The sequence below is a fragment of the Macaca nemestrina genome, chromosome 7, assembly GCF_043159975.1.
Source record: "Macaca nemestrina isolate mMacNem1 chromosome 7, mMacNem.hap1, whole genome shotgun sequence".
In the NCBI taxonomy this organism is placed as follows: Eukaryota; Metazoa; Chordata; class Mammalia; order Primates; family Cercopithecidae; genus Macaca; species Macaca nemestrina.
In genome coordinates this window covers 93,888,151-94,176,508 of record NC_092131.1, presented here as the reverse complement: position 1 = coordinate 94,176,508, position 288,358 = coordinate 93,888,151, and the positions used below count along the sequence as shown (strand labels likewise).

Here is a 288,358-nt window from a genome sequence, read left to right as displayed (position 1 = left end):
TGATATCTTTAAGGTTGTCATCTATAAGATTGATTTGCGGTGATGCAAGGGCTGGAGGCACTTACTGCATCTCTACTTGCTTAATAATTGTTAATGCCTCTGTTCTCTGTGACTTCTTCCATGTTACATTGTAAACAAACATGTTTTCACAGTTTTATTGGAGTATAATTGGCACACAACCAACTGCCCATAATTAAATGTTGCAATTTGTTATTTTGACATCACCTACAGTGTGAAATCATCACTCCCCTTACTTCCTCCATCCTATATTTTTGTCAATAAGTGTTGTAGTTTTAGTTTTTACATTTAGATTTAGACTCATGTATTTCTGTATATGATACAAGGACTAGATCAAAGCTATTATCTTTTACATTTGGATATCCAGTTGTCCCGGAATCATTTGCTGAAAAGGCCATGTTTTCTTCACTGAATTGTCTTTGCATCTTTGTAAAAGTCAGTCGTCCATATATATTTGTGTTCTGTTTCTGGATTCTCTCCTGTCCCCTCAGTGTATTTGTTTAGCTCTACATCAAGACCTCAGTGTCTTTATTAATCTCACAATGTAAGAAGTCTTAAAACCAGATGGTGTTAATTATCCAACTTTGTCCTTAAAAAAAAAAAAAAAAAAAAAAAAAAAAAAAAAAAAAAACTGTGTTCTCAAAGGCTATTTATATTTCCACATACATTTTAGAATTAGTTTGCTAATTTCAACCATAAAAGCCTGCTACCATTTTAATTGGGATTTGTTCAATTTAAAGACTGATTTTGGGAAAACTGGCCACTTAAAATACTGAATCTTCTTACCCAGGAACAAGGGGTATGACTCTCCATTTATTCTTTAATTTTCCTTAGCAAAGTTTTGTAGTTTTCATTATGAGAGTCTTGAATATTTTTGCCAGATTCCTCAATATTTCAAATTGAGTGACGGTATTGTAAGTAGTATTTTTTAAAAATCCAGTTTTGAAAATTTATTGCTAGTATACAGAAATATTGTTTTTTACTTAACAATCTTGTGTCTTTGCAACTTTGATAAACTTATTTGTTACGTTTAGGAGTTTTGTGTAAATTCCACTGAATTTTCCACATAGTCAGTCATGTAATCAGATAATAGAGTTAGATTACTGACTTATTTATTTTTTCCTTTCCCATTTGGATGCCTTTTATTTATTTTGTTTACATTACTACACTGGCTAGTGCTTCCAATACAATGTTGAAAAGAAGTGGTGAGAAGGAAAATTTTGGCTTTGTTCCAGATCTAATCAGGAAGCATTTAGTCTTTCACCATTAATTAAATGTTTGTTTTAGGTTTTTCATAGATGTGCTTTTATCAGGTTTACAAAGTTCTCATCTATTCCGTGTTTGCTGATAGTATTTTTTTTTTCTAATCAGGAATAAATGTTGCATTCTGTCAATTTATTATTTTTTGGTCTATTGAGAATATCATACAGATTTACAGATTTTATTTTTTAGTTTGTCAATGTGGTGACTTCATTGATTGTTTTGCAATGTTAAACCAACTCTGTATTTCTGAAACAAACCTCCCTGGTCGGTATATATTATACTTTATATTTGTTGTTAGATTTGATCTACTATAATTTCTTTATAGATGTGGGGCTACTTAAGTTTTCTATTTCATCTTGAGTGAGTTTTGACAGTTTGTATATTTCAAGGAGTTTGTCTGTTTCATTTGCTGTAAAATGTATTGACATAATAATGGCTAATAGTACTCCCTTAATATCTTTGTAATATATATAAAATATGTAGTGATATATATAAAATATGTAGTGATATAATTTTTCTTATTCCTGATAGTGATAATTGGTGCCTTGACAGTTTTTTCCTGATCAGTATGGTTACAGGCTTAACAGTTTTATTTATTACTTCTGGAAACAAAAAACAAAAAACAAAAAACAAGATTTTTGGTTTTATTCCTTTTCCCTATTGTTTTTCTAATTTCTTTCCTCTTTTTTTTTTTTTTTTTTTGAAGACAATCTTGCTCTGTTGCCCAGGCTAGATTGCAGTGGTGCAATGGGTTCAAGCAGTTCTCGTGCCTCAGACTCCTAAATATCTGGGATTACAGTTGCGTATCACCATGCCCGGCTGATTTTTTTGTGTTTTAATAGAGACGGGGTTTCACCATGTTGCCCAAGCTGGTCTTGAACTCCTGAGCTCAGGCAATCCTCCTGCCTGGGCCTCCCAAACTGCTGGGATTGCAGATGTGAGCCACCATGCCTGGCCTCTAATTTGTATTTTATTGTTTCTTCTTCTATTATTATTATTATTATTTTCTGTCTTCTGCTTCTATTGGGTTTTATTTCCTATTTCTCTAATCTCTTAAGAAAGAAGTTGTAGTCATTGATTTGAAGCCTCTCTTTTATTCTACTGTAGGTGCTTAACATTACAGATTTTTTCATAAGTACTGACTTTAAAAATCCACAAAATTTGATATGTTTTCATTTTCATTTAATTGAAAAATAATTTCTTGTTTCTCTATTGCCTTAAATTTAACAGGGGCTATTTAGAAATGTGTTGTTTAGTTTTCAGATACTTGGGAATTCTCTGAGATCTCTTCATTACTTTTTATTTAATTCTATGGTGACTAGAGAGCACATTTTGTAAGCCCTGACTTATTTTAAATTTATTGTTACTGCTTTAAGGTTCAAAGTGTAGTCTGCCTTGATAAATGTTCCATTTGTGCATGAAAATAATGTGTATTCTACCATACTTGAAATGTCAATAAGGACAAGTAAGTTGTAGTTTTTTTTTGGTTTGTTTGTTTTTTTTGAGATGGAATCTCGCTCTGCCACCTGGGCTGGAGTGTAGTGGCACAATCTCGGCTCACTGCAACCTCCGCCTTCCAGGTTCACACCATTCTCCTGCCTCAGCCTCCTGAGTAGCTGGGACTACAGGCACCCACCACCGCACCTGGCTAATTTTTTATATTTTTAGTAGAGACGGGTTTTCACCGTGTTAGCTAGGATGGTCTCGATCTCCTGACCTCGTTCGTGATCCACCCACCTTAGCCTCCCAAAGTGTTGGGATTACAGGCTTCAGCCATCATGCCCAGCCTAAGTTGATAGTTTTATTCTGTTTTTATCCTTACTGGTTTCTTTATAATTATTCTATTATTTATTAAGAGAGGAAAATTGAAGTCCCTAGCTATTATTTTGGATTTGTCTATTTCTCCTTTCAACTCTATAAGGTTTTACACTGTGTATTTTAAAGTGTTGTTATTAGGTACATGGACATTTTGTATTATAATGTTCACTAATGAAATGACCTCTTTATCATTATGGAATGGCTTTCTTTTTCCCTGGTAATATTCTTTGATCTGAAATATATTTTGTCAGATATTAATATAGTCATTCTTGGTTTCTTTCTACTAGTGCTAGCGTAGTATGTCTTCTTCCATCCTTTTAATTATAAACTATTTATGGATTTACATTTAAATTCTGTTTCCTATAGTTAGCTATGTTTCTTATAGTTGGATCTTGCTTTTTGGCCCAGTTGCACACTCTCTCCCTTTTAAGGAGGCACCTAGACCACTTATATGTAATCTAATTGTTGACATGTTTAGATCAAATCTAACATCTCACTATGATTTTTATTTTTGTCTCATCTATTAAAGTTGATGTGGCTTTTTTCTGAATGCTTTCATTCTTATCACTGATTTTCTGCACTTGAATATAATATGATTTGGTGTAATTTTCTCTGTTGTTGGCATTAATTGAGTTTTTTGGATCTTTGGATTTATAATTTTTATCACATACAAAAAATGTAATTTCACTGTTTCTTCAGATATCTCTTTGGTATCCCTCTCCTTCTCTCCTTTACAGATTTTCAATTATATATGTATTAGCCTGCTTGAAAATTGACCCACGGCTTACTGATACTCTTTCTAAATTTGTATTGTATTTCACTTTGTATTATCTTTTGAATTGTTGCTGTTAGTATATCTTCAAGTTCATTAAGCTTTTCTTCTGCAATGTCTAATCTGTTGTTATTACCATCCAATATAATTTTAACCTCAGTAACTGTACTTTTTACCCATAGACATTCAATCTAAATATTTTAAATAATTGTTATGCTTCTATTTAACCTTATTAGCATAGGTACTACAGCTGTAATCATTGTTTTATGTTCTTGTATGCTAATTCTAACATCAGTTCTTGATCAGTTTCAGGTGATTTATGGTTACATTTTCTAGCTTCTTTCTATGACTGGTAAACTTTGCTTGGATGCCAGGCACTGTGAACTTTACGTTTATTGTTTCTTGACATTTTTTATGTTCTTATAAACGTGTTTTGAGCTTTTCCCTGGGATGTAGTTATTTGAAAACTATTTGACCCTTTCAGCTCTTTATTTTAATATTTGTTACGTGGGATTAGGGCTTTGTCTACAGCTAATTCTTTCCCATCATTGTAAAGATCATTCTGAATAATCCACCCAATGCCCATTCTGGCTGATGAAAACAGGAATTGTTCCTATTCCCATCTGGGCACCAAGAATTGTTCTTTCTACTCTCTTTGGATGGTTCTTTTCATAATGTCATATACAGATTAGCACTCAGCTGAATATTCAAGGGGATGATTTTGTCCTGAAAATTCTCACCACTTGGGTATCTCAGGCCAATCTCCTTAACTCCAGAAGCCCTCTTCCCTGTGCCCAGAAACTCATTCAAGGCAGGAATTTGGGGCAGTCATAGGGCTCACCTTTGTTATTTACCATTTCTCAGGGATGACTGTTCTTTCTTTTCTAATGTCCAGTGTCTTGAAAAACCACTGATTCAAACCATTTTTCCTTCGGTTTACTTATTTTTGGTTGTTCATGGTGGTATGATCAATTTTATTCCAGTTACTTCCTGATTGGAAACAAAAATCCCAAGACATTCTTTATCAAGTAAATAATTACTAAGGAAGAAAATGTTACCGGAAAAGGGCTTTGTAACACACGAGAAATAATGAATAAGAATAATGATGAGGGTGGTTATATCTGTATATCTTTTCACAATGTGCTTGCAATGATCCATTTTACATTTTCACAAAGTAGGTCCACTTTTTAAATAATTTAGTGGGCTGGATGCTGTGGCTCATGCCTGTAATCCCAGCACTTTGGGAGGCTAAGGCGGGTGGATCACGACGTCAGGAGATTGAGACCATACTGGCTAACACGGAGAAACCCCACCTTTACTAAAAATACAAAAAAATAGCTGGGCATGGCCGCATGCTCCTATAGTTCCAGCTGCTGGGGAGGCTGAGGCAGGAGAATGGTGTGAACCTGGGAGGCGGAGCTTGCAGTGAGCTGAGATGGCGCCACTGCATTCCAGCCTGGGTGACAGAGCAAGACTCTGTCTCAAAAAATAAATAAATAAATAAATAAATAAATAAATAAATAAATAAATAAAATAATAGTAATTTAGTGACTGAATAACTTGGCATATAAATCAATTCATTTTATATGTATACTACTTGCTAAGAAGACAATCAAGTTTTAAAAGATATGAATGTAGTTTTATAATGTAAACACAAACGACCAGTTGCAAATAAAATGTTTTTTTTGTTGTTGTTGTTCTTTTTTTTTTTTTTGAGATGGAGTCTTGCTCTGTTGCCAGGCTGGAGTGCAGTGGTGTGATCTCAGCTTACTGCAACCTCCGCCACCTGGGTTCAAGCAATTCTCCTGCCTCAGCCTTCCAAGTAGCTGAGACTACAAGCATAATCTATCACTCCGGGCTAATTTTTTTTTTTGTATTTTTAGTAGAGACAGGTTTCACCATGTTGGCCAGGATGGTCTCTATCTCTTGACTTCCTGATCCGCCCACCTCGGCCTCCTGAAATGCTGGGATTACAGGAGTAAGCCACCGTGCATGGGCATAAAATGTGTTGTTAAGCAATTTTTTGTTTGCTTCTAGATTCAGAATATTGCTTGTACAACAGTAATCTCTTAATAACGCTTTATCTTCTTTTGTGCATTCCTTTATCTTATCTAAGTCAGTCAGTCTTCATGTAGTCCACTATAATGACGACGATTTCACTTTTACTGATAATGCAGATATTCACATACAAAGCAAGTCCTAGGAATTTCTCCCCAAGTAAAGAAACTTTGGTCATAATGTCTGTGTTGCGATGAACAGATGAAACATTTCCATTCTTAATATATTTATTACCAGAAAGAGAAAATAATATGCTTCTAAATTTCAGAAAGTAGTACTAGGTTGGTGTAAAAGTAATGGTGGTTTTTGCCATTACTTTGACATTTTCAAAACATGGGAGCTTCTGGACAAGAATCGTGTTATCTGTCATGGTTTCCAGAAAAGCCAGATAGATATAATGAGTAATCTTCAATGTCAGCACGAAGCAAATTACTCAATTACTAATGGCCACATTTCTGTAAGTTTTTATATTTTACAACTTACTTTTTGAGAAAACTGGTAGGAAAATCCTTCCTCTGAGTAAATATATTTGTAAAATTATGTAGTGAAGTAGAGAAGAGCAGCTATCATAAGAATTGGTGATTTTTGCAGTCACTTTAGAACCATAATTTTTAGACCTAATAATGAATTCTACTGCCAGTTTTGGTGAAGTCTTTCTTGCTTAATATGCTTGCTAATAACATACTAAATTTGAAATCTGGATTACCCGTTAAACATAGGGTAAGATCTAGAAAGGAGATTTCTGAGTATAGAGATGAATAAACAATACAAAATTGCTAGGAAATAGCCACCACTCAGAAGAAAAAAACATTCTGAATATCAGTACGCAAACGGTCACAGCGTGGTATTTTTTAGTTGTTTTCATACCTCCTGAACAAGGCAGAAAAATTTGCTTCCTTTCCCAGAATGCTGTATGGAGCCATAATTCTAATGTAAAAATTTATAATTAAAAAAAGTTTCTCTCTAGGCACATCTCCACTGTAGAGTTTATTTTTGTTTTTGTTTTGTGTTTTGCCCTAATTCTTAGAGGAGAGAAAAGATTCTATATTGTTACAGAAAAAGTGAGATGGGAAACCTTGAGTGTAGTAATAAACTATATGGTAAATCAAATTGTTTATTTTAGCAACCAAGAAGGACTTGCTTGGATTATACACAGAATGAATCTAAGATTGACTTTCTGCTCTACCAGCCCGGGTTTACTTAAAGACATGCTTTTAACACCTCTATAAATACTGCTAATATCAGGGGGGACATGATTGGGTTAGAGATAAGCGCTGTTGAGATGCAACCTGGGATGATCTTATACACAGTCAGTCACCAGGAAAAGTATTCAGAGCTGACCTCCCACTCCCACTGCCCAAGCCCGGATCACTCCCACGCATCGTGTTGAAACACTGAGACGCAGCAGGTGTTAGACTTAATTCTCGGGAGAAATCCTATTTGGAAAAGAAAATGAATAAATAAATATATAAATGGAAAGAAGGCAGGAAGCCAAAACACATGCCCCCGGCTGCCTCTATCTGATGCAAATTACACGTAGGGGCCTTCCTCACAGACAGCCCAAGCTTACTTCTCTTCAAAACACCAAGAGAGTTTAACATGGGAGAATGGAGAATCATCCCATACACTTTGGTTGCCAGCTGCAAAGTGTTTCTTTAACAGCAATTAAACACATGCTGGGGGACCATCACAAGGGCCAGAGCCAGGGAGCTGGTGCCACTAACATGAGGATTCTCAATCTCAGGGTCCTTGGGCTGCAACTTGCCAGGATGCGGGTGTCACGGGGCTGAAACCCATTCCCAGGCGCTGACCTCCCCTCTGTTGAAATGGATTTGTTCTGTCACGTGCAGCGAAGACCTCTTCATGTGTCAGGTGCACCCCATAACCTTTGTGCTAATTCCCATGACATCCTCTGTGTCTCACTGTAGGATTCTGTGAGCAGGTCTTTCCAAGAGCAAGGAGAACAAAAGATTCTTCGGCACATCTGAAGAGGGCTGGTTGAGTGTGCCTGAATGTAGGGTCATGGTTTGAAAAAGGCTGAGAACCCCCTACCTTGCACTAAAAGGTTTTCAATACACTGAGACACATTTTTTTTTAATGTGCTCCTATAAGCCATGTTAGGCCCCGTTCATTTGTGTATTCAGTTCAATTGCATCTGAATCAATTGGTTCCCAAATGAGTGAATACAAAAAATCTAAGATGTCATTTTCACTCTCTTATTTTCTTCTCTTTCAAAAACTATAAATTAGCCATCTTGGATCAAAACTGTGTTGTTGTAGATGTGAAAATTTCAGAAGGCAAAAAGAGTACTACAATAAGTACATGCTGATTCCAGCATAATTCACACATAAAACCCTCTGAGTGTTAAAGATTCTCTGCAGATAATTTCTTTAGCTATTTCTTAAAACTAAAGATTGCAGTAATATAAGAGTCATGTAAGCACTGGTTGGAAGAATAAGCATTTTCTTTAGCTCAGTTCATGTATATTGTAAATCAGTATAACAGCTGTTTACTTAGTGTATCAGTGAGGGCTCTAAACAGGAAATGAAGTTGTGTGTGTGTGTGTGTATGTGAGTATATGTGTTTTGCTTATATTATACTGTAGAAACCAAAGGTTTATCTCAATAACAAGTATACGTAGAGATGTAACATATAAATTTACGTAACTAGGAATAATCTATGATGATATCAATGTTAATATTTGCAGCTATTACAAATTTGCCTCCTTTTCAGCGCCTGTGATAAATACTTAATTTGGAATATTCACTCATTTTCATTGATGCGTCTGAAAAATAGATCATGATTAAAGTGACAATCTGAAAAAAGTTCTTATCAGAGAATCATCACAATAATTTTGTTATATAATCTTAATAAGTTAATTTAAGCAACTTATTTTAATCTACACAATATAATCATTACTAATATTTTATTGGTAATAATTATTAAATTATATAATTAGAATTCTTTGTTCAATTTAGGAAGTCGAATATTGAAAATTGGCTTATTTATTTTAAACCTATATAATCTTAATTCTTCTAATGGCATGGCTGAGCACTCTATATGACCTGGCATCATGCTAGCCACAGCCCACATGTCATCACTAAACCTCACAAAACCATGTTTTATATGGATTATTACCCTTATTTGGTGGTAAGCAACTGAAACTCATAGAGTTGCATAACTAGCACAAGGGCACAGAGCTAGAAAGCAGAAGATCTAGGCGTGAATTTTGTTACAGTATTATATATGTGTTGGTGCAAAAGTAATTGCAGTTTTTGCCATTACTTTCAACAGCAAAAACCACAATGACTTTTGTACCAACCTCAGAGCAAATCTAGGTCTATGCATTTCACTGTGACAATAATAATTTATTGATCGATGTTTTAGTAGGACTTAATCCTATATAACATTAAATGTAATATTCTCTAGAGCAGCGCTTTTTGTCTATCTTTACATTTAGTTACTCCATTAGGGAACAGCCACTGTAGCTGTGCACTGCTTCCAGCTCCTCTGAATTCCTCAATGTGAAGACAGAAGGCTTCCTATGTAGATCTGAACATTAAAGAACTGTTAGCTGCCTCCACTCAATGCAGATTATGATGGATATTGTGACCTTATAGTTCTATTGGTGGCTTTTAGTAGTTGCCAGGGGACTTATCTACATGGTGACAGCAATGGGTTCTGATAAATATAATATCCATTGTGACTAAGTGTTGGAATTGAATTTGCCTATTGTCAGTTGGGTAGTGCTTTTTATAATCAAAATGGCCATTGTCATTGTTGCCTAGTAATTAATGTTGCTGAAAATATATCAAACTACTTTTCAAATATTTTGTTTGGCAAAACCAAAGATTGGTTTTGCTAAACACTAGCTCTCTTAATTCTTGAGCCCATGTGTACTTTAAGAAATATTCAATCCATATGTTCCTGGTGTATTTACATTTAACTCACCAAACTGTTGCCTTATGGGAATTATATTGATGTCCAAAAGTCCTTTAAACATGATTGTGCAAGTGTTTTTTCTTTTATAATGCTATCATCCAAGAAAATGAATCAAAAGAAAACACTATATGTACACCACCAAAACTCTGCGAAGGACTTCAAGCTGGCACTCATCTCCCTGCATTACTAATAAGTTTTGTTACTATTGAAATTGGAATTGCTGCCACATATTGAAATAAAGGGATGTAATTTTAAGGCATATTAGAATCTTGGATAGATCACTGTTTAAATATGAAATTTTTAGCGAATAGATAGAACTGACAAATCTAAAGTCTTTCAAATCAACTAATTCTCAGCAAAACTAGACCCAGCCAGGAAGAAAACAAACAAACAAACAAACAAGGAAAAAGGTGAAAGTGCCCAATTCAGGAGCTTTGTTTATTCCAACGGCATCTACTTTCTAAGCCAAAGTGATCCTTGTTCACACACAAGGGGATACTTTAATTATATGGTTTTCTGGAAATGCCTTCAACCTGATGCGAATTTTAAAAATGAACATGTTATAACTATAGCACTTTTCAAAACCCAAGAAAACAATTTCTGGCCTCATCAGCTGTGGGACAGCATTATGCAGTCCTTAGGAGGGGAGAGAATTTTACAGAATATATGATACATTAGGGAGTGAATGATTATTCACAGCCATGAGGCCAGCCCATGTTTCAATAAGACAAATTGCTGTGGAGTGTTCTGGTGGCAACCAATGATAACTCACGATCCTGAGACAGAGTGGGTGAAAATTACAGAGAATTGATGAAAATCAGGAGCAAGAGGACAAATGGCTCTAAAGAGAAGAAATCTGTGATTATTATTTCCTAATCCTTCAGTCTGATAGAGCTTGAATCTATTTCCTTTGAAAAATCTATAGAGCCGTAGACACTATATGTCAGTGGGAAAATGGCTGCATTTGTTTCTTGCCAATGGCAAATGATTAACTCCTCAGTATGGATGTAGGAATCAGCCCCCAAGGGAAGATGCATTTCCAAGGAGATGGCTCATATGGTTTGCAGCCTTCCCATCAGTCAATCACATCCTCAGAAATCTAGGGGCTATACACACTTCAGTCCCATCTATACTACTATCAAAAGATAATAGCTGAGTTCCATACTTTTAAAAGAAACACATTTGTTTCAGAGATGGGAAACAAATGTGTTTCTTTTAAATGTTTAGATGGATTTCCTAAATAATGAAGGATAATTGTTATTTTATAGTTGTTATCGTAATGAATTTATTTGGGAATGAGATAGAACATTGAAAACTCAGGTAGGATTTATAGTGAATACAATATGTACATGATGGAGTCTTCAAAACTGCTGATGGCTTGGTGTCATAAAATAGTTTAAGTAGTTCCCTGTGTAACTTGGGCATGCTTTCTGGAATTGCTTAAGACAGTGTTATATAGCAAGATGTTTCCTGGAATATGTTCTGCGGTCACTTTATTTTGTAACCTCAAAATCAGTCATCAAGGTTACTGTCACATGTATTTTTCTATTCTTCCTTAAGGAGTAATTATGCCAAACACCAGTGCCCCTGAGTTTTCCTTAACTTTTGAAAAATTGAAAATAGTGCTTAGTCTAGCTCTAATACACATTTGAGTGTTTATATGCGATTAGCATCTGAATAACCTACATTCAACTATCAGTACTCAATAGCCCCACGTTGTCATTCTGTCATTCTGAAATTTATTTGTACTTATTGTAATTTAAGTAATATGGTTAAAAAAAAAAACTGTTTTGCTCCTGAACTGGCTCATTTAGTTTAAAGATGCATCATCAATGATATGGGTTCTTATCTTATGGGTTCAGTCCTACACTCAGGTGAATCTTAGATAATTCATCATGGAACTTGGCTTTAATGTAAGAATTTGAGTGCTCTATTTAAAAAACATTAGCATTGCTTCCAAGTTGTTTGAATTGGACTTTTCCAAAAGTACACAGTAAGCATTATGGAAATTTTGGGAGGAAAAAGTGAACATGAACATTATTTTAAAATCAAATAAAATCATGATGCTGAAGCAGTACCCACTGGCCTCCTTCCCCTGAGAAGGTGGAGGCTTTCTCATATTCCTGCTGAGAGGCCACAATATGACCTTGCAGTGCAGGTCCAGCCCCCTCTCTAGCAAAGCATGGCCCAGTATGTGCCCTGGGGCGTTTGGCTGGTCCTTTCTAAAACCCCAAAGAATACAGTGAGCAATGCTCATTTCAAGTTAGGCACACCAAAGGCTGCAGAAGTGATACTGCCATCATAGTCACATCCCAGTCCCTCCAGACAGCTGGTATGTGGAGAACTGTCTTTACAACCCCTTCAATACCTCTGCATCACCAGCGGAGAGAGTCCAAACTCCTTAGCCCATCTCTGACCTCAAGCCATCTCTATTTAGAATTTTAGACCATAGTATTTTGCTTATTACCGTAGTAAATTTCCTCTTTGTGCCACCACTGTTTAAGGAACACACTTCTATTTCTGCACTCATTACTGTGTTATAGTTATTTGCTTGAAACTCCATCTTTCTAGGCTATGAGCATATAGATTCCTGATCTGTATTTTGTTTTACCTCCAAAATATTATGAAAATTTTCAAACATACAAAAAAGTTGAAAGAATTTTATAGTGAATATCCTTTATCCCAAAGTGATTCTACATTTGACATTTTAATGTACTTGCTTAGTCATGTCTATGCATCTATCCATCCATTCTTCCATCCATCAATCCATTTTATTATTTATATGAATATCAAAGTAACTTTTTGATCAGTAAACTTCACCTTACATACACAAAATAGAGTTGAATATTTGTTTAGAATTCTTTTTCTTTAAGGTAAACTTAACATATTAAAACCACAAAACTTATGTATACCATTTGGTGAGTTCTGACAAATGCATTCATCTGTGCAAATCAAATACCTATGATATGAAATATTATCAACAGAAAAGCTTCCCCATGCCCCTTCCCATCACCTTCAAAATTAACCTCTGTTCTGCTTTTTTCCCCAAAATATATTTGTTTTCAATTTCAGAACTTTACACAGAGTTAATTTTTTATATCTTTTGTTTTCATTCCCTATTTTTGAGATTTACCCATGTTGTTTCAAGTTGCCTGTATAAGTTCATTTGTTTTTGGGGAGAAGTAGCATAAAATTGCGTGTATATATCACAGTTTGTTTATGCATTCTTATACCGATGGATTTATGAGCTGTTTCACAATTTTTGCTAATACAAATAAAACTGATAGGAATTTTCTTGAAAAAGATTTTTGTGGCTTTATATGTATTTTTTTCTCAGATAAATAACTAGGAATCAGACTAGCGTAGTGTAGATGGATGTATAGTTTTAAGATAAACTGCCAGAATGATTTCCAAAGCGGTCTATGATTTAACTCTTAACAATAACATATGAGAGTTCTGTTGTTCCACACATTTTTGATCATTTGGTGTCATCTGTCCTTTTCAAATTTTGACAATTATAGTTGGTGTGTACTCAGATCTCTTTTTAGTTTTAATTTGAAATTTCCTTATAACTAATGATACTGAGCACATTTTTGTTTGCTTACTAGCTAATTAATTTATCCGTTTTTGTGAGATGTCTAATAACATTTGTTGCCTATGTGTTTGAATGTTTGCTTTCTTATTACTGAGTTATAATGATAAGCTACATATCCTGAATACTAGGTTTTTGTCAGATACATGTTTTGCAAATGTTTTCTTCAAGTCTATTCTCATGATTTATTTTGTTAATGGTGTTCATCCTTAATGTTCATCCTTCAGATGAACAGAACTTTTTACCTTGATGAAATTTAAATTATTATTCTATTCATGACTCTTGCCATTGTGTCCTAAGAAAATTCTGCTTTCCTCAAGTCACACAGATAGCCTGGAGTGTCTATACTAATGACAAAATAAAACTTAAGAGAAAAAATAATAGAAAAAAAGGCATTTTATAATGTTAAATGGGACATTCCATCAGGAAAACATAACAATTATAAACATATTTCTACTTAACAACAGCAACTCAAATACTTGAGGGGAAACTGACAAAACTGAACAGAGAAATAGACAATTCAGTAACAGTTGGAGACTAAAACACCCATTTTTAATAATGGATAGAACAATTTGGAAGATGATGAAACAGAAAATAGAAGACTTGAACAAAACTATAAATCCAGAGAACTAGTAGACCTTTTTAATATATTCTACACACTAACAACAAACTATTTCCATGTACACATAAAATATGCTCCAGGATAGACCACATATTAGGCCACAAAATAAGTCTCAATAAATACAAAAGGATTACAGTCATACAAAGTTTGTTATCTGATTATAGCATAACAAAATTAGAAATCAATAACAGAAGGAAATTTGGGAAATTCACAAATATGTAGAAACTAAACAATACACTATTGAATAACAAATCGTTCAAAGAACTTACAAGAAAAGTTATAAAGAATTTTCAGACAAATGAAAAGAAAAACACAACATAGCAAAGCTATTGGATGCAGCTAAAGGAGTAGTTAGAGGTGAATTTATACCTCAAAATGCTTATATTAAAAAAGAAGAAGAAAAGTCCAAATTATAATTATTAACTTCAACTTCTGCCATAAGGAACTAGAAAATGAATAGCAAATGAAATGCAAAGCAAGCAGAAAGAAGAAAAGAAATATTAAGTGTAAATTAACAAAACAGAGAATAAAAAATCAGTACAGGAACACACCAAAACTGAAACTAGTTCTTGGAGAAAAGATCAGTATATAATTGGCAAGTCTTTACCTATGCTTACCAAGGGAAAAAAAATAAAAGTCTTAAATTAATAAGATCAGGAGTAAAATAAGGGATTTTACTGCCAACATTATAGAAATAAAACAAATTATAAAGAAATATTGGGAATGATTGTGTGTCAACAAAATAGACCAGCTAGATGTAATGAACAAGTTTCTAGAAAAACATAAACTACTAAAACTGCCTAATGTAAAAACATAAAATATGAATAGATTTCTTAAAATATAAAGTTAGTAATCAAATCTTGCCATGAAGAAAAGCCTTGGCACAGAGAGCTTCACACATGAATTCTGCCAATGCTTAAAGAAGAATTAGTGCAAATCCTTCTTCACAAACTCTTTCAAAAATTAGAATTTGAGGAAGCACTTTTCAATTCATTTAATGAGATCAGTAGTACCTAAATACCAAAACCAGACAAGAATACTACAAGACAACAAAACTATAAATTTATATTCTTTGTGAATATAGACACGATACCTCAATAAAATAGTTAACCTTTGAACAATGCAGGGTTTGAACTGTGCAGGTCCACTTATATGCAGATTTTATTCAATAAAAGATACACCAAGGGTACCTGCCTCTCCTGCTTCACTTTTCACCTCCTCCACGTTTTCCAACTCTGCCCACCATGAGATAGCAAGACCAACACCTCATCTTTCTCAGCCTACTCAATGTGAAGGTGATGAGGATGAAGACCTTTATAATGATCCACTTCTATTTAATAAATAGTAAATATATTTTCTCTCCTGTACGATTTTATTAACATTATCTTTTATCTAGCTTACTTTATTGTAAGAATACAGTACATGATACATATACAAAATATGAGTTACTTAACTGTTTATGTTACTGGTAAGCTTTCTGGTGGACAGTAGTCTATTAATAGTTAAGTTTTGGGGGAGTCAAAGTTATACATGGATTTTGGACATTAAATGGCACTGAAGTTCCTAACTTCTGTGTTGTTCAAGGGTTAACTATGCTAACAAACTGAATCCAGCAACACACATCATGAATTATACACAATGATTGAGTGAAATTTGTTTGAACAATTCAAGGTTGGTTTAACATATGAAATTAGTCAGTGTAATTCATGATTTAATAATGAACAAGAAACACATAATTACTTCAATCGACATAAATAAATAATTTAACAAAATGCACAACCCTTTCATTATAAAACACTCAAAATTAGGAATAGAAGGGAACACTACATCATTCTGATAAAGGCCATTTACCAAAAACCCATAGCTATCATAATGCTAATGGTGAAAAACTGAATGCTTTCCCCTAAAATAAGAAAAAAGACAAGAATGTCTACTGCCATTTCTTCTATTCAATATTTTCTGGTGGTTCAAGCCAGAACAACTCTACAAGAAAAAAATAAAAGGAAAGAAGTAAATTATCTTTATTCACATAAGATATTATTTTATGTAAAAAATCATAAAGGACCCCTCACTCACAAACATTAGAACTCATAAACAAGTTCACTAAGGTCACAGGAAAAACATCATCACATCATCATAACAAAATCAATTGTATTTTTATATGCTAGCAATGAACAATCCAGAAACAAAATTTAAAAAAAAACTTTACAATAGCAGCAAAAAAAATTAAAATCTTAGACATAAATATGACAAAAGAAGTGAAATCTTTGTTCACTGCATGCTACAAACATCATTGAAAGAAATTAGAAACCTAAATAAAGACATACATGTTCATGAATTAGAAGACAGTATTTCTTTCAAAATCCAAGTTACACTTTTTGCATAAATTTACAAGCTCTTCCTAAAATTCATATGGAAATTAAAAGCATCAAGAAGAGCCAAAATAATTTTCAAAAACAAACAAGTTGGAGTACTCACATTTCTTGTTTTCAGAACTTACAAATAGCTGTGGTAATCAAGGCAATGTGATACTCGTTTAAGGATATACACAGAGATTAGTGGCATGTAATTGAGGGTCATAAATAAACCCTTACAATGATTTTTCAGTGGGTTCCATGGTAATTGAAAAGGGAAGAAGTAATCTTTGCAATAAATGGTTCTAGGACAACCGAATATCCACATACAAAATAATGAAGTTAAACATCTTCGTCACATCATATTCAATAACTCAAAATATATTAAATGCCTAAATGTAACAGCAAGTTTCTATGAAATTTATGGTAGAAGTCAAAGGACTAAATCTTTGTGACCTTACATTAGGCAATGGTTTTGTAGATATCACACCAACAGCACAAATGAAAAAGATTATGTTAGATCTCATCAAAATTAAAAACTTTTCTGCTTTAAAAGATACCATAATAAAGTGAAAAAACAATCCAAATAATGGGAGAAAATATTTGGAAATCATATATCTTACAAGGATTTTCACGGGAATATAAGAACTCTTACAACTCATAGAATTCTCTTTGAAGAATCTCCTCACCAGACACCTAACCTGTCATCACCTCGATCTTGGACTTTTCAACCTCCAGAACTGTGAAATCTGCTTTATTCAACATGATGTACAGCCACTCCAACATCTTTATGAATATGCTTTACATTGTATTTCTTTTTCTATTTACTCTCAATCTATCTGTGCCTTTATGTGTATAATGCTTTTATAGTGGACGTCTATCTAGTTAGTATACGCATTCTGAAAATCTCTAACTTTCAATTAGATGATTTAGCTCATTACCTTTTAGTTCTATATTTGATGTCATTTTACCATTTGCTTTGCTGTGTTTCCTCTGTTTTTTTTTTTTTTTTTAAGTTATCTGGTTTTCCTTTCCTGATTTTTTAAAAAATTAATTGCAAATCTTTAAAAATTTCATTTTAATGTATACACTGGATTCCTATGTACACATATTGCCATTAATTTTTAGTGATTCTTCTATGGATTAAAGTATACATCCTCAACTTTAAGATTTGTTATTATGCCACATTATGAAAAATATAGAATCCTCGAGATGATATAGTCCCATTTGCAACCTCTTTCTATCCCTTATACTATGGTTTTTATTTACATACATTAAAAGTTCCAGAATACAATATAAGAATATGAACTTTAAGCAGCTATATGAATTTATTTCATTTCATTTCATTTCATTTCATTTCATTTCATTTCATTTCATTTTATTGGGACGGAGTCTGGCTCTGTCTCCAGGCTGGAGTGCAGTGGCGCGATCTCAGCTCACTGCAAGCTTTGCCTCCTGAGTTCACGCCAATCTCCTGCCTCAGCCTCCCAAGTAGCTGGGACTACAGGCTCCCGCCACCTTGCCGGCTAATTTTTGTATTTTTAGTAGAGACGGGGTTTCACCGTATTAGCCAGTATGGTGTCGATCTACTGAATTCGTGATATGCCCGCCTCGGTCTCCCAAAGAAATGGGATTACAGGCGTGAGCCACTGCGCCCGGCCAGCAGCTATATGAATTCTAAAGATATTTAGAGGACAGGCAGTTAAAAAAAAAATTATTTACTATTTTGAAAGTTTCTTCATATACAGAAGATCTGTATATGCATCTTGTCTAATTTTTTCCCTTTCATCCTGAAGAACTTCCTTGGCCTTTTCTAAGTCGGGCAGATCTATTGGCAATGATTTCTCTGAATTTTTGTTTAACCCAAAATGCCTTTATTTTGTATTCATTCTTGAGGGGTATATTTGCCAGATGTAGAATTCTGGGTTGAAAGTTTATTTATTTTTCAGTGCTTCCCTTTGGCCTTCTCGCCAATGTTTCTGATGAGAAGTCAGTGAGTGGTGATTGAAATCACTATTCTGTATTTAATATACTCTCTTGCCACTTTCTAGATTTTCTTTGAAAAGATTTTGACTATAATGGACTTAGTGTGTTTTTCTTTGCATTTAGCCTGGTTAAGTTTCACTGAGTTGTTTGAATTTGTAATATTATGTCTTTAACTAAAATTTGGATATTTGTGGTCAATGGTTCTTTGATTTTTTGGAAGCCCCATTCTCTTTCTAATCTGGCACTTCAATATATTAGATCTTTCAATATTTTCCCATAGGTCTCTACTACTTTATTAATTTCTTCTGCCTTTAAAAAATCAATTTTCTTTCATTTACATAATTTCTATCATTTTAATATCAAGATCGTGATTTTTTTGTTTTGTTTTGTCTTGTGATCTTCACTTTTCTGGTAAGCTCATCCAATGTAGGTGGATAGATTGATAGATTAGATATATACATAGATATGGATATACATACATAAATAGATAGATACAATACATGACTGTATAGATGTCACACTTAACAGTCCTAAAATTTCCATTTCGTTTTCTTTCACTTATTCTATTTGTCTATTGAAATGTTATCTTTTTCCTCATGCTTTGTTTTACATCATTGAGTATCATCAAAACAACTGCTTTGAAATCCTTTCTGCTAATTCAAATATCTGAGCCGTGTCAGGGCTTATCTCTACTGATTTTTTTCTTTTTATAATGTCATTGTACTCTATTTTTCATGTATCCCATAATTTTAAATTGTATCCTGGACATTTTGAAGAATATTTTACAGAAGCTTTTGTATTATCTTGCATTCCTTTGAAGAGAAAAACTTTTTTTAAAAGTTACCAGTTAACTCAAACTATAATCTGAACTCAAACTATAATCTCTGTTTTGTCCTTAGGAAAATGGAAGGTTAACTCTTCTTGAGTTCTTTTATTTATTTATTTATTTATTTATTTATTTATTTATTTATTTATTATTATACTTTAAGTTCTAGGGTACATGTGCATAACGTGCAGGTTTGTTACATATGTATACTTGTGCCATGTTGGTGTGCTGCACCCATCAACTCGTCAGCACCCATCAACTCGTCATTTACATCAGGTATAACTCCCAATGCAATCCCTCCCCCCTCCCCCTCCCCCCTCCCCATGATAGGCCCCAGTGTGTGATGTTCACCTTCCTGAGTCCAAGTGATCTCATTGTTCAGTTCCCACCTATGAGTGAGAACATGCGGTGTTTGGTTTTCTGTTCTTGATAGTTTGCTGAGAATGATGGTTTACAGCTGCATCCATGTCCCTACAAAGGACATAAACTCATCCTTTTTTATGGCTGCATAGTATTCCATGGTATATATGTGCCACATTTTCTTAATCCAGTGTGTCACTGATGGACATTTGGGTTGATTCCAAGTCTTTGCTATTGTGAATAGTGCCACAATAAAAATACGTGTGCATGTGTCTTTATAGCAGCATGATTTATAATTCTTTGGGTATATACCCAGTAATGGGATGGCTGGGTCATATAGTACTTCTGGTTCTAGATCCTTGAGGAATCCCCATACTGTTTTCCATAATGGTTGAACTAGTTTACAATCCCACCAGCAGTGTAAAAGTGTTCCTATTTCTCCACATCCTCTCCAGCACTTGTTGTTTCCTGACTTTTTAGTGATTGCCATTCTAACTGGTGTGTGATGGTATCTCATTGTGGTTTTGATTTGCATTTCTCTGATGGCCAGTGATGATGAGCATTTTTTCATGTGTCTGTTGGTTTTAACTGGCCTGCTTGGATTCTGTCTTGTATATGTATATTTCAGGGTTCAGCCAAAGACTTGAGCAGACTTAATGCAGAGAATTTGGGGCTGATTCTCTATAGCGTTTCCTTTTCCAGGATTTCCACCAACCCCTCATTGCCCATCGATTCCCATCATTAGTCATTGCTTCAATCTCTGTCATATAGTTTGTGAAACCAGTAAGACTGGGTTTCCCATTGGAGTTTTAGCTATCTCTTGTGGTATAAACAAGGGATTTTATTGCGTGAAAATTTATAAAAATAAGAAAATTACCCAGTTTTTTCCCCCTTTTTGTTTAGTGGCAACTCTCCTCAAATTTCTGCCTTCTGTTCATTCTTTCTTGCCTACATGTGGAAGTTTTTCTGTTTTTTTCCAGAATTTATTGTTAGCTGTTGTTTTTAGACAACCATACTGGAAGCAAAAATTTCTGTATCTTCTCAAAGTTTGTATTATTGGTCATAAATACAGCACAGATACATGCAATACATGTTTAATGAATTGAGGAATATTTAATGAGGAATAAATAAAATAATAAATAAAAATAAATGAACGAATGGAGACTTTAATTTGTACCCACTGACACCCTGAACATCTTGCAATAGTGTGTCTCGTTATATCTCACCTTTACTATGCTCTGTTTTTCTCAGCTCTAACTGCATACCTCTGTTGAGCTAGGCTACAGAGAAGAGGAAATTATGTGTCTGATGCAGAAGCTGGAGGAAGAAAAACGGTAACTTAAATGAGGAGCAGGGCAAGTCCTTCCACATCCATGACATTTTCTACAGTTTACAAACCCCTCTTCACCTCACAGGCTAAGTAATTTCCACAAGTTAAGGGAAAGTTTGAATTGAGTTACACAAAATAGTAGAGCTAGTCAGAGCTAGTCGACCTTTCAAAACCAATAAAAATTGTGCGGTGTATAATCCCATAGTTATAAAATAAATCCTGAAATTTTGTATTTTTTAAAATTTTGGAAGTTTTGCAGACTTCCAAATTCTCAGATATCAAAAAGCCATATTATAGTCTGGGCCTCCAGACAAAGCATCATCATGCCATCTCCTCTTGTTTCAAGATACCTGAGTCTTCTTGTAAACAATATTTCTATATCTCATATGTCACAGGGTCCCTCACTGTCTCTTTGTTGCTAATACTTCCAGCATAGAGTTTGGAGCCATTGATCCCAAGTGATCTCTTGAATATTTAGAACATATTTTTTACTCCTTGTCCTACTTCAGTCTTCCTCATAGTCACCATGGTAATTGGTTTTTTTTTTTTTTTTTTTTTTTTTTTATACTTTGAGTTCTAGGGCACATGTGCATAACGTGCAGGTTTGTTACATATGTATACTTGTGCCATGTTGGTGTGCTGCACCCATCAACTCGTCAGCACCCATCAACTCGTCATTTACATCAGGTATAACTCCCAATGCCATCCCTCCCCCCTCCCCCCTCCCCATGATAGGCCCCAGTGTGTGATGTTCCCCTTCCTGAGTCCACGTGATCTCATTGTTCAGTTCCCACCTATGAGTGAGAACATGCGGTGTTTGGATTTTCTGTTCTTGTGATAGTTTGCTAAGAATGATGGTTTCCAGCTGCATCCATGTCCCTCAAAGGACACAAACTCATCCTTTTTTAAGGCTGCATAGTATTCCATGGTGTATATGTGCCACATTTTCTTAATCCAGTCTGTCACTGATGGACATTTGGGTTGATTCCAAGTCTTTGCTATTGTGAATAGTGCCGCAATAAAAATACGTGTGCATGTGTCTTTATAGCAGCATAATTTATAATCCTTTGGGTATATACCCAGTAATGGGATGGCTGGGTCATATGGTACATCTAGTTCTAGATCCTTGAGGAATCGCCATACTGTTTTCCATAATGGTTGAACTAATTTACAATCCCACCAACAGTGTAAAAGTGTTCCTATTTCTCCACATCCTCTCCAGCACCTGTTGTTTCCTTACTTTTTAATGATCGTCATTCTAACTGGTGTGAGATGGTATCTCATTGTGGTTTTGATTTGCATTTCTCTGATGGCCAGTGATGATGAGCATTTTTTCGTGTGACTGTTGGCTGTATGAATGTCTTCTTTTGAGAAATGTCTGTTCATATCCTTTGCCCACTTTTTGATGAGGTTGTTTGTTTTTTTCTTGTAAATGTGTTTGAGTTCTTTGTAGGTTCTGGATATTAGCCCTTTGTCAGATGAGTAGATTGCAAAAATTTTCTCCCATTCTGTAGGTTGCCTGTTCACTCTGATGGTAGTTTCTTTTGCTGTGCAGAAGCTCTTTAGTTTAATGAGATCCCATTTGTCAATTTTGGCTTTTGCTGCCATTGCTTTTGGTGTTTTAGACATGAAGTCTTTGCCCATGCCTTTGTCCTGAATGGTACTACCTAGGTTTTCCTCTAGAATTTTTATGGTATTAGGTCTAACATTTAAGTCTCTAATCCATCTTGAATTAATTTTCGTATAAGGAGTAAGGAAAGGATCCAGTTTCAGCTTTCTACTTATGGCTAGCCAATTTTCCCAGCACCATTTATTAAATAGGGAATCCTTTTCCCATTTCTTGTTTCTCTCAGGTTTGTCAAAGTTCAGATGGCTGTAGATGTGTGGTATTATTTCTGAGGACTCTGTTCTGTTCCATTGGTCTATATCTCTGTTTTGGTACCAGTACCATGCTGTTTTGGTTACTGTAGCCTTGTAGTATAGTTTGAAGTCAGGTAGCGTGATGCCTCCAGCTTTGTTCTTTTGACTTAGGATTGTCTTGGAGATGCGAGCTCTTTTTTGGTTCCATATGAACTTTAAAGCAGTTTTTTCCAATTCTGTGAAGAAACTCATTAGTAGCTTCATGGGGATGGCATTGAATCTCTAAATAACCCTGGGCAGTATGGCCATTTTCATGATATTGATTCTTCCTATCCATGAGCATGGTATGTTCTTCCACTTGTTTGTGTCCTCTTTTATTTCACTGAGCAGTGGTTTGTAGTTCTCCTTGAAGAGGTCCTTTACATCCCTTGTAAGTTGGATTCCTAGGTATTTTATTCGCTTTGAAGCAATTGTGAATGGAAGTTCATTCCTGATTTGGCTCTCTGTTTGTCTGTTACTGGTGTATAAGAATGCTTGTGATTTTTGCACATTAATTTTGTATCCTGAGACTTTGCTGAAGTTGCTTATCAGCTTAAGGAGATTTTGGGCTGAGACAATGGGGTTTTCTAAATATACAATCATATCATCTGCAAAGAGGGACAATTTGACTTCTTCTTTCCCTAAATGAATACCCTTGATTTCTTTCTCTTGCCTGATGGCCCTAGCCAGAACTTCCAACACTATGTTGAATAGGAGTGGTGAAAGAGGGCATCCCTGTCTTGTGCCAGTTTTCAAAGGGAATTTTTCCAGTTTTTGCACATTCAGTATGATATTGGCTATGGGTTTGTCATAAATAGCTCTTATTATTTTGAGGTACATTCCATCAATACCGAATTTATTGAGCGTTTTTAGCATGAAGGGCTGTTGAATTTTGTCAAAAGCCTTTTCTGCATCTATTGAGATAATCATGTGGTTCTTGTCTTTGGTTCTGTTTATATGCTGGATTATGTTTATTGATTTGCGTATGTTGAACCAGCCTTGCATCCCAGGGATGAAGCCCACTTGATCATGGTGGATAAGCTTTTTGATGTGTTGCTGAATCCGGTTTGCCAGTATTTTATTGAGGATTTTTGCATCGATGTTCATCAGGGATATTGGTCTAAAATTCTCTTTTTTTGTTGTGTCTCTGCCAGGCTTTGGTATCAGGATGATGTTGGCCTCATAAAATGAGTTAGGGAGGATTCCCTCTTTTTCTATTGATTGGAATAGTTTCAGAAGGAATGGTACCAGCTTCTCCTTGTACCTCTGGTAGAATTCAGCTGTGAATCCATCTGGTCCTGGACTTTTTTTGGTTGGTAGGCTATTAATTATTGCCTCAATTTCAGAGCCTGCTATTGGTCTATTCAGGGATTCAACTTCTTCCTGGTTTAGTCTTGGAAGAGTGTAAGTGTCCAGGAAATTATCCATTTCTTCTAGATTTTCCAGTTTATTTGCATAGAGGTGTTTATAGTATTCTCTGATGGTAGTTTGTATTTCTGTGGGGTCGGTGGTGATATCCCCTTTATCATTTTTTATTGCGTCAATTTGATTCTTCTCTCTTTTCTTCTTTATTAGTCTTGCTAGCGGTCTGTCAATTTTGTTGATCTTTTCAAAAAACCAACTCCTGGATTCATTGATTTTTTGGAGGGTTTTTTGTGTCTCTATCTCCTTCAGTTCTGCTCTGGTCTTAGTTATTTCTTGCCTTCTGCTAGCTTTCGAATGTGTTTGCTCTTGCTTCTCTAGTTCTTTTAATTGCGATGTTAGAGTGTCAATTTTAGATCTTTCCTGCTTTCTCTTGTGGGCATTTAGTGCTATAAATTTCCCTCTACACACTGCTTTAAATGTGTCCCAGAGATTCTGGTATGTTGTATCTTTGTTCTCATTGGTTTCAAAGAACTTCTTTATTTCTGCCTTCATTTCGTTATGTACCCAGTAGTCATTCAGGAGCAGGTTGTTCTGTTTCCATGTAGTTGAGTGGTTTTGATTGAGTTTCTTAGTCCTGAGTTCTAGTTTGATTGCACTGTGGTCTGAGAGACAGTTTGTTATAATTTCTGTTCTTGTACATTTGCTGAGGAGTGCTTTACTTCCAATTATGTGGTCAATTTTGGAGTAAATGTGATGTGGTGCTGAGATGAATGTATATTCTGTTGATTTGGGGTGGAGAGTTCTATAGATGTCTATTAGGTCTGCTTGCTGCAGAGATGAGTTCAATTCCTGGATATCCTTGTTAACTTTCTGTCTCGTTGATCTGTCTAATGTTGACAGTGGAGTGTTGAAGTCTCCCATTATTATTGTATGGGAGTCTAAGTCTCTTTGTAAGTCTCTAAGGACTTGCTTTATGAATCTGGGTGCTCCTGTATTGGGTGCATATATATTTAGGATAGTTAGCTCTTCCTGTTGAATTGATCCCTTTACCATTATGTAATGGCCTTCTTTGTCTCTTTTGATCTTTGATGGTTTAAAGTCTGTTTTATCAGAGACTAGTATTGCAACCCCCGCTTTTTTTTGTTCTCCATTTGCTTGGTAAATCTTCCTCCATCCCTTTATTTTGAGCCTATGTATGTCTCTGCATGTGAGATGGGTCTCCTGAATACAGCAGACTGATGGGTCTTGACTCTTTATCCAGTTTGCCAGTCTGTGTCTTTTAATTGGAGCATTTAGTCCATTTACATTTAAGGTTAATATTGTTATGTATGAACTTGATCCTGCCATTATGATAGTAACTGGTTATTTTGCTCGTTAGTTGATGCAGTTTCTTTCTAGCCTTCATGGTCTTTACATTTTGGCATGTTTTTGCAATGGCTGGTACCGGTTGTTCCTTTCCATGTTTAGTGCTTCCTTCAGGGTCTCTTGTAAGGCAGGCCTAGTGGTGACAAAATCTCTAAGCATTTGCTTATCTGTAAAGGATTTTATTTCTCCTTCACTTATGAAACTTAGTTTGGCTGGATATGAAATTCTGGGTTGAAAATTCTTTTCTTTAAGAATGTTGAATATTGGCCCCCACTCTCTTCTGGCTTGGAGACTTTCTGCCGAGAGATCTGCTGTTAGTCTGATGGGCTTCCCTTTGTGGGTAACCTGACCTTTCTCTCTGGCTGCCCTTAAGATTTTTTCCTTCATTTCAACTTTGGTGAATCTGGCAATTATGTGTCTTGGAGTTGCTCTTCTCGAGGAGTATCTTTGTGGCATTCTCTGTATTTCCTGGATTTGAATGTTGGCCTGCCCTACTAGGTTGGGGAAGTTCTCCTGGATGATATCCTGAAGAGTGTTTTCCAAGTTGGTTCCATTTTCCCCCTCACTTTCAGGCACCCCAATCAGATGTAGATTTGGTCTTTTTACATAATCCCATACTTCTTGCAGGCTTTGTTCATTTCTTTTTCTTCTTTTTTCTTTTGGTTTCTCTTCTCGCTTCATTTCATTCATTTGATCCTCAATCGCTGATACTCTTTCTTCCAGTTGATCGAGTCGGTTACTGAAGCTTGTGCATTTGTCACGTATTTCTCGTGTCATGGTTTTCATCTCTTTCATTTCGTTTATGACCTTCTCTGCATTAATTACTCTAGCCATCAATTCTTCCACTTTTTTTCAAGATTTTTAGTTTCTTTGCGCTGTGTAAGTAATTCCTCCTTTAGCTCTGAGAAGTTTGATGGACTGAAGCCTTCTTCTCTCATCTCGTCAAAGTCATTCTCCATCAAGCTTTGATCTATTGCTGGCGATGAGCTGCGCTCCTTTGCTGGGGAAGATGCGCTCTTATTTTTTGAATTTCCAGCTTTTCTGCCCTGCTTTTTCCCCATCTTTGTGGTTTTATCTGCCTCTGGTCTTTGATGATGGTGACTACTGATGGGGATTTGGTGTAGGTGTCCTTCCTGTTTGATAGTTTTCCTTCTAACAGTCAGGACCCTCAGCTGTGTGTCTGTTGGAGATTGCTTGAGGTCCACTCCAGACCCTGTTTGCCTGGGTATCAGCAGCAGAGGCTGCAGAAGATAGAATATTTCTGAACAGCGAGTGTACCTGTCTGATTCTTGCTTTGGAAGCTTCCTCTCAGGGGTGTACTCCACCCTGTGAGGTGTGGGGTGTCAGACTGCCCCTAGTGGGGGATGTCTCCCAGGTAGGCTACTCAGGGGTCAGGGACCCGCTTGAGCAGGCAGTCTGTCCCTTCTCAGCTCTCAACCTCCATGTTGGGAGATCCACTGCTCTCTTCAAAGCTGTCAGACAGAGTCGTTTGTGTCTGCAGAGGTTTCTGCTGCGTTTGTTATTGTTTACTGTGCCCTGTCCCCAGAGGTGGAGTCTACAGAGACAGGCAGGTTTCCTTGAGCTGCTGTGAGCTCCACCCAGTTCGAGCTTCCCAGCGGCTTTGTTTACCTACTTAAGCCTCAGCAATGTTGGGCGCCCCTCCCCCAGCCTCGCTGCTTCCTTGCCGGTAGATCACAGACTGCTGTGCTAGCAATGAGGGAGGCTCCGTGGGCGTAGGACCCTCCCAGCCAGGTGTGGGATATAATCTCCTGGTGTGCCCGTTAGCTTAAAGTGCAGTATTGGGGTGGGAGTTACCCGATTTTCCAGGTGTTGTGTGTCTCAGTTCCCCTGGCTAGGAAAAGGGATTCCCTTCCCCCTTGTGCTTCCCAGGTGAGGTGATGCCTCGCCCTGCTTCAGCTCTCGCTGGTCGGGCTGCAGCAGCTGACCAGCTCCGATTGTCTGGCACTCCCTAGTGAGATGAACCCAGTACCTCAGTTGAAAATGCAGAAATCACCGGTCTTCTGTGTGGCTCGTGCTGGGAGTTGGAGACTGGAGCTGTTCCTATTCGGCCATCTTTCTCCGCCCCCCCGGTAATTGTTTTAAAACAAAAGCCATCTAATATTTTTGACTCTTCTTGAATGCCTGTGATCACTGTCTGCTAATGAAACAATAAAATCAGAATGAATTACAGGCATATGCAATGTCTCCCATAGTGCTCCCCCAACATACTTTTCCAGAGGATCCTACCACATTCCTGATCTCAAACACACCTTCTTTATAGATGCACTTTCTTCAGAGGAATTAAATTACTTAATGTGTTGCAGTAAGAAATCTTCTACCTAATTCCTTTCCTCACTGTGAAATAGAAATGTAATTATTATTTGCTTATGTTTCATGTTGTCACCCAGCCTTGAGTGAAATGGCACACTCTCAGAGCTCACTGCAGCCTCCACCTCCTGAGTTCAAATAATTCTGTCTCAGCCTCCTGAGTAGCTGGGACTACAAGCGTGCACCACCATGCCCAGCTAATCTTCGTAGTTTTACAGGATTTCACCATATTGGTCCGGCTGGTCTCAATCTCCTGACCTCAGGTGATCCACCTACCTCGGCCTCCCAAAGTGTTGGGATTACAGGCGTGAGCCACCGCATCTGGCCCATTTATTTGTTTTTAATCACCTAGGCCTTGCACAGGACCCAGTGTCTGGATTTTTAAAACAGATATTTATATAATTATTAAATAACACTCAGGTAATTATGAGTAAAAGTGGCACAATCACCAAATAGTTAATCATTTCTTTTTTCCGTAGAAATATGTATTATTTGAAAGACATAGATATTTATTTTAGGCAAGCTCTCTGTCTTCTGGGCTGAATGAAGACTATGCCTTAATCTTTACAGGTAGAAGAACAAATCTGATCAAAATAACCCTTAGAGATATCTGAGGACAATCAGGATATGAGCACTGTTGTTTATTGGTGAGCATGATAATGGAATTTACCATATAAAAGAATGAACCTTTAGAAAGCACATGCTTTCCAGAAGTGGTGAGATTACAGATATTCCTTTGTATCTTACTGATACAAGACAGGGAATAATATAATCCTTGATTCCAGAGCTCTAAGTAATTCTTGCTTCCAGAATCTTTGGCTTACAAGATTGGAAGACCATAAGCAAGCAAAATAAATGAATAAATAAATAAATAAATAAATAAATAAAATAAAGGTATGAATGCAAAGATAGGTGAATAAAATGAATATATATTTCCAAAAAACCAACAAATTATGAATATTAAGAAGCTGAGAAATACCATATACATAATAAAATAAAAAATTTATATTTGACAAATTTCTATAATAAGCTTTTTCTTCATTTTTGGCAGAATTTAAAAATTTTTTTATGTGGTAACAATTTTACAATATTTTATTTCTGCAGAGAAAATAGAGAAATAATTTTTACTTTCTTTTAGCATGTTTGCTTAATAATTGTTTTGCATGGCTTAGAGATATTCTTTCAGATTTACAGATGGTTCTTGGTCATGTCATGTAATTTTTAGGAATGCTGTCAAAATGGGAAAAATTATACCAAGTTTATTTCATATATTTATTGTCACAGATATTCCCATGACAACCCTCCTCTGGGTCAACGTCCTACCAACACAAGGATACCGGTACATTTCATTTTGTGGAAATCTTCAAAAAAAGAAAAATAATCGTTCCTGCATTGATAATCCTATACACAGTATTATCAATTACATAATTGACAGGATAGAAATATTGTTCTGAGTATGCATTGATAAGAAAAAATCTTCTACTTACAGTTTTCTGTGTTTACTGATGAGAAGAATTTTTTATAGAATAACTTCTAGCTTTGTATGTTTCAAACCGTGTGCCCTTGCTGTAGCCACATATTTAGGTGGCATAGGGCATGTTTATACCAACATAGGGCCTCTGGACCGACCTCGGTGTCACAAAGCTGGGCAAATTGACAAAATAGGGAATGGAAGTACTCTTGGAAGTCTTCTCTATTCCAGAACAACTACACCTAGACAAAGACGTAGCTGTAAACTAACTCTGTTCATTAAGACACAATCTAAATGAAACTGTAATTCAACTTTCCTTTAATCAGATGCTCAAAATGACCAAGGTTACCTCAGTGTTTCAACAGCTACAGAGAAACATAATGGAGGGAAAAATGTATGTACTGAAAAATGATTTAATATCTTTAGTAAATATTATGAAAATTATGGCCACATTGACACTGTGCTGATATCTTAGGAGGCTCGGGAGAGCCTTGTACATGAATAACTCTGAAGTCTATTTCTTTCTTTCCCTAGTAAATCCACCTCTGCTTGCTTGATGTCTTTTTGTGCCAGTGAGTTTCCAGTCTCTTTAGGGAAACCAAGGTGGCACCCAGTATATGCCCATTAAATTTGGTTTAATAAATAATACAGTTAATTAGCTAATGAATTAAGCATTTCACAGTTTTCATGAAATGAAGGTTTAATTATTGTGATCACATTCAGCAAGGTTGATACTGTTCCTCTATGTGCTCTTAAAGAGGTTAAGAAAAATGTTTTTCCCGTTGCTCGTCAAAATAATTTTTAAAAAGTTATTAGGATCACACATGAAAATGTGAATATCTTACCATGAGGCTCTGAATATCAACGTGTTTCCCCATTTTGCTCTGAACGATGAGAAAAGGCGAGAAAGAGAACTGAGTTTTATTTTCTTTGTCTTTATTTATCACTTGTCTCACTCATCATTCTGTACTCATGTCCATTTATGAGCTCTCTTCCAAATAGGAAAACAGCAAAGAGAAAGAATACTGATGGTGGCAGCAGATGTGATTTAATCTAAACTCTCACCACAGTCCTGCATTTCAGTGGATACCCACATCACATCTTGTGCAGTGCCTTGCCTGTTAGGTTGGAATCAGCTCTGTGTGTTTTACCCATTTCTTCAACTTAACTCCATGTTGAGCCCATAAGCCTCCCTACATGGATGTTTGATCAAAGCTCTTACTTTCTAGGGAACAGAATGACTCCCACTGGGGTATACTAGCTACAAAAATTGCTGCTAAATTACCACCATTTTCACCAAATCACCTTCCAGACACCATCTCTCCAGTCTGCCACCTAGAGAAGATATTAAGCAAGGAAGCAAACTGCATCAATCCGTCTCATTGGGGGCCAAATCTCCAGGCCTGAGGCGGTGAACTGAATTCATCTTCTGTGGAGTCTGGAGACCTGGAAGGCATTGCTTTAAAGGGAGCCGGTATCATAAATCCAGGCTTGTTTAGTGTAAAAATGCTGTCCCCTGTAGGGAATGTGAACGATTCTGTCAAATGTGATCGTATCTATGAAATGTCTCGAATTATGCTTACAATTTTTTGGTGCTTTTTAAAAGTATAATTACTATCTTAAACATTTTAAAATTTATGATATTTGAGGATGGAAGTTTACTTTCTGGGTTTAACTGTAATCAAGCAATTTGACTCTGAAGCCAACCTATAAACTTAAAAACTTACAAAAACTGTTAATAACCTTCAGAATGTATATGCCCATATTACAGAATATTGAATATCTAAATATAAACTAGGATGCCATTGCAAAAACTAATTAAAATGAGACCAGTTTGGGAGATCAGTTTTGTAGCTCACATGTGAAAATTTTCTTTTCGTAATCAGTAATGTTTAAATATTAATTGATTGCATGTCTTATTTTGTATTAGCAGATTAGTGACTATTCTCTTTGCATGCACCCATGCTATATTATAAAAGCATACCTACTTACATATTATTCTGTATAAATATATATCATGTTTAGGACATGAAAGACAATCAAATATAGAAATGTGACCCTCTGGGTCCATTGTAATAGTAACAGTTCTCTAAGGCTGTAATTTTTTTTTTTTTTTTAAGACAGTCTTGCTCTGTTGCCCAAGCTGGAGTACAGTGGCAAGATCTCGGCTCACTGCAACCTCCCACCCCTGCGTTCAAGAGATTCTCCTGCCTCAGCCTCCCAAGTAGCCAGAATAACAGGTGACTGCCACCATACCTGGCTAATTTTTTTTTTTTTTTTTTTTTTTTGTAGTTTTAGTAGAGACGGGGTTTCACCATGTTGGCCAGGCTGACCTCAAACTCCTGATCTCAGGTGATTTGCCCGCCTTGGCCTCCCAAAGTGCTGGGATTACAGGCGTGAGCCACCGTGCCCAGCCTAAGGCTATAGGATTCTTAAAAGAGAACGTGGATAATGACAGTTTTAGGCACTAGATAAGATGTGGCTCCCAATGGAACCATGCTACTTCTTCACTAAGGACGTTATTTGAACAGTTCTGAGACCCCCAACTTTAATATGGAATAATACGTCCTTCACTAAGTCGTTAGGAAAATTAGATGAAAATGTACACAAAGTGGCATGCACAGCATTGGACAATAAAGAGCACTCACCAAATTTGGCTTCTATCTCCATAGCTTTGTAACATTGGTTTCTTAAGAAGGACTGCTTTAATGTATTTTACTCAATCACTATGGATATTATATGTACATCTGTTACTTTCAAATCTTAAAGGAGGAGACCTGGTTTTGCTTCCATCCTGCAGGTATGCAGACACACATATGCAGACCTTCAGAACTCCTCCCTGTTTCTATTGATTCGCTTTCTTATGTTGATTCGTTCTTACTTCAGGTATCTACTTCAAACATTTAAAACAAATTTGTTTGGGTTTCCTAATTGTATTTGAAACAAAAGAAAAACACACCTCTGATGAGCTTATAGTCAGTAACATAAATAGAATTCAAGAACCATATGTAGTTTAATAAATGGAAAATTCCCCTCTCACATGCCTTAATTAGAAACATTTGTTATATAACAAAAAGACATTCATAGCTTTCCCAATAGGAAAATATTACATGGAGGTGATAAATAACTTATTAGTTATATTTGCAACTCTCAGTCTTTAAGCTCCTGTAAGTTGAAGCCAAGGATATTGAAGCCGGAGAAAGAACAGTGGTTAAGAGCCTAAGCTTTAGAGTCCAGATGCTTGGCTGTCTCACTCACTACCTGTTTGACTTTCAGAAAGTTTAGTTAACTTCTCTATGTCTCAGTTTCTTCTTCCCTTAAAGAGAATAATAATAGCACTCCCCTTCAAGGTTGTTTGAAAATTAAATGATATGTTGATGTAAAGAGCTTAGAATAGCGGTTGGCTAAGGGAAAGTTACCAGTTCTTCAAGTTATTACTATACCACTCCATGTAAAATAAAATGAATCATATCTCTTCGATACCAGCATTCAGACAAACCAGCAAACAAAACAGTCTCAATCATTCAAAGTCTAAGATTTTACTCTTCATGATCTCGTTGTGTTACAATAAGTATGTTGGTTTATTTTATTAGGTTGGTGCAAGTGTAATTGTGATCTTTTCCCTTACTTTCAATGGTAAAAATCACAATTACTTTTGCATCAACCATAATTCAAGAAAAGAAAGGAGTCGGTAGAAAAAATATAATTTAAAACTCTTAAAATTTTAGGTGAGTAAATGTAACTCTAATTTACTGAGAGACGTTAAAGGGCAATACTAACTTAGATTATTAAATAAATGTTTAACTATGATTTAGATTTAATAAAACAATTATGTACATTAACTTATAATTGATCATTATTAAATGTATAATTAGTGAGATCAAATAACCATGGAAAAAAATAAGTCTATCTATATTGTTCACTCTCAATATATAAGATTCTAGTAATCATTGGAACATAATATAATTATGAAGTTATAAATATAAATTAGATTACTTTATAAGATGGATTTAAAATCCTTAAGCATTTTATTTAATTACTATAAATTTGATTATGGATAAATAGCTAAACTATAATATGGTATTTGAGTGTTAAGCTTTTCTGACTGAAACCTTGCATGCTAATCTCAAGCTGTTCAATTTTATAATGCTTGAGCAGCTGATCACCAAAATTAGAGATGAAGATAAAAATATAAATAATAGATTATGGCTAAGTTTGAGTTTACATTTAAAAAGGTAAAAAATTTGGAAAGATAAGATTCATCAAGAGATTGAAATACTGTTATGAAGTTAAACTATTTTTTATTTTGATGAATGCTCCTGATGTATTACTCCCTTAGATATGAACAACCTCCTCAGTATAATTAAATGGGTGACACTCTGTCACCATTAGGCCTATAAATAAGCAGCATGATCCATGCTGCAACCCACACCATAGCAAATGCAAAAACAATTTTATATCTCCTGATCATCAGAGAGCTCCAAAAATATATGCCCTTTCCTCTTTGGTACTGAAATTTGCATTTCTTAGTGTTCAAAGAGAACTTTTTAAGAAACAATAATTAAGCAGAAAACATCACATTAATTTGAGTTATTTTTATTTCAAATATTGGATGTTTTTCATATATAAGAAGGAATTTTTCATATATAAGAATTCATATATAACAAAAATTTGTTTTGGGTGAGTAATCTAATTCATGACTGAAACTCATAATCAGAATAGGAATAATATACTGGGAAAGGTCCCCCACTCCATGTAGTAAATCTGTCAGCTACTCAAAAGGAGGTGAGTCAGTCCATTTCAGCCTGGAGGAGTGCTCACTCAGCTACACCAACCAATGCAATGGCCTTCAGCTCCTGGCAGCTCCTCAGGTGAGAGAAACTAGAGTGTTGGCATTTCTTTCCATGATCCTTTGACTGGGGATGTAATAGTGACTGTTCTATTTGTTGCTGTGAGTCACAAAGCAACCATTTAAGTCCCCAGAACAGTTATTGGTACATAAAATTATTCATTTTAAAACAGTGACAATTATTTTTTGATGATTACCCCTTCCTTTAGCCTTCACATCTTGAGAAGTGTTTAGTAAAATAACTGATATGGAAGAGAAAGCAAAATCTACTTTTCCTACTCCTGATTTGTCAAGTTTAATAAGTTCTGTTACCCTCATCTGTAAGTATACCTTCCAAGGCAGCTGAGACTGGGTGTGTTGAACCACTTGTCTCGTCTTTATACCCAGCATTACACATGAGTTGTAGAGTTTCTACTGTTGCCTTAAGCCTATCTTTGGCAGGAGGTGGTGATCACTCTGCATATTATTTTAATAGCCAATGTTTGGGAAATACAAAGAATGAGACTTGGTGTTTTCACCTTACTATAAGCTTTTGTTTTAATAGCAAATGTTTATTTTCCTATATACCACTATCATTAAGTTTTATCTGTTTTCTGAAATTTATATAAATAGGTTCATATGGTAAGTGTTCTTTGTCATCTGACTTATTTTGCTCAATATTTATTTATCTATTTCCAATGTCACAGTGTATTAATTACTACAATTTCATAATGTCTTGCTATCTGGTAAAATACTTATTCTTTATTTCTGTCATGTCTACTTTTGTCTTTCATGTTTTCAACATAAACCTGCAAACAATGACTTTTGTTTCCCTTTCCTATACTTTAACTTAACATTGGGTCGAGCTTCCAGTATGATGTTTAATAGATGCTTTGATCACAGACATTCTTGTTTTCCCCAGATTCCAGAGGGAAACTTTTAACATTTTATCATGAAGAATATTTGCTCTAGGTTTTGTAGATAGCATTGATCAGATTTAGAAAGAGCATAGATGCCTAGATTGCCTTTTTATTTTCTTTAAGAGATAGAGTCTTGCTGTGTCACCCAGTTGGAGTGCAGTGGCAAGATCATAGGTCACGGTAACATTTAACTCCTGGGCTCAAGGGATCCTCCTGCCTTGGACTCCCAAAGCATTGGGATTACAGGTGTGAGCCAATGCACCTGGCCCTAGATTGCCTTTCTATTTCTAAATTACACATGGCTTTTATATTAAATGAATCCTAAATTTTATCAAGAGCTTTTATCAGGGTGACTATGCAATATGATTTATTTCTTTTTTTGTCTTGTCTGCATCAATTATATTGGACAGTTTTTAAATGTTAAATCAATCTTGCATTGGATTCCCAGAATAAACTAAAGTTGATCTTCCTTATTTATCTTCTATGTATTGCTGGTTTCAATTTACTAATATTACATTTTGTCTCTGTGAATCCAGTTATATAATAGCTGACTTGGAATTTTCTCCTTTTGAAATGTCTCTGTCAAGTTTAGAATCAAAGTTAAGGTAGTCGCATTAAATAAGTTAGAGAATATTTACTCATTTTATTCTCTGGAAAATTACTGGCATTATTTCTTTCTTTGAATGATTTTGTGTAAGTGGAGTTATTGCATCAAAACAGCATATACTTTAAATTGTGATAAATACTATCAGATCTCCATAGCTATTGTAAAAAGCTACTATCTGAAAGTTGTCATTAGAATGCATATTTTCAATTGGATGGTAATAGTTGACTAGCCTATAATTGAACCATGATGTTTTAGTATTTTAACATGTGTTAAAAAATACTCTCCATACTAAAATTCTATTTTAAATCTATTAATCATCTGTGCATTTTATTTCTCATATTGCATACATGTTTCTATTCATTTTTCTTAGGGGGAAGCTTATTATTTGTTGACAGATTAGTAAAATACATTTGTAAATTAGAATGAATCGTTTTAATGCTATCATTTGTGGTGCAAATTTATTTTCCAGGTTTGTTTTTCTTAAATTTTAATACTGATTACTTGAATACATAAAATGCAAACAAATTATCTAACAGAGAAAAATTGCATTTATCAACTAATCCATATTTCTTTCAGATGTTTTATAAACTGTTTTCATTGTGCATTAGATTCCCATATATGATTGGCTTATTTCAGGGCCGTTTCTTTCCATTGAGAAAAAGTGTACTCCTGAACTAATGTTGAAGTGTGACATTTTTGTGTGCTTTAGAGTACGTTAGTGGAAGTTTATTATCATTATCATCCCTTTTCAATATATTGTTGGATCTTTCCATTGTTTATTCATCTGAAAGAATGTTTTGCCAGGGTATCCAAATTCTGCCAGGTTGAGGCGGAAGGGTCTCTTGAGCCCAGGAGTTCAAATCCAACCTGGGCAACACAGCAAGAACCTGTCTCTTAAAAAAAAAAAACAAAATTAGAATTGTAATGATAAAACTTGTAAATGTCACCTTTTTTTTTTTGAACAAATTCTTGTATTTACTATTGAATTTTCATGATTAATTTTCTTTATTCTCTTAATTGAAATATTCCTGTTTGCCTTATGTTTCTTGCGAAGATATTTTCAAAGTTCTCTGAAAAGCTAAATAATTAATTTCAAAGCAAAATAATTCATTCACATAAAATATTTCATAATATATTAAACATAAAAAACGTCTTTTCCACGTATAGTTTTGTTTCTATATTTTTCAATTCTTTTAGCCTGCTTTTTCTTACATTTTGCAAATAAAGGCTTCATATCCTCTTGGTTTGTTAGAAATTTAGAAAATTTTCTGTATTTAAACATTTGAAAAATTATAGTTTTTACTTTAGATAAAAGTTATTAGTTTCTAGGGTTTTATTTTTAATGAGTTCATATAAATTCGCTGTATAATTTGTGCTTTGTGACCATTTGGTTAAGAATGTGAGTTTTGGAATAGACAGATCTAAGTTTGATATCACTATAGAACTTATTAGTTACCAAACCCAGGAAAATAACTGATTTCTCCAGTCTCAGTATGTTTTATTTCCATCTGTCAAAAAATATAACAGAAGTAACACTCTCAAATGTTATATGTACCATCTTGGATAACCCATTTAAACACGCATTGAGTAAACTGTTAGACAATCTTAACCATTATTGTTATAGGTAGTAAGAACAATAAATATACAAGTCAACCTTATTCTATTTCTTTTTTTCTTCCTTCTTCTTTTATTTTATTTTTTTTAAGACAGAGTCTCGCTCCGTTGCCCAGGCTGGAGTGCAGTGGCGTGATCTCGGCTTACTGTAAGCTCCACCTCCCGGGTTCACACCATTCTCCTGCCTCAGCCTCTCGAGTAGCTGGGACTACAGGTGCACGCCACCACACCCGGCTAATTTTTTTCTGTACTTTTAATAGACACGGGGTTTCACCATGTTAGACAGGATGGTCTCGATCTCCTGACTTCGTGATCCTCCCACTTTGGCCTCCCAAAGTGCTGGATTACAGGTGTGAACCATATATTTCTTATATTTTGAATATACCTATGTTTTCTATGGTCTACTTTTGAAAAAAATATTTCCACATCTCCCACAATAAGTGTATTTCTGTTCATTTTTCTTGTATTGCTTTCCTTTCCTTTTTTTTTTTTTTTTTTTTTTTTAACCTGACAGAGTCTCACTCTGCTGCCCAGACTGGAGTACAGTGGTGAGACCTCAGCTCACTGCACGTCTGCCTCCCGGGTTCAAGTGATTCTCTTGTCACAGCCTACCGAGTAGTTGGGATTACAGGTGCATGCCACCATGCCTGGCTAACTTTTATATTTTTAGTAAAGACAAGGTTATGCCACATTGGTCAGGCTGGCCTCGAACTCCTGACCTCACATGATCCACCCACATTGGCATCCCAAAGTGCTGGGATTACAGGCATGAGCCACCGTGCCCGGCCTTTCCTTGTATTTCTGATAATGGATTACTAATATTTTTGCTCCATATTATGTCTCATATGAAAATCTGCTTTTATATCACCATGATGAACTGTACCTTCTATGTATGTAGGAAATGACATTTTTTTCCTGCTTAATTTCTTATGGTAAAATCATATTTGCAATAATGGCATGGCCTTATTTTTTATTTGAATTTTCCTATAAAATCTTTGGTCTTTTTTCCCCCATTTTTCTTTTTTTCTTCTATTCTGTGCATGTTCTGTAAACAGCATTTAGTCATGATTTGTTTTTTGTTTGTTTGCTTGTTTACTTATTCATTTTGGATGATTTATCAGAAATTTTCTTTGTAGCACTAATATTGAATTTTTACTCGTTGCAATATCGTTCTAAGTTCTTTAAATGTTTTATTATTGCACTTTCAGTTTAGCTTTCTCGTCATTGAGAGTCAGTTTATTTTTCGATTGATTTTGTTTGGACAATTTTTTTTTTTTTTTTTTTTTTTTTTTTGAGACGGAGTCTCGCTCTGTCGCCCAGGCTGGAGTGCAGTGGCCTGATCTCAGCTCACTGCAAGCTCCGCCTCCCGGGTTTACCCCATTCTCCTGCCTCAGCCTCCCGAGTAGCTGGGACTACAGGCGCCTGCCACCTCGCCCGGCTAGTTTTTTTGTATTTTTAGTAGAGACGGGGTTTCACCATGTTAGCCAGGATGGTCTCGATCTCCTGACCTTGTGATCCGCCCGTCTCGGCCTCCCAAAGTGCTGGGATTACAGGCTTGAGCCACCGCGCCCGGCCTGATTTTGTTTGGACAATTTTATTCCACTTTTCTTTGATCTCCTTCCCCTGCTCCCCTCTGCATCAGTATTTTTAAGATAATCATCTTATTCTAAACTTGTTTATCATTACTTTTGAACTTTACAAAGATATTACTTAATTTTTTTTCTAAATATAGAAATTTAAAATATATTCTTCTAATGAAAATGAGGAATCAAATGTATCCTTATTCTCCCCATCAGCATTCTATGTGCTTGTAATTTTTCCTGGAAATATGTTCTTAGTTTTATTTACTGTTGCTCAATCATTTTACTCTTTACAAACATTTTAAGAGCATAATCTCTGATGTTAGAATCTACTACTATAATCACATCTAACTATCTAGAATTGCTGTGAAAAATTTGTTATATTTATATAAATTCAGTCCTTTTTATAGTGAATTTTATGTTCGATATTTGTATTTATCTCTTCTTTGACTGGACTATATTCTTCAGATAATATTGCAAAGATTGCATGAGTTGTATATTTTCTGACCTATTAATACTTGAAATTTACAGTAGAAAAGTGGGCTATTTAGAAATATACTATATCAAAACTGTTCCTCTTCATAAATGTATAGGCATGTTCCCAATGTGTTTCATTATTCAGTGCTGCAAAAATGTCTGAGTCTCAGCTATTTTGTGGTTATTAATGGCACTGTAAATCAAATAATATTTTTCTTAACCATGTGACTGTAATTTTTCCTTCATAAATAATATGTAATTGTCTTTTCATTGCATTTGGAAACAGGATTTGTTACTTAGATCTTATTTCTCTTTTGGGTGGCAAAGTGGTATCTGAAGAAAGTTTTCCTCACTATACTATGTTTTCATCTGCTGCTTTGTTTCACTTTTCTGAGGGATGCCTAAAATGTTAGGTAGTTTTCCATTGTTCATTTCTTCAATCACATCTATCTCTTTGTGTTTAGTTGTTTTGAAGGTTACCATCTGACAACATGTTTAAAGAAAGGTAATGACAGGAGAAATAAGCCACACTTTGGCTCTTGAAAAGCAGATTGTGGCCTAATATCCAGAATATACAAAGAACTTAAACAAATTTCAAGAAAAAAAACACACACACACACACACAACCCCATCAACAGTGGGCAAAGGATATGAACAGATACTTCTCAAAGGAAGACATTTATGCAGCCAACAGACATGAAAAAAATGCTCATCATCACTGGTCATCAGAGAAATGCAAATCAAAATCATAATGAGATACCATCTCACACCAGTTAGAATGGTGATCATTAAAAAGTCAGGAAACAACGAGTGCTGGAGAGGATGTGGAGAAATAGGAATCTTTTTGTACACTGTTGGTGGGAGTGTAAACTAATTCAACCATTGTGGAAGATAGTGTGGTGATTCCTCAAGGATCTAGAACTAGAAATACCATTTGACCCAGCCATCCCATTACTGGGCATATACCCAAAGGATCATAAATCATGCTGCTATAAAGACATATGCACATGTATGTTTATTGAAGCACTACTCACAATAGCAAAGACTTGGAACCAACCCAAATGTCCATCAATGATAGACTGGATTAAGAAAGTGGGGCATATATACACCACGGAATACTATGCAGGCATAAAAAATGATGAGTTCATGTCCTTTGTAGGGACATGGATGAAGCTAGAAACCATCATTCTGAGCATACTATCGTAAGGACAGAAAACCAAACACCGCATTTTTTCACTCATAGGTGGGAATTGAACAATGAGAACACTCGAACACAGGAAGGGGAACATCACACGCTGGGGTCTGTCGTGGGGTGCAGGGAGGTGGGAGGGAGAGCATTAGGAGATATACCTAATGTAAATGACGAGTTAACGGGTGCAGCACACCAACATGGCACATGTACACATAGGTAACAAACCTGCACATTGTGCGCATGTACCCTAGAACTTAAAGTATAATAATAATAACAAAAGAACTTAAAAAATTGTGATTACTTTATATGTAATAAAATTAATATATCTTAAATATACCAATCAATGAATGTTGACAAATGTATATACACTAATGTGGTCATTACACAAAAAAACATGTAGAACATTTTCATCACTCCTGAAATTTGCTTGTGCTCCTTTAGAGACAGTCCCCTTACCTGTTCCAGAAGCAACTGTAGTTCTAATTTCTACAAGTAAAGGCTTGTTTTATCTATTTTTAAATTTCATAACGATTAAATCATATAGTATGTTAAAAAAAAAAAAAAGAAAAGCAGATTGTGGCCAATTTTCTGTTTGCGTGAGAGTAAGTTTCAGGTCCAGTTGTCAAACGTTAGCAAGGACTGATAATTAGAAAAAAAGTAGAAAACTAAACTGAAGACAGGTAGAGTAAAAAGAATAATAAAAGAAAAGGAAAAAATGAAGAAAATCAATAAACTCAGAAATTGGTTTCTTAAAATTTCAAGAAAATTGATCATCCTTTAGCTAAACTAACAGAGAAAAAGAAAGAAGATGCAACTTATCAAAACTAGGAATGAAAAAATGGATATCATCATTAACTCTAACAAATGAATATGATTATAAGGGAATATGATGAACATATTTCTTCATATTTTATATTTTGATATGTCAGAAAATTAGACAGCAGAGATAAAATGACACATACCTTAAAAGACACAAATTACCAAAACTGGCTCACAAAGAAATAAAACTTTTGAATACATTGATAACAAGCATAGAAAGTATATAATAACAAACATCCCTCTCTCCCAAAAATTTCAGGCTCAGAAGATTTCTTTGGTGAATACAATAAAATATTTAAACCAAACCAATCTTTTACAAGCTCTTTCAGATGATAGAGGTAGAGAAAACCTGTCCCAACTCATTCTAAGGATTCATGATTACTCTGAAACGGAGGCCTGATGAAGACACCACAATAAAATAAAACTGCAGACCAGGAACCCTTATAAACAGAAACACAGGTGTCTTTAAAAAATCAGTGAATGAAATCGAGCAACATATTACAAAAGCATCATATATCATGACAAATGAGGTTTACTCTAGGAATCAAAGCTTAGTTTAGCATCCAAAAAAAATTAATGTAATGTACCATATTGATAGAATAAAAAACAAAAATAGTATCCTTTTAATAGGTTAAGGAAGCATATTACAAAATTTAATACACATTCAACAATTTACCAATTTAACAATCATTCTGCAAATTGATTATAAAATGGAACTTCTCGATTTAATAAATATATCTATTGAAAAATGCCTCACAGCTGACATCAAGCTTAATGGTTAAAGACCGAAGTGTTTCTAGCTAAGATGGGGGACATGACAAGTTTTTCCAGTCTCACTACTTTCTGTTCAACATTTTCCTTGATATCTAAGTAAATTTCATAGTGAGGGAGAAAAAGCACTGGGTTTGGAAAGGAAAATTTCAAATAATTTTTTGCACCTAACTTGATACTTTGTGTAAAAAATCCTGAGGAATCACCTCAAAAACTACTAAAATAATTACACATTTGTAGCAAGGGCAGAAGATACAAATTCACTATCCAGAAATCAATTGCATTTTTGTTTACTAGCAAGGAACAATTCAAAACTAAAATTAAGAAAATAATTCAATTGATAACATCATAGAAAGAAAAAACACTTAGGAATAAATTTAATAAAATATTGCAAGATTTGTATATTAAGGAAAATAAAACATTGTTGAGAGGAATTAGAAAAAGATTTAAATAGAAGAACATTTATTCAATGTTACAGATTGAAAGACTTAACATTATTTTATTAAGACGGCAATTCTACCCCAAATGACCTACCAATTCTGTGCAATCCTGCAGACTTCTCTGTAGAATTTAACCGGTCAAATTTCAAACTTTGTATGAAAATGAAGAGTGCTTAGGACATCCATATCAATTTTGAAAAAGATAAATAAAGTTGAAGAATTTACAATGTCTTCGTTAGTTCACTTTTGTCATAAAACAAATGATCACAAATGGAGCCATTTAAAACAAAAACCATTTAGTCCATGACAGTTCCCTGTATCAGAAGTGCAGCATGGCAGGGCTGATTTTTATACTCAGTGTATCACAGGAATGAAACAAAAGTGTCAGCTAGCTTTGTTCTCCACTGATCTCAAAGCTCATTCCTGTTCTTGAAAAATCTGCCTTCTTCCTGCTGCAGAACTGAAGCACCTGCTACCATGCTGCTATCACTTAGAAGCTGCTGCTTGCTTTTAGAGCCCTCCTGCATTTGTTTTCATAATGCTTCCTCTATCCTTAAGGAAGCAACGATGAACCACATCTTCTTCGCACACAAAGTCTCTCCTAGATATTCTCTACTACTGTCAGAGAAAGTCTGCTCTCAAAGCACTGGTGTCATTAGATCAGGTCCATGCAGAGGAGACTTTTTTTATTTGTTTATTTTTTATTTTTTTTTGAGACAGAGTCTCACACTCTGTCACCAGGCTGGAGTGCAGTGGCACGATCTCGGCTCACCACAACCTCTGACTCCCTGGTTCAAGTGATTCTCCTGCCTCAGCCTCCCGAGTAACTGGGATTACAGGCACGTGCCACCATGCCCAAGAACTCTCTTTTGATTAAGTCAAAGCCAACTGATTAGTAACCTTAATCACACATGCAAAGTCACTATTACCAAGTAGTGTCTCATAATCTAGGCATAATATTTTATCATATTCATAGTCCCAGGGATTATGATGGGAAATCTAGGTCATTTTAAGGTGCTGCATACTATACTACCTTATAGAAAAGATTACCATAAAGTCAGATTAATCAAAAAGTGCTGTGATTATGCAAATATAGGCATTTAGATTAATGGGATAGATTTCAAATTCCATAGGTAAATTTGTACATCTATGGACAATTGGTATCTTTAACAAAGGTGTCAAGGTACTTCAATCAGGAAAAGGAGGGTCTTTTCAACAAGTGAAACTAAGACAAGTAGATACTGCATGCACAAAATGAACTTGATGTCTACCTCTCACCATTCACAAAGGCTAACTCAAAAAGGATTATAAACCTAAATGTAAGCGATAAAAAAATATAACTTTAAGATTAAAGATTTGTGAGAAAATCCTTTCTAACTCTCAACACAAAAAGAGTTGTTAGATATGACACCGAGGTCTTGATATACAGAAGAATAGTTGTACAAATTTCACTTCATCCACATTAAAAAGTTCTGCTTAAAAGGACAGTGTTAAGAGAATGAAAAGAGAAGTGAAAGCCTGAGAATAAATATTTTCAAATCATATATCTGATTTTAAAAAATCATAGATCTAAAATACATAAATGTCACTTACAATTTAATAATAAGAAAGTAAAACCTAATTTAAAACATGGGCAACAACTTCAATAATAGTTTCACCAAAGACCAAATAAACCCATGAAAAGACTCTCAACATCATTAGTCATTAAGAAATACAAATTTAAACTATAATGAGGCAACACTAAATATCCACTGGAATCATCATAATGCAAAAGTCAGACAAAAACAAGCATCGGTGTGACCATGGAGCAACAGGAACATTCATACATTGCCCAAGGGTATGTAAACTAGTACAGCTGTTTTGAAAACTCTTTGGCAGCTTCTTAAAAAATTAAACATAAACTAACCAAATAATCTGGAAATTCAACTTCTAGATAGCTGCCCAAAAGAAATCAAAAGAGATATGTTCATTTCAATGGCATAGATGCAAATATTTATGACAGCATTAACCATAATAGCCAACAACCTGGAAACAATTCAGGAGAAAGACATTCTAGAAGGATTTTTAAAAGATATGGAGAGATGAGAGGGCAGTGTACCTCTCTTCAGGGAATGGGTATTAAGTGTAAACCTTATCCTGGATAGTAAGATTAGCATATTTTAAAACAGGGTCAAGAGAAATATTTAATTAATTCAAAATCACTTCTTTGGACACTTCTTGGGTACTAAGCTCTGTAGTCAGTACTTAGGACAGGCTTAATAACGTAAACTCATAAATAACTTGGTCTATAATATCTGCCTCTCCTTAGAAATTCAAATACATATCTGTTTATGCATAATAATAATAATTAGTTGACATTTATTGAGTATAAATTTTTTTTATATCCTAGGCTCAGTACTTTACATACATTCACTTATTTAATTGTTGTCTACCTAGGTAATCCAATTATTATTTTTATTATAATGTTGCAAAGAAAAAAAAATAATGCCTAAGGAGGCAAGTTAGTTACTTGGTTAAGGTCATTCTGGGGTAAATGATTGAAGAAGGGCTCAGATGCTAGGCCTGTGTTAGTCATTAGAATGATAAAATAACAACAACAATAATAAAATCTTAACAACAATAATAAGAGAATCTAAGTAGTAGATTACTAATATTTTCAGTGTTGATGGGTGGGTTCGTTTCAAAATTGAATAATTTTTTCTAAGACATCTTTTACCATCATCCAGATAATAAAACACACGTGTGGCATGTATGTGTTACACACATGTGCACATATATATGCACAAATATTCAAAGGATGTAGCTATATACCTTACATGTGTTCTATGAGGGATCACTATTTACATGTATATAGGGTTCTATGGGGGATCACTTTTCTGAATGTGGAGTGCATCCCACGACTAGTCCTGCCTGCTTTCTGGGGGTGGCCCACAGCCTCTTTTTGGGGAGTCTTTTTGTCCAGCTGATCTTTTAAGGCTTTGTCTTTCTGGAGATTAGAGCAGGAGGAGCACAACTCATTTCCTTAAATGGGATGTATGCTTGGCTCTTCATTCCACATGTAACTGTGTGGGAGCATTGGGATTCACTGTGTCAGCTTGTCAGGTAAAACATTATCTCAACACGGGCGATCCAAATGTGTGTCTTTGCCTAAGTACTTCAGTTTCTTCATTTGAGAAATAATAATCTCCTGTCTTATGTGGCTGTCATGACTTTTAGCTCATGCAATCAATTATTGAAAAAAGAAGGTCTTGTGAAGGTAAACTTAGAAAAACTATCTGTTCTATGTAGTGGGCTAATCTTGAATTTAGTCCTACCATCATTCACAGCTATACTGGTAAGTTTTTTGAATACTTTTCCTTCTTTAGAATTATTCTACCTACATTCTGTGAAGATATTTTCTTAATGTGTTCCTTTGAGAATTAAATGCAAGGATGAGTACCCCTCCATGACACAAATATGAATTTTATAATCTAATATCCTGTAAAAGCTGACCTCTCAGTTGTCTTCGAGATAATTCTACTAATGTGGAAATAGTGTGAAACAAATAACTAAATAATATACAAATATATTTTTCTGAGCCTTTTTTAATCAAGAAATATAAGAAGAAAGCAAAGAAAGAAGAAAGGAGGGAAGGAAGGAAGGAAGGAAGGAAGGAAGGAAGGAAGGAAAGAAGGGAGGGTGCGAGGGAGGGAGGAAAGAAGGAAAGAAAGGCAGGCTGATACATTTAATATCATTTAATAATAATAAATTTATAAAGAAAGAAAAAACAGTGTTCAAAGTGAATCTGAAAGAACAAAATTAAACCTTTCTCTACCTTTACGTAGTTCCCTCCTAGGCTGACTTTAACCAAGAAATCGCCATGGAGGCTTATTTGTAGGGGAATCGGCAGAGAGCATTTGGTCCAAGAGAATTTCAGCTCTTGTTTAATTTCTAGTTAAATGCCTGGGATGGGGGGATGACTACCCAAGACATTTCACTTAAAACAATGTGAAGTGGTCTCTCACAAACTGTTTTCTCTCCAGGAAATATTTAAAACTGTTTTCTCTCTCAGATGAATATTTAAAAAATGATGCCTGGCCTGCACTGTTCCCCAATTTTATCTGCTTAAAAAGAAAAGTATAAGCTGCACCCTGACAAAAACTTCTTCCCTGCCTTCTTGGAATGATAAATTATTCAAGTGGTGTGCTCCGGAAAGAGCCACCAATGAGTTTACTATCTTGTTACAGTAAAGATATTTTCCTAATCTGGAGACATCTGAAAAGGTTCTTGAAATATGTGTTTATGTATCATTTTGAAACAAAATACATGTCTGTGTGAGTGTATACTTTGTATTATAAGCTTCTGGAGGATAGGAATCAAATCTCGTTAATTTGCTTTTAGGGGTACTTTATAAATTTTGGATACTCTTAAGTGAAAATTGTTTTTTAAAATAACTTATCTTGGCACAGAAACATCAGTAAAGTTGCATAGCCATATATTTTTCTCATATCAAGAAAGAGCACACATAACAAAACACAAGTTTTTTCTGCTATAAGTTATCATTACCATTGCCCCTTTATCAGTTTGGGGGCTCCCTGCTACTGAACACCTCAAAATCTGGCCAGAAGTCTAGAAATAGCTACTACTATTCTCTTTTTGTAAATAACTTTCCATAGATCAAGTCAAAGGAAAAACTGTTTTTCATATGTGAGTAATTTTCACTGATACACATTTCCCTGCATAGGAAAACGGTACTAATATAGCAATCTGAAAGTCCTTGTGATGAAAGCGTGTATCACCATGTGCAAACTGTGAAATGTAATTGAAAGTAAAATGTTTAATTAAAATGGACATTTCTGAGCCTGCTTCTGGCAGCAGCCATCTTGCTGAAAAATTATATTTGTTACACCGTCAACCTGGGAGAACAGTTCAAGAGATTGTGAGTGCCAAGTTTCATCCAAAAGTAAATGGGGTGAAAATCAGAAAGAGAGCTTAAGTGCTGATCCTTTTGTCACTGTGCATGTCTCCAACACATGTGCCCTGGTACAGACCAGTCAGAACAAGGGGACCTGCCATGTGTAGCTGTTCCTAAGTAAATATTAATTATAGCAAATCATCCTTTTCTGTCCAAATAATTGTCCTTTTCACTTATGTCAGCAAGTTTCCTTAACAATTGGGGTTTCAGATACTGTGCAGTTATTATACAGCTTGAAATGTGAGGATACTCATCATTTCCAAAATTATTTCTCTGTTGAGACCACTGGGATCTTCTTCTACCACTCCCCAATAAGACCCACTGATCCTAGATAATTCACAGACTTGAGTGGATATGAGCTTCACTGATGTCTTCAGTGCAAATGTGAGAAATGGATTGGAAAACAAAATTCTGTCTGGCACCCAAAGGGCAGCTTCTCCTGCCTTGGGTTTTGGGTATCAAAGAGCCCCTGGCCTGAATGGGCAGGTTGGATCATCCAGGAAGTATCACAGTTTCCAGAAGTTTCCTCCTTAGAGAAAATTCTCTTTGACATTTTATAAAGGGCAAATGAAATAAACTTCCTTTCTATTTCATCTCTCATTTAATCCTCTATAATCTCAGTAGCAAGTAGTGGATCCCGTGATACAACAGAATATGTGTACTGCTTCATAAAGGCAAAAGTCCCAACTTTTATCCTTTTTTCAATGTTATTAGGCTTACTTGTGCTTTTTATATGTCTATCTGCTCCTGAGTCCAGCGACCATCTCCAAAAATGAAGAAATGAAACAAACCAACAAATAGATAAATAAAAGATCTGTAAATGTAAAACCTATTAAAAATGTCAATAGCAAAGTATTGTGGAATAAATTCAGAAGATTTGATCACTGTTCTGTAAATCATGATTTGGGCATGAAAACAACTCTTATTGTCTAGATCCAGCAACCACGATATTTGATCATTTTTTCCTACCTCACCTTGTTTAGTGAGCTCTTTCTCAATAATATGTTCTTTATTGTGAAAGGAATGCTCTTTAAATTTACTTTCTTTATGATGTGATTATAAATTTTCATGGCATCCCTAATGAATCATCTCTTTTGGCCCTGGACAGAAGGATAACAATTTCTATAATGCACACATTTCATTTAAGGTGAAACCAAAAGAAGATTTATCAATCAGGACAGGGTTTTCAATATAGTGAGAGGTGAAACCAGCTGGACTTCTGGGTGGGGTGGGGACTTGGAGAACTTTTCTGTCTTACAAGAGGATTGTAAAATGCACCAATCAGCACTCTGTAGCTGGGATTGTAAAATGCACCAATCAGGGCTCTGTAACTAGCCAGAGGTTTGTAAAATGCACCAATCAGCACACTGTACAATGGACCAATCAGCACACTGTAAACTGGACCAATCAGCACTCTGTAAAATGGACCAATCAGCAGGACATGGGCAGGAACAAATAAGGGAATAAAAGCTGGCTACCCCAGCTAGCAGCAGCAACCAGTTCAGGTCTCTTTCCACTCTGTGGAAGCTTTGTTCTTTCGCTCTTGACAATAAATCTTGCTGCTGCTCGCTCTTTTGGTCTGTGCAATCTTTAAGAGCTGTAACACTCAGGCGAAGGTCTGCAGCTCCATTCTTGAAGTCAGCGAGACCACGAACCCACTGGAAGGAACAAACTCCAGACATAGTAGGGTGAACTGCAATCATTTCTCCTTATATGTAAACGAATCTTTGGCACATTTTCTGCCTGAAACATCCAATAACCCTTTAAATAGGAGGTTGCTTTTAATTTGTACATGATCTAGACCATGGTACTTTTCCTCTGACAACAAACGTAAAATTTAGCCTAAGCCATAATATGGAAATATTTAGTGAGTATGGAAATATATTAGCTAGATTATTTTACATATGCTAAGCAAAACAGACTACTTAATTTGAACTTAGATTAGTCGTTGTTTCCTGGGTTTTGCCACTTATCATTCAAATTTTTAAAGAGATTTCAGGGATGCTAACATGAGAAATCCTCTTCCTTTTTGGGGGGATTTACTTTAGTGAGCCACCTGCCTCATACTATAAACATATTTATTGCTCACACCTTTGACAAGGTTTCAGTCCTAGATTTCAATGGCTTCAGCAAGGTGTTCATGATTGGAAAATCCCGAGTCCCATGGGGTAAATATCTCTCCCAAAATGTTCTATCTCCACAGTCTTGTGAAAACAGAAAACTACATGAACAGATTACAAACCTATTCAGGAGAAGCCGACAACAGGGGAAGAAAACCTTCTGCAAAAATACTTTTGAACTTCAGAGGAGGAGACACATGCTCCGTCCATGGAACTAGAAGAAATAGAAGGTTTTTTTTCTTAACAGACATATGTAGAACATTTGTTTCCATTTTATTTCTGCTGTCATAATATGATGGTTTTATTCAGTTTTTAAACATGCTTCAGCTGGAAACACTACATCTTTAAATCAGGCAACCCTGGCTTCAGTGTGAATTCCCTTGCCGCACTCCCTCACCTTACCCAGGTGCATGTTAAATCAGTATTAATGACAATATCATTCTTGTGCAGTCATCTCCTGCCTGCAATTTGGTTTTAATTACCCGCCACGTTGTCTTTCCCCCTCACTGACAGCCATTAAATAGGGAATGACACCGGAGCCATAGTTGGGTGGAATATTCACTTCACCAGATTTCATCCCCTTCATAAAGCAGGCTGCAGTGCCTCCTAGTGGCAGAGATCAGAAAGGAAATTGTAGACTTTCTGGGCACTCTGTAGGTGAATTTGGAGATCTGGGCAGATTTGTAACAGAAATGACTACATTTAAAGAAAAAAAAAGTTTAAAGAGCACCTATTGATTAAAGGACAATAAGTGCGATTTGGTAAGTTGCTTTAGAAATTGATATATAACTATAAATCGAGGCACTATTTAAGCCTTGTCTGACCATCTAAAAAAGTGAAAATGAGGATTCAGAAACAACAAACTTGTGGAATAAAACATAACTGACAAAGTTCTCAAGGCCAGTTGTTCAACAAAGGTGAGCTGCAAGTGCCCAGTGAATTAGAACTTCGGCCCTTTCTATTTCCTCTTTCGTCACAGCACGGGTCGTCTTGTTTTCGTTTTTGTTTTTCTTTCTTATTTTCTCTTTTATTCCATTTTACAAAATATTTTTATATATTATTTTAAAACATTATTCTAAACTACAAATGCATAAATATCTGTTAACAGTATCTTTTTGGTACAATTTGGTCCTTAAGTGTTTTTTTTTTTTTTTAAACAAAGTTTTTCCTTAAAGAGGAGTTTAAAATTGAAATGTTTGTCTAAATGTTCAATTCAGACACTGTGCAGATGCTCTGGATTGAAGGTATTCATAAAATGGCTATCACATTTTGAATCTTTGAAAATTTTGGTTAAATCTGCAGGCATGTGCTTTTGCGGGAAGGACGTTGGACTCTTGCAGTATAAATTAAAAACATCGCTTATAAACAATACATCGCAGCACACTTGCAGAGAGAGCACTGGTAAGATGTCACATTTGGTTTTTACTTTCTGATTTTTCTCTCTACCAACTTCTTGGTTTAAAGGTTGCAGATCTATGAGCTGCTCTTTCACAGTTGCTAACGCTGTTTCCTAGCCTCTTTCAACAAGCATAATTACTCATTTTACGTGCTGCTAAATGAGAGTCATAGCTAACTGTTTTAATTAGAATTTTAAGTATACATAGTATATGCAATAACTTGTACATACATTTATCGTGTGCATTTGTGTTTGTATGTGCATGTTTGTAAAAATCCAAACATAAAATAGAGAAACCAATAATTATAGTTCATCTCAGTCATTCCCCATCCTCCAGATGAGCAGGGCAATGATAAATAGAAATGCATCCGCGGTTATTGTTGCATATTTTAATAATAAGTTTATATTTTTATGTGAGATTGTGAATACTTTCTTGGTAAAAAGGGAAGTGCCTTGTAGTAAACTAAAACAATGTTAAGCAAATTATATTGGTTAGAACTTGATCTTGAATTGAAAAAGCAAAGACTTTGGAATGAGAACTTTTTTGCTAAATGAGAATCATCAGATTGCCTCATAAACTGATTTTTAGTACCTTTGATAGCATCACTAAAAGAGTAAAAATATTACTCCCTTTAAAATTTAGGAAATTAACATTTTAGAGGGAAAATGTGCTCATGTGATTCATGCTTTTCTTTCAAAGAGAACAATATTTGGTCTTTTGAATGTTGCCTGAATTGATTTCATTTATTGTTTTAAGGAATATTTTACATCATTAAATAACAGCTAGGAAAATGGTTATTCCTTCCAGATTGAAATGGGAAGCTCACAAATGCAATGATGACGGCTTAATCTCTGATACTGCTTACATATATTGGTTTACAGATATATTGAGTCCAGTTAGACTGATTTTTTCATTCCTAATATGAAACTTGATGCTAGGAAATCTGATAAGTGAGTTTCATTTCCCTGGAAATTTATTGCTTCTGCATCCAAGTGCAAAGAAATAGCACAAGTAAAAACAATGAGGAGTCTGTACGCAAGGCATTAATGAGGGCCACTGTTTTCTCACAGAGATTCTGCATTGGGAAAAAAGAGGTTTCAAGCCATTAACATTACAAAACACGCTATTCCTTTTAGAATCGATATCATTTTCTTTTGTCAGAATGGTGTAATATCAAATCAGCATATTGTTCAGGCCTGTTAGATCAAGAAAGAGAAACATTACAAATGACGAGAGGGTGTTTATGTGCCATTCTCATGGCGCTTGGGTAGAGAAACGGCCGAGTGGCCTGTGTAGTGGGGCAGCGCTAACCCTCAAAGCCCTTTGCTGGCTAACCCCACCCCCTCTCGACCCTCTCACCTGCAGCTTCTGTCCCAGAGCCCTCACCCTTTTCATCCCTGCAACATGCTTTGCATATTCCCATCGCCACTCGGTTGTCTATGCCTATTGCTTAGTACGTTACAGATGGGATAACAGAAGCTGAGGAACTTTGCGGAGAGCAAACAGTATCATTCCATTAATTAAACCAGTGACTAAAATCGTTCAGTAACTATAAAAGGCTAGGCATCATGGGAGTGACATGACAACAATATTAATGATATTTATTGAGTGTCCTCTGTATGCCAGATCCTGCACGTAAAGTATCTTACTTCCCAGCACTTTGGGAGGCCAAGGCAGGCAGATCACCTGAGGTTAGGAGCTAGAGACCTCTAGCTCTAGACCTCAACATGGTGAAAACCCCGTTTCTACAAAAAATACAAAAATTAGCTGGGTGTGGTGGTGGGTGCTTGTAATCCCAGCTACTTGGGAGGCTGAGGCAGAGGAGTGGCTTGAACCTGGGAGGCAGATATTGCAGTGAGCCAAGATTGCACCATTGCATTCCAGCCTAAGCAACAAGAGCAAAACTCTGTCTCGTTTTTTTTTTTAAAAAAAAAAAAAAAAAAAAGGCATCTTACTTTATACCAATAGCAAATCCATGAGGAATGTTCAGACCATGACGTTGAGGCCCTGAGGGGAAAGGCTTGTCCAAAGCAAGGTCACCAATGAGAACAGGCTGGGCTATGAGACCTCATCCTGACTACAAATTGATTCATTTTTTAAAGAACTGAACAGTGATTGCTGATTTCAAGAACTTAGACTGCCAATTTCCATATGTAAAGAATGATAACTGATGTGATACCAGGGTAAACAGTAGGACATATATGATAGTAAGGGCTGAAGCCATCTCAATCAGGGTGAAAGTCACTGTCTGCTAGACATGACAGGAGAGACTCAAATGGCACAATGTGGGTGTGTCAAAATGTGGGAGAAAAGTATTCCTAGGGGGTGGAGGATGAGGGATGTGGTCAAGTTGAGAATATTCATGCACACTCATACATACAGATATACACAGGCACACACAGGAAATGGGAGTGGGGGCATACGTTATTTGGAAAGAGAAAATAAATTAGTCTCATTGAATAATATTTTCTTTCAAGACGGTGTTTCTCCAGCTGGTTGTGCTTCAAATGGCAAAAGGTGCTTTGGGATTGGGTTGGTTGTTCACTTCATTTGATCAGATAAGTTCAAATTGACTGAAATCAGGCCGGTTTCTTTAATGCAGGCCTTCTCAGAGCCTTTATTATGTTAAAGTACAGTATGAATACTTAGAGAAGCTTAGAATATGTTTCTCGATCTAATTTGACCTCAATTTTAATTTTATTATAGAACTCTGTGAGAAAAAACTTATAGACACGTTGTAACAAACACTGTGGCCAAGAGGATAGGCAATTAGAGTTCACGAACAGGAACCCTTAGAGACTAGGTAAGACAGACTTGATCCTGTAGGCAAGGAAAAGCCACCAAAGATCTTTGCAAGGGAAGATGATTTTTTACTATTATTTTAATGATAGTTCCAATCTCCAAGGTTGAGACAGCAAGAGTAGCATATTCTCAAACACTGTGGGGCCAAACTTGTCAAAACAAACACTATACACTCCCTTCTTGGTTTACATCATTAGCAAGCATGTGCTTTGCAATGATGATTTACTGGAATTAGTCCAAACCCCGTGGTTGGAAGTAACCTGAACTCTACAGGTTTTATGAAGTACTGGGCTGATATTTGAATCTTGCTGAGTATTAAAGATAACAAAGAAAAGAAGCTGGTGTAGATCACTAAGCAAAATCTCTCAGAGGTTTTTGAGCACATATGGCATCTCACGAGAAGAAAACAGGAATTGTGAGCCCAAATAAAAACTAAGGCTGCCTTGGGGAGCTCAGACGTTTGTTGCTCTTAATTAATACTTGCAGCTCTGGATTATGAAGGTTCCAGACTTTTCCCCAGAAAATAATTTTCTAAACATTGCACTTGTCCGTGTAGATTTTTAAGAGCTTACAAGAATATAGAAGTGCAGCAATGGTTGTCATTCTAATGATGTTATCAGATATTGAGCCATAGTGAAACCCGTAGATGCTCAAAGAATGATAAAAGATGAATGTGTGTAGTCACATCTGTCAGGGACTGTTCCAAGAACCTTCAACCTATCTGCACATGTCATTCTCATAACAATCTCAGAACAAGTGCTATCAATTATGCTTGTTTTCCTAATAAGAAAACTGAGTCATAGGTTAAATACTAATAGTTTGCCAAGATCTTACAACTAGGTAAGTTAGAGTAAGATGGAGTTAATTAGAGTTAGGCTTAGTTGGGGCTGGGTAGGGTTAGTAAGTGTCACACTCAGGCAGTCTGACCCAGATCCATTGCCCTTAACTACTCTCAGCCACATGCTGGTTAAGGATGTGGTTTACAAAGATTTCCCTGTCCCTTCTGTTTTGATAATATAACATTAATAATAGCTAACAGATTTAATTATGCACCAGGACTGTATTAAACATTTAACTGTTTATCTAATATAATTCTTATAACTATTCTATAAGACATGCCAACTTATTAACCCCATTATATATGTATGAGAAAACTGAGATACAGAAGAGTGAAGTCCATATTCAAACTCACACAGCTAGTAAGAGTTAATTCTGGAATATGAATCTAGATCTGACTCCAAAAACAGTTGTTGCAACTACTTATTCTATGTAATCATAGCCTTTGGAATTTGTTAAATAAATTACAGATGAAAATCCCAGATCAGATCTCGTATTTCGTGCTTTTCATTTTCTTCCTTTACCAAGGAAGATTGTGGAAAAATATTACTCCTAGATCCCTATGCTTTTGTGAGCTAAATAGGTTTACCTATGATTCATCTACAAAATTCATTATGACCTTTAAAAATAGCTCCTTTCATTCACTTCTTTTAAAAAATGTTCTAAATAAACACAAATTATACATGGATGAAATTTTTCCTGAAAGCCAAACACTAATAAAGCTCAATTGCCCTATTTGTAGCATTTTTTCCCTGTATTGATCAAGACAATTGAAAGAAAATAGATATGCAAGTATGGCAGGTTATATATAATAATATACCAGTTGAATACTCCAAAAATTGAGAATTACAAATACCACAATCAAAATGAAAGATTTGTACACTCAAATGATTTCTTACATTGTCATTTTTCTTTGAAGAAATAAGTTAAATATTTCTTTATGAATTATTTGCCACAAAAGGAATTGCTAATAAGTAAATGTTATACATAATTTATCTCTTGAATTAAAATTTTAAACCATTTACAGTGAGTTTTCTTGTTTTCTTTATGTTCTGACATTTTCTCCAAATCGTTGAAAATGTTGGTATGGGGCTTTCAGATTCTGATTTTCCAGTCTGTAATAAGTGTATTACCATATGGCAATATTTCCCTATAAAGCACTATCATTAAGTAAAATATTAATATTTTTATCATCAACAAACTTTTCATTTTCAAGTATGTTTGGAAAACTTGGAATACCAGTAGATTTTTCTTTTTCTTTTTCTTTTTAAATTTCCTTTACATTTATCTTCTAAAGGTTTATAAATATTTTAATTTAAAAAATTGACAGGTAACATTGTATTTTTTGTTGTGAGCCACATGATGTTTTGAAGTATTTATACATTATGGAATGGTTAAATCTATCCAAGTAACAAATACATCCATCTTCCCATCCTCCTGTGTGCTCTAAATCCCCAGTTTCTGATAACTGTAATTATACTCTGTTTCTACAAGATCAACTATTTTAGAGTCCACATATGAGTAAGATCATGCAGTATTTGTTTTCTGTGCCTGGCATATTATACTTAGCATAATGTCCTTCAGGTTCATCCATGTTGTTGCAAATGGCAGGATTTCATTATTTTTTGTTGTTGTTGAATTGTATTCCATTGTGTGTATGTACCACATTTTCTTTATCAATTTATTCATCAGTGGGCACTTGTGTTGTCTCTATATCTTGGCTATTGTGAATAGTACTGCAATAAACACGGGAAGGTGGATATCTCTTTAATGTACAGATTTCATTTCCTCTGAATATATGCTCAATAATGGGATAGCTAGATCATATGGTAGTTCTATTTTGAATTTTTTGAGGAACCTTCATGCTGTATTTCATAGCAACTGTATCATTTTACATTACAATTAACAGTGTGTTTTGTGTTACAATCAACAATTCTAAGTTCTCCACATCCTCAGCAATATTTGTGTTGTTTTTCATTTTGTTTTGTTTCTATAGTGGTCATGTTAACAGGTATAAGGTAATATTTTCTTGTGGTTTTGATTTTTATTTCCCTAAGGACAAGTGATATTGAACATCTTTTTATATTCTCATTGGTCATTTGTATATCTCCTTTGGAAACTGTCTGTTAAATCTAGTGCTAATTTTTAAATTTGACTAATTGGTGTTTTTTGATGTTGAGTTATAGGAGTTTTTACATACCTGTGAGATTTATCCCTTTTCAGATACATATTTTGCAAATGTTCTCATTCCATAGGTTGCCTTTTAACTCTGTTGATTGTTTCCCTTGCTGCACAGAAGTTTTCAAGTTTGGTGGTATCATTTATCTATTTGTGCCTTCTTGCTAGTGCTTTTGATGTGGTAACCAAGAAATCATTGTGAGATCCAATGTTACAAAACTTTTTTATTCAACTTTGTTTTTCCCTAGGACTTTTATGGTTTCAAGTTTTATGTTGAGGCTTTTATTCCATTTTGAAATAAATTTTGTATGTGGTGTAAAGTAGGGTTCAACTTCATTCTTCTGCAAGTGAATTCTATTGCTTGAGAAGTACCACTTTGGTTTACACTAAATATTCCCCAAATATCTAGTTTACTAGTACTATAGTTATATTTAAAATAACTTATTAATTAATAAACACATTAAGAAACCAGGAATGAACAAAAATATCTAGAGTTGACTTATCCTTTATAAACTCAATTTTCTTCTTGAAAACAGCCACAATAAGTAATTGCATTTTCAATAACAAATTCAAGCATTACAAATATACATTAACTTTCCTATCACTATTTGTTGAAGAGACTATTCTCCATTGCAAAGCCTTAGCAGTTTGTCAAAGATCATTTCATTATAAATGTAACAGCTTTTTAAAAGGATTTTTTTCTATTTTGTTTCATAGACCCATTGGTCTATCTTTATGCCATTACCATACTGTATTGATCATAGTAGCTGTGTGATATGTTTTGAAATTAGGAAATATGAGGGCTCCAGGTTTTTTTTTAATTTTCTCAAGATTGTTTTGGCTATTTGTAGTCTTTTTTTTTATATTTCTGCAAAAATGTCATTGGGATTTTCACAGAGATTGCATTGAATCTGTAGATGACTTTGGGTACTATGAGCATTTTAAGAATATGAAGTCTTCCAATACATGAAAACAAGATGTCTTTCTGTTTACTTATATCGTCTTTACATTCTTTAAGCAGTATTTTGTAGTTAAAATGTACAGGTGTTTCACCTTCTAGGTTATATTTTTTTCCTAAGTATTGTTTTATTCTTTTTGATACTATTATAAATGAATATTATTTTCTTTTCAGATTATTCATTGTGATTGTATGGAAATGTCACTGATTTTTGAATGTTGACTTGTACCCTCAACTTTGCTTAATAGAGTGATGTCATTTGGTCCTGTGCTTTCCTTTGTTGGGAGAATGTTTTTTATTATTACTGATCAATTACTCATTCAATCTCCTCATTAGTTATAGATTTTTTATCTCATCATGATTCAGTCTTGGTTGATTGTATGTTTCTAGACATGTATACATTTCTTCTAAGTTATTCAATTTTTTAGCATGTTATTGTTCATAATAGTCTCTTATGATCCCTTTTCTTTCTTTGGCATTGGTTGTAATGTTTCCTCTTTTATTTCTAACTTTTGTTAATTGGGTCTCTACTTGTAGTCCAGCTAAAAATCTGCCAGTTCTGTTAATCTTTTCAAATAACATACTTTATGTTATGGATTTTTAATTTTTTATTATTTATTGAGTTTATTTCCGCTCTATTCTTTATTATCTCCTTCCTCTGCAAACTTCAGGTTTAATGTTCTACATATGTCTGTTGGTCCAGTTTATCCATAGTGTTGTTCAAGTCCTCTATTTTCTTGTTAATCTCTCTGGTTGGCCTATCTCTTATTGAAAATAGGGTATTCAAATCTCCTACAATTATAATGTTGCTCTTTATATCTCTCTCTTCATTACTGTCAGGGTTTGCTTCATATATATGAGTGCTCTGCTATTAGGTGCATATATAGTTACAACTGTTATGTCTTCCTGGTGAATTAAACCTTTATAACCATATTGCACTTCTTTGTCTCTTGTGATAGTTTTTGACTTAAGGCCTATTCTGTCTGATGTAAGTATTGTCAACTCTCCTGTCTTTTGATTAAAATTTGCATGGAAAATCTTCCATCTTCTTGTTTTCAGCCTATGCATGTCTTTTTATTTAAAGTGAGTCTCTTATAAACAGCATATAGTTGGATCTTGATGTTTTTTAATTTATTTAGCCACACTGTGTCTTTTGATTGATGACTTTAACCCATTTATAAAGTAATTACTGAATTATTATTGCCATTTTGTTAACTGTCTTCTGTATGTATGGTATTGGTTTGGTCCCTTTTGTTCTCTCTTGCTGTCTTCCCTTGGGTTCATTGATCTTTTGTTGTGTCATGCTTTGATTTCTTTCTCAATTGATTTTGTTCATCTTCTATAAGTATCTTCTTTGTAGTTATCATGTGGATCACATGCAATATCTAGAATTGTAGCAATCTATTTTAAAATGAGAATGACTTACTACAATTATATACAAAACTACTCTTTCATATCTCCTCCCAACATACTTATTGTTACTGATGTTACAAATTACATTTTTAAAAACTATTTTGTATTCATTAACATTGTTTTACAGTTTTAGTTATGCTTATATTGCTTACATTTTTTACTTGAACTAAAAGTGCTCTATGCAACACCATTACAATATTATAGAATTCTGTATTTATCTCTATATTTACCTTTACCAGACAGCTTTATGTTTTTATATGCTTTTATGTTACTACATAGTGTCCTTTTTGTTCAATGCAAAGGACTGTCTTTGGTAGTTCTTATATAGGTCTGGTGGTGAAGAACTCCCTCTGCTTTTGTTCAACTGGGAAGGTCTTTATTTCTTTTTGGTTTATGAAAGATAGCTTTGCCAGATACAGTGTTTATGTTTGAGAGCAATTTTTATTTACTTTTGCCTTTTGAATGTATCATCCCACTCCCTTCGGTCTCTAAAGTTTCTGCTAAAAAATCTACTGATAATCTTATGGCAGCTCCTTTTATGTGATGCCTTGCTTTTCTCTTACTAGTTTCAAGCCTCTCCTTTCACTTTTGTCAGTCTGATTATAATGTGTCTTGTTTTGTATCTATTTGGGTTTTTCTTAGTTAAAGTTATTTGAGCTTCTTGAATTTAATGTGGTCTGTTTTCTTCCTCACATTTCAGATAATTTTGGCCACTGTTTCTTCAAATAAACTCTCTGCTCTAATCTTTCTCTCTTCTCTTTCAGACACTCACATAATGTGTATATTGATCTGCTTGTGGGTGTTGGTACATCAATTAGACTTTCCTTTTCTTTATTCTTTTTTTTCTTTTTATTATTCTGACTTGATAATTTCAAATGACCTGTGTTAGAGTTTACTGACTATTTTTTTGCTTTGTGAAATCTGCTGTTGATCTGCTGTAGTGAATTTTTCAATTCACCTATTGTATTTTCCAACTCTAAAATTACTTCTCTTTTTCTCATGTAGTTTCTATCTCTGTACATATTCTTATTTTGCTCACTTGTGGTTTTTCTGATTTCATTTAGTTGTCTATCTGGCATTCTCTTGTAGCACACTGAGCTTCTGTAAAGCAATTACTTTGAATTCTTTTTTAGATAGTTTGTAAATATCAATTTCTTTAGAGTCAGTTCCTAGAGATTTAGTTTGTTCCTTTGCGTCATGTTCTCCTGTTTCTTCATGTGCCTTATTTTTTGTTGTAATTTTTTTATTTGAAAAAACAACTAATACTTCCAGTTTTTACAGACTGATTTAAAATGAGAACAACTTAACTACAATTACATACAAAACTACTCTTTCATATCTCCTCCCAACATACTTGTTGTTACTGATGTTACAAATTACATTTTAAAAAATATTTTGTATTCATTAACATTGTTTTACAGTTGTAGTTATTCTTATGCTTATATTGATTACATTTTTTAGTTGAATTAAAAGTGTTCTATGCAACACTATTACAATATTATAGAATTCTGTATTTATCTCTATATTTACCTTTACCAGAGCGCTTTTTGTTTTTATATGCTTTTATGTTGCTACACAGTGTCCTTTTTGGTCAACGCCTCCTGAGTTGGATCTTTATTTCATACAGGGGAATACCTTCATCAATCAGCATGGCTAGAGATTCCGAGGGCCTCTCAAACATGTTATGGAAATACATTTTCTCTGATCTTGTGCATGTAATTTCCATATTAGAGAGATTTGCTGGTGTCTTTTTTAGGAGCTTGTGGGCTCTTGCTCTCTCTTGTGTCTGTCTGTGGTACTGCAGGTCCTCCAGAACTATATGCCAAGCTCTCTTTTGTTCTTCGCAGTCCCCAGGTATTCAAACGATGACAGCTCCTCATCAGTGCCCTAAGTGACATGAGACAAGTCAGTCCCTTAGGTAACCTCTTAAAAAGCTAAAAACATTGGACATATATTCCATTCTTCTCTTTCCATCTCATTGTAGAAGTCATGAGCAGCATACTTTTTCCCAATTGAGATGAGCTGTTTTGGCCTTTGTCCACAATGTGACAAGTACTGGCACTTCTGGCACTGCAAGAAGCCACTGAACTCTCTTTTGTACTAAGTGGCGACCAGTCATCCAGAGAGTATATTGGTTCTATATCAGTACTCTGAGTCAGGTGAAAAAAAATATCAGTCTCTTGGGCAACCTTCCAAAAATCTCTCTCACACACACACACACACACGCACACACACACACACACCTGTTTTCTATTCCTGTATTTTTTTCTTTAAGCTAAATTAGAAGATGATTAGTTGCTTCAAGTTATAATTTATATAGCAATATTTTAAATATTTTTGGAAAAAATATTCACTTCGTAAATGGATTTGGAAATAGATTCCTTAAATAGAAACTTGAAAATATTTTATTTCTTTAAATTTTATTTCTTTAAAAAATTCATTTTATATTCTGCTTTTTTTGAGAATGTAGTTTCAGTGCAAACCAGATTACTTCTGTAAATATGGAGAAAATGGTCATCTTAGTATATCAAATATAGTGAAAGAAACCAAAATTCCACTGCTTCAGAAGTATCACTTAAGTTCACACTAAATATTTTTCTGAGGAAATATTCAGTTTCATAATGCTATAGTTATATTTAAAATAATATCTTAATAAACATGATAAGGAACTAGAAGTGAACAAAAATATCCAGAGGTCACTTATTCTTTGCAACCTCAATTTTATTTTCTTTTCTCTCTTTTTTTTTTTTGTGAGAGACCAGAGTTTTTTAAATACTCAAATCAGTCTCCCCAAGCATTAGGGGAGCAGAGTTTTTAAGGATAACGTGGTGGGTGGAGGGAAGCCAGTGAGCCAGGAATGCTGAATGGTCAGGGATGAAATCATAGGGAGTCAAAGCTGTCTTCTTGTGCTGAGTCACTTCCTGGATGGGGGCCACAAGATCAGATGAGCCAGTTTATTGACCTGGGAAGTGCCAGCTGATCCATCAAGTGCAGGCTCTGCCAAATATCTCAAGCACTGATCTTAGAAGCAGTTTAAGGAGGGTCAGAGTCTTGTAGCCTCCAGCTTCGTGACTCATGAACTATAATTTCTAATCTTGTGGCTAATGTTAGTTCTACAAAGGCAATCTAGTCCCCAGGCAAGAAGGAGGTCTGCTTTGGGAAAGGGCTGTTACCGTTTTTGTTTAAACTTTAAACTGTGTTTCTCCCAAAGTTAGTACAGCCTATGCCTAGGAATGAACAAAGACAATTTGGAGGTTAGAAGCAAGATGGAGTCGATTAAGTTAGATCTCTCACTGTCTCAATCATAATTTTGCAAATGCGCTTTCAATCCCTCCCTTTGGGTTTTATAACACCTTAATCTTTAGGTGTAGGCTATGAAGATGGGAAAAGGCTGTTGATCACTCTGGATTTTTCCTGCTGACAGGGGACATAGTGGGAATGAGAGTGAACCCCAAGGAGACAAGAGTGGAACTGCTTTGCAATTGTCTGAGAGCATTTATGCAGGCTTAGCTGGGCTTGCAAGGCTTGTGTGGTAAAAAATATTAGTACTTTCATTTATGTTTCAGTACAATATTTAAGTAAACAGCATGCTATAAGGTAAATAATGAGTCCTAGGATGAGGAGTACAATTCCCAATTTTAAAAGCAAAGATTTGAAAACATTACTTTGGAGACTTCTAACCCATAATGAATTTAGAATTTAGTCTAAACTGCAGAAAAACCTTAAGAACAGTTAACGACAGTGTGCTATAGCTTTTCTTTTGAAGCATATTTTTGTCTCTCTCCAGTCCCCATTTTTATTAAAAACAAATCATGATAAAACCGATTTGTTTACAAAACAAACTAGTCTTACTGTATTTGACCTGATTATTTGCATAAAGTGTGGCAAGGATAATTACTTTTTATTTAGGCTTTTTAAATTTACTTTGATAGGACTCTATTCCATGAAGAATCTCAGACAAGACTTATTAAAAGCCAAGCCCAGCCATGGGTCTGTACCCTCAAATACGTAAGAACTGGGCAAATTCCTTTCCTCTTGAGGTCCCAAGATAAGTTGGGGTTCCTGGGCCTGTTACAAAGTGACATTCTTTACTTACCACAGGTCAGGAACCTCGTACAGGTTCCTGTACAGGTACCTTGCACAGGTACTCTATGTGGACAAAGTATGAGGCCAGATGCCCCAATGGGCTTTAACTGGCTCTATAAGTCAACTTTGATTCTTTAAAGGAAGCATGCCATTCCAGTCAAAGCCTTGGTAAAAATAACCAGTTTCTCCATTTGTATCCTGTTACAAAAGAAAACAGATTCTTATTACACTTATGCAATTAACTGCACTGCCATAAATTGAGAATATTGACAAATAGTTTCCAAATTCTGGAGAAATCAGGTAGAGAGGAACAAATATGCTCCAAATTTTGTTCACAGGAGTGTATTATACTCACTTGTTAAAGTTGCAAATAGCTTTAAAGAAATAAGTTATCTTGACTCTGAAAACAGAAGGATTAGCAATGTTTAACACATCAGCTCTCCATGAGAGTCCTAGAAGTTTCATTTTTTCCTCTATTCAAATAGCACAATTTTTAAAGTTATCTGAGACCTGCACTTAGAGTCCTATATCTGATTATAAACTGCCTTTTGAAAAGGATCAAAACAAGACTAATGTCTGTGGATGACAAGTCAATAGCCCCTATTAAAGCTACAATTAACTAGGAATTTTGGTTACTTCTGTGGCATACAACAATTGTATATAACAATTGTTATTAATAATGTGCATTAAATCATATCATAATTATAGAAATTTCCCATAAATTTTGGAACAGATACTAATAGTATAATATTTATACAAATACAGTCCAAAGAAAACCAAACACCATTCACTCTTCTATTTGAAAGTTTTTCTTCTATTCTAACATCACAATCTCCAGAGTTATTAGTCAGAATCCTGCATTTAAGAGCACCTGTTAAATTTTATAGCTGATTATAAAACCATCTTTTAAAGAGAATGAAAATGAGACAACAATTGTCTGTGGATAACAGAAAAACTTTTAGGCCTGCCACAGTTAAAGACATGGTTTACAAGTAAATTTGTTACCTCTGTGGCACACAGTCATTTAACATAATAGTTATAATTATTACGGGTAACATATACTAAGTCATATTAGAATTATAGGAGTTTTACTTAATTTCAGAGCATATGCCTATAATACATTTACACAAATGTAACCCAAAGAAAGCTAAACACCATTTCATATCTGACAGTGCTTTCTGTATGATTTCTATAGAAAATAAGCCAAATGTCATTTTTGGACTTTAGAGAACCTAATATCTAAAAGATTAGTCTAGAAAGAGACATGCTTTATAATTTGATTTTGGAAAGTTTGTCAAATATCAAAGGTTTAAAATACTTGATATCACAAAATAGAATCCTGGGTCACCATAAGTCATTCATTTGGCCAAAGTGATAACTCTAAAAAAATTTGAAAAAAGAAAACCTGTATTCTACTAGAGGAGATTTAGCTTTCCAAACAAGATCCAATAACGATAGCATGAAGCTGATTAAATTTGTCTTTTCTCTCTCCTCCTTTTTTTCCCTGCCATTTACCCAGGGGAGAGAAAGCAAAACCCTTTCATTATCTCTTAACGTTATATAAAAATCATCTTCAAAAGAGAAAAACAAATTTCATGTTTTCGTTAGTGCATCTTTAATGTTAAAGCTAGTATTTTAAATAAAATTTTGTATTTCTGTCCAGTTTTAATTAATTTGACCATAAGATTTTCATACACTTTTTAGAACTCTTTACTATTTTCCATCAAACAGCAGGTCAATTTTCTAAGAAAACCCTGTTTTTCAGACACATGGGCCCAGATTCTGGCCTTACAACAGTATCATTTTAATATTTTAACCTACAGAAAAAAGCTAAATAATTTCTTTTAAATTTTAGCCAATTTGTTTATACCCATATAATTTTTTTAAAAGATCAATCCTTTACAAATCCTTTTTACTTTGCTTAAACCTTCAGTTTTGTTCCATTACCCTTTTAGGTTAAGACAATCTTTAAAACCCTCGGAACTAGACAAAATTACATTCCCTTTAAGAAAAACCATATTCCTATGCCTTCTTATAATCTTCTACCAAAAACACATTTCCTACACAACTTGTTTGTAAAACTGTTTCTCCAGTGGTCTCAATTACATGTTACAATGTTAACTCTTAGCAACTTTTATTTTTAGTGAAAAACCTGATAAGTGATTTTAATTATGTACTAGGGGTGGAGCCTAGGACATCAGGCAGAAATGAAGATAAGGTCTGAGTCTTTTTAGCATATCTAGCGGGGATGTCTCCAGGCTTATCTATAATCTAATGCTCCAAAGTAGGTAAATCAAACAATTTTCAAAAGTCAAAGAAATAATTTGACCTTAAAGCATTTAGCAAATCTGATATCTGACCTTAATTTAGACCAAATATCTACATTTTCAAGACATTTTATTTTATCAATAATCTTTAAAAGTGTCTTTATTTCCAAAAGATTACTAAAGTCACGTGAACAAAAGGCATTAAAGTTTCTATTTTTGTGACAAAATATTTAAGTGCTTATTTTTCTAAGCCAATTAATCAGAGCTCTTTTATATATAAATGCCACACACACACACAACACATATAAGTACAGACAGAAGATTCAGCATTTGCAAGATTTTTCATTTGCCAGTTTCTTAATTGGATCACTGGCTTCAGGGTGGAGCCCTTGGAGGAAGAGGCCCAGGAAAGCATGCATTTCTGGGGCCAAATAAGCAGCAAATAAAGAGCTGAAGGCAAGGACAGAACCCCAGAATTAAGTGTGCCATTTTATACTGGATCCTGGATCCCCAAAAGGAGGGAAATATTATGGGAGAAGACAGTGCGGTGCTTTTACTGACTGCATTTCATTGCAAGGCAACTCAAAGCTAATCAGCCCATTTTGTAATTAGACCATCCCCCATGGGAGTCTTATCTCTCAGTGGGGGTGGTGATGTCTCCATATCTTCCAGTTGGTCAAGAGCATGCTTCTCTGATCCAAGTGTGCAAAGAGTCAAGTGTCCCTTCATAACTACTATTAGGTATCCCCTATAGTATGTTTTCTACCTGGTTATTACACACCAAAGCTCTCATAATGAGAAGTAATTTTTGATACACTAAAACCTCTTTCTCTTCTAGAAAATAAACACAATACAATAAGTAATTGCATTTTCAATAACGAATTCAAGCATTACATATTTTCACTGATTTGAAAACGTTTTGGACAAGGGTGATGGGAGAGTGGTGGCCTAAAAGAACTAATGAGGAAGCAGGAACCAGGGAGACGCCAAAAACATTACTATCAGAAAGGATATTTGTTAAGTGACATCATAAACATGAAGTCAAACATATGCAATAGTGTGTAGATGACAATTCCTTGAAAATGTTAAGAATGTAAACAAACTTCATAGCGGAGTGGGAATTTCAGTACCACCATCATTAAACAATTTCAAGGGACACTACTGTGCAACATAGTGTAAGTGTAGCCCTTTGTATCTGTACAACATGATAGCTCGAGCATAGTCCTATAAATAGATAGAATTTAGAGTAAGATTAGAAGCAGCAGGATCACCTAGGTATCCTGAGGGTTGAGACAAATGCTAATGAGAACACCTGGGTGGAGGAGGTGATATGGTTTGGCTCTGTGTCCCAATCCAAATCTCATCTTGTAGCTCTCATAATTTCCATATGTTGTGGGAGGGACCCAGGGGGAGATGATTGACTCATGGGGGTGGGTCTTTCTTGTGCTGTTATCCTGATAGTGAATGGGTCTCACGAGATCTGATGGTTTTAAAAACGGGAGTTTCCCTGCACAAGCTCTCTTTTTGCCTGTCACCATCAATGTAAGATGTGACTTATTCCTCCTTGCCTTCTGCCATGATTGTGAGGCCTCCCCAGCCACATGGAACTGTAAGACCATTATACTTTTTTTTCTCTATAAATTACCCAGTCTTGGGTATGTCTATCAGCAGCATGAAAATGGACTAATAACGGGAGGTATGGCAGACTGGGTGGTAATATGCAGGCAAAAAATGGTTTGGATAGTGAATACAGAGAGACAGATGACTCTAAACCATCATTGGCTCCTCTACAGTTTTGCTTTATTTGATAGTTTCACAGTTCTGGATTTGGGTATAAGTCTTGAGAAGAGAATTCTAGAAATGCAGGTTGTTTCAAAATGTGTCTAAATCCTGTAGAAAAATGGGGACTCATTCATGTTTTTTGCATATAGAATTATCATGACAATATTGTTATAGTATAAAAGCTATTCTATAATGTAGGATAAATTTCAATGTAACATTGAGGTGAAAATGTAGGAATTCTTCTGTATATAAAATTTCTTTTCCCATTAAAGATTATCTTTACAAGGGTTAATGTGTGTAATACTTAAGATTTTTGTTCTTCTACCATTAAATAACGTATTAGTAATGTCTAATGTTTCAGTGATTACAATTTGGAGGTTATTTACGGAGACCAGAAATGAGATGTTTAGGATCTGAAAGCAGTTAGTTTAAAGAAAAGGAACTGAACAACCAAGGATACTGAAATGAGAGTCAATAGAACTTGAGGCTTTGAAGTTCTTCAGAACAGCTTAGAACAAATTAGAGGAATGACAATGTTATCCCTAAAAATGGAAGTCATGGTTTGTGGGGTTGGGTATTGTAAATGAATCTGTTTAATAACGAGATTATGTGTTGTAAACACCTCTTCACTGTAAACTTTCATTGTTCTAGAATCTTTAGAATTTACAAAATCATATTTTAGATCATTATGAACAAAATAATGCTGTTGGCATTTGTATTTCCTATCTGTTGGCACAGTAATGCTGTAACAAACCACACAGAATCTTATTGGCTTAAAACAACAACCATTTATTACTTCGCATGAGTCTGCAGGTAAGCTGGGTAGTTCTAGTAATCTGGAAGGTACTCATTTGAGCTAAGTTTGTCCACGGTCAGCTAGATGTCAGAGATAGCTAACTTACATTGGCCTCAACTGCAATGATTTTGGAATTACCCACTTGTCTAACACATCCTTTCATCAAAATAGACTAGATTTGGGCCAGGCGCAGTGGCTTATGCCTGTAATCTCAGCACTTTGGGAGGCTGAGGCAGGCAGATCACCTGAGGACAAGAGATCGAGAACAGCCTGACCAACATGGAGAAACCCTGTCTCTACTAAAAAAAATACAAGATTAGCTGGGTGTGGTGGTGCATGCCTATGGTCCCAGCTGCTCGGGAGGCTGAGGCAGAGTCACTTGAACCTGGGAGGCAGAGGTTGCGTTGAGCTGAGATTGTGCCATTGCACTCCAGCCTGGGCAACAAGAGCAAAACTCTATCTCAAAAAAAAGAAAAAAAAAAAAAAAGACTAGATTTGTCTGCGTGACAATTGCAGAAGACAAAGAGGAGTAGAGATGCAGAAGTACTTTTGAAGACTCTGTTTATATGAAATTTGCTTCTGTTCTATTGGCACAAGATACATAACCAAGGACAGAATTAGTGTGGGAGGGTATGACAAAAGAATGTGATACAGAAAGGCATTGTTGAGAAGACTGCATTTAATGTAAAGGCTTTCAGAGACCCCTCCTTTGTGTCAATAAAAAAGGCACAGCATCAGATGACTGTCATTATTTTGACATAGCAAAGAGTCCCGGAGTCTGTCAGTTGGCTTCTCTAATCTATGGTCATAAACTCATACTTGAATATTGGAAAATTTTTCTGCATTTCTCAAATTTTTTTCACTGGTATTTACAAGTCAATCCCATAGTCAAACTGAAGTTTGTAGGATGAATATATTGTGGGAATATTCTTCCACTCATATCTGCTACCTCAAGTCATTTAGGTGGTCTTCTGTATATAGAAGAGTTTATTTTCCCATTGAAGATTATCTTTTCAAGGGTTTATATGTCCATTTTAGATTATTTTATTTATTGCAAATGGTCAAGCTTAATTTTCCCTGGATAGTTTTCTTTTTCTAGCATTAAATAATGTATTAGTAATGTCTAATGTTTAGGCAATATATTATCTAAAAAATGTTGGCATTTTCCTCATTTTAATCTTGAATTTTTTCAGAGCTAAAGTCATTTTTGATATTGACCATTGCTTTGAAAAAGGAATTCCATAACCACATTTACTTGTGGGATATCATGTGGACAGAATATAAAAAATTCCACCTGTACCTTTCTGTTTTTTACCATAGTATTAGTTTCAGTGGGCAAGTATCTAACTTTCCAGAACTTCCTCCTCCACAATCTGCGGGTCCATGAAGGTATAAGAGTAATGTTAGGCTGGGTGGAGTGGCTCATGCCTGTAATCCCTGCACTTTGGGAGGCCGAGGCTGGTGAATCACTTGAGGCCAGGAGTTTGAGACCAACCTGGCCAACATGGTAAAACCCCATCTCTACTAAAAATACAAAAATTAGCCAGGCGTGGTGGTGCACACCTGTAGTCCCAGCTACTCAGGAGGCTGAGGCAGGAGATCTCTCGAAGCCAGGAGGTGGAAGTTGCAGATTGTACCACTGCACTCCAACCTAAGTGACAGAGCAGGACTCCATCTCAAAAAAAAAAAAAAAAAAGGAATGTTGATTTTCTAAGGTTAGATGACACGTCTATTAGTCATTCTTTCTTATCTTCTATGTCCTATCAGGGGAAAACTTTGCTACCTAGTAATTTTTCTTTAGTTTTACTGCTTTGTCTTACCAATATATGTACATTAGTGTTGGCAATAAAGTAAATGAGATTAATAATAATAATTTAGAAGAATACTTACAAAAATCCTAAGAAAGGGTTTTATATAAACTAATGGGGTAAAAAGGGCCATCAGCATCCCAGCCCTCACTGTTATTATTCTTTCTCTTTCCATGTGGTTTCCATCTGTTGCTTGTGAATAATTTCACTGAGGTCCAGTTCACAGTAGGGCTAACTGAGCCCTTTAGAAGAGCCTGACCCTCAACTGAGAGTTTGGGTCTAAGGTGTAAGTCGTGGATCTGATTACGTCTCCCATCCTGGCCCAGTTCAGGAAATTAGAACCTGGCCAGCTGTGTTTCCCAGTTTGTAGGTTGCAGGCAGTTACCTGGCTCTTTCTGAGGCAACCTGTTGCCCTTTACTTGAGAGTAGACACAGATGTATCCACTAAGCCAGTTTTCCCCAATGTACAATCATGATTTTGCTCTATCAGTACCACCTACATTCTTTTTTACTTAACAGTTTGCATGAATGTAGAATATAGAGTCATTTTTTTTACCATATTTAAATGTATTTTTAAAATGTTGTGTGGTAAGTGAAATGGAAAACAACTACTACCATTAGAAATAAACTAGAGAGCTACAAAAATGCTGTGAAATCAAAGCAAAGTTTCTATATGTGAACTACATGTTACGGCATGCCTGAGGCTCTGAGCCTGTGGTCTCCATTTGTTTAAAAAAGGGTAAGAATCGAGCGTTTAGAAGAGGAGCCTCGAACTTGACTTTTCTTCTTGAGATAACCAGAAAGACACACAGATCTTGCAAAGGAGAATTGCCATTTACTTGGTGATTTATCATTTATTGAATTTCTTATTGGCATATCATTTTAAATCATTTTTACAGCTGCGATGTCTACATCCTACATTTTGGGAAATCTTTTCTTAATCCATTTTCAGCCAAGAAGACAACACCAGTTTCCGCTGGTGATGGATGATGGATGGCTGGACTCCTGCAGTGGAGAAAGGCATCCTGAAATGAAGCTTCGATGCTCCTGTGAACTCTCTGCCACCTATGCTCTGCAATTATGTGTTCCAACATCTTGTCTTTCAGTGTTTTTACTTAGGGCCTTCTCCATGACTTTGTTCCAAGCTACATGATATTTCCTTCTTTATGCACTAGTTCAGGACATTGGCTCCTCTTATGTTCATTAAGGCGGCCCTATAACCAAGTACATTCAGTTCCTCAATGACTAATTTGGTTCTGAGAGGTTAAGAACAGGTGAGGCTAAAGCAACTGTATATAGTATCTGATTATGAGGTAAGTGCGGATTAACTTGTGAGATAGAACATTTCTACCCTTTTCACTTTGGCTTTAAGGTTTATTTAGAATTCATGAAGTTGTGTCTGTGCTAAAAAGCTTTGAACCATTAAAGGGAATTATTTAACAAAATTTCTTAAAATGTCTGTGCAAATTGGTTTGTCTTGAAACTCTGGTGCTTTGTTATTTTTGCCACCAAGAAAAAGCCTTTAAAAAAAAAAGCTTGAGGGAGAATAGGAATGTAATAAATATTTCATTTTTGTAGCACATAGTGCATTGTTCTTCAGTTTCAGACCTTGCCAGCAGTCAACACAGTAGTAAATTTCAGCACCTGTGGACCTGTTTTGGTAATTTATGATTTCCATTAGATTTCCATTAGAGATGGACTGAAATGGTTCAGGCAAGTTCATATACCCCAGACATGAGCATGCTTGGCCTGAGGAATTGTTTGTGTGTAGGTACTTTGCAGCATAAACACTCTTTGTTGCCCTTTTTTTCCTATGATGGGTATCATCTGGGGGCTGCTCAGGACATTGCCCCAAAATGTCAAAATGCAGAAAGATGTTACAGATTTCTACCACTTAGGATTCCTCTTCTGTCACAATCTGTACTTGTTTTATTAATTCACTTAGCAAATATTTAGTGAACCCGTTTTAATGCATTGGACATACATAGAGGAATAAGAGATGGTCTCTGATGTCAAGAGGCTTCTAGGGGAAGAACAACTCATTAAAAATAAGTGCAGTTAAGTATTACATCAGAGTATTAAGTACAGTTAAACAAGTAGAATAAATGGCTAGTGCAACCAGAGCCACCTGAAAAGAACTCATGGATGAAATACTAAGTGGACAGGCGAAAGCAGTGCTGAACATAGGAGGGAAGGGTATTTTAAGCAGAAGAATTGGTGTCAGCAAAAACTCAGAGGCAGGAAGCATCTGTCGTCTGCACATGAAGCATAAAACATCTGAAACATGGACTGGCAAAATAAGCTAGGAGCTCAGGGAGCCATGAGCATTCCTACACAGCACTTGAGAGGTTGACTGTAATGATGGTAATATGTTCCAACATTTTACTGAGTTTTTCTTTCATGCAGGTTTGTGTACTTTCGCTTTTCCCTAATCAGTTCAAGCTATCTGTCAGCCTGGTAGTGAAAGAGGATTAGAATTGTTACAACAGGAATGAGAAGAGAAAGAAAGCATTCGCGTTCATTCTTTGCCATCCAACATGGGAACATGGGATTTTTGTCTCCAAAACAAAACAGTGTACTCCAAAAACTGACTTAGTCAAAAGGAAAAAAAAAAAAAAAAAAAGATGTTCTATTGTCTTCACCTTGAACAAAGGGCAACCTGACAGACTTGGTCATAGAGTATTCCTGTGCACTAAGAGTAGAAGAATAAAAGATATAGCAAAGGAAATGAAAATCCTCCATCCATCATATCTGAGCTAGGAGATCGTGGGTCAAAGAAGGGAAAAAATAGAAAGATCTTATTTCTCTCCAAAACTTCATTGTATGCAAGGAGAAAAGATAGCACTTTGAATTCAACATGTATTAATATGTATAGGACACATTTTTATAGGAGCACTACAGAGAAAAATGGCATTTTTTTTTTTTTGAGACGGAGTCTCACTCTGTCGCCCAGGCTGGAGTGCAGTGGCCAGATTTCAGCTCACTGCAAGCTCTGACTCCCGCGTTTATGTCATTCTCCTGCCTCAGCCTCCCGAGTAGCTGGGACTACAGGTACCTGCCACCACGCCCGGCTAGTTTTTTGTATTTTTTTTAGTAGAGACGGGGTTTCACCATGTTAGCCAGGATGGTCTCGATCTCCTGACCTCGTGATCCGCCCATCTCGGCCTCCCAAAGTGCTGGGATTACAGGCCTGAGCCACTGCGCCCAGCCAAAGATGGCACTTTTTAAAGAAGATAGTCCATACATAGCCACTTCCTACATAATGTAGAAATGTTGGAAGGAGGTAGTGGAAAAGAACAGAATGGTAGCTGAGCTGAGGAGAATGGTCCAGGTTTCCTTGAAGCCTGTCTATGATGCTCACAACACAGTATCCAGAGGTGTCTGTGTATTCCAGCAAGGTCATGAGAAAAGGCCACCAAGCTCGCAGGTGGCCCCTCAGAGGCTGAGGATCCTGGGAAGGAGGTCACAGAGATTTTGTGTCCAGAGCCAAATGGCTGAAGCTGGAGCATCACTAGTGGGTGGAGGCTTGTGGTTCTGAAAAGCTAAGTGGGCCAAATGTACTCATGGTGTCCAGGCTAAGCAGGGGGCCAGACCAGTCCTGCAGGGGCAGTGAGGCTCCACAGGGCTTAATTTGACCTCACTTTTAAATTCTGCACACCAGAAGGCCATATATGCCAGATTCCAACAATTTTGTAGAGAGCAAGGGAAAGGATAGAAAATCTAAGAAACTGGACATTGTACCTAAATAACTGAGGGTATATGGGGCTTTTAAAATTTTTACATGGGACTGCATTTGCTCAGATTGAACTAAAATCTGTTATTTTTTAACTCTTCTCATTGGATTGAGGTTTATTAGCAAAGACATTTTAATCATTAAGAAAAATTCTACATTTTATGTGCCCATCAACTTTGACATGTGGCTTTTAATGAGTAAATATGCTACAATTCATTGAGATGCTTAATATAGTTTGATTTAATATCTTTGATTTAATCTGTCTAGGAACCTGAGCAAAATAAAAAATAAATAAATAAACAAAATGAGAGCAACATTTTCTGACATAAAGATGCTCATTCACACATTACTTACAATGATAAAACGTTGCAACAACTATATTCCTACTTTAAAGACTTAATAATGCATACCATAGCATAGACATAAAATTAAATAATATGTCATTATTAGAAGTTTTATGTGGAATTGTTAATAACATAAAATTTATATTTCTATCATTAGTTAAAAATATACATTTGGACATAAGTTATTGTTCAATTAAAAATAACTAAACATTAACAGGAAAGACATCAAAATCTTAAAGAAATTCATGGCTAAGTATAGATTTATGATTGACTCTTTTATGTCTTCAATAAAAGTTTTGCATATAGTAGATACTACACCTAATCTAGTTTCATATTGGAAAGCCCAAAATGAATTTACTACATATTTTTTAAAAAATAAAGAGGGGAAAGAGGAGGAGACATGGTGTAAAAGAGATCAGAGGAGTAGATCTTCTCTTCCTGTCCTTTGAAAGGTGCTGATAAATAGGGATTTAGGAGGCATAAATACTTATACCTGATATAACTAAAGTTGGTTCAGTAAGCTGGGACCTACCACAGAATCTAGGATTTGGGCAGAGCTTTACTGATACGTTTAACCTACCATTTTGCTGCCTTTAAGATGTTCTCTGTCTCTTCTAAAACTTTCATTGAACATACATCTAAATCATTCATCTGGTATTTTCTAATGTAACTTCCTTTCTAGTCCTAGAGAAAGATAAAAAATCTCATCAGCTCCTCTGAACAAACAATTGTCAGCCCTCCATGAATAAATGCAAAAGCTCACTATGGTTTTTGTCAGTAGGTGCACGGTCCTCAGGACCTGGGAGGCACATTCAACATCACTTCGACAGCATTTCTAAGGTGTGTCCTTAGCCGCAGATTAGCAAGGAAGTGTTCCTGAACAAAGGGTTGCATGACTTTGGAGAACTCTTTAAACAAAATTAAGCAGATCCCTTCACTAGAGAATTTCTCAGTTTGTGTCTCACTGACTCATAAATCTCTAAGGGAGAATTGAATTACACAATTCCCAATTTTATTTGACTCAAAGCCCTTTGTATCCCTTAACAAAGGGATTACATTTTAAACCAACTTTTTCTGATACCTCCAAACATTTACCGACTTTCATGAGAATGCTGGTCAAACACCTAGCTGGAGTGGATTTCCAGCAAGGTAAGGAGAGAACTGAAAAGTCAAAACAAAAAAAGAGACTCCTGGAGAGACAGTTGGGGTCTCCGAGAAGCCAGGTAGAAAAGATGGGGTTGAGAGCCTGGAAGTGGGCATGCTCCACAGCTCACAGAGGAAGATCAGGAGCAGGTGCAGCTGAATAACCTGCTTATGCAATCACCAGCCTTCCTCAGAATCACTAGAGTTCCTTATAGTAGTCTCAGCATTAACATGAAAAAGAGCATTAAAGTTGTTTAGCACTGCCTGGAAATCTTCTCCCAGGGTGAATCACATACCTCAGAATTTTGGCATTGCTAAGTGCTGAGGGATCTGCACTCCAAATAACACAACTTGAAGCCTCTTCAAAGATAACAGACAAAATGTATTGCATCTTTTTCTGACTGGCTCAATTGAGTTGATGGTAGATTCTTCTCCTGGATGGATTTTGAGAAAGAGTTCCAGTTCTAATACAGACCACTTATTTGAGAAAGTTAATTGTCACCTTTAAAGGTCAGTTTTCTCTTAACATAGAACCCTATATATAACCCTACATGTATAGATAGATAGATATAGATGTAGATATAGGTATAGATATAAATATAGATAACCACATACATGTAAGACATGGTTTGGCTGTGTCCCCAACCAAATCTCATCTTGAATTGTAGCTCCCATAATTCCCACGTGTTGTGAGAGGGACCCAGTGGGAGATAACTGAATCATTGGGATGATTCCCTCCATACTGTTCTCGTGGTAGTTAATAAGTCTCACCAGATCTGATAATTTTATAAGGAGTTCCTCCTTTTACTTGGCTCTCATTATCTCTTGCCTGCTGCCATGTAAGATGTGACTTTCACCTTCCACCATGAGTCTGAGGCCTCCCCAGCCATGTGGAACTGTGAGCCCATTAAACCTTTTCTTCTTTATAAATTACCCAGCTTTGGGTATGTCTTTATCAGCAGAGTGAAAATGGACTAATAAAGACATAAATGGTCTCACACATATATGGTTATGTGTGTGTGAATGTGTACAAACACATATGCACAAAACCATACATACATATATAAGCAATAGAGTTATTGCGTGGATTAAATGACATGATATTTATCACATACTCAGAGGAGGGTCTCTCCCTTTGCAAGCACTTAATTAATAGTGGTTATTATTATTTTATTTGTAGTGCTTAATACACAGTAGTATTAGTGTTGTTGTTTCATATATTTACAGCATATTACACCTGAGAAGGCCATTAGAAATTAATATTGAATTGACGAGGAGCAGATAGAGTCATTTAAATAACAGAGATTTTGACCTGAGTACTTATCTTAATCTTATTTCATTGTGGTTTATTAATTCCTTAAACATATATTGAAATCATTCACAGCTATAAGAAGTGGGAGTAAGGGATGTATGAGTAATTAAATCCTCGTTGGCTCCAGACTACACAGATTATTTTAGTAACTCCTCCTGGGTCACTGTTTTGACATTGTTAAGGACTACTTAACAATTTCAGTTTTTAACTATTCAAGTTTGAGACTATGGCAATCCCATCAAGCAGAAGATACACTGAATCTACAATTCACTCAGTGCTATTCACCAGACTGGAAACACAGAGATGAACAAAGCCAACAAAACACCTCCTTTATGAAGCCGTCATGTAATTGCAATGTAATTTATACCTATGGATATGAAAATCAAGAAAACAGTGAAAATATCTTCCAGTAAGACCCTGTAAAGCTTACCCATGCTTCGTCATGACCAATTACCCAGAATTTGTAGGACTTTTAGTTAAATGCTGTTGTAAATTCCTCCTACACAGATTATAAAGGTTAAGGAACCACATCACACTGACACTACTAAAGTCAAAATCCCTTTACCATTCACCATGACTATTGTAGTAGTATTCTCTTGTTTTTTCTGCGCCTTCGGCCCCCTATAATCTTTCTGATATATTATTAGAGTCATTGTCCTGGAAAAATGTTCTGACCAGGCCATTCTGAGGCTTCTGAAATTTCAAAACCTTCTTGGTACTGAATATAGTAATCATGATTTGAATATCTAACCCCAGTCCCCTGGCTCTTCTATGCCCTATGCTCCAGCCAAATTGAATTTCTTCTGTTTCCCGTAAATGTCCTGAGCTTTATCCCTTATGCTTATGCCTCCTGTGCCCTTTCCTTCATCTTTGTGTAAGCAAACCCCACCTGTCTTTCAAGGCCCAGGTCAAATGCCTTCCCTGACTCCTTCCCTGTCAGCAATAATTTATACCTCCTCTGAATTTGCATGGGTAGGTATCCCTTATGGCACTTACGACTTTAGGGAGATTCTGTGACAAACACACACACACACACACACACACACACACACACACACACACACATACACACAAACACACATATACGTATGTGTATATATGTATGTGTATATATATGTATATATCTCTATATATCTACATGTGTATATATATATCTGTATGTGTGTGTGTGTGTGTGTGTGTGTGTGTGTGTGTGTGTGTGTATAGCTGCATCTTGAGCAATTATGGTACCAAATCCTTGATCTGCTCATCATTGCATTCATGCAGCATTTTGGTTTGAGTGACACACACACACAATTAATTTAAATATGGGTTGATATTGATAAGGCAAAAACAATGAAATAGGGGAAGTCAGAGATGTAAGCACACACACTGTTTTAGTCTATTGTAATAATGAATTGAGTTCTCTATATCAATGCAAAAAAAGGTGATGAAATGATATAATGTTTGCATCTTTCTCTTTTACAAAACAAACACCAAAATGAGATGAACTAAATTATTTTTTTCATGTGACTGAGTTGACTCTTACTAACCTATTTTGGGTCCATCATGGCTTTGTGTTCATAAAAATATTCATCATACTTATCTCCCTTTCCCTTGAACCCTCAGTAATTCTACTTCATAAATTCTTACTTTTGTATAATGTGTTTGCTTAAAGAAAAAATACTCTTGTTTCACTGTAGTTTTTACAGATGTTTAGCAATAATGTGTGACTTTCTCTGTTTTTGTTTTTTAACCTTTCTACCATTTTCTGTGAATAAAAACATGTGAGTACTTGGAAAATAATGCAGTGAATCTATATTTGCAAGAATAAAAACTGTGAATATTGTAGCAAGCAGTGAGTTTCTTCATCTAAGTGCAAATATTCCGCTCCTCACACGCTCCACTTGGGCTACTTTCCAGAATCTATCATTTAGGCTGTGGGCCACTCCGGGGCATGTGTCTTGCTGTCACAATGCCTTACTACAAGTGCATTTTACAGTGATTTTCAACAAGCTGAAGAATGACATTATCACAGTGGGATTTCTGATCTTCACATTCCAGAGGGGATCCTCATCCAGGAGGTCAGTAAAGATGGAGTTTAAAGCAGTGTTTTAGTCACTATGGCTGCAAATTCAGGGAGGCAAACAGAGAGAGCTACAACTCTCCAAAGGTGTTATTCATGTCATTTAAAAAATTATGTGCAGTAGTATGTGTGTGCCTGTGAGTTTCTTCCCGTATGTTTTAAAGAATATATGTGGTTTCCTTGCATTAATTCCTATGTGACAAAATTGGAAAATAAAACAACATAACTGATATTTAATGTATATCCTCAAATAAAGAACAAGAAAGGAGACAGATACATCGAGAGAGAAATAAATGAGAAAAAGAAGGAGAAGAAAGGGAGGAAGGAAGGGAGGGAGGGAGAGAGGAAGGAAGGAGGGAGGGAGGGAAGGAAGGGAAGGAAGGAAAAGAAAGAAAGAAAAAAGGAAGAAAAGAAAAAAGAAAGAGAAGGAAACAAAGAGAAAGAAAGATCGTAGTTTCTTGGGGCTGCCATTACAAAATACTGCACTGCAAACTAGATAGTTTAAAATAATAGTTTATTTTCTTGGTTCTGGAAGCTGAAAGTCAAAAACCTAAGTGTCAGCAGGGTTGTGCTTTCTTTGGCATTTCTAGGATAGAATCCTTCTTTCAATTGTACTAGATTCTAATGTTTGCCAGCAATTTTTGGCATTCTTTGGCTTGCAGATACATCAATCCAGTCTCTCATGACCATCTTCTCCCGGTATGTCTTCATATCATCTTCTTTCTATGCACGTCTGTTTCTGTGTCCACATTTTCTCTTTTTATAAAGATGATAATCATTGGATTAGAGCCCATCCTAAGGATCTCATTTTAACTTCATTACCTTTGTAAACTTACTTTCAAATAAGGTCAAATTCTGAGGGTTCTGAAGGTTAGGATTTCAAAATATCTTCTTGGGAGAACATGATTCAATCCATAACAGATCCAGCAGATTTGTAAATCAATAATTTAAAATACATTTTGGTGACTATTTGAAATATACTTAATTTACTATGAAGATTTTTCTCCTGACAACATCAACATGCCCATTATATATCTATATGTGTTGATGTATGCTTAAGTAGGGAATATTAATAAATAAGTTAAATAATTAATAATAAACCATTTCTGATCATCAGTTCTGTGCAAAGGACTCCCAGTATTCTGTGTTTGGTAGGTAAAACAGTAAAGTAGACACAGGTCTTCTCTTGAGAACTTGGATCTGAGGGTTATTGTGAATGTTTCCAACTTTAATTGGTCCATCTTGGACATGGTTTCCAATCAGCACTAGTCCTCCAATTTGTAATTCTGAACTTAACTACTATTGCACACCTCAGGCTGCTCCACTCTGCTCCACCTGCCTGCTCTTCGTTGACTGTCTTAATTTATCTAAGTATTTTTTCTTACCCCATCCTCCCCTTCCTACGTGTAAGCTCCTTTGACAGCTGAAAAACAGATCACAGACTCCATTTTGTGGTATATCTCTCTATCCAATAACAACTATTAGTGTTTTACACTTGTATGTTTAATCAAATACCAAATATGCCGAGAGCAACTTTTCAAATTTAAATATCACTCTATCAAATAACCTGGGGATACTAAAGAAGTTTGAAAGCCTTCAATGTATTTAAATGTAAAACGAGACAAAAGATTTTCACAGTACAACATTTAGAGGACAAGATAGTTGTTGTGATTCATGTTTGAATTATATGAATATAACATAAGCTCTGTATTAAAAAGTCCAGTCGATACTAAAGTAGGCTCAAAGGAATCTTAACATTAACATATTCAAAGCTGAATGCCTGGTCTTATTTCCCATCAGTCCCTCACTCAGACTTCTTTTCTTCTGTGTTTCCCAACTGGTTGCCCAGGCCATATACCTAGGAGTCACCAGCAATGCTACTGCTTCCCTAACTTCCCACTGATTCATTGTTGAGACCCCGTCTGAATCCATATTATGTTCTCCATGTCCACCACAGAGGCTCTAGTCCACCTATGCTTGTCCAGTCCATGAAAATACCTCCTCATGTATTTACCTGCATTCACTGTTCCAAACCACCTTCAACAAGCAAACAGGATATTTTAAATATATAAAATTGATTACTTAAAAACACTTCAAGAGCTTCTCTTGTGTAAAGATAAAATTTCATAACATGATTTCTAAGATTCTGTATGGATTTTCCTGTATACTATTCTCCTTTTTCAATATCGACTATTCCCCCATGGAGACTCCCTTTCTTTCCATCCTTCTACTAAGCCTGCTTTCCTTTTCTTGGGACCTTTTTATATATCGTATGGCCTGGAGTACTCTTTGCTTCTCCTTTGGTCCCAGAAGTTTCTTCCCACTCCTCAAGTCTCAGGTCACCCACCTCTTTTTTTTTTTTTGAGACAGAGCCTCACTCTGTCACCCAGGCTGGAGTACAGTGGTGCAATCTCACCTCACTGCAATCTCCGCCTCTTGGGTTCAAGCGATTCTCCTTCCTCAGCCTCCTGAGTAGCTGGGATTACAGTCACACACCACCATGCCCAGCTAATTTTTGTAGAGATGGGGTTTCACCATGTTGGCCAGGCAGGTCTTGAACTCCTGACCTCGTGATCTGCCCACCTTCGCCTCCCAAAGTGCTGAGATTACAGGCGTGAGCCACCGCACCCGGCCAACCACTTCTTTCTCAATGCAACATTCTCCGTCAGCAAGACTGCTCAAAACTGTCATGGGCTTCCACTGTACCATGTTCATCCCCCTCAGAGTTCATAACCAAGTTGCAATTTTTTATTTATTTCATGTTGACTTATTACTGAAATCTAAGCTCTGTTAATATGTATATATATGTTGAATGAATAAACAAAGAGGACACAATAATAATTATTTGTACTAATTGTAATACAGGCTAAACTGTTATACAAAGACACTCAAATATGGGCTGACTTACACAGGATAGTTTATTTTTCTCTCTCTAAACAGTACTTATGTCAGCAGTTCATAGCTGGAGATGTGGCTACTCCTCTCCAAGAGGTCCATCTTCTCTCCCTGTCACCTCCCCCATAGGGTCATCATGGTGGTTGTGATTAGCCTGGGTGTCCACTCTCCAGCCTGTGGGAAGTGGGAAAGAAGTTCCAGGAAGCAGCTTCATCTTCAAGGAGGTGGTCCAAAGTCACACTCATCACTTGCCAATCCCTCCAGTTCCTCCAAACTTGATCACATGGCCATTTCTACCTGCAAAAGACGCTTTAGTTGGGTAGCTACGTGTTCAGCTAAAGCCCAGGGTTCTCTAATTCAAAGGAAAAGGGAAAATGAATATCATGTTTCAATTAGCAACATCTGCTATAAGCCCTTGTCACTACACAGGCTCTGTTCTACTTCCCCAGAAGTTCCCATTATGAACCAAATTTCGACAATTTCTTACATACAACATGGTCGCAGCACAGCATGTATATGCACATGTACACACATGCACGCACACACTCATCAATATATACAAATATTTTTTGTTATTTCCTTTTCTCTGCTGTCTTTTCTTCCATACGAATGATTGCCTATTATACAGACTATTATGTATCTCACTTTTTCCACTATATGTCTTGGAATTATTCCCATATCTTACCACCTTCTTTGTTTTTTAACCAGTAATTATGTATTGTATGTTTGATAATTCATGGGTCTCTCATTGATGGACACACAGTTTGCCTCCATTTGCTGTTGTTGATTTTGCTGTTACCATTTTGGCCACAATGACTATCCTAGCATAGCGAGAATAGGGGTTATGAGGATGGGCTCTGAAGTCAGACTGTCTGAGTTTCATATCTGGTTCTAACACTTCCCAGCATTTTAACTGTGAGAAAGTTATATAAATTCTCTGTAATCCCATTTCTGAAAATGGGCAAAACAATAGTTGTTTTTTATTTTTAATTTTTTTAAAAAGACAGTATCTCACTCTCTTTCCCAGGCTGAAGTGCAGTGATATGATCATAGCTCATTGCAGCCTTAAACTCCTGATCTCAATTAATCCTCCCACTCCAGTTTCCCATGTAGCTAGGATTAGAAGCACACACTATCTTATCCCTTTATGTTATAAAGATTAAATAAATTTGTAGACTTAATAATACCTGCATATCAAAAGCCTTCATAAACATTAGCTATGATTGCTAGTTTGTATTTTATTTTGAAATAATTTTAGACTTTCATTGAAGCTTCAAAAATAGTACAAAGAAATGCCAAGTACCCTTCACTCAGCTTCCTTCAGTGATAACATCTCACAAAAGAGAATAATTATCAGAAATTGACTAAAAAACTTACTTAAATTTTGTCAGATTATCAGAGAATAAAACCAGAAATTGACTAAAAAACTTACTTAAATGTTGTCAGATTTCATGCCATTTTCTTGGTGAACACGTCCATGAAATTTTCTCAAATGTATAGATTTGTGTAACCACCACTAAAATTAGGGTATGAAGCTGTTATAATATCATCCCCCAAAACTTCCCTCATACTACAACTTTGTATCACACATTTCACATAACTCTAACTACTGGCAACAATGGTTGTGTTTTTCATCATCATAGTTTGGCCATTTACAGAAAGCTTAAAAAATGGAGTAATACAGCATGTAATATTTTGAGAATGACTTCTTTCACTAGGCATAATGTTGTTGAGATTCATCCAATGTATTGTGCATTTCGATTGTTTGTTCCTTTTGATTGCTGAATAATATTCCATTGAATACATGTGCCACAGTTTATTTATTCATCCAGTGTATTACTTACCTGTGGCTGCTATAAGAAATTACCAGAAATGTTATGATTTAAAACTACAGAAATGCATTCTCTCACAGTTCTAGATGCCAGCAGTCCAAAATCAGTGCCAGTGGGCAGAAATCAAGGTGTTGGCCGAGATATGGTGCTGTGCTCGCTCTGGACATTCCGGTGGAGAATCTATCCCTTGCTTCTTCCCACTTCTGGAAGCTGCAGGCATTTGTTAACTTGTGGATACATCAATTCAATTTCTGCCTTTGTCTTCACATCACCGTCTCCTCTTATATCTAATCTGTCCAATCTACCTCTAGCACCTCATTATTATGAAGTGTGATCTTGTTTAAGATCCACCTGGGTAATCCAGGATAATCCCCCAGCTCAAGATTCTTAATTTAATCATGTGTACACACAAACCCTTTTTATCCCCACATAAGGTGACATTTACAGATTCCAGAGTTTAGTATCTAATATCCTCTGGGGTCATTATTCAGCCAACTTTGCCTTGGGGAAGATATTTGGGTTGTTTCCAGCTTGGGGATATTACAAAATAAAGTTGCTAAGAACATTGATGTGTGGATTCCTGTGTAAACATAAGTTTTCATTTCCCCAGTGAATACCCAGGGAATTGCTGGGCCATGTGAGAAGTGTACATTTAATTTTATAAGAAAACTACTAAGCAGTGTTCCACAGTGGCTATGCCATTTAACCTTCCCACTTGGCAATGTATGACAGATGCATTTTCTCTGCCTTCTCTCCAGCATGTGATACAACATTACCAGTATGTTATTCTAGCCAGCCTAATATGTGAGCAGTAGTATCTCCTCATGACTTTACTTTGCACTTCCCTAATGACTAAAAATATTGAGATCTATTCATATAATTGCCATCCTTATATCTTCCATGATAAAATATCTTTTTAAGTCTTTTGCCTGTTTTCTAATTTGATTGTTTTCTTACTACTGAGTTCAGAGAGCTGCTTATTCTAGAAATAAGGACATGAACTTATCATTTTTAATGACTGCATAGTATTTCATGGTGTATATGTGCCACATTTTGTTTATCTAGTCTATCACATCACTGATGGACATTTGGGTTGGTTCCAAGTCTTTGCTATTGTGAATAGTGCCACAATAAACATACGTGTGCATGTGTCTTTATAATAGAATGATTTATAATCCTTTGGGTATATACCCAGTAATGGGATTGCTGGGTCAAATGGTATTTCTGGTTCTAGATCCTTGAGGAATCTCCACACTGTCTTCCACAATAGTTGAACTAATTTACACTCCCACCAACAGTGTAAAAAAAACATTCCTATTTCTCTGCATCCTCTCCAGCATCTGTTGTTTCCTGACTTTTTAATGATCACATTCTAACTGACATGAGATGGTATATCATTGTGGTTTTGATTTGCATTTCTCTAATGACTAGTGATAATGAGCTTTTTTTTCATATGTTTGTTGGATGCGTAAGTAGCTTCTTTTGAGAAGTGTCTGTTCATATCCTTTGCCCACTTTTTGATGGGGTTGTGTGTTCTTTTCTTGAAATTTGTTTAAGTTATTTGTAGATTCTGGATATTAGCCCTTTGTCAGATGGATAGATTGCAAAAATTTTCTCCCATTCTGTAGGTAGACTGTTTAGTCTGATGATAGCTTCTTTTGCTGTGCAGAAGCTCTTCAGTTTAATTGGATCCCATTTGTCAATTTTTGCTTTTGTTGCCATTGCTTTTCATGTTTTAGCCATGAAGTATTTGCCCATGCCTATGTCCTGATTAGTATTGCCAAAGTTTTCTTCTAGGGATTTTATGGCTTTAGGTCTTACGTTTAAGTCTTTAATCCATTTTGGATTAACTTTTGTATAAGGTATAAGTAAGAGGTCCAGTTGCAGTTTTCTGCATATGGCTAGCCAGTTTTCCCAGCACCATTTATTAAATAGGGAATCCTTTCCCCATTGTTTGTTTTTGTCAGGTTTGTCAAAGATCAGGCGGTTATAGACGTGTGGTGTTATTTCTGAGGTCTCTGTTCGGTTCAGTTGGTCTATATATCTATTTTGGACCAGTACCATGCTGTTTTGGTTACTGTAGCCTTGTAGTATTTTTTGAAGTCAGGTCCTGTGATGCCTTCTGCTTTGTTCCTTTTGCTTAGGATTGTCTTGGCTATGTGGGCTCTTTTTTGGTTCCATATGAAATTTAACGTAGTTTGTTCTAATTTTGTGAAGAAAGTCAATGGTAGCTTGATGGGGATAGCATTGAATCTATAATCAGGATATTGATTCTTCCTATCCATAAGCATAGAATGTTTTTCCATTTATTTGTGTCCTCTCTTATTTCCTTGAGCAGTCGTTTGTGGTTCTCCTTGAAGAGGTGCTGCACATCCCTTGTAAGCTCTATTCCTAGGTATTTTATTCTCTTTGTAGCAATTGTGAATGGGAGTTCACTCATGATTTGGCTCTCTGTCTATTATTGGTGTATAGAAATGCTTGTGATTTTTGCACATTGATTTTGTACCCTGAGACTTTGCTGAAATTGCTTATCAACTTAAGGAGATTTTGGACTGAGACAATGGGGTTTTCTAAATATAAAATCATGTCATCTGCAAAGAGAGACGATTTGACTTCCTCTTTTCTTATTTGAATACCGTTTATTTATCTCCCTTGCTTGATTGCCCTGGCCAGAACTTCCAATACTATGTTGAATAAGTGTGGTGAGAGATGGCACCCTTGTCTTGTGCCGGTTTTTAAAGGGAATGTTTCCAGTTTTTGCCTATTTAGTATGATTGGAGTCTGTATGCTATATCTTTCTTCATCCTTTTACATGTAAAATGTTGTTTACTTTGGAAGTAAGTTTCTTATAGATTGCATATAGTTGGATCATTTTTTGGGTAACAAGTTTGAAAATCTTCATCTTTTAATTCTTGTGACATGATCATTTACATTTAATGTAATTATAGATAGGCTAGAATTCAAATCTATTATGATATTATTTGTTTTTAATTTGTTTACCTGTTTTTCTTTTCTCTTTTTCTTTCCTGACTACCTCTGGGTTGCTTCAACATATTTTAGTATTCTGTTTTGATTTTTCTGTACCTAGGATTACAAAATCCATACTTAAAATGTCTATTTTTAGAAACATTTCACCCCTTCATGTGTAATATAGAAAGCTTTAGTTTTTTTTCTCCACATCTCTTTACAATATAAACATCTTAAATATTACTTTTATATACATTTTATAAAACCACCAATATTATGGCTTTTTGCTTTCAACCTTTGAACAAAATTTAAAACACTAAAGAAGAGATGAATAATCTGTATATTTTAGGGAGCAATATTTATTATATATACTTTTATATATTAGGAAATATATTTTGTATTTCCTAATTTGTGTATATTAGGAAAAATCAGTGGACAGTGTATGGGCATGTGTTTCCTTAATCTTTCTTAATATATACATTGATCTTTTTTCCACTGTTTTTTTCTTGATTACTGATGTTGCAATTTTTCCTTTATTATTTTTTTCTGCCAGAAAAATTTGGTTTAATTTATTCTCTCAGAAAAAGTCTGCTGCTGATAAATACTTTTAGTTTACCTCATATTTTTTTAATCTTTGAAAATATTTATTTTAGTCATATTTCTAAAGGATAGTTTTAGAGGTTTAAAATTATGTATCAACTGTCTTGGTTTTATTAAAGTTGAAAAAATTTTGTGCCACTTTTTTCTGGTCTGAGTCCTGATGAGTAATCTGCCTTGTGTGAATTGTTGTTTCCTATAGGTAAGGTGTTATTTTTCTCTAGCTGTTTTTAAGTATTTTCCTTATTTTAGGTTTGTGAAATTTGATTATAATATGTCTGGCCATATACTTTCTTAGGCTTATCCTGTTTAGGATTCACTTGGTTACTTGAATCTGTAAGTTCTTGTTTTTCATCACATTTTGGAAGTTTTTATTGCTTCTAATATTCTTCATCTGTATGCTTCCCTCTCTTTCTTGGATTCTGTTGACATAAATGTTAGATCTTTGTTAGTTCCTCACCGAGACTGTGTCTTTGTTAATTTTCTAAATATTTTCTGATGTTTTTAAATATACTTTATTCTCTAATTTTTAAAAATAATTTTTTTCGTGTCTATTTGAGGTCTACGACATGATGTCATGAAATACAGATTATAAAATGGTTACTATAGTGAAATGGATGAACATATCTATTATCTCACATACATTTTGCAATAAGAGCAGCTAAAATCTACTTATTTAAGAAAAATCCCAAATACAGTACAATTTTATTGACTGTAGTCTTTATAGATTTTATTTTTAGACCCATTTCAGGTTTACAAACTGAGGAAAAAGTACAGAGGGTTTCCATATATCTTCTCTCACGCATGCACAATCTCTCCCACTGTCAACATCCTGTACCTAAGTGATACATTCATTATAACCTATGAGCCTATTTTTTACAAGTTATTATCACCCAAAGTCTATAGTTTATATTCGGGTCCACTCCTGGATGTGTACATTCTACATTTTTTTTTTGACAAATGTATATTGACTTGTATCCACCATTATAGTATCATGTAGAATAGTTCCAGTGCCCTAGAAATACTCTGTGTTTGTGCTAGACATATTATAGAAGCATATTTTCAATCCTCAAACCTCTTGAGATTGAGTGTGGCCATGTGACTTGATTTGGCCAGAGAAATGTAAGCGAAAGTGAAATGTGTCATTTGTGGACAAAACTTAAACAGCTGGTGGTTTCCTGCTCTCTCTTTCTATTGGCTCTCTTTCTATTGGCTATTGGCTGGATTCTGAATAGTAGGTGCTATACCAACCTGTTTCCTGATGAGGATGGCGTGAACAAACACCTTAACCTACACATAAACATGTGATGTACTTGTGTTGTGTGTGAGAAATAACCCTTGTTGTTTGAGGCCACTGTGGTTTTTAATTTACAGATTACTATGATATAACTTTAACCCATTCTGAGCGATACAAAGTGTTTGTGCATGTGAACATATGTTCTCAGGGTTTCTGTGACATAAAAGTGCTCAAAAATTAACTCTATGAGGGCTAATATTAATACTAGGCACCTAAGGGAATATAATTTTAAAAGCGTGTATTACTTTTACTTATGTGGTATTTTTACTCCTGGTGACAGAATCTCTTTTTCTCTTCAAAACATATGCTCTTCCTTTTCATTGTGGGCCTAATGATAATGAAGATAAAAGTGCTCATGCATGCATCCTAATCAGAGTAGTAGGCATTTAAATTGAACTGAGTCAATCATAGAAAATTATCTTACCTGGAAGAGACACTTGTGTGGGTGAGCATCTTACCCAAGCTAGGCCAATTAGACTCTTGCAGAAACGTGAACCTTGGCAGTGTTCAGGAGGAGGCTAACACCTCCTTAATACTTTGTTTGCTTTGCTTCCTTGTCTAGAAATGCACACTTCAATGATTATGAAATTTCTTCTGAGCGCTTTTGGATTTGCTATATATTTGTATATTTTAGTGTTTTATTATGGTTTCAAATAGTCTTTAATTTTGATTTTTATTTCCAATTTATCAAAAAATTTGATAATTTAATATTTTTTATTTGTGTAAATTTAATAGGTAGAAGTCCATTTTTGTAATATGGATATATTGCATGGCAGTGAAATCTGGGCTTTAAGTGTAATAATCACCTGAATGTAGGCCCTACCCATTAAGCAACTTCTCCCTTTTGCCCCCATGTCCTGACACCCTTTCAAGTCTTCAGTGTCTTATTATTCCACACTCTATGTCCATGTGTACACTTTATTTACTTTCTAATTATAAATGATAACACGCAGCATTTGACTTTCTGTTTCTGAGTTGTTTCACTTAAGTTTATGCCCCCCCAATTCCATCCATGTTGTGGCAAAATATATGATTTTATTCTTTTTTATGCCTGAATAGTATTCCGTTGTGCATATATACCATAGTTTCCTTATCCATTCAACTGTTGATAGACACTTTGATTGATTTCAAACCTTTACTGTTGTGAATAGTACTGTGATGAACATGAGAATACAAATATCTTTTTGATATAATTACTTCTTTTCCTTTGGGTAGATACCCAGTAGTGGTATTTTATTGCTGAATGGAATGGTAACTCTATTTGTAGTTATTTGAGTAATCTCTATACTGTCTTTGATAGAGGTTGTACTAACTCAGATTCCCACCAACAATATATAAGTGTTACCTTTTCTCTGTATCCTTGCCAACACCTGTTGATTTTTACTTTTTAGTAATAGCCTTTTTGACTGGTGTAGGATAATATTTTAATGTGGTTTTAATTTGCACTTCTCTGATGATTAATTATGTTGAGCACTTTTTCATATGCTTTTTGGCCATTCGTATGTTTTCTTTTGAAAAATATCTATTCATGGTTTTTGCTTACATATCAGTGAAGTTATTTGAGGGATTTTTTGTTGTTGTTGAGTTGTTTGAGTTCCTTGTAAATTCCTAATATCAGTCCCCTGTCAGATCATAGTTTGCAAATATTTTCCCCCATTCTGCAATTGATTTACTTCCTTTTCCAATTTTGTTTTTATTTTAATTTTTGTTTTATTGTGATCTGAATATTGACTTATACCATTTTTACCTTTTATAATTTATTGAAGTTATCTGCAGTGTAATGTATTAGTAAAATCAGATGATATTGTATCCCATGGACATTTTAGAAGAAGGTGTATTTGTAGTTTTAGGTTATGAATGGTATCCATTTTATTTGTCTCATAAATGATTCTTTAATTCCCTATGGCTATAATCTTTTGTGTGCTTGCACTAAGTCCAACATGGACAGAGGCAGATTAGTTCTTTTTCTACTAATATTTTTATTATTTATTTTTCTATGCCTTTGGATTATAAGTATTTGGTGATTTTTTTAATGCAGAAAAAATGTATGCATACATGTCCTAACTTCAGTGTGAACTGTATATTTTGTGTTATAAAGTTATTTTGCATGCCACGATTTATGAATGTGGTTCTATTCTGTGAAGGGCAAAGCTGCTCAGTGACCAATGACAAGAAATTTTAGGTCAATCTCCTCAGTCAGGAATTTATAGTAGAAATTACTGGTAAAATAAAATTAGTAAAAGTATTAGGTAAAAACAATAAATAGAATAATCATCATGCTTGTTCCTTATAACAAAATAAATTCTAGAAGAGATGAATAAATCTTAATAAGTAATTTAGAAAACATTATATAATTCTAAAATGAAGAAAGACTTTCTAATTATTTTGTGAAACCCAGAAACTTAACAGGGAAGACTGTCAAATATGCACATATTATAGGTCAATTACAAATCCTAAAAAATAAAAAGATTTTAATGTTAAAAGATCACAAATAAAGTTCAATTATTATAGAACAAAATGTATGAATATGTACAAGAGAAGGAAAAATAATCTATAAATGTTTCCTGTCAAGATATATAAAAGTAAAATGGCCAAGAGTCTAAATAGATATTTCACAACAGAAAAAAATACAAGTAGCCAAAAACATGTAAGAAGAATGTACAACATAATTAGTAATAATACAAATGCTAAAAAAATAGCAGCATGTATTATTTTCTATAATGATTCCTATAATAATTTCACACTGTAATGGGTGAAGTGTCAGGTAACTGATATTTACTTTTACTAATGGTGGGTGTGTCAGTACACTTCTATTTCAAGCAACCAAATATTAAAATACGTATACCCTTCTCCACCTATAAATTAATCTTGATTTTAAAAAACACAAGATTTGTTTACATGTTTATAATGAAAAAATCTTGGAGGCTATCTAAAGGCCTTGACAATAAAAGATACGTCAAATCAATACAATGAAATGTTAGGCAAATGATTTAGACATGAGATTAATGTATATATTCATGTATCAAAAATTGTCCCAGATATATTGCTTATACAGAAAAGATGTATAGAATGTTATGCAAATTGTAAGTTGTTTTTGAAATAAGGTGTGTATGCAGTTCAGAAAAATATTTCAAGCATCAATAATAGTTCCTCCTGGGATGGACCTGTGACTAAACATAAAATAAATTGCAGGAATGTATGGTTAAGAATGATGAATTAAAGGTATTTTTAATTCCATGCTCTTCTCTGAAGCCAACTGGAAAAAATAAAAGCATAGAGGAATTACTCATGGTAAATGTAACTAGAAAGGAGTTCCCACAAGCCACAGAGTAAAAGAAATAGCTGCCAAATATAGTGAGGTCAGAATCAAAACAAAGGAAGACACAGCCATTTACATGATTAAAAAAATAAATGGGGATGAAGAGACAAATCTCTAGTGCAGTAAATTCCAAATAAATTCTGTAGCTATTGGCCCCTCAAGTATGTGGTATGTATCTTCCTATCCCTTAATTGTGGGCTGCACATCCAACATTTTTTCCAAAGAGTACACATCAAAAGAGAGGAAAAAGTAATTTACCTTAGAAAAACTTGGAAAATCTCAGCCACGTGACCAAAGTCAACATCAACTATTATAAGTCATGTTGATAGCATGGATCTTTCATATGGTATGATAAAAATGTCACCTTACCTCTTTAGTCTTCCTCCCCAAAAGCATATAACTCCACTCTAACTGTGAAAAAGTTATCAGATAAACCCATACTGACGGTCATTCTATAAAATGTTTGACTAGTACTTCTCAAAGTGGTTAATGTCATCCAAAACAAGGAATGTCTGAGAAATGATCACAGCCCAGGGAAAACTGAGGAGGGGCATGATGCCAAAATGTGATGTGGTACCTAATATGGTTTCCCAGTGATCTTTTTCCAGGATAGGTTCCTGGGGTAGGAAAATGTCATCAGGAAAAAAATATTTATCATCTGAATACAATATGAACTTTAGTTAACATATCAATATTAGTCTATTAGTTCAACAGGAGGAACTCATGTGGGGTATATGGAAGCTCTCTGCAGTATCTATCACATCTTTCATATATTATATATATATATTTGATACTTACAAAATATCACTAAATGAAAAAAATAGACTTTTTTTCTGTCCTTCAAAGAGAAAACGTGGGAACAATTGTCATAAGCTTGTAGAAGGCACATTTTAGTTCTATCAAAATGATATTTTTTAATAATCTGAGCTGCATGCAGGGATAATGCAACAGTGGAGGTAATCAAGTTATAGTTGGGGAAACATTTACTAGAGATTTGGAGAAGTAGATTAAGGCATCTGATAAGGTTTAACTGTACAATAATAAAGATAACGCCCATTGAACAATATAATGCTTTTCACACGATACAATCCTCACAACACACCACTTTAGACACAGAAGACTGAGACCCATGAATGCCCAGAAAGTACACAGCCCATACAGAAACCATCTGTGTCCCAAGCCAAAGCCCATGGCCTTTCCACTCAGACGACTGCCTTCTGAGGTAGGTCTTCAAGATGTGTCTAAGAAAAAAGGTTGATTCAAGAAGAAAGAATTTCATTGAAAGAAAAAAATGGCAAAGTGGCAATCTGAAGAGCAAGAAAAAATGCTTAGAACCAGAACAGAAACTAGGAAAGTTATTAATTGTGGACTCCAAGTTATATGTGAAACAAAAAATAAAATAAAATAAAATTCACGTGAAGATACTTAATCCACTTTAAATTGTTTTATTTTTTACTCCACTATGAAATATCACCAGTTGACAGGAGATACAGATATTTAACCAAGTAAAACACTAAAACATTGGCTTTCAATCCATTCTTTCATAAGATGGACACAACCAGGTGTGTTTAATGAACACTGCAGGATACTCTAGGTCTAGCAAGGAGCAGAAGCAAGGTTCACATTGGAGGCATTCTGTGCTATGATAAAACATATTTATCATGAGGGAGAAAAGGAATGTATTGTGGTCAACCAACTGTGTGGAAAAGAATATACGTAATAGACTTCATAGGATTTTGCAGTGTATATGTGTAGTTATTTGAGAAAATTGCCTGGGGCTTGTTTTCATTCACACTTATCTTCATCTCTTCTACCACCATGTTTTCCTCCAAGTAATCAGTAAGCGGAAATGAAATAGTTGGAATCAGCAGCATTCCGAGTTAAAGATGTGAGCATTTTATGTGTAAAGGGTCAGTTGTATTAAAAGTCTTGAAATCTGTTCTGGGTGACTGTGGGCTATTGATCTCCCCATTGTGGAATGCATCCTAGTTGAAGGTTAGCCAGAGATCTTCACAATAGTGTTTCTGCAGGCAAAGCCGCCTTCCTCTGTTCACGAGGAAACTGTTTAATTCATAAAGCTTTGATGCTTAAACTGTTTCTGACCTTCTGTGAGCACTTCAAAGGGGAAAATTAGCTGCCTGGAAAACTATAATGACCTAAATCCAGCAATTTGGGACACACATGTTTTAGTCTGTTGAACTCATGTTGACTATTTATACTGTGTTTCTTTTTGGAACAGATTACCTTGCAGGCCTATAATTGGATAAAGGTGCTAATTTGAAGAGTTTGAAAATGACTAGGTATCTATTTCTCATTTAAGTACCATTCCTATTAGAATCTTAGCTCAGAAGCAAGATGTAAGAATCTGTGCTTAAAATTTTTTTCTCTGTATTTAGCCTTTTTTAAAAGTATTTGCATTTCTTAAAGTAAAATGATATTCATGATAAACATACAAAGAAGCAGCAATGCATTTTTTCTTTTCGATTATTTATTTGATTTTTAAAAAGAAAGTTTGTGTTCCCAGAAAAATTGAGCAGAAAGTATGAAGTTTCCATATGCCCCTCATACCTACACATGACAATCCTCTTCATTATTGACATCCCTTAACACAGTGGTACATTTATTACAATTGATGAACTTACAATGACATATCACTACCACTCAGAGTCCATAGTATACATTAGGGTTTACTCTTGATGTTGTACATTCTGTGGGTTTGGACAACCTTGTAATGACATATATTCACTGCAGTATCATACAGAATAATTTTACTGCCCTAAACATCCTCCAGTTTCTGCCTATGTTTTCTCTTTTTAACCAATCCATGAGAACTGACAATCGTATTACTATCCCTGTAATTTCACCTTTTCTAGAATGTCATAGAGTAGTTGGAATCATACAGTTTTGGATTATTTCACTTAGCAATATACATTTAAGACTCCTTTATATCTTTTCATGGCTTGATAGCAAATTTCTTTTTAGAGCTCAATCTACTGTCAGATGTACCACAGTTTATCCATTCTCCTACTAAAGAACATCTTGTTTCTTCCAAGTTTTGGCAACTATAGATAAAGCTGTGTGCCGGTTTTTGTGTGAGCATGAGTTTTCAACTCATCTGAGTAAATACCAAAGAGGACGATTGCTGGATCATAAGGTAGGAGTACGTTTAGTTGGTAACAAGAGCCAAAATTGACAAATGGGATCTAATTAAACTAAAGAGCTTCTGCACAACAAAAGAAACTACCATCAGAGTGAACAGGCAACCTACAGAATGGGAGAAAATTTTTGCAATCTACTCATCTGACAAAGTGCTAATATCCAGAACCTACAAAGAACTCAAACAAATTTACAAGAAAAAAAAAACACATCAAAAAGTAGGCGAAGGATATGAACTTCTCAAAAGAAGACATTTATGCAGCCAACAGACACATGAAAAAATGCTCATCATCACTCGCCATCAGAGAAATGGAAATCAAAACCACAATGAGATACCATCTCACACCAGTTAGAATGGCGATGATTAAAAAGTCAGGAAACAACAGGTGCTGGAAAGGGTGTGGAGAAATAGGAACACTTTTACACTGTTGTCAGAACTGTAAACTAGTTCAACCATTGTGGAAGACAGTGTGGCGATTCCTCAAGGATCTAGAACTAGAAATACCATTTGACCCAGCCATCCCATTACTGGGTATATAGCCAAAGGATTATAAATCATGCTGCTATAAAGACATATGCACACATATGTTTATTGCGGCACTATTCACAATAGAAAAGACATGGAACCAACCTAAATGTCTGTCAATGACAGACTGAATTAAGAAAATGTGGCACATATACACCATGGAATACTATGCAGCCATAAAAAAGGATGAGTTCATGTTCTTTGTAGGGATGTGGATGCAGCTGGAAACCATTATTCTCAGCAAACTATTGCAAGAACAGAAAACCAAACACCACATGTTCTCACTCATAGGTGGGAACTGAACAATGAGAACACTTGGACACAGGAAGGGGAACATCACACACCAGGGTCTGTCATGGGGTGGAGGGGAAGGAGAGGGGTAGCATTAGGAGATATACCGAATGTAAATGACGACTTAATGGGTGCAGCACACCAACATGTCACATGTATACATATGTAACAAACCTGCACATTGTGCACATGTACCCTTGAACTTAAAGTATAATACAAAATTTTTTTAAAAGCCTAAAAAAAAAAAAGTAAAAGGCTAAATGCCTCTTGCTGAACTACAGATTCTGTTCATGTTATTGCTTACCAAGTAATGTACTCATTCATTCCAAAAACTTTGTCTTTCAAAGTAGTGATACCATTTTGAATTCTTACCAGAAATAACTGTGTGTTCCTCACCAGCATTTGGTACCTTTAGTATTTTGTATTTCTGTGAAGAATGTTGTCGGTATTTTGATATGATACATTGAATCTGTAGATCACTTTGGATAGCATGGGTAGTATGTACATTCTAACAATACTAACTCTACCAACCCATGAATATGGGATATCTTTCAATCACTTGTGTTCTCTTCAATTTCTTTCATCAGTGTTTTACAGTTTTCAATGTAGAGATCTTTCACCTTCTTGGTCACATTTATTTTTAGGTATCTTATTTTGTTGTTGTTGTTGTAGCTACTGCTAATGGGATTGTTTTCCCGATTTATTTTTCAGGTAGTTTACTATTAGCATATAGAAATACTACTGATTTGTGTATGTTGATTTCATATCCTGCAACTTTTTTGAATTTATTGTTTTTTCATGGAGTAATTAGAAATCTAATTTCTTTTGCTTGCTGAATTGATCTGGGTAAGACTTCCACTACAATATTGTCTAGAAGTGGTGAAAATGGGCATCCTTCTCTAGTTCCAAACCTTAAAGAAAAAGCTTTCAACTTTTCTCTGTCCAGTATAATATTAGCTATGAATTTGTTATACACGGCCTTTATTGTGGTGAGATACATTCATTCTATACCTAATTTGTTGAGAGTTTATCATGAATGTTGTTGAATTTTGTCAAATGCTTTTTCTGCATCTATAAAAATTATCATATGGTTTATATCCTTAATCCCATTAATGTCATGTAAATGTTTATTGATTTGTGTATGTTGAACCATCCTTGCATCCCTGGTGTGAATCCCACTTTGTCATAGTGAATGATTTATTAAAATGTGCTATTGAATTTAGTTTGCTAGTATTTTTTTAAGGATTTCTGTATCTATGTTAATCAGGGATATCAACCTGTAGTGTTGTTGCTATTGTGTCCTTGTCTAGGTATCATGGTAATGCTTGCTTCTAAGATGAGTTTGGAACAATTTTCTCCTCCTTATTTTCCTGGAGTAGTTTGAGAAGAATTGGTATTAGTTGTTCTCAAAATGTTTGATAGAATTCAGCAGGGAAGCCATCAGGCCCTCAGCCTTTCTTTAATGGAAGACTTTTTATTACTGATTCAATCTAATTACTCATTAATAGTCTGGTCATGTTTCCTAATTATTTTCATGATTTAATATTAATAGGTTGTATATTTCCAGGGATTTATTCATTTTGTCCAGGTTTTACAATTTGTTAGCATATTGGTGTTCATATTTTTGTATTAGTCTTCATAATTCTGTGTTATATTATTATGTCTCCTTGTGATTTCATTTAGTTTTCCTTTTATAGTTACTTTGGCTAAAGGATTTATAGTTGTAGATTTTATTTTTTTAAAAAACAAATCTTTGTTATGTTGATCTTTTCTATTAGTTTAGTCTTTATTTCATTTATTTCTGCTCTGATATTTATTATTATGTTTTCCTTCTCTTAATTTTGGGATTACTTTGTTCTTGTTTTATACTTCTTTGAAGTGAAACTTTAGGTTTATTTTTTGAGATATTTTTCTTTTTTGATGTGGGCATTTATTGCTATAAAGTTTTCTCTGAGTCCTGAGTATGCTGTGTCCCACAGGTTTTGGTATGTTGTGTTTTTATCTTTAATTATCTCTATAAATTTTTAAATTTTACTTTTAATTGCTTTATTGAGCTAATGGATGTTCAGAAACATGATGTTGAATTTCCGTATATTTGCATATTTTCCAAAGTCTTTCCTTTTATTGATTTCTAGTTTCATATAATAGTGATCAGAAACAATACTTGATATGATTTTGATTTTAAAAAATGTGTTAAGACTTGTTTTGTGGCCGGTTATATGATCTATCCTGGGGCGAGTTGCATGTGTACATCAAAGAAGAATGTGTATTCTGCTGCTGTTGGATGGACATTCTGTATATATCTCTTACTTCTATTTCATCTCTAGTGCAATTCAATTCCACTATTCCCTTATTAATTTTCTTATTGATGAGTACATTGTTGTGGATGAGGTACTGATCTCACCTATTATTATTGTGTTTCTATCTCTTTCTCTCTTCATGCCCATTAAGATTTATTTTTATTTATTTAGATTTATTTAGGAGCTTTGATCTTGAGTGTGTATATAGGTACAATTATTATGTCTTCTTAATGAATTGAGCCCTTTATAATTAAATAATGACCTTCTATGTTTCCTGTAACAGGTTTTCACTTGATGTATATTTTATCTGATAAAAGTATAACAATCCTTGCTTTATTTTGGTTATTATTTGCATGAAATGTCTTCTTCCATCCCTTTATTTTCAGCCTATGTGTGTCCTTAGGGCTAAAGTGGGTCTCTCATAGGGAGCATCACTGGATATTGTCCATTTTAAACCCATTCAGTCACTCTATTTCTTTTGGATGGATAATTTAATTCATTTATTTTCGGTTATTATTGATATGTAAGGACTTACTACTGCCATTTTGTTAATCGTTTTCTGGCTGTTTTGTAAATCCTTTGTTTCATCCTCCCTCTCTTGTTTATCTTTTTCACCTGGTGTTTTTTTAGTACTCAGTTTAGATTGCTTCTTTCCTTGAATACAGTTCTTTTGCTTTGGTGTTACCATAAGGTTTGTATAAAATACTTTATAGTTACAATAGACTATTTTATGCTGCTAACAACTTTACTTCATTTGTATACAAAAACTCTAGACTTTTACCCTCCCTGTTGTAATTTATTTTTTGATGTCCCTATATATATCTTTTTATATTATGGTTTTCTTAACGACTTAATGTAGTTATCATTATTTTTGACTGTTTTGACTTTTAACCTTCATACTAGAAATATATGTGAATGAAAGTACCGTTAACAGTATTGGGGTATTTGAAATTTGACTATATATTTATCTTGACTTGTAAATTTTATACTTTCATATGTTTTTATGTTAGTAATTGTCATCTTTTTCTTTTGACTTAAATAATTTCCTTAAGCATCTTGTGTAATACGAGTATAGTGGTGACAAATTTTCTTTTGCTTGTCTGAGAAAAACTTTATTTCTTCTACATTTCTGAAGAACAGCTTTGTATGTGTATTTGTTTTCTTATACAGCAGTTGTTGTTTTTGATTTTTATTTTGCCTTTTTAAAAATATTATCCCATTCTCTCCTAGACTGTAGGGGCTTCTGTTGCAGACTGTAGGGGTTTCTGTTGCAAAATTTACTGATAGTCTAACAGAAATTCCCTTATATATGATTGATACTTTTCACTTGCTGCTTTAAACATTTTCTTTTTATCTTTACTTTTGACAACTTAATAATAATGTGCCTTGGTGATGATCGTTTTTTGTTGAATATGTTTGGGGACTTCTGTACTTCATGTAGTTGGATGTCCATTTCACTTTCAAGCCTTGGGTAGTTTTCAGGAATTATTTTATTAAATCAGCTTTCTGTCTTTATCTTCGTGCCTAATTCTTTTGAAATTTCCCTAATGCAAAAAGTTGATTGTTTAATGGTGTCCTATAAGTCTTGCAGCTCTCTTTGCTCTTTTGCATTCTTTTTTCCTTTTTTTCTTTTCAACTGGGTAATTTCTTTATTTGTTGGTTTCTTAGTTTATTCAATTCAATAAACATTTCTTGAATATATAATATACTTTGATAAGTGCTGCAGTTACCAAGATGAAGGATGGGATAATTTCAAAAGACCTATCTTCAAGTTCAGAGATTCTGTCTTCTGTTTAATCTAGTCTGCTGTTGTATTTTTGTTTCATTCATTGAATTTTGCAGCTCCAAGTGTTTTGTTTGTTTCTTTATAATAATATCTCTTTGTTAAATTTGTCATTCAGATAATGAAATTTTTCCTGATTTTCTTGAACTGTGTATTTGTATTTTCTTGTATCTCATTGAGTTATCTTAAGATCATTATTCTGAATTTCTTTTCAGGCAATTTGTAAACTCCCTTATCTCTTTGGAGAATCATTGTGTTCCTCTGATGGTGTCATAATCTCTTGCTTTTTCATAGTTGTCCTGTCTCTGCAATGATTTATGTGCATCTCATGAAAAAAATTACTTCTTCCAAACTTTACTGAGTAGCTCTGTACAGAAGGGCTTTAACCTGCAGTTGGGTCTTCATGTGCCAACGGGGAAAAGCGTGGTGGCTCTTGTTCCAAGTAGATGCAGAAGAATAGCTACTATGCAGCATCTTCAGCTGTGATCAATGTCAGTGATAACTGTGAATGCCTCTGTGGCCTGGGCTGTATGAGTTTGTGGCAGCAGCAGCATAGGTTTTTAGGGTCCCAGATGGCAAAGATGTTTGAGGTCTTCTTATTCTCAATTTCCCTCCCTATAAGGAGACTTAGCCAAAGGCATCCCTCTGGTGTTTGGTCTGACACTGCCATAAGCAGCTGTAGTAGCTCTGGGTTTTAGAGTTCAGGTACTAGAGTGGCATGGAGCCAGGAACCAAGACTCAGAGTCTTGTAAACCAACTGTGGCACCTGAGTCTTGGAGTTCAGGATAACTATGAGTAACAAGTGGATGTAGATTGCCCACAGAATTTGGGTATCTGTGACTCTGAGGTACCCCTTAGCAGCTTGGGTCTAGAAAACCAGGTAGTAGCTGTGACTCTAATCATGAGAGGCAGGAGAATGGGTTATAGCATTGTCCAAGTTTTGGAGAAAAAAGAATGTTCTGGAGGTTTGGGCCCAGGGGGCAGGGTACAGCTGTAATTTGGCAACCAGAGTCAATAGGGCACAGTGGCAACTCAATCTCTGGCAATGAGGCATCATGTCATGGTGACTCTGAACCCTGGGATGGTAGAATACATCGATATCCCAGACTCTATGAGGCCAGGTAGAGTGGCAACAAGGATCCTAGAATGGTGGACTATAGCTGTCTCTTGCGACCTAGAGGATAAGGAACAGCACAGTGATTACTCCAGTCTCTAGAAGGGAGGTATCACAGTAGTTCAGACACTAGGGAGTTAGTCCAGTTCTAGAAAAGCAGAGTACTAAGGTTGTTTGGCCTGTGTGGCAGAGTGTCTCAACTCTGCCAATGCTGTTTCCCTAGGTTAGAGATTATTACATCTGACCATCCCTAGGATGCACAGCTGCTTGGCTTAGCCAAGGCACTAATTAACCAGGAGGTGATGTGCTGATTCAGCTCAAACCCAGGAGATATGACTGTTCTGGGTGGCCAAGCCAGTTTTTCCCTAAGATGCAAGACACCGCTTCAGCTAAAGTGCGGGGGAGCATGGCTGCTCTAGATGGCCAAGGCACCATTTGCCAGGAGGCAGGGTACAGATTCAACTCACACACTGAAGGAGCATGACTGCTCTGGGTGTCCAAGGTACTGTTTTCCGAGGAGGCAGGTTGCCACTTCAGCTCAGCCACAAGGGGCAGGGTGCGACCAGGTGTTTACTTCTATTCTCTGTGGCCACCATTGGTTTGTGTGCTTTGCAGGGTTTCTGCTACTCCTTTGATGTACTCAAGGGCTCTCCTTTGGTTACTTTAATCAAAATGTAGTTGTTTATTGTTTTGACTGTCTTTCTGAGGTGAGAAGACCAGAACTAAAAACCCTAGAAGAAAACCTAGGCAATACTATTGCCTAGGTAGATGGAGTGGCTCTGCCAGGGCACTATTTTCCCAGGAGGCATTGCATGCTTCAGCCCTGGCCCCGAGGGGCAGGGCACAGCTGTAACTGGGAAAGGTAGATGTGGTGGCTCCACTGTAACTTGGCCCCATGGAAGAAGATGTAGCAGAATTTTGGCTAATTGATGGTGGTCCACCAGGCAGGGGTGGTTGAGCACTGGAATGGGAGGGTGCTGCAGCCACTCACCCCTGGAGCAGGGCACCCTCTAGCAGTAGTTCAAGTTCCAAGAAGGCATAGCTGTGTTGACTACAGTGGGTGAGGTATAGTGTCAGCTCCTATTCTCAGGGAAGCACAGCTGTGTGGACTCAACCGGGCTTACTGCCTGTGAGGACATTTTCCCACATGGGGAAGTCCCTCCGTGTTCTAGCTGCTCCTGGATGGGAAATGGTGTGGTGGAGGCCAGGTGTTTACTTCTGTTCTCTGTGGCCATCCTGGGTTTCTGTGCTTTGCAGGGTTTCTACTACTCCTTTGAGGTACTCAAAGTGCTCTCCTTTGGTTATTTTAATCAAAATGTAGTTGTTTATTGTTTTGACTGTTTTTCTGGTGTGAGAAGACCAGAACTAAGGGCTTCTAGTTGGGTATCTTGCTAACATTACTCTCAAATTGCAGTATTTTGAATTTGGGCCATTCTAAAAGGTGAGTAGTAATGTCTCATTTTTATTTAAATTTTCTATTTCATAATGGCCTGTGGTACTGAACATCTTTTCATATCCTTACTTGCCATCTGTGTATCTTGGGTGAGATGTCTGTTCAGGTATTTTTTCACTTTATTTTTTACCACATTTTTTTATTATTATACTTTAAGTTCTGGGATACATGTATTTCTCCTAATGCTATCCCTCCCCCAGCCTCCCCACCCCCGACAGGCCCCAGTGTGTGATGATCCCCTCCCTGTGTCCATGTGTTCTCATTGTTCAACTCCCACTTATGAGTGAGAACATGCAGTGTTTGTTTTTCTGTTCCTGTGTTAGTTTGCTGAGAATGATGGTTTCCAGCTTCATCCATGTTCCTGCAAAGGACATGAACTCATTTTTATGGCTGCATAGTATTCCATGGTATATATGTGCCACATTTTCTTTATCCAGTCTATCATTGATGGGCATTTGGGTTGGTTCCCAATCTGCTATTGTGAACAGTGCTGCAACAAACATACATGTGCATGTGTCTTTATAGTAGAATGATTTATAGCCTTTTGGGTATATACCCAGTAATGGGATTGCTGGGTCAAATAGTATTTCTGGTTCTAAATCCTTGAGGAATCACTACACTGTCTTCCACAATGGTGAACTAATTTACACTCCCACCAACAGTGTAAAAGAATTCCTATTTCTCCACATCCTCTCCAGTACCTGTTATTTCCTGACTTTTTAATGATTGCCATTCTAACTGGCATGCGATGGTATCTCATTGTGGTTTTGGTTTGCATTTCTCTAATGACCAGTGATGCTGAGCTTTCTTTTTTTTTTCATACGGTTGTTGGCCGCATAAATGTCTTCTTTTGAGAAGTGTCTGTTCATATCCTTTGCCCACTTTTTGATGGGGTTGTTTGTTTTTTTTCTGGTCAATTTGTTAAAGTTCCTTGTAGATTCTGGATAACAGCATAGTACTGGTACCAAAACAGATATATAGACCAATGGAACAGAACAGAGACCTCAGAAATAACACCACACATCTACAACCATCTGATCTTCAACAAACCTGACAAAAACAAGCAATGGGGAAAGGATTTCCTATTTAATAAATGGTGTTGAGAAAACTGACTAGCCATATGCAGAAAACTGAAACTGGGCCCCTTCCTTACACCTTATACAATAATTCACTCAAGTTGTATTAAAGACTTAAATGTAAGACCTAAAACTACAAAAACTCTAGAAGAAAATCTAGGCAATACCATTCAGGACGTAAGCATGGGCAAAGACTTCATGACTAAAACACCAAAAGCAATGGTAACAATAGCCAAAATTGACAGAAGGGATCTAATTAAACTAAAGAGCTTCTGCACAGCAAAAGAAACTATCATCAGAGTGAACAGGCAACCTACAGAATAGGAGAAAAATTTTTGTTTGGGTCTTTTCCCATTTTTAAATTTGATTGTTTGCTTTCTTACTGTTGAATTTTAAGAATTCTTTGTATATTTTGGACAACTGTCCTTTACTATACATATATTTTGTAAGTATTTTATCCCAGTCTTTGCCTTTTCTTCTCATTCTCTTCACTTATTTCACAGAGCAGAAGTTTTTAATTTTTACTAAGTTCAGCCTATCAATTTTCTTTCTTGTGTCATGGCTTTAATGTTGTATCTAAAAAATCATTCCCCAACCCAACATCACCTTGACTTTCTCCTATACTTTCCTTTAGGAGTTCTATAGTTTTGCATTTTACTTTAGTTTTATGATCCATTATGAGCGAATTATTGTGAAGGGTGTGGAGGTGTGGGTTTGCCCCCGCACCTTTTGTTTTTTTCATTTGGATGTTCAATTGACCTACCATTTGTTGAAAGGACTATTGTATTGCTTTTGTTCCTTTGTCAATTATCATTTCCATGTCCATGGGATCAATGATTAGTTGAATATATTGATGTGGATGTACTTCTGGGCTTTCTGTTTCATTCCATTGATCTATTTGTCTGTTGTTTCACCTACACTTCACCGTCTTGATTAATAAAGATTTATACTAAGTCTTGAAGTCAGGTAGGGTCAGTAATCCAACTTTATTCTCCTTCACTGTTGAGTTGGCTATACTGTTTTATTTATTTATGTATTTATTTATTGCCTTTCCATGTGAACTTTGAGATCGCTTTGTTGATATTCAGAAAATTACTTGAAGAGATTCTGGTGGCAATTAGGTTGAATCTATAGACCTAGTTTGGAAAAAATGTTATCTTGACAATATTTGCTATAACTATCGGTAAACATGGACTCTCTCTCCATTTATTTAGTTTTTCTTGGACAGCTTTCATCAGTTTTGTATTATCTCTCATAAATATTGTATACATATCTTGTTAGATTTATACCTAAATATTTAATTTTAGGGATAGTAATGTAAATAATATTGTTTTAATTTCAAGTTCCATTTGTTTATTGCTGATTTATAAAAAAGCAATTGCCGGTGGGAGGCGGTGGCTCACGCCTGTAATCGCAGCACTTTGGGAGGCCGAGGCGGGCGGATCACGAGGTCAGGAGATCGAGACCATCCTGGCTAACACGGTGAAACCCGGTCTCTACTAAAAATACAAATCAGCCGGGCATGGTGGCAGGCGACTGTAGTCCCAGCTAGTCAGGAGGCTGAGGCAGAAGAGCGTGAACCCAGGAGGTGGAGGTTGCAGTGAGTCGAGTTCACGCCACTGCACCCCAGCCTGGGCGGCAGAGTGAGACACTGTCTCAAAACAAACAAACAAACAAACAAAAGAAGCAATTGACTTTTGGAGTATGAACATTGTATTTTGCAGCCTTGCTATAATTGCCTATTAGTTTCATGTGTTTTTTTAATAGATTCTTCCAGACTTTCTACATAGAAAATAATGTCATCTGCAAACAATTTTATTTCTTCCTAATGCTTTTCCTTTATCTATTTATATAATCATGTGCTTCTTTTTTATTTTTAGCTTTTTCATATAATTAATTATAATAATTGATTTTCTAGTAACAAACCAGCCTTGCATACCTGGAAAAATCGTATCTGGTTGTGGGTATAACTCCTTTTATACTTTGTTAGATATAATTTGCTTACATTTTACTGAGGATTTTTGAATCTATGTTTATGAGAGATATTAGCCTGTTATTTTCTTTTCTTAAAATGTCTTTGGCTGGTTTTGATATTAGGTAATGTTGAATTCATAGAGTGATTTAGGAAGCATTCTATCTTCTTCTATCTTCTTGAAGAAATTGTAGAGAATTGGTAAAATTTTATTCTGAAATATACAATGGAATGTACCAGTAAACTTATCTGAACCCAATGCTTTCTGTTTTGGAAGTTTATTAATGTTTAATAAATTTTTTAATAGATATTGATTTATTCAGATTGTTTCTTTTTGTATGAATTTTGAATATTGTATTTTTCAAAGAATTGGTTTATTTCATCTAGTTTTTCAAATTTATGAAATTCTAAATTTGCAAAATTAGATTTGTTTATAGTATTCCTTTATTATCCTTTCCATGTCCATGAGATCTGTAATAATGACCTATCTTTTATTTCTGATACTAGTAATTTGTGTTTTCTCTCTCTTATGCTTCAATCCCGCAGTTATCATGGCTAAAAGTTTATAAATTTTATTGATCTACTCAAACAAACAGCTTTTGGTTTTATTGATTTTCTGTTGTTTCATTGATTTTTGGTTTAATTTTTATTATTTCCTTTCTGCTGCTTACTTTGGATTTAATTACTCTTCTTTTTTTAATTTCCTAAGGTAGAAACTTGGAGTGTTGATCTAAGTAAGATCTTTCTTATTTTATGATAAAAGCATTCAATGCCATAAATCTCTAAGCACAGATTTCACTGCATCCCACAAATGTTGATAAGTTGCATTTTCATTTTCATTTCGTTCAAAATATTTTTAAAAATTTTCTCAGCTTTATTGACATATGTCATCTTTTTTCCATTGCTATAACAGTACACCAGAGACCGGGTAATTTATAAATAAAATATACGTATTTGGCTCACAATTCTGATGGTTCAGATTTCAAGATTGGGCATCTGTATTTGATGAGGGCCTCTTGCTGCTTCAACTCATAGCAGAAAGTGGAAAGGGAGTGGGCATGTGCAAAGAGATCACATGGCAGATGAGAGAGGCAGCCAAACTCACTTTTATAGCAATGCACTTTCTGGTAACTTATTCAGTCCCATGAGAATGACAACTCGCTCCTAGAAAAGGGCACTAATATATGTATAAGGAATCTGCCTCCCTGATCTACCACTAGGCCCCATCTCCCAACATACCACACTGGGGATCAAATTCCAACCTACGTTTTTGGTAGGGTCAAACTATATGCAAACCTTAGCAACATATAATTGAAAATTATTGTATAAGTTCAGAGTGTACAACATAACATTTTTTGATGTGTATACACGGTAAAATGTTTACCAAAATCAAGCTAATTGATATGTCCATCACCTTAAATAGCTATATTTTTCATATTTGTGAGTCTGGTGAGAATACTTAAGATCTACTCTCTTAGTAAGTATACAATATATTATTATTAACTATTGTCACTATGACATATACTTGATCTCTTTTATTCAACTTATATTAATAAACAAAGTTTGTCCTCTTTGACCAACATCTACCCATTTTCCAACCCCCAACCCCTGGTAACCACCCTTCTCCTCTCTGTTTCTATGAATTTAATTTTTATAGAAAAATTTAAAAAATATTTTAATATGCCTTACAATTTCTTCATTGACCCATGTGATATTTAGAAATGTGTTGTTTACTCTCAAAATATTTGAGGATTTTTCTAGCTGTCTTTCTACTTCTGATTTCTAGCTTAATTTCATTGTGGTCTGAAATAAGAAAATGTGTGGTTTTTATTCTTTAAAATTGTTAAGGTGTGTTTCATTGCCCAGAATGTGGCCTATGTTGATGAATGCTCAGTGCAAGCTTGAGAAGTACATGTGATCTGCTGCTATTGGATGTAACAGTGCATAAATGACCATTATATCTAGTTGACTGATGGTAGTGTTGACTCTAATTATGTCTTTACTATTAATAATGTTCTGCTTTCTAGATGTGTCCATTTTGAATAGAGGAGGTTTAAAGTCTCCAACTATAATAGTAGGTTTAACTTTTTTTCCTTATAGTTCTATCAGTTTTTGTTTTATATTTTTGATGCTCTGTTTTTAAGTGCATAAATATTAAGGATGGTTATACCTTCTTACCATATTGACCTTTTTATCATTATGTAATACCCCCACTTATCCCTAATAAATTTCCTTACTCTTAATTCTAGTATGTTTGAAATTAATAGAGCTATTCCTGTTTTCTTTCTGTTTTGTTTGCTTGTTTGTTTACGGACAGAGCCTTACTTTGTCACGCAGTGTGGAGTACAGCGGTTCCATCATAGCTTACTGAAGCCTCAAACTTTTGGTCTCAAGCAATACTCCCACCTCAGCCGCTGGAGAAGCTGGGACTACAGGTGTACACCACCATGCCTAGTTAATTCTGTTGTTGTACTTGTTGAGATAGGGGTCTCCCTATTTTGCCCAGGCTAGTCTTGAACACTTGGCCTCAAGCAATCCTCCTGCCTTGGCCTGACAACTTTTTCAGATTACAGGCATAAGCCACTGCACTTTGCCTTTTTTTCTTTTAAATAGTTGAGCATGGTATATCTTTCTTCATCCTTTACTTTCAATGCATATGTGTATTATTTAGCATAGGTTTCTTGTAGAAAACGTATACCTGAGACTTGTTTTTGATTCTCAGTCATTACTACTTCAAATATTGCTTCTATTCTTTTCTCTATTTATTCTCCTGATAGTCTTATTACACATACATTACACTTTTTGTAACTGTCTCACAGTTTCTAGTCCAGTTTTTCAATCTTTTTTTAGTTTTGAAAATTTCTATTATTATATCCCCAAGCTCATAAATTCTTCCATCAACTGTGTCCTGTCTACTAATGAGCCCACTGAAGAGATTCTTTATGTTTGTCACAGTGTGCTGTTGTTTAAATGTTTGTTTCCACCAAAACTCATGGCGAAACTTAATCCCTATTGTAATAGAATTAACGGGTGGGAAATACGACTATGGTATTCACTAAGTGGGACCTTGGGGAGGTAATTAGGATTAGAGGGGTCATGAGGCGGGGTGGTATTAGTGGCTTTATAAGAGTAGAAAGAGAAACCTGAGCCAGCACACTCAGCCTCCTCACCACATGATGCCGTATCAGCCCTCTGCATTGTGTCCCCACCAGCCAGAAGGCCCTCACCAAATGTGCCTCATTTGACCTTGGACTTCCCAGCCCCCAGAACTGTAAGAAATATATGACTTTTCTTTGTAAATTTGCCAGTCCCCCCAAGTATTCATTTATAGCGACAAAAAACTGAGACACAATGTCTTTGATCTCTTGCATTTCTTTCGGATTTTTTGATTATTTCTTAAAATCTTCATATCTCTGCTTACATTATGCATCTGTTCTTGCATGTTGTCTATTTTTTAAATAAAAAGCCTGAGCCCATTACTCATAGTTTTGTTTGTTTAAATTTCTGGTTGGTTAATGCTAATATTCCTTCCATATCTGACCCTGGTTCTGATGCTTGTTCAATCTCTTTAAACTGTGTCTTTTTCATTTTAGTCTGCATTGCAATTTTTTGTTGAGAAGCAAACATGATGTTTTAGGAAACAAAGGAGCTGCAGTAAACATGTCTTTTTTAATGTAGTAGTAAGGTGTGTGGAAAAGGAAGTATATTGTAGTCCTATGATTTGGTTTCAGCCTTTAGATGAGCTTATGTCCCTGGTTGTGAATTTCACTAGTAAATATCAAGATTTATCCCCTTTTAGGTGGGGGCAGAATGGCTAGAGTGACCTAAAATTGGGTATCTTTCTTCCCCCACATGGAAAAATGTAGCAGGCTGGAACTGGATTTTTTTCTTCCCCAAGGTGGGATAGTCTCTGAGAAAGACACAGCAGCTTAGACTCTAATAGTAGTTTTTCTTGGAGGGCAGGCCTTGATTAGAAGATCAGGATGCTCTGGCATATTTCAAAGTGGTTCCTTTCCCCTCCTCCTGCTGGAAGCATAAGGGGATTTTTCTCTGATATTTACTGTGTGAAGGTCCCCCTATGATTGAGTCCATCCCCTAATTCTTAACCCTCAGAGTTATTTACACTAAGTTTCCAAAAATCCATCAATCACAGTTAGGTTTTCCTACCCAGACAGATGTTCCCATGGAGGTTTCTGTTCATGGATTTCTCCTCTAATAAATTACAATTCTCTTTACTTGCCTGTCTGCCTTTCTAATTTTTACAGGCAGCAATATTCCCTGTGATCTTACTTCTCTGAAGAATTTAAGAAGAGTTGAACATTTTTAAAGTTTGTTTATTTTTAACTTATTGTTAGCATAGTGTGGCAAATTTCAAGCATCTGATATGCAGGTCCAGAAAGTCCAGCCATAAAATTTTAAGTTAAAGTCCTCTTTGCTTTTGGTATCATTTGAAAGCAGTTATGCTCAATAATGGTTATATGTGTTACTTTATATGTGTCTTTATATGTGTTAAATTAAATTAACTTCATATATATTTAACTTTCCACATTAATTAGGGAATAGTATCTTGATAAAGACCACAATCAGATTAATAAACAGTTACCAATTGCAAATATTAAGACACAATTTACAAAATGCTAATTCAAGTCCTAGAGTTCTGGGATTAAAACCAAAAAGATACTATTAAAAAGGAACAAGAGGAGTATGTATCTGGAAAGAAATGCAGTTTGCAGAGATAAGCAAAATTGAGTTCCTATTATCCAAGTTAATGATGGCATGCATGTGATCTTCTAGAATGATAAAAGGTTATAAAAAATTGATGGACAATAATTAGCATAATCCTATGTTTCAGTGTGTCAGGAACAGTCCCAGTCTGCACCTCTTTCTTAAGCATATTTATTAATAGCATCCCTGATTTGATTTATACTTTAAATTTTAGGATTACCTTAGCAAGAGTTGATACCTGTAAAACAATAACCTAGTGTCATGAAACCCATTTTTATAAAAGACTGCAGAAGAAAGTAAGTGTTGATATATTAGAGAAACTATTAATTCTGTAGGTTAAGGGAGCATGTTTTGGGGTGATTTCAGTATCTTCCATCCGTTTCAGTAATATCAGCTGCTGATGAAATATAAAGATACATCATCTATTATTTTTGAGCTATAGATCCAGTTTTCTAGTTGCTTCCCGGACATCTTCACTTTAATGTTTTACAGCATCATGATACTAAGTCCCAAATAAGTATTTTTACCCATATTTGCCTTTATTATTACTGTTAATGTCATTATCATTCATTACCCACTTAAACCACTAACCTGTGGCACGTGAATTTCTCCCTGCCTCTCTCCTTTAGAACAAAAGGATCACTATGCCTTTACTCTAAAATGTCTCAGAACTGCTTAAGAGCCTCATTTTTTTGTCTCAAAATGTAGATCTTTTTCTTCATCTTCCTAACTCTACCACCGATTCCATATATTACATAAATGTCTAAAATAGATCATATCATACTCCTACTTGGAATCTTGAATGTTTTCCCATTGCTTTTAGCATCATAAGCCATACTCCTGGGAACAGCATAGAAGGTCCTTCATAATATGGCCCATACCCATTTTCATCTTGTACCTCGTCCCACTGCCCACAGCTCTCACAAAACAGAACTGCAATTATTGTCAAGAAAAGACTCACATTTTCACGTCTATGCTTCTATCCACATGGAAATTGGTCCTAGATATGACACCCCTTTCTCCAACTAACAAATGTTATTTCATTCACCAAATATATTCTTGTTTAGGAAGAATTTCCCTAACACTGACTTTTTCTCTTCCTTGTGCATGGTCTCCTAGTACAGTATTCATAATTCTGCTATAGCTGTTAGCTCACTGTATTGTATTTATTTACTTACTCATTCTATTTCCTCATGGAGAAAGGCAGCCTCACAAGTGATGTGAGCTTCATTTTTGTCTTCAGCAATTGACAAAGTGTCTAACCATAAGCAGGTTCTCAATGAAGTTCTTTATTATTAAAATAAATTAATCTTGTTTTATTGTTTACTAAATAGCTTAAAATTGAAAGGCTAGGACAGGTCCTGGAAGGTTAACTGGAGGTTCATAATGGCCTTTCAAAGGTTCACACTGCTAACCTTGTACAAGGAAAGAACCAGAAGAAAGTTCTACATTGTTGATAAGAAGCAAGAAATCAGGATTCTTTCTAATCTCCTACTGTGGATAGGAATTACAAAAGGTTTGTGTAGCATGATATTCAGAACATAAAAGATATTCACTACATGGCAGCCAAGAGAAACTTTTAAAAACTAGAACCTAGGTTAAATCATTGATTATTGGCAGTTACGATTTCAAATTATCTTTTCAGGCAACAGCTGCAACTTATTAATAATTTAATGCTGTAGCAAAGAACTACTGAAAATGAATCAAACAGAAACCCACCCCCGTAGGGTATAATCTAGGGTTGGTATATATTTACCTCAGTCTGCTTTGTCTAACCACAGAATCTTTAATATTTCTATAATGTTCTATGCTAACCAAAGTGTATGCATGTTTCTTTGCAAAGGTGGACCTCTTGACAGCTTTGGAAAGTGGGTAGGACAAGTGTAACTTTCTTAGTTATAGAGAGAAGGGAACTGAGTCACAACACAGGAAAAGCTCAAGATCACAGAGCAAGCTAATGACAAAATTGGGAAAAGTGCTTATCTTGTTTTTATTCCAATTTCCTTTCTTCATTTAATGTTATATCTTTCAAAATAACAAAAAGAAAAAAAAAGAGCTTTTACAAAATGATGAGCCATTTAAAAACTTTGCTTTTGCTTACAATGTCTATGACGGGAAACAGGATTAATACATATAAGTCATGTTTAAACTACAGATGTTTTTATAAAGGGCATTTTGGATGACTCTTAAACTAAAAATTCAGTTAAAGTAATCTATTCTGGCTGATTAGGTTTTTACAGTAACAACAACTACAATAAGACCTGACCTTGAATTTCCACAGTGTCTTTCTTTTCCAGAGTTCGAAATGCCGTCACAAAAGTGATCTGACATGCTAGTGATGGGCCCGAGAGGGTTTGTTGTAGGTAGTATCTATTCAGAGTAGGCTGGGCCTGCTACTGACTCTTAAAATTAAGATCATCAGTGAATCTGCACTGTGGCTCATTCACTGTCATGCTCAGCAGCAACCTTCATCTGGAGGCATTTAATTCATTTGGTGTTCTAAATATATCATATGCTGTACAAGCCATTTTACAAAAGGAATTCTATGAACCCTACAATAAGCCTTATGCAATATAAATATTAAGGATTTTCTTCCTACTTGTTATGCTAAAGTTAGTGCCAAATGCTTTAGCTAGCAAGTAATACTGAGACACTAAAACACTTAATTTACTACAGGTAACCTTGTTTCTTGAGATACTAAACACAGATAAACTTTTCTTTTAACCCCTCAGCTAATTCTTTCAGCCACCCATTCTAACTGGGGAACATATTAATTACTCTCATTCATCATAAGTTTAGCCTTATGAATAAATAATACATCTACTTTTCTCTAAAAAATGTATCAACTTTTAAGTCTTTCCAAGAAGAGGGTTCCCATCCTTCCTTTAGTTGGAGACACAACCCCATTGACTTAGATGGAAGATCCTAGTGTAACAAGCACATTGTGTTCATTGACTTGCTTGATCAACTGAACAATCCTTCGCATTCATCAAGCAGCAAAGAACTCACCCCAAACTTGGCCCATACGCAAATGTGGGCACCAGCAAACCTGGCCTCTGTGGAGGATTATAAGGGAATTTCAGATGATTGGTACTCTGCTTCAGTTTAATCACATTGCTCTAGTTTGGAGGTCAGGTCCTGAGTCAACTAAATTACTTTTGCAAAGTCACAGAAACTGTAGATTTTTTCCCCAAGATTTAAAATAGTACTGATTACAGAGTAACTAAATAGAAAATAAGTTTTAGTAACAATAACAAACAGAATTAGAGTGAGGAATGAGGGAAAAATGTAACTGAATAATCAGGCATTCACGTGGCAGTTTTAAAAATAAAATCATATGACCATTTTATACGCTCATTTCATTGTTATTTGCAGCTATCATTACGTATATTTCTGTTATATAAAATATTGGTCGCATGGAAAACATGTTTATACATTTAAACATATAATATGTTTGAAATAAAATTTAATGAAGTCCCAGAGAATGTTTTATCAGATTCTGAGGCTTTTGGAAGTGCATTCCCAGTGGGAAAGGAAGATGTTAGAAGGCTTTTTGTTTAAACTGTTAAAATTCCAGGATTATTTCATGAAATGACAGCTAGAACTTTGAACAGAGCTCAGATTTCTTGGCAGAATCTTCAAACTGTAATATGCCTGGGAAGTTCCCTTGATAGCAAAAGTTGTAACCGATCTTGTGACTGAATTTCTGAGAGTTTAAAATATATTTGCTGAGTGTTATTGTCTGTATTGACAATATTATTTAGATATGGCAAGTTTATAACTAGATTAGCTTCTAGAATATAAAGACCTGCAAGTGGCAAAAATTGCTGTCCATGATCAGTTTCAAAAAAGTTTGTTTAAAATTACCTCCTGCTTTAATCATTTAAAAGAAATGAAAGGAGAGGATAGCAAAGGAAAGGAAAAGAGAAAAAGTAAGCCAGAAATGTATCCATAAGTTTGATTAGCTATTTCACAGCCATATTATTGCTTCCCTTAATGCTAGTCATAAGAATGAAGAAAGTTATTTTCCTTGTGGTGTAGTTCAGTAATCCAAATTTGTACCCTCTCAATTTAAACTTGTAATTGTTATTTAATCCTAAAAACTTATCTATGGTTACAAAATTGAGGAATACTGCATCACCACAAAGAATATTTCTGATTATCATCATTAGTACCATTGTCATTATTTTCTATCTGGTGAGATGGAGAAAGTAGCACTGCATAAAATCATAAAAGGACCTCTTTACACTTTCTGTTTCTTCTAGACAGGTATTTATTATAATAAACTGGACTTGCATATACAGACAGAAATCAACATCTTCTTAAAGATATCAATAAGAAAATCTATCATTAATCTACTTTAGACCAATTATTCTCTATCAAATAGCATGTGAGCAATGTTGTGTTTTCATCACTTAGATTTTTTCATAGTCTGGGTTGGATCCTGTTCTAATCTTACACAGTTAGAAGTTTTAACAGTTTCCTTCTTATTAGTGCCATACATCTTTTCTCTTTTTCTTACTACCCTCCTTTAAAATAAAAAAGTTACATCTGTTTATGATATTTATTGATATATAGGCACACATTTATACATAAATATATTATGAGAAATAAAAATAGTTAAACTATTCCTGTGGCAAAAAATTTAGAAGATACAAAAGGATATTCATTGGAAAATAAGTCTGTTTTTCTCCTTACTCACCAGGCATCCAGATTCCCAGAAACTGTCATAAGTTTCTTGAATATATGTTTTTAAAACTTTCAATGCATTTGCAAGCATAAATGTGTATGTAGTTATATGTGAGTTTATACATTTTTAATACTCTCAGACATTACACAGTTTTCAGTAATGTGTATGTGTGTATCATCATAGACACACATTTTAGAGATGATTCCCTAAAAGAATCTATAGATTTGTCTCATTATTTTTAAAGTTGGCACAGTATTCCAATGTAAATACAAGCTCAATATTTTAAAGTGCTTTCATTTGTCCCATGATTCTTGCCCTAAATTCAATCTTTCTTAAATTAAGAATATAATTATTTTGTTTGCTCTATCTTTATAGAGGATCTCCCTCCAAATTTAACAAACTAACAGTTATGTTTTTATTCTTAGATTTAAGGATTTACTGAGCATAAACTTTCATGTTGTTGAATACATTGTTGGTTGTCTACCCAACGGCCATCCCCTACCCATTTTATTTCCTTTGTCTCATTATAGAAGCAGAAAATTCTTGCTACTCCTCTCTAGATTCCTGTGGGGCAGGAGTTAGCTATGTGAACAAGTCCCAGTAAAAAGAATGTCTTCCAGGGAAGTTCTGGGAAGCATTGTTTTCAAGGCTAAAGGAAATGGTGTGCATGAGGAAATCCATGATGATCTTATTTCTTTGAAAGATGTGTGTAAATGAAATGCTTGGAACTACCTTGCATCCTTGATGTGACAAGGTTGCAGATAGCATGATAAGGGTGGCTATGTGAAAAGAGGAACAAAGTTATCTTTGAGTCACAATTCCACATTCATTTCACTTATCTCCAGATTTCTTGTTATGTGTGAAAAATAAACTTTGTCTTTACAGGACTTTTAGTTGGGCATTTTGTTACTAGCAAAGACATTTGAACTGACAATGTCTCTAACATACTGCTAAGCATTGTGCATACAAGAGTATGTGCATACTCTCTTCGTATCTGTTTAAGATAGACACCATATTTTTCTGTATTACTCTTGTAGTTCTTTACTTGTGGAGTGTTGTCGTCTATTTTTTTTTTGTTGCTATCAAGGAATACCTGAATCTGGGTAATATATTTTTTAAAAGAGGTTTATTTGGCTTACAGTTCTGCAGGCTGTACAAAATACATGGCACTAGCCTCTGCTTGATTTCTGGTCAGGGCCTCAGGCTGCTTCCACTCATGGCAGAAGGTAAAGTGGAGCTGACTGTGCAGAGATCATGTGGTAAGAGAGGAAGCAAGAGAGATGGGGTTAGGTGCCAGACTCCTTTCAACAAACAGCTCTCTAGAGAGCACTTAGAGAACTAATAGAGGGAGAATGTACTCACCTCCAACAAGAAAGGGCATTAATCAATCTATCCCTGAGAGATCCAGCTCCATGACTCACATACCTCCAATTAGGCCCCGCTTCCAACTTTGGGAATTAAATTTCAACATGAGATTTGGAGGGAATAAATATCTAAAGTATAGCATTACCTAACAGACATTTTTACTAGAATTTTGTGTTAAAAGTTACTTTGGTTATGATCACTTATAACCATTAGTGAACAATATCTATCTTTATACTCTGTGATAAAATAAAGATAATAGTTATTAGCAGAACTACTGATGACTTTTTTATAACAGGCTTTAAAATCCAAAAAATATTTATGAATAGGAGTAAAATATTACTACATAAAATTTCATTCTCCCTAATTCTCTTTTGCTTGGCAAAAAGGCTGATTTTGTTTGTGAAATGAAAATGCCTAAGAAACATAAAAGACCATAATGACATGTGGCTTTTTAAAATTGTATTTTATGATACTAGTACATTAAGTGCAAGATAAGCTGCATTTATGGAGTTTCTTTTAGAATTTTGGAGAAACAATACTCATTAAAGGTCAATAACATTGCTTGTTTTTTAAAGAAAAAATAGAATGTATTTTATGTCAGTCTTTTTCTTAAGAAATGGAATGAACATATTAAGAAAAATGTGATTTCAGTAAAAGTATATCTGACTTCTGTCTCCTGAATACCTATAGACTTTGGAAGAGATACTGAACAGTGGTTTGGCCAGAAGTTCTGGCTAGGTACTCTCTAGCATGATGATATAAAACAGGAAGTGCTAACATGGCAAACCCCAGACAAGTCTTTTGGAAAAAGAAGATTCAAGTCTCAGCCACAAAAATCAGCACATGGCATAAGGGCAGGGGCATCTGGATTTCTCCAAGAAGCCATGGCCAACCTCATACAAGATTTGAAAGGAGTGTATGTCAGAAACAAGAAAGTACATCCTGGATGTTTACTGTGAATAACTCTATCTGCAGGTGAGTAGATGGCAAATGAACATGCAAGAGTGCAATAACAGAACACAGTCTAAGCAAAAAGGAATTCTACATTCAGAAATTGACTTAGGAAAGGATCACGCTTTACTGATAATTCTTCAGACCCTCACTTTATTCTGTTCTCTGAAATGGTACAGATACTTAAACAATGAAACAAAGCAAAATACTAGGAAATATATACCAAATCTTACAATAAAAGTCAAAGTGAATAGCTACTCTACAAGATCCACTTCACGAGGAGATGGATGGTAGCCTCTTCATCTAGAATGAGGTCAGAGGAAAATGTAAACAACAAGGATTGTTGGATGAAAGAACCATTGAATAATTTTAAAGGAAGAATTAGATGGGACTAATGCAGTCACTTCATATTTGTTTGATAGTTATGAAGCTATAAAATTCACTGAGAAAGAATGCATAAACATTCTATTGCAGTTAATTATGTGGCAGTACTATGAAAATAACTATTAAATTTTAGGGTCATAAATATTTTTACTGCTACAATTAGACAGTGAAAAAGAATTGTTACTATTCACTGGCATTCTTCAAAGTTAATCTCCATGATCCTGTTTTATAATGCATTTATGAGAGCATAATCTCATCTCCACTATGTAAATTGAGTTGGATCTTATTTTCTTCTTTCATTTGCAGCACATTTTGCTGGTGGTGGCTAGATGAATGTTTGGGTGAAAGATAATTTCGTTGCCCTCCAGCCCTTGAATGTCTGGTATAGCACAATCAGGGAATCGGTGCCACATTAAGGCAATTCTTATAATATAATCAAAGTTCTCATGTTGTACTCTCCTTTAGATGAAACAAACTAATGAAATATATTGACCCTCTTCATGCACTTCTGAAGCAAAATGACTAAGAGGTATCGAGATGACATGAAATACATTGACACTGATTGTGAAGTCGGCATTTCCCAGTCACTTTGGGGGCTTACTAAAGTGTCACATTGACGATATAGCGCCTTTTGAACAGGAAATTAATACCATCTTGGTGGCAAAAAGATTCTTCTTCCAAAAGTAAACTTGCATCGTCTTTGATGCTTCTTAGTAGGGGAAAAAAATAAAAAGAGGTCACATATTTTACACTAGCGTGGCTTTCAGTTTTTTTGTTATAAAATAATCATCAGGAATGTCAACACTGTAGTTATGTTAAAAAATAGGGTGTTGGCCTGCTGCGGTGGCTCACGCCTATAATCCCAGCACTTTGGGAGGCTGAGGCAGGCAGATTGCCTGAGGTCAGGAGTTCGAGACCAGTCTGGCCAACATGGTGAAATCCTATCTCTACTAAAAATAATAATAAATTAGTCGGGCCTGATGGCATGCACCTGCAATCCCAGCTACTCAGGAGGATGAGGCAGGGGAATTCCTTGAACCAGGGAGGTGGAGGTTGCAGTGAGCCGAGATCACACCACTGCACTCCAGCCTGGGTGACAGAGCAAGACTCTGTCTCAAAAAAAAAAAAAAAAACCAAACAAACAAAAAATAGGATGCCTATTGTGTTTCATGTTTATTTTGGTTATGAATAATACTCAAAAATGAAGAGACAAAATAGAAATTTTTGAATCTTTAACTCATTTGAGTGGAAATCTAGTTTAAATACTAAAACATTAAAACATTGTGAATATTATATAAATATGTAAGCTTTATTTCTTATATATAGGAAAGAAAAGAACATACATAATAATTCTGAAATTCTGGTTGTTGGATATTATAACCACACATTTAATTTCATTGGCAGTAAATTTCTCTTTGTAGAAGCTACCACTTGCCACTGTTCTAGGATTCATAACGTAAAAGAATCTACAAGATAAAGATCAAAGTGTGGACACACCTGATTTGCTAAGTCCTAACATCCTGTTACCCCTTGTCAGAGGGGAAGGAAATTATTACTCTAAGTTTCAGGTTTTCCATTGCTTCATTAATTTCCCTTCCACCCTTGTTTAATAATTAACTCAATAGATAATACAATGTTGACGTTCCTTACCTTAGTAGATAAGTAACTGTTGCTTGTGTAGGAGAGGCATTTTGCTAGGTGCTGTCTAGCAGAAGTCATATGGGAGGGTCGAGACAGATGAAAAAGGTGAGATGGGGAGGCGTGTGACTAGGGCTATCTTTCTGAAAGTCCAGCCATGGTAAGATCAAAAAGTAGGCATGCAGGCCTGAGTTCCTCTTGCCTGAATCAGAACCCAAATTCAGCATTGTTCCTACATTATTTACCTTCCCCTTTGCTGACCTTTTGTCCCCATCACTACTGTGCTACAAAAATTGGATGGCAATTTCCATCTGTGGCTGTTCTCTTCTCTTGCCCTTTCCCACAAAATGGCCTCTGGTTATAATTTGATAGTTTTCGTTACTGTGTGTAATAACGAAAAGAGTAAGTATTAGAAATCAATATTACAGTCCACTCCCAGCCCCTTTACAATTGCTCTCCACTTTGAGTAGATTGTATTTGGACCTCCCTGCTTCTCTTCTTACTAATTTGCTTTAAAAGCTCACTATCTAGCCTGCTCTAATTCTAAATGCACACACATAAGTACAGAGAGCTGTTTTCTTCATCTTCTAATTTGTAATACTAGAGAGAAAATGAAAAATGAAAAAAAAACCTCAAAGGAAATACAGCTTCTTCTTCTAGTTATGCCTTCAATACTTCTGGCCTTCAGAATTTAGATTCCACCCACACATAAGTTCAGGCTTCCCAGTAAGAGTTGAGAGAATACAGTTAAAAAAAAAATTCAGTATAGCTACTGTGAGGAATGATATTAAAATATTCTGATAGTTATCCTTAGCTCTGACAGTTAAAACAAAATTTATTTTTGAGTTTCAGAAGTTCTCCATATATTCTGGATGTTAATCTATTTTCTGATGTATGAACTGCAAATATTATCTCCCATTCTGTGAGTTGCCTGTTTACTCTGTTGATATTGTCTTTTGATGTACAATTTTAAAAAGTTTTCATGAAGTTCAATCTGTCTATTTTTTTCTTTGGTTGCCTGTACTTTTGATGTCATAGCCAAGATCTCATTGTTAAATCTAAAGACATGAAGTTTTCCCCCTATGTTTTCTTCTGAGTCTTTTATAATTTAGCTCTTAGGAGCTAAATTAGGCTGTGGATCTATTTTGTGGACAAAGGACTTGATTAGTTGTTTCTCCAAAGATACATAAACAGCCAGTGAAGATACAAAAAGATGCTCAAAAATCACTAATCATGGGGGAATGCAAATCAAAACTATAAGATCCTACTTCACACCCAGTAGGATTGCTATCATAAAAAACACATAAAATAACAAGAGTTTATGAGAATATGGAGAAGTTGCAACCCTTATGCAATGCTGTTGGGAATGAAAACTAACTGGGATGGAAGCAGTATGGTGGTTCCTCAAAAAATTAAAATTAAAATTACCACATGATCCAGAATTTTCACCCCATAACCCAAAGTATTAAAATAGGGGACTCTATGATATATTTGTACCACCATGTTCATAGCAGCATTATTAACAATAGCCAAAAGTAGAAGCAACCCAAGTGTCTGTCAAAAGATGAATTGATAAGCAAAATGTGGTAGTTAGATAAAGTGGAATATTACACAGCAATAAAAAAGAAGGAAATTCTGACACATACTACAATGTAGATGAACCTCGAAGACATTGGGAAAAGTTAAATAAGCCAGTCAGACAGGGACAAATGTGGATGATAGCACCAAATGAAGTATTTGGAGTAAAGTCAGAAAGAGAAAGCAGAAGGGTGGTAGCTAGGAACTAAGGGGAAAAGTAATAAGAATTTATTGCTTAGTGGGTTCAGAGATTCAGTTTCATGCATGCACTTCATGCCATCGAACTGTGTACTTAAAAATGATTAAAATGGTAAATTTTGTGTAACGTATCTTTTAACACAATGTTAGAAAATAAGCTGCAATTTAGATTTTGCCAAATTCTAGAGCAGGAAAAAGGTTAGCTCTTTGGTTAATTAATCAGTCAATAAATTCATTTTATACTCATTAAGTATTTACATTGCTAGATACGCTAAATCTAAAGAATTTAAAGTGTGAGATAAAATTGCTGTGCTCTGGGATCTTATACTCTGAAGAAGAATCACATAAAGAAGCAGTTACTAAATGTAAAAGTTGAAGATTGTGGTATATACACTCCAGGGGTACCTGATCTATTGATATAATAGAAATCTTAATTTATTTTTAATATAATTTTTTACTCATATATCATGTAATTCACCCATTCAATGTGTAATATTTTCAGTATATTCAGAGTTAAGCAACCATCACCACACTCAATTTTAGAACATTTTCAGACCAAAGAGAAATTTTCTACTCATTTGCAGCTGCTGTCCATTTTCCTTAACCCTACCTCCATCCCCGGTACAGACCTAGGTAACCTTTAAACAACTTTCTGCCTCTATCGACTTTCTATTTCTTTAGATTTGCTTATACTCGACATTTCACATAAATGAACTCATCTTGTATATGGTCTTTTGTGACCAGCATCTTCTACTTCGCATATTTTTAAGTTTTATTCACATTGTAACATGCATCTGCACTTTATTCCTTTTTATTGCTAAATAATATTCTATTGAAAATACTACTTTGGACTTATTCATTCATCAGTTGATGATCATTTGGACTTTTTCCCACTTTTTGGCTATTACTAATAATATGGCTATAAACATTCATGTATAAGGCTTTTCACATGGACATATGGTTTCAATTCTCTTATGTGTGTACTTAGGAATGATAACTGTATGCTTATCCTTTGAAGAACTGCCAGATTATATTCCAAGTGGCCTCATCACTTTACATTTCTACCAGCAAAGGATGAGGTCCAATTTCTCTATATCTTTGACAGTACTTGCAGTTACCTTTTTTATTATTGTCATCCTAATGGATATGAAGTGGTATCACATTGTGGTTTTGATTCGCATTTCCCTGATGACTGCCTGATTTATTTTCATGAATCCTTTAACATTTATTTTCTTGTAGAATCTTTTAATTAAACAAAATGCTTTGACAAAGGAATACATGTGTGTTTTAGTTGTATGTGTTTGTGTGATAAAGATGCATAATCAAAAGTCTTCATTGATGTGTTGAATGATTAAAAATCTGGAGAATAAGAAACAAAGCTACAAGTGTTCAATATTAAGGAAACTGAGAGTATGTGGAAAGTAGCAATAAAAGAGTTGCTAGAGGAAGTTATTCTGGGTGGATATGTACCCGTCAGTCAGTGGAGGAAGACAAGGAAACATTACAGGATAAATGGGTGACATTTAAAAATATCAACAGAAATGTGAGAGAATTTGTCAGCGTTGGTGAATTTCAAATATTCTGAAATTACTTGGAAGTGCACAATGCACTTTAGGGAGTGACAATGTACAATTCTGCAAGGGAAGGCAGGACCCTGTGTGAGAGTTTGTTCATGTTCTGCTGTCATGTGCAAAAGGGAGGCTAAAGATATTGAGGCTGAGAATGACACTATTTTATTAAAAATTATCCCGACACCTGTTTCAAAAATAATAAACAGTGGTTATTCCAAAGGCAGAGTTATCATTCAGATGAGAAATAACTAGGACTCAAACAATGTTAGAGCTTTATTATTGCTTAGGTTTTAAGTTCTCCTTCATTAAAAATCTTCATCTTGACTTTTGTTGATTTCAAAGCCATTTCTCACTTGTTTTACTGTATTACTTGTAACAGGTTTTATTATTAATTTCTACATAAATATGTATCTTTTTGAAAAGTATGCTGTAATTCAAAGATCAGAACTTTCCACAGTACTTTTTCTACAGACAAGGGATGGGGAGTTAATGGGTGGGCACCAGCGACTCTGTATATTCCCTGACATTGTATGCAAATTTATTTATTTACTTATTTATTTATTTATATATTGAGATGAAGTCTCACTCTGTCACCCAGGCTGGAGTGCAGTGGCATGATCTTGGCTCACTGCAACCAGGTTCAAGTAGTTGTCCTGCCTCAGCCTCCCGGGTAGCTGGGACTACAGGCGTGTGCCACCACAACCAGCTAATTTTTGTATTTTTAGTAGAGATAGGGTTTCACTACATTGACCAGACTGGTCTTGAACTTCTGATCTGAGGTAATACATCCACCTTGGCCTCCCAAAGTTTTGGGATTACAGGCATGAGCCACCACACCTGTCCACAAATGTATTTATTTTGTGTGTGTACTCAGATGGATGTTTTTCTGAGCAAAGGGCTTATAATTTCTCTGTAGCTCTCAGAGGGATCCTTCATCACTGATAAGGATGAAAGAGCTTCACCACCCTCATACAAATTTTAAAAAGGGGGCCCAGATTTAGGCTGGAGGTAAGAATGCTGAGCATTACTCTGTCATTTCAAAGGAGTTTATAATGTTCTCATTCTTCGGGAACTTTAAGAAAAGAACAGTTACCACCACCCATGCTCTAGTTTACAAAATGTGTCAATTAGCAAGATACTGAATTAAGAAATACAGGGTTTTCAATTTGCTATCTGGACTTCTATGTTGACTTTGCATAAAGTGATTAAATCTGATGCTCTTGCATGGACTCCTGGGGCTCCCTTATTATAAAATGGACAAGCATCAAAAAGATTGGCAGAGAAGAGGGATGGGAGGTGGGTAAAGGATACTGAGTTCCTGTAAAACAGCAAACATCTGAGCATAGAAGGACTTCTCATTATTATATATAATGGCAGATAGTGGCTTTATAGGTTGCAGATAAAATACAACAAATATTAGGAAGTCACAGAGATAATGCTCATTTTTTCCTGATAATGAGAATGAAATAAAGAAGGCATTATTACATTTGTTCTGATAGTTAGATACTTCTTTGTATTACACTTGTAAAATATAATTTCTTTCTTTTTTTTTTATTATACTTTAAATTCTAGGGTACATGTGCACAACGTGCAGGTTTGTCACATATGTATACTTGTGCCATGTTGGTGTGCTGCACCCATCAACTCGTCAGCACTCATCAACTCATCATTTACATCAGGTATAACTACCAATGCAATCCCTCCCACCGCCCCCCCCCCCATAATAGGCCCCGGTGTGTGATGTTCCCCTTCCCGAGTCCAAATGATCTCATTGATCAATTCCCACCTATGAGTGAGAACATGTGGTGTTTGGTTTTCTATTCTTGCAATAGTTTGCTGAGAATGATGGTTTCCAGCTGCATCCATGTCCCTACAAAGGACACGAACTCATCCTTTTTTATGGCTGCATAGTATTCCATGGTGTATATGTGACACATTTTCTTAGTCCAGTCTGTAACTGATGGACATTTGAGTTGATTCCAAGTCTTTGCTATTGTGAATAGTGCCACAATAAACATACATGTGCATGTGTCTTTATAGCAGCATGATTTATAATCCTTTGGGTATATACCCAGTAATGGGATGGCTGGGTCATATGGTATTAATAGTTCTAGATCTTTGAGGAATCGCCATACTGTTTTCCATAATGGTTGAAGCAGTTTGCAATCCCACCAACAGTGTAAAAGTGTTCCTGTTTCTCCACATCCTCTCCAGCACCTGTTGTTTCCTGACTTTTTAATGATTGCCATTCTAACTGGTGTGAGATGGTATCTCATTGTGGTTTTGATTTGCATTTCTCTGATGGCCATTGATGATGAGCATTTTTTCATGTATCTGTTGGTTGTATGCATGTCTTCTTTTGAGAAATGTCTGTTCATATCCTTTGCCCACTTTTTGATGGGGTTGTTTTTTTTTCTTATAAATTTGTTTGAGTTCTTTGTAGGTTCTGGATATTAGCCCTTTGTCAGATGAGTAGATTGCAAAAATTTTCTCCCATTCTGTAGGTTGCCTGTTCACTCTGATGGTAATTTCTTTTGCTGTGCAGAAGCTCTAGGATTTTCCTTTCTGGAATGGGGTATGGGGAGGAGAGGCAGATCCATAATTTCTTAAAGGAAAATTTTCAATGAATGTTTGTTTCTTTGTTTAAGACATAATAATTGCCTTTCACTATAACACAAGATAATTCAGTGGTCAAAGGCAATATTTGTGAAATATTTATTTTAGCACACAATACCAAACCATTAGTCTGGTATTACAGTCATTGATCCAGGTGGCTGAATTTTCCATATGGCTTCTTACTATTTACAACATTCCTGGAAAAGTGGCTATTTCATCCAAATGAGCCTTCAACTAGTGCAGTGTCCAAGTTTCATGCAAGAGGCCTGCTACTATTACCTGATAGCTCTTGTAAGCAATGCTGAAATCAACAGATCTTTTGTAGTTCTTTTAATGGAGTCTGGATGATGAATTTACATCTATATATCAGAAGCATTGTCTTCTGCCCTACACTAGTAATGTCAGAAAATTGCCTCTATATAATTCATCAAAGTATGTCTATAGACTCACTCCTTTATTATCTTTTCTCCTACAAACTGTATAATTCCCTCTTCATTCCATGTCAGGGGAGACCTTTAATCTTGCTTGGGTACATTCTGTAGGGCTTTCTACATTAAAGAGCCTGAACAGGTGCCACTAGAGGCAACAAGAATGGGAGCAAACCACAATGAGGACAGTCCTAGGGTAGTGACTTAGTAAATGGCTAGACAGAAAGCATTTTCTAAGAGATCACAGCCTCAGGAAAAGGAGCTTTAAATGTTTATTTGACAAAAAATAACATTCATATTTACATATCTCTACTTTTCCTGCAGAATGGTCACCCTATAATATTGATTTACCCTTGAAGAACATTTACAATTTGATGCAACCCTGACACGCATACTTTTCTTTGTCCTCTTTAATAACAGACTAAAATGAGTGAAATTCTGATAACCTAATCATGGTATTTCTATTTCGGTGTCATAACGGGATCTTTCAAAATGACAGACAATATTATATGATTCACAAACCTAAGCCTTTAATGTCTCCATGCTTTTTCTATTCCTGTCTTAGATTTTGCTCCAGTGATGTATGGTGGGGAAGTAGGACTGAAGTGAACTCTTTCCCCAAGGGCAGATGTTCCATTGGAAAATGTGTTAGAAATAATGACTTAATATAGAGAAATACAGTGAAAGGACAAAATCAAAAACTTTTAGATAAAATAAAAGCACAGAGATTTTAAATATGGGTTTAAGATCCTACAGTATGAGTTGAATACATGATGGGAACTTTTACTCCTCTGTCTGGTATATGCATCTGGTATATGCATGAAGACTAGACTCAACATGAGTAGAGATTTTCGGACAAGGGTGTAGTAGATCTGCTTTTAGCTTTGAAAAACAGTAATGAAATAAATTGTCCAAAAAATGAGAAAAAGACAAGAACTACAACAGAGACTGGCTTGCATTTCTCTTTATCTTCCCAACATGCAACGAAGTGCTGGACACAAAGTAGCTGTTCAATAAATTGTGCTGTGATTGAGAGGGGATGATGCAAGTTAGTGGGCTTTTTTGATTTTACTTTTTTTTAATCTATAAATCAACTCTACCCTAAGCTCTGGAGTCATACAGTAGACAGTGCTAATTAATCCTAACTGCCCATTAACTATCTTTAAAATGCAAGCAAGATTTCCCAAGATCCTTTTCCCTGTGTAGACCTGTATTAGAGTTGGGTCTTAAGATATTTTGTTTCTATGGCCGGGCGCGGTGGCTCAAGCCTGTAATCCCAGCACTTTGGGAGGCCGAGACGGGCGGATCACGAGGTCAGGAGATCGAGACCATCCTGGCTAACACAATGAAACCCCGTCTCTACTAAAAATACAAAAAAAAAAAATTAGCCGGGCGAGGTGGCGGACGCCTGTAGTCCCAGCTACTCGGGAGGCTGAGGCAGGAGAATGGCGTAAACCCGGGAGGTGGAGCTTGCAGTGAGCCAAGATAGCGCCACTGCACTCCAGCCTGGGCGACAGAGCGAGACTCCGTCTCAAAAAAAAAAAAAAAAAAAAAAAAAAAAAAAAAAGATATTTTGTTTCTTTTTTTCATTTTCAGTTAAGTTGAGGCTTTCTAAACCCCAAAGATGTAAGATTATTTTATTTTTTAATTATTTTGCATTGCAATAGATATTTTTAATTGATAAATAAAAATTGTATGCATCTATGGCATACAGCATGGTATATATAGATATGCACATTGTGATATGGCTAAATCAAGCAAATTAACATACACATTACCGCACATACTTACCTTTTGTGTCTGTAGTGAGAACATTTAAAATCTATCCTCCTAGCAATTTTCAAGAATACAAAGTACTGTTATTAACTACACTCACCATGGTGGGTGTCATAATGTACAATAGATCCTTTAAACTTATTCCTCCTAACTGAAATTTTGCATTATTTGACTAACATGCCCCTAACCCCCCAACCCACAGCCTCTTGTAGCCACTTAGGAATTCTCTTAAGAGATTTCTGCATGAGATTTGGGTTATCAAGTATGTGCTGCCTTTGCACATTTCATTTAAAGTAAGTATGATGGGATTTGGTTGACTATTTCTAATTGTAGTAGAGAATTTGAAGACCCACGGAGTCTACATTTATGAAAACTGACTGAAAGTCTATTTCTGTGGGTAACTTAATTATGTTTGATATGGATTTCACAGTCATGCAAAATCATATGAACCTTGGACACGAATTGGGAAGGAATGAGACCCTGAAACTTAAGATAGGGTCATATGGATAGGTTCCAACGAAGGTGAGGTCCGTGAATGTCTAAAGTCTGCCAATTTTTCTTTCCAATATAAGCAGTCTTTCCTCAGGAGATCATTCTCCCCTTCCTTGAAAAACCTATAGCTGGCTCCTTCCTGGTAGCTTTCTTGAAGGGGACTACTAAACTCTTCAGCGTCTAACTCAATCTCCTTTCATTGCTTCTGGACCTACAACCAGACAAGTGTTGTCAGACCCTCGGAGAACAAAAAAATTGCATGATTTTCCAATTTATATTGAAATACCCTGGGATATATGTGTAGAAATGGATTCTAGGGAGGTTGCATATGAATTTAAAAAATAATGTCAGATCAAGTCAATTTATAGATATGGTTGCACTAAACAGAGTGACCATATTTAACAGTTTGCTTGCTTGGATGGTTGAAATATGGAACTATATGTGGACTGAATGAAATTGAAATACCAGTACATTTATTCTGTAAGACCTCCTTGCTAATCCCCTATGTCCTCCAAAAGAGGCTAGAGAAGCTTTTCTTCATGAAAGCTTTGAGAAATACATTTGTGAGCAGAATGACAGCATCCTTAAAGAGCTCTCTAGTGGCTATTCCCTGCAGGCAAAAACAAGAGTGACAAACAGGGTTCCTAGAATTCAACAAAGATGATGGAAACTTAAGGTTGCAGGGGTTAAGTGAAAGTACTTAATCACCAGAGACAAGATGTATGCGGTGACCAAAAGGGACAGCAGAGCCATCGTAGTAATCAAAAGGATTCGACCCTCAGAGATCTTTGGCATTGGCTGATTGATCAAGGCATTCTTGTAAATTAAATGGTTGTGCATCACTCTACTGTCTTACTTTATGCTTGTAAGTAGAAAATCTCCATGTCTGATGAAAAGAAGTATGAATGAATCACCAACTTAAGAGACATGGCACTTCCACAAAATCCTCAGATGGTTCACAGGCCCAGTGTAAAACTGCATAATGGCAGGGGACAAGGGAATTAAGTCCTCTTTAGGAAAGATGTAACTACACTACCAAAAATGCATAGCATAATCCTTTCTCCTAGCATTCTCCGGAGGTACCTGAAACTCTTTACCGGGGTGAAGTCCACCAACAAGGGGTAAATAACCAGACTCTTCAGGGGCTGCTGGGCACTGAGCTGATACTAATTACAGAGACCCAAAACACCACCATCAGTATGGGTGCTTATTGAGGTTAGGAGATCAATGGAGTTTTGGCTTGTGTTCCTCTCATAGTGAGCTCAGTAGGACCATGGCTTCATGCTGGGGTTACTACCCAGTTTCAGAAAGCATAGTTAAAATAGGCATACTTAGAAACTAGCAACATTTGTATATTGGGTCCTTGATCTTTGGAGTGAAGTTTATTATGGTAGGAAGAGGAAAGCGGAAGGCATTAAAGCTGCCTTTAGCTACCAAGATAGTAAACAGAAATAGATATTTCTGGAGTGATTACAGAGATTCCTGACATGACCAAGAATTTGAACTATCCAAGGTGGTGATTCCCATTTCATCCCCTTCAACTCACCTTCATGGTGCCTCTGTCCTATACGGCTTCACGATGTCTTCACGATATATTCTGCTTTAGAATATATTTGGTGTGTGTGTGTGTGTGTGTGTGTGTGTGTGTGTGTGTGTGTAGAAAGAGAGAGAGAAAAAAGAGATATTTATATTCATTAACTCATTAGTCTTATCACGTTTTTCATCACACTGAAACAGGTGGCCTGTTACCATGGTGAAGTGGATTTTGAGACAAGTTAGGCAGCATCACCATGCCTGGGATAATGTTTTCCATAACATGTTTGATGATCTATATCACTGGTCAACATATAATGTTGTTTCTGGCATAGCAAAGACTCATGGATTTGGGACTCAAGGGATGGAACTGGGCTCTTCTAACTTTTACTGTCAATGATGCATTTGTGGACTCAGTCCACATGTTAGGAAGGATGGAAAAATCATCTTTTGAAACTTGCTAAAGATGATCGCACTTCCTAACTTGGAATCTACGGATGGAATTTAGGAATTTAATGAGCCCTCTAAACAATATGTAAAATGTTACATGTATATGTAAATATGATTTTTTTTTTTGAAACAGAGTCTCACACTGTTGTCCAGGCTGGAGTGCAGTGGTGCGATCTCGGCTCACTGCAAGCTCCATCTCCTGGGTTCATACCATTCTCCTGCCTCAGCTTCCCAAGTAGCTGGGACTACAGGCACCCACCACCAAGTCCGGCTAATTTTTTGTATTTTTAGTAGAGACGGGGTTTCACTGTGTTAGCCAGGATGGTCTCCATCTCCTGACCTCGTGATCCACCTGCCTCGGCCTCCAAAAGTGCTGGGATTATAGGTGTAAGCCACCGCGCCCGGTCTTATGCATATATGATTTTTATGAGGAGAAGGTCTATATCCTTTATCACATTTCCAGTGGTGCTCATAACTCAAAGAGTTTTACAACCAGGGCCCCACCTGAAACTGTATTTAACACCAGAGCAAGTAGATGAGGTGAATGACTATTTAGGGGGCCACCATTTTTACCCTTGAGCTATCGCCTCCCCAAATTATTATTGCCTATTGTTCAATTATAATGACTTTAAGCATTTTAACCACCAATATTACTAAAATGAGCATAATTTTTATTTGTAACCCAGAAGTATACAAATAATTTAATCTCATTAGAGAACCACAAGTATTAGTACATGATATGAAATAAAATATATCAAGTAAAGCTTATCCCAGATTCATAGAAAAATAAAGATAAATGCAGACACATTGAATATTTTATCATCTTGTTGTTCCCTCTAGATGATTTTATTTACCTTCATGGTTTCAACTCCAGCTCAAATGCAAGTGACTCCAACACCTATGGGTTCATGAGGACTCTCCTTAAATGTCCCCTGACAGATGAATTGCCATGGACTTTAAGGCCTCTGCTGAAAGAGGTGGCCTACATGCAAGCAGCTACACTTAGAAAATAAATCAACATGTATATGTATACTCATGCACACAAAGAGTAGGTAGAAATGGTCTTCCAAGGGATGTCCACCACAGTCCTCCTGATTTAAGATGAATAGATGTAGAGTTCATAGTAGCCACGTCATCTGCTAAAACATAACTGCAAGCCTTAGTGTAAGGAAACGCTGTGACCCTAGCTTGCTTGTGAGGAAATAACATTTTCTTTTCTTGCAATGGACTGCATAGGTTTTCTTCCCTTTTCCCACTCCATTCCCTACATCGCTTCTGCCTTGTTGCTCCACTGGCTGTTTCTGAACCACAAAGCAAGTAGGCCATTTACAAAACACCAACTGTTAAGGATGAATCTGCTCTGGGCTCATGCATAAAAAAACTTGAAAGTAGAAAAAAAAATTGAAAAGGATAAGAGCTTTTCAATCAATTTGATAAAAAATTTAAGTTAATTAAAGGAAGACTCTATTTTTCCCTAGAAGGCGATGCTGATCTTTATTATTAATGCATACCAGCATTCCATAGCTGTGCATAATGATGGCCTGTAACATCAGGAGCAGTTTCATCTGGAGCCTAATTTGTTATAAAATCTTTTCTAGTATTCTTAAAGTGTGGCCTCTGTCACTGCCTCCCTCCTGCTCCAGGGTTAGTTGTGAACTCTGAGATAATGTCTTCCTTGCTGCCATCACCTGAGAATTAATTTGCAAGATTGTTTTTAGCTTTAAAGTAGTTTCCCAACCTTCCAAAAAAAATCATTTATAGGATTTTCACTTTGCTTTCATTTTTTCTTTAGGGTCTATTAATAGAAACCCCTGTCAAAACATCATACACATGCAATTTTCTCTTCTGTAAGAATAGCCCTAGCAGAGAGAGAGGAAAGAGAAAGGAGATTAAAAGGTGCCACATTTTAATTCAGATATTGCCATTTTAGAAGATTAAAATATTTCTCCAAATAGGAGTATCAAGTTTAATTGAGTCATTCATTCCTACATTCATTCATCTGGATACATATGAATTGAGCACTCCCTGCATGCCAGGCACTGTATTAGACATTGGGAAGACAAATATGCTTAATGTAGTTTTGCAGCCAAGGGAATTAATGTATTTAATAACCTTATACTTATTGTCCTAGATACCATGAGGGTAAAAAAAATTAAGTTACACTTCCAAGTTTCAAGGGATTACTATTTCATACAAACATACAAATTAGAGCCTAACATAAAACATTGTTCCAGCCTGTGTGTAAGTAAGAGATGTCAGCTGTGAAAGCCCATGTGGGCCACAGGGTTCGAAGGAGACTCTGTGAAAGAGATGGATCAAGAACGGTGGGCTGAAATCATGGCGCATTAATACTGTATGATATCGTGCAGCTAGTTAAACGAATGAGCTAGATGAATAAGTTTTCATGATAAACTGCTGAGTATGAAAAACAAAGTTCCAGAAAAATAGACATATTCTAATTCATTATTTGTAAAAATAAAAATAAAAAACCTCTAGATAATTAGAATGATGGACTGAATTTGGATAGGCAGTGAGAAGGAAGGGACATGGCAACATGACAGACAGTAAACATTTTTTACAGCCATATAGTGTCCAGGGACAGGGAAGAGAGTGGCTGTCTGTGGCATATATGGGGTAACCATTTCAAAAGAAAAATGGGACAATGTGGGAAGAGATTTATGCTCTATTTTATAATCTGAAAACCAATAGCTGAAATCAATGGAGCTATCTTTTCTTGAAAAAGGTCTAGCTAGGTAGGCCCCAGCACCGATTCAGGACAGATGGTGACATGGTTTGGCTATGTCCCCATTCAAATCTCATCTTGAACTGTAATTCCCATAACCTCCACATGTCGTGGGAGGGAACCAGTGGAGGGTAATCGAATCATGGGGGCAGTTTCCCTCATGGTGTTCTCGTGATAGTGAGTTCTCAAGAGATCTGATGGTTTTATAAACGTCTGGCATTTCCTCTGCTGGCACTTATTCTCAGGCCGCCCTGTAAAGAGGTGTCTTGCACCATGATTGCAAGTTTACTGAGGCCTTCCCAGCCATGCAGAACTGTGAGTCAATTAAACCTCTTTTCTTTATATGTTACTTGGTCTTGGGTATACCTTCAGAGCAGTGTGAGACCGAAATAATACAGTAACTTGGTATAGGGCAGAGGGGTGCTGCTGTAAAGACATCCGAAAATGTGGAAGTGACTTTGGAACTGGGTAACAGGCAGAGGTTGGAACAGTTTGGAGGGATCAGAAGAAGACAGGAAAATGTGGAAAACTTTGAAACTTCCTAGAGACTTGGAGGGCTCAGAAGACAGGAAGATATGGGAAAGTTTGGAACTTCCTAGAGACTTGTCGAATGGTTTTGACCAAAATGCTGATAGTGATATGGACAATGAAGTCCAAGCTGCGATGGCCTCAGATGGAGATGAGGAACTTGTTGGGAACTGGAGCAAAGGTGACTCTTGCAATGTGTTATCAAAGAGACTGGCAGCATTTTACCCTTGCCCTAGAGATCTTTGGAACTTTGAACTTAAGAGAGATGATTTAGGGTATCTGGGGGAAGAAATTTCTAAGCAGTTATGCATTCAAGAGGAAGCAGAGCATAAAAGTTTGAAGAATTTACAGCCTGACAATGCAATAGAAAAGAAAAACCCATTTTCTGGGAAGAAATTTAAGCCTGCTGCAAAAATTTACATCAGTAATGAGTAGCTGAATGTTATTCACCAAGAAAATGAAGAAACTATCTCCAAGACATGTCAGAGACCTTCACAGCAGCCCCTCCAATCAGCCCTTCTCAGGGGGCTAGAAGGAAAAAATGGTACCCCTGCTGTGTGCAGCCTAGGGACCTGGAGTCCTACATCCTAGCCACTTCAACCATGGCTAAAATGGACCAAGGTACAGCTCAGCCCGTGGTTTCATAGGGTGTAAGCCCCAAACTTCCATGTGGTGTTGGCAGCTTCCATGTGGTGTTGAGCCTATAGGTGCACAGAAGTCAAGAACTGAGGTTTAGGAACCTCCACCTAGATTTCAGAGGATGTATGGAAACACCTGGATGTTCAGGCAGAAATTTGATGCAGGGGTGGAGCCCTCATGGAGAACCTCTATTAGGGCAGTGCAGAAGGGAAATGTGGAGTGGAGTCCCCACACAGAGCTCCCCCTGGAGTACTGCATAATGTAGCTGTGAGAAGAGGGCCACCATCCCCCAGAACCAAGAATTGTAGCTCCACCAACAGCTTGCACCGTGCATCTGGAGAAGCTGCAATCAGTGCCAGCCCATGAAAAACAGCTAGGAAAAGGGTTGTACCCTGCAAAGCCACAGGTCGTGGGAGACCATCTCTTGCATCAGCTTGACCTGGATGTGAGACATGCAGTCCAAGGAGATTATTTCAGAGAGTTAAGATTTAATTACTGCCTCAATGGATTTTGAACTTCCATGGGACCTGTAGCCCATTTGTTTCGGCCATTTTCTCCCATTTTTAATGGGTATATTTACCCAGTGCCTGTACCTCCATTGTATCTAATAAGTAACTAACTTGCTTTAGATTTTACAGGCTGGTAGGCAGAAGGGGCTTGCCTTGTATCAGATGAGACTTTGGATTTGGACTTTTGGATTAATATTGGAATGAGTTACAATTTGGGGAGACTGTTGGGAAGACATAATAGTGTTTTGAAATGTGAGGACATGAGATTTGGGATGGGCCAGGGGTGGAATGATAAGGTTTGACTGTGTCCCCACCCAAATCTCATTTTGAATTATAATTCCCATAATCCCCACGTGTCATGGGAGGGACCTGGTAGTAACTGAATCATTGAGGCAGTTTCCTCATGCTGTTCTGGTGACGGTGAGTGAGTTCTGACAAGATCTGATGGTTTTAGAAGCATCTGGCATTTCCCCTGTTGGCACTCATTCTCTCTTCTGCTGCCCTGTGAAGAGGTGCCTTCTGCCATGATTGTAAGTTTCATGAGGCCTCCACAGCCATGCAGAACTGTGAGTCTACTAAACTTATTTTCTTTATAAATTACCCAGTCTTGGGTATTTCTTCATAGCATCATGAGAATGGATTAATACAGACTGGAAGTGCCCAAGCTAGAAGACTATGTACTTCCTTTCTAGAAGAAATTCTAGAGAAAATACTAAGCTACTCAGAAGAAGTGAATCCATGGGACAGAGGAGGTTGTTTATGGTCTTAGATAACAGGAAGTTATCCAGAGATTGAATACCAAATATCTCTGACAGTGATATTCAAAATTCTAAACAAGAAATGTATTCCCATTCTCCAGTAAGAAGCAGAAAAGAGAAGAAAAAAAGATTTAGGAGTTGATTTAATGCCCAGACAGAAGCAGGATAGGGGGAGAAAAGAAGAGAAAGAAAAGTGAACAACAAAACTATATCCAGTTTAGAGAAGTGGAAGCAAAAAGGATGTAAAATGAAGACCAAATGAGAATCAAAGAGGAAACCGTTTCCTGTGCTACCTGGCAAGGGAAATGGGCCCTCTTCAAGGCAGACAGGAGAGAGAAGAGGGGGAGAGCAAACTAGGAACTTCTCCCACTCCAGCTTTCTTATCCAATTTATCCTGTGGAGAGAAGATCTACTGATGTAAAAGAGGAAACTAAATAGCCTGAATCATTAGTTTTCCCCGTACCAGCTCATTGGTAACAAAGCCCACTGTCCTCCAAGTTGGCCAACCCTCAGGAATTCTCTTAACAGTGAGGGTAAGGGGAGTGGAAAGAGATGAACTACAGGTATAAGGAACATTTAGTCAGCAAACTCTTGCTAAAAACTAACAATACAGTAACATTGCACTTTGCCTATGAATTATTTCCTAATGTAAATGTCTAATAAGGTGAGAACTATACTAATCAAAATGAGTCCTTGTATGGCTTAGAGTGCAAGAGTGTAGACTAAGATGTTAAAGAAAAAAAAAAAAAAGAAATCACAATGGCCCTTTCAAGTAACATCAGGTGTATAGAACAAGCTAGCTAGGCCAGCCTGGCAACTGTGTTCCCAGAAATCACTCAGGGATCCAGGTGCTTTCCCTCTTGCAGCTTTTGCATATGATCAAGGCAGGATCAGAAGGTATGGAAGAAAAAAAAAATTAAGGCAAGTAATATGCAATTTAATCCATCACTTCCATTTATGTATCACTGATGAGATCGGTCACATGGCCACATTGAGATGCAGTGAATGATGGGAAATACAGCTTCTAGCTGACTGGCTATGGCCACCCTAAGGAGACTGTGGATTAGTAAGAGGGGAAGTTCTAGGTTATTGGGTTCTACTTATATGGAATAAGAGGTGATGGATTTTAGGAGAAAACCAGACTTCTACTCCAGTCTGCCTTGTATAGCCAATCAAACCATGAATTTCTCTTTAGACACATATTTACCTTGACCCCAAGGGGAAAACTCAAGGTCTCCTTCAGTTACTGCAACCAGTTCAAAGACTCAGGCCACCTGTGCATTCTTCTGCACCAAGCCCAGCTGTGATTTGTTGCAGTTTAGTGACCTATAAACTAACAGACAAATAATCTCTCCCTCCCTAATATCCAAAATATAATGGGGGAGGGGGGAAATGAAGAAAACCCCCACTGAGAAAAATGAAAACCACACAGAAGTCAGTGATTCATTATGATTAGCAAATCCTGCTGGGCAGCATTGCAAATACCCTTGACCTAGCAGCAAAGTTCCTTGATTGGGTCCTGATTCTTCTTTCTGGGAGGAACTGTCCTTTCCATTTGGGCTGAAGAGTTCTGGCTTCACCATCTGAGAGGTTCTTCTTTTTGATTACCTTATAGAACCACTTCTGAATGGGATGAGGAAAGGTATCCCATTCTTGAAGTTGCAAAGTTTTGTAACCATTAAAGATACAGGATCAGATTGACTTCAGATATTGAAAAAATCACAGACATTTGTAGACTCAGCTTGGAGTCTCTTTGGCAATATAACTTCCTTAGACTTAGTATGCATTCAATCTATTTACTTCTAGTGAGTGCCAGGTGTAGGTAACCACGCTTGAAACCCTCTTCTGGATATACCTCTGAGGCCTCTGCACTCAGTTCTATTGTCTGGCTTGTGTGCTTGGTCTATCTCCCTATCTCCCTGTTAATGGCGAATCCTTGAGATCTTCTGAAATAGCAACCTTGAGTAAAAAGACAACATCATTTGACTTTTATTTAGACTGACTGCCATTTTCTGTCTGACAAACCTTAATGACCAATATTCAAAAAAGGTCTGGAAGCTTATCACTTGCTGTTTTGGCTACAGTAGCAGTGAGCTGTTTCATCTTAAAAGCCCCCAAAATCTGGATTCTTATTTAAGTTTAAGGTATTCCTTAATCCCCAGAGCTCAACTTCATTCCATTTTGCCTGCATGTTCTTACTCAGGCTTTCCCTCTTATAAGACCTTGCTAGAAGCGGCAAGGAGCATCCAACAGACAAAATCATTTTGAGGTTTTTTGGTTTTTTCTTTTTTCTTTCTCTCTCTCTCTCTTCTTTCTCTCTTTTCTTTCTTTCTTTTCTTTTCTTTTCTTTTCTCTTTCCTCCCTCTCTCTCTCTCTGTCTTTCTTTTTCTGGAGTTTTGCTTTTGTTGCCTAGGCTGGAGTGCAACAGTGTGATCTTGGCTCACCGCAACCTCTGCCTCCCAGATTCAAGCGATTCTCCTGCCTCAGCCTCCCGAGTAGCTGGGATTACAGACATGCACCACCACGCCCTTCTAATTTTGTATTTTTAGTAGAGATGGGGTTTCTTCCTGTTGGTCAGGCTGGTCTTGAACTCCTGACTTCAGGTGATCCACCCACCTCGGCCTCCCAAAGTGTTGGAATTACACGCATGAGCCACTGCGCCTGGCCCCATTTTGAGTTTTTTTTAATGATTTTATTTTTAGTTGTCTTGAAAAACTTACCAACTGCCCTAAAAGTTGTAACTAAGTAGTTTAACACTAGCTTCCCAAGCTTTGATATCTGTGTTTTTGCCACTCACCACTAAACAATTAAGAAAATTCCAAACGTTTTCAGATTTTTCTTATGACAGCACCTTACTTCCTGGTTACAACTTCTCTATTAGTTAGGTTATAGCTAATCAGCTGCAAAAAGGAGACACAAGATGAAGTGGCTCTAACAAGACAAAATTCAGGTTTTGTCAGTGCAGAAGATCTATACGTTATCTCTATATAGTAATGTATATATAGTAAATATATGCTCACATATAATGTATATGATAGTGTACAGTACACAGTTGAGTATACAGCCCATATTTTTATTTTTTAAGAGAGAAAAACAGACACAAATAACAGAGTAACAGAGTGTGTATTATAGAATTTGCATAAGTGAAATGGTAGTATACTGCTACTAGACCATTGTTTTCTTCTAGACAAATAAATTATTGATATTCCTTTATATGACATACAATAATTAATAAATCACCAACTTCAATTCTTTTTTCTGGGTTCTTGCCCTTAATTCTGATATCAAAACCCTTTTTTTTTTTTTTTAACATCTGAGATGTCAGTTAACATTTTTGGGCCATAGTTTTCTTGGCTAACAACAAGAATTTGGACTATAGTGTCTCTGATTGTCTGCCAGCTATACATCTCCGTGTTTTGATTTTATTGGTATCAGAGCTAGCTCTTCTTTTCCTGAGTCTCTGGTGTGTCCTTGCCTTGCAGAACCTATAGATATGGTAAGCAGTGGTGCTTTCTTCTTCCCAAAAGCATCTCATGCTCTGATATCTGCCCCTCATGTGTTTCTCAGAATGCCTTTCCTTAACCTTTTTACCCATGGATGCTGAGGACCTGGCAACGAACCAGATCATTTAAGTCTCCTACTGATGTAGATTAAGTAGGTGGCTCTTAATCTAGATCTGCAGGCTCTTAATCTAGATCTGCAGGTGGCTTCTGTCAAGTGTGTGAGACACCATCAATATATTATGCACAAATAAGATTTTTGTTCCACATTATTAACCTAGCTTTATTTTACCTTGCAACTCATTTTATAGGTTTTGAAAAATGCTACTGAGTGGTAAAAACTCAAATTGATTTTTCTCTGCTCTCATCCCACAACAATCAACATAGAAGACTTCTGTGACCAAATACATGTAGGGCTTTCCCCACCAGCAAGCAGCCCATCAGTTCTGCAGTGGGCACCAGGTGAGTGCCTTCTAATTCAATTCTGACATTATCTACCTGGAGACTGTGTTAGATCCCACAGGTTGAGCGCCCAGTCTTCAAGATTGCTTCACAATTCCCTCGCTTCCAATGCCCATTACAAGCCTCAAGTTATTTTGCCTGTGCTTCTAACTGACTGACTGACTTATACATCAGGATTCCCATAATCCCCTCCTTCGATTCCATTGATTTGCTAAAGTGTTTCATACAACTCAGGGAACTACTGGTTTACTATAAAGGATATAACAAAGGACACGGATGAAGAGACTCACAGGGCGAGGCATGGGAAGGGACACAGAGCTTCCATGCCCTCTCCAGGCACCACCCTCCAAACATCTCCACCTGTTTGTCTATCTGGAAGCTCCCCAAACTCAGTTTTTTTGGGTTTTATGGAGGCTTCATTCCATAAGCATGATTGATTAAATCATTTATCATTGATGACCAGTAGACAATGATCGATTCATTGGCCATTGGCTATTTATGTGGGTGTACATTTTTTGTTTGTTTTAGAACTTATAAGACCATATTTCACTATTTTCTGGCCTCCATTTTTTCTAATGGAGAGCCAACTATAGTTTGTCTTTTTTTCAAATATGATGACATTTTTTCTGTCATGTTTAAGATTGACCCTGCAGCCCCTCTCTCCTCCTTGAAAGTTGGAGTTGAATGTCCCAATCCTCTAGCCCTGATTAGGTCATTCATTCAGACTACCAACCCCCATCCTGAAGCTGCCCAGGGACCGCCAGCTGTCAGTCAACTCATTACTATAAAAAAGACATCACTTTAGAGATTCTAAGGATTTTAGAAATTGTATTGCCAGAAACAGGGTAAAAAGCCAAATATGTTCTATAATATCATAGATATATAATACATATCTTTGAAATGTTCTTTGTATTTTTTTTTTTTTTTTTGAGACGGAGTCTCGCTCTGTCACCCAGGCTGGAGTGCAGTGGCTCCAACTTGGCTCACTGCAAGTTCCGCCTCCCGGGTTCATGCCATTCTCCTGCCTCAGCCTCTAGAGTAGCTGGGACTACAGGCGCCCGCCACCACGCCCGGCTAATTTTTTGTATTTTTAGTAGAGACGGGGTTTCACCGTGTTAGCCAGGATGGTCTCGATCTTCTGACCTCAGGTGATCCACCCGTCTCGGCCTCCCAAAGTGCTGGGATTACAGGCGTGAGCCACCGCGCCCAGCCAGGAAGCTTGATCTTAAGTGAAGGGCACTGCTTCAATTCCAGGGGACGCAGGGCAAGTAGGGGTAGCTGAGCTGTTGTCCTGGATGGTCAGGGTCTGAAAGTAGCAGTCACCACTGGCACTAAAATAAACTACAGGCACAAAGAGGAAAGTATACACAACAACAACAACAAAATGTTCAAAAATCACACATTTTCAGTGACTTCTTTTTTATTCAATTCTAAATATGAGATTTTCTATCTGGCATAATTTCCCTTCTGCCTGAAGAAATTTACTTTTAATAGCATAATTCTGCTTGTGACTAATCTCTTAATCTTCTTTGATTCGGAAGTGTATTAATTTTGCTTTTACTCTTAAAAAAAATTTTGACTGCCTGTAGATTTCTGGGTTGATATATAAGTATACAAATATATGTGTGTGTGTATTTTTTTTCTTCTAGAACTTTTAAGACAGTATTCCACGATTTTTTGGCCTCCAATTTTTCTAACAGAGCCAGTGATAATTTGTCTTTTTTTCTAAACATGATGACATTTCTCTCAGTCAGGTTTAGGAGTGTGTCTTTTTCTTTGGTTTTCAGCAGTCTAATGCTTATGAGAAAAGTTGTGGTATTATTTGTATGTACCCTATATGAGCACTGTTGAGCTTATGAAAACTATGACTTTGAGAAATTTTTTGTCATCACTTCCTCAAATATTTTTTCCTACATACTTGTTTATTTTTGCCTTCTGGGACACCAATAATGTGTACGTTAGAGCTTTTTATATTCCCCCATAGGTTTTGTTAGCAATTCAAAGTGGGTCCACTCACCCAGTGGGGTAAAACCAAATATCCACACTGAAGTTTGCCACTGCAGAAAGGAGGGCATTTATTTGCAGGGAACCAGGCAAGGAGAATGGGGCAGTGCACACTGTAGACCCGTCTTCCTAATGTCTTTCAAGCAATGGTCTTTAAAAGTATGAGTAAATTTCAAGAAAGCAGAAGTTACAGGCAAAAATCATAAATCAATACATGGAGGCTATTCATTGCTTTGATCTAAAAAGGTGGAGTATCTTGAAACAGAGGCTTGCAGGTCATAAGTAGATTCCAAGATTTTCTGATTTGCAGTTGGTTAAGGAAGAGTAGTTTTGTTTAACAATTTTGGGACAGCAGAAAGATATGTAAGTTCTGGCTTATAGACATGACTTCTTCCAGGCCCCTTAAGAAGACCTTTAGAAAAATTTAGTCCTCAGTTCCCCCTATCACTCCTGTTTTTGAAAAACAAACAAAACCAAACAACAACAACAAAAAAACCAGGTGGGACATATGTTAAGATGTTATTTTTACTTTCTATCAAGAACCAAACATCTCATGACTCTAACTTCCTTGGCTTTTGTTTTAAGCTATTATTACTTTCTTGCTTATCAGTTGCTCATTTCCTTCTCAAGGCTTGCTAAGTGCCTGGAATTTTCCTTGAAGGAACTCAAGATTCTCCATTTTTTCTGTGCTGGGGACATGTGATTTGGAGTAGAGTGTTGGGAAGGGTGCCCAGTAGGCTCCTAAGAGGGGTTCCTACTCCCTTTCCATTTCTGAAGCTCTGTTCTTCTTCTTTTTTTTTTTTTTTTCAGTATTAGCTGTATGTTTAGATTGACTACTTCTCACTGATTTATCTTCACATTCACTGAATTCCTTCTATGTCATCTCCATTTTTCTATTAAATCCATTCCGCTGTAGTAATTTTCTTTACATATTTCAGATATTTACTTTTTTATTTCTAGGACTTATCTGCTGAGATTCACTATCGCTTAGCTTATTATAAGCATATTTTCTTTAACTTTATTCAGCATAGTTATGAAAACTGCTTTAGAATTTTTGTTTGCTAAGTCCAACATCTGGGTCACCTGGGAATTGGAAACCATTCATTTTCTTTTCTATTTAAAATAGGTATTATAAGCCTATTTCTTTTTATGTGAAATATCTTATTCTGAATATATTCAATAACATGTTGTAGAGATTCTGAATTCTGTTATGTTCTTTCAGAAAATTCTGAGTATTTTTAAAGCTGGTAGTTAACTTGGCTGAACTCAAACTAGAAATTCTGTCTGCCTTGCGTTTGATAGTCTGTTCTCAGGCTTGTTCCTTAACTTTAGCTGTGCTGCTTGGAATTCACTTGTTACAGGCATAATTCAGGATTCATTCAGATATTGGGGCGGAGTTGATTCATGGAACTTGGGGAATTTTGTCTCTTGCTTTATCCTTCCCAGGATTTCTTCCCCACTTTCTGTTGGCTGTAGTTGCCCTAAGCTCAATCCTCTCCATCTTCAGACTAGTAATACTGTAGACTTCTTATTGGAGTTTTACATACTTGATGTGGTATGCAGTCTGAGACTTGTCTTCTATAAAATAATCTCTGAAAATGTAATACTCATAGAGAACTATTCCCTTTTTTAAGCGACAATTCTTGTCCAGTATCTGCCTCTATTATTCACTGCCCAGAGCATTTGGGTAGTTGCTGTTTATATTGTTTTCCAGAGTTGATGGCTGTTTTCTTTGAGTTTGTCTTAAAAAGAGCTATTTGCTGTGACTGGATGCAATGTTTTGAGTTTGTCTTAAAAAGAGCTATTTGCTATTACTGGATGCAATTCTCACATATCCACTCCCATCGTTTGCATACAAGTTAATGGTTACATTGCTCACCCTGACATTCAAGACTCTGTACAATATGGCCCTAATTTCATTTTTAACCTTCCTTTTACACTTCCCCCTTATATAACTACCCCCTTTACATATTGGAATCTGCTATGTCTCATTCAATCACTGAGCAAGAGGTTTCTGAGTACTTTCTATGTATCAGGCAGTTGAGAATAAAACCAGTATTTTCCTTGCTGTCTTGGAGCTGATAGTCTAGCATGGGAGACTTCCAACTGTGCTAGATCATTACTGCCCTGAACATTTTCTTATGCTCATTTACCTGCCCTCTATTTTAATTTCCTCGTATTATCTTATCAACGCTATCATCCCCAAATTCTGTTTCATCACACCCTATAGAAACTATTACATTTTCTTCTTTCAGTGTGGAAACTAAAGAATGTTATGGATTTAGTGCACTTTTATTGTGCTACAGTGTTCCTCCCACTGTGGGTGTACAGAAATGCTTAGTGCATGAATTAGTGCCACTGACTGCCTCCTTATTTAATTTATAATTTGTCTTAATATTTAGTTAATGTACATGTTAGCTGCTGATAGAACAAGTGATTAAAGGCCATAACATTTCAATCCATAAAGGAAAATGGACTTTAACTTTCAAAACATTTTGATATTTTCATGCATTGAAAATGTCTTACCTGCATTCTTTCCATACTAACATGAATCATCAGCACCTCAAGGATGAAATCATCAGCATTTTACATTGATGTTTCACTCTTAATTAAATTGTTTGATTTCCTCCATCATGGTGATGTTTGAAATGCTTTTGCAGTAACTTCCATGTTCTTTCAACCCAGTTAGTAAATAAGGAGAATCTTAAGGTCAAGGAGGAACATTCACTTTATTTTTAACTCTTTGCATGTATCATTTTATCTGTTCTCCCACCTGCGAACCAAGAGTGGCCTTACAGGTTAGTGGGACAGTGGAGCTATTCATGTCATGTAGAATGGTTCAAATCCAACAGAGGTCCAAAGAACAGTTTTTGATACTTGAAACCCTGTCTTCACTTAAAATTTATTGCATATGCATTAGTACCGTTCTCTTAAAGAGAGACAGAAACACATATGTTCATGTTCAGATAAAAACTAAATCACTGTTATCTATCCTATGGGATTCTATGTCCTGAGCCACAAATCTGAAAGCTGACAAAGGTTTCTATACCACTGTTGAGTGTAAAAGGATGTCTGTGAAATAGAGGCTATGTAATGAAATGCCAGAATTTCAGAATAGTCCAATGACTAACAGAGTTAGAATCAGAATCAGAACTGTGTAGAAACATGCAAAGCATGAGATCCTCACAGATGATTCATTTTAATACAGAAGTGATGGTCTTCATCTAGTGCACTGTAAGGATTTGGAATTTCTTGATAGCAAGTTTGTATCTTATTTTGGGTCTATCACTGCACATTGTGCAATCTTGAAACCATATGGGAAGGGCTGACATTCAGCTCCAATATGGCCAAAACAATGGTGTAGCTACTATCTGTTCTGATTGTTGTGCCTGTATCATAGCAATTGCTAAATATTTTTATAACATATTCTCTCTCAGACACATACACACACTCGCATACAAAGGAGATGAGTGTTTTATATTTTAGAGTGCTGATTGATTTTGACGATTTTCCTTAGAGGAAATGAAAAACTTAACAGAAATGAGATAAGATTATTTTAGCACACCCAAATGAATGTTTCTTCTAGATTTTATAGGGAGTAGGTAGTATGTATATGTGTGCATATATACATATGGTTGTACATATACATATAAGTATGAATATACATGTCATATACATGCCAGTACATATATGTATATGATACGTGTTCTAGAATGTATATGTACATATATTATACATATAAATGTTTATGTATACATACAGATACATACTATATATCACCTGTCTACTGGGTTTATGTGCTCTTGTTCACACAAATAATTTTCAGAATTTTATTTCTGATACACAACCATGTGTGCATTTGCGACTCTAGTTCATTTTCACAGTTCAAAATATCCTATTCTGTGAACCCATCACAACTTTTTCAGTTTTGTGCTGATGAATGTATATTGTTTTCAATGTTATTATTTTATAAGCAGTGCTTCACTGAACTTTCTTTGTTATGCCTGCTATTAATAGTATATATATGCAAGAGTTTATTTAGCATATATACTGAGGAATAACATTGCTAGGTGATAAAATACAGGCATCTTCAACTTTACTGGATATTGACCAATCATTTTTCAAATAGTTTAAATCAATTTGTGTCACCAACAATGGGTAACAGTTCTTTTGTTCCACATCCTTGTTACACTTGCCATTGTCTAACTTTTCATTTTTTCTTAACTTAATGGGGGTAAAAATGTATCTCATTAATTTTTTATTTTATTTCTCTGATTTAAATTCATGTGGTAGAGAATATTTTCCTATATTTATAGTTCATTTGCATTTTCTCTTCTATGAATTGTTTTTTCAAATCTTCTGCCAGGTTTTCTATTAGGTTTGGTTTACTCCTTAGAATATTATTTTTCTCAAAGATCATTCCAAAACAAAGTAATTGAAAGCGTGTCTTCATCATGAATAAAACTGAGAATATATAATGTGAACTTCAATATGGCGGCCAGACACTGCTTATTCTCTGAAAAGATAAAAACACTTAGGTAATGTTATTTGCTGGACCATACAAGTACTTGGATTCCTGCTTAATTACAAATTGGGCATTGAAAAGGGCTTCTCTCCTGTCAGTAATTATACTGGAGGGGTTGCCTTGATAGTAGTGGTCTTCTGGTCTGAAAAGAAATCATGTACAGCTATGTGAGAGTGCCTCTTATGTGTCCAGGGAACACACTGTGAAGAGTCTGAGTCCAACTCTTACTCACTTTGACTTATCTCACTGATTACAGAACAAGGCTGCCATCCAGACCCTACAGCTCTTCCAAGCAGATGTACACAGGTGGCCTGCAATCTCAAGTGCTCTTCTATAAATAAAGTTTATTAGGGGATTAAGTGATCACTTGTCAATCTTGAAAGGAGTGGATTGGACCCATGAGCATGGTTGCTTGAAGATCTGAGGGATAACCTGGCATCTTGTTCAAGGAAGCTTGCTTTTCTAGGTCTTTCTGTGCCTCTGTACCTCTAGAGATTTCTGGAAATTTTTTTTAGAAAATAACACAGCCCAAAAGCGATGTAATGTATTAGATTATGTAGGGCATAATAAAGCATTCATGTTTTCCTTCCTCAACATATAGAAAACAGATGTGTTTCTAAAGCTGCTCAGAAAGTGAAGGTGTAAGGAAGAAAAAATCATATATTGCAGCCAAGAAAATAAAAGAACTATATTTTCAGGCTAGGGTCATGATGTGCATACGGGCTCACCTCTACACCTGGGTATGGCCATTTGTCATCTTAAAAAGTGGGGAACGTGAATGATCCATTTCAGTGTAAGTTGTCTGTGCCTGATATTTGTGGTCACATTGAGATGTCCATAAAAATTAATGATAATAATGAGGCATAAAACCTTTAATAGGTTGAAATTTCATCTTACTGGGTGCAGGTGAGATGACTGAATCCCCTTCCGTGGATTTTATAGGTCATGTTACAATGGGAAATTGAACTAATTTATTTTGGTCTCAATTTCCTGATGTGTAACATAGGGATGCTGTCATACTGCTTGAGTCCAAGTACTAGTCTTAAAACTAAAACAAAGAAAAAGAATAATTTTATACCATCATTTTAGCAATAAAATATCACTAAGACCCAAGGTGTTTCCCTGACTTCCCATGGATATACAGCTGATAAGTGAAATCAGGTTTAACCTAGACCCTACATCCAGTGCTATTTCTGCTGAAATACACTTTCTCTCCTCTTGATATAGTGAGATTTGTTCATCAGATGAGGTAGTGAATATGAAAGTGTTTTGAACAAATGAAGCCTGGGCAGTCAGTTATATACCTTAAGGTATTAATTTTTAAAGAGACAGAAAGAGCGCGCGAGAGAGAAAAGGTGTATTTAGATCCACTCTCTGTCAATCAATTACAAACAAGCTACGCAGCACTCCACCTACATGCAAATTATTGTGCCAAGTGCTAGGAGTGCAGAACAGGGTTTCACAGTCTTGGCACTAGAGATATTTTGGGCCCGATACTTCTTTGTTATAGAGGCTGTCCTGTTCATTGTAAGATACTTAGCAGCATCCCTGGCCTCTACCCTCTAGGTACCAGTAGCACACCACCACTCCTCAGTCATGACAACCAAAACTATCTCCAGATATTGCCAAATGTCTGCTGGAAGAAAAAGTGCCTCCCTAGGCCTCAGCTGAGAAGCACTGGTCTAGTAATATGGAAGGTGATCTCTGTTCTCCAAAGAGTATGTGTGAGGTAGGGTAGAGAGTGATGTTGGACTCATGGTAATTTCTGTATGTGTGTCACAAATGAGAAAGCTGGGCAGGTTCACACTGAACATATCATAGGAGACCTTATGTGGGCTGAGAAAGAGTTTTGTTTCTGGATTTTTATTTCATATATGTGAATAACAATGGAAAATGCAATGACAAAGGTCTCACCATAATTTTAGGAATGAAGAAACTCTGGCTTTGTCTCCTTAACAGCAGTATCTCAAACAAGAAGTTAGTTTTTGATGATACTAAATTTCCAATTTTATCACAAATAAATAAATCAATAACAAGTGACATAAAATACATTCTCTGTTGAAGTTGTATTTTTACTTATTTTTTTAAAGATGGTATCTCATTCTGTCTTCCAGGCTGAACTGCAGTTGTGCATGGCTCACTGCAGCCTTGCACTCCTGGGCTCAAGTGATCCTTCTGCATCAGCCTATGGCATAGCTGGAATTACGTGTACAACTACACTTTAAAAAAAAATTTAAGAAACAGGATCTCACTATGTTGCTCAGGCTGGTCTGAAACTCCTGGACTCAAGAGATTGCCCCACCTCAGCCTTCCAAGTAGCTGGTAATACAGGTGTGAGCCACTGTGCTCAGCTCTGTTGAAATTTTCAATAGTACAAAAATGTATTAATTAAACATATATATTTGGTTTTAATTATCTTATCTGAAAACATTTTCCCTGTATTTTCTATTCCATTGATTATATATCTTTTGCTTAATGGTCAGGTTTTTTGGTTGGGTATATTTGCTCTGCTCCTTTTGTAAGTACACCAATCATTAATCTCTGATTCTATATTATCTTTAATTATTTTACCTTTTTTCTTATAATTTTTTGTTTCTCTCAAGCCTGTCTTCCAAACTGATGGATATATTTGTAGCATTATCTATTCTATTTCTTGCTGCTTTCACTATGCTTTTTATTTCTGTAACAATTTGTTTATCTGTATTTTCTGAGACAATATGGGACATGTTGAAAGAAGAAATGTCGAAAATTGATGAGATGAACAAAAGAAGGAGGAAGATCCAAAGAGGAAAGCAAGGGTGAATACAGAAAAGCTATTTGATCTCTGGAACCATTGACAAAGATCAGAGACTGAGGAAGCATGTGAAGCCGTAGTGGAGCTCACACTGAATTTGAACCAATCCTACAGTTTTTAAATACACATAAATGGGTTCTTGGGTGCAGATAAATGGACTTAGAGCACAAGACTGCTCATTGGAACTAAGCTGGTGGAGGGTGAAGAAAGGGAAAGGGACAAAATAGGGTGAATGTATTACTTTGGCTCTCCAGAGAAACAAAACCATAAAGATCTATCTATATCTATCTCTACTATGAGGAATTGGCTTACATAATTATGGAGGCTGAGAAGTCCAAGATATGTATTCAGCAAGCTAGAGAGAGAGCCAACGGTGTAAATTCCAGTCTCAATCTGAGTTTGAAGGCAGAAGACCTAGGCACCAGCTCAAAGATAGAATTTCCTTTTATGTGAGCTAACCAAGAGTTTTACTTCTGTTTTTGTTTTTATATTTTTCATAGGCATAAATAACAACAGAAGCTGCTATAACAGGAGACAGCACATTTTGAGAATAAAGAAACTGGCCTTTCCTTCTTAACTGTAGTCTCTCAAACAAGACATTAGTCTTTGCTGATTCTACCTTTCCAATTTTATTACAAAATAAGTAAATCAGTAACACATAGGTGACACAAAATACATGTTCTGTTGAAATTGCATTTCATAAGTCTTTTATTATATTTAGACCTTCAATAGATTAGATTAGGTGAGGAGCCCACCCACACTGGGGAGAGCAATCTACTTTACTTAGTCTGCCCATTCAAATGTTAACCTCATTTAAAAACGCTGTCACAGACACCTGCAAAATACTGCTTACCCAAATATCTGGGCACCCTGTAGCCCAGTCAAGTGGACAAATAGAAATTATCATTATGTTGGCCTTGTAGGGCCCCTAATCCATAGCCCTGGCACGAGAGACCTTCCCTGTTGCACACATAAATGCCTCAGTTTGAGCTCCTATTAAAGGAGTGCCCATGCATCTTGGCTCATTCACACATGCCTACCATCGGCAGACATATACGATGGACAAGAAGGATGAGAAATGTTCCTAAATCCTGTACTTCAAATAGTAGAAAAAGTAAAGAAATTCAGTGCTCAGCATGACTGTAATCAGGGTACAAGGAAGCACTACAAATAATCTAAGGCTAAAGAAAATGCGTATTATTCTGCCTTGAGGACTGAGATGTCAAAAGTATGTATATATACAGCAAGGAAGAACTAGAGCACTCACTGCCTTTAGTATTCTCTACATGTCCCTAAATTCCTAATACAGTTAATCCCTAAAACACAAAGTAGTATCTCCATTTTAAGTCTCTACCTGTAAATAGCTCTTTTACACTAAGTTAGAGGGTCACCAGGTAATTACAAGAACTACAAAACTACAAAAACTTCAATAACAATAAAAAATATACATTACTAAACAGAAGACCTCCCATTTTAGACTAGTCAAAGTCATCACACTTTGAGAAAAAAAACCTTAAAAGTGAAAGTAAATCACAGCAGCTGAGTATACAATCTGTAAATGTTTAAATTATTGTATTTACCAGGTTTTTAAATGATGAAAAAAAATTCAGAGTTCAGTTTAAGTACATATTCAACAAAACCCAAGCGCATTATATTTTAATGAGTTCCAATCACAATTAAGTAAATCATTCTGACGTCCTGTAAGAGATGAGTGCTTGGATGCTCTAGGAAAGATGGATACAGAGCATTGTTGAGGGTTTCTGCAAGCTACAGGTAGAGCCAGATGGAAAAACCAGTGGTAACATGGGCTCCTGGGGAGGTTCAAGAAGTAATAGCGGAACCCACTGAACTATCTGAGCACTTACTATTTGCCATTATTCTGTGCATATTAATGCGTTTACATAGTATATTTAAAATGATAACTCTAGGAGTGAGTTACAATCATTGCTACCATTTGGAGATGAGAAAACTGAAGCACAGAGGGGTAAATCCCAGACAAGGGATACAGCGATGGAGCTGCAGAGCTGGAATTCAAACATACGCAAGCTGTCTGTAAAGCTCACTATCTTCACCACTTCCCTCCACTGTCTCTAAGGAAACATATGAGGCTGTTCTCCGTCATTAAACCTTCAGTAAGACAGGCTGGAAGCTCGTTATGCCAATCACACACACTAGCAGCAATCTCTTTGTCTTCAACATTTCAGAAATCCTCAACTAAATGTTCTCATACTGAAATTTCGGGTAACGAAGAAGAGAAGTCAATAAAGGGTCAGAAAATGAGTTGTCAGAGAACTAAGTAGAGAGACAGGAAGAAATCTCAAGGGGAATTTGGTCTCAGTGAATATATTTTGAGCACTTACTATTTCTCAGGGGTTGTGGTCCATGATTCATGGACATTTTCACTAAACACTCACAGCCCAATGACATCAATCTTACGGGGCCTGTTAATGATGAGGAGATGGAAGTCATGAACAGTTCAAGGTCTCGTTCAAAGCGCCAGACGGAGGACACAATTGAGCCAGCTCAAAGCCAGGCCCTGTGAATCCAAGATTATGTCTTTTTCTTTCACAAATAGAAAGTTTGGGTCAAACAAGTCAACAGTAAAGCAAGATAAGGGGAAATGAACTCAGGGTATAGCTATAAGACCTGATCATAAATTCAGATACTATAAAGGTCACTAAGATTGGATATTGGAGAATGAAACAGCCACTTGGAACCACTTATGTCTTATATGCAGCTGCCTTTTTTCTCTAAGAGTCCCTAAAGCAGATGTTGGTCATTCTGGGAAAAGCCTATGTTCCCTCTGGGACTGGGATTTAGTGAATGAAAATTCTGCAGTGCCTCCTAGCACTCTCTATTCTAGAGCATTGGTGCCATTGAGCATTACCTGGATGCTGGACTCCCTGCCCAGAAGGGGCTTTTCATTCTAAACTATAAGGAAAGGGTGCTAAGTGGTGCCTTCACAGGCTGTGTATTCTGATGCTGAGAAACACTGTCTTTGAGAGGGTTTGTGCTTCTATGATCTTAGTATATCTCACAGGTACAAATTTTGATCCATATGGAAAGTTTAACTTTTAATTACAGTGTGCTGTTATGGTGATGTCTTTCAGAAAAATCCTGAAAGGGAGCTCACTTTGCAGCACACTGGGGGCAGGGAATACTAGTCTGGGAGTGGAAATGACCACACCTCCTGGTGTCCCAGGACCTAGGGAGTTCCCAGGACATGGAACTTTTTGTTCTAAAACAAGAAATAGTCCTGTGCAAAATGGGAAGAGCTGGTCACTCTCGCTGTGTGTCAGAGAGAGAAAGAATAACATAATCTATAGCAAGGGCCAGAGGATGACTGTGTTGCTACTCTTGTGCCTTATTTTGTGCATTTAGAAGAAGGTATTGAATGGTGAACAATTCCACACTCATATGGTCACGTAGTCCTGCAAGGTGAGAATATATTTGGATCAAGATTCCCCCTCTTATATTTCCATTTGTAGAAGATTTTTATTTAAAAAAAAATTTAATCTCTTCAAATTCTCTTCCAAAATTTGTAGTACTCCAAAGTATCTAACATGAACAATTGAAAAAAAAAAAAAAACAGAAACCAAAACTTGAAAACAAACTCAAGTCGTCACTTTAATATTAGTGCTGAGAGAGATTTCAGATCTATTTGATCTTACCTTCTAATACACAAGAAATTAGGTATAGAAATCAGAAAAAACTTACCCCAAATCAGGCTTCTGAGCAAGGTTTTCTTGGGGTACGGAAGTAAGATGTGATCTTATCAGAGGAAGCCCCCTTCTTGGATAATTCAGCATTTTGCCAAACGCTGAAGATGTGGTTGGACCACAACTCAAATTGATTTATGTAGCAGGATTGTTTTGTTTGCGAGTTGGCAAAGTTTCTCTCAGGACTGGGAAATCTCTGCAGCTTCAGTGTGAGGCCGGGAATCAGAGGAAGTGTGGCAGGAAGGAGCCGCCAGTTGTCAGCCTGTGAGAATGCCTTCAGGTGGCCACAGCATCCTAAACACAGCCCTGGGAGCGATGACATCTCCCTGAAGGGCTGCCAAAATAGTCCCACACCAATATGGAATTGTAAGCCTTTATTAAGTAGTTTACAGTGTCTGCTTCAACAAATGCACCCACTGCTGTGAGACACCCACCGTTCCTTGAAAGAGATGCAAAGAGATCAGCCAAGGAAGAAAATGTTTTGGGAAATCCTCACTCCGGTGGAGAAGTCACCTATCCCCCATCCCAAAACAGGGAAATGGAGCTGGGAAAAGCAGGAAGTTGCCTTTCTTTGTGCTCGTGTGTACATGTGTGTACGTGCATGCCAGTATGAATCCACATTCAACACACACTGGATATTTTTTAAAAATAATACTTTCCTTGATTTAGAAAGAAAAATTTAAGTGGAATTAGCTTGTCAACATGAAACCATTACTGTTTATAATTTATTTCAGAACTGTTCAAAGCATCGGGGATAGAGAGGCACCCTTGGCCGATAATTTGTAATGTTCGCTACCCAGTTAATGACCTTTTACATATGGACTTGAGCAGACTCCGTGGATACAATATATCTCCCATATCCCAGCGGGTCGGGCCTAATTGATATCATTAGAGACTCAGTCCTTTTGCACATGGCCTTGGAGATGTCGGCGTTACCAAGAAAGCTGCTTTTGATTTATTTTGCTTTTCTTCTTCATTCTTTACCTCTTTTCTTTCTTCCTTTCTCAAGTCCCGCTCAAAGGCCAAACTTGTGAAGGTTAAAAATTCACAATCCAACTGCAGGGTTGGAACACTCTGGCTTGCAAATCTGTTTCTAAAGCTGGGACATCTAACGAGTCGCCCTTGGCACGTCTAACAGGTAGTGAGAGAGCCTTTTTTTTTTTTTTTTTTTTTTTTTACAAAAAAGGGGCAGTCTATGTGTAAGATACACTCAAACATTTCAGTCACTTCTCAGATGTTTCTTGTTCCCTTTGGAAGAATAGTATCTTCTTCCTCCAGCTGCAGCAGAAAACTTGAGGTCTCTAAATGATCTTATAAAACTTTTCTCTGTTCAGGTGCAAGTTCTGTGTCCCCTTAGCTCTGATGTAAGTTTTCATCCTCAGTCTTAGGCTCACAATAGAACTTTTATATGTAGTGATCAACTCGTATAAAAAATCTTTAGGTTTGACTTCTGTCCATTAAGCTAGAACAATCCAGTAAATATGTTCAAATCAATTGCGGTAAGCTTATGTGTTTTAGACTATATTCAAATCTCTCCATCTGTCAAGAAAAAAAAATTCTGAAATCCGTCATCCAGAGATCATGAATTTCAGTTGATTCTGGCAGTAACCTGTGTTCAAGTGTGCCATCTAATAGCACCAATTATTTAAAGTATCCATTTGTATCCATTTGATTGCATTTAAAACAACTAAATGCATTGTTCTTTGATATTTAATTAAAATGTAAATTTAAAAATAATAACTTGCAGAAAAGTATAGCCATAAGATTTTAGAGGGTGGGGTTAACCTTTTATGCTTTGGGAGTACAGGATAGATTACAGAACACTTCCATAAGCTCTTTCTTAATTTATATGCAAAACCATGTAAGGCATACAGAGTATTCCTGTGCTACAGCTGTGGAGGCTGATGCTTAAACGGGGGAAATGGTTTGCCTAAGTCTCCACATTTGGGATAGAATGGGGACTAGTACCTAGACCCTACAACCTCTAGTTCAGGGTTATGTCCGTTTCTAAGTGAAGCTGTTTTTAGAGATGGGTCCAGCTCACAACATGGTTTGCAAAGCTGTGCAAAGTTTACATCATGAGGGTTTATGTCACTTCAGATTCTGGCTAGGCAGAACTTACTATGTCAAGTTTTCTTTGTTTCTGCTTTCCTAGGACTTTTTTGACATTCTTCTCTCTGTCTGGAATATTCCGCTCTGTATATCAATATTTGTGCTATGAAAGAAAACAAATTTACATTCTCAAATTCGTAAACAGGGTTTTGTATTGTAGAACTCCTCAGGGTCTTTAATATGCAAATAAGTGTGCAAAAACCTCCATGGGACTGACAGACTGCAATGTTTCCCTAATTTAAATAATCACAGGAGGTAAGTGGTTTGCCCAAGATCATGAAGCCAAATAGTGACTCTATCATGACTACTGTTTGGGCCTCTAGGTTCTTGGCCATCATATCACACTGTCTGCCTGCTTTCCATAGCAGACATTAGTCTCTGAACTTGGGTCAAAATATTGTGTAATTGTTTGAGAGGAAGAAAGTTAAAGGAGAAAGATGACTTTGTAAATAATTAAGATTGGAAATAGAAATACAGTGTTTCCCGGGCATCTATGTCCAGCTGGTAATTGCAAGTAAGTCCTCTGATGCAGAGAGGGCTTAAGAACATCTCTTCAGTTTGGTAGCATCTTCCTCAGACACAAGGGATCAATGTAAGTATTCTCCAAATTAGTAGCAATGAGTAACTCTGATTTTTCAAATGATTTTTCTACCAGGTGTGGTGGTGCGGTAGTCCCAGCTACTTGGGAGGCTGAGGCAAGAGGATCGCTTGAGCCCAGGAGTTCTGGGCTGTAGTGTGCTATGCCGACTGGGTATCTGCACTAAGTTCTTCATCAGTATGGTGACCTCCTGGGAGTGGGGTCCACCAGGTTGCCTAAGGAGGGACGAACCGGCCCAGGTCAGAAACAGAACAGATCAAAACTCCCGTGCTGATCAAATGATTTTTATAATGAAATGTTATAATAATATATAAAATATTATGGTCTATAAGATGAAAATGAAGCAGACACACGCTGCTTGAGCCACTATTTTAGGAATTAGCTCTGTCTCCTGGGCCTATTCAAATTTTGAGCATTTCACTGTTCCTTTATGACACGTGCTTTAAAAAGCATTGGTTCCTCCTAAGTCTTGTAAGTCATCAGAATCCGAGCACTGGTGAATTCTAGAGAGAAAAAATAAATAGGGCAGGGGGGAACCTGGTACAGCAAAATACAGGAAAGATGAATTTTATTTTCAAACACAATCTTACTGACACTTCTGGGTTCCTGAGGCTGCAGGCAGGGCAGACCCTAGCTCACACTACAAACTTACGAAAATTAGAAAAAGGTGCATCCTCAGGGCAAAAATAACCACCTTCAGGGCCGACAGCTTTGGTGATGAAACTCAGGTTGCACTCCAGGCCCCATTTGCCCCCTCAGATGGGTGTCTTAGTGTAGGGAGCTCTCTGCATAACTGCACAGGGAGCACTGAGTATAGAGAACCCGCTCCTGCATGTCTCTCTCCTGCCTCCATCAAAACATGACGTGTCATGCTCTGTCAGAGAACACAGCACCATAAGGAACCATTACCACCTAATACATTTTTGTGGGCAAGAAGTGTTCTCATATATACTTCCCCCTTGGGTACAGATCATATAACTATAATTTCTCCTGGAGCTTTCAATTCCTTTGTTACAATGCCGCATCCCCTCTTCACCCCACAGATCCTGCTCATTCTCTGGAATTCTCTTTATTCATCAGGCTTCGTTCTGTCTTCCCTCTTTTTTGGCCTATGCACACCGACCTTCACAACCCTACACATATGTAAGGTTCAAAGAGTTCCCCAGCCATGATCAACAGTAAATAAATCCCAGAGGCAGCATCGAGTTACAACAGTTTTATTTCCACCATCATTCTCTTGCCTTTACCGTCCCTAAGAAGAAAAGAAAAAAAAAAAAGAATCCTGGTGTTGTTGGGAAACCAGATGATTGGGTTTGGTTAGTGGAGATATAACGCTTGCGGTGTTTCTTAGGGGAACCTGAGGGTGAAAGTGCAAAGTAGGCTCTTGTCTAGGTCAGGGAGGGGCACATTCGTTATTTACTTTAAAAGGTATTGTTGAGAATTCATCAAAATGAAACACAGGTGTTCCTTCTCTTATGGAAAGGGCAGAGTCTGAAGTCCAGCAGACGTTAAGACTGAATCTTGGTATCGCTACATATGATCCCACGGAACTTGGGCAAGATAATTTACACTGGGACTCAGTTTCCCCATCTGCAAAATGGGATTGATAGTGCCTCCTTCTTGCCTTGCAGTAAGAAGAAATGGACAGAATGTCTCTTCAGGCAGTGTCAGATCACTCTCCCTGCCATTTCCTGAGCCTCTGGCTTTTCTCTTTATTTCCTTCTCTCTGTCTCTCCCTCATTCTCCAACATGCCTCTCTGTTGTGCTCACTCCTTCTCTTCTCCTCCCACCTTTCCACGAGAAAGTGGTATCTTCTTTCCACCTTTTGCCTTTTCCACCTTCTTTTGGAGGATGATGGCACAGCCCTTCCCCTCCTGTGAATAGAACCATTTTAATCAAGATAAAACCACCATGGGATCCTTGAAAAGGTCACATGGAGCCACAGGGTGTAGTACCAGTCCCACAAAGAGATCGTCCTCCATGAAGTTTCAAATTGAAAAGGACATTTCTGTTCACAACATCTTTCCACCGTAACAAGGGGAAGTTAAAAGACCCGCTCCTGAACTCAAGGAGCATAAAACTTTACATATTTTGCTTCACCATAACCCTACAAGAGTGAACTATTCCCAGGAAAAGGCTTTCATGGCCATTTCAAGGGAAATACCTTACAACTGATCAAGGACCTGACCCAGCCATAAAGGAGGGGATGGACCTTATTTAGGTGATATTTCCCCCTGAGGTCATTGTTCCTGGGTCAGTAAGGAGACATTTATGTCTAATAGCTTTATTCTGATTAAAAGAAAATAAGCTTCTACTCCTCCACCCCAGCCTCCATCTGAAATGCTTTTGGGACCAACTCAAACCTTTTAAGTGAATAAATTCAGATTTTTTTCCACAGCATTTTAAAGAAACACTCCTTTGCTTTCAATTAAATACACATATGTTAAATATATAAATACATATATGTATTTAATTATATATGTGTATTATATCTATTAATTATATATTTATATATATATACTCCTTTGCTTGCAATCAAATATAAATATTTTTATATATACACATTAGTGTATGTGGTGTATGTACATTACATACATACATATATCCATATACATGTATTATACATATATGTGTATGTATATATAAACACAATACACAAATGTATTTATATATACACACACAAATATATATGTATCCCTGATTAAGTATCTGAACATTATTACTTAGATCTCTGAGAGAAATAAGATTGACTCAGGATTGAGTTGGGAGAGATTATTTATCATTTCCATTTCTACCTCACTCCTGGTTCCTCTCCTCTTTCTGCACTAGACTCCCCCGCCTTTTTGACCGCACCAGGTACTCTGAATTGAGGCGCACTTCTGACAAAGCCAGGGCAAAGCACAACTGCCTTTCCTAGAATTAAGCCCTTTCTGTGAATTCATATGTCAATCTAGTTAAATTGTTAAATTCCAACCACTTTACTCAAAAGCTATTTATTCAAATATATTTATAAAGCAAACAACAAAACCACCCACTGTCAGATGCTCACACATATGCATACTTGGACACCTCACCAGCCCGTGCTGACCTGACAGTAGGCAAGGCTGCTATATTTCACGTTACTTGAAATGCAATAATTAACGCCTGTTAAAGGAGGGGAAAAAAAGACATCACTACCTTGCAACCAATTACTGAAATCAGTATGTCTAATTTTTCAAGACTCAGTGCGGAAAGGAAGATCCCTGCTATAAGTTAATATCATGTGGCTGTCGCTACTTACACTTGCCAGCACCATGGTATCAACAAATGGCTTTTTGTCTTTCTAACAAGGAGACAGTCTTCATTGGAATCCCTAGACAGAGGTGAGCGAGAATAGTCTAGTGGAGATTTTAATCACTTATGTCCTAGTTTTTGAGATTTGCATGTCTTTTTCTAGTTTAATTTACTTGTTTGGTTTTGGTTTTGAATTCAGGATGAAATGCACTCACATGTCAGGATTAAGTCCCCTTTTTTCTCTTCCTGCATAGATCTTCGCTTCTGTCTACCCTGGTCGACTATGCAAACTTTAATCCTTTCCCATGTCTACTGTGATGTAAGTAGTATTCTCTTATTTTTCACTTGAAGGAAAGGGTGTTCCGAGTGGCTGACATTTCCAAATGCAGAAAGTGATTTAAGGGAGAGGCCAGGCTTGATTCCCTAGCCTCTACCCAATTTCTCCCTCCGGACTCACAATGTGGTTTTATACAAATAATAATGTATTAAAAGAATATACTCTTGGCAGACAGTGAACCCAGTCCTGGAGTTCTAACTGCACAATTTAAATTGACAGCAGTGGGAATTCTTTATACACAAGAGTCAATTAAAATTATGAAATTGGGCCCAGGGTAGGTTCAGGGGCATTAACATTCAAAAACACTTTGACATTTGCAATAGAAGTGGGCCAGGCATTCCCTTCAGGATGCCTCTGAGTTCATCATTTAAACTTGCCCCTCTTTTCTCCTGATTTCAAAATAAGGAGCTCAATGCCCTCACTTCATCTTCCAGGGCTGATTAGCTAGCTAATGGACCATCTTTCCATGTTTTCAGATTTCTCATTTTTCAGTAAATGTACAAGACTTGTATTGCCAGTTGCTCTGCAGAAAACTCTGGTTTCTGAGTTTTTTCCTTAAAACACAAAAGTATTCGTCTCTCTTCTCCATTTTTTTTAAGTAATTGTGTACCCATGTTAATCCTCTGATCACTGACAAAGTTCTAGTCCATTAAAACTGGTACTGCACTTTGCTTCCAAATTCCTCCAGCTTCTCAGCTGGAGCCCACCTCAGTGTCAGGGGCCAGTGAGAAATTGTGTCTCTGAAGCCACAGGTCTTTCCCTGGTCTGTAGGCACTGATTCCTCTGCCTTGCCAAAGAGAGGAACATCATTTACCAGCTGCACAGACACTTTCCACCTGTTGCCTTCTCTTTTCTCTTTGGTTCTTCGCCATCTGTACAAATCACTCCATGTGACATGGAGTATGTATTTGAAGTAACAGATAGGGAAGGACATAGAAGTTTTCCTTTTTGTCTTTTCTAATCTTTGAGATTAATTGGTTAACTATGTTTATTATATTATGATGATGTCATACACAGAGAAGTGGAAAGTTTTGAGATGTCAGGAAATGAGTATCGATGAAAATGTCAAGACCAACCAGAAACACTTGTGTGTACGCATGTGTGTGTGATTTACTAATCAGCAACTATTTATTGAGCATTGATAACTTTTGTCAGTCATATTGGAGTGCATCACATAAGGATGTATAAAATATGGCCATGACCTTCAGGACTTTAGAATTAATTTGCAATTAGGAATCCCATCTGGTTGCAAAGCAATGAGTGATACATCGCCCAGATCTAGCAAAACTTAATTTAATCAAAGATAAAAAAGCAACGTAGGGATGTTTCTTGTGAAGTGACTCTTTGCCCTCTCAAGGCAAATAGCAGTAAGGCCAAAATTTGCAATAAGAATGGAGTAAGTAAAAATCTAGTCTTCTTAAAGCCATCAAAGTTGTGGAAAAGTCATTGAGCTAGGTACAAATTCGAATCTGACTGCTGCTAAGAGCTGCATGCATCCCAGCGAGTAACAGAAAAGACATCCCTATCTCACTCCCTTTCTGTGTGTACGTCCACACACATACATATATAGTATATATGAAAATACTACATAATTTACATATAAATTTTATAAAATTACACATAATTATACGTAACAATAAAGTTCTATATGCATAATTGTAAATATATTTGTTGCTAGTAGAAATTTTAAAAGCTAATACACTTCTGAAGAAAATCAATTAAATTACCTGGTCTTTTCACTATATATTGGTTAACAAACAGAGAAACCAAAATTACCCTGAAACTGGCAGCTAATAGCTAGGCTGTAGTGTTCCCTACTGAACATAAACTTTTCTTTTTTTTTTTTTTTTTTTTTTTTCTGCGACGGAGTCTCACTCTGTTGTCCAGCCTAGACTGCAGTGGTGCAATCTCGGCTCACCACAACCTTCGCCTCCTGGGTTCAAACAATTCTCCTGCCTCAGCCTGCCGAGTAGTGGGACTGCACGTGTGTGCCACCATGCCCAGCTAATTTTTTTATTTTTAGTAGAGACGGGATTTCACTATGTTGGTTAGGCTGGTCTCGAACTCCTGACCTCTTTATCCGCCCGCCTCAGCCTCCCAAAGTGTTGGGATTACAGGGGTGAGCCACCGTGCCTGGCCTGAACATAAACATTTTCACAGAATGTCCCAAATAATTATATGAGCTCACTCTGTGACTGTGGTAAAATATGATGAACCCAAGGCCACACTGGAATCATTCCTGACTAGAAGGCAGAGACAACGATGTCACACAACCACAAAAATAACCAAACATCTTCCTCTGTTGGCCAAGGTCAGTAATTAGCACATCAATGACAACTCTAGCTCTGCTTCATTTCTTCTTTTAGATAAAAATCTTTAAAATATCCAATCTCCAACTGCCACTCTCAAGAAAGCACCTATAATTATTGTTAACCTCTCACTTCCTTAAACCCCTCACCAAAAACACCCAGCAGAAGTTTGAATCCTACAAGTCTGTCCCAAAAGCCTCTTGCTGAGATATACCTTGGGTGTGCTTCCCCTTACTACAGAAAGTTTATAAACCTAACTTAAACTGCAGATGGATTTCTGGTGACCGTTGGCTGGGGTATTCAACAATATATACAGTATACAAAACTATTTTTTAACAAAATAAGGATTATAAGTACCTTTTATTTAACAATTCTTAATTTACTAGTCTCTGAAAAGTTTGTTTGTTTTTGTTTTGTTTTTGTTTTTTCAAGACGAGGTCTCCCTCTGTCACCCAGGTTGGAGTGCTGTGGCATGATCACGGCTGACTGCAACCTTCGCCTCTCTGGCTCAAGAGAACAGATGATTTTTAATGCCTGCTTAGTATTGTATTTTACAAATGTTATTCCCTTTAAAAATATATAAAATGCCTAAATTAAACAAAAATGTTGTGCTTGAGAATTTACATAATATGCCACAAAATTGTCTTATTGTAATTTTTATTCATGCAACAGACATTCTACAAGTTATATAGTACTTTGCTCATTGTAAACATGAGAGAACAAAATTCAGAAAAAATTACAGCACAGCACTAATTGACAATACTAGAAATTCATTCCGTGTAATTTAGTTTTGTTTATGCTATGCAGTCTAATATCTCTTTTAGCTTTGACGTTCTTTAGGGTCTAGCTTGTCTTTTTATATACAGTATATATTAAAATCCAGTTTTTATATTATTATAATTTTGCTAATAAATATATCTATGCCTCTTAAATTTCATATCAAATTAAAAATTCCTCCGCAGTGGTTTAGGACTGCAAGCATGGCAAGATAATTTATTGTATTATGATAACAGTATAAAATTTAAGACCATATAGACTTGGGTGCCAGGCAGCCTGGGTTAGAATCCTGGCTCCACCACTTAATTGTCTGGGTGGACTTAGGCATCTGAATGAATTTGTGCCTCAGTTTCTCATCTGTGAAAATACAGAAGGTGGTATTTTTCACAATATTGCTGCCATATCAATTAAACATGTGTAAAGTGTTACAAATGGTGCCTGGGGCTCAGTGATGGATGTGCTAGCAATTATTATTTTTCCTCTTTCCCTATTTAAATCAAATAGCCAGAATTTGTGCTCCTTTGATGCTTGGTAGATGCATACAGTCAATAGAATTTCCCAATCTTTCAGAAAATCTCTACTGATTGAAGATATTAAGTTAGATGGTTCAAAGAAAGAGAGGAGATGGAGCATTCCTTGGAGGGCTTCAGGAAGGGAGAAGAGAGCTGGGCAACTCTTTTTTGTTGTGGGAAGAATTCTCATACTTTGGCATTATACTGGGAAAATACCTGGGTGGAAGAAATGAAGAAATACCCCACATGTTCTAAGACAGTGGGACCTTTGCAACATCCTGGAACACTGAGGAGAACCAGTCCCCGCTGAGGTTGAATTTCCCACCAGCGGAATGTGAAGGGACTCTGAAACATACTTAACTGGATTTAAAGACAATTTTAAAAATCACATTTTCCACACTAGAAATTTGGTTTAGAAATTCTTACCTGCTATATAAGCTAAAACTTTCGTATTTGGCAACAAACTCAGTTTCTAAAGACATTGCAAATTGTCTCATGTCTAACAAACAGGCGAGTGTAGTGGTTTGAACACTGGAGCTAGAATTACACACCTTGCACATGACGCTGATTCCTTCCATGACATCCAGGGAATGACCTGGCTGCTTCCTGGGTTCCTTTCAACATCCACTGGTTGAATACAAATGTCCACTTCCCACAGGATAGGAATCACCTTGTCTCTGGGACCTCATATGAAGAGTCCTGTGCATATCCTAAGTGGAATTGTTTAAACAAGGGGGTCCAAAATGAATTCAGATTCTTCCACCATGGATTTACCATAGGGATGCCCTCATGAATTTGGATAAAGAGAGAAAGACAAATGGCAGTGAATAATTCTGTAGGCTCAAGTAGTGTCCTAGGGCCTGCTGGGGAAATATACTGGTATAATCATCAGGCTTACTCTTGATTTCAGGATGTATTATTTCTTAATCAATAAATTTTAAACATGTAAGAACTGTTGCTAAGTGTCACATAATGCAGTGGCTTACTTTCAATGTCACATTAAAAGAAATTCATGAAGAATATGAGCCTGAGGAAATAATAACAGGATAACACCTATGTATTTACTCCAAAGTGAATCTGCCCATGAAGTGGTGCCCATTAAATTCAGTTCATTGGGAGGCCAGGGTGGGCAGATCACGAGGTCAGGAGATCGAGACCATCTTGGCTAACAAGGTGAAACCCCGTCTCTACTAAAAATACAAAAATTAGCCGGGCATGATGGCGGGTGCCTGTAGTCCCAGCTACGCGGGAGGCTGAGGCAGGAGAATGGTGTGAACCTGGGAGGTGGAGCTTACAGTGAGCCGAGATTGAGCCACTGCACTCCAGCCTGGACAACAGTGTGAGACTCCACCTCAAAAAAAAAAAAAAAATGTAGTTCAGAGAACTAAAAGCAGTGAAATCAAAGACTTTTATACTTGTCACTCCCTGTAAAACATCATTTGTGAGATTTTGATATCACTTATTAAAGACAAAGTCAAGCAAAAACATGTAAAAAGAGTTTCATTTCAACGGATGGTAGTAAATTGTACCATCATGATTATTGTTATGGTTAATTCATTTTGTTGCCAATAAAGCTTGGCCTCTGGCCTCAAAAGCCCACACTACTCCACTTCCAATCTCCAGATCCAGGACCGAGGGTCTCAGGTGCATGCTGGTCCAGGGAGTCTCAGTTCTGATGGAGCGGAGGCACTAACACTGCAGTTGTTAATATGGCATTTTTGTTGCAACAGTGCCTCCACTCCAAATACATATGTTCCCCTTTTTTAACCAGAGCTTTTAAAATTTTATTTATTTATTTATTTTAGATATGGAGTCTCACTCACTCTGTCACCCAGACTGGAGTGCAGTTCCCCGATCATAGCTCACAGCAGCCTCAAATCCTGGGGTTCAAGCAATCCTCCCACTTCAGCCTCCCAAGTAGCTGAGACTACAGGCAAGCACCATCAAGCACAGTTAATTTTTAAAAATTTTTTAGAGACAGGGTCTCTCTATATTGCCCAGCCTGGTCTCAAACTCCTGGCCTCATGTGAGATCCTCCCACCTCGGCCTCCCAAAGCGTTGGGATTATAGGCATGAGCCACCGTGCTCAGCCCCTTCCTTGTTTTACTCAAGGGAAATGATTTGGGGGAGAAAAGGTATTTCAGTGAATCCTTGCATATTTGAAGAATATTTTTCTTTATAAGGTCTATACATTCTGAAAAATAGCGACTATTAAAAGTAAATATTTTGAAAGATACAATGTACAACAATTGTTAGAAATGGAGGATTCTGATGAGCTGTATACTCTGCTTCACCGAGAAGCAGGTGCTCCGTGAGATGGACGCAGACGGAGATGCAGGCTGAGGAGCGCCGGGGAGTTAATTCCCCTCAGAGCCTGCTGATGAGATCATCCCTGCCCACACCTTGATTTTGAACTTCTGGCCCCAGAAGTATGAGAGAAAACAATTCTGTTATTTTAGGCCACCAAGTTTGTGGTACTTTATTATAGCAGTCCTAGGAAACGAATATACTAAATACTCTCAGGTGAGATATTATCATGTTTTTTTCTTATTTGTTATGAAAAAAAAGTTGAAATGTGAACATGTCAATTTCTTTTTGGAGTGAGATGTGTTGTTTCTAATAAATAAAATTAAATGGGCTATAAGTCACCGTCCTAAAAACTTGTTTAATTTGGTGTACCTATTTTATTAAGTATATTTAAAGAGTAATTTGTGCATTTCAACAAGCTACATTTCCATTTCCTAAGTCTAGGTGTCTCTCAGCAATTTTGAAATTATCAGTAAATCAAATAAAGCATAAGTCTATAAATTTGGAGTAATAATTCAGAGAGCAACAAGGTTTAAAATGAAATATCTAAGACTATGAATCTAGCATTTTATGTCGAAGACAGTTAAGCAGTTCAGTTCAGGAGACTTCTACACTGTGTAACTGTTAAGATGGGGGAACTCAGAGGACTCTAGATCATTCTGTCCGAATCAAAAATTGGCCTCCATTATTTTTAGCTGTGAGAACTTGGACAAGTCAATCAACCTCTCTCTGCTTCAATTCCCATTTTGGTAAATATGGAAATAACGCCTATTTCATTGGGCTATTGTAAGGATTAAATGTGTGAATACACGTAAAGCACTTCATAACAGCACCCAGCATGCATTAGGCACTGGATAAATATGAAGTATTATTAGGGTATTTAATTTATTATTAAATTATATATAATTACTAATTAAATAATATATTAATTATTAATATAAACACTAAATTATATATATTAGGGTATGTAATTTACCTTGCACACCTGGAGAATTATGAGTGTGCATAACACACTACTATTCATTGGCCCTGAAAGCATCTAGGGCAGCCCGAGCCACGTGATAACCATCATTTTAGTAGATCTATGGACTGAAAAAGTTCATCTTAAAGGGTCTAATATAACTATGGGTACACTTTCATTAACTCTTTTAAAGTCCTTATGGAATTCTAAATCTGCTGTCCCTTACCTGTAATTCTGAAATCCAAAATTCACTGAACTCCAAAAGTTTTGCTATCTTTTGTTTATTTCTTTTCTTTTTCATAAAACTGTTAAACAGTAAACTGGGACAACTTAATATTCTCTATCTATTCCATTTGCTAAGACTATTGTTATGCTCCACAGCCTGTAATATTAATGTATTTAACTCGGGGGCAGCCTGAAGCCCAGTTACGTACACTATAATACCTTTCATATATATATGCACATACACATATATACACACTATAGTGTGTTGTAAGTTTAGAATACACGCACACACATGCACGCACACACACACATATATATTCTAAACTTATAACACTCTAAAGAAGATTTCTGTTAAGGAAATGTGAACCCATACTTTGGTTTATTTACACGCAACAAACAACAATTTTTGCTATATTTCTATTATATAAATTTGCCTATTTACTGGACATTTTAATAATTAGTTAAAAATGAGTTTGACAAAGTCTGCATCAAAAAACTTAAATTAGTGCAGGAGATAGGCACATGAGTTCTTACCTGTGATATAAAACATATTGCACAGCTGTTCAATGGAAATGCAAATAGTGAGCTTTGGGCATGGGAATATATGAGGGAGGACTGAATGAAAGAGAAGTCATCTCGCCCATGCTGAAATTCACCTAAGTCTTGAAACTGACTTAATTAGGATTTTATTGGTTCCATAAAAACTTGGTGGTGGGGAAATTTTGGGTTTAGGAGACTAGAAACACATGATATATCCATGTGCTGGCAAGTAGTATGATGCAAGCAAAAGACAATGACTGGTGGTTAACATCTACTGGAAAGATTAATTTCTGATACTGGGAAGAAAAACATTATTTTAACTCTCTTAGAAGACAATTCCTTCCTCTTAATTGAGAGATGAAAAGGGATTAGTAGAAATTGTGTGTAAAATATTTATTTTTCTAGTGAAATCACATATTTTGAATGGCAGACCATGGTGTCTCAGATTTGATCCCTTGGGACTGCAGAGAGCTAAATAACACAAGTGTAAAACATTAAGAGCCCGAGGCCACCATCATTTCTTGGAAGATATGGGGCATTGAATGTGCAGCATTGCTCCTCAGGATGGAGAGAGCACAAGATCACCTCCTCAACTGTTACAGTGAGTGACCCAGTGACAGCCAAAGTCTTTGGGGGTGAAGAGGTGGCTTTCTGTTTTTGGAAACATTAACTCATCCCAGTTCTTGCCAGTTGATACAGTATATAATACAAGAGGATGCTTTGTCTATTCTACCAAGGATATCTATACGCTCGAAGCCCAGATTGCCTTACAGTCATTAATATTGGTCCACATATGTCATGCATTGTAATCTGAGTTGATTAAAAAAAAAGAGAAAGAAAGAGAGAGAGAGAGAGAGAGAGAGAGAAAGAAAGAAAGAAAGAAAGAAAGAAAGAAAGAAAGAAAGAAGGAAGGAAAGAGAGAAAGAGAAAATGGACTGGGTGTGGTGGCTCATGCTTGTAATCCCAGCACTTTAGTAGGCCAAGGCGAGGCGGGTGGATCACAAGGTCAGGAGTTCGAGACCAGCCTGGCCAATATGGTGAAACCCCGTCTCTACTAAAAGTACAAAAGTTAGTGGGGTGTGGTGATGGTCACTTGTGATCCCAGCTACTCAGGAGGCTGAGGCAGGAAAGTTGCTTGAACCCAGGAGGTGGAGGTTGCAGTGAGCCAATATCACGCCACTGCACTACAGCCTGGGCAACAGAGTGAGGCTTGGCCTCGAAAAAAAAAAAAAAAGAAATGTACGCATTAGCTGACCTTTTTTCAGTTTGAAGAGTTTTCATTTAACTTAAAAAGTATTAATAAGAGCAATGGTCATGGGTATGATAATTGAGTATTCATTATTGAAATCAAGGTATCTAAAGAATCCCAAAGATGCATGCAGCATGGCCTCAAAAGGAGCTGCCACTGGGAATTAGAAAACCCAGACTCTTTCTCGTCTGCATCAACTTTTTTGTCTGGGCAAACTGGTCTTTGCCTGTCAGTCCTCATGATGAAAGATAGCTAACCTATGTGTCCAAACTGCATCAGCCTTTCACCATCAGCCGCACTCAAGATGTTAGTTTCGCTCTGCGTCCCCACTCAAATCTCATTTCAAACTGTAATCCCCAAATGTCAAAGGAGGGACCTGGTGCAAGGTGACTGGATCATGGGGGCAGTTTTCCCCATGCCGTTCTCATGATAGTGAGCAAATTCTCATGAGAGCTGATAGTTTTAAAGTGTGGCACTTCTCGCTATCTCACGCCCGCTGCCATGTAAGATGTGCTTTGCTTCCCCTTCGCCTTCCACTGTGATTGTAAAGCTTCCTGAGGCCTCCCTGGTCATGTGGAACTTTGTGTCAATTAAACCTCTTTTTCTTTACAAATTACCCAGTCTCAAGTAGTATCTTTATAGTAGTGTGAAAATGGACTAATACACAAGATTAACTAGTTTTCTCTGAATGCCATTCTCAAAATCTGGAGAGAGCTCATCCATCTGGTCCAGTTAGGTTGGCACTAGTGGAAGCCCTGAAACTAGTTAGCTTTGCCCAGAGGCATGGAGGGCAGGATAGTATCATGTAAATATGTCTATTAATCTGCTTACAGATATATGGAAGGCAGAGAAGATGTTTGAGGTGGCTAGACATCTGAAGAGCTACTTTGCAAAGTATTAAATAAAAGTATATTTTAAAATTATTTGCTTATTTGATATAAAAGGTGTGATACTAAAAGTACATTTTATTTTTTGCAGAATCCTCACTGTGTTTCTAAGTCAATTTATTGTAAAGTGTTGCTGGTGACCTCAAGTTTTGGTGGCAGACAAACCTGAATGCCATTCTGGGTCTATTATTGTGGGCTGTGTATTTTTGACCAAAGTCTCTAATCCATTATAGTCTCAGTTTCCTCATCTGTAAAATGATAAAAATTGCATCCACCATATAGGGTTGTAACATAAATAAGAAAATGCAAATAAAATTATCAAACTAAAATATTCAACATGTACGTGACCAAATGTAAGCATACAATAAACAGTAATTATTAAAAGTATTATTTCTTTTTATGATTGCAATAAATTATTGCACCCAAGAGTATTAGCGTTGGCCTTGTACTGATATTTTTATGATCACCTTATGGGGGTTGTTTATGCTAATAGGATCTGAATGGCTCACACTAATTCTATTCCCTGTCTATGGCTCTTGTAGAACTCATCTTAGAAATAAAGGAAAATAAACTATAATAGAATGGAAGAGACACTTTGGCAGTTAAACACAGGCTGCAATCCGTATTTTCTGGTTAAATATTGCAAGAAAAGTCAAAAGCAGATTGTCAAAATTCAGTTAGAAACTGAAATCCACAATCCACTCTGTTGACTCACTGACATTAGCACAAAGGGAGCGTGTGATGACCCTTCACCAAATGAGCACCACCCAGAGCGTGAAGGAGATAACATCGAGTAAGCATTTTTTAAAGGGAAAATGTCTTTTACACTCAATAAGCTTCCAGCTATGACCAAAAATAAAATAAAATAAAATAAAAATAAAAAATAAAGAAAGAATAAAAGATGGAAAGGACAGGCATAACCACTGGTTTCTGTTGCTTTGTGCTACAGGATGCAGTGGCAAGACAAATCATCAGGTCTTGGGGTGAATTTTTAGTTATCATGGATGATGCATGCCTTCGGCCGCAGTGACAGATTGTTGGTAGTAGTGGTCCTGAGTGTGATTAATAAGGTGGCTCTGTCTCTGACAGAGTGGGAATGGCACCACTAACAGTGAAAGGAGGCGATTCTACTAAAATCTGTTTAGGATGTTCTTTGGTGGGATAAAATGATATAAGTAAGTACCAGGAGTAGAAGAGTCAGTTCACAAGGTTTAGCCACATTGATCAAAGACGGTCAGGTTCCACTCAGCAGAAGGGTCCTCTTAACAATGAAAAAGCCCGGATTTCTCCTCTCCTTCCACAATGACATATGTTCATAGCAGCACCATGTATGCACAAGTACATATGTTTGTATGTACTTTTATCTACATGAATAAAAGAAAAAATTAATATGATAATAAATGTGCTTTTGAGTACATGTTTATTTTAAAATTTGTCAAATCTCAAGTTCAAAAAGAAAAAAGAGAGAGAAGGTCAATCTTTGGCCTACTAACAGATGTGTCTAACATTTAGATACTAGAGCCAGAGTTTTATATGACACAGAATGAAAATATATTCTCTTATGACAGTACATTACTCATCACCATTAAAATGCAATAAAACTGTACAACAGGAAAAAGGAAACACTTGAAAAGTTGGGTGAGGCTGGGTCATATATTAAGAGTTAGTATCTGAGAGTTATGTTTCTGATTAAGCAAGTATCAGAAGACTTAACAAGGGTAAGATATATCCTTTTCCATCTCTCAGAGGTTCAGATATTGGAATGTGTCCTTCTAAAACCATAAAACTGTTGTTATTGATACCCGATTCAGACACACTGACAGCACAGAACTCGCTACTCTACTAGAAGGCAAAATAGTGGGTACTTGCAAGGTGCTGTTACTGATCAATTGCCTTGTGTAATCAATGTGGACTTTTCAATACTATCTTGAGAAATGTCAATACTATCTTAATGCAATTGCCTCTCAAGGGGGGTGATGTCTTGTAAAACAAAACCTTTAGTGACAACATTATCATTCATAAGGATCTACCTACAAGATGCTAGTTGAGTATCTATTTGTTCCAGATAAGATTCTCTGCCTACAGTAAATACAGTAGAGTTACCAGCAAATTGGTCCAGACTTTAATTTTATGCTGTGGAATCATTGCCTTTAGAAATAATTATTATTTTACTATATTTACTTGTCTCTCTTTTTTTCCAGGCTCAATTAGGATAATTTAGCAATGGAAATAATAATCTACACCTCTGTGACAATTTACAGTTTGCAAAGTATCGTTTGGTTTCATTTGAGCATTCCAGGTTTTAAAATACGTTGGACTCTTCCAATACTTTTTCCCTTTCTTTTTATCCAAGAGGTTATTAACGTCTGGGAGCAAGAATGGAGAAAAATACAGGATCCCCATGCTCAACCAATAGAGTGCTTGGTCTGAGATTTAGGATTTGCTCACTGTTAGGGTAAACGCTGGGGCAGGTAAAGTGTTAATTGCATGTATTTCTACTTTTCAACTGATTAGGCCGGCATCTAATAGATGAAGTTTGTATTTTGCCTAACTGATGGATATGTGATGCTCACTTGTACCTAGAGTAGTATCAATTTTCTTGCAGATCTGAAGTCTGATTAATAAAATACTAACACACATTATTAATTTGCTTGTACATTTCTTTATAAATACAATGATAAACCTCATTCTTGTCAGATACAGCCTTCTGTAACTGTAAGGTAAGGTTATTTCCTTAAGAAAGCAATATACAGGCCGGGCGCGGTGGCTCAAGCCTGTAATCCCAGCACTTTGGGAGGCCGAGGCGGGTGGATCACGAGGTCAGGAGATCGAGACTATCCTGGCTAACATGGTGAAACCCCATCTCTACTAAAAATACAAAAAACTAGCCGGGCATGGTGGCGGGCGCCTGTAGTCTCAGCTACTTGGGAGGCTGAGGCGGGAGAATGGCGTGAACCCGGGAGGCGGAGCTTGCAGTGAGCTGAGATCACGCCACTGCACTCCAGCCTGGGAGACACAGCGAGACTCCGTCTCAAAAAAAAAAAAAAAAAAAAAAAAGAAAGCAATATACAGGTGGCTTTTATTAAATACTAGTTTCTAAAGGCACAAGCAGATTCTGCCTAAAACTGTTTCCATAGTAAACTGAGGAACACACTCAATTCTTATAAGCACATTTATGCAGTTTATTAAGCTCAAAATAATTGACATGTATTTAATATTTCAAGTGATAGAAATATAAATATTTACTTAAAATTTAAATAAATATGGGTTCATGAAAGTACATGATTCTAAAAACCAGTATCTTATACAGAGTAATTACCAATCAGTATCTAAACTGATAAATTAAATGGCCTGATTTCCATGTAATCACTAGATGCTAATGTATTCTTATGCTATAGTTACCATGAAAGACAGTCACCCCCACTAAACCTTGTGGAAGTATACCTCAGGAGTTTAACATACACAGAAGCAGAAGACAGAAGGTGGACTGCAGAGAATGCCAGGCAATCTCATCTTGACCCTATTCCATGCACTCACCATGGGTGGTCCAGGCATGAAAATGTGGGGGTTCTGCATTGGAGTTGTGGGGGAAAGCTGGGACTTAATTCAAGTGTTGAAGATGGTCAATGTGTCCATTTCAGTGTACATAAATCTGTCTGGAGTGTCTAGGCTGGTCATATGCATTGGCTATTCATTTATCTAGCATCATTCTTAAATAAACTGCTAATCTTCAAACAAGAAGTGGGATGATAAATAATCCCACTAATCTTCAAACAAGGAGTAGGCTTTAGCCTGCTTGGAGGTAAGACTGGTAGTGAGAGAGAGGCTTTCAGAGACTGCTTTTGAAACTTGGGCTCCAATTGCCTCAGCAGTTTGCTACCTCCAAGTAATTTGCACCTTAGAGGTGGAGCCACCCCAGCATGGGACATATACCCCTACCCAATCCCTGACCAAAGTTCATTTTACAACTTTTAACTTAGGTTCTCCAATCAGCCTCATCTTAGAGGTCTCCTCTGCCCTTCCCTCAGTGTTCCACATGCTGCTAACATAGCCCTCTCTGTCTTTGGCCTGTTGGGCAGTGAGAGCTCCTATGAAGTAGCTCAGGGGCTAGCTACCCATCAGCCTTTGCAAAATTGTCATTAGAATTTTGTCACTGATTGAGTGACCTTGAGCAAATCATGTAGACACTCTGAAACCCAGTTTCCTCATCAGTAAAGCAGAGAAAATAATAACACATATGTTATTTTGTTGAAGGAAATAAGGATTGTGTTTAACACAAGTAAACTCTCAATAAATGGCATTTATTAACTTACTAAGTTATCATTAACATGACTTAAATATTTTAAAACATATTTAAATACGTTTTAAATATATTTCTTCAAAGGTGACTGTAGTGATTTTATTTTTATTAGATGCTTGGCATTTACTGAACAGAGCTAACACTTTATAAATACATATAAATGTTGGGGAGAAAATCCCCAGTTGAACCAAAAAACTACCTAACAAAATATAACATGCAGATGCATTTTATTAATTATAATTCAGTCTCCCACATTTAGAAAGCTTTAGATCATACAATAAATGGTAGAACCAATAATTATTTTCATTAAGTCTAATTTTTTACTGTTTTATTTTTTCTTATGGAATTACATAATTAGATTAATTATGCTTGGTTTTATTGGGCATATAGTTGTTTGTTAGATTTCTTAAAGTCTTTGTTTTGCTATGGAGAACATGAGAACCACTCTGTATAATATGAAGCGCTCTGTTTGTAAGATGCTATTTTTACAATAGTTAGGAATAATTTCTTAGCTCCCTTGAAAGTCTATGACAATCCTGTTACTAGTGTTCAGAATCCCATACATCATGGCCCTCTTCAACAATGTTTCCAATAGATTGATCAGACTGGGCCTTTTTAAACTGACCAGCCTGGGGCACAAGCAGGGTTAGGATATAAAAGTCTTGGTTATTTAGTATCTTAAACTCATGTAGCTGTTTTAACCATAACAGTTAGAGGGTTTTCAGGAAGAGCCACAATTAGTTCACAGTAACTCATTTCAAATTTCATATATGGCTATGTGGCACACCACAGAATCGATTCTCTTCTATAAGAGTTACCATTGGTTTTCCTCTTTTGCAAACTCAAGCCTCGTTAAGTTTTTATTTGAAGTGGTAATAGTACTCTTTTCATAGCCTCATTGGACAAGAATGTTCACAATCAACAATACATGACCTTATTGCTAAGACCATGGAATGCATTTGTAAAGTCTCCAAAGGGCTCACTTTTTTCAAAGAAAAGAGATCACTTTTAAACTGCTCTGAGAAGATCAGGTCATCATTCACTTTGAACCAACCTTGTTGTTCATTCTTGATGTTGTTACCCAGTATCAGGAATTTTTAGCCAAAGAAAAAACCACAAATGAAAACTCTTAACACTGACTCAAAAAATATAGGTCAAAATGGACATTAATCAATCCTGAAGGATTAGCTAGGGTGAGATTATAGAGAAGGAAATTAAATTTAAAAGAAAGGAAAAAATTTCTTAAAGGTCCCGACTTAGAATAAGACAGAGTTGTGTAGGAAAAGAGGGAAAATCAAAACAAAACAAAATACCTTTTGCACTTAAGGGCTGCAGATAGTCTGAGCAAGAAGAGACAATTACTATTAAGCTTTCTCAGGAATGATGATGGATTATCAAAAACTGTTATGGAATAATTCCCTGAGGAGATGAACACCAAAAGATACTTTAAAAAACCTGTTTACGGGGCAAACTATGGAAGCATTCCCCTTAAAAACCAGCTCAAAACAAAGATACCCTCTTTCATCACTCCTATTCAACATAGCATTATAAGTTCTGGCCCGGCCAATCAGGCAAGAGAAAGATATAAAGGGCATCCAAATAGGAGGAAAGAAAGTCAAACTATCTCTGTTTGCAGATGACAAGACTCTGTATCTAGAAAACTCCATGGTCTCAGCCCAAAAGCTTCTGAAGCTGATAAACTACTTCAGCAAAGTCTCAGGATACAGAATCAATATGCAAAAATAGCTAACATTTCTGTACACCAACAACAGGCAAGCCAAGGGCCAAATCAGGAACGAACTATGATTCACAATTGGCACAAAAAGAATAAAATACCTAAGAATACAGCTAACTAGAGAGGTGAAAGAATCTTATAAGGAGAACTGCAAACCCTTGCTGAAAGAAATCAGGAAGGACACAAACAAGTGGAAAAACATTCCATGCTCATGGATAGGAAGAATTGAAGTGGCTACGTTGTCTGGGGTATATACCTTGGGGTTTGTCTTCTCACGCCAGGAAAATTTAGGACACGAACACACGCGAGGAGTTTAGGAACCGAGATTTTACAGGCAGAAGAGAAAGAAACAGCTCTCTCTCTCTCCAGAGATAAAAGACCACTTAGCGGAGGACGAGCCAATTTTTTTTTAACAATAGTGAGGTAAATTTGTTTTAACAAGTGTTAAAAGACAACAGGACTAACTTTTGTAAAAGTGAATTTCCTATAATGAAATCAAAGAAAAAATGTATCTCCTTTTTTGGAAAATTGAGTGTACAGTGGTTGTTTTGTTATGCAATCAAATGCAGAATCATTTGAACACTGCGAAAGATGTTGTGTGCTTATTCCCCTTGCACTTGGTTGTAAGGGGAATCTCTTTTCCATGTTATTTGAGTATACATGAATTTCAAAAAGAGGAGTAAGTAGTATTTTTTAAGCTTTACTTTTTCTTGCTCATGTGGTAGCTCCTCTTAAGGATTCCACATTCACTGCACTGTAGCTTGGGTGATGAGAGTAAGACACTGCCCCAAAACAAAAACCAAAACAAAAACGAAAAAAAAAAAAAGATTTCATCATTGTTAATGTCATTTAATTCTTGCTGCAACTCTGAGCTGGTTCTCCTCCTCATTTAACAAATATGAAATAATTTTTCCAACTTTGTATAATGAGCACAGTATCATGGTCCTAAGTCTTAATCATAATGATGATTTCTTGTATCAGATCTCAATAACTGCTTTTTAAGGTTTCATTGATAAACTTTAATATTTAGAGCACTTTTGGATTTACAGAAAAACTGAGCAGAAATTACAGAGTTATTATATACTCTCTCCCCCCCTGAACAATGTTTCCCCTATATTAACAACATGCATTAGTATGGTATGTTTCTTGTAACTGATGAACCAGTATTGACATGTGACTGTTAACTGAAGTCCTAGTTTACATCAGAGTTGACCTGTTGTGTTGCATAGTTTTCATAAATGTATGCTGACATGTATCTGCCATTAAAAAACCACACAGAATAGTTTCCCTGACCTAAAAATCCTCTGTGCTCCACTTATTCATCTTCCACTCCCTATCCACCAATCCCTGAAAACCACCGGTATTTTTATGTCTCCATGGTTTTACCTTTTGCAGAAGGTCATAGTGAGAGGTGACAACGTGCTAGCAGCCCTCGCTGTCGGTGCCTCCTCGGCCTCGGCGTCCACTCTGGCGGCGCTTGAGGAGTCCTTCAGCCCGCCACGGCACTGTGGGATCCCCTCTCTGGGCTGGCCGAGGCCTGAGCCACCTCCCTCTGCCTGCGGGGAGGCGTGGAGGGAGAGGTGCGGGCGGGAACCAGGACCACGCGCTGCACTCACAGGCCAGCGCGAGTTCTGGGGAGCGCGGGCGCGGGCTAAGCGGGCCCAGCACATGGAGCTGCCGGCCCATGGCGGTGAGGGGGTTGGCACCCGGGCCAGCGGCTGCGGAGGTTGTGCCGGGTACCCCGCCCTGTCGGCCGGCATGCACAGCGCTCGAATTCTCACCCGGCCGCAGCTGCCTCCCCGCGGGGCGGGGCTCCCATCCCGCAGCCTGCCACGTCGAAGCCCCACCAACTCCACGGGGGGCTCTCGCGCGGCCGGAGCCTCCCTGATGGTCGCCACCCCCTGCTCCGTGGCACCCTTTCCCATCGACCGCAAGAGCTGAGAAGTGCAGGCACAGCAGCTGGAGACTGGCAGGCACCTCTGCCTGCAGCCCCAGTGTAGAATCCACCAGCTGAAGCCAGCTGGGCTCCTGAATGTAGTGGGGACTTGGAGAACTTTTATGTCTAGCTAAGGGATCATAACGCACCAATCAGCACTCTGTATTTAGCTCAGTGTTTGTAAATACACCAATCACTACTCTGTATCTAGCTAACTTAGTGGGGACTTGGAAAACCTTTATGTCTTGCTAAGGAATAGTAAATACACCAATCAGCACCCTGTCAAAACGGTCCAATCAGCTCTCTGTAAAATAGACTAAACAGCTCTCTGTAAAACAGACCAATCAGCAGGATGTGGGTGGGATCAGATAAGGGAATAAAAGCAAGCTACCAGAGCCACCCTGCAGCAATCTGCTTTGGTGCCCTTGCATGCTACGGAAGGTTTGTTGTTTCGGTGTTTGTTGTAAATATTGCTGCTGCTCGCTCTTTGGGTCCACACCGCTTTTATGAGCTGTAACACTCACTGTGAAGGTCTGTAGCTTCAGTCCTGAAGGCAACAGGACCACAAACCCGCTGGGAAGAACGAACAACTCCATGCGCCGCCGTTGAAAGCTGTAACGCTCATAGGGAAGATCCCCAGCTTTACCCCTGTCAGCGAGACCACGAACCCACCAGAAGGAAGAAATTGCGAACACATCTGAACATCTGAAGGAACAAACTCCTGACTATCATCTCTAAGAACTGTAGTGCTCACCACGAGGGTCTGCGGCTTCATTTTTGAAGTCAGTGAGACCAAGAACCCACCAATTCCAGACACAATAGCATTGGAATCATGGTTATGTAGCCTGTTCATATTTGTTTCTTTCTCTTAATAACATGCATTGACGTTTTATCCAATGTCTTTGTGTGGCTTGGTAACTCATACCTTTTTGTAGTGAAATAATATTTCATTGTGTGGATGGTACCACAATTTATCCATTCACCTATTTGAAGGACATATAGGTTGCTTCCAGTTTCTGGCCATTATTAATGATGCCACCCTAAAAACTGATTTTTACCTGGTTGATCTGTGATCCACATTATCAAGTTTTTGTCAAAGCATACTGAGTGTGTATACATGGATACATATAAAACCATCGACATATGCTAGTAGGTCTACTAAGTATGTGTTTTCAGAATCCATACTATGATGCAGTATTTGAGATGTCTCAGCCCCAGATATGAGAAACTGAATTGACATATGCAGAAATTTAGCTAGTCAAACAAAAACATTTAATTATTATGTTTTCAAAAAATATATGGAAGTTAAAGGAAAATGGAGCATTATTTTTAGATAATGAAGAAAACCTATGTTACAAATACTTAATAGTAAAACATGAGCATTCATATTTGGAATAAGAAGCGGGGGAAATAGTCATTTTTCAAAGGCATACTTAATTGTTAATGGAGATGTAATATGACAAATTTGGGAAAACATGAAAAAATTAGGTAGAAGAAAAAGGTATTATGTATAAACACAAGATAATTCCTGTTTATAATATCAGAATTTTTCTAACAGTCGTATTTATCTGTGTGTGACATGTATTAGCCTTAGACACTTTAATGTATTAGCGTTAGACACTTCACTTTAGGTAAGGAGGCAAGGATTCATCATATTAAACCTAAATAGGTGCATGGGGGGGATGGTGAGTTGCATGATTTGTCCAAGAAAAAAGAATCCTTTCAGATGATGAAGATATTGGGGTGCTCAAAAACCAAACTGAACCAACAAAACAAAACCAATCGTGCACACGCCTACAGAAAATAAAAACGGTGGTGAATGAGAACACAATATTTTTGTAAAATGGTTATGGGTTACACAAAAAATATCTGGAAAGGTTTTTCTTTTATTGATCCACTTTATATGATAGAAATAACTAGTTTCTAATGCTTTTAAAAATAATGAAAGAACGTATGGATACAAGACCCAAAATATAGTCAAAAGGATAAAAGCATTAAGCTAAGTCTAACTAAGAGCAGTTCCGTCACATACAAGTAAAATCAAAGTTATCATTTGAAGATAGCAGTCAAATCAAGTTGACATACAATTAGGGTACGATCTTATTTATTTACACCTTCTTCCCCTCTACTGGAAAAACTATGTTTGTTTGCTTGGCTTCTCACCATATTCCATGTGCCTAGGTGAGAACCTGGCATGAAATAGATTCTCAATCAATTACTAACTGCTGGTTGTTTCTTCACTAGTACAATAAAGCATATGTTCAGGCTGTATTATAAGTCGAATCTCAGAATCATAGGAGAAAAGAGGTTTCTACCAATCCTAGTCACCACCCAGCAGCCTGTCCTTTTTGTTGCCTTCAAATTAGGAGTAACATATAACTTTACAAATAGTGTTTGCAAAGTCATTGGTAAATATTCAAACTGCCCAAGCTATCTAAAATGTGAATAAGTGACGTGCAGTCTGTCTAAGCTAGTTTAAAAGGTTATCCAAAATTATAGACTAATAACGGATATTGTCTTTGTTGCTCACTTGCTTTCCAAATGCAGATCTTGGCTAAAACTCATGTGTACATATGATAATCATATGCCCATGCAGAAATGGCATCCAATTTCCAGGATAAGCACTCACACAGGAGCATCTGTCATTAGAGGAGATGGCGTCAGGGGAGGGAAGAAGCACAATGTAGCCGCCCCGGAGTGGATAGGGACCTTCGACCCAGTGTCCTGTGGCAGGGTTATCATACTCTCCCCATCTCTCTCTCTCTCACACACACACACACACACACAAACACTCTCTCTCACTGTCTCTAGAGATCAAGACCAATTCTTAGAGTGATATTGGCTTTGGGGAAAAAAAATCAATGACCTATTCTCTTGGTCAGAGCATGGAGTGTTGAGAATGGCAGTCAGCACAGCAGGAGATGGAGAGGAAAATGAAATAAAAGGGTGCAGTATCAAGGGATGGGGGACATAATTATGCTTGCAGAAAAGTATGTTCAATAAGCAGATTGCTGGGGAGTGGCAGACACTAGCTTTTCATAAATATGAAATTGGAATTGGGTTGAAAAAAATTAGGGCACTAGAGCTTTTTCGCTGAGTCAGGAAGGCATGATAATAGAGGTTATTTCCATTTCCATTGCTACCTGCCATTTGTCAATCACCTAATTATACTTGGTAGAAGGGGCTACAGCAAATGTTCTCCACTATGCAGAAAGCCTGGGTGAGATTTCTGTGGGACTTGCTTTGCTTTATTTTTATTTTTGAAGTCATAGTTTTTTAGGGAACTGAGGGAGAAAGGGAGGGAGGGAGGGATGGACAGCAGGAGGGGAGATAGAGAGAAGTGAGGAAGGAAAAGGAAAGGAAGGAAGGAAAGAAGAAAAGGAAGAAGGGAGGAAGGAATGGAGGGAAGGAAAAATGAAGGAAGGAAGGGAAGAAAAGAGGGACGAAGAAAAGAAAGGAGAGATGAAAAGGAAGGGGAGAAAGATAAGAGGAAAGGAGAGAAGGACAAGAAGGAGAAAAAGGGTGAGACCAGAACAGGCTGTTCGTGTCTACGAGGAAAAGTGCATCTGGCTGAGCTCAGGCTTTGGGAACTCGCCACTCCCCTTTAGCTATTACAGAAAGAGACCTGCCAAGATGAGAAATTACCACAGGAGGGGTTGGATATTAGGATTAATTGTCTTGAACCAGAGCAGCGGAGCAGGTATGCAAGTCATATCCAGGTGGAGATAATGACGCCAATGAACAGTCCTTACTGCTTCCCGCCCCCGCAAAGAAAAGTAGAAATTTAAGTAATAATACCAACATTTTCACCATAATATTACAAATTTCAGAAACTTTAAGAAAGACAAGATAGTGGCTTTTCAGTGTTTTAATGATTTGCATTAAAGGCAGGTGCATTGTTGAGCAGTTTGAAATGTCTGAGGTTTTACTATAGCCTGCCTTTCCTTTTTTTTCCCCTCCTTCCCCAGTGTTGGTTTTAATTGTTTTGATATTTACATTGACCACTGAACTATTCCTTTACAAATATAGTTTCCTTAAATGATTCTAACAACCATTTCAGGAAGTTATTTATGGACCTTTAGGGTTACCGATGTTAAGCTTGAGACATGAGCCTGGATATGTTCTTCTCTAAATTGTTACTCATTTTAAAATCATTAGTTTCCAAATTATGTAATTCTTCCCTGTAACTGAACTGATAAAAAAAAAAGAGTTCAGATAATGTGTATATTTTGTTAATGTCTCCACTTTCATAAAGAATTGTTACAAAATTCTATGTAACCGTCATATTAATGAGCATCTGCTCCTAGGAATCCCTTTGTTGTTTTTCCTGATTGTGCTTGTCCAGAGTCAAATGTAACACTAAGATCACAAAGCATTGTGCTGTTTTCCATCTATTTTATTCACATTATTTGTGAATCACCTGAACACATCAAATTCAGATGAGCTGTAGATTTTCTTTTCCATATGAATTATCAGCAACGTTTTCCAATTTAACATATACAGATAATTTCTTCCTGGAAGTCCAATGGAAATGAAATATTGGTTGATTTAATGCCTTATATGTCTATGTTAGTTTCCTATTGCTGCTGAAATTACCATAGGCTTAGTGGCTTAACACAACAGAAGTTTTCAGTTTTATCTCCTTATAGTTCTGAGAATCAAAAATCTGAAATGAGTTGGCAGGGCTGTGACCCTTTGGAGGCTCCAGGGAAGAATCTGATCCTTGCTTTTCCAGCTTTTGAGGAATAAGCCTGCCCTTACTCCCTGGCTCATGACCCATCACTGCAACCTCTGGTTCTATCCCTCCATCTCCTTCTCTCTCTGACCCTTCTGTTTCTCTGCATACGAACCCTGTGATGACACTGGGCCCACCCAGATGACCCAGGATAATCTTCTTATCCAAATATATTTAATTTAATTATATCTGCAAAATTTATTTTGCCAGAACACACTTATGGGTTCTGGAGATTAGGGTGTAGGCATCCTTGAGGGGCCACTGTCCTGCCCAGAATAGCACCCAACATTCAAATAAATAAATGAATCTCTTTCTAATTCTAGCACCTTTTGTTAAAGGAGAGATTCTGCTTTCAAGTGTACATTAAAACATATTTTAATTTAGTTTGATTAAGTTTGTTAAAAATAAAAATGTGACCTTCGGAAGATATAATTTTCTGTACATCAGAAGTCATTCATTCAGGGTCTCTGATGCACACTGAGGATCTGAAGGTGACTGATGAACAGAGATAAAGGTTCTCAAGAATGGGGCTAAGCCTGGTTTGCTCCCCAAGAGTGTTTGTGCATTCTCGGAAATTTGATGTATTCTGTTTTTGTATTATTTTGTTGTATTTTCTGGCTTATTTCAGCTTATCTTATTAACATTTAAATATATACAAAGAAAAATTCAGCTTCATCTTATTCTAGGGGCTCTAGCTCTTTAAGAAACTGACTGCATATATATTTGCCATGTTTAGTGTGATCCCTGTTACATGGTGTATTTCCAACCAATATTTCATTAAGATATTAATGACTAAATCATGTGTATCCTGGCTCAGTTCCCTATGGTTATCCCCAAATTCCATTTTCACTATTAAGTAAAGAGAAAACTAGCAAGGTCTTAGTGTTATTGATGTCCTTTGGTGGATCCCTGATGGGATAGAGTCCTGGAGTGGAAGTGCCAAGGATTTTTCAGAGGTAGGATTTGTGGGTGGATACTCACAAAGACAAATAATCATTGCCAGTTGGTGGGTCCGTTCAAAAGAGAAATTGAGCCATTACCTACAGCTGGAGCCCAAGAGGAAGGAGCTACCAAATCAGGATGGCAACCAAATTGATTGGGCTCTAAGCTTCAGCACAGAACTACATCCTAAAGAAGAAAGTGGTGCTGGAGCTCAATGGAGTTGATGGAAACAATACTGGGAAAGGAAAGTGGTCTCTCAGTAAGCAGGAGGTAGCTAAAAGATCTTACATCCTCCTTGGATGAGGGCTTACAAGGCAAAGTGGGCACTGGAGGTCTAGGCAAGATTAGGATTACATGCTGAGTCATCCCATAAAACTCAGATCAACTGGAGAAGGCAGTAGTTGAGATGAATGTTTTGGGAAGTATTTGTAAAGTGCAACTAATACCCTCAAAGAAATGATGTCTTTACCTTACTAGAAAAGGTAATTTAGAATAGACCCACTTTATAAAATAACCTGGAAACAATTGATGCTGGATATTCATATCATCATCAACCAATAGACAGTCAGAATGCAATGGCTGGACATGTACATATGCAATGCTTTCAAAGCCTTTGTTTTACTAGAGGGGGAGAAAAGCTGGAAAAAGTACGTGTTTGTGCCCTCAAAGCCTGTGTCCTGGATCTTAACAAAAATCGTTGTTTCTTTGAATAGGCAATGTGGGCTTGGGTTGTACCCAACAGAGAGCAGAGGCCCTGTGTAATTTAGAAGAGTGCAGGCGTCCTTGTCAAAGCCAGGAGAAGCTCCAATCGAATTCTCAGTAGGAGCCTGACCCCATCAATCAGAGTAGCTTGTGGTTACAATTTTCTGGGAAATGTGGAAAATCATCATCTACAGTAAATCTGCTGCCTGAAATGCCTCGTATCATCTATATTTTATTTAAAATTTTGGTGCATATCTTCTATTGTTTTTGTGTATCTAAACTTTGGTAGAACAATATCTCACTAAAGAGTAGCCAACATGACTGCAGCTGAAAATGCCTACAAAAATCCCATAATTTTCTTTAAGTTTTAATTTGTATTTATTTTAAGGAAAAATGCTTCTGGTAAATCAATATCTTTTAACATCAAAAAGACCTCACATTGACATTGTTGAGACAATGGCAGATATAGAGACATGTTCCTGGCCTCGGGGGTGTCTTGGTATTGTTAAAGAAACAGTCGTGATCCTAAAAACACTGCTAGGGTTTGACAAGAAGAGAAATTCTTAGGACCAAGGGAGGAGAGGAGGTTTTCTAGGTATATGGCATGCATGGACAGAGGCATGGAGGCTAGAGAAGACGTGGCTTCTGTTTGCATGAATAAGCAGCCTGGTGTGGTTACAGCTGGGAATGCCAGTTAGCAGAAAGCAGCTTGTGAGACTGGGAACATATATTAGGACCAGATGGCAGAGGGCCTAGATTGACTTGGTGGCGGGAGAGAGGGTTTAAGTGAAAAGTGGAAAGAGGATGGTTAGAGAAGGAGGAGGTGACTGCGTCCTGTGGTTTCTACCTCACTGGACTTGGTGAATACTAACTTTTTGAAATTGACCACTCAATTTGTCATTGTGAGTTATGTAATTCACATGGAATTGAAACAAACTTTTAGGATCAGACATCTTAATATCAAATAATGTAATTCACTTTACTATTACGCAGTCCACTGTAGAGAGTACTGACCAAATAGTTAGCCAGCATCTGTCTGGACAGATGTACATCTTGTATCAGCTGTTGGATTATGACTAAGTTCTCCTTTCTATTGCTACAACTTTGCTTACTTGAAGTGTCTACACTCCAATCTCAGTCCTGCTCTCTGGGATCATGTGAATAGTTCTACATTTTCTCACACATTATATATCTGCAAGTATTTTACAAAACTTCCTACCCCTTCCACACAGTCTCTCCTCCATGCCATTGCTCACAGAACAAAATCTTGATTCCCTATACTGTTCTGGTGCATTTGCTCATTCATAAAAACCCCTTTTCCTTAAGGGTGGACTCCAGAAATAAAGAAAAAAATGTCCAGGTGTGACCTGAGGAAAGAGTGCAGAATGTAACTAATTCTTCACCCTCTAGAGGATTGTATTTCCAGAAAAACTCAATAGCTATAAATTACTGAGCTGATACCCCAGAACAGGCCCATAACTGGTCATTTACACTTATGAATGTCTCTGTTTTACAGATGAGGGAGCTGAGTGCCAGAGAGGCCATATAACTGGCTTACGGTCATCCACATAGCAGTGATAGAGTCACAATTTAAGTGTAGGCCAGCCTCACTTCAAGATCTACTTCTTTCTCTTATCCCATGATGCCTTTTCTTTACTGGCCAAGCTGTATCAGCAAGTCCCTGTGAAATGAGTGTGAACACATTGAAGAGTGCACTTTTTAACAACAAATACAAAGGAAGAATCAAAGTATATCAACCTGGTTTGTCTTCTAACTACAGTTTGCGTTTATAAATAGTCCAAGGATATAGATAGTCCTGACAAACACAAGTTAGGCTAATGGTCTTCAGGACATGGGAATGTCAGGAAAAGCAATGGGCTTAAACAGATTTAGTTGGAAGGTTGCAAAATAAAATGGGGCTATAGGAGATGCGCTTTTGCCAATTACTGAACTAAAGTGTTTCTATTTCAATTTTTAGTAATAGCTAGATAATCTAGGCAATTGTTGTCCCACGGTATTTTTCTTGTGTGACCATGGTCCCAGGTAGCAACTGGTGTCCTTTGACAAGGCCAATATGATTCACAATAAGCCCAGGGATCCTTAACATCTTGAGAGTCACTTCACATTTTGTTCTTATAAATTTGACCTCGTAGGCTGTTGTCAGCATATAAGGAGAAGATGGCACTTTTGTTATTTAATAGTGACATAGATAACCTATTTCTTAATATGCTAAGAGAATTTTAAAACTAGAAAATTGTTTGATTATTGGTATGATATATCAGAGAAACTGCCAGTATTTTAAGTAAATTATGTGAATATTTTATGAAACATGTTTGCTTCAGGCCTATGGGAGAGCATCCTTTGACCTGTCACCTTTCCAAATCTTTAGGGTAATAAGTTGTGCTGTGATGCACTGTACTCAATCAACAAGCATTTTTTCATATCTACTTGGCATTTAAAGATCAACACAAACTAGTAAAAATCTTTTTTTCAACTTCTATATGTAATTTTAGAAAACTTATTTTCTCTCATCCTCAATATTGCACATAATTTTTATTGTAGTCTATATTTTGGTGAATATCTGTGGGAAAAAAATAATTATTTTCATTAACTTCTCTTGACCAAAAAACACTAACATAATTGATTGTAGCAGGAAAAATATTCAGCTACTACATACCATAAGTCTATAATATACAGGAGATTCCAGTATTCCTGCCAACTATGCACTACCACTGATACAGACCTAAATTAAAAATAAATTTTCAAAAATTCAAAAAAATAGCATATAACTTTTACGTTTATTCAGATTACCACTTTGAAGAATGATGCCTAGGAAATATGGTAAGTCTTTAGACTAAGCCATTAAGGAAACCTGAGAGTGAGTTAGAATTTTGCTAAATTGGGTATGAATCCTTTACTTAATTTTCAGCTGGTGTATGAAAAAGAGATAAAGCCTATCTTAAAGTTCTAAGATAGACTTTTTATTATCTTATAGTATACATATAAATATTTAATTCTAATGTTTGCTAGCACATTTTGAGAAATGGGTATTTCATGTGGTAGGGTTTTCTTGCTACTTTTAACTGATGATGTGTTTATAATCAAGAACATCTTTATGTAGTTGCTCAAGTGAGGAACACAAGTACTGACTCAATAAACTGTAGAATTCTATAGCACTGTAGGATAAATATAGTTAAAAATATTAGTCAGGTGTGGTGTTGGGTGCCTGTAATCTCAGCTACTCAAGAGGTAGAGGCAGGACCCAGGAGGCAGAGGTTGCAGTGAGCCGAGATCATGCCACTGCACTCCAGCCTGGGCGACAGAGTGAGACTCCATCTCAAAAATAAATGAATAAATAAATAAATAAATAAATAAGACAGATTAGATAGTTTCAAATTGCTAGAAGGAGGATACTGAATATTCTCAACACAAGGAAATGATAAATGTTCAAAATGATGGACATACTAATTATTCTGATCTGCTCACTATACATTATATGTATAGAAACATCACTATATACTCCACAAATATATACAATATATATGCCAATTAAAGAAGAAAAAAAAAGAAATCCTAACTTCACTGTGAGCGAGGCAGATATGCAAATTAAGAGGCTCTTTGGAAATGTTTTCTTTTTATGCATTTAAACTACATGTGAACTTTAATAATTACCCTTATAGGAGGCCCGTTTGTGTGTGTTTCTAACAGTTACTGGCTGTGAGTTGAAGGAACAAGGAGGTATGTTCTTAGCTTCTGCTGGTGAGAAGACCTTGAATGAGACCTGATTGGGAGTCCACCACCATGGGACATTATCAGACTTTGGGGAAATGTACTGTTTGGCCAGTGCAGTAAGTCCTCAGGAAAGCCCCAGTCTTAGGAAAGCAATAGCAAAAACATCTACCTTGGAAGCAGGATGAGAGCAATTCATGCCTGTGATGTTTGTAGAGGTCATCTCAAAGTTAAGTTATCCAAGGGCACATCCTGGCTCTTGCTTTAAAAAGTCACATGAGTCCCAGTGGCCTCAGCATGAGCAGTTTTGTTCCTGAAATGACTCCTGCTGTACAAGAAGGACAAGATTACTATAGAGCCTTCAGTAATATCATCATTCAAGTCCCTGGGGAGATATATTCTTCAACAGTGAATGTTTCAGACAAAGAAAAAATAAGAAAGGGTGAGTGTGCAATTCTGTTTAGTTCACCAGAATGATCCAACTCTGACATATCTCTGAGTTGACCAAACAAAATCCAGGGAAAATATATTATGGAGAAGACAATGTGTGAAATTACAGAAAGTTAAATATGAGGAATTCATAAAATCAGATGTAATTCAGAAAGGCTGGGATGCAAGGTGCCTTTTGGGAGAATGATGGAAGATGAATGCTAGATCTTTCTTTCTCTGAAAAGTGAACTTTCCTTAAAAGATTAGTGTCAGGGGCATTGGTATCCACACAATTTTCCAATATCAGCTCTCTTCTAGCAAGTACTCAGAGATTGACCTGTCTTATGAAGCGATAATTATAATATGCTACTGTAAGCACAGAGTGCTTACAGTAAAATACAAGATGGACATCTACTCAGCAATATTGTGGAGGTGACAGATAATGAGAAAATACTCCTATGGAAGATATGACATGTGCAATGTGACTTAAGAAATGAATAAGCAGCTGGGCACAGTGGCTCATGCCTGTAATAGCACTTTAGGAGGCTGAGGCAGGTGGATCACCTGAGGTCAGGAGTTTGAGACCAGCCTGGCCAACATAGTGAAACCCCATCTCTAACAAAAATACAGAAAATTAGCCGGGCATGGTGATGTGTGCCTGTAATCCCAGCTATTCAGGAGGCTGAGGCAGGAGAATGGCTTGAACCCAGGAGGCAGAGGTTGCAGTGAGATGAGATTGTGCCACTGCACTCCAGCCAGGGCGATAAGAGCTAAACTCCATCTAAAAAAAAAAAAAAAAAAAAAGAAAAAGAAAAAAAAAGGATGAATAAGCATGACTTTGAGTAAACCACTGAAGAAAAACAACCAGGCAGTTAGGAAAGCGTAAGTAAAAACCTGAAGGCTAAAAAAGCAATGACCACAATAAATAAGCAAAAAGTATTGTGTGTGCAAAAGAAAAAAAAAGTTGTTCATTATGGTGAAATGGAAGTCATACAGTGATCAACTACAATGCTGGCAAGGCCAGTGCAAATAGTATTATACAAGATATTCTCTGCCATGTTGAAGACTTTGGCTTTATTCTCTCATTAAGTAACTTGTAAGACTCATCATAGTCAAATTGTGTTTGCTCTATGAATGGTTAAATTGAGATGGAGGAGGATAAGCAGTTATCAATGCCCATGAGAGAACTTAGGGTTTAAAGCAGAGTAAAATAATTAGGAAATAAAATTTCAAAAGAAATATTCAGAAAATGAGTGTTTGAGGACATATTTTATTAGATAGAAGGATAGAGAGAGAAAGAAGAATCCAGCATGACCCTCAATGTTTTAGCTTGAATTGACAGATTTTGGTGGTGCCATAACTAAGTTAAGAAAAGAAGAAATAGCTGACCTTAAGCAGGTTACATTTTAAAATTGGGCATGCTGAATTTGATGGTCTCTGCTCTACATAAGTTTTTGAAATTCAGAAGCACAGAGATGTATAGGTCTGATGATTAGAGGAAGAGTTTAGACTATAATGATAAGAGAAATCAGCATATAAGGGTAATTGAACACATAAGAGTGGATAAAATTAACTACAAAATGCATGGTTGTAAAGAACATTGGAAAAACTGAGAACTTTAGAGAATAATAAAACTTCAGGCTAATACACAAGAATGGAATATGGAATGATTTGCTAAAGTGATGCAAATTATACATGAAGCAATTAATGAGATCCAGAAAGTCAAGAAAAATAAATAATCATTACATTTGACAATATACTATTATGTAAGATCCGAGAAAATTATTAGTCTCTTCCTAAATGTACGGTTTATTACTGTGTCCTGCACCTGGAATAAAACGAGGTATATAATGAGCTCTGAATATTTGCTATGAAGTCACTGATGGCCTTAGAAATTTAAATTTCAATACATAAATGAAATCAAATGCCAGATGGATCTGAGAGAAGATACATGTAAATCAGTACAGGGTCTAGAAGTATAGACTCTTCTTCCAAGAATTTTAGATGATAATTGAAAGAGAGAGATTGAGGAGGCATGAAATGAAGGAACCATTTTTATTCTGGAGAGAAAGAGAGCCTTGAGTTTCTTTATGACTGAGATAAACTAGAGGTTCTGGAGCAAGAAAACATGAGTACAGGAGCACAATTCCAGAATAAAAGGCAGAATATGAAATCAAGGTCTCAAGTGAGTTTTTGACAAAGAAAGAAGAACACATTGTCATTTAAGAAGACAAAAGTGAAGAACATAGAAAAGGGCATATTTCTGGTGCACGAGGCAATAGAATATTGAGAATTCTTCTGAGGGCCTCTCTCTTTCCAATAAGAAGGCAGTAAGAACATTGGCTGAGAAAAAGGGGAACAAAGTCAAGGCCAGTGCTTGAAAAGAATGGAAAAGCTTCATGAGAGACTTTGAGTGGGTTGCCCATAAATTAGGAAAATTAGTGAGGCCAGTTGACTTAAGAGGCCATAGAGTCAAATATTTGCTTTAATAACCCAGTGTATGCCAAGCAAAGTGCATAGAAACATTTTTTTAAATCACTACAAACTTCGCGCTGGGAGTTGAGGTTTGGCTGGTTGCACTGGATATAAAGATATACAGAAATAGAAGGTTTTGACCAGTTCCACGAGCCAGACAAGGAAAGGAAAGTATAGAGGCAAAATATGCTGAGGCCAATAAAGAAGTTTAATAGAAATGAGGTTATAAGAAAAAAGATACTCATCTTTTATCATGCAATTGGCAATTGAAATTAAATGTCCAAGGTAAGGCTGCTTTAGGAGGTGACAAAGTTTAGAATGTGGCCTATTTAGGGGGGCAGAGGACAATCGGAGGTGAAGTAAAATGTTGATGAAAAGTATTTGGAGTTAGAAAACCCAATAAAACAAGCCATTAGGGAAATCACAAATACACCTACATAAACTTATTTTGCTAATTTGGTGGATTATTGAGATACACCAACCAAGCAGGGAGGGTGACTAGAGGGCTAAATTTGAGAGAAGAACAAAGTAACCAGCTTTCTCCGGCAGGCCAGAAGTGAGTCTCCAGCTCTTTGTGTACACACATGTTGATCAAAATATTTAGTGACTGTGCCTGAGTATTATGAGCCATCATACAGGGAGTGTTTGCCTGCAAGTAAAGTTATCCCCACAGAGGAGATCTTATAATCTCATCACCTACCCTCTTGTACAGTTGCAAATGGGGCCATATACACATGTGGGTTTAAGAAAATGGTGCCTCTAGTATTTGAAGATATTATCTAACCTCTAGAGTCCTTAATACTTCTGCAGGATGACAGGAGTATTACTGGTTTCCCTCAGGTTCATCTTTCTGAGGCAATTTATATGGAGCAACCTCTTAGCATTAGGAATCATTCCAGGTTTCTTCTTCAGGCACTGGGGTCTATGAAGCATTCAAAATTAGTCTGTGATGGGAGCTATTTTAGCCTCATAAGATATGCCCTCAGATTATACTTAACATTTTTTTCTCTTTAAAGAAACACTGGCCATAAAAATGTTTAATTGGCCAGAAGTATCTCTGGAGGCACAGCCGTTTCATTAACTCAAGGAGACATCAGAGACATTTTAAGAGATAAATCTGACCTGCTGAACACTAACATTTTGTAAGATTAGAAGCCTAGACTATAAAAGCAGTTTGCCAAGACATACATTTATGGATTTTACTTGATGGACTTCTGTGTTCCACTTCTATAGCTTAAGTCTCTTTCTGTTATAATATGAGCAACGTAAAAGAAGGCAAATAATTAGGGCTTGATAGAGATCTCAGCTTATGTTTCTCAAAAATCAGTTGAAGGAGTTTTATGCGACATTTGCCATTTATATCTTAAGGATGCCCTGAAATCTAAAGCTGTCTTAATGTCAGCCGCATGTGAGGGTCTCTGTAGAAAGGTGATCAAAAGGACTCTCCTGGCTTAGGTGCCCTTTGTCTCAGAGGAAGGTGATCCACGGCATCTGGAGATGATGGAACGCATGATTAACATTACCACAGAGAATGATTAATATCTTCTTAAGGCATCTACTTCCAGATTATCCATCATTTCATTAGAGTGAAAAAAGTTCCCTGTGAAAAGGGGCTGGCCCTCTGAACCATGAATAACTCACCCACCCCTTGACATGTTTACTAATTGAGTAGCAGAGCAGGCTTAATACTTTAATATATTTATACTAAGCAAATTATGACTTTTTTTCAATGCTTGGGGTGAGTTCAGGATTGTAGTGAAATAACAAAGTGCTTTTGTTTGGCAATTAAAGGTCATTTTATGATTAATACCAAACTTAACCCTTATTCTTGACAGAAAGCATTAATTTTTTTGTCATAAACCATTGACCAGATTTCTTGTGAGAGATTTTTGCTATGCAATATTGGTTAATTTGCACTGTAGACGTGACATTTAAAAGATTCCTCATTAACCAGGGCCTTTGAAAGCATCTAGTTTTAGCCTGAGTCTTGAGTCCATGAATTTATTTAGTGTTTTACTTAAAGAGAGATTATGTATTCAGGAGAAGAAAGTGCAAGGATGATGTCAGTTTTCTGTATTTTCTTCATCTCCACTATAGAATGAAATTCTCCTTAATGTGGTGGTGATTCTCCAAATACTGAGCCTTCCCTATCCCGCAGAGTCCTAAAATGTAATGCCCAAATTATACTAAAAACTACTTCAATATGTGTGGCTATTTACATACTAAATCAAGAAAATGATTTGTACAAGTCAATTAACAGATCACTTTTTTATTTCTTAAACTCAAAATACTTTTCATTTCAATACCTTGTCCTCAGAATTTTTCATTTTATTTTGTTTATGTACAATTTTGGGAAAACGTCACATTTATATTTACCTTCAGGAACGATCTCTATCCTGCTCCATTCCTGACACCAAGAATTAATTTAAGATTTTAGTTTTCAACCAGTCCTTTTGGAACATAAAACACATGAAATTAGATGAGGAAATGGCCTTAGTAAGACCCCTTCGAGGAGCTTCCTGAGGCCCTGAGACAGAGTCAAGTTCTTGGTGCCTAAAGATAAGGAAGGGGTACTGTCCACGTTACTCAGCTCACCAGCTGTGTGACTTTGAGTGTGTCACGTCTAGTCTCCGGATACCTGGGAACTGAAAGCCTAGGCTAAATGATCGCTCCAAACCTGTGACATTAATGAGATGAATTCAATGAACAGTCTTCATAATATTTACATAATTTTCTCATATGATACCTTGTATCGTGATAAATCTTACATTTCTAAAACTGATAACTCATCTATGTTGTCATGTTAACCATGTATTGTGTCATTTGTGTGATGTGCATGTGATGCTGCACCTATCAGAAAGACTCAATTCCGAGAAGAAAAAAAAATTACCTTACACTTTATTTAAAGTCTCTTGAACATCGTATATATTTTTTCTTTCCTTTTTTTTTTTTTTTTTTCCTTTGGTGAAAGGAAGCAACTGATTAGGAAAACACTCATTTCAGGGAATGTCCAAACTAGAAAATGACGTGAGAGGATACAATTTATTTCACACTTCTATGAATAAAATGTTTCTTTGTTTCAACGACCTAAAAGATTATAGTTTATCACAACCAAATTCAAGTGTGTCTACTATATTATACTACATGTACCATAAACCAGAAATAGACTCATTGATGTAAGATTCATTTCCTGAGGAAGGGTCTACAGAGCACTATTCTGTGAGCCTTTTATAAACAGCAAGTAAAAACAAACAACAAACAAAACTTAAATACTTGTTAGAAATGCAAAACTAAATAATGTTAAATAAATTTCTTTACCATAAGAGTTTTCACATTGTTTGGATTTTTTAAGAAGGCATAAAGCATACTTCCCAAACTAATTTGGCAACAAAACCACTCATTTATTTATTTTATTCTTTTTTCATACTAAAACTGAGTGGAAAATAATTGTATGTACACAAACATGCATAAATGTGTATTTATATTTCACTACATATTATTATATATCTGTTTATGCATATGTGGTAATAGATATATAATTTTTATCATATTTCAAGATTGTGGCTTAGGCTGGAGAATTAAGAAATATTTGTGGTAAGCATGAAAAAATGAATAATCTAATGATAGATATAAAATTCAACAAGAATGGCTGTGACACAAAGTCTGAAAGAGTAGAAATAATTTACAATCAGAAAATTTATTACTTATATATCCATCCTTTGTTTGTAATATGCAGACATGTCTGACTAAGTCCAGAACAAGAAAATGATATGAAATTTTGGCCATTGGCTTTACCTTTAGTGAGTGTATCCCAACTACCTTGGTGGAGTGGTGGTTTTAGAGTCACGTCAACATAACCTTCATTTCATGTTTTGGTAAAACTTTAAAAGATTCTGGGGGAGTGTGGTGTGAAACCAACTTTAGATATGTAGGGTGCATGAAGGTCTCTACCATGGCCAGATTAGGGGCGCTTGGGCAAGCTCTTGCCCTCTAGACTGTGTCAATAAACACTTTGACTCTAAATAACTATCAGTGTGTCAAGGAGGAACTGCTCTGCTCTGTAGGTGGTGGTCCTACCTGGCTATCTCTATAGCAGGACATTTTGTTTAAACATCTCTTCAGAGGCACAAAGAGGCACAACATCAAAGAGATGTTGGAGACCTTACAAAGAGGTCAATCTGACCTGAGATGAACATTGTCACTTCAGAAACTTAATTTCCTATTTCCTACTGCTTTTGCAACTGATGTCAAAACTCTTTTGGAATGAAGTGGCATACCCTCATCTGAGGGGCACTGATATGCTAGGGAGGTATGAGTTTTCTGGTCAAGCATCTCTGAGTTCAAATTCTGGCTCTGCTACCTACTACTACTTGTGTGTTTTCTCAGTTTTACCCTCCAAGATGTATGATGGAGCCTTGATACTCAAAATGTATTACATGTGACATCCACATGCCTTGGGAGCTTTTAAGAAATGCAGAATCTTAGGTCCCACTAATAAATAAGAATCAGCATTTAACAAAGTACCGGGTGATTCACTTGTACGTGACAGTTTGGAAAGCCATATTGGATATGATACCAATAAAGATATCCTGGAAGTCACTTGTGGAGGGATCTTGAAAAATATAAACTATGGCACATGATAAATACATTATTATAATGATTCTCATCACTGAGATCAAATCATTGAATCCCTTTGGATTACTGGATAATGTTTTCCCTCAACATCTTTCCGTTTGCTCAGAAACAGATATACCATGATCACTGTCTATTAGATTGTATCATCAACTTGATACCTCAGCTTTTCTCTTACTCCTTCTCACCTTCTGATGGTGCACCCATTTCTTTGGGACTCATCACACACTTGTAAAGTGTAATATAAGACCAATTCTTGATTAGAGTTAACTTGGACTTCAAATATTTGTCTTTCCTTTTTTCATTTCTGGAATTTCAATATTAAGTTTTGTAAAACTCTGCTTTCAGTTCACTACATTTAAGAACAATAGGCAGTAAACCACTAATTATAGGTTTAAGTAGAGCTCCCTTCTGTGTTCCTGTTGTATCACACTATCCTGGTGTTGTAGCGTGTCAGGACAAGTTTTGTGTTGGCGTTATTAACATTGTAGTGTCTTGACCACTCAGGAGGAATTACCTGAGGAGGAAAATAGGCAGCCATAGTTGCCCCAGAGCAAAAAGTTCTCCTGTCTTCTGCCAGTGAAATAGGAGAGCATATCAATTTACTTGTCACTACAATCGTTATGTGATTGTGCGTGTGTAACAAAATAAGTGAAAATAGAGTTAAAAACTTTAGAAAATCCTTTGTTGACATCCTTGTCTATAAAGAAACAGAAAATCAGAAAAAAAGTCTGACCAAAACCCTTTAAAGGAAGGGGCAGAAGAGATGATAAGAGGAAACTGCAGTAAATGGCCAAAGATCAACTCTGATCCAAGGGTTTTTTGGTTTTGTTTTGTTTTCAAATCTCTGGGAGACAGCTTGGTTTGGTGAGAAAGTCTGTGAGTTCTGGACCCCTGTCCCACCTATTGAATACATAGCTTTGAAGAAGTTACTTCACTTCTCTGGACCTCAGTCTTTCCACCTGAAGAAGAAGAGTTCTCTCTCCCATTACCTCATTACCTCTTCTGTTTGAAGACAGCATGTTGCTCACACAGCACTTATATTATAAATATCACAGTTCTTCAAGATCACTCACTATTTATTCCATAAACATTCAACTCCAGCATGTCTTTTCCCCTCAACGCAATGGCCTCTGGGGCTCAGGCACACAGGGCCGTAAGCATTATTTAAGCCACAGCCTGTAAAGACCTTTGGCCAGTGAAGACCCTGCCCCACCCTCCAGGCCTCAGCATCCCCAGTCAGGTGACTGTTTGTCCTCCTCTTTGCCCTCTCTGCTCCGTTGGGATCGTCCTGGATTTTCCCTCTATGCAACTGCTGTCCAGAGCAGCTGCACCCACTACATCTTCAGCAGTGGACCGAGGAGGGTATTAATCATATTTTTGAAGAGGACACTCTGCTATTTATCTCCCTGACACCTCCAGCGTTGGGCTGCCCAGGCCTGCCCACAGTCCATTGACTGGTGAGATTACACATTACCTTGCTCCATTGCCTCTCCCTGCCCTCTCCATTGACTGGCTGTTCAACAGTGGGGTTGTGTTTGTTCAATCAGACATAATTTATACCTTTTTTGTTCTTTCTGGAGAGTGCATGTTAATATTTAGTTGAAGTACAGCATTTTCAGCTGAATTGCAGGCTAAACAAAACTGAGACCAAAGATGCTAAAAAATTCTGTCACCCCTCCCCTAGTGCAACCAACTACCATGGAAATTATGGGGACATGTGGGCTTTAGCCAGCAGTTGCACTTGCTCCCAGGTTTTGTTATAAATTGTATACAGATGTGCATTTATACATAGTCTTTACCTCAAAGTTTAGAAGTCCCTACAGAGAAATAGTCCATCCTTCACTCAGCTTCCATGTAATTCCTTTTCGCCTTTATGTGTAATCTCTCATTACAAGTCACTCTGGTTTGTTTGGCATCTCATAGCCTCATTTATCACTTATCTTCTCTCTTCTTAACCCTTTTTTAAATTTTAAAATTCAAAGCAAGGAGAGGGTAGCAGGATTTACTTAATGACAGCAAAAATCCAAATATGTAAATAGCATTAATAATTAAATTAATTGCTGATTAGCTAATCAGTAAGATTAATCGTAAACTGCCTGCAGAGGGACAAAAGGCTAAGGCTTCGCCACTACACACCAAAGTGACTTGGTATTTTGTGTTCAAAAACATTGTTCCCTTAAATGCATTTCTGACATTAATAACTGGCTGAAAATCTGTAGGATTATACTGAACAGGCAAGTCAAAGAAAAGAAACATTCAATCAAGAGTTTTCTGAATTGTTCATGCAGTTATTCAGCAAGTAATTATTATATTCCTACTATGTGCCAAGTGCTCTGCAAGCAGATGAATTTATTTTGGTTTTACACACACTTGATTTTATTTAGTTAGTTATTTAATGTAGAATGGCATGATGGTTTCCTATGTTAATAAAAACCTAGAAATGCAAAACTTTCATACTGACTCCTTATTACATTGCATGGCTTGTACACCATACATTAGAAGGTGGAAATGTCTGTCCTCTGGCTGGTGCCTAGCAGCAGTAAGAATAATTGAGGAACATCAGAAAGAGCACTAGATTGGAAGCTAGGTCGGGTTATGCTGGAATCCTGTCTCTATGTGTAATAGTTACATGCTTTTAGAGAAGTTCTCCAATCACTATGAGTTTCAGTTGTTGCTTCTGAAAATAGGGATACTAACAATCCTGATGAAAATAAATTACAATAAGTGTTTGAAGAGGTTGGCACATAGATAACATTCGACACCTGTCAATTTGGTCATCATAATTTGTGTTAGTGAATGGAAACAGACTTATACTCAAAAAAACATTTATTATAAATATACTATTTTATTAGTCAATTCTCGTCCTCCTGACACTGGGTAATTTACAAATAAAAGATGTTTAACTGGCTCATAGTTCTGCAGGCTGTATAGGAAGCACAGTGGCTTCTGCTTCTGAGGAGGTCTCAGAAAACTTACAATCATGGTACAAGGTGAAGGGAAAGCGAGCACATCTTCCACAGCTGGAGCAGGAGGAAGACAGACAGAGGGGGGAGGTGCTACACGCTTGTAAACAACTGGATCTCAGGAGAACTCACTGACTATCATGAGGACACTACCAAGGGGCATGGTGTTAAACCATTCAGGAGAAACCACCCGCTGGCATGATTCCATCACCTCCCACTAGGCCCCACTTCCAACACTAGGTATTATAGTTTGACATGAGATTTGGTGGAAACACAGATCCAAACCCTATCAACTATCAAATCTGCCCATTCCTCAGAAAACCTAGGGAAATATACAATAACATGTAGAAGTGATGAGCACATTGTACATTAGCGTGTGCTGCCCTTGTCATCTCTGTATTACTCTGGGAGTCCTGCCAGTCCACTGGCTGCTTGTGTGTTGTGGTGTCCACTGGGTGGACACAATCCATGGCTTCCTCCATTGTTTTGGGCATCCATGCGCTTCCATTGTTTCCAGACTCCATAAGTGTTTTGAATGTGTCTGTGTTATGATGGTTCCCACCAAACTCACATTTTGTTTGTACTTATATCTACATTGTTAACTTTATATTTGTTCTAGGTATGCATGCATCTATAATTGTTCTGTTGTTCTGGTATGGATGTTACTCCAGGACCAAGCCACAGTTTAGTGGAAGCTGATGTATAGGAGTCAATTTGGCTTAGCATAAATCTTGGCTCCGCCCTTTGCTATGTAATTTTGATGACTTTTCTTAGCTTCAGTTTTCTCATATATAAAAATACAAATATCAGTTCTGTTCTGCAGTGTTGTCGTGAGGACTGAATGAAGTACCATGTAAAGCACCCTGCATGTAATAAGGACTCAGTCAGTGCTTGTTTCTCTCCTCTGTCTTTCCTTCCTTTTTCTTTTCTTTTCTTTCTCTCTTCTTTTTGCATTTACCTTGTTGCTATTGCAGTTAAATAACATTGCATAATGAAAATACTGTGAGATTTAAAATTGGAAAAAAAAATTGTTTAAATCTTAGATTCTTCAATCACTTTGGACAGATTATTTAACATTTCAAATCTCAGTTTCCCTATTTCAAATAGGGGTGTGGTCTTCACCCACACCACCCTGAACACACCCCATCTCACCTAATGGGGTATAATTGCACCCTTATTGTAAGGTTGTGTGAGAAGCAAATTTGATTCTGGCACCACATGCATCGTATTCCCAAAAGGAAATCCATACCTTGTTTTCTTTTTTTTCTTCCCTATTTCTCAGCAAAAAATGAGGACAGGACCTCCACTCCTACCTTCTGTCTTAGTGTCCCAGTTAAATTGTCAAATATTTAAAAAATAGTTCAGCTGAGCAAGCTCAGTTAAGAAGGATAGAGTATTATACAAGCTTCTTCCACATTGGTTCTATAAAGTCATATGGAATGGAAAGACATGAAATAAAGAACCGGAGGAACTTCTACCCAATATAATTGGAAAGAGAAGAGCTGTGGCTATTCTCTGGTCTCTCACGGTTATTCACATTTCTGATTTTCTCCCCACAAGTGTCTATTCTTTTCCTTCTCTTACATATATATGTACGGCCAGCACCTTTAATTCTACATGGGGATCTCTCCCCTGCCCCCACCACCATCTAGTTCCTTTGCATGTTTTAATTCAAACGTCTAAGAAAGAAAATCTAATTGAAATCACTCCTCACTTTCAGGAGGAGTAGTACCTATCCTGGGTTCTTTACGAGCTTATTAATTGGATCCCATTGGTAATAGGTCATCCCATCAAATCCATCTGCTGTAGACACAGCCCAGAAGATTCTCTGCTTAGGGGTGAATGTGGGAGACTAAAGCAGAAGTGGAAGCTGAGCTTGGCAGATACATTGACACATATAGAACACGAAACTAGTTAATTTTTACTAATGAGTGAAATTGGTCTCTGTTCTGTGGTAGTACATTTGAAAAATCTCGTAGAGGAAGAATCAAGATAAATAGAGTTGAGATAAAAAAAAAAAACAAGAGGAAGAAGAAGAAAGAAAGCTAAGGAAAAAGGATATTTTATTATTCCATCGTAAACCCAAAGGAAACCTCCTGACAGCATCCCACAATTATCTCTAGAACACCAGAGGATTCTCTGCCAATTAACTTTAGTTTACAAGAAGTTTTACAGGCTATGTTGCAGAAAATTTCTCTGCTGGTGGAGATAACATCTAAATAACCTGGTGAGGCTTTTCCACTCTAATTGTAATAAGGTTTTGAACTCAACAAAAGCTCTTGACAGGGGTGAGAAGATACCCTCTGCAAGCATGCTCTGAGGTGACCGTGCAGACAAGGCACTCTCTTAGAGGCTGGGATGTCAGTGCTATTCTCATTAGGGGCCTTCAGCTACCAAAGCAAGCCCTGGCCCCCAGATTCTCCAGGGAAAGGCAGAGACCTCAGGAGGACACAACAGGAAGGGTGAGAGAAAGCCCAAGAAGGCAGTAGGGATATTTGTAGGAAAAAGAATTAGAGGCTGTTATAAAGCCAAGAGCTAAAAAAAAAAAAAAGTGTATTCTATAGTTGAATTCAAAGTGGAAATAATCAAATCTCCCCATTAGGCAGGTAATTCGAAAATCAGGTTCTTTAAATAGAGTGAATTAGCAGCACTCAGAAAATTCTTATATTTAAGGAAGACATTTCACTCTAGTGGCATTCTCAGTAGATTTCTTTATACTTTTCTCAATGATGAGGCATTGCAAAAATACTGGTAAAAATCTCTATTCCCGGTTTTAGTTTTTCTGCAGGAAACAAACAAAAAAAGCCCACTTTTATTGGTATGATGAGAATTTTGCCAGGTTAAATTCAAAACCACTAGTATTGGGCTCCTTCAGTGTGTATACAGTCTACGTGTGAGTCCATTTAATAATCCTTTGCCAATGTTTGTCCACAGCTTCTCTTTAATAAAGGTAATTTATTTTCATCTCTTGGCAAATTTGGAGATCAGAATTTGCCTGGCTAGGGTGAGCATAAAGTCAGTTGCTGATAAATGGCCTTAAAATATTTCTGCCACATGATTTTATAGGATCCTTTCTCTTGAACCATTCTCAGTTCCGTAATTTTGCACTGTGATTGTAGGCCAACCACTGGGGTATTCAATCTTCTAGATCAGGCCAGATAGGAAAATAGCTGTGCATTGATGACTTTTTCCTGGTTTGTTTGACAGTGTCTGTATCTATAATCAGGATCTCACCACAGGTCCAATGTGTCTACTCGCCTGGGCTTTTGAACTCAGTGTTTGCAAACCAGTAACAGAAAGATAGAAAGATAGGAGTTGAGTTCTGTTACTTCGTCGCTTGATTTGAGACATTTTATGTAGGGATTAGGATAAACCTCTTTCTTAAAAATAGCTCTACCTTTTTGAAGAAGACTCAGCAAAGATAAAGTTGTGTGGCTACACTGGTAGATATAATTTGAAAAGCAGCACTTGAGATTTCATTTGAGAAAAACAAACGTAAAACTTACACACAGGACTGGCTATATAATTTGTGGGGCCCATTGCAAAATGAAAAGGCAGAACCTCCTTGTTCCAACATTATTAAGAATTTCAAGATGATGCCCACAGAGCATTAGACTGAGCTGGGGTTCCTTCTGAGCATGGGATGCTGTGCTCTTGCCCCGCTTGGAAGGCAACTGGTGAATTGACTCAATGTAGTCATTTTTTCCTCAGTGTTTTCTGGAGGCGCAGGTAAGAGTGATTATGAGACTGATTAATTAAAATAACAAACACAGAGATTTGTTTCTAGGGTACTTTCAAAATTCCAGAATTCACTAATTACATAGAGCCCATCTTGCTATTTCTGTATCCACAATCATTAGATAAATGCTTCTGTTGTCCTGTGGGACATGCAGATAGTATTATGAACTCTTGCCTGTAGGATTAAGACTGACTATTCCTGTTCTCCCTTGTAGGTGAATGGTCCCACTGGAGACCCTGTGCAATGTTACAGTGTTGTACAGCTTATGCCAGGAAGCCCAGCGGAGGCACTTTTGAATAGCCATTTAGTCATCTAAACAGGGGCACTCAGTTCAAGGAAAGCAGAGAGACCTCTACATGCCCAGCATTGAATTAAAACTGCACCATCACAGGGGCAAGCCCGTCACAGATACAAGGGCAAACAGTTTTCCCATCTGGGGGCAATCAGAGTCTCTACTGTGGAGGGTGTTGAACAGCTTCCAAGAGCTAATCCATGAAAAGAGTTTCACATCGAGCTAGTATATAATAAAGGCTCAGTGGATGCTAGCTCTTATTATTACTCTAAAACGGAAGTCCTGAATCTTTAGCTCCATTTATATTTCCATTAAAAATGTGTAGGAGAATGTTAAAGTTGCATCATTGATGGTGATTTTTGTTTGGACGGGTCTGTTTCTAAAGTCCTTGAATAGAAAAGGGATTATTTTCTCGTTTAAGGGTTTGGCCATTCATGGGTCCCTGGAATTTGAGATAATTTTATGACTAGGATTCTGGGGCAGAGAGGGGTATTTTAAAATTAAATTAAAATTTTAAAACAGTTTTGGATTTACAGAAATACTGCTAAGACAGCACAAGGAATTCCTATATATCCTACACTATTTCTTCTATTGTCAAAATCTTAAATTGTTATAGCCACATTTGTCAAAATGAATGAACCAATACTGATGCCGTATTAACTAAATAAATAAACTCAAATGAAATCTATATTTAGATTTCCTTAGTTTTTACCTCCTTTTTGGTTGTTTGATTTATTTTGTCCTTTTTTTCCATTCCAAGTTCCATGCAGGATTCATATCATTCATATCACATTTAGCTACCACGTCTCCTTAGGCTCCTTTTGGCTGTGATGATTTCTCAGGTTTTCTTTGTGTTTGATGATCTTGACAGTTTAAAGAGTAGCAGTGGCCAGGCGTGGTGGCTCAAGCCTGTAATCCTAGCACTTTGGGAGGCCGAGGGCTAATCACAAGGTCAAGAGATCAACACCATCCTGGCCAACATGGTGAAACCACGTCCCTACTAAAAATAGAAAAATTAGACAGGTGTGGTGGCGTGTGCTTGTAGTACCAGCTACTTGGGAGGCTGAGACAGGGGAATCGCTTGAACCCAGAAGTCAGGGGTTGCAGCGAGCTGAGATCATGCCACTGCATTCTAGCCTGGGCAACAGGCGAGACTCCTTCCCAATAAAAAGAAAAGAAAAGAAAAAAAATGTAGTAGTGAGGCATTTTGTGGAGTGTCCCTCAATACAGATTTGTCTGATGATTTTCTCATGATTTGATTGTGGTGATGGGTTTTTGGGGAGAAAACCACAAGTGTAAAATGTCATTCTCATCACATCATAATAAGAATGCATGCTATCTACATTGTTTATAATGGATGATGTTAACCTTGATCACATGGCTAAGGTAATTTTGTAAGGATTTTTCACTGTAAAGTTATTCTTTGTTGTTAAGAGGGGGCATTAAAAGAATTTAGAGTTCCACATCCCAGAAGAAGAACATGATGTAACAGTATCCTTGAGCATAGGCTCCTGCTAGTCTGTATGTGTGGTTCATCTAACATGGAATCCAGTATGCAGAAGGCACTCAATACATACTTGATGGATGCAGGAGGGAGAAGTGGCCCAGGAATGTCACTATCTGAAGAACCCTATAGCTAATTGCAGTAATTTGACATAGTTATCATGCTGTGTTAACAATTTGCTTCACATTGTTCTAGATACTTGAGATATAGTGTTCATTGAACTCTCATAGCAACTCTCTGAGGCAGCAACTATTATCATCCTAATTTTACAGATGTGGAAATGGAGGCACACAGAAGTTCAATAACTCACTCAAGGTTGCACAGTGATTAAGTGGTCAGGATTGAAATCCAGGCAATCTGGCTTCAGAGATCATGCTCTTAAACACTTCAGCCTATTGCTCTTTGAAAGTTAGGAAGACATAGTCTGAGTTGGTCTCCTTAGGAAAGACTTCAAATCTCAAATCACATTAAGAGAAGCTCTTTAATAGGTGTGTGGTCTATACTCCATAAAATATGTGAAAAACATAAAAATAAAATCTGGATTTTTTTTTTTTTTTTGGTAAGTGCTAATACCCTCTCAACTCCACCCAGGCTGGAGTGCAGTGGCACTGTCTTGGCTCACTGAAACCTCCGCCTCCCGAGTTCACGCCATTCTCCTGCCTCAGCCTCCCAACTAGCTGGGACTACAGGTGCCTGCCACCAGGCCCAGCTAATTTTTTTGTATTTTTAGTAGAGACAGGGTTTCACCGTATTAGCCAGGATGGTCTCGATCTCCTGACTTTGTGATCCGCCCGTCTTGGCCTCCCAAAGTGCTGGGATTACAGGCGTGAGCCACTGCTGTCTGCTTTTACCAAAGAATTTGAGATTCATCGGGATTTGACAAAAGTGGAAGCAAGTAAGCCTAAAAGAAAAAAAAAGAAAGGAAAAAGTCGCTAGTAAGAACATTAAGGAGTACCATTTCAAGTCATATAAAATTTGAGGAATTTGTACTTCTCTAGTTCAAATTTTCATTTGTAGAATGTCTTCTTAATTCCGTGACAGCACTAATAATTGTTTTAGTGTTTTTGGAGCACATTCTTCTTAATACACACTTTATTATACCTACAGTCACAAATTTATATCTGTAAATTATAATTTTTTGGAGCAACACAAATTCAATCAGTGAATAGTAACAACTAAAGTATTTCCTAAGCCTTTTTTTAAAAAAAAATTCTACAGATAATCAGAGCATGAAACACATTTTAATTAAGCTATACTACACTACATCACACACTCACATATTCAAATATAGCACATGTATGCATAATAACAACAGTCATTCACTGAGAAGCCCTAAGTTACCCTAGCTCCAGGTAATACTGATACTCCCCTCCATGATGTTGACAGGTTCTTTATTAGAACATTTTGATACCCACCTTCTTAAACTGTATGAGTCAATCAAATAGTATAAAGTTATAATCTGGAATTATTCTTTATTTTCAAGCTTATGAAGTTCAAACACAAATATTTGCATTCACCTATCCTATTTGAAGAACAAATTCTGCTTGGAGCATCATTTATGCGCAGAATGACTTGCAAGAGGAAATTTTTACCCCTGAGGCTACTTAATAGCATTGTCTTAGCCTTAGTCTATATACATGTATGCGGTGTGCATTGTAGGAAATCTCACGCAAACCTGTACCTTTCACATGCATGAGTACCAACACGAGGCAAGAAATACCAGTGTTTAGGTGCTGTTCCACTTGCTGTTCAAGCTGCCTTCCCAAATTACTCACTTATAAAAAAGACAAGACTAAAAGAAAAAATCAAGCAAACAGTCATCTTGTTTTTATAAAATTAGACCAAGTTACATCTTTTAATGGCAAACCTTTCTGGATATTTTTTACATAACATCTAGTATGTTTTCTTATTTTGGTCAGCATTCAATGTTTGTCCTCTGATTATTTTGGCCGTGATGTTTTGCAAATGTAAATCAACCTTTGAAGCATCAATTTTAAAGGCAGGAAGTAGGGGCCGGGCACGGTGGCTCATACCTATAATCCCAGCACTTTGGGAGGCCAAGGAGGGAGGATCACCCGAGGTCAGGAGTTCAAGACCAGCCTGGCCAACATGGTGAAACCCTGTCTCTACTAAAAATACAAAAATATTACTTAGACTGTATGCAGTACTATATTAATCATCTGTGGTGTATTAATAGTAACATTTTAATTACAATTTTCTTGAAATTGTTGCAATAAGGAAGAATAATGTAAACATTTTCAGTATACAAAATATTACCGATACACACAGATATAACTATTTCATCTAATTACTTTGATTATGTAAGAGCTGAGCATATTTACATAGAGTGTGTATACAGTCACACGTTTCTATATACCAGTGAATGTGTGCATACATATATAGAGTGTGTGTACATATACATGTAATACAGTATGTTATTGTGTTCTTGAATCCCACCATCATTCAGTGTCTTGCCAAATAGCATTACAGGCATAGTGCCAGATCTTTTCACTTCCCCACTGAAGTCACTTGGAACATATCTGAACGTGGCAAAATACATTTGCCAAGTTATGTGCATAAAAACATCCTTTGATCTTTCAGAGTCATAAATATGTAATAAAGTACATGATTGCCCTACTGATCTGTCCAACATCAATCTTATCTTCCTTTTTTATAGGTTCATCAAAATAAGATATGATCAAGGTACAAAAGAGTTAAAGAAGCTATTTATTTTAATGTTTCCTTGGAGAGCATGCTTGTTATTGTGAGTACAAATTATATATATATAATATTTCATGAATGATGTTGAAGCATTAAAAATCACCTCTGCTCTTGAAGTTAACACAAAACTCTGGCCCACCGCCAATACTCTGCTTGTCCCCTTCTGGCTTCCTACTAGATACAGTGTCATTTTTTCCGGAATAATAGTGGAATAGCTGCACAAAATTTTGTTTTTAAGTCATAGACTCGATTCTGAACATCATTTATTTTTCAAATGTTCAGATATTTATACCCTTAAAGAACTATTTCTTTTGAGCCAAAGAGTACTAACCAAAGTTAGGGATGATCCACATTTTAAGACATCAAAATAAGGTTTATGGAGAGGAAAACAAGGATGGTGGAGATAATAGGAAGGAACTATGTAAGCAAAGGACAAGATATTTTACTGTTGTTGTTTTATTCTTTAAGAAGTGCATATCACTGGCTTCTATTCCAACTTGTGGTTTATTGAGTGTTTTTAACAACAAGCTGTAAGTGTGGGCTACATCAGGTGATGAGATCTTTACACTGACTTGTGAAATATTATAAGAAAGCAGAAACATTATGCAAGCAATAAATTGAGTGAGGGATGTTGTGAGTAGCAAAATCTACATTTTTTTCACAAGGAACAATTAAGATTGAACTAAGCATTTCAGTTGTGAAAAGGACACAAGTTTTACCTCATAGCAGAAAAAAAATTATCCAAGTTTAATCTGATATATTCAGGGCAGTATAAAACGGTGATTAATGTCAACGGGTACATTTTCAGAAATGTGAGCTGTGACTTCCTTCATGGTAGCACAGAATGGACTGAGTTAGTGTAGAATCAGTAATAAACCAGGACATTTTCTCCAGTGTACACAGTTATTCTATCAGGGAAGGCAGAAAGCACTCAAACAGTTCAATCAAATTCAATAATGTGGAAACATAATACAAGATTTTAATCTTGGCCAGCATGGTGGCTTATGCCTGTAATCTCAGAACTTTGGGAGGCCAAGGTGGGTGGATCACTTGAGGTCAGGAGTTCAAGATCAGCCTGGCATACATGGTGAAACTCTATTTCTACTTAAAAATTCAAAAATTAGCTGAGCATGGTGCTACTCTAGAGGTTGAGGCAGGAGAATCACTTAAATTTAGGAGACAGGGGTTGCAGTGAACCAAGATTATGCCACTGCACTCTAGCCTGTACTACAGAGCAAGACTGTCTCAAAAAATTTAATCTTACTATAAATTGTGAGACTGATTCATCATATAAATTTGGTTTTAGAAAAACAAAAATGACAAATACATTATCTGAGGCAGGTAAAAATGTAAACCACTTAAAGTTTAGAGAAATTTCTGAAACAGTACTATTTTGCCTATTGACATAAAAAGAACACTGGTCTTTACTAGGTCTTATTGATAACTTTGCATCTAAAAGATCATGAACAGTTGTGATTTCTATTTCACATAAATCTGTGGTTACAGTGGTCTTACTCTGATTTCCTATTAAAAAAAAATTCAAGCTTCTGCTTTGCACCAAACAATTTTAGTTGTGCCTTACTGTGGGAAGAGAAAGCTTCCTGTAATCCTGTATGCACACTCTGAATGGTTATGACCAGGTGAAAGACAATTGAGCCAACTCTCTACAGAGAACACTGCCTGACTTTGTAAAGGCATTTGAAGGCCAAAGATGTATCTATGTTTTGTGCACAGAGATGAAGGGAGCCCACACTTACGTTTCTGGCTAGGGATATCTCTAGTCTGACCATGTTTCATTCAATTCAAAATTACTCTAAGCTATGTCCAGAGCTCTGTGAGGGCACCCTACACGGGGCATTTATGTTTTTCATTCTTCTCTTACTCCCGTCTCTCATCTCTCACCCAAACCTGGTTTTCTCTCAGCCTTCAACCTTAGCTGTTTTAAATACCCTTAATCCTTAAGCCACCATCCCTCCTGTCCCATGCTCACTTAGAACTAATGAAGTCATCATTTTTCTAAGGAAATCAAGACTACGTATCTTGAATTTCTTTCTTAAGATCTCTTTTTTCAGCATTTCTCTTATTCTGCCTGATGCTGATTACTGTATCTCAGAGGAAAATATATCATGTTTTTATTCCTTATTTTATGAAAGAAACATTCAGTGATGCTTTTCCTGTTCAAGGATCTGAATTAAACTCATTTGAAACAAAGAAGATATATAATGCATAGCTTCTGCTTTAAAAAAGATACTATCTCAATGTGGCAGAATATACTACGTATAAAAGTGACTAATAATAGAGTCTCTAAGAAGTGTCCATGGGTAGAACAGAGAGTTGTCTAGGTTAGTAAGAGAAAAAGAAGCATTCTGGAGAGGAAAGGGAAATGTTGAGTAGGCTATTCAGCCAAGCCACACTCAAGATCAGGTACAGGCTTTAAAGGGCAGCCTAGGGCCAAACAAATGAGCCGTGAACTCGGGCAGGACAGTCTAGACTTAACTTGATAGGCAATGCAGAAATTCTGTCCAGAGAACTGTTAAGATCTTTAGGTTATATTGTATTTTTAGAAGTGGCTTTTAACAATAAAACAGGTCCAGAGAGCAATTTCCAGTGTGATAGAGTGAGAAGGTCAACAAATCCTATCCCCAAAAAAGCAACGATACATCTGGATAAGATGATTTAAAAAAAAAAAAAAATCATTTAAGCAACCCGATATTTAACCAAAAGCATAAAACAGAGAAGGGTTTATTTATGAAAACTACCAAACTTCTGGTATTAAATGTGGGAATCTGAGACATTTTTGAGTAAGGATGCTCCCATCCTCCATCCCACCTACCAGCTCCATCAGAGCCTTAGTTCAATCAAGGTGTGGCTGGCTTTGAAAATAGGAAGTTACCCATCATGGGAGAAGAGAACTCCCTTGACTTGTAATGTGGTCAAAGAAATCTCAAAGGTGAGAAAACAAGGGAGTTCAGAGGTTTCATTTGGCTGAGATTGCAGGTCGATTGGAGGTGAGATGTAGAACACAGGACTATTCAAGGATTTAACAGGGAGTTCTGGAAAATAGCCAAATCATTCCTAATAAGGTAGCCACATATCTTCTTATGATTTTTTTAGATTATAATTTTAAACGGTTTCAGGGGTTTATCATATACAGGAAAATAACAAAAAGGAGAAGGTAGTAAAGGGACATATAGTGAAGCAATTTCTGTAATTAATGGATTTAAATTAGTATTATTTTGAAGTAGGTTTAGAGGAATATTATAATGCCTACAACAACTACAAAAAAAAGAACCCTCAAAATAATATATTAAGAAATAACAGAAGTAAAGCCATATTTATGTAACCTAAAACAAAACAGCAAGAGAGGAATAAAAACTTTAAAAATGGTAGCATTCAAATGGCAAGCAAATTGGCAAATAAAATTTTACCTATATAAAAATGATAATAGATGTAAAGATTCTTTAGTGAAAAACCAGACTGCCAGATTAGATTTATTTTTTAAAACCTGATTCTATAATTTCTACCAAAAGCACTTTGTATTCAAAGACATAGATTGACTGAATTTTTCTTTTAATGCCTAAATATGTAGGGGGCAATTTGTAGAGGGAAATTTAAGTACATCAGAAATACGTAACAACCATAATGTGTATACACATCTAGCAAGAGAATCCCAAGCACATGAAACAACAAACTAGCAAACTGAAATCATATATCAACCATTCAACAATAACTGCTGAAAGAATTCAGTGACTTACTTTCAATGATTAATAAGAAAGATAGAAATTTATCAAGTTCAAAAACTTGAACAGGACTATAAAACAATTTGACCTAATCGTCATATATAAACCCTTTGGTGTAACTACTGAAGATAGATATTGTCAGGCCTCTGAGCCCAGGCTAAGCCATCATATCCCCTGTGACCTGCACGTATACATCCAGATTGCCTGAAGCAATTGAAAATCCACAAAAGAAGTGAAGATAGCCTTAACTGATGACATTCCACCATTGTAATTTGTTTCTGCCCACCCTAACTGATCAATGTACTTTGTAATCTCCCCATCCTTAAGAAGGTTCTTTGTAATTCTCCCCACCCTTGAGAATGTACTTTGTGAGATCCACCCCCTGCCTGCAAAACATTGTTCCTAACTCGACCATCTATCCCAAAACCTGTAAGAACTAATGATAATCCACCACCCTTTGCTGACTCTGTTTTTGGATTCAGCCCGCCTGCACGCAGGTGACTAAAAAGCTTTATTGCTCACACAAAGCCTGTTTGGTGGTTTCTTCACACGGACAGGTGTGAAATTTGGTGCCTTGACTCGGATCAGGGGACCTCCCTTGGGAGATCAATCCCCTGTCCTCCTGCTTTTTGCTCCGTGAGAAAGATCCACCTACGACCTTTGGTCCACAGCCCAACCAGCCCAGGGAACATCTCACCAATTTTAAATCTGGTAAGCGGCCTCTTTTCACTCTCTTGTCCAACCTCTATCACTATCACTCAACCTCTTTCTCCTTTCAGTCTTGGCACCACACTTCAATCTCTCCCTTCTCTTAATTTCAAATTCCTTTCCTTTTCTGGTAGAGACAAAGGAGACACGTTTTATCCGTGGACCCAAAACTCCAGCGCCAGTCACGGACTCGGGAAGACAGTCTTCCCTTGGTGATTAATCACGCAGGGACAACTGCCTGATTATTCACCCACATTTCAGAGGTGTCCGACCCGCAGGGATGCCTGCCTTGGTCCTTCACCCTTAGTGGCAAGTACCGCTTTTCTGGGGGGCAAGAACCCCCCAAACCCTTTTCTCCATGTCTCTACCCCTTCTCTGCTTTTCTGGAGGGCAAGAACCCCCCGACCCCTTCTCTCCGTGTCTCTACTTTCTCTTTTCTCTGGGCTTGCCTCCTTCACTATGGGCAGCCTTCCACCTTCCATTCCTCCCTCTTCTCCCTTAGCCTGTGTTCTCAAAAACGTAAAACCTCTTCAACTCACACCTGACCTAAAACCTAAATGCCTTATTTTCTTCTGCGACACCGCTTGGCCCCAATACAAACCTGACAATGGCTCTAAATGGCCAAAAAACGGCACTTTTGATTTCTCCATCCTACAAGACCTAAATAATTTTTGTCATAAAATGGGCAAATGGTCTGAGGTGCCTTACATCCAGGCACTTTTCACACTTCGTTCCCTCCCTAGTCTCTGTTCCCAACGCAATTCCTCCCAAATCCTTCTTCTTTCCCTCTCGCCTGTCCCCTCAGTCCCAACCCCAAGCATTGCTGAGTCTTTCCAGTCTTCCTTTTCTACAGACTCATCTGACCTCTCCCTTCCTCCCCAGGCTATACCTGGGGAATCTGCCTGATAGTTCCATTAGGGATCCTCTCGGGGAACTGCTCACAGCCGCCCTTCTTCCCAACCCTCATTGCCAGGCTGAGCTAAGTCCCAGTTCTTCCTCAGCCTCCACTCATCCACCCTATAATCCTTCTATCACCCCCACTCTTCATACCCGGTCTGGCTTACAGTTTAGTTCTGCGACTAGATCTTCCCCACCTGCACAACAATTTCATCTTAGAGAAGTGGCTAGAGCTGAAGGCATAGTCAAGGTACATGTACCTTTTTCTCTATCAGACCTCTCTCAGATCAGTCAGCATTTAGGCTCTTTCTCATCAGACCCACTAAATACATACAGGAATTCCAATATCTAACTCTGTCCTACAGTTTAACCTGGAATGACTTAAATGTCATCCTGACTTCTACCCTCTCCCCAGATGAATGGGAAAGAGTTTTTTCTCTAGCCCAATCTCACACTGATAACCACTGGCTTCACAAGTCAGACCTCTAGGAAGGCATTAGAGCAGTTCCCCGAGAGGATCTCTAATGGAACTATCAGGCAGATTCCCCAGGTATAGCTAGGTGAGATTACATGATTTCCTGCCTAGTTGAAGGGCTTAAAAAGGCAGCTTACAAAGCTGTTAATTATGACAAACTTAAATAAACTACCCAAGGTAAAGATGAAAACGCAGCCCAGTTCATGGCCCGCTTAGCAGCAACCCTTAGACGCTTTATCACCCTAGACCCAGAAGGGCCAGAAGGCCGCCTTATTCTTAATATGCATTTTATCACCCAATCCACTCCTGACATTAGGAAAAAACTTCAAAAATTAGAATCTGGCCCTCAAACCCCACAACAGGAATTAATCAACCTTGCCTTCAAGGTGTACAATAATAGAGAGGAGGCAGCCAGACAGCAATACATTTCTGAGTTACAATTACTTGCCTCTGCTATGAGACAAAACCCAGTCACACTGCCGGCACACAAGGACTTCAAAATGCCTAAGCTGCACACGCCTAAGCCTCAGCAGTCAATCATTCCTACAGGACTTCCTCCATCAGGATCTTGCTTCAAGTGCCAGAAATCTGGGCACTGGGCCAAGGAATACCCGCAGCCCGGGATTCCTCCCAAGCCATGTCCCATCTGTGCAGGGACCCACTGGAAATCAGACTGCCCAGCTCACACAGTAGCTACTCCTAGAGCCCCTAAAGCTCTAGCCCAAGGCTCTCTGACTGACTCCTTCCCAGATCTGCTCGGCTTAGGGGCTCACAGCCACATCTCATTGCCACCCTTCTTCCCAACCCAAAGTCTCCTTTGCATCTTCCTCTCATATCTCACCCACCTTAACCCACAAGTATAGGATACCTCTACTCCCTCCTTAGTGACCTATCATGCACCCCTTACCATCCCATTAAAACCTAATCACCCTTACCCCACTCAATGCCAATATCCCATCCCACAGCACGCTTTAAAAGGATTAAAGCCTGTTATCACTTGCCTACTATAGCATGGCCTTTTAAAGCCTGTAAACTCCCCTTACAATTCCCCCATTTTACCTGTCCTAAAACCAGACAAAGCTTACAGGTTAGTTCAGGATCTGTGCCTTATCAACCAAAGTGTTTTGCCTGTCCACCCCATGGTGCCAAACCCATATACTCTCCTATCCTCAATACATCCCTCCACAACCCATTACTCTGTTCTGGATCTCAAACATACTTTCTTTAGTATTCCTTTGCACCCTTCATCCCAGCCTCCCTTTGCTTTCACTTAGACTGACCCTGACACCTACCAGGCTCAGCAAATTATCTGGGCTGTACTGCCGTAAGGCTTCACAGACAGCCCCCATTATTTCAGTCAAGCCCAAATTTCTTCCTCATCGGTTACCTATCGCGGCATAATTCTCATAAAAACAACACATGTGCTCTCCCTGCTGATCGTGTCTGGCTAATCTCCCAAACCCCAATCCCTTCTACAAAACAACTCCTTTCCTTCCTAGGCATGGTTGGTGTGGTCAGAATTCTTACACAAGAGCCAGGATCGCACCCTGTAGCCTGTTTAGCCAAACAACTTGACTTTACTGTTTTAGCCTACTAGCCCTCATGTCTGTGTGTGGCAGCCGCCACCACCCTAATACTTTTAGAGGCCCTCAAAATCACAAACTATGCTCAATTCACTCTCTCCAGTTCTCATAACTTCCAAAATCTATTTTCTTCCTCCCACCTGACGCATATACTTTCTGCTCCGCGGCTCCTTCAGCTATACCCACCCTTTGTTGAGTCTCCCACAATTACCATTGTTCCTGGCCTGGACTTCAATCCGGCCTCCCACATTATTCCTAATACCACACTTGACCCCCATGACTGTATCTCTCTGATCCATCTGACATTCACTCAATTTCCCCATATTCTTTCACGTTCCGCACCCTGAAGACACTTGGTTTATTGATGGCAGTTACACCAGGCCTATTCGCCACTCACCAGCAAAGGCAGGCTATGCTATAGTATCTTCCACACCTATCATTGAGGCTACCACTCTGCCACCCTCCACTACCTCTCAGCAAGCCGAACTAGTTGCCTTAACTCAGGCCCTCACTCTTGCAAAAGGACTAAGCGTCAATATTTAAACTGACTCTAAATATGCCTTCCATACTCTGCACCACCATGTTGTTATATAGGCTGAAAGAGATTTCCTCACTATGCAAGGATCTTCCATCATTAATGCCTCTTTAATAAAAACTCTGCTCAAGGCCTCTTTACTTCCAAAGGAAGCTGGAGTCATTCACTGCAAGGGCCATCAAAAGGCGTCAGATCCCATTGCTCTAGGCAACGCTTATGCTGATAAGGTGGTTAGACAAGCAGCTAGCATTCCAATTTCTGTCCCTCATGGCCAGTTTTTCTCCTTCACATCAGTCCCTCCCACCTACTCCCCCGCTGAATCTTCCATCTATCAGTCTCTTCCCAAAGAAGGCAAATGGTTCTTACACAAAGGAAATTATCTCCTTCCAGCCTCACAGGTCCATTCTATTCTGTCATCATTTCATAACCTCTTCCATGTAGGTTACAAGCCGCTAGCCCGTCTATTAGAACCTCTCATTTCCTTTCCATCATGGAAATCTATCCTCAAGGAAATCACTTTTCAGTGTTCCATCTGCTATTCTACTACCCCTCAAGGATTATTCAGGCCCCCTCCCTTTCCTACACATCAAGTTTGGGGATTTGCCCCTGCCCAGGACTGGCAAATTGACTTTACTCACATGCCCTGAGTCAGAAAACTAAAATACCTCTTAGCCTGGGTAGACACTTCCGCTGGATGGGTAGAGGCCTTCCCCACAGGGTCTGAGAAGGCCACCGCGGTCATTTCTTCCCTTCTGTCAGACATAATTTTTCGGTTTGGCCTTCCAGCCTCTATACAGTCTGATAATGGACCAGCCATTACTAGTCAAATCACCCAAGCAGTTTCTCAGGCTCTTGGTCTTTGATGGAACCTTCATACCCCTTACAGTCCTCAATCTTCAAGAAAGGTAGAATGGACTAATGGTCTTTGAAAAACACACCTTACCAAGCTCAGCCACCAACTTAAAAAGGACTGGACAGTACTTTTACCACTTACGTTCTCAGAATTCAGGCCTGTCCTCAGATTGCTTAAATTGCTATAGCCCATTTAAGATCCTGTATAGACGCTCCTTTTTATTAGGCCCCAGTCTCATTCCAGACACCAGATCAACTTGGACTGCACCCCAAAAAACTTGTCATCCCTACTATCTTCTGTCTAGTCATACTCCTATTCACCATTCTCAAGTACTCATAAATGCCCTGCTCTTGTTTATACTGCCAGTTTACACTGTTTCTCCAAGCCATCACAGCTGATATCTCCTGGTGCTATCCCCAAACCATCACTCTTAACTCCCTCTTAAAGTAAATATATAATCTTTGTCGGCAGGGCTAAGCTGAACCTCCCTAGACACTCTAATTAAATGTCCTGAGTCCTCCCAATTCTTAGTCCTTTAATATCTGTTTTTCTCCTTCTCTTATTCTGTTTAGTTTTTCAATTCATACAAAACTGTATCCAGGCCATCACCAATAATTCTATACAAATGTTTCTTCTAACAACTCCACAATATCACCCCTTACCATAAAATCTTCCTTCAGCTTAATCTTTCCCATTCTAGGTTCGCACACCACCCTTAATCCCGCTCAAAGCAGCCCTGAGAAACATCACCCATTATCTCTGCATATCGCCCCCCCCAACAAAATTTTCACTGCCCCAACACTTCAACACTTTTTATTAATTTTGTTTTATTTTTATTTTGTTTTATTTTTATTAATATAAGAAGACAGGAATTTTGTTTTATTTTTATTAATATAAGAAGACAGAAATGTCAGGCCTCTGAGCCCAAGCTAAGCTATCATATCCCCTTGGCCTGCATGTATACATCCAGATAGCCTGAAGTAACTGAAGAATCACAAAAGAAGTGAAATTTAAATGGCCTGTTCCTGCCTTAACTGATGACATTCAACCACAAAAGAAGTGAAAATGGCCGGTCCTTGCCTTAACTGATGACATTACCTTGTGAAATTCCTTCTGCTGGCTCATCCCGGCTCAAAAAGCTCCCCCACTGAGCACCTTGTGATCCCCCACCATTGCCCACCAGAGGACAACCCCCTTTGACTGTAATTTTCCTTTACCTACCCAAATCCTATAAGACAGCCCCACCCCTATCTCCTTTCGCTGACTCTCTTTTCAGACTCAGCCCGCCTGCACCCAGGTAAATTAAGAAGCTTTATTGCTGGCCTGGCGCGGTGGCTCAAGCCTGTAATCCCAGCACTTTGGGAGGCCGAGACGGGCGGATCACGAGGTCAGGAGATCGAGACCATCCTGGCTAACCCGGTGAAACCCCGTCTCTAGTAAAAAATACAAAAAAATAGCCGGGCGAGGTGGCAGGTGCCTGTAGTCCCAGCTACTCGGGAGGCTGAGGCAGGAGAATGGCGTAAACCCGGGAGGCGGAGCTTGCAGTGAGCCGAGATCCGGCCACTGCACTCCAGTCTCCGCGACAGAGCAAGACTCCGTCTCAAAAAAAAAAAAAAAAAAAAAAAAAAAAAAGAAGCTTTATTGCTCACACAAAGCCTGTTTGGTGGTCTCTTCACAGAGACGCGCGTGAAAGATAATATTTTCAAGCACATATGGGGAATTCTCCAAGATAGAGCATATTTTGGGTGACGAAATAAGCTTGAAATCAATTTAAAAGTATTTGTGTCCCATAAATATGTCATCTTACCACAGTGGAATTAGAGATAACCAACAAACAGAAATCTTAGAAATAGCCACTTCTTCAAATATTTGGAAATTTAACAACATACTTTTAAATAACCCAAAAGGGAATTTTAGGAAAATACTGAAATTAACAAAAATGAAAGTACTATTTAGCAGAATTTATGGGGTTCAGTTAAGCAATGGTTAGAGGGACATTTACAGCAAAAAACAACTAAAGAAAATCAGAAAGTTCTGGTTTTCAGAAAGTTCTAAAATCAATAATTTAAGCTTCCACCTTAAGAGACTAATAAAATAAGTGGAACAAAACTACTACTTACAATATCCCTCACTCAATTTATGGCTTGCATAATGTTTCCGCTTAATGTAGAACAAAACTAGAAGAAAGAAAATATTAAACATTAGAAGGATAACAAAAGGAATAAACAGGAAAGTGGTAACAATAATATTAAATCAAAAGTTGCTTTTTTGAGATCAAAAATAAAATTGAGTTACCTTTAGCTGTAATGACAAAAAGTAAACAAAAGAAACACATTACCAATATCAGAAATAAAAAGGAACATTACTAACAAGTATAAAGAAATTAAAAGAATTAAGTATAATATTGTGCAAAACGATATGCCATAAAATTAGATAATTTAGATAAAATAAAACTTAGACATAAATTATCAAAACTGACTCAAAAGGAAATAGGAAACCTGAGTTAACTGTAATAAGACATTACCTCAGTAATTAAAATTTTTTCCATAAGAAAAGCCCAGACCTATAAACTTTCACCTGTGTGATCTATCAAATATTTAAAATAGAGATAATAAAATTCCTTCATAAACTCTTTCAAAAAATAGAGGAAGGCGCACTTCCCAGCCCATTCTATAAAACCAGTACTACTCTATCACCAACACCAGAGAAAGGCATCACCAGAAAATAAAACTCCACACCAATATTTGTCATGAATATAAATACAAATGTTCTTAATGAATTTTTCGCAAACTGAATTCAGCAACACCTAAAAATATTGTATGCCATTATTATATGGCATTTATATAAAATTAATAGAATTAAGAAAAAATCAACCTGATCATTTTGTAGATATAGAAAAACCCTTTGAGAAAATGCAATCCCTAACAAAGATAAGTCTCAAGAAAATAAAAATAAAAAGAATTTTCTTCAACCTGATATAAACAATCTACAAGAACTTACAGTTTATATCAAGTTTAATTGTGAAAGACTAAATGCTTCTTCCTAAAAATGGGTACAAGGCAAGGATGCCCCCTCTCACACTTCTATTCAACAAAGCTGCATAGAATGGAGGTTCTACACACTGCTATGAGAAAAATAAAATTACTGAAAAGAAGGCAGACTTGTAAGGAGGAAGCAAAACTGTCTTTTTATAAATGACATGATTCTGTATTAAGAAAAACGTATCTAGAAAATCCTGAGGAATACGCAATTAAATTAGTAGAGCTAATGAATGAGTTTAACAAAGCCAAAAGATACCAAAAAGTCATTGCAGTTTTATATAGTAGCAATGAACAATTTGAAATTTTGAAATTGAAATGTAAAATTTGAATTTGAAATTCAAATGTAAAAATTTCAGGCTGGGCATTGTGGTTCACGCCTGTCATCTTACCACTGGGAGGCTGAGGCAAGAGAATTGCTTGAGCCCAGGACTTCGAGACTAGCCTGAGCAGCATACTGAGACGTCATCTCTAAAAAAAATCAAAAAATTAGTAAGGCATGTTTTTTTGCACCTGTAGTCCCAGATACTCTAGAGGCTGAGGTGGGAGGATCACTTGAGCCTGGGAGGTGGAGGCTGCAGTGAGCCAGGATTGTGCCACTGCACTCCAGCCTGGGTGACAGAGTGAGACCATCACACACACACACACACACACACACACACACACACACACACACACACAGAGTAAAATATTTATATCTTCAATAGGATAAAAAGGTTAAGGCATCATTGCTTAGAGAGATTAAAGAGGATCAAAATAAATGAAGAGATACTTTATGTTCATTGATAGAAGAGTAAATATTGGTTGAATGGCAATTCTTTTTAAATACTGCGAATTCACAATCACTATCAAAATTCTAGGATAATTTTTTTGACAGAAATTCTTAATCTGATCCTAAAGTTGATATGAGAGTTCAAAATACTTTAGAGAGCAAACACAATTTTGAAAAAGAAGAAAATGTGGAAGGGCAGATACCATCCGGTTTTGAAACTTACTGTGGAGCTACAATTTAAAAATCAAGAGAGTGTAGTTTTGGCAGAAAAATGGCAATATGGAAAAATGGAAAACAATTGAGATACCAGAAATTAACACTTATGTTTATAGTCAACTGCTTTTGGAAATAAAAATGCTATGACAGTTCATCGGTGAGAGGATAGTTTTTTTATTAAGTAGTGCCAGAATAATCACCTCAATAAAGGAAGTAAAAATACTTTCTACTTAGAGCTCCGGATCCTTGAGCATATGCTTCCTAAGCTGATTAATGGCATAAGTCTACTGCATTGCCACTGTGCACCAAAATATATCACGAATTGATCAATGATTGAAGTAAAAATGTTAAATCATAAAAACACTACAAGAAAATATTGAAGAGTTTTTTTTATAAATATATCCTTCTGGGCAAGCATCATAATTCAGAATAAATTAATCTATAATTAATGATTGTAGAATTGTAGAATAAATAAGTCAAGAATTTAAATGTGAAACTACTTAAGAAAACATGGAGAAACTACATTACCTATTAAAGTGCAGAAGAACTTAATTATGACTCAAAATCCAGAAGCCATAAAATAGCTTGATAAATTTGGTTATGTAGAAAGTATAAATCTTCTGCATGACAGGATGTCATTTCATTTCATAGACAAAAAAAAAAAGCTAACCTTCTAAAATATTACTTCAGACAGTGATAAGATAAACATCCACAAACCAATGATAAGCGATCAAAAATACGAAATAAATAAATAAAAAGAAAGACATAAAAAGGACTCTTAAACCTATTTAAAGTATTCAACCTTCTCATAAGAAGAGAAATATTTGTTTCTTGTATATGAAATACAGGAGCCGGCAACTCTAAGGCTTTAGGTAGCAGAAACTAATGAAGAAGTTCTCTAGGGCTTCACTGTCAAAATGTTTCTTTTTAATGTACTCCAGTCACTTTCTAAAAGTAACAGAAACTCCCTAAAAAAGCAGTTTGACAATATGTACTAGAATCTTAACAATTTTGATATGTCACCCTGCCATCTCATTTCAGAGAATATACCCTAAAGAATAATAATTAGACTTACATACCAGGATATATGTGACAAGGATGTGTATTAACAATGAGCCTGGCTAGATTTGACTTAGGTCAAGTGTTACTTCTTGGCCAAGGGAGTGCAGAGAATCTCATGGAAACAGAATGCAAGGGAGAGGATTTGTCTATTTGTTTAACAGATAATTTATAGGGCTTATTATGTGTCAGGCACTGTTCTAATTGCTTTTGTGATTAATTGCTCAGTTCATCCTCATAATATCCCCATTTTACAGATGATTAGCTGTATGCACAGAGATGTTAAGTAACTTGTCCAATATCTCACAGAGTTGAGATTCAAACATGGCAGTGTAGGTTGAAAGTCCATGCATTCAATAATGGTCCCAAAGAGAATCAAAGTGCTATTTTCAGAAGAAGGGAACAATTTGTGTTCAGTCAAAACCACAATGTCCATTATTGTCAGTGGTGTCTGCTGCCCAGAGCAGACACTCTCAGGTATTCCCATAAGACACATGGGCTACGCTGATGGCAGCACGTGGAGCACAGCTTTATAGCTGACTTGAATGTGTCCATCTGAAAGACCCTACGGCACAATGTGTCTGGGACTCACTGGAAACTTAATAAGCACTGTCGAATAATATCAAAGAGATTTAGGAGGAAAGCATTCCTTCTTGGTTTTCACCTCAAAGTTTGTGGAGACAGGGTCCTTGGAGGAAAAGGGAAATCTACGAAAAAATATGGTTCAAATAATATGCAAGGCTTCAAACTTGGGTTTTATTAATTTCTATTGCATTATAATTCTAATACCAGGCTGACAAGAACAAAACTGGGAACTAATCTCACAGTGTATTAGTAGCACAGACTAAGGCATTTTAATGTTGGAGGTACTTGCTTAAAAGTCAAAATAGCAAAAAAGTGTGATAATTTGATAGACATTAGTAAATTATTAAAACATGGATTCAAGAACTATCTGTGAGGACCTAGAATGAGCCAGCGAAAATGGTAGGCTCTGTGCACCATTCTAAGAGCCATATTGCTTTCTGTAATTTGATCATTTGAAAAAAAGCAGTCATATGTGGTGATACTTATTGATTTAACCATTCTAGTCAAATAGCTTGCCATCTATTTTGTAGAGAAATGTGGTAACTTTTTGTTGCTTGACTTTCATATGAATTAGTTCCATTAAAAACAGTTAAACCAGTGGCTTAGGTATACTGTGTCAATATCTATTTCATTTACATACAAATGCTCTGAGTACTAAAGCTACCTCTTGTGCTGCAGTGAGCTGCTGGTGGTTATTACACAGGTATAAATAATTAGAGAGTCACATACAAGACTTGATTCATGTTAGTGGACAATTGAGATGATTCTGACATTAAAACAAGCATTTTGTGTGTCTGAGCTCTCAAATGAATCAAGTCATTTTCCCTTTGTTTTGGGAATACACAGGATACATAAATGTTATACCAACTTTTCCATTCATAAGAGATGTGAAAAAGTGTGTAAACTTTAGAAATTAGAAAAACGTTTAACCAAGAAAGCAAAACATATTGTATCGTTCTATTAACACATAGAATTCTGTATCCTATTTTCTAGGGTATTACATTTAAAAAAATAATTGACATAACAGTTATTTTCCTCACATTTTTCACTGTTAATCATCATCACTATCATAATTATTTTGGTATACATTTGATTATTGTTTTCTGAGATAGATTCCTTGAAATGAGATTGCCAGGAAAAAGGATATAGAATCTTTTTAGATGTTGGTACATATTGTCAAACTGAGTTTTAGAGCTTCTGTTACTCTTAAAGTGTAACTGAAGAGAAGAGAAGTGCCCAGTTTATAGCATTACACGGACTCTCATTGCCCCCTTTTAAATCATTACCATGCTTAATTCAATAAAGAAAAAAACAACAGCTGCTTGTTTTAATTTTTATGCTTTTGTGTGTGTGTGTGTGTGAGAGAGAGAGAGACAGAGAGAGAAAGACAGTTTCATTATGTTGCCCAGGTTGGAGTGCAGTGGTGCAACCCGGGACTCCTAGCCTCAAGTAAACCTCCCACTTCAGCCACCCAGCTAGTACCCACCACTGCGCCCAGCTCTTTTTAAAAAAAATTTTTGGGCCGGGCGCGGTGGCTCAAGCCTGTAATCCCAGCACTTTGGGAGGCCGAGACGGGCGGATCACGAGGTCAGGAGATCGAGACCATCCTGGTTAACACGGTGAAACCCCGTCTCTACTAAAAATACAAGAAAATTAGCCGGGCGAGGTGGCGGGCGCCTGTTGTCCCAGCTACTCGGGAGGCTGAGGCAGGAGAATGGCGTGAACCCAGGGGGGCGGAGCTTGCAGTGAGCCGAGATCGCGCTACTGCACTCCAGCCTGGGGCACAGAGCAAGACTGCGTCTCAAAAAAAAAAAAAAAAAGAAAAAAAAAAAAAAGAAAAGAAAATTATGTTTCAGGGTTTATCATTTAATCACAAAAAATTTTTGTACAGATGGGGGTCTTGCTATGAGTTGCCCAGGCTAGATTCAAACTCCTGACCTCAGGAGATCTTCCTGCCTCAGCTTTCCAGGTTGCATCTGGCTATTTACAGGCTTTCAGAAAGTATTTGCTGTATCTCTACCTTGTCACATCATTGTGCTAGATACACTCACATTACAAATGTTGTCAAAAATGCCCACATGATAAAGAGGAGAATTAACATGCGAAATCTGAAGGCAGAGAACAAGAATAAGAGATTCCCAAGTAAAACAAAAAACATGGGGTTTGAAATAATGGAATATGTATTATTATCTTAAGCATCAGGAGTGTTCATTGCACTCAGCAAAAACTTAAGATATCAAACAAAAACATTAATGTAAAGGCTAATTAATGGTTTTCATTTAATTTTGATTTTGATATATTTGCTAAATGAGCTTTTACCCAAAGAGGTTACTGAGATACATAGTCACAGGATGTACCTGCCTAAATGCCTTGCAAAACACAGTCATTGAATATTATTCTGTGGTTATTGCAGCATTCATCATATTGAGCCTTATGATGCAACTGGAAGAGTTAGGACCCAAAACTCTACCTTTCCATTTACCTATTGTGTTTGTTTCCCATCACTGCTGTAACAGATCATCACACACAGTGACGTAAAGCAATGCACATTGTTAGCTTTTTACAATTCTGGAAGTCAGAAGTCAGCAATGAGTTTCACTAGGTATGAAGAATTCCAGGTGTTGGTCTTCAAACCTGAGTTCCTTCTAGAGGCTCTAGGGAAAAATCTATTTCCTTACCTTCTCCAACTTCTAGGGGCTGCTTGTGTTCCTTGCCTCCTGGCCATTCTCTCCAAAGACAGCAGCATCTTCAAATCTCTCTTTGATTCTGCTTCCATTATTGCATCTTCTCTAACTCTTCTAAGGAGCCTTTTGATCACATTGGGCCCACCAGACAATCCAGAATCATTTGTCTCAATGGCCTTAACTTACTGACATCTGTGAAGTCCCTTTTGCAGTGTAGGGTAACATGTTCATAGGTTACATGGAATAGGACCTGGACATTTTGTTGGGGGGCTGGGTCCTCTCTTCTGTTTAAATTACCTGTATTCAACAAAAATGTAAGGCTTTGTGACAAATTGTATTTAAGATGTGATAAATGCCAGTGTGTTCACTTTGTAAACATTCAATATTGAATGTTGTTATGGCTTATAATATCAATATTTATTGTATTTTTTGTGATGAACTGTAGGAAAAAAATACTTTTTCCTTTCTTCAGTCAGTCATTAGTCTCATTTTTCTCATTTTAGACTAAGGTTAGCACTCAAACAAAAACATACTTATTAACTAATGAGAATAATGAAAGCAGGCTATTTTGTATATTAATAGCTTTGCATTAGGCATAATGAATTTTATTCCACAGGGCAAAAGGGACTTCACAAATGAAAAAACTAGGAACCAATGCTCAACATATATCCCAGAAATTAGATGGCTAGGATTGACTATGTACGAGAAAACACACATTTTAATTATCTCATTTTCTCCTCCTATTATGTGACTTTCATAATGGAAACATGGCATAATGGAAGTAGCCCAAGGCTTTGGAATTAGACCAACCAGAGTTCAAATTCTGGTTGTTCTACCTATCAGATATTTGCATTAAGGTAATTTTTAAAATGTTGTTCTGAGCTTTTGCAAAATGGTTATTATAACATTCACCACACTGAGATATTATAAAGATTAAGTAAAATAATGTATGAAGATGACTTTACATAAATAAACTTAATTTGCTTTGCTCTATTGTCTTTGCTTTTAAAATAATTGTATTGCATCTACTTATATAGATTTGTCTTCATGCTTATAGCTAAAATAGTTGAAAATATTTTATTCTATGAATTGAAAAAATAAAGACTACTGGCTTTTCTCTTTCACTAAAATGCAAGCTTCCTGCATTTTGGGAAAATAAATATGGCACCAAATTTGTCTGCAGGCACAGAGATTACATCCCTCGAATGTTAATATATACCTATCTATATCCTATTTGCCCTCAGGTTCTTTTGAGGGATAACGATTTGTTTTAGATTATATTCTCAATAAGTGGTGAAATTTATAGACTCTTCTTCATAGGCACTCAGCAATGAAATAGAGCACACAATCATTAATAAATGATGGATGTTCTACATAAGATTCTGTGTTCTAGGTATGTATGCAAAAGATGACCTTACTCTGGAGTGCCACTAGAACTCTTCGAAGAAAAAAAAAAATGCTATTTGCTGTAGGGAAATCTTTCTGGAAAAGAATAATTTCACGTTTGAGTCAGCTTCCCTGGACTCTTGCCTCATGCATCTTCAGCCAAGTTCAGTCCATTATGAAAATCCACTCTCCCTTCCTCATGAAAGAACATTTGAGGTACACTTATTATATTAACTGAATTGTTACATATGTATTAAAAGTTCATAGCATGTGTTACTTTTATTTAATTTATTTTTGTAAGATGTCTTTCCAGGAATATAAAACCCTGGTTCATAATATTGCACCTTTTGTATACAATATTTGATATATGTGAGTAAATATATAACTATCTATCTGAGGGCAAGTAAATCAAAAACCATGAATCATCTCAAGTGTTGGAAATCATATGGTACAGAATTCATTACAGTTTGTGAACTGGAATGTTCACAAATCTCATGTTGAATTGTAATCCCCAGTGTTGGATGTGGGGCCTAGTGAGAAGTGTTTGGGTAAGAGGGGCAGATTCCTCATGAGGTGGTGCTGTTGTCACCATAGTGAGTGTGTTTTCATGAGTTCTGGTCATTTACAATGTATGGCACCTCCCTCCTCTTCTTGCTCCTGTTTTTTCCATGTGAAGATGCCTGCTCCAGCTTTGCCTTCCACCATGAGTAAAAGCTTCCCAAGGCTTCCCCAGAAGCAGATGCTGGCACTATGCTTCCTGTACAGCCTGAAAAACCTTGAGCCAATTAAACCTCAGGTATGTCTTTATAGCAATGCAAGAATTGCCTAATATAGGAAGTAACATACATGTTCCATGTTCTATCCTAAACATGGAAATGCAAGTATGTCATAAAATAAAACAAGTGGTTAAAACTGAAGAGATGAAAAGTAACACCTTAAAATACATTTCAATTTTTCCACATTTCATTTTGACTTATCTGAATGAATATTTTTCTTCATCTAAATATATCTTATCATCTAAATGCATCTAATTTGGAATAAATTGTCATTTTCTCAATAAATTCCATTTAATTTCATCTGTTTTTAAATTTTGTCAAAAGAAGAAAAATAAAAACAGAAATCAAGGCCAAGAAAAGAAAAATTACGCACTTATTATAATCATCCATTATTAAAACCTAGGTTGCCAGGCCGACTACCACACCTTAGAGATTCCACTGACAGTAAAAGATGATTATAGATTTACACTTAATATCTCATTTAAAGTTTGCTCATGTTTAGTTATCCAAATCTGATTACATAAGATTATTTTTGTCACAAGTAACTATGGTGGCTATCCTCAAAAGATTTGTAAGAAAAGCATTGCATGGAATCAGACAAAAGGTTGAAAAATTTAATAAATTGGAGAGCCAGATCCAACCTAGGAATCTCAGCAACAGTTATTCATGGATGTTCCTTCTGCCTCCCAGAGACATCTGCCTGAGACTCAGATCCCTAATACTTCTAGGATCTGATTGGCTCAGATTTAAGTTAGGTATCTAGCGGTCTACCCAAATTTTCCAGGAGTCTTGCAATAGCAAATGGCTGCTAAAAGCCCACTTTGTTGGTGGAACTTGGATTATCAGAGCAATTATGTTGGAAAGCAATCCCAGTAGATATCATCTAATTGGTACCATTTGGACTAGAGGCAATTAGACAGTTTGCATTATTTTAAATTATTATTGTAGATGTGAATCTATTATCGTATTTTCTACATTTTGAGTTACTAAAAGGATTATATTCCTCAGACTTTAATAAATAGGTGGATGATGATGATAACTTTAGTGATAATTGATAATTGCTTCAGGTTCCAAATGATATTAGATAAAATACAGTATGCCGTCATCAGACATAGAAAAAAATAGAAAGAAACGGAGCAGAAGAGAGAAGAGACAAAAGGAGAGAGATGAAGCAATGGAGACAGAGAGGTAAAGAGAAGGAGGGAATTTTTCTAAAATTTGTGAATGGGGCCAGGCACAGTGGCTTATGCCTGTAATCCCAGCACTTTCGGAGATTGAGGCAGGCAGATCACCTGAGGTCAGGAGTTTGAGACCAGCCTGGCCAATGTGGTGGATCATTATCTCTACTAAAAATACAAAAATTAGCCAGGTGTGGTGGCGGGCACCTGTAATCCATGTACTTGGGAGGCTGAGTCAGGAGAATCGCTTGAACCTGGGAGGTGGAGGGTGCGGTGAGCTGAGATAACACCACTGCACTCCAGCCTGAGGGACAAAGCGACACTCCATCTCAAAAAAATAAAATAAAATTTGTTAATGGTTTAAAAATAATTAGACCTGGAAGATTATCATGTAAGTTCCAATTAAACTTATTTCTATATAAGCTGAGCTGAGAACTACAAACATTATCAATGTGTAATAATAGTTGCCTTTTTGTTGCATGCTAACTAAGGTTCCCCTGTAATATCAGAAGTACTTGAACAGACACATTTTGTGTAAGAACATTAAGGGCTGCCGGTAGTTCCTGGCTCCAAGGGCTTGTTTTAAACCAAGGTCATTAATGAGTCTCCTGCTTAAGGATTGCAACCTATCATTCGTATGTGGCATGGTTGTAGAACTTCCTAATCTTTACTAGAACCAAAGAAGCCTAGAAATGCCCCATTCAGAAAAATATGTTCGAGACTTTTCAAAACTCCAATCTCTAATCCTTATAATTTATTCTTTCACAGTGAGCTCAAGATGTCTTTATGAAACAGAACCTCCCAAACTTACAGTATTGGTTTTGGGGCTCCACACAGAGAACACATCGAGGAATCTCTAATTGAGGGAGACAAAGCTGTCACTACGGCACCAAAAAAGTTAGAAAGTGCAAGAGTGGAGCATTCATCACCGTGATTCCACCTGACACTTGGCTGAAAACATTTTGTACTAATTTGCTTTGTGCCTGTTCAGACAATCTAAAAAGAAAGCATGAGGGGCCAATAGGTGTCCATTAAACAGAATAAACAGCCTCTGGCAAATGAATATATTTTACACACTTGTGGCTCTTGGAGGGATGAGGTGATGATGAGGGGAAGGGGAATGGAGAAGTCAAAGGATTCGAGGTCTCTCCAGCAGCCCAGGACTGCCTCTCTGTCTGTGGTCACAGGGGTGGGTTTGGTCCACATGGCAGACATGAAACTCAAGATACAGCCCTGGCATATAGGGGATGGGAGGCTAGTGCTCCCTCCCGTGGTCACCCCAGAGCTGCAATTCATATTTTGAATGGATTTAAGGCCTACTTGGCAATTACTTCTATGCTGTAATGAAACAGATTTGAACCCATTTCCCTTGATTATATTTTAAATGTTTGCCCACATAAAAATATAACTGCTCTGAAGTGGGAGGGGTTAAGCTTCTACTATGATTCAATTAAAGACAAAAAAGCCCTGAGCTTTTTGTCCAGATAGCATGCGAGAAACAACAGGGTAAAGGCAAAGGGAGCTAAAGAACACACTGGAGCCTCTGTAATTGGCTCCTACGTTGAACTGTGAAGAGTAGGGATGAAAGCACAGGACAGAGAAGATGGTCTAACGAGAAACACATGGTCTTTTAAAAGTGAAACACAGCTGGGACCCAAACTATGTTCCACTCACCTTCCCACCTCCAGGCACCTTCAGGCTCTTGCATTATCATTGTTGCCATTTATGATCATCTGCTTGGATTATCATTAGGAAGTGTGGCAATATTCAGAAGAGAATAGATGTGAATCCAATTTCTAGGGATGTGGCTAATCATTAAAATCAATCATATTTTTCAAAGACCAAAACAATGGATTTTATTAATGATATTCAGTTTCTTTAGGCATACTAATTCATTGGATATTTTCTAAGCCCCTTGCAGTCTAACTTTTACTCATTTGACTTTCTAAATAAATAACATACGAGTCAAGCTTTCCTAAGATCTTTAGATCTTTTTTAGAAAAAAAAAAGGAAGATTGTAATGCTGGATATTCAACTAGTGGTTCAATCCCTTTCCTTTTTGTCAGCAAAAGGGATATGGGATTTGAGGACCATCCCGATGCATTTGTATTCATAAACGCCTTTCTCATTTGCTGTGTGGTGTTATGCACTACTTTGGATGGAGTTGTTACACAAGTGTCGTGTAGAAAGTATTATACAATAGAATAACAGGTCAGGTAGCAATGTCTTGCAACCGTATCTTACTAAATGGACACAGGAAACAGAAAAAAAAAAAAAAAAGAGTTGTTATCGGCCTGGCGCGGTGGCTGACGCCTGTAATCCCAGCACTTTGGGAGGCCGAGGCAGGCGGATCACAAGGTCAGGACATCGAGACCATCCTGGCTCACATGGTGAAAACCCGTCTCTACTAAAAACACAAAAAATTAGGTGGGCCTGGTGGCGGGCGCCTGTAGTCCCAGCTACTCGGGAGGCTGAGGCAGGAGAATGGCATGAACCCGGGAGGTGGAGCTTGCAGTAAGCCGAGACAGTGCCACTGCACTCCAGCCTGGGTGACTGTGCAAGACTCTGTCTCAAAAAAAAAAAAAGTAGTTATTTTAGAGAACGAGAACGTGTGGGAAACCACAAAGTGAAGCATACTCTGCATAGTGCCCCCGATGGGATTCCTATACTAATAGATTTTCAAAAATTCTATACCATTTGCAGGTTGACAGTCATAACATAAGAGAAAGAACGCACACAGGGCAGGTGGGCTTTGTCCACTTTATAATTTTTCATAAGCCAGAAAGGTCCACTGCATTGAAAAAATTATTTTGCTTTCCAAAGTTCACAATGCTGTTTGTAAATGATATGTTAAATCTTCCAGGATTTTAAAATTTCACTTATATAATCCAAATGTTCTTAGGGCTTATGAATAGTGAGCTAAATCACTTTTTGTTTAAATAATGATTTTACATGTCTATTATTTTAACACAAGCAATAAACATAACAAAGAAAAATAATTTTTGAAAACATGACTACACAGAAATAGCCACTGCCAACATTAGGGAAATGTTACATTACACATTTTAATCCATGTATATACATATACATATAAATATAACGACAAAGATAAATGTGATTGTAAAACAACAGATAAAGAGAGAAGCAAGGAGACTAATGGAAGGAACAATGGATACATGTGTGTGGATCAATGGATGGATATAAGTAGCAAGATAAAGTGCATCTGTGCAATTTTAAGTTTGAGAGCATTTAATATTATTTGAATTTTATAGGATAAATTAAAATTGTGATAAAACTAATAGAATCACTCAACTTTAGAGAAATATTTTATCACCACGTGAACTATTTGTTCCTAAGAGATATTAAAGATTATAGAAAAAGATAACCATAGAAATTGAAGGCATAGGAATCATTCTGTTCTTCTGAAACAAAGTTTCTCAATTATAGTCAATCTCTATTGACCCCAATCCATAAAATTTATAAAATTAGCATATTTTCTTCCATATCTAATTCCCTTGCCTCAACATCTCTTTTTCTGTTTCAAGGATGATGATTTTTTAAATTATGTTCTACAACTCTATTCTGTTTGTTTCAATAATTGCCCTGAATGATATCACTAGTTATTATTATGGCGAGGTTACTTCTGAGTTTATAATTTTTATTTACATCTCTGTTGGCTCTTGACTGACTAAACACCTGTGTTGGTATCATTATTTTTTTTTTCTTTAATGATTTAAGTGCTTATCTACTTATGTCAGTTTTCTGGACGGAAGGTTCCTTTATTCATACATTCTGGCATGTTTGAGAATGTGTGGTTGACTTTCAGCTAGCAAGATAACCTGTGTATAAAATGTGCCCGTGTTACCTTGTTCCTCAGTGCACTGCAAACAGCACCATGCTCTCTTCTGACATTTAATGCTGCACTCCTCTTTTTAGTAGGGTTCCTTCATTCCTCTTTTGAGTGACTAAGCTCCGTGAAGTTTTGTTTGAGTTTTCATTGGGGAAGTAAGGTCTCAGAAGATTTTGTACATCTTTTAGTCTATAAATTCTTCTCTGCATTAGCCTATTTATCTGTTACCTTCATATGTGAAGAACAACTATTATATTCTTGACATACATTTCATCTCCCTCAGCAACTATTAGTTATTATCTCATTACTTTCTGTCATTGAAAGTTGTTATGGTGAAGACCAGTCCGATTTTGTTTCCCCTATTATAAATGACTTGCTTTTCTTCATGAATACCCAGAGACTTTAAAAGACAACTTTAAAAAGACCCCTTTGGCTCTGTGTCAGATTTTCCTGGAATATGGTATATTCATTCCATTCGAACATTATTTCTCCCTTTACTTCAATAAAATGTGCCTACCCTGCTTTATGTTATCTACTATAGGAATAGCAAATATCAATGTCAGGACATATTTGTCTATTTCCAGGTTTTCGTTAGTTTTTAAATCATTTCTCTTTTTTCTGAATTTATATTTATACTCAAGGCTTTTGTCCCTTTCCATGATTGGATTTTTTAGCCCAATCTCTTTTGTTTCCAGTTCTTTCTAATTTTTTTAGTAGTTGTATGAAGATGAGTGTTGCTTTGTTGCATATTGCTTTGTAAATATCCAGTTATTTACTGAGCTCTATATTTATGTTCATCAATTTATGTTGGTTTATCATCTTGTCTTTGAAGTGCTTCCTTAAGTTATACTCTAACTAGTAATTTTCATGGTATAAAGCACTATTTCCATTTTTCTTTAAGTTATGTTTTTTCCCAAACTAGATTTTGTGGTTCTTTATTTTCTGTGCATGCACGTTGTGTGTGTGTGTGTGTGTGTGTGTCTGTGTGTGTATGTGTGTGGCTTGCTGACACAAACACCATGCCATTTTTCTCCTTCTTGTTTGTAACTTAATATACTTGATGTAGATACCTCTATTTAGCCTTTCTGTATATTCTGTAGTACAATTAGTAAAATGTATTTTTCACTATTCATCTTATCTGAGCATGATTTTCTGTTTTGGCAAACCTAAACTCCGCACTTTCTTCTATGACAAGAATGGGCAAACTTTTTCCGCAACAAGATACATAGTAAATATGTGAACTTTGTGCCACTGTGGTCTCTATTGCAACTACTCATCTCTGCTGTTTTAGCATAAAAGTAACCATAGACGAAACATAAACAAATGGGCATAGCTGTGTTCCAACAAAACTTTATTCACAAGATCAGTGGTCAGCCCACAGCCCAATGTTTGGCGGCCCCTGGTATCCAAGAGATGGTTTAATGTCTTCCTATCAGGGTACTCTCCAACCTGTTGTGGCTGTTACATATTTAATGGAAGTAATGCCTGAAGAATTCAGTTCAATGCCCTAATTCACCACAGATTCTAGGAACACAGTGAATTCCTTCAGCTTCTGTCAACATTTCTTGGTAGCAGGTGAGTCTTCCACCATAGCTGGAATCATTCCTTGCTTTTCTCTAGATTCAGTTGAATATCCTTAATTTGATGGTCCCAAGATTGTAGGATATGAATAAGAGCTCTCAGAAGTTTGGTGACTCATTAATCTTTGGTGCCACATCTTAGGAAGGGAGATGCAATTAACAACTTTACTATTTTTTTTTTTAATTTCTCTCAGTTGTATCTTTTAGAAGCATATGACAGGAGGGATAAATCTTGTTTTTTACTTAGTTTTTGCTGGCCAACTTTTATCTTATTTGTTTTATTATTTTTGTGGTATTCAGACAGAGAGATTTAGGGAATTGATTTTGCTCTGCAATGTTTACTCAGGACTTTTCATGTTTATTTGGCAACTCTCCTTCTCTTCAAATGTCTCCCAGCTGTTTCCGAGTCCCCTAGAGACTGTCAAGTACAAGCTCCCCAGAGCCCCACTGCCTGGGCTCTTACTATGCTAAGTTGCAGCAACTAGTGAGATTCCCAAGACGTTGCTCCACTGGCCAGAGCTCTCTACAGTTTTCTGTTGCAGCCACTAATGTGGTATGCAGGTAGAGATATGCAGTTATGATGGTGTAAGAGAACTCTGCTCTCCAAACTTCTTTCTAGGGTAGAACAAGGCCATCAAAAGATGAAAGATAAACTAAAACTATTCTACAGGAAATGCCAGAGCAATTCCAGCTGTCACACGAGGGAAAGGTAGTCATTCACCACCAACAGGAGAGCTTCAAGAATCTCAGTGCCTCAGAAAACAGCCCTGAATTCCCAATTTGCAGAAACAGGAGTAAATATTTTCCTTAAACCTAACTATCCATGCATCAAGTCCCAATAGATTAACACTGGGTTTTCTCACAATCTTCAGGAATAAATCTATCTACCGAATAATGGAATCTTGCCCATTGTAGCCCCATAGTAAGGTTTCTAGGATATACACTGTCAAATAACACCAAGAGAGGATTCCAATAAGAAGAGCAGATCACCATGTACCAGTTACCAACCCATTTTGTTTTGTCTATACTACTATAGCGCCTTGTTCTGAAGCTCCAGCTATATCATTCAAACAATAGCACAACTCTGAAAATATACATATTAATTAACCTTCAAAGAACAAGTGCAAAATATGATTGAAAAGCATACTTTGAAACTGTACTTGCACCAGAAATGATTTGCAGAAACCTCGATCTGTTAAAAGATGTGCCCAATTAACTTAACTGTACAAAAAACTTCACTTTCCTTCCAAGCACAAGTATTCCAATTTATTCCGTCTTCAGATATTCATTGGGCTATACTTGTTTTTCTCATACATAACAAAAAGGACAAGCACAACAGTTTTTACCCTGCCTCAAATTTACAAAGTTTTTTCTGTCCCCTCTCCCCCAAGAATCAAAGTATATTCACATATACTTTCATACAAGATCCAAAAAAGTAAAAAGAAAAAAATGTTTGTGAAGAGTTAAAAGGGTTTAATAGGTCCATGGAATAAGTCAGTGTTCAGTATATGCAAAGCACGTGCTTACATGTGGTTCTTTCTCAACATCCACATTGAAATTGATGAATGCAAATATTATCAACAACTTCAACAACTTCTTTTTCAACAAGAGGCAGAACCTTCCTATGACTCTATTCTGCCCTATCTGGAAAGCAAAGTAGGTATCCAGAGCTGTGGCACTGTCAGGTGTTGAAGAAAAACGACTTCATGTATGGTTTGACTGCATTTATGCAACTAAACTTACAAATGTTAAAATCACCTTCCACTAAAGGACAGGATTGATATTATTGCACATTGTTCTTATTTTAATTTGTAACATCAATATATGTTTTACTTTTTCCTCTCTAGCTATGAGAAGAAAGGATTTTAATAATATTTTTTCTTATTCACTGGCCATTTCTAACTAGAAACAGAGAGTTTTTTATTTGGAGTGTTTGGAGTTTAATTTGGATCTTATGTCTGCATTGTATTGAATAGGCGCATCCTTGAGTCATTGTCTTTTAAATTGGTTGTATAGGGTTCTAATCTCCATTATTAATGGCAAATAAAGAAAGACCTAGTGAAAGCCAATCCTGCTTACTAAGCAAGGACACCACAGCTCCATGTATGTGCCAGGACTAGATAAATCAGAATTATTTCCATCTTTCAAGCATCATATCAGGGCAACAAAGTCCTACATGAAAGGCTTTCCCTCACTCTCTCCACCAAGACTGTCAGAAAAATGGAGCTGAAATAGCTAATGCTTCTATTAAGAGGGTTGCAGCATCAAGAGGTGAGCAGAGGGAACTTCAAAAGCTGGAGCAGCTGTGGGCCTAGAAGCATTTGCTAGAAAACCCGGGCTCCAAGTCTCATTTTCTCTCCTTTGAAGAGTTATAATTAGGGGAAAAAATCAAGCATTTTTGATAAGACCTCTACCAAAGAAAATTATGGGAGGCAAAGATGAAAAGGAACATGTCCTGATTGTCCTATTATTTAAAATCCCCAAGCAGTAAGAATATCATGGTAATCACTGATGCTGGAAAGGTTCATCAGAGATGATTCCTGGGGGTAATTGACCAAACTTGGAGGCTGACATGGACCAAGTATATGCTGTTCTCAGAGGAAAATGGACGAGGTACTTATGGGAGATTACATTCCAAATTTAAAGAAACAAAGTTCAAAAGTAGCTGAAGATAAACTTGTTGTCAAATAATCTAAACAATTACAGTTTTTGTACTAGGAGATTAATACAGTAATACCAGAGTTTGTGAAATCTTTAATCTTTGAAGTTTAACACTTAGTGTTAGTGATGTGTGCTCTCCTTTTCCCTGAAATCATTTTGCCACCCCAAATGTCACTTGGGAGATTACTCTAGAAATAAGTCAGTTTAATGCCCCAAATCTCCAGAAAACAAGAAAATGAAAAGATAAGTATTGAATAAATAAAAGCAAATATGCAATCAACAATTACCACACACCCCTGTGGCGACAACCATTACTATATTGAACCTGGTCCTACACAAAATTCAAAAGGTACAATATACTTTCAAATAATTACACACGTCATTTTTAAAGAAGTTCTTGAATGAAAACCATTTTTGTATGTATGATACTTAATCCTTATCTTCTGTTGTAGCCAATAATATCTTTGAAGGGGAACTTGTAGAGATATAAATTGATTTGACTTGATCAGATATCTGTCCAAAAAAATCTTAAATACAAAATAAGCTTTAAAAGTGCTATTAAATTAGGGTGGTTTTCCCAATAAATAGACAGAAAATTACAAATAATTAAAACACAACTTTTCTGATTTATTTCATGTTTTTTTTTTCTAGTTTGACAAAGAGTATTTGAGAAATACTGCAGCCTTACTGAAAATAGCCTGAAGTTGAAAATTGTATCAAGATAAAACAAAGTGTTTAAGTTAAATATATATTTTCAAAATACTCTTGTTTTGAAAAACGCCCAATCCTGTTAGACTATGGTGCCTTGCTAGATAAATGTGTATTAATTGTTTCACTGTCAAATATGCTCTTTTGAAGAGTTGACTACATGAGCTAGAAAACACAACTTTCAGAAATCTTCCTTCTCCACAGGTCTGTGAGTTCTCTCATCACCAGCTTTTCTCATCATCCCCAGTGGCTTTCTAGGCCACGTCCTCTTGGGATCCTTCAAATAAGGAAAGCAGCAGGCTAAGGAGCCATGCTCATAGAAAAACGTGACCTGATTTTTGCTAATTGGAAAGATACTATAGCACTTTCAACTCTAACACTAAGCCAAATCTAGGCCTCCTTTTGCCACATGACTTTAAATTAGAATCCTGGATATGATACCTTCTCCTTCTGTTAGAAAAATATTTTAGTAGCTCATAGAAAATAATAATTTGAATTAAAGCAGTAGCAACAGAGAAGGAGAAAAATGGAAATATAGAAGATACTTTTGGTAATGCAAATCAACAGCGCTTGTTGGATTGAAGGCCAAGAAGGCGAGAAAGGGAGGAATTAAGAATGTTGAGACTTCTGACTTAAATGAATGCTTGGATGGTGGTACTTATGGCACATGCAGTGAAGATAGAGGGGCAGGAGTGATTGAGTGGTGGGTTGGATTATAAGAGTTCTATTTATAAACGTATTAATGATGAGGTTTCTGAGATATTCAAATAATATGGCACATGTGTGGATACACATTCAAGTGTGTAGCCCAAATGGAAAACAGAAACTTCATAAATAGTCAAGAAAAGCTATTTTCAACATGGAAAAGGGAAAGGATACACCATGTTCTACTTTTGATGGGGTTTTTAAGGACAGGGGGAGAGACTGTCTAACTATCCAGAAGTGACAGGCAAAGGATGCAGCTGCGCAGCATTTGAGAAGATCAGAGGAAGAAGTTAGAACAAATGGAACACATCCCGTACTGTGTCAGAGGAAAGAAGATGGATACATATGCAGGGAGGACTGATTGTAGGATTGAGTGATGGTGATAGTTTCTTTTTATTCAGTGCATGGTACAAAGCGGGTAGGGATATGAAGATTTGGGAATAGAGAATGAACTATGAAATAATCATGCCAAAGTGGAAAAATAAGCTTACCAGGAAATCACAGAATTGCCATGCAATGTTGACCGACTTTTGAACACAAATTTGAAGTAAAGCCAATTTGATTAGGGATGGCAGAGATATAGTGAACAGGTGAGTTTACTTGTGACACAAAGATTTTAATAACTGTGTTCATGAACAAATAGGCAATTATGAAGTCCAGTCTTCTGAATGTATTTATGTCATCATTTGCAGTATTCCATATTTCCATAATGTGTGTGCTTCCATTCACCTACTACAACTATTTCATTAAGGTAATTATTAGGTGATTAACTTATGAATTATGAAGCTCATATAACATAATTGGTGTTAGGGTTACAAGAAAATATATGGTTCTCAGTAAATATATGTTGATATGCTGTGCACAGAACTTTAAAAAATTGTAATCATTTTGGTTCATCTGGGAAAGGTCACTTAAAACTTTAGGAATCAAATTTCAACTTTTAAAAAACATAATAACTAATAAGGATTCTATACATACGTACAAAGTCAAATGCCTGCTACATTAACTCTGTTTAAATACTAATGTTCTGCTACTTGACTGATACCTTATTTTACTTGTTATATCAGTTACATTATCAATCTGAATTTCATAGCACCGTAATGCTCCAAGTTTTAAACAAATATTTGAGATCAGAACTTTTCCCCCTTTTAAGAAGTAACTAATATCTGCTCCCATTTCTAAATCAGACATTGGATGATTCTCTTCCATCATGCAGACTGCATGGAAAAATGTTGAATTAATGGTAAGAATTCTTTGCTATTGAATTCTAAACCCATAAAATAAATAAATAAAGTTAGGATGTAAAGTCTTTTTTTAAAATCAAAGTTAGAGGTAGAAATATCACCCTAAATAACCTTGCTCTTCAGCAAAGTATGTCTCTCACATTCTGACAATAAATGAAGACCAAGAAAAACAAATTTGATTTCTGCAAACCAAAGCCAGAAATGTACTATGAGGATGAGGAAAAGGGTTATTTCTGACTTGATTTGGGAGTTTTAGAAATCTCAAGCCAACTAACGCTTGGAGGAAAACTCACACCCTCTGATGAATGCCCTTGGTCTACTAAGCGACATCTTACCAGGTTTTTTGGGACTGCTTTCTCCCCCTGCCAAAGTTCAGCTTTCCTAAAGCTAAAATGCCTTTTTTTTTTTTTTTTGTCCTTGGAGTGATTTATTACACTGGTACATAGGGAAGTCACCCTCTTTCTCCAGTTTGCCTCTTCACATATTACCTATTAGGATCTCCTTCCACACTTAGTGCTCAGTGGAAGGTCCAGGTGGCTGAGGGTGACAGGAGCTAGAGAGTAGTGATAGGGACAGGAGGCAGGGAAATTCTGGGCAGAAGAGGGCAAGTCCCCCGCAAAGGCTCCACCCTCAAACCTGGAACCGCGCAGCCTAAAGTGAGAACGTTCAGCATTGCCTGTCTTATCGCTAGAATGTTGCCTTTTTCAAACTCACCCATGGCCCACAGTTGTTCCCCATTCTGTGCATATAAAAACTCCAGGCTTCACTTGCAGAGAAGAGATGAAGCAGCGGAACCTCAGAGACTATGGATGGACCTTGGAGAGAAGCAGCTTGACTCCAGAGGGACGGCTTGAGAGCGTTGCTTCAGAGGAGTCCGGCCGTTCCCAGCCAGACTCTGGGGGAAGATTATCTTCCCACTCTATCCCCTTTCCAGCCCCCCTTTCATCACCAATAAAATCCTCCATGCGCACCACCCTTCAATTCGTTTGTACAAACTGATTTTTCTTGGATGCTGAACAAGAGCTCAGGTGTCACAGGTGCAGATACTAAAGGCTGTCACACTGATCTTCTGATCTGCCCTCGCTGATGGAGAACAACCACCTCATGCGAAAAGGCAGAGGGCCACTGAGCTGTTTAACACTTAACCTGTCCATGGATGGCAAAGTTAAAAGATCACTGTAACACACGCCCTCTGGGGCTTCCAGGATTGCGGGTACTCCCCCTAGGGGCTGCTGTGGGGCCTGCACAGAGTTTTGCTCCTGCCAGTGCCCAAAAGCACTTGCCCTGGCTCCTGCACCCACTCATCCGTGCTCCCCTCTCCTGCAAGGGGTTGAATGCAATGGGACAGAGCGAGTGGAGTCTTCTGCCGGCACCAAAGTGACCGGCTAGTTCTAGCATCTGTGCACTCCAGTTCCCACCTGCCAAGGGGTTAGGGAAATCTTCCTGCTTCGGTAGGAATATGAACACCAAGCCCTGTCGAAAGAGTGCATGAATTGTTTTACTTTAGCAGTAGATGAAAAACATGTAGATTTCACTAACTATTTTTGTCTACTTGTAGAAATTGAAAGTTAAAAATATGGTCAACATTTTAGAGGTTTTGCATTGCAATGCAGATACGTGAAGATAGGTGCATACTGCTGGCCCTCATGGCTTTAAGCAAAGTAGATAGAAGATAAGCATACTTAAAAGCAAACAAACAAACCTGAAGGAAATTAACAATATTTGCCCTTGCAGAATAGAGTGTGGGAAGCATTACCACGAGACTGTAATTTCTTAGTTTTTATCTGACCAGATAGACAGCTCTGCAGGTTGAAAATTTGGTGCTCATAAATCCACAAACCAACCTTACCCTGCCTAGGTCTTTGAAGTAGAGCGTTGCTTATATTTTGCGATTATTTTTATATCACTGTTAAAACTCAGATTAAGTCTCAAATCCTTTGACCAATAATAATAGTGTATTCTAATTATTAAGCACCTATACCAGGTACCCTGCAAAGTGTTTCCCAGTCATTGCTATTAATTTTTGAAAATAATCTGAAATAGAGTTATCATCATCTGTCTTTTAGAAATGAGACAAATAACTTTCAAGGAGAATGAGTAACTAGCCTAGTATCATGGGGTTAGTGAGCTGCAACTTAAATCTGGATCTATGGTACCCCATGATCACTCTTCTCAGACCCCACACCCCCTTCTTCACAGGGAGATGAGGATGGCATAAATTAGTTTCTCTGTAGAGATTCTGCTAGGGAAAAGCAAAAAATGTGACTTTTAAGCTCTTTGTTCTTGTCATTTAAACTCTTCTCAGGGCCCTGTAGAAAGCTAATGGCTATTCCATGGGAAACCAAGAATATATTTGTGGCAGGCAATTTGTTGCCTGTTCAGTAGCTACTTCTTATCTTCTATGAGACCTTAAAATCCTGTTGGTCTAAGCATGGTAACCTCATTTCTCTTTACCTGTGATTGATTTAGGGATGGGCATCCTGGCCAGTAAGATTTCAGGAACTGAGAAGTTGCTTTGGGGAAGGATTTTGCTTCCTAATAAACTCAGGTGCTAGCAAAGATATTGCCATCTAGCTGCCTTGAACGTGGGAGAATGTGATGTATGGCGCTGCATCAGTCATCTTGGGACCTTAAAGAGACAAGCCTGAGGATAAGAAGACATGGAGGAAGGCAGAGCAGAAGGCCAGGAGGAAGCCTGGGTGCTGACCATACGGCTGAGCTACAGGTCAGCTTCTAAGGCCAGACTTCTGGCTATGTTAGGGATTGACTGAATTGTCACCCAAACCAGGATCCTTTTGAGAGTGGAAGTGGGCACTATCAGAAATAGCACAGATACAAACCTGGCACAGTGGGACATGTGGTCAGCCCTGTGTGAGGTCTCGGAGTGTTATTATTGCCGTCACAAATATTCTACTACTTGCAACCCAAATCAGTCCTAGCTTATATATATAACATACTTATATAAATTATGTATTTTAATTATCTATGTATAGCTTACATATGGTTAAAATATGTGTAATATAATAAATATGCAATAAAAAAGTATATAATAAAAATAAAATATATGTATGTATACATGTGTGTGTAGGTGTGTGTATATATATATATATATATATATATATGCCAGAAAGTAAACAGAAAATACTTTCTGTTTTTTTTCCTAACTCATTTTCCCTTCTCTCGCTCTCCCATTTACCATTGCTTGTCATCTCACACACACACATGAAACTATGCTGTTTCTTCTCTTTGCCTTTGAAAAGAATTTGAGTTGGTCAAACTTTAGTTGGTTCTTCTGCCTGCTACACTTTTCTCATTCTGTTCGCTCTTAATTCTTAAGTCATTTATCTCCCCAGAAGACATTATTGATGCATCCTTTCCTTAAGAATTCTTCCAGTCATGGCACAGTCCTTCTCATGTTGCTCCATTTATTTTCCCTACTCTTACATCACATTTTGTAGTTATCTGTTTTTCTGACTCTCTTTACCACCAGTCTATAAACTCACTAAGGACAGGGAGCAGGGAGCTTGTATTCCCCAAATCTTAGCACAGTATTGTCTTTCATCATGCACTCACTAATTATATTGCTAATTAAATAATTAATGATTAAATGAACCAGAATGTAATTATGAAGGATGGATTGTACAAATTGTTCTTTCCTATGTTCAAGAATGAAACATAAACTTTGAGGGGAAACAAGATAACACTCAAAATTTATATGAAAAACAAGGCTACACATATCTTCAAAGGAGTTATACCAATCATAAATATAATGGGAACTGAGAGAAAGAGAATACCTTCAGACAGTGGTCGATTACAAAGTTTTAAAACAATTAAGTAAACATGGGTGGGAGGACCTCGCAAAAAAGAGGCATGAATTTGTGTGAGTGGTGGTGTAGAAGCAGGTCACTCAGTACACAGAAGACCAGGAGAGAGTCAGGTTTGCTTGATAGGTGAGTGGGGTAGGTATACAACCTTTAAAAAAATAAACAGAATTATAAAATTTATTCATTAGAAAGTTTTTGAGTACCTCAAATATGCCAGGCACTTTTGTAGGAATGGTGGTACAGCAATGAATAAAAAGAGAGAGAGAGGGAAACAGAGCCCCTATTCACAGTAATAAATGTTAAATACAATTTAAATACAATGGCCTTGGTATCTACAGAAACCTACCATCAAGGGTTAGAAGAAAGAGTAATGTTTCTCTATATTGTAGTGGGACAGTAAATATAATGAACAACTAAATCACATAGTCTGAAAAAAGTGAAAAGTGCTACAGAGAACAGCAAGATAGGGGAGATGAGAGCTTTTAGGTAGGGACAAAACATGACGTTTTAAGTAGGACAGAAAGTGACATTGGAGCACAGATTTGAAAAGGTGGAGGACAGACTCACATATAGAGTACATCAGGCTGAGGGAATAGAACATGCAAAGGCCCTGAGGCAGGAGCACAGCTGGCACATTTCCATTATAGCAAGAAGGTCAGAGCAGCTCAGTGGATGGATGTAGAGAGAATGGTATGGATGAAGGCAGAAAAGTAGTGAAAGGAAGACCGAGGCTTTGTAGGCCATTTAAGGACTTAAACTTTCATCTTGAAATCATGTTAATAAGAGACAATAAGAAGAAGAAAGGAAAATTAGCACTGAGTACCTGCTATGTGTCTAAGCTCTACTAGAGTCTCTAAGGCATAAAGATATTAGAATATAGAAACTCTGTACCAAAGAATCACACAAATGAGTTGAAAAGATAAGTATACTCATGTAAGGAAATTGGAAGTATGGATTTTCTACTTATTTTTATATGTTACCAGCAAACTTCTCCTCTTTTTATTCAAGTGGCATTTATGCATGACTTTCAACTATAATATTAATGTAAGATGAGACGTCCTGGTGAATGTGATGAGCTGAGACGCAGGTATGACCAAAGCACCTATTTACCTCTTCAGTGGAAGAGGAATATTATCTATAAAATGAATAATAATAATAAACATTGACTTACAGAATGACAGTAGATAATAAAGTGCCAATTATGTGCTATGATCAGTGTAAAACACTTAGAGAAGCAAAAGAAGGAGTAAAGTAGAGTCACAGAGAAGGCATTCAGAAGGAGATGAATTTTTCCAGGGATCCGTTGAAGGGTGACTCTGCCCTGGACAGAATATCAGATAGGGAGATACTCGTGAACAATAGCTAAATGAGGTGTGTAATCTGCAAGGGTCTTTGTTGAATGAGAAGGGGCTGGGCAGAATAGAGAAGTGGTGGTCAGAGCCATACCAACAGGGAGAGTGCATTGAAATTTATATTGAAATTAGAGCTAGAAGGACAGAAAGTGAAATGGCTCACTTTGGCAGTTCGTATTAACTTCGTTTCAAGTAACAAAAACCAACCTGGCTTAGTCAACAAACAGATTTGTTTTAATTATGTTACTAAAGAGTTCTAAGGAACATGTTCCAGGAATGGCTATTGTCAAGTCATCAAGAAAGCTGAGATTCCATCTCTGTCACTAGATTCTGTCTTCTTTCATGCTAGCTTCATTCTTGGTCCAGGGATCCTCCCATTGGGCAAAACCAACAGCATCAAGCTGATATCTTATCAGATCAGTAAGGTTATTGAAAGGGAGCCCCTTTTTTTGCCCCTTGCCAATTGTTTACTCAGAAATCTAATGATTAAATTTAATTGGACCAATGATAAAGTTTCTCTAGCCCTAATCACCACATGGCCAGGCCAGAGTCAAAACCCAAAAGCCAGGTCAGCTGAGTAGCAAGACCAGCAAGATCGGAACCTGTCCCTCACCTCCAGAGCCTGAAATTGGACTGATAAGAAGCAAAATATGAAGTACTCTTACCCAATATTGCCCATCAAATAAATGGCTTTTCTGAATTTTCAAATGACTATTTCACACCATTCCAAACAAGTTACGTTTTGGACATTTTAACTTTCTTAGTAAGTCTTTCTGCACATTCTTCCTGTATAGTTTTTTGATAAAAATAAAATTATAACAGCATAGGTCTAAATTTTCTTTTCAAGCACAGTAATAAATGTTAAATACAATGGCCTTGGTATCTATAGAAACCTACCATCAAGGGTTAGAAGAAATAGTAATGTTTCATCTCCTGAATTATTTAAAAGGTGGATTTTATCAAGTTTCACGCTGCCATATTTTTAATTATATCTTTACAACTCAACCTCTCTTTTGCAAGCTCATCAGTAAAGTTCTACTGAGCTCCCCTGGCTTATCAAGTTCAAAGCTAGACTGCAGGTCAATTTTGTTTAAAGTCTACTGACAGCATGCAGTGGGGAAACGTTAAGTACCACTTAAATCTGTTATTGAATACCTCATCAGGAATATATTGGAAGAATCCTCTAACTCTGACCTCATTGGGATCCATTACAAACACCCCTTTGGCAGCACTTCCACACAGGTGCCTAGCTGTAAGATTTAAAAAATAATCCTTAGCTTTTAAATGATGAACAGTAACTCTTCTTCTTGACCCCATCAATTAGCATTCAAAGCTAAAAAACAAAACAAAACAACAACAACAATAAGAACAGAATAGTACATTTGTAGGGGCACACTATAAAATTGACTCTCCCTAGCTCTTTGGGATGAAAGCAGAAAACAAGGTTCAAGGAACTTCAAGGTGACTTCTAGGACAGAATGCTGCTATGAAATGCTATTAATATTGGAGGGCTGACATTTGATAAGAGGTCAGTTTTAGCAAAGATTTAAGTGCTGAAGTGGTAGCTCCTCTAGATATGGTAAAGAAGAAGTACTATAAGAAAAACTCTATATGGAATATTTAATGTTCATTAACAGATCCTAAGTAGGTTCCCCACTTGTAACAGGCATTCTGATACACTCAATTGTTTCCAGCAGAAGTTGTAACCAAAGACTCAAATAGGTTCCCTGTCCCATGCTGTGGTGAGGAGCTTGAGCTATGTATATGTATATGCCTGGTCTTAAATTCCAGTTGAATCAGGGAACTTGGTTCAACTCTCCAACTCTCACTTTTCTAATCAGCAAGATGGGATTAAAATAATGTCTAGCCTGAAGGGTGATTGCAAACATTGAATGAAAAAATATAACTAAAACATACAGCACAGGCCCTGATATTTCTCAAGTTGTCACTAAATCAAAGTGACATTAAAGAAATGAGAAAATTACCCAAAGGATTCGAAATGGTTCTACCATAAAGACATATGCACACATGTTTATTGAAGCACTATTTACAACAGCAAGGACTTGGAACCAATTCAAATTCCCATCAATGATAGACTGGATAAAGAAAATGTGGTACAGGGGGGGGCGGAGCAAGATGGCCGCATAGGAACAGCTCCAGTCTCCAACTCCCAGCGCGAGCGACACAGAAGACCAGTGATTTCTGCATTTTCAACTGAGGTACTGGGTTCATCTCACTGGGGAGTGCCGGACGATCAGTGCTGGTCAGCTGCTGCAGCCCGACCAGCGAGAGCTGAAGCAGGGCGAGGCATTGCCTCACCTGGGAAGCGCAAGGGGGAAGGGAATCACTTTTCCTAGCCAGGGGAACTGAGACACACAACACCTGGAAAATCGGGTAACTCCCACCCCAATACTGCGCTTTAAGCAAACAGGCACACCAGGAGATCACATCCCAAACCTGGCCGGGAGGGTCCCACACCCACGGAGCCTCCCTCATTGCTAGCACAGCAGTCTGTGATCTACCGGCAAGGCAGCAGCGAGGCTGGGGGAGGGGCGCCCGCCATTGCTGAGGCTTAAGTAGGTAAACAAAGCTGCTGGGAAGCTCCAACTGGGTGGAGCTCACAGCAGCTCAAGGAAACCTGCCTGTCTCTGTAGACTCCACCTCTGGGGACAGGGCAATAACAAACACAGCCGAAACCTCTGCAGACGTAAACAACTCTGTCTGACAGCTTTGAAGAGAGCAGTGGATCTCCCAACACGGAGGTTGAGATCTGAGAAGGGACAGACTCCCTGCTCAAGTGGGTCCCTGACCCCTGAGTAGCCTAACTGGGAGACATCCCCCACTAGGGGCAGTCTGACACCCCACACCTCACAGGGTGGAGTACACCCCTGAGAGGAAGCTTCCAAAGCAAGAATCAGACAGGTACACTCGCTGTTCAGAAATATTCTATCTTCTGCAGCCTCTGCTGCTGATACCCAGGCAAACAGGGTCTGGAGTGGACCTCAAGCAATCTCCAACAGACCTACAGCTGAGGGTCCTGACTGTTAGAAGGAAAACTATCAAACAGGAAGGACACCTACACCAAAACCCCATCAGTACATCACCATCATCAAAGACCAGAGGCAGATAAAACCACAAAGATGGGGAAAAAGCAGGGCAGAAAAGCTGGAAATTCCAAAAATAAGAGCGCATCTCCCCCGGCAAAGGAGCGCAGCTCATCGCCAGCAACGGATCAAAGCTGGACGGAGAATGACTTTGACGAGATGAGAGAAGAAGTCTTCAGTCCATCAAACTTCTCAGAGCTAAAGGAGGAATTACGTACCCAGCGCAAAGAAACTAAAAATCTTGAAAAAAAAGTGGAAGAATTGATGGCTAGAGTAATTAATGCAGAGAAGGTCCTAAACGAAATGAAAGAGATGAAAACCATGACACGAGAAATACGTGACAAATGCACAAGCTTCAGTAACCAACTCGATCAACTGGAAGAAAGAGTATCTGCGATTGAGGATCAAATGAATGAAATGAAGCGAGAAGAGAAACCAAAAGAAAAAAGAAGAAAAAGAAATGAACAAAGCCTGCAAGAAGTATGGGATTATGTAAAAAGACCAAATCTACGTCTGATTGGGGTGCCTGAAAGTGAGGGGGAAAATGGCACCAAGTTGGAAAACACTCTTCAGGATATCATCCAGGAGAACTTCCCCAACCTAGTAGGGCAGGCCAACATTCAAATCCAGGAAATACAGAGAACGCCACAAAGATACTCCTCGAGAAGAGCAACTCCAAGACACATAATTGCCAGATTCACCAAAGTTGAAATGAAGGAAAAAATCTTAAGGGCAGCCAGAGAGAAAGGTCGGGTTACCCACAAAGGGAAGCCCATCAGACTAACAGCAGATCTCTCGGCAGAAAGTCTCCAAGCCAGAAGAGAGTGGGGGCCAATATTCAACATTCTTAAAGAAAAGAATTTTAAACCCAGAATTTCATATCCAGCCAAACTAAGTTTCATAAGTGAAGGAGAAATAAAATCCTTTACAGATAAGCAAATGCTTAGAGATTTTGTCACCACTAGGCCTGCCTTACAAGAGATCCTGAAGGAAGCACTCAACATGGAAAGGAACAACCAGTACCAGCCATTGCAAAAACATGCCAAAATGTAAAGACCATCGAGGCTAGGAAGAAACTGCATCAACTAACGAGCAAAATAACCAGTTAATATCATAATGACAGGATCAAGTTCACACATAACAATCTTAACCTTAAATGTAAATGGACTAAATGCTCCAATTAAAAGACACAGACTGGCAAACTGGATAAAGAGTCAAGACCCATCAGTCTGCTGTATTCAGGAGACCCATCTCACACGCAGAGACATACATAGGCTCAAAATAAAGGGATGGAGGAAGATTTACCAAGCAAATGGAGAACAAAAAAAAGCGGGGGTTGCAATACTAGTCTCTGATAAAACAGACTTTAAACCATCAAAGATCAAAAGAGACAAAGAAGGCCATTACATAATGGTAAAGGGATCAATTCAACAGGAAGAGCTAACTATCCTAAACATATATGCACCCAATACAGGAGCACCCAGATTCATCAAGCAAGTCCTTAGAGACTTACAAAGAGACTTAGACTCCCATACAATAATAATGGGAGACTTCAACACTCCACTGTCAACATTAGACAGATCAACGAGACAGAAAGTTAACAAGGATATCCAGGAATTGAACTCATCTCTGCAGCAAGCAGACCTAATAGACATCTATAGAACACTCCACCCCAAATCAACAGAATATACATACTTCTCAGCACCACATCGTACTTACTCCAAAATCGACCACGTAATTGGAAGTAAAGCACTCCTCAGCAAATGTACAAGAACAGAAATTATAACAAACTGTCTCTCAGACCACAGTGCAATCAAACTACTACTCAGGACTAAGAAACTCAATCAAAACTGCACAACTACATGGAAACTGAACAACCTGCTCCTGAATGACTACTGGGTACATAACGAAATGAAGGCAGAAATAAAGATGTTCTTTGAAACCAATGAGAACAAAGATACAACATACCAGAATCTCTGGGACACATTTAAAGCAGTGTGTAGAGGGAAATTTATAGCACTAAATGCCCACAAGAGAAAGCAGGAAAGATCTAAAATTGACACTCTAACATCACAATTAAAAGAACTAGAGAAGCAAGAGCAAACACATTCGAAAGCTAGCAGAAGGCAAGAAATAACTAAGATCAGAGCAGAACTGAAGGAGATAGAGACACAAAAAACTCTCCAAAAAATCAATGAATCCAGGAGTTGGTTTTTTGAAAAGATCAACAAAATTGACAGACCACTAGCAAGACTAATAAAGAAGAAAAGAGAGAAGAATCAAATCGACGCAATTAAAAATGATAAAGGGGATATCACCACCGACCCCACAGAAATACAAAGTACCATCAGAGAATACTATAAACACCTCTACGCAAATAAACTGGAAAATCTAGAAGAAATGGATAATTTCCTGGACACTTACACTCTTCCAAGACTAAACCAGGAAGAAGTTGAATCCCTGAATAGACCAATAGCAGGCTCTGAAATTGAGGCAATAATTAATAGCCTACCAACCAAAAAAAGTCCAGGACCAGATGGATTCACAGCTGAATTCTACCAGAGGTACAAGGAGGAGTTGGTACCATTCCTTCTGAAACTATTCCAATCCATAGAAAAAGAGGGAATCCTCCCTAACTCATTTTATGAGGCCAACATCATCCTGATACCAAAGCCTGGCAGAGACACAACAAAAAAAGAGAATTTTAGACCAATATCCCTGATGAACATCGATGCAAAAATCCTCAATAAAATACTGGCAAACCGGATTCAGCAACACATCAAAAAGCTTATCCACCATGATCAAGTGGGCTTCATCCCTGGGATGCAAGGCTGGTTCAATATTCGCAAATCAATAAACATAATCCAGCATATAAACAGAACCAAAGACAAGAACCACATGATTATCTCAATTGATGCAGAAAAGGCTTTTGACAAAATTCAACAGCCCTTCATGCTAAAAACGCTCAATAAATTCGGTATTGATGGAACGTACCTCAAAATAATAAGAGCTATTTATGACAAACCCACAGCCAATATCATACTGAATGGGCAAAAACTGGAAAAATTCCCTTTGAAAACTGGCACAAGACAGGGATGCCCTCTCTCACCACTCCTATTCAACATAGTGTTGGAAGTTCTGGCTAGGGCAATCAGGCAAGAGAAAGGAATCAAGGGTATTCAGTTAGGAAAAGAAGAAGTCAAATTGTCACTGTTTGCAGATGACATGATTGTATATTTAGAAAACCCCATTGTCTCAGCCCAAAATCTCCTTAAGCTGATAAGCAACTTCAGCAAAGTCTCAGGATACAAAATTAATGTGCAAAAATCACAAGCATTCTTATACACCAGTAACAGACAAACAGAGAGCCAAATCAGGAATGAACTTCCATTCACAATTGCTTCAAAGAGAATAAAATACCTAGGAATCCAACTGACAAGGGATGTAAAGGACCTCTTCAAGGAGAACTACAAACCACTGCTCAGTGAAATCAAAGAGGACACAAACAAATGGAAGAACGTACCATGCTCATGGATAGGAAGAATCAATATCGTGAAAATGGCCATACTGCCCAAGGTAATTTATAGATTCAATGCCATCCCCATCAAGCTACCAATGAGTTTCTTCACAGAATTGGAAAAAACTGCTTTAAAGTTCATATGGAACCAAAAAAGAGCCCGCATCTCCAAGACAATCCTAAGTCAAAAGAACAAAGCTGGAGGCATCACGCTACCTGACTTCAAACTATACTACAAGGCTACAGTCACCAAAACAGCATGGTACTGGTACCAAAACAGAGATATAGACCAATGGAACAGAACAGAGTCCTCAGAAATAATACCACACATCTACAGCCATCTGATCTTTGACAAACCTGAGAGAAACAAGAAATGGGGAAAGGATTCCCTATTTAATAAATGGTGCTGGGAAAATTGGCTAGCCATAAGTAGAAAGCTGAAACTGGATCCTTTCCTTACTCCTTATACGAAAATTAATTCAAGATGGATTAGAGACTTAAATGTTAGACCTAATACCATAAAAATCCTAGAGGAAAACCTAGGTAGTACCATTCAGGACATAGGCATGGGCAAAGACTTCATGTCTAAAACACCAAAAGCAACGGCAGCAAAAGCCAAAATTGACAAATGGGATCTCATTAAACTAAAGAGCTTCTGCACAGCAAAAGAAACTACCATCAGAGTGAACAGGCAACCTACAGAATGGGAGAAAATTTTTGCAATCTACTCATCTGACAAAGGGCTAATATCCAGAACCTACAAAGAACTCAAACAAATTTACAAGAAAAAAACAAACCACCCCATCAAAAAATGGGCAAAGGATATGAACAGACATTTCTCAAAAGAAGACATTCATACAGCCAACAGACACATGAAAAAATGTTCATCATCACTGGCCATCAGAGAAATGCAAATCAAAACCACAATGAGATACCATCTCACACCAGTTAGAATGGCGATCATTAAAAAGTCAGGAAACAACAGGTGCTGGAGAGGATGTGGAGAAATAGGAACACTTTTACACTGTTGGTGGGATTGTAAACTAGTTCAACCATTATGGAAAACAGTATGGCGATTCCTCAAGGATCTAGAACTAGATGTACCATATGACCCAGCCATCCCATTACTGGGTATATACCCAAAGGATTATAAATTATGCTGCTATAAAGACACATGCACACGTATGTTTATTGCAGCACTATTCACAATAGCAAAGACTTGGAATCAACCCAAATGTCCATCAGTGACAGATTGGATTAAGAAAATGTGGCACATATACACCATGGAATACTATGCAGCCATCAAAAAGGATGAGTTTGCGTCCTTTGTAGGGACATGGATGCAGCTGGAAACCATCATTCTTAGCAAACTGTCACAGGAACAGAAAACCAAACACCGCATGTTCTCACTCATAGGTGGGAACTGAACAATGAGATCACTTGGACCCAGGAAGGGGAACATCACACACAGGGGCCTATCATGGGGAGGGGGGAGGGGGGAGGGATTGCATTGGGAGTTACACCTGATGTAAATGATGAGTTGATGGGTGCAGCACACCAACATGGCACAAGTATACATATGTAACAAACCTGCACGTTATGCACATGTACCCTACAACTTAAAGTATAATAATAATAAATAAATTTAAAAAAAAAAAAAAAAAAAAAAAGAAATGATAAAAAAAAAAAAAAAAAAAAAAGAAAATGTGGTACATATACACCATTGGATACTATGCAGTCATAAAAAAGAATGAGTTCATGCCTTTTGCAGGGACATGGATGAAGCTGGAAACCATCATCCTCAGCAAACTAACACAGGAACAGAAAACCAAACCTTTATGTTCTCACTCATAAGTGGGAGTTGAATATGAGAACACATGGACACAGGAAGGGGAACATCACAGACCGGGGCCTGTCAGGGGGTTGGGGGAAAGGGGAGGGAGAGCATTAGGACAAATACCTAATGCATGCGGGCTTAGAATCTAGATCACAGGTTGATAGGTGCAGCAAACCACCATGGCACATGTATACCTATGTAATAAACCTGCACAATTAGCACATGTATCAGGACTTAAAGTAAAATAAAAGAAAAAGAAGAGAAATTTAAGACTGGAAATATGTTCTAAGATTGTTATATATAAAATGTTTGCAGGTGACATTTCTTCCTTAGGAGATGTGTAGCTTACTAAATGACTTTTGGGGAGAAAGAGATTCTTAACTCTTGGTATGTTCTGACTCAAACACAGCCAATATATTTCTTCTTTATTAATATCTCTGTTTCTTTTATTTCCCCTTCTGGATAATCAAGGGTTATTTTATCTTAAGGCCTGCAAATTTTTAATTTTGATCACAACTATATACCATCTCTTATCATTTTAGTAGCTATTTTTACTCTGCAGGGAAACTACAGCAACTTTCCTATGGGGAGGAGCATATTGGCAGTGACTAGTCTACAAATTATATTATAAAACACTATTTCCTATTATGGCACTTGTGTGTGTAAAAGTATTGATTACTCTAGGTCAATCTATGTAACCCACATAAACAATACTGAAAACAGCAGGCAACAGGATAAGGAACTATAGTGAATAAGGGAAAAGAAAAAAATAGTTTCAAGATGGGCAGCTAAAAACGAAATGGATTTATGTTTTATTTTATGCTAGTGTCTTTTAGAAAAATGTATAATCAATAGACCTTATGGGAGTCTTTTCAGGCTGGAGGTATTAATATATACTTGCTCAATGTGCTTCAGACTTTTTCATCAGTACAATCCCGAAAAGACATTCACTCCATGGAGCCTGGAAGTACTGAAAAAGATAGATTTAACAATACATGGTACTTTCTTACTGAATCATCACTTTGTTTAGGCGTATCAACCTGTTTCGCATGCACTCCAGGTTTTCGGAGAATATTTTATATGGGGAACCAACACTGCTTACATTATCCAGAAATTAAAGAGTTATTACAGACTATAGTGGCTTATGCCCATTATGTTTCTTACAAAAAGATATTGGGCCATTGTTATTATTAGAAAAAGAAAATATCAATTGTGAGAAATACATGTAAATGATAAATCATTGATAATAATTTTAGGACTTAATACATAGATATATCTTGTGATGATGCTGTTAAAAAACTAATGCCTAGCGTATTTCACACTCTGGAGCCTGAGGACTTATAGACGTGGGAAAGCAATTCATACCAAATTGTTTCACACATGTGGAAATCCTGCTAGCTGAAAGCAATAGCTTCACAATCAAACAGGAGAAGCAACACCCCAACATAAAACTTCTGGCCTGGAATTACTCTGTAAACCAAATTCAGCTTGTCACTATGGTCTCATTCACAAACAGGTCTTTCCCCTAAATGGTTGATACTCGGAGGCCAGCATTTGAAATCTGCTACATGCTTTTGGCTCACACCCAAACACACTCTTTCATCAATAGGCAGAATTCATTCCAATGAATTTTCCACATCCAAGTAAAATAAAGGTGAGAAAATACAAAAAGGCCAAGGATTGAAAGAAAAGAAGCGCTATTCCAGAAAATAGTTTTATAATTATAATAGCTCGCTTTAATCACTGTGATTGTTTAATATATTATGAACACAGAGCTATACAGATAATAATTGTCTTATCAGTCACTATCTCTTTGTTATAACCAGTGCTCGTTTGGGATTTAGCATCAGATAGCTCCATTCCCCACACCTCCCTCACATATCAAGTGGCCTTAATTATGTGGGCAGTCAGACTCTCTCTGGAGACAAAGATGGGGATGACTAAACATCAGGTAAGAGGAGACATGCTCACTCCTTCCTTCTTTGTTTCTGCTCAATCCCCTGTAGCTAAAGCCGCATATGTAGCTTTCCCCATCTTTGAGACACTTTAAATGTGAAACGAGTAATTTAGCTGAAAAATTTCAGTTTTTTTTTTGCATGCTTCATATGCTGGGTTAAAACCATTAGCATATAACAAAAATCTGAGCAGATGCAATGCAACAGATTCCTTAAGGGAATCCATATTTTTACATATTTTGTAATAAGGAAACTGTCACTCCCAGATGGTATCGAGCTAATACTGGTGGTTTGCTTGCTGATAACATACTAAAAAATAAAATTAATTGTATTCTATTTGATGACAATGAAGTCATTATCATATATACGGCACTCTTAAAGGAAACAGATCCAAAAGATCCTCTTCCTAAATGATTAGCTTTATTTAGTTTCTTGGCCTGGCCAGGAATGAATGAATAAATAAATAAATAAATAAATAAATAAATAAATGGCAACCAAAAATTCCTCTAACTTGGATCTCAGAGTTGGAATTCCCTTGCACCTGGCACCAAAATGCACTATGATTTATAAATGTGGTGAAGTAGGGGAAAAAATGCTATCTTGAATTGCTAACAATATTAGAGAGAAGTCTGGTGCTGTAAATACAACACATCAGACATTTCCAATTCTACCTCCAAAAAGGGATATGTGAACTGTTCAGATCACTCTTTGCTAGTTCATGTTGAAGCCATCTTTCCCATTTCAAGTCCTGGTCAGTAGCCTTGGCCAATTATTGCAAGTCATGCTTACCTGGAAACAAGCCTTGGAATTAAAACCTGATATTGGTCCGTATTTTGGTATATTTGCACAACTACTTTTCATAATGAAGCAGCATATTTTCTTGATGTGTCTTTTTTACCTGTGATGAGTGTTAAATGGTTCCTTTCATATGTAACTTCATTATTCAGGACTTATAATAATTATATAATAATATTTATCTCTACTTAGCATTCTTCTATATTAGCCATCACTTTCCATTAATAGATACTACCTGGGAAGTCATTTTTATAGGTAATATGTTCTTAACCTTTATTATAGGATACATTCTTTTATCTGTAAACAAACAAAAGAAATAAGAAAACCCAAATGACTCTATACCCTGATATCTATCTATCTATCTATCGATCGATCTATCTATCTATGAATTGTCTTGACCTAAATTATTAGATTAGGCTAGGATATTTTTGTTTGTGATGACATAATATTATAATATTATTTACTTAAGATATTGGCTATGGGATTATTTTTCATGTCTGAATGTATTCCTTATACAATGGCATAAAGAATGTGTTTCTCCTGTTGGACTGGACTCAATCATAGCGTAATGCAGAAAAACAACCAAAGAAAATATGACTGATTCTTTGAAAGGTAAAAGCCTAGAAGTCAACTGAATAGTTCTCTGGAGAGCAAAATAAAAAAATTTAAAATCTATGAGAAGCATAAAGTATATGAATAATAGATTTATATACATTAAATCTATATATCATAAATGTTTCAACAGAAAGGCTATATTTAACCCTGGATCAATTTTTTTTACAAATATCACAGTTTACTTAGTTAACAAGGGAGCTGTTTAAGTTGTCACAAGCTAAATTGCCTATGATGATAATGGCTGTATGAAACATCTATAGGTCTGTATGGCATATATGCATATTCAAATTTATTGAAAAATTATTTGTGGTAACACATATAGCTATGTTTTTTGATTACATAGGTGTTAGATGAGGTCTCTTAAACAAGATCCTCTGAATGAGTAATCCTTGCCATTATGTACGCTAACTTCGTCTATAAAATATTTGGCCATGGCTACTCTATGGTAGAAGAGTGTCAGGGAAAAGTTGCAGTAAAGATAAGAGAGACCCTAGAGGTCATCACTTGAACTTTTCCTTTTACAGATGAGAAACTCAAGACCCAACCACATATTGGAATAAAGAGGGTCTAAAGATTTAATTTAAATTGTGGAAATTTATAAATGTGATTTTCAATAGTGAAAAACAAATGTCTGATAAGACACGACTCATGAAGCAACAAATCTGCAACAAGATCAAATGCTGATTTTAAAATTTTCAATTGAATTTGATCTGCTTAACTCATAGAACTGTGACTCTTTCAGAGAAATGATGACTTTACGGTAATTTCTCTCCATTTCAGGGCGACTAGAAGACTTTTCGTTTTGTTTTGTCAAAACCACTACCAGACTCAAGAGGCAAACTGGAAATAGATAAAACAGAAATAGAGCAATAATACAGTTGTGTGTGTTGTGTGTGTGTGTGTGTGTGTGTGTGTGTGTATCCCCATAACATAAAATTATATCTGAAACTTTTTGTGATATTAAAAAGATTCAGATTACATTCTAAAATATTCTATTGTCTTTGTCCTCCACCTCGTGTCTCAAGGTATAATATACAAACTAATTCAAATTTAAAAGCAGAGGCCGTATGGTATAGCGGAATGGCCCTGGATTCTAATCCCAAAACCAGGGTTTGAGTTTTAGCTCAGCTTTAATATGCAAGACTCTCAATGTCCACCAGTCTCAGTTTTTTCAGCTGTAAAGTGAAGATAAAAATATCTGTTTTGCTTACCTTCCTTGGGCCATTGGAGTGTCTCCAATGACATAATGTATGTGAAAGTGATGAGGAACTGTTTGCATTCTACAGAACTGTTAGGGCTTATGAAAATTGCTAGGAGATTGGTCTGATGAGAGGGCTTTGGGTCCATGCAAACAACATGAAATTGTGGCCAGGATGCAGAAGGCAGTCCCTTTTCCTCAGCCATGGGAAGCAGCTGCTCACACTCTCCAGTTTGGAATGCACAGGCTTAGGAAGCAAGATTTTAACAGACTGTTTGGCACTGAGTAGAATTCTCCCAAAGACCTGGCAGGGGAATTAGTTTAAGTAATAGTATGTCAACTACTCATCAAGACAAATACTAATTGAAGTTTCACACAAATTAGGTTTTGCCTGTGTAATGGTAGGAAGACAACAAGTGTGTCTTTTGAATTTAATTTACAGGTCTGCTGTGCCTTTCAGAAGTACAAAGATCATGCCTCCTCTTTTCTGAGTCCATGCACTTGTGCACAGACCTGAAACTCTCCTTCAACCCTTAAGGCATTTTGCTCAGGTAGGACCCTATTAAAAGCAAAAAAAAAAAAAAAAAAAAAAAGAATCACAAAACCACTCAAATGTCGTTCCAAGTCATAATCAAATCAAATTCAAAGTGTTACATTCCAGTGTCACATTTGATGTTTATTAATTTTTATTTTGTGAGATAGCACCTTGCTATGCTGTCCAGGCTGACCTACTTCTGGGCTGTAACAATCCACCTGTCTCACCCTCCTGAGTTTCTGGAACACAATGATACCCTTGTTTAGATGTGTTATTTCATATTTTTATTCATTCCTATTCATCTTTAAATCCCTCAGGACCTCCCCTCAGCACTTAGTAGGCACATAAAATGAATTAAATAAAACTACAAGTAACTAAATTCATTTTTTTACATAGTAAATATTCAGTGCCCTTAATGTATCAGGCACAGGATGAGTTCAGGAAGAACTCATCTTACATTTAATAATTGTATTAGTTGTGTAAAGACTGAGATTCAAATGTACCTTCAATGTAACATTTCAGTTCACCTTTTGCAAAACTTCAGCTTCTTGTGGAAAAGTAATTTTCAAGAACAGCTAGTGTATTGCAAAAAAAGAGGAAGGCGGGATGTTACAATTCTGGACTTGCTATTACAAAACCTGAGAATATAGCGTGGTAACCTAGCTCAGCAGGGAAACACCTGTTCTGTCACCTAGAAGGAAAACATACCTCTTTTAACTCACAATCCATATACATTCCTGGGGAGAGGGAGGAGGGGGAAGGCTTGGCTCACCGTGATCAAATGGAGCCTATTGAATACCTCCACCATTTAGTAACTGTTTTTGTCTAGGCACTTATTGTTAAATAGAATTTTAAGACCCTAAATAGGTGGATGATATGTGTGGTAATGTTTTTGTGAGAGGAAGTATCAATGTTATTTATAAAATCAGCTGAGTGCCTTAGAGGTTTGACCATGTATACTTCATGCTAAAAAAGTTTAATTTGGAAAGGAAATTTCTTGTACCTACCAGTGAATTATGCAATTTGTCTAAATAAAAGCATCTTATGAATATTTGGTTCAGCAATTTAGAGTTAGCATTGAAAAGGTTCCATGAGAATTTGCCAGGAACCTATAAATAAACATTAAACATGAGATGTCTTATGTAACCACAATCCTCAGGGCAGATTCCTTTTAAATATAAGTGCACAGCTGGAGTTCAACCGATACCACATCTTAAGAGGGTTTTGCCATAACTTGTAAGTTTAAAAAATTAACTACTTACTTTTATAAATCTTTCTTCTAATAGATACATTTCTGAGTACAATCCATAGACTAGTTAAAAGTTTCAGATTTAGACAGGAAAATGACTTAGGAAGAGAGCTCACAGATTCAAAACAATTCCGTGCTTTTTATACTTCTTTATATGTTTCAAAGTAATTTCCTATGCATTATCACAAGCCGGTTTTCACAATGAACCTTCAAGCCAGGAGTTTCCATGAGAAGTTTAGGCTTTGCAAAGGATGAGCTGGAAAGTTACACAGAGAGTACATTTGAATCTCAGTCTTTACGCAATCAATACACTTATTACATGTAAGGTGGGTTCTTCCTGAATTCATCCCGTGTCTGATACATTAAGAGCACTCAATATTTACATTTTTATTCCCAGATAATAAACCTACAGAAGTAAATGGAAGATACTTGTTTCAGATCAGATACAGTCTTTTGGCTTTAAAATTACTGCTTTCTTAAAATACCATAGTGCTAAGCTATGCCCATGTGAACAGAGGTTTGGATTAAAAAGATCTTTCTCCTTAACAGCTCTGATATTCTGGCACTCCCTTTTCATTCGGATAATTCAAACATGACTAGTATTCTCAATTTGGGGTTTAGTTTTTCTTTTTGTGGAAGCAGATCAGCTTGACTTGTGAGGCTTTAAAAATTATTAGTATTTGTAATATTTACTAGAAAGACATCATCACTAGCAGTGTCAGGAAGTAGAGGGATGTGCTCATCCTGACTCTGCCGCTGAATCCACAACACAGACACAGTTCTCAGCACTTAATGGTGAATAGTCAATAAACTATTCTGAAAGAAAGGATGAGAGACTGAATACTGTATATGGTCATAATTCAGTGTGGAAAGGACAGTCCTCTGAGCCATCGAGTTTGCTCCTTCAAATCTTGAAGCTTTTCTTCCCTGCTTATTTACAACATTGGCACTGATTCAGGATGGTTTATCAATAAATAATTTGCATTTATCTTCTTTGTCTACAGTTGGCTTACTGTGTAAATCTCTCCCCACTTGATGTTTTACTTTTGAGTGGTGATAATTCATTCTAATCAGGCTTCTGATTCTTCTAATGTTTTACAGCTACCCACATATGTGGAAAAAGACACAAGGTACTTTAGTGGACTGAACTATCCCTGATGAGTTTCCCAGGTCACATTCAAAGAAGCACGTTACTTTTATTAGCCATATCCTAGTTTTCTCACACTGAAATGTGAATTGCAAAAAGTGAAACACTAGGAAGGAATATTATCACCGTTTTATTCTTTAGGAGTCAATGCTGCTGCTTTAAAGCAGTGCACTATTTGAAGCACCATTTTGTCATTATGAGCTTATATGTTACTTGGCTTCCTTTTAAAGATGCATTTTTAATAAATCTATTGCTTTGATTTGTATTTCTGTTAATAACAAGATGTAATCCATTTTTCTAAGGATAATGCTAAAGTATCCTTTATATCACCCCCGATCCACCTCTCCTCAACCAGCGATCACCACTGTTCCCTCAAGAGAAGAAACCACTGTCACCAGTGGAGTCTGTGTACCCTTCAAGCCTTTTTCTATTGGTATGTATACCACAGAAATGAACTGAAAGAAATATATATTATTGTTTTGTGACTGGGTTTTATCTTTAACTTTTCTTTTAGCTTAAAAATGACTTGGTGATTTTGTCTATGATAGTGCCTATGGTGCAACCTCCTTCTTCGTAACATTTAATGGTATGAACATGCCATCTGTGGCATATAACATACTGCTACTGATACACATTGATCTTGATATAAGTTCTTCTCATTATTACCAATAATGCTGCAAGGAATGCTTATGGACATCATCTTTAAGGCTGTCGAATTTAGCAAATAAAAATATTGCAGAGGACTTATTATAATACAAAATTACTATTTATCTGAAAATTATATTTAATTGGCACTCCATTCTTTACCTAGAGAACCTACTCTTTATGCAGATGAATGAGTGTATTATACAATATATAGAGAGGAATTGAATGGCTAGGAAGAAGAGACTGGGTACTTTTTCCTTAATTTTAAAAATTCTGCATTTTGGGGGCGGAGCAAGATGGCCGAATAGGAACAGCTCCAGTCTCCAACTCCCAGCGCGAGCCACACAGAAGACCGGTGATTTCTGCATTTTCAACTGAGGTACTGGGTTCATCTCACTGGGGAGTGCCCCACGATCGGTGCTGGTCTGCTGCTGCAGCCCGACCAGCGAGAGCTGAAGCAGGGCGAGGCATCGCCTCACCTGGGAAGCGCAAGGGGGAAGGGAATCCCTTTTCCTAGCCAGGGGAACTGAGACACACAACACCTGGAAAATCGGGTAACTCCCACCCCAATACTGCGCTTTAAGCAAACAGGCACACCAGGAGATCATATCCCACACCTGGCAGGGAGGGTCCCACACCCACGGAGCCTCCCTCATTGCTAGCACAGCAGTCTGTGATCTACCGGCAAGGCAGCAGCGAGGCTGGGGGAGGGGCGCCCGCCATTGCTGAGGCTTAAGTAGGTAAACAAAGCTGCTGGGAAGCTCAAACTGGGTGGAGCTCACAGCAGCTCAAGGAAACCTGCCTGTCTCTGTAGACTCCACCTCTGGGGACAGGGCAATAACAAACGCAGCCAAAACCTCTGCAGGCACAAACGACTCTGTCTGACAGCTTTGAAGAGAGCAGTGGATCTCCCAACACGGAGGTTGAGATCTGAGAAGGGACAGACTCCCTGCTCAAGTGGGTCCCTGACCCCTGAGTAGCCTAACTGGGAGACATCCCCCACTAGGGGCAGTCTGACACCCCACACCTCACAGGGAGGAGTACACCCCTGAGAGGAAGCTTCCAAAGCAAGAATCAGACAGGTACACTCGCTGTTCAGAAATATTCTATCTTCTGCAGCCTCTGCTGCTGATACCCAGGCAAACAGGGTCTGGAGTGGACCTCAAGCAATCTCCAACAGACCTACAGCTGAGGGTCCTGACTGTTAGAAGGAAAACTATCAAACAGGAAGGACACCTACACCAAAACCCCATCAGTACATCACCATCATCAAAGACCAGAGGCAGATAAAACCACAAAGATGGGGAAAAAGCAGGGCAGAAAAGCTGGAAATTCAAAAAATAAGAGCGCATCTCCCCCGGCAAAGGAGCGCAGCTCATCGCCAGCAACGGATCAAAGCTGGACGGAGAATGACTTTGACGAGATGAGAGAAGAAGGCTTCAGTCCATCAAATTTCTCAGAGCTGAAGGAGGAATTACGTACCCAGCGCAAAGAAACTAAAAATCTTGAAAAAAAAGTGGAAGAATTAATGGCTAGAGTAATTAATGCAGAGAAGGTCATAAACGAAATGAAAGAGATGAAAACCATGACACGAGAAATACGTGACAAATGCACAAGCTTCAGTAACCGACTCGATCAACTGGAAGAAAGAGTATCTGCGATTGAGGATCAAATGAATGAAATGAAGCGAGAAGAGAAACCAAAAGAAAAAAGAAGAAAAAGAAATGAACAAAGCCTGCAAGAAGTATGGGATTATGTAAAAAGATCAAATCTACGTCTGATTGGGGTGCCTGAAAGTGAGGGGGAAAATGGATCTAAGTTGGAAAACACTCTTCAGGATATCGTCCAGGAGAACTTCCCCAACCTAGTAGGGCAGGCCAACATTCAAATCCAGGAAATACAGAGAAAGCCACAAAGATACTCCTCGAGAAGAGCAACTCCAAGACACATAATTGCCAGATTCACCAAAGTTGAAATGAAGGAAAAAATCTTAAGGGCAGCCAGAGAGAAAGGTCGGTTTACCCACAAAGGGAAGCCCATCAGACTAACAGCAGATCTCTCGGCAGAAAGTCATCAAGCCAGAAGAGAGTGGGGGCCAATATTCAACATTCTTAAAGAAAAGAATTTTCAACCCAGAATTTCATATCCAGCCAAACTAAGTTTCATAAGTGAAGGAGAAATAAAATCCTTTACAGATAAGCAAATGCTTAGAGATTTTGTCACCACTAGGCCTGCCTTACAAGAGACCCTGAAGGAAGCACTAAACATGGAAAGGAACCACCGGTACCAGCCATTGCAAAAACATGCCAAAATGTAAAGACCATCGAGGCTAGGAAGAAACTGCATCAACTAACGAGCAAAATAACCAGTTAATATCATAATGGCAGGATCAAGTTCACACATAACAATCTTAACCTTAAATGTAAATGGACTAAATGCTCCAATTAAAAGACACAGACTGGCAAACTGGATAAAGAGTCAAGACCCATCAGTCTGCTGTATTCAGGAGACCCATCTCACATGCAGAGACATACATAGGCTCAAAATAAAGGGATGGAGGAAGATTTACCAAGCAAATGGAGAACAAAAAAAAGTGGGGGTTGCAATACTAGTCTCTGATAAAACAGACTTTAAACCAACAAAGATCAAAAGAGACAAAGAAGGCCATTACATAATGGTAAAGGGATCAATTCAACAGGAAGAGCTAACTATCCTAAATATATATGCACCCAATACAGGAGCACCCAGATTCATAAAGCAAGTCCTTGGAGACTTACAAAGAGACTTAGACTCCCATACAATAATAATGGGAGACTTCAACACTCCACTGTCAACATTAGACAGATCCACGAGACAGAAAGTTAACAAGGATATCCAGGAATTGAACTCATCTCTGCAGCAAGCAGACCTAATAGACATCTATAGAACTCTCCACCCCAAATCAACAGAGTATACATTCTTCTCAGCACCACATCGTACTTACTCCAAAATCGACCACGTAATTGGAAGTAAAGCACTCCTCAGCAAATGTACAAGAACAGAAATTATAACAAACTGTCTCTCAGACCACAGTGCAATCAAACTAGATCTCAGGACTAAGAAACTCAATCAAAACCGCTCAACTACATGGAAACTGAACAACCTGCTCCTGAATGACTACTGGGTACATAACGAAATGAAGGCAGAAATAAAGATGTTCTTTGAAACCAATGAGAACAAAGATACAACATACCAGAATCTCTGGGACACATTTAAAGCAGTGTGTAGAGGGAAATTTATAGCACTAAACGCCCACAAGAGAAAGCAGGAAAGATCTAAAATTGACACTCTAACATCGCAATTAAAAGAGCTAGAGAAGCAAGAGCAAACACATACGAAAGCTAGCAGAAGGCTAGAAATAACTAAGATCAGAGCAGAACTGAAGGAGATAGAGACAAAAAACTCTCCAAAAAATCAATGAATCCAGGAGTTGGTTTTTTGAAAAGATCAACAAAATTGACAGACCACTAGCAAAACTAACAAAGAAGAAAAGAGAGAAGAATCAAATCGACACAATTAAAAATGATAAAGGGGATATCACCACCGACCCCACAGAAATACAAACTACCATCAGAGAACACTATAAACACCTCTACGGAAATAAACTGGAAACTCTAGAAGAAATGGATAATTTCCTGGATGCTTACACTCTTCCAAGACTAAACCAGGAAGAAGTTGAATCCCTGAATAGACCAATAGCAGGCTCTGAAATTGAGGCAATAATTAATAGCCTACCAACCAAAAAAAGTCCAGGACCAGATGGATTCACAGCTGAATTCTACCAGAGGTACAAGGAGGAGTTGGTACCATTCCTTCTGAAACTATTCCAATCCATAGAAAAAGAGGGAATCCTCCCTAACTCATTTTATGAGGCCAACATCATCCTGATACCAAAGCCTGGCAGAGACACAACAAAAAAAGAGAATTTTAGACCAATATCCCTGATGAACATCGATGCAAAAATCCTCAATAAAATACTGGCAAACCGGATTCAGCAACACATCAAAAAGCTTATCCACCATGATCAAGTGGGCTTCATCCCTGGGATGCCAGGCTGGTTCAACATTCACAAATCAATAAACATAATCCAGCATATAAACAGAACCAAAGACAAGAACCACATGATTATCTCAATAGATGCAGAAAAGGCTTTTGACAAAATTCAACAGCCCTTCATGCTAAAAACTCTCAATAAATTCGGTATTGATGGAACGTACCTCAAAATAATAAGAGCTATTTATGACAAACCCACAGCCAATATCATACTGAATGGGCAAAAACTGGAAAAATTCCCTTTGAAAACTGGCACAAGACAGGGATGCCCTCTCTCACCACTCCTATTCAACATAGTGTTGGAAGTTCTGGCTAGGGCAATTAGGCAAGAGAAAGAAATCAAGGGTATTCAGTTAGGAAAAGAAGAAGTCAAACTGTCCCTGTTTGCAGATGACATATTGTATATTTAGAAAACCCCATTGTCTCAGCCCAAAATCTCCTTAAGCTGATAAGCAACTTCAACAAAGTCTCAGAATACAAAATTAATGTGCAAAAATCACAAGCATTCTTATACACCAGTAACAGACAAACAGAGAGCCAAATCAGGAATGAACTTCCATTCACAATTGCTTCAAAGAGAATAAAATACCTAGGAATCCAACTTACAAGGGATGTAAAGGACCTCTTCAAGGAGAACTACAAACCACTGCTCAGTGAAATAAAAGAGGACACAAACAAATGGAAGACCATACCATGCTCATGGATAGGAAGAATCAATATCGTGAAAATGGCCATACTGCCCAAGGTAATTTATAGATTCAATGCCATCCCCATCAAGCTACCAATGAGTTTCTTCACAGAATTGGAAAAAACTGCTTTAAAGTTGATATGGAACCAAAAAAGAGCCCGCATCTCCAAGACAATCCTAAGTCAAAAGAACAAAGCTGGAGGCATCACGCTACCTGACTTCAAACTATACTACAAGGCTACAGTCACCAAAACAGCATGGTACTGGTACCAAAACAGAGATATAGACCAATGGAACAGAACAGAGTCTTCAGAAATAATACCACACATCTACAGCCATCTGATCTTTGACAAACCTGAGAGAAACAAGAAATGGGGAAAGGATTCCCTATTTAATAAATGGTGCTGGGAACATTGGCTAGCCATAAGTAGAAAGCTGAAACTGGATCCTTTCCTTACTCCTTATACGAAAATTAATTCAAGATGGATTAGAGACTTAAATGTTAGACCTAATACCATAAAAATCCTAGAGGAAAACCTAGGTAGTACCATTCAGGACATAGGCATGGGCAAAGACTTCATGTCTAAAACACCAAAAGCAACGGCAGCAAAAGCCAAAATTGACAAATGGGATCTCATTAAATTAAAGAGCTTCTGCACAGCAAAAGAAACTACCATTAGAGTGAACAGGCAACCTACAGAATGGGAGAAAATTTTTGCAATCTACTCATCTGACAAAGGGCTAATATCCAGAACCTACAAAGAACTCAAACAAATTTACAAGAAAAAAACAAACAACCCCATCGAAAAGTGGGCAAAGGATATGAACAGATGTTTCTCAAAAGAAGACATTCATACAGCCAACAGACACATGAAAAAATGCTCATCATCACTGGCCATCAGAGAAATGCAAATCAAAACCACAATGAGATACCATCTCACACCAGTTAGAATGGCGATCATTAAAAAGTCAGGAAACAACAGGTGCTGGAGAGGATGTGGAGAAATAGGAACACTTTTACACTGTTGGTGGGATTGTAAACTAGTTCAACCATTATGGAAAACAGTATGGCGATTCCTCAAGGATCTAGAACTAGAAGTACCATATGACCCAGCCATCCCATTACTGGGGATATACCCAAAGGATTATAAATTATGCTGCTATAAAGACACATGCACACGTATGTTTATTGCAGCACTATTCACAATAGCAAAGACTTGGTATCAACCCAAAGGTCCATCAGTGACAGATTGGATTAAGAAAATGTGGCACATATACACCATGGAATACTATGCAGCCATCAAAAAGGATGAGTTTGTTTCCTTTGTAGGGACATGGATGCAGCTGGAAACCATCATTCTTAGCAAACTATCACAAGAACAGAAAACCAAACACCGCATGTTCTCACTCATAGGTGGGAACTGAACAATGAGATCACTTGGACTCAGGAAGGGGAACATCACACACCGGGGCCTATCATGGGGAGGGGGGAGGGGGGAGGGATTGCATTGGGAGTTATACCTGATGTAAATGACGAGTTGATGGGTGCAGCACACCAACATGGCACAAGTATACATATGTAACAAACCTGCACATTATGCACATGTACCCTACAACTTAAAGTATAATAATAATAAATAAATTTTAAAAAAATTAAAAATTAAACAGGCGGGGAGGGCTTCTTTCAGAACTTTTCACAACAGCACATATGCATGCACACTCACATACACACACTGACTCCCACAGTCAAGGATACACACATCCCCTCCCCACACTCACTCACACACTCATACAATTAACCCTATACACTTATTTTGCATTATTTAAATATTTTAACAAGTATGTGTTATCATAATCAGAAAAACAAACACATTAAAAAAATTCAGTAAAAAAAAAAAAAAAATTCTGCCTTTTGTCTGCCTAAATTGTAACACCAATGTAAACTTTGTTTTACTTTTCCAAGCCTCAAGAGTTGAATGCTAATTAAATTTATTTTAATTGGGTTTTAATGATATATATTACTAATATTATATATAACATATACATATCAAAAAGTATGCATATTTTAAGTGTACAACTTGATTACAGTTCACAAACTAAACACACCTGTCTAACCAACAAGCAGATGAAAAACGGGACTCTTGCCAAAATCCCACCTGATTTCCTATTTCAGTCACTAACAACCATCCACTCCCGACCCCATCACACACACACACCAAAAGGGCAACCAGTATTTTGACTTTCTAACAGATTAGATGACTTTGATGGTTTTGTTCTTTGTGTACATGGAATCATAGCATATGTAATCTTATGTGTCTGTCTTTTTTCTGTTCAACATTTTGTTCGTGAGAGTCATCGATATGCATAGTTTTCAATAACTCCTTTAATCATTTCTGTGTAATATTCATCTAACTTTGTTTGATCTTTCTGTTTTTGTAAAACAAACAAACAAAATTCTGTAACTTTTCTTAAGTACTACTTTTGTCCCTTTCCACAAGCCTGTGTCAGGTAATGTTCCCATTTTTTTTTTTTCTAAATCAATTCTAAATTGTATTTAAATGTGTCTTTAATCCATTAATTATTTAGAATTGAATTGTTTAAGTATTTGTTCTAGATCATCCTTTTTTCTTTTTGTCAGTAGATATCTAATTTTTATTGGTGGATTGTTCCTTTCATCCATTCAAAATATTACTCCTGTACCCTTTTGAAATCTTGAATTCTAGTTTTTTCAGAGGCAAATATCACTAATCGTTTTATGCCATTTTGCTTTCTTTGTATGTGTTTTCTTTCCCCTTACACTGTCAGATGTATAAAGAATAGTTGTTTGGTGTATATCTGGATTTTGTTTTATTACTCAATTTCTGTTTCTACACAGGTGAATTTAGCTCATTCACTCAAATAAAAAACACTCATTAGGAAATATTTTATTTACATTTTAGCAACCACTCAGAAAGTTAAGAAACAAATATATTTTAACAAATTTTATAGTTAATCTAGACAATTTTTTCCATCAATCAAGACTGTCAGCCCAATAATTATATATACTGAATTCATAGTTCTACTCACTGTACCCTATTGCTGCTCTCTGTCTTTTCATTCTAGATTATTAGGTCTTTCCCAAAAGTCAACATTTATTTATACTTAGACTTCTTCAATATTCAATGCTTCAAAATCGTATCTTCTTTGAGCTCCATTTAACATCTTATTGATTATATCTTCCAGTACTTCTTTCAGGCAGGGTCTATAGATACATTGCTTATGAATGCCCACATCCCTGGTATTATTTTATTTTACTATGCACTCATATTTGATAAATATTTTGGCAGGACATAGAATAATAAGTTTCAAGTTAGGTTTATTAAGGACTCTGATAATATTTATCCATTCTTTTCTTGCATTTAGTGATTTAATTGCTGATTAAAGTCTAATGTCAAAAGAATTCTTTTTCACTTTGAGATACTTTGTTTTACATTTGTATGTTTGTTTTTCTGAATCTTTTATTTTATTTATCTTCTCCTCCTTGATTAGTGTTCTAAAATTGCATCTAAATGTTTTTAGGTCCATGAATATTTTTGTTTGTTTAGAATAAAATTGTTTTTTCATTCTGCTTGATACTTAATGTCCCTTCTCAAACTTGGGATTCATGTATTATTTCTGTTCTGGATCAACTTTTCTATCATTATTTTACCATTCCCTTACTTTAATTTTCTCTAGATTCCCTTTCTCCAATTCCTATGAGATACATGTCAGAAATAGGAACTGTCCCCCATAACTCTTGTCTTTTGTATTTTGCATCTTTTTAAAAGTTTTCCTTGCTGCTTCTTAGAATTAGTTAAGCTCCATCTTGTAACTATACATTAATCCTGAAATTAATTGCTCTTTGTATCAATATTTACATTTTAATCTCTAAAATCTACTGATGTGGTTTTTTTTTGTTTGTTTGTTTTGGTTTTTTTTTTTTTTTTTTTTTTTTGAGACGGAGTCTCATTCTTGTTGTCTAGGCTGGAGTGCAAAGGCACCATCTTGACTCACTGCAACCTCTGCCTCTCGGGTTCCAGTGATTCTCTTGCCTCAGCCTCCCGAGTAGCTGGTAGCTGGGATTACAGGCATGACCCACCACGCCCAGCTTATTTTGTATTTTTAGTAGAGATGGGGTTTCTCCATGTTGGTCAAGCTGGTTTCGAACTCCCAACCTCAGGTGATCAGCTCGCCTTAGCCTCCCAAAGTGCTGGGATTACAGGTGTGAGCCACCACGCCCAGCCTATTGTTGTGCTTTTATAGGTACCAGTATCATCTCCCATGTCTTGATGCATTAGTACTCTAAGAATTATTTCCTCTGCTTTCTACAACTCTGCTCTTTTAATTGCCGTTTCTACCAGTTGTCAATCTCCTTCTCTTTCCTGCATTTGTGATTTAAAACAAGACAAAACAAAACAAATCTTTGATCTTCTGTTTTATCCTTTCCTCCCCTGTTTTTGAAGGGGATGTGTAAGCAGCAGACCTTGCTGCACTATTTCATTCCAAATTAATGATTCTCATTCTATGATAACTCTATCACTGTTTGATGATCCTATAGTTTCAAAAACTAAGACCTAGTATGTAAAATATCCACATTTGAATGATTATCCTATCCACTAAATAGATTCCATATTTTCACTTTTCAAAAATAATGTTAAAGATGTTCTTCCTTATCTGTAACCATCATTTTTCTTGCTGCAATTTAAAGTCTTTTATTCTTACTGGGATTGTATACGAACAGTCATTTCCCATTTTCTAATTAGAAGTCCTTTGACAGAGCTGGGCGCGGTGGCTCATGCCTGTAATCCCAGTACTTTGGGAGGCCGAGATAGGTGGATCACCTGAGGTCAGGAGTTCGAGACCAGCCTGACCAACATGTTGAAACACTGTCTCTACTAAATATATAAAAATCACCCAGGTATGGTGGCAGGCACCTATAATCCCAGCTACTTGGGAGGCTGAGACAGGAGAATGGCTTGGACACAGGAGACAGAGGTTGCAGTGGGCTGAGATCACACCATTGCACTTCAGCCTTGGCAACAAGAGTGAAACTCTGTCAAAAAAATAAAGAAAGAAAGAAAGAGAAAGAAGGAAGGAAGGAAGGGAGGAAGGGAAGAAAAGAAAGAAAGAAAGAAAGAAAGAAAGAAAGAAAGAAAGAAAGAAAGAAAGAAAGAAAGAAAGGAAGGAAGGAAGGAAGGAAGGAAGGAAGGAAGGAAGGAAGGAAGGAAGGAAGGAAGGAAGGAAGGAAGGAAGGAGGGAAAAAGAAAGAAAGAAAGAAAGATCCTTGACAATGATGTTTTGCGATATGTCTCCTGAAGCTCTTGGTAAAGATAGGTATTCCCATACTGATCTCCCAGTGATTTTCATATGAGTAGTCCAGAGAGAATATGTTTATTAACAGGTGTTCCAGGCAAATCTTGTAATCTGGCAAAGATGGAGTAAGCAACACCTCTAGAAAAAGGATAAAAATCCACAGAACCCAAAGTCTCCCTCTGGGAGGGGGCGGACAATTGTCTCTGGTTCATGATGAGATTAAATTGAAGTTTCATCTCAGGTAAAATTCTAGACCCTTGTTAGGAAAACACTCAAACATCTGCCGAATGTAATATTTTAATCTGTAATTGTTGACATCGATTGTGCTTCGTGGCATTTGTGATTCAAAATCATTTTTCTGACACTTGACAGAGGAGGTGCCCTACTAAACTACTTCCACCTGCTAAGATACGTTGTATTTTGAGCAGGGTTAACTGAGGTGCACCATTTGGAAATAGTTTGCCAAAAAAAAAAAAAAAATGCCTCAATTCTCTTGGGGAGGCAGCCTGTGTGCCTTCTGGTTTCTGAGTGCATCAAGGCTTAAAAACTTGAGCTCTGCATCAATCAACTAGGAATTAAGAAAGAAGACTGGAAAACAGTTTTAATAATCCAAACAATTTTTGAATGTTGAAGAGTTTTGTTGTCATTTGTTATTACCAGCACACTAGTCCTAGTATGGAATCTTGTGACATACTGTGCAGTATTCTGTCATTCGCAGAGACTGATTGCTTTGACTTCATAGCAAGAAATAATAGCTCATTTTGGCAAAAGCTGATAAAGATGGTACAATAAATGGCTTGAGTCAATGTCCTTGGATCCACCTGAGGCAGAAAGTTTGCTCCCCATAGCTTATTGTTATCAAGATGGGAGGTAGACAAATGTCAAACAGTTTGAAGGTTTAATTTCTTTAAAGCAAGAGTCAAAACTTGATATATTCTATACAGGTTATTTATTTATTCATTTATGTATCTGCAGGAGGGGGATGGGCAGGAAAGTGGTAGAGAAGATATGCAAATTCCCTGGATATGCATGCTGGCAATGGAAATATTGTGATTATGCCATGTTGTGTGCAGCACATTTATTTATTTAGCATTAATTAAATTAAATTTCTAAGTGATTGAATATGGGTAACTATCTGTTAACTTTGGCTTATGTAATATTTTCCACATTTTCTTTGTTTTATTGAAACAAAGAAAAAAGGGAGTAGTTATAAGCGAAGAGAAAATGCTACTTTTAAGTAGAAAAGCATGTTTGATTAAAAGTAACTTTAGTTTGCATACAAGTTTGTTCTCTTCCCAATGACATTATATTTATAACCTCTGCTTATGCAGATCAGACCTGAAAACTGCAGAATGGTCCTTCAGATAACTCTGAGGCCCTGAACATAGAATTTCAGAAACAAAACTGTTGAACATTATACACACACACACACACATACATAGTCTATGTTGCTGATAAATGAAAGATTATTAATTATATCATTATATTGATAATAATTTTAATAAATTTTAAGTTAAACATGTTGATAGTGAAATATTACTGAGTACAGTAAGAAATGTGAGTATTAGCTAAGAAACAATTTAAAAAATTCAGATGTAATCATTGGTATCATGCCGGTACACTTCCTAACGGTGTATTTCTTATGCATGTTTCCGTTTGTTAAAATTATCTTCTTATAAATATTAGAAAACTCAACACTAGCTGGCAATTACCTAGGTACCTCCACTCCAAGAGTAATAACGGTTGATTCAGAACACAGAAAGCATAACCAAAATCTAGCGTTGTCTCCTGTCTCACCGGCTTCCTTAGGAAAGTCTGAATTTTCACATCCCTTCCTGGATGAGCCAACATGGCCATTCACTCCAAAAGGCTTCCCATATTTAGGATAACTTTACAGTGTCAAAACCTCTATTCGTAGCTAAGTAATGTTTAGAGAAGAGTTCTTTTGGAGTTGGAAAGAAAAAACAGATACAAATTCTGCTCATGAGTAAGACGTGTCTTCTCTCACTTCACTCTTCCTTATTTCTGATATTCAATGAGACGGAGAGCCGCAATCATCTCAATTAATTGGTTTTTAAATTTTAGTTGTCACATTAAGGTACTCGTTGGCAGGAGGAATCTTGTATTTATGGTGGCATTTATTCCTCATCTTCTTTCAACAGTAGTTATAATAAACTGATAATGATGGTGATGATAAAGAACAATTAATCATTTTTAAGTAGTTTTAAGTAGTTTTTTTCTCTGCCTGTAAAAGCAGGAGAACACTGAGCCTTCCAGAAATTGAGGGCTCTGGAACTCTGAAATTAAACCTCATGTACATTAGTTTTTGAATCACAAATGGGGATGAAATAGTCTGGCCAGGGCTGTGGTGGAGGCTGAAACAATAACATAGTAAATATGTAAGTGCACTTGCACCAAGTGCCATACAAATTTTTGAAACCACTTTGAGTGACACTCAGACCACATATACTAATCTTAAATATAAAGCTTTTTTAAAAAAATATAATAGGTAGCTACTTTTCAATATGAAACATTTAAGTCATTAAGTTTCTACAAAACTCCATTGAAATTCATTACAAATGACAAAACATATTTCCACTGGGAACCCTGGCTTGCTGCTGGTCTTTCTGGAATCATGACAAAGGACTCAATCGCGATGTAAGTTTATGTCGCCTTTCTAGAGCACAGAACAATTTGGTGTGATTGGAAGAATGCCAAGACAGAAGTCATAAGCCAGAACCACCTGTATGATTGAATTGATGAATGATTGATTCACGTCTCTGAATAATGGGAGTGCGATACTATTGGATCACTTACATCTTGTCTTCTGTTAGGGTTTTATTATTGTGTACAAGCACCAAATTTGGTCAAGATCAGAGGAAATTTTTAAAGACCGAAAAGGCAGATGGGACATATTGATCATTGGCTCATTTCAACAAAGAGAATCTAAGTTTGGAAAATAAAAAACAAATTTAAAAATTATAGCACTTACCATTTGGAAATTTATATCATTGTGGCCAAGACCAAGAAGTCAAAGTACTTTGCCCAAGAAACAAATTTACACCTGAATAATTGACCAGAATTAAGCATCTAATGCAAATAAAAATCATGCCATTAAAGGAGCAATTACCTGAGCTCTTTTGTCAATGGTAGCTTATTATAACTTTCTCAATCGAATAATTTACAGGGAGGTGTTGAATTTCATTCAGCATTCAGGCTTATTGTTATGCCCATTTCTAATCAAATATGCTTGAACTAAAGCCACCAGATGATTCTTCATAAACAACAATGAAATCTTAAAATTAAACTTTGAGGGAAATTGTGATTACAATATCCTTCACCCCTATTTAATTTCAAGCAGAGTGGTACATTTTTAAAATCTTTCTCATGCTCATTCTTACCATTGCTATTAATATTATTCCTCTTAGGAACCATTATTAAGCACTCACGGAGTGCTTTGCACCTTTCTAAGCACTGTATCTCATTTAATCTTCACGATAGCATTCAGTAGAAGATGGTATTACTAGCCTCCTTCCATAGTGCAGGAAACTGACAATTAGGGAGTTTAGATGACACCCCAAACCGCAGAGTCGTTAAACTGCTCCAGCAGAAGTCAAATCTAGTCTTGATTTACATCAGACTTGGGTTTATATTTCCAAGTTTTGAAAGTGGAAAGGAAACAATTTAAGCTTCACTATATACCAACAATTTTGCTTCCAGTATCATTTTTAGGATAAAAACTATGTAATGCTAAGTAAAGTTTAGAGAAAGAAAATGAAGTATCAATAACTCATCAAACAGTAGAAAAATTGTTTTTACCTTTGTGTAAGCTCTAAGTCTTTATTAATGTACATGTAAGTTTATATAATTATAATGCCTACACTATCTACATATTTTGCTTTCTCCTATCTTAGTGTTACATCATAAACACTTGTGTGGCAACATAGTTGTTATAATAGTTATTTTTAAAAGATAAAAGTTTATTAAAGAATTCATGGAAACGTTCGTTTTTTGGTGGACATTTGATAACAAATATAGGTTTAATATAAAATATACAGAAATTGGCGGGGCGCGGCGGCTCAAGCCTGTAGTCCCAGCATTTTGGGAGGCCGAGACGGGCGAATCACGAGGTCAGGAGATCGAGACCATCCTGGCTAACCCGGTGAAACCCCATCTCTACTGAAAAATACAAAAAACTAGCCGGGCGAGGTGGCGGGCGCCTGTAGTCCCAGCTACTCGGAAGGCTGAGGCAGGAGAATGGCGTAAACCTGGGAGGCGCCACTTGCAGTGAGCTGGGATCCGGCCACTGCACCCCAGCCTGGGCGACAGAGTGAGACTCCGTCTCAAAACAAAAACAAAACAAAACAAAACAAACAAAAAACCACAGAGATATAGATAGATAGATAGATATATAATTGAGTTTATTTTCACAGGTTAATGTGTAAAAGCTCTGTGAATTATTTTAATCCATAATCTTATATTATTTTCATAAAATAATGGGTAAGAAAAGTCAATTTAAGAACCATCACAATAATTTTGTTATACTTGATTTATAAGGGTTTCTAAAACTTGCATTTTAAGTTAATTTTTAAAAACAGGATAATAGCCTCCAACCAATGGGAAAATATAGTTATTTGATAGATAATTCATGGTTTATTTGGATGAGAGGTTAGTAAGAGAGGCCAACAACTTAGAAATTACCAAAATTCAAAAACTTATACACTTCATTGTGATAAAAGTGAACTTACTTGTGTATACAAAAGTGAGAGGCACTGGGTGGGAGAATTTTACTCATGAATATTATCAGCATTTGCTAAAGTGTAAGAATGTTTTTATAAACTTATTTGAGGTATAATTTGCATATAGTAAGATATACCCATTCTGAACATGTAATTCAATTTTTGATAAACATATACTTTTGTATAGTTGCCATGCAATCAAGATATATAATGTTTCCATTATCCTAAAACTTTCTCTTTTCCCCAACGTACTGAAGCCTGGCTAACACTGGTCTGGTGCCTGACTCTAAGAATTAGGTTTTCTTTTCATTGCAGTATCACATAATTGTAATCATAGTCTGTACTTGTAATGTGTCGACTAAACTGTGCCACGGGGTGCCCAGATTAAATATTATTAAGGGCTGAGTCCATAAGGTTGTTTTGGGATGAGATCAGTATTTGAATCAGTGGACTCAATAAAGGAGATTGCTTTCTCTTGGGTAGATGGGCATCCTTCAATAGTTTGAGTACCTGAATAGGACAAAAAGGCATAGGAAGGAAGAAAGCACTCATTTTGCTGTCTGCCTGCCTGTTTGAGTTAGGACATAACTCTTCTACAATTCCTTGGACCAAGATTTTACACAATGGGCACCTGTGGTTCTCAGGACTTTGGATTCAGACTAGAATTACACCACTGGCATTTCTGGGTCACCAGCTTGCAGACTGAAAATAATGGCACTTCTACCCAAGTACTAACCAGGCCAAACCCTGCTTAGCTTCCAAGATCAGACAAGATCTGGCGCATTCAGGGTGATTTGACCGTAGACAATGATGCGTCTTAACCTCCATAATAACATGAACCAATTGTTTATTATAAAATTATTCGTATTATATATGTATGTCCTATTGGTTTCATTTATCTGGAGAATTGTGACTAATATGGCACTCTTCTGTATCCAGGCTTTTTTTTTCTCAGTATATTTGAGTTTCCCCCATGATGTTGTATATATTAATCATTTATTTCTTTTTATTACTAAATAATACTCTATTTTATGAATGTACATATATTCACCTATTGATAGACACTTTGGTTGCTTTCAGTACTGCAGTACTATGAATAAGGCTGCTGTGAATATTGACATTCAAGTCTTCATGAAGTTGCACATTTTTTTTTTCTCTTGCGTAAATAGCAAGGAGCGAAATTGCTGTACCACATAATACATTTATGTTGGACTTTACAAAAACACTACCAAATTGTTTTCTAAAGTGGGTTTAGCATTTTACATATCCATGAGAAATGCGTAAGAGTTTTAGCCGCCCCACATCCTCACCAATGCTTAATAATGTCTGTCTTTTTAATTTTAGCCATTTAAGTATGTATGCAATGGTATCTCATTATGGTTTTACTTTGCATTACTCTGGTGTTTAACAATAATGAGCATCTTTCCATGTCTTTATTAGCAGTTAATATATCTTCTTTTATATAGTGTCTGTTCAATGTTTTGCCAATTTTTATTGGATTTTCTGTATTTGTATTATTTAGTTGTAGGTGTTACATATTCTGGAAATACATATCTCATATATATTTTTTTCGTCCAGTCTATGGCTCACATTTTTATTTCTTTAATATATATTTCAAAGAGCAGGTATTTTTAATTTGAAAGAAGTGTAATATCTTTTTGTCTTTTATAGTTTATATTTATTCATGTCTTATGAATCATTTGCCAATCCCAAGATCTTAAATGTTTTTTTCCTAAGTGTTTAAAAACATTTTATATTTTAGTATTTACTTTAGGTCCAAGACTCATTTAGCAGTCATTTTTTAAATATGATGTAAGGAAAGGATCAAAGTTAAATTATCTTTCATATGGCTATCCAGTTGTTCTAGTACCATTTGTTTAAAAAGACTATGCTTTCCCCCATTGAATTACCCTCAGTTTCTTTGATAAAAAAAAAAAAATTGGTCACATATTTGAACCTGTTTCTAAATTCATTTATTTCCCATTGATCTCTATGTCTACTATTATGCCGTTACCATGCCTTTGAAGATTGCTTGGTAAATAGTAGCTGTATGACATATATTGATTGATGCAACAAATGAAGCTCAAAAGATGAATTAATTTATGTATACTTAAAATGGTAAGATCTAGATGTTCACTCAGCCCCATTGGTCTGAGGAATTAAGGTAAGCAATTTCATTATTGGCCCCTAAATCCATTTGATTAATACCTTCCAGCCATTGAGTGGCAGGACCTTTTTCTTTTACTGGTTGCTGAAGAAATTTCCAAGGAAGGGGAGGAAGATATGTGTGCCACTGCCTATGGTTCTACTTACCCTCTGTTCTAGCTGATGTCATATGCTTATAGTGCCATGAATTGCTCATAAATACCCTGGGAGTGCCGGCCTTCCCTTAACCTTTGATATTCCCAGTCCATCTATGTTTACCTCTGCTCTTCCCTGGTCACCTTTGTTATGCCTGTCCATAGATAACATGATCCTATATCTAGAAGATCCCATAGTCTCAGCTAAAAAGCTCCTTCAGCTGATAAACAACTTCAGCAAAGTCTCAGGGTACAAAGATTAATGTACAAAAATTGCTAGCATTTCTATATACCAACAATGGTCAAACTGAGAGCCAAATCAGGAAGGCAGTCCCATTCATAATTGCCATGAACAGAATAAAATACCTAGGAATACAGCTAACCATGAAGGCAAAAAAAATCTCTACAAGGAGAACTAAAAAACTCTGCTCAAAGAAATAAGAGATAAAACAACAAATGGAAAAACATTACATATTATAGATAGGAAGAATCAATATTGTTAAAATGCCCATACTGTCCAAAGCAATTCACAGATTCAATGCTATTTCTATCAAACTACCAATGACCATCCTTCACAGAACTAAAAAAAAAAAAAAAAAAAAAAAACTATTTAAAAATTCATATGAAATCAAAAAAGAGCCTGAATAACTAAGGCAATCCTAAGCAAAAAGAATAAAGCTGGAGGCATCATGCTCCCTGACTTCAGACTATACTACAGGGCTACAGTAACCAAAACTATATGGTACTAGTAAAAAACAAACAAACAAAAAAACAAAACAAAAACAACAATAACAAAACCAGACACATAGACCACTGGAACAGAATAGAGAGCCCAGACATAAAGTCATACACCTACAACTACCTGATCTTCAACAAAGTTGATAAAATCAAGCCTTTATTCAATAAATGATGCTGGGAAAACTAGCTAGCCATATAAAGAAGATTATAACTGGAACCCTTCCTTATACCATATACAAAAATCAACTCAAGGTGGATTAAAGACTTAAATCTGAAATCCAAAACTATAAAAACCCTGTAAAACAACCTAGGCAATACGATTCAGGACATAGGAACAGGCAAAGATTTCATGACCAAGACGCCAAAAACAATTGCAACAAAAGCAAAAATGGACAGACAGGTTCTAATTAAACTGAAGAGTTACTGCACAGCAAAAGAAACTATCAACAGAGTAAACAAGAAACCTACAGAATGGGAGAAAATGTTTACAAACTATCCATCTGACAAAGGTCTAATATCCAGTATCTATAAGGAACTTAAACAAATTTGCAAGAAAACAAAAAACATTAAAAAGTGAGCAAAAGGTACAGATACTTTTCAAAAGACCTTTCTTGGTATTTAATGTAAACCTTTATAACTATAAATGTCTCTCTTACACTGTTTTTGCTATACCCCATAAGTTTTGGTGTGTTGTGTTTTCATTTTAATTAATCTACCAGTATTTTCTAATTTCCTTATTATTTCTTTTTTGATCCATTGCTTGCTTAAGAGTGTGCTATTCAATTTCCACATTTTGTGAATCTTCCACCTTTACTTCCAATTTTATGTTATTAATTTTAAACTTTATCCCATTGTGGTTGGAGAAGATATTTAGTATATATTTATCTTTTAATTCTGTTGAGACTTAATTTGTAACCAAACACATGGTCTATCCTGGAGAATGCCCTGTGTGTCCTTGAGAAGAAGGTGTGTACACTTGGTGTTGAGTAGAATATTCTGTATATATTTGCTAGATCTAATTGGTATATTGTTACTCCATAAGTCCCCAACCCCTAGGCCATGACCTAGTACTGGTCCCTGGCCTGTTAGGAACTGGGCTGCACAGCAGGAGAATAGCAGCCAGTGAGCAAGCGAAGCTTCATCTGTATTTACAGCCATTCCTTATCACTTTCATTATTGCCTGAGCTCCGCCTGCTGTCAGATCAGTGGTAGCATGAGATTAGGTAGGAGTGAGTGAGATTAGGTAGGAGATGAGGTAGGAGTGCAAACCCTATTTTGAACCCTATTTTGAACTGTGCATGCAAGGGATCTAGGTTGTATGCTCCTTATGAAAATTTAATGCCTGATGATCTATCATTGTTTCCCATCACTCCCAGACGGGACCATGTAGCTGCAGAAAAACAAGCTCAGGGTTGCCACTGATTCTACATTATGATGAGTTGTATAACTATTTCATTATATATCACTATGTAATGATAATAGAAATAAAGTGCACAATAAATGTAATGCACTTGAATCATGCCAAAACCATCCCCACTGCCCACCAGTCCATAGAAAAATTGTCTTTCATGAAACCAGTCCTTCATTCCAAAAAGGTTGGGAACTACTGCTCCATTCATTACTTATTCTCTGTCTGGATATAATACCCATTATTAATAATGGAGTATTAAAGTTTCCAATTATTATTGTAGAACTTCCCATTTTTCTCCTCAGTTCTGTCATTTTTTGCATGGTATATTTTGGTGGTCTGTCATTAGTCGTGTAAACATTTGTAACTCTTATAGTTTCTTGTTGTATTGAAACTTTATTAATAGTGTATATAAGTGCTTTCTTTGTCTCTTGTAATCTATTTTTGATTTAATGTCCATTTTGTCAGATATTAGCATAGCCACCCATGCTCCCTTTCAGCTATAATTACCATGCAATCTTTTTTCACCCTTTTACTTTAAATCTATTTGTGTCTTCAGATCCAAAATGAGTCTCTTGTAAGCAGAATATACTGAACCACACTTTTTAGAACTGTTCTGTCAATCTCTTTTAATTAAAAATTTAAATATATTTGCATTAAAAGTAAGTATTGATGTAGAGTGATTTACTTCGTCATTTTCCTATTTGTTTCCTATGAGTCTTAAGGTTTCTTTGACCCTTATTTCCTGAATTAGACTTCTTTTGTTTAGTTAATATTTTTAGTGAAACTCTCAATTTTATTTCTTATTTCCTTTTGTATAAATGCAATAGCTGTTTTCTTTTTCATTACCATAATAACATTTAATATCCTAAAATTAAAATACTCTAATTTGAACTTATATCAGCTTAATGTCAATAACATAGGAAAATTCAGCTCCTTTATTGCTTCTTTCCAACCCCTTTTGGTGGTTGTTGTCACAAATTACATTCTTATAAAATCTGTGTCCCCAAACACAAACTAACAATATTTGACATATATAATATTATTCTCATAAATTATATAACACACAAAATGTAGAGTTTCAAACCAAATTAAACATAAAATGAGTGTTTAGACTAATATTTGTAATGTATAAGTTTCTAAATCATGTAAAAATCAAAAAGTACAATTAAAAACCATTTTTACAAAAACACTAGCTTTTATAATTGCCTATGTATTTGCCATATGGTTTAGAGTTACTGTATTGTGTGTTTGTCATTTCATCCTGCAGGACTCCCTTGCATGTTTTTTGCAGGGTAGATTTAGTGGGAACAAACTTCTTCAGCTTCTATTTATCTGAGAATACCCTAATTTCTCACTTTTGAAAGACAGTTTTGCTTTATATTGGATTCTTGGTTGATAGTCTTCTTTTTTCCTTTCAGAGCTTTGAATATATTGACTCATTGACTCTAACTTTCAAAGTTTCCAGTGAGAAATCTGCTGATATTCTTGAGGATCATTTATATGTAAAGATTCACTTCACTCTGGCTGCTTGGAAGATTTGTTCTCTGTCCTTTGTTTTTAACAGTTTGATTATGATATGTCTCAGGTTGTGTTCATCTCACTTATTGCTCATTGAACTTCCTGGATGTTGATAAATAGTCCCCTCTTATTCATGGAGGATACATTCAAAGGGCCCCAGTAAATGCCTGAAACAATGGGTAGTACTGAACATTATATATACTATGCTGTGCTTTTTTCTATACTTACATACCTACAAAAAATTAATCTACAAATTAGGCACAGTTAGAGATAAACAATAATAACTAATAATAAACTAGGACAATTATAACAATATACTCTAATAAACTATAATTATTATAATATACTGTAATAAAATTATATGAATGTTCTCTCTCTCAAAATATCTTATTGTTTGTACTCACCTATTTTTGGTTTGTGATTGACTATAGGTATCTGAAACTATGGAAAGTGAAACCACAAGTGGGGGGACTACTGTATTCATGTCTTTCATCAAATTTCAGGACATTTATTTTCAGCTATTATTTCTTTGAATAACCCCTCTGCCCCTTTCTTTCTCTCATCTCCTTCTGGGACTCCACATTATGTAAGTTGGTCCAACAAATCCTTTAAGTTTTGTTCTTTTTTTTTTTTTTTTTTTTTTTTTTTTTTTTTTTTTTTGGTCAATCTTCTTTCTTTCTGTTTCTTAGACTTGATAATTTTCATTATTCTGTTTTTAAGTGCACTGATTCTTTTGCCTGCTCAAATTGGTCTTTGAATCATTCTGGTGAATTTTGCATTCCAGTTATTGTGCTTTTCAGCTCCAGAATTCCTTCATTTTTTTAATGTTTTCTTTTTCTTTACTGTTCTTTCCATTTAGTTTATATATTATTTTCTTGACTTTCTCCATGTCTTTTTAGTCATTTGTATATATTTAAGATAGTTGTTTAAAGAATTTGTCTAATAGATCTGTTGTCAGGGCTTTTGCAGGGACAATTTTTGTTGTTGTTGTTGTTGTTTCCATTGAATGGGCCATACTCTTCTATTTCTTTATATGCCTTGTGATTTTTTTTTTTTTTTTTTTTTTTTTTTTTTTTTTTTTTGGTCAAAAACTGGACAGCTGGATCTAATAATATGGTAGCTCTCAACATCAGATTCTCCCTATTCCCAGGGTCTGCTGTTTTTTGCTGCTATTTTTTTCCTGACTTTTTTCTTAATTGTTGTAGGCTGACTCTATGCCAAGTTGAGCCTGAGGTGTAAACAAGGTTTTCTTAGGCCTTTTCTGAGCTTATGCCTTTCCCTGGACATGACTGGTTACTTTCTAGTTTCCCTCTATATGTAATTGCCTTTGAATGTCCTAATATGTAGTTACCTTTAGATGTCTAAATCCTTAAAGCCTGGATCCTAAAAAAAAGGAAAAAAATAGAAAAATGAAGGGGTGGAAAGGGCACTGGGCTTTTAAATCCCCGAAAGTCACTTCAGCAGGAGGGGAAGGGGCTTGCCACAATGAGGGTAGGTGCAACAACAACCACCTCTCTTTTTGTCTGTACCTCTTTGATCATAAGAAGCAATAACTGATCAAAGCACAGATTCCCAACTTTGGAGGGTATGGCCCTCTTTGCCCACTTTGGTTCTTGCAAACTGTGCAAGTTGCTCCAGGAATACATGGACAGCTACCTGTCATGGGTCTGGAGGTAGATAAGTAGCTACTACTGTGCTAAGAGCTGAACTTTACTGAAATTAACCACAATTTACAGTGCAAGCCTTTCCCTGGAAATTGAAAGCCTTCAATAGACTCCAGAGTTCCAAAGTAGTTACAGCAGACAGATTATGCTAGTGTAATTACTGTTTAAGTATGGGGGCAGATTCCTGGTGCTTCCTACATTGCCATCTCCCCAGAATCTTTCACATTGTTCTTTATAAGTGGTATGATAACAGGCTCCACCATTAGTAAACTTAAATACTTGAACCACTTAGAAATTTGAGAATGAATAGCATGGTTTTTAAAATAAGATCAAATATTTGGAGTCAGAACTGGCTTCAAATTTAGGTTTTATTATGACTAGCTAAGTGCCTTGCCATGAGGAATGTACTTACTTAACCCAAGTTTTTTCAGATATAAAAGAGTGGATGATGGTAGAAATACTTCACAGAGTTTTGGTGAAGATCTAATTAGATAATAGAGATAAAACTTATTAAGGTTATAATGTAATTTAAGTGCTAATTATTATTAGTGTTAATATTTTATTAAAACTTCACAGAGTGAACTTTTAAAAGATTCTAAATTGAGAGGAGAGATTTTTACGTATTATGATAACTTTAATTCTAATATTTGCTAAGCTCTAAATATAGGTAAGTTTTAGTGTTCTATACCACTGTGCAATGACTATAGTCAATAATAATATATGATTTCAAATAGGTAGAAGGATATTGAGTGTTCCCAACATAAATACATGATAAATGTTTGAAATAATGGAATTCTAATTACCCTGATCTGAACACTATACATTTTACATATGGAAACATCACTATGTACCCCATGAATATGTACAATTATTATCTGTCAATTCAAAAGTAAAATAAAGTATAATATACCTCTAGAACTTGACTTATCTCCATGCAAACAGCAGAGATAGAACTTTTGCTTTTCACTTTCTTGCCCTCATTGTATATAACTGAAAAATATAAAGTAAGTACTTGAATGTTTCAGTCAGAAAGTTGTTTATGTGTTTACTTGCAATGTCTGTCCTATAGTCAAATGATAAAAATATTCTATTATCATTATAAAATGTGAGAATAATGTATTGTTTTATTTTTCAAAAATAAAATATTACCAAAAAAAGAGTCTTTTTTTTTTGAGACAGGCTTTTCCTCCATCTCTGTGGCTGGAGTGCCATGGTGTAATTATAGTTCACTGCAGCCTTGAACTCCTGGCCTCAAGCTATCCTCCCACCTAGGCCTTCCAAAGTGTTAGTATTAAAGGCATGAGCCATTGCACTCTGTATATTTATTTATTTCTTTTTTCATTCATCTTAGTTGCCCTAATCTATGTTGAACAAATTGTAGCCTGTAACAAGCAGCGGGACTGCCTCTGGAACTCTTTCTAGGAGTCACTCGGCATATTTGCTGATATCAGGCTTTTGGTTGTTAGGTGTCAACTCAGACATTCAGGGTTAGTGGTCCTGACTTTGCTTCTGCACATACCTCATATGCTTAAAAAGGCAGTGCAGATCAATGGATGCTTCAGCCTTCTTTATAAACAAAATTTCATGCAATAACTGAACTGCTTTCCAGAAAACAAAGTGATATTACATGGTCTCTGCCTAATACATTTATTCTCCTTGTTACCAGAATAAAACGAATTGGGTATTAGGTCATTCGAAGATGCACTGTCTTATTTTAAAATATTTGGCTGCTACTCAGGGCACTTGTGATTTTACAGATAAGTAAAATATAGTCCTTACCCTGGAAAGTATGGTAATTCACTAGAGAGAGTCAGATACTTGTTTAAGTCAGTAAACAATAAGTGGGATATATAAGGTGAAGTGTTGGAGGTGTCTTCATGTAGACAGGTGAAGCCAATATAGATGCCACATGAAAGGAGGAAAAGAAAGAAGAAAGTGTCGGCCGGGCGCGGTGGCTCAAGCCTGTAATCCCAGCACTTTGGGAGGCCGAGACGGGTGGATCACGAGGTCAGGAGATCGAGACCATCCTGGCTGACACAGTGAAACCCCGTCTCTACTAAAAAATACAAAAAAACTAGCCGGGCGAGGTGGCGGGCACCTGTAGTCCCAGCTACTCGGGAGGCTGAGGCAGGAGAATGGCGTGAACCCGGGAGGCGGAGCTTGCAGTGAGCCAAGATCACGCCACTGCACTCCAGCCTGGGCGGCAGAGCGAGACTCTGTCTCAAAAAAAAAAAAAAAAAAAAAAAGAAAGAAAGAAGAAAGTGTCTCATGAATAAACTCTTCTGTTAATATTTCTTTCTTGCTGCTCATACAGATGAAATAATGTGATTCACCTCTGTCTTTCTGCTTGTAATTATTCCTGTTCTACAGATAAAGAATAGAAGTTCAGAGAGACCCAACAGTCTGTCCAAGATGACAGAGTTAATGAGAGACAAAAATAGGGTTTGAACCCAGCCTATCAAGTTCCTGAGCACACTAAATGATACAATCTTAAAGAAACTGCCTGACTTCGCCTATACAGGAGTGATGGTAAAGATCCACACAAACGTTTGTTCTTTACTTATGAGGAGTCAGCACATAGGAACTGAATGATCTCCAGCAACAAACTCTTTCCAGCTCAGTTTTCTTTCTTTTATTTTTTAAAACTCTCAGTAGGGAGTGGCTGATTAATGGGTAAGGGATTTATTTTGGGGGTGCTAAAAGGTTTTGGAACTAAACACAGGTGAGAGTTGCCTAACATTTTAAATGTACTAATTGACACTGAATTGCATACCTTAAAATGGTAAATTTTATGTATGTGAATTTTATGTCACTCAAAAGAAATTAAAAATAAAGAAATAACGTTCAGTTAAATTGAATAATACAAGCAAAACTACTTTTACCTGTTGATTTCCCTAGGTTCTTTATAGATTCTAAATATTAGACCTTTGTTGGATGCATAGTTGGCATTTTTTTTCTGGTTTGTCTGTTTACTTTCTTGATAGTTTCTTTTGCTGTGCAGAAGCATTTTAGTTTAATTAGGTCTCGCTTGACTATCTTCATTTTTGTTGCAATTGCTTTTAGAGACTTTGCTTTGAAATCTTTGCCAAGGCCTATGTCCACAATGGTATTTCTTAGGTTTTCTTCTGGGATTTTTTTTTTTTTTTTTTTTTTTTTTTGAGACGGAGTCTCGCTCTGTCGCCTAGGCTGCAGTGCAGTGGCCAGATCTCAGCTCACTGCAAGCTCCGCCTCCCGGATTTACACCATTCTTCTGCCTCAGCCTCCGAGTAGTAGCTGGGATTACAGGCGCCCGTCACCTCGCTCGGCTAGTTTTTTTTTTGTACTTTTTAGTAGAGACGGGGTTTCACCGTGTTAGCCAGGATGGTCTCGATCTCCTGATCTTGTGATCCACCCGTCTCGGCCTCCCAAAGTGCTGGGATTACAGGCTTGAGCCACCGCGCCCAGCCTTCTTCTAGGATTTTTATAGTTTTATGTTTTCCATTTAAGTTTTTAATCCATCTTGAGTTGTTTTTTTTAATATGGTGAAAAACAGGGGTTTAGTTTCAATCTTCTGCGTATGGCTAGCCAGTTTATCTCAGCATCATTTATTCAATAGGGAGTCCTTTTGCCATTGTTGATTATTGTCAACTTTGTTGAAGATCAGATAGATGCAGGTATACAGCTTTATTTCTGGGTTTTCTATTATGTTCCACTGGTCTGCGTGTCTGTTTTTCTTTTCTTTTTTTTTTTTTTAATCAGTACCTTGCTGTGTTGGTTACTATAGTCTCGTAGTACAGTTTAAAGATGGGTAGCATGATGCCTCTGGTTTTATTCTTTTTCCCTAGGATTGCTTAAGCTATTCAGATACTTTTTTGGTTTTACATGAATTTTAGACTAGTTTTAATTGTGGAAAGTGACATTGGTATTTTGATAGGAATAGCATTGAATATACACATTTCTTTGGGTAGTTTGGCCATCTTAACAATATTAGTTCTTCATATCTATGAACATGGAATGTTTTTCCATTTGTTTGTGTCATCTCTAATTTCTTGCAGCAATGTTTTGTAATTCTCATTGTAAAAATATTTCAATTCCTGGTTACGTGTATTCCTAGGTATTTTATTTTTTGTCTGGCTAATATGAATGGGATTGCATTCTTGATTTGGCTCTCATCTTGGACATTGTTGTATATGTACATGGTGTATAGAAATGCTATAGAATTTTATACACTGATTTTGTATCCTAAAACTTTACTGAAGTTGTTTATCAGTTCTCTGAGGCTTCAGGCAGAGACTATGATGTTTTCTAGGCATAGAATCATATCTCCCATACAGAGAGATAGTTTGACTTCCTCCCTTCCTATTTGGGTATCTTATATTTCTTTCTCTTGCCTGATTGCTCTGACTAGGATGTCCAGTACTATGTTGAATAAGAATGGTGAGAATGGGCATCCTTGTCTTGTTCCATTTCTCAAGGGGAATGCTTCCAACTTTCGCCCATTTGTTATGAGGTTAGCTAAAAAACAACCCAATTTAAAAATGTGCAAAGGACATGAACAGACACTTCTCCAAAGCAGACATACACATGGTCAACAAGCATATGAAAAAATGCTCAACATCACTAATCATTAGAGAAATGCAAATAAAAACAACAATGAGATACCATCTCAAACCAGTCAGAAAGACTATTATTAAAGAGTCAAGAAATAACGGATGTTGGCAAGAAAACGGAATGGTTATACACCACTGATGGGAATGTAAATTAGTTCAGCCACTATCAAAGGCAGTGCAGAGATTTCTCAAAGAACTTAGAACTACCACTGGACCCAGCAATCCCATTACTGGGTATATGCCCAAAGGAATATAAATTGGGTAAAGAATGCTTGTACTTGTATGCTCACTGCAGTACTATTCTAAATAACAAAAACATAGAATCTACTTAGGTACCCATCCACAGTGGACTGGATATAGAAAATGTGGTACATATAGACCGTGGATACTACACCACCCTGAAAAAGAAGTAATGTCCTTTGCAGCAACATGGATGCAGCTAGAGGCCATGATCCTAAGTCAATTAATGCAGGAACAGAAAAGCAAATATTGTATGTTCTCACTTATAATTGGGAACTAAACATTGGGTACTCATGGACACAAAGATGGGAATAACAGGCACTGGAGCCTACTTGAGTGGGGAGGGTAGAAGGAGGTAGAGGGTAGAAAAACAACCTATCCGTTACTATGCTCACTACTTGGGTGAAGAAAGCACTTGTACCCCAAACCCCAGTGAGATATAACTTACTTACCTAACAATCCTAGACATTTACCTCCTAAACCTAAAGTAAGAGTTGAAAAAAAATAATTTTTAAACCAGTGGAAGTATCTCCACAAAGTTGATACGTTCACACTTAAATCAGAGTTGATTTTTTTAACTAGGTGTCACCTGATGGGAGAGCTGGTCCTTCTCAGTGTAAACATGTTTCTGCATATTCACAACCACACAAATGTACAAACACGCGTGCGTGCACACACACACACACACACACAAATAGTACTACCTAGTGCTAAATTGAATTGCCTTGTGAGTGTTTGGTTTTTGTTTTGTTTTGTTTTGTTTTGTTTTATGGCTGATGCATACATTCTGAGAATTGGAATTGCTGGGTCAAAGGGCAAATGCTTATGGAATTTTGCTAGATGTTGCCAATGTCTCTTTATACAAGCTGAATATTTTACATTTTCACAGTCAAGGTATAAGAGTGACTATTTACCATCAGCCCCTTCAGCAGAGAGTATTTTCAAACTTTTTGATTTTTGCTAATCTTATGAGTCAAAAATATCTCAATTTAATTTTAATATTCATTTAGTATGAACATATTTTTATATGGCTTAGGACTTTTTGCATTTCTTATTCTGTGAACTTTTTATTCATATTACTAGCCCATTGTTAGGGTAATTGGTCATTTTAATTTCCATTTATATGTTTATAAATTATATACATTTAATATAATTCACATATATAACATATATACACACACATATATCTACACACACACACACACACACACACATATAATTTATGTATTAGTGAGGTGAACTCTGGGATATGTTTGGTATTCACTTTTTCACTTTGCCGTGTGTGTGTGTGTTTATAGTAAGCAAATTCATCAATCTTTCCTCATTGTTTTTGGATTTAAAGTTGTAGTTATAAAAATTTATCCCCCGGTCATGTTATAAAGAAATTCAACCATGTTTTCCTCTAGTAGACTATTCACTTAGAATTCACCCTGGCATACATTTTGAGAAATTGATCTAATCCAAAAAGCTTTCTAGATATCCTAAGACATTTTGTGAAAATGTCCATCTTCTTCCACTTAATTTTGATGCCACATTTTATTTTGCAATAAATCTCTATATGCAATTAAGTTTCTGTCTCAATTTCCTATTTTCTTTCTTTCATTGTGTATTTATCAGTATAGCATTTCCATACTGCTTTAATTGTAAACCTCGCTTTATAGGATGTTTTGATGCCTGTGAAAACTTGGCCTCCCTTCCATTTTTATCTTTTTGCTTTCCTATTCTTTAACACAAAATTTACAACAAATCTATCACTAGAATGAAATTACGGTTTTGAATTGAGATTGGCTTAAATTCCTAATTTTACCTTGGAAGAAATGACATCTTTCTCAATATCCTATCCAAAAACATGCATTCAAATGTGCTTCTATATCTTTAAAGGAATTTTTGAAAATTTTCCTAATACACACTTTAGACATAAAAACAGACATACTTTAAATGAAAAGATCAAATAGAGAAATTTTCTAAGGTATGATAGCTCTGTTTATGGTGGTCTAAAATTGTAAAAGCCATTACAACTATTAGAATGTTAGCCCCATCATCCGTATACACACAAAACAAACCAGCAGCATTATGTGTAATTTTACGTTTTGAATACAGTCTCAAAATTTTTTTTCTCTTGTGATTACACAGGTCTTCAAACATTATTGGAACATAATTTAATAAATCCACTATGTGTAATATCCTTAGGTATCCAATGACTTTGTAAATTATTTATTTGCTGAACAGCCTAAAATGTTTCCCTTTTGTGTAGCCAATTTTCAGGCTGTAAATCAATCAACCAATACAAGCAAACTTACTTTTAAACTTGATTTAACTGAAGAGAGGTTGGGAAACACCTTAAAAACTCACTGTCTAATCAGTTGTAATGTAAACCAGCATTGGTTTATATGTTAGTATCATTAATTATCTTTTTTCAACAATAGCAAATTGGTTGGAGAATCATAGATCTTCATTTATAAGACAGAGTGATGTAACAATATGATATGAAATAGCATGATTTATTGAACTTGGGAATTTCAGTAAAAGGCTGAATGGCTTTCAAATCCAGTAAGAACTGTCTCTTTGATTATCACATTTGATCTAGTGGGAAATGTCATTGTTTCCTGCCAAGAAAATATGTAATATAACTTCTTCAAAACCTCCATGACTTCCTGTCCATCACTGAGCTTTGTGAATCATTTAGTCCCATCACTTCTCAAAGATGTGTGTGAACTGGGATGTTTCCCAGTATTTCCCGACTGGCTGCCTGTGATGCAAAATAAAGAAAGACTTAAACTTCACAATTGCCAATAATGAGCAATCATTACTCAAATTACTCCAAGCACTGATTAGGTTTAAAGTAATGAAGAAACCACCATAATCAATCATCATAAACCCTAAAGAAGTCAATCTGTGTGGGAGACCCTAGGAATTAGCAGAGGGCTCCACCTACAGGGTTCCAGGGGCAGGAGAATGTCAGGCCAGCTTCAGGTCTTGTCCTGCATGGTGTGCTTCTGAGGTTAACTGAATTCAGAGTCTCCTTTTAAAGGAAACTCTTTACGAAAAAGTAATCAGGTTAGAAGCACAGCATGAATTGTAGAGTTCTCACACTACAATTCTGTATATACACACACACACACACTGTAAAAACATGATAGGGAGATAGAAAGAGAGATAAAGAGACAGATAATAGAACTTCTAAGTATAATATAGGATGACAAATCACCTTTTTGCCTGGATTTGGGGTTTTCTGGGATATGTGTGGAATTCTCTGTTCTAAAAACAGTACAGTCTTGAGAAAGCCAGGTTGAGTTGGTTACTCTTCTATGTTATCATCTTCCTAAAAGAGCAATGCCTTAAAATTCAATTT

General features: G+C 36.8%; 1 long non-coding RNA gene across 1 annotated transcript; it reads left to right on the top strand.

Moving 5' to 3' along the window:
* Positions 1-49,063: 49,063 nt before the first annotated feature.
* On the top strand, positions 49,064-226,240 carry LOC139364118 (uncharacterized). Its single transcript, XR_011625399.1, has 5 exons — positions 49,064-49,254; positions 50,994-51,092; positions 204,647-204,733; positions 223,898-224,017; positions 225,944-226,240. It is a non-coding gene; the product is annotated as an uncharacterized lncRNA (long non-coding RNA).
* Positions 226,241-288,358: the final 62,118 nt, after the last annotated feature.